The sequence below is a fragment of the Ammospiza caudacuta genome, chromosome 12 (genome assembly GCF_027887145.1).
Source record: "Ammospiza caudacuta isolate bAmmCau1 chromosome 12, bAmmCau1.pri, whole genome shotgun sequence".
Taxonomy (NCBI): Eukaryota; Metazoa; Chordata; class Aves; order Passeriformes; family Passerellidae; genus Ammospiza; species Ammospiza caudacuta.
Window position 1 is genome coordinate 22,088,137 of NC_080604.1, and position 280,210 is coordinate 22,368,346.

Consider the following 280,210-nt stretch of genomic DNA (forward strand, 5'->3'; position numbering starts at 1 on the left):
GTCCCTAGGGTGAGTTGCTGCATCCCCTGCCAAGAATCTGAGAAGGGGCTGGGCTGGGATGCTGTGTGTGACTGCCCTAAGCTGTACTTGCAGCAGGGCTGGAAAGGCAACACCAAGGAGAGTCAAGAGGTATTAAAGAATGATCCTCCAGGAACATCAGGTCTCGGGAGAGGGTGCCAATGGGGTGTGAAATGATTGCTGTACACCAATGGTGTGCCATCTCCCAAAGAAAGGAAAAGCCAATTTACACCATGACCAGAAAAGTCCAGCAATGACGATGTTGTGTTCCCTCACAGCCAAGAACACCCTGGAGGGTCCTGAGGGTTCTGAGCTCGCTCTCCACAAAGAAAAAATAAAACAAAGTAGGGAAAGACAAGCACAGGCCATTTGATAAAGGATTCATCTTAGCACCAGTCACTTCTTCTTGCAACACCCACAGGGATTCAGAGAGCAAGGACCAGCATTCCTGATAACCACCTGTGCCATAAGACAGATTTTGATTTTCTTGCCAAATTGGTTCAAACCTGTGAGGCCAGCTCTGTGGTCAAAGCTGAGTGTCTGAGAGTGTTAAGCATCTCTGCTGAGAGTGGTCCACAAAATAGTGGTGAAAGAAAAATCCCAGTCATTAAATGATCCAACAGCGCCAGGGGTTTCTGCTACTCAGAGATCATAAAGAAGCAGCGATGGCTGAAGAAAAATAATCCAATCATGAATTAATGATCTTTAATAAATATCAATGTCTTAGATACTTTGTGGAATTTCTACTTGAAACAGCTTCTTAAAAGGAAGGATTACATTGTAATTCACTTTGTGACATTCTCAACCCAGAATTTTTTAGTGAAGAATGGGATGGGATGGGATGGGATTTAATCATAATAAACACTTCAGGCTTGAGGTATAGAGAAACCAACAGTAGCTATGGCAACGTGGTCACTCCAGTAAGGCTAATGCAGATTATTTCCAGGGCAGTAGCCTTGTGTGTGCTCAGGAAGCAGAGGTAATGTTGGCTTAAAGCAATTCCTAAATTAAGGAAAAATTTTTAAGCAGAAGCTGTCTTGCACTCTTTGTTTCCAGCTTCAAACTGTGTTTCACAATGAGCTGAACGTACACAGCAGCCTCAGCAGAGTACTGACGTGCTGCTTCCAGAGACACTCACGTATGTCACCATGAGCTGGGCAGACCCTCTGGTCATGGATCCACAGACTGGTTTGTGTTGGAGGGGCCCTTGAGGCCCATCTCATTCCAGCCCCCTGCCATGGCAGGGACACCTTCCAGTGGACCAGGCTGCTCCAAGCCCTGTCCAGCCTTGAACGCTTGCAGAGATGGAGCATCCATCACAGCCACTCTCACACCAGGGAAGCTTTGCCAGAGAAGGCTGGAGCCAGGCTGGAGGCCACACCAAGCCACAGCTGACATGGACACCGAGCTGTGTGATGAAACCCTTCACAGCCTTACATGAGTGCCAGAGCTGCTGCCAGTCACTCATCCCAGAGTGAGGCAGCTTGTGACATGGCCCCAACTCTCCCTTGGTCTTTCTGCCTTCCTGAGGTCTCTGAAAGGCAGAATCCCTTCTGCCATTCCTTGGGCTGAAGAAGCTGGGGAAGGGGGACAGCTTTGGCCATTGATATGTGGCTAAACCCTCTGCAGCCTCTCTGGGGAGTTGCTGTAAATCCCTGCTTGGTGATGGAAACTGTTCCAGTCCAGGCTCGAGGGTCCCAAGGAGGTGTGGGCTCTGCCTCAGGCTCACGAGGCCTGCAGCACACCAGCCAGACTGGGAGAGATTGCCACGCAGGAGAGCGCTCAGTGCAGCAGGGTCAGCGGGGAATGAAACCCATATGAGCCCTGCTGGCTGTGCCCTCTGCGGGGATAGCATGGCTCTGACACAGCATGCTGCACTGCTGGGGAAAGGCTTCCATACACACGTCTTCAGTGTAAGAGTAAACGGGCTGGAGACACGTAACACAGCAGCTGTTGGTGCTGCACTACATCACCTTTGTTTTTTGAACCTTACATCTTCTTTCCTGCCAGCAAAGTGCTGTTACCTTGTCATATTAACAGAGAACTACTTCTCACTCTGTTCCCTTTTTTATCTCTGTAGTGAAGTGCAGTTGTAGCTTGGCACTGACAGAGCTTCATCAATGAGTCCTGCCTTGCACCCAAAATAACTGCAGCCAAAGACTTCTGTATGTGGAAATGCAGGTTGTTTTTCAGGTAAAGCACCCCAGAAGTTTGCTTTTGATTTTTATTTTATTCAGCTCTCCAACAGCTCAGTTGTAAGTAGAAAGGTATCTTCTGAAAATACACGCGTAGTATCCTTGAGGCCATCAATATTCAGAGAAGAAAAAGAGCTTTCTAAAATACACACCCATCTTGATCCCAGCCTTTTCCACTATTGCCATCTTAAGCCCTTGTGGTACCAGGAGAATTCAGCTTTACGCTGGTCAATAATTCAAACCCCTGTAAGAAATGGGAATATTTATGTGTGACTAAATGCATGAAGAATTATGATAAACAACTTGGCAAGGCAACAGCAATTCTTCCCAGCAGCTCTAGTTCTCCTGTAAAAGGCGTTGGAGTCCCAAGCTGCTCAGGACCTGTGGTAACTGCACAGGGCCGTGGTCACACTGCACGGTGTTATCAGTGGTGAAAAGGCTCCTGCAAGCAGTTTCCTGCCAGATCTGTGGCCCCGTTTCCTGAGGGAGATTGCCCAGACTCTGTGGTCAAAGCTGCGCTTTTGTTTTCCTTCTGTGAGCAGCAGCTTCAGCTGGTGCTTGAGCAGCCACTGCTTTAGGGAGAGGGCACTCAGCATGCACGCCCAGGCTCTCCAGGAAGGACATGCCTGCTCAACGCTGGCACTTGTGTGCTGGTCTCCAAGGTGTGTGTCTGAAATCCCAGGTGTGCGTTCTGAAATCTGCTTCAGCCTTGCCCTTGGGGGGGCCTGCAGCCTGTGCCCTGTGCCACGTATGCCCTCAAAGTGCTTTTGCACAGAGCTCTCCAGGAAAGGCACCAGGAGCTGTTTTCTCTGCTGGGCCATTTCCACAGCTTTGGTCTTGTGCTAAAGCAGGGGGGCCCAGACTCTTCTTGGGCCCATCCCTCCCGTGCACACTGTGGTGAAGCTGAAGCTGCCAGAACCAGATTGTTAATTATACTCCCACTGATTCAGAGGAAAGCTAAATATGTAATAATTCATGTCCATCAGTCACACCCCCCCCCCCCTTCTCCATTATTATTGTTCCTCTCTGCCTTCGTTTTCCTCCATTTTCCCCCATCCTCTCCCTCCCCAGGGGTGAGGACACCCCAGCCTGTGCTCCTGGGAGCTGCAGCTCCACCATCCAGCATGGTCCCACCATCTCCTCTTCCTCCATGCAGGCACAATTCTCTTCAAGGCTGGGTACAAATCTCTGCCATTTGGTGCAGTTGGATTTGCAGTTTGGTTATGACCTGACCCGTGCTTTGCCCTCGCAGGATGGTGCTCCTCTCCCCTGGTTACGTGCTCCCAGGAGTTCATGCAGGGCCAGAAGCAGTCATGTTTGTGTCATCTCACACTAGCTCCACTATGCAGCAGTGCTTTAAAACCAATTTTAACATTCCCAAATCCACATGACCTCTGTTGCAGTTACTCAGATTTCACATTTCTGGTCCGTGCCACTGGCATATGTTGAACTTTGCCGAAACAGTACTTGCCAAGAAGTGTTTGTTTCTTTTTAAAGAATATCAAAGCTTTGGGCATTTTGGTACAGAATATGATTTGTGGGTAAAATACATGATGTTCACATGCAAAAGAAATAAGGCCAAGAAATTGTGTTTATAATCACCCACTGGATTTAAATAAATTGATTTAATTGGTTTCTGAGGGGAAGGAGGAAAGAGCAACACAGGAATTCTTGTCACACGACTTCCATCTGAAATCTAACACAATTAGTACAGCAGGATTCAGTTACCAAAGGCAAAAAAATAAGGGAAATCAGGAGTCAATTGAGTTGCTGCAAAATTTAATATCTTGCTGTCATCTTTGTTCTTGGTAGAGAGTTGCTGTAGCAACAGACCAAAAAAAGAACTTGCACAAGAGGAGGAGCTTGCTGCTCTTTTAACAACATCTCTTTACCCTGCCTGAATTACTGTTTACAGCCAATCAATCGCTTCCTGAGGATCAATGACTGTGGACACAAGGCCTAGCCTGCAGGTGTTACACCTGTCACACACACAAAGGTGTTCTCAGCTCCTCTCTGCAGGTCACAGGGTAGCAACTCTTTTCTGCAGAACTGAGCCCATTCTTGTCACACGCAAGATACATCTATTCCTTGATCCATTTCCATCGCTGGGGGCTCTGCACCCTGCAGATCAGCACTGCGTGGGACTATGCAGCTATAAATAAGAGACAGCTTTCCCCACCACTGCCTTTCTGGACGAGGCCAACAGCACAGCAGCTCAGGAAGGACAGGCCGTGGGGAGCCGAAGGCAGCAGCTGCAGGGTAATGGTGCCAGCAGCCTCAGGTCTGCCCTGCAGAGCTGCGTGCAGTTGGTCCTGCTGCAGCAAAGGAAGCTCCAGGGTTGAGGGTGGCTGGGCTGTCAGTGTTTTCCAATAGTTGGGTCCCTGCTGTTTGTTGTTCCCAATTAATTTAGTCACACACGATCTCCAACTCTCCATCTGCAGTGTGAAACCCACTAAGGGCAATTTTAGGCATTCTGGGATGCAGAGCTCCTAAGTGCTGATGGTGCTCACCGAAGCACCACAGCACTCTGTCCCCCCAGGCCAGCCCTGGTGCCATCCTGGTGTCTCCAGGCCACAGCAAGGGCACTGCTTGCCTGGGGACCCGCTGGAGCCCTGGCTGGAGCCCTCCGTGCATCCTGCTGTGCATCTTTGCTCGAATTACTCACTGTTGTACTGGAGGAAAATGATCCAGTACCTGCAGCTGGAGCCGGGCAGAGGGGCCCACCCCACTCCCTTTGTTCGCGGCCAGCAGCTCCGGCTTGGGCCTGCATTGCCGGGGGCTTCCAGGGGGACAGGGGACAGCAGAAAAGGAAAAGCCTGGGAAACTGAGCTGCACTGTGTGCTCACACAAAGCGCTATTGTCCGCGGCTCAGAGATGCAGTTTAGTAGGGCAGGCTCTCCTCCCCAAGCGGCCCCGGGCAGCACACAGGCCCAGGGGAAGCTGCATGTGGGGCCTCTGTCTGAACTGACAGCGATTGATGAGGGAAAAGGGGCCAAATGGAAAACACAGCTTTGAGGGAGGATTCAGCTCTCTCATTAGAGCTGAATACAGCTGGTCAAAGGAGCCTTTCCCTGGAGAAGCCCCGGGCTCCAGCCACATTCGCAACTTCATTGCAAATTCCAGCATGAAAATGTTATTTCCTGAAAGAGTGGGAAGTTTTGGGGTGTTTTTAAGTGCCCCTTCACACGGCACAGAGACCCAGTGACCTGGCCTGTGCACCACAGCAGCACCGAGACACTGAGGTTGGATTTTGTTATCTCAGATCCCAGTCACTATTAGCAGCCCACATGGAGGGATTTTTTAGCTTTTCTCAGGAACTCAGGCCAGGCACCAGAGTCCATCCCCCGGATTGTCCACCACTGGGCCCACGCAAGAAAACACCATCACTTCCACATACAAATTGCTTCCCGGGCTCTTGGCTAAATTCAGCAGTAATTTAGGAGGCAGGGATTTTCTGATTTCCTTCACCAACTCAACTGAATGCAAAGTAGGTTGGGATAATCACAGCTACAGGCATGCAAGGGCAGAGAGGAGGGGAGTGGCCTGCTGAGCCTGCCCCACTGCACCTCGTGGGCTCTGGAGCTCTGTGTCCTCAGACATTGCCTTCTGCTCAGGCCCCACGACACCAGCCTGGCCTCGGGATGTGAAGGCAGCCTTGGTACAAGGCATAAGCTACTGCAGGTGCTTTCATACTTTCACATTGCAAAATCAGGAGAAAACTGGTAATTATTATTGCTATTACACAGTGAGGTCAAAGAGGAGAGGAGAGGAGAGGAGAGGAGAGGAGAGGAGAGGAGAGGAGAGGAGAGGAGAGGAGAGGAGAGGAGAGGAGAGGAGAGGAGAGGAGAGGAGAGGAGAGGAGAGGAGAGGAGAGGAGAGGAGAGGAGAGGAGAGGAGAGGAGAGGAGAGGAGAGGAGAGGAGAGGAGAGGAGAGGAGAGGAGAGGAGAGGAGAGGAGAGGAGAGGAGAGGAGAGGAGAGGAGAGGAGAGGAGAGGAGAGGAGAGGAGAGGAGAGGAGAGGAGAGGAGAGGAGAGGAGAGGAGAGGAGAGGAGAGGAGAGGAGAGGAGAGGAGAGCACTGGCACAACACTCTCGTGCAAGGGAGCGAACAGGGTTGCACCAAGGCCTTCACACTCCTGCAGGGCTCGCTCAACACACTGTGCAAATCTTCTGCACCATCAGTGCCAGCTCTGGCCTATAACCTGGGCGCACGGCCCTGCAGGGAGCACCTGAAGCCAGGGAGATGTGCTGATGGAGATGTGCCTTCCCTGGAGGAGGAAGGCTGTTTACTGGAGCAGCATCAGTCGAACCTTCCCAGAACAGCTGAAGCAGCATCAGCACTTTGCTGCCATGAGCTGTGTCAGCACGCTGGGACCCGGCCAAGCCCTCCTGGATCTGTAGGGGCCTGGGCTGCATGGGCAGCAGTGAGGGGCCCCCATGGCCAAGCCCAGGCTGCCACCCCTGTGAGGGTCCCCAGGCCCTGTCTCAGCTGTAGGGCAGGGACGCTGCTGCAGCTCTCAGGGAGCCCTGAGCCTGCACCGGCTGCAGCTCGGGCTCAGCCCTGGGGCTGCCCTGCAGGGAGTGAGATCTGGCAGCATCAGGAGTGTCCCCTCCAATCAGCACCGTGGGCACAAAACAGCTGCCTGGGGCAGGCACTACAGCGTCTCAGCCTGGCTGTGCCTGCAGGACACAAAGAGACTCCCAGAGTGAGGCAAGGACAGCAATCCACTTTTATGCCATGTTTTTAAAGCTGTTTTCTTCCCCCTATGACCAGCATCACTGTGCTTTGGGTTTGACAGCTTGTGTGCACAGTGAATCTAATTTGATTTTTATCCTTTTTGTCTCCCTCTATTTTGCACACTACATTAGGCTTTTGTTCCAAGGCAGTTAAAGCAGATTTGCTGTGTGCTTTGAGCTGCCTTGCAGTGCTGGCAGAGCCTCAGAGCACAGATGAGTGTCACGTAACAGATATGCTATCTATAAGGGGGAGGCTTGCACAACACAGAGGCCCAGAAAACTAGAATTCTCAACACCAGTAAAACCAATTGTGTGTGAGCAGGTCCCTCCAGCTGGAGAACTGCACCCTGCAATGACAGCACTGTGGCTGCTGGAGCTGCAGCTACTGGGGGGAATTGTCAGGGAGGCTCCAAGAGCTTCAACAGAAATAGCAACCCTGCTACACTGACCCTTTCTCCCTGCAGCACTGACCCTGGCTCCATACAGCACTGACCCTTTCTCCCTGCAGCACTGACCCTGCAGCACTGACCCTTTCTCCCTGCAGCACTGACCTTTTTCCATGCAGCACTGACCCTGGCTCCCTGCAGCAGGGCTCCAGAGGCTCTGTGGCACTGCTGTGCAGCCCTGCAGAGCTGAGATACCTGTCAGCTCTCACAGCTTCTCTCCAGTGAGCACATGCCCCTGCACCCGGGGCTGCTGCTCCAAAGCATGCCGCTGCAGGAATACAGCTGGATCCAGCAGCTCCCAGATGTGAGGGGCAGAGCAAAGCCCGTGTGTCAAACAGGAACTCAGCTGCTCTGTGCCAGCTGTCCGCGTGCCTGGAACTGGCGCAGAACGCTGTCACATCTAACTGGCAGCCTCAACTGCAATACAAACAGCACAGCCTGCTTGCTCCCCGGGACTCACAGCCAGTACTTGTATGAGAGGCAACATCTTGAGGGGGATTTTAATTTGAAATAAAAGCTGGAGTGACCTTTCATTTCAGGTTTTAATTAAGCTCCCCTGCCTCAGAGCTGCAGAAAAAAATCCTGAAAAATATAATCCAAGAGCATGGTAAAGTCTCAAATGTCAAAGGCGAGCAAAATTCTGAGCTGCTGTTGTTTTAATAGTACGTTTGTTAGTCCAAAGGACACAGCTTCCCCAATGCTCACAGTCTGACTTTCTGAAGGACCCATCAAATGCCAGATAAGTCGTAGATATAAGCCTGTATCTTATCACAAGATGCGGATTTACCTGCATTCAGGATATGATTTTTCCGTCCTTTCACTCCCTCAACTCAAGAGAGCTACTTGCAGACCTCTTGTCAGTCTCTGGCTGAAAGTCTAGATCTCCATTCTTTATGAACTAGTCCCAAACCTTCTGTTCCCAGGCAGCATGACTGGGCTCCATGGGATCTCAGCATGCTCATCTCAGGTTTGCTCACCTGCTTCTCTTTCTGTCTGGGGTACGCTATTTCTCCCTAGGCAAATGTGCAGAGAGCCCAGAAATATTTACAGAAAAAGGCTAACAGTGGTGTGCAGCATTCAGAGCTCCTTCCTTTCTGCTGGACTGAGGGAAGCAGTGCTGGAACTGCAGTCCTGCCCAAGCACCATCTGGGCAGTTCCTGTCTCCTGTTTCTGTAGTCTTGGCGTCCCTCCCGTGTCCTCTTGCACTCCTGCTCTAGGTTCTTCCAAGAGCTGTTTCATTGCCAGTGTTTGAGCTCTAGGCCTTGGCGTGCTCCTAGGAGGAGGAAATTGAGCTGACACCAGCACAGAGCCTGCTGCAGCCTCACGGGGAAGCTGCTGCATGCACAGGGAGCTGGGCCAGGGCAGAGGAGCCCCATTTCCTGAGCAAACCACCCACAAGGTCACCGTTTCATAATCAACTTGAGCAAGACCATGGGGGAGCAGAATGAAACACTCCTGCAAGTGCTTCAAAACTGTGACAAAAACTCTGCACCGACACTGCAAGATCTTTGCTCTGATATATATCTCACTAAACTGAATCCCACTTACCCACAAATGGGTTGCTGTGTGAGTGTGGCTCAGGTTGGTACAGGGGGATGAGTTGTGGCTCCCTCTTCCCTCAACTGTCACTTCTCATCCAGAACAGCTCCAGTTCACAGCGCATCCAGGTTAAAAAGAAGAACCAGGTCAGCAGAGACAGTGACTGACACCTCCACGCTCTCCTAAGACATGAAACACTGGGAAATCACCGGGTAAGGAAAACCAAGAATTTGGGACAACTGGCACCTCCCTAACTCTCACTTCCACCTACTGATTTACCCCACAAATAAGGCACAACTGATTGAACAGATTAAATACTGTCACCCCACACCATAGGCTGTTGGTGCCCTGCAGGCTGTGTGTGTATCACACCCCTTACACACAACACACCTGACACACCAGAAGCAGAGCTGGCTGCCAAGGCCCACCACAGGAGCAATGAACACAGCAGGTAATGGGCTCAGCACTGTGGAGGGAGTCCCATACCCTCCAACCCAAAATCTTACAGGCAGGAATTTGGGTGAGTGACCCATGTCAGTGCTTAAGTTGGATTCATTCCAATAAAGGGTTATCTTCCCCCACTATGAAATCACATTTCAGAATTCCAAAATTACAAGCCTTGGTTCTCTGAGTTCACGGTTTTGCAGCTCAGTGAAATCTCTGTCCCTGCTGAAGGGATTCCCTCCAGCCCAGAGTGAGGCACGCTGGAAGGGCAGCTCTAGAGAGCAGGACAACCTAGCCAGAGGACTGGCATCCACAGCCCAGGAGACTGAGAAGCCTCGAATTATTGCCATGGCTGCAAGTATTTCATACGAGCCACACTTGATGATAATGTCTGCAGCCATGTAGTCATGGATATAGAACAAACAAATCACTAAATTGCAGAAAAACAGTGAGAAAATTTAAACCTGGAGTTTGTTCTGGACTCTGCTCTCTGCAGAGTTGCACAACATTCCCAGCTTCACTTTAAAATATCTCTGTGATTTAATGCCAAAGAGCTGGGTTTCAAGTGAAGCCTGGATTCCCCATGGCTGACTTCACAGATTGAGTTGAACACTGTCTAACTTGGAAGGCATCTCCCCTCAGCCTCTGAAACACCCAGCGCTGCAGAATCTGTTAAGGAATCAGTCAGATATCTGCACAGACAGAACGTTCATCGCAGCACAGTAATAGCCAGAATTCACATGTGAACCAGAACGTGCAGGGGGTTGTCTCTGGCCCAGGAGAGCATGTAACTGCATGAAGAATTACACAGATCAGTGGTGCTTCACGAGACCCTGCCGGGGACTGCGGGTTTGGAATGGAAACAATTATCAAATCTGAGTTTTCATCTTGCTGACATCATCCTTTCAAAATGATTTAGGACGAAGGTGTAGCAGTAAGCAGACGCGTTACCCTGGATCGCTCCTTTTCCAGCAGAGGAGGGGCTGTGCACTGCAGCAGTGTGAAGCACACACAGCTGAGTGCCCTGTGAGCTGAGCAAGCCCCGGGCCGTTAGGAGACGCTGGGTTTGGCAGGACAGGCAGCAGGAAATGCAGCGTTTGCACATTGCTGCCTCTCACCGTGATGCTCCCTTCGCTGCCCTCCAGGAGCAGGACCTGCAGGCAGGCACAGACGGGTGCATCTGGATCCTGCCCTGCTGAGCTAGTTTGTGTGTTGTGTGTGCTGTTACAGCCTGACAGGAGATAGCCAAGGTTCGGTCACATCCTTTAGGGAAAGCCCCTCGCAGTGTCTCCCTCCCATAGACACCTTCCTGTGCACACACTCCCGCTGCCTCCGCGGGCTCCGAGCAGCTCTCCCGCTCTGAAATCCCAAGCACAGGCACAGGTTTGTGCAGAATGGGCTTTAAGGAGGCGATTAAACTGTTTGTTTCATGGGGTAAAAGACAGCGTAGGTTTTCCATTTAAAAGCATGTTTAAAACAGAAATAAACTAGTACATCAGACTTTTTAAAATAAAACTCAAACCCTCAGGCTCCCCAAAAATGTCTTTTTAAGTGTGTGTGTGCCAGTTTTCTTTCAATATTCCCAACAGAAGGATTTCCATTCAGTAACATAATTTAAATCTTCTCTGCAGACATATTTTAAGAAATTAGCTGACAATCCAGCTGAGCTGTCCACCGCAATATCCAGATGCAATGCTCACACAGGTTACATGCAGGCTAAGAAAATTCCCAGCAGAGTCATTGGCACAAAGGTCACTCCAATTCCTGCCAAGCTTCTGCTGTTTGAGGAGCTGGGATTTCACAGTAAATGCAGCAGAGCTGCCTGTACTGGGGAAGCTGCTGTGTGCAGGACACGGTGATGTTCATGCCCAGACACACAGCACCTCACATGTCACTGAGGTCCATTTGAGCACTACAACAATTCTGCTTTTCCTCCCACAGCCATGACTAACGATTCGCTGGAAATGACCAGCGAGCCAGGAACAAAGGTCTGGACAGCAGCCTGAACAGGCAATCTCTCTGACAGGTGCTGCTTGTGCTGGCTCAGAAGAAAAGAGGTTACAGCACTTGTGTGCCGCTGCTTGGAATGCAGAACCCTGCTCTAGGGAAAAGAGCCTGAAACTGATTTCTTCTCAGCTCAAAATATCAGCAATAGCAGGAGTGCTGAGCAATTAATGCATCCTCTGAATGTGTGGTTTAACATGACAGATGTTGAGCCAACAGGAAGAGGAGTGACAGATCCTCAAGTGCCCAGAGCAGGGTCACACAGAGGTTAACAGAGGTAAATTAACTGAAATCTTTTGATATTGCAATACACTATGCATCTTGTACATTCCATCCTAGAGAATAATTAAATTGACTTTATAAGAGGGACAGTTTTTTGGGTGTGGAGGAGAGACTTTATAATTCCATTAGCCTCTGTTCTGGCCCCTAAGTGATACTTGGCAAGTCTGTTAATATGCAAAAGCCTCAATTTGCTCACTAATAAATTAGCTGTTAGGAAAACAAAGCTTCAGATCAAAGGCATTAGTAAAACACAGCTGCAGACTCTGAAGATGCTCAGCAGTGCCCGTGGTAACTTCCCAAGGCTGTATATTTTTAGCATCAGTGGCATTTTGGACTCGGGTAGGAGCTAATCAGGTGTAACAGAAAAATACAACAATGCACGTCGCAGAGTCACAATGAGATTATATATTCCTGAACTGTATTTCCAGATCTGTTAAAAATGACTGTAGGGTTTATTAGTTTTCCATTCTTTAAAGCTCATGCTAGCTCCATCAGCAGTGTGAGCAACCTCAGTCTCCTGGCTGCCAAAGCAGATTCAAGACCATCAAGTTGTATCCCTGGCTGGAAGAGGAAGAAATCCTGAACTGTGCAACCTCTTCCCTTCCTCACACAGGCCACTGAGGCAGCACAAAGGACTGGACCCCATTAGCCCTGTCTGACTGATCTGCAGTTCACACCACTGGCTGCCTACCCACACTTCATTCAGACCTTGCCAGCACCAGTTGAGGTTAAAATCCCATTAAAAATTCTGAATTGTAAACTACCTAATCTTTGCCTGCTTTTTTGTTTAATTATGTGTGTAGGAATCTTCTCTTTACTAAGTGGTCTCAAAGTAAGCTGGAGTGTCAGGTGAGAAGCAGATGCTGTAGGTTAAAAGGTGATCTGAGCAAACCCCGTGCTAACCCTCACTCCTGTAGTAACCTGTGAGCAGCAGGGAGGTGCTGCACAAGAGGCAGTGACTGCAGCAGCAGAGCACGCAGCTAGAACACCACTGAGGAGGAAGTGGCACAGCCCTGCCCGCAGTCCCCTGAAAGCAGAACTTTCTTCAAGAGGTCACAGGAGGGAACAGCCTGGCACCCTCGCGTGCATCTTTCTCTGAAAAGCTTTCTGTATTGCTCACAGCATTTTTACTTTGGAAGGGCAAAGTTTTGATTTCACTTCTCTGTGCACATATTGCAATAAAACCTAAATTTTTAAAAGTAACCTCTGGAGCCAGGAAGGAGCCTGAAGAACTTTAACCCTTGCAAACTCAAGTGCTGGATGGAATTTATACATGTGCCTATCACTGCAAGACAAACAAGATCACACCAAATTCTTTCTGCAGCTCTGAAATGAATGAATTCAAACCAAGCAGTTTTTCCAGGCAAGACAGGTGCAAGCACAACCTGGCACTTTGGTATTGGAAATTAAATTCTGTAAATTTGTTTATGCCCTAAAAATTAATTAAACCAATCCAAGAAGTTAATTTCAATTATCCTGGTAAAAATTAGGCAAGTCTTTGGAACAGGTCTCACTGTTTTCACAAAACGCAGAGTGGTAAGGTTAGTGTGTGCACAGAGTTCCTTGCTGAGGAGGCCCCCTCGGCAGTTTCCATTTCACAGATCTCACAGGTGACAAAGCTCAGGCCCTGGGCACAGGTGCACGATCAGTATGGCAGAGCTGGCCAGTCTGACATTTTCAGCACACCCCTCACATTCTGCAGAATGAGCTGCTCATCCTCCGTGGCCTCATCACTGCTGTAACCTCCCAGAGCAGCTCTGCAGCCACCACACACTGCCCCAGCACAAGCTGGCAATTGTGGCTTATTTGTTCCTGTGCAAAATCTGCTGGGGACAGGAAAGGAGGGACGGTCCCCTGTTAACCACACACCTCCAGCAACAAGGGTTTGACACACAATTCCTCACTTAGACTTGTGAACTCTTTGTCATGTCTTATCACCCTCAGCGATATCACTTCTAGGGGTGCAGCAGCCTCAGTTCACAGCTCTCATGACTAAGGCACTGGGCTCACCAGGGCTGCCACAAACACCGACTAATTCTTCCCCCTCCAGTAACCGTTAAGCAGCTAATTCACTTCTCTCCTAATCTCTCAGTGTCAAAATAACATTCCTTTATCCTTCGGCTGCAGATTCCCAAACACCATGCTATGTTATGTTTCTCACACACACGAAAGTAGAAAACTTGAGAAAAAATAGGTAATGAGATTAGATACTGGGCAGAAATTGTTTTCTGTAAGGGTGGTGAGGCCACCAGGTTGCCAGAGAAGCTGTGGCTGCTGCACCCCTAGAAGTGTTCAAGGCCAGGCTGGATGGGGCTTGGAGGAACCTGGTCTGGTCCTAATTACAGGGTAAGTTATTGGTGCTGCTGACAGCACAATGCTGCACCTGGGGAGGTAGAAGCTGCAGGGACAAGATGTATTTACATTTATCATTCCAGTGCTGGATGTAAAGACCTTGGGACCTGAAGTGAGGAAGGAAAATAGTGCCTATTCAACTTCATGCAGCTCACACTTGGTCATGGTGATGGGGGCACGGCCATGGCAGGTAGAGTGGCCTCTCTTTTTGTCTGTCTTGAAAAAAAGACATTTGGCCACTAGATTTTCCTTAAAAATTAATTCTAATTCTGGAAACACGCCAAAGGAAACAGCCCAACCATCGAGAAAACCGAGCAGCAAGGAACCAAAGAGAAATGGCCACGCCATGGTGTGCCACGCACGGCACAGGGGTCATGGCAGCAGCGGCGGCCGTGCCCGGGGGCCAGAGTCCGGCAGCCCAGCTCGGGAGCTCAGCGCCGGGACCCGAGGGGCTGCGGGGACACCCACACCCGGAGCGCTGGGCCTGGAACCGGGCACTGCCCCGCGGGCCCGGCAGCGCTGCGCCACGGAAATGAGCGACCCTGGCACAGCGGGGGAACGCGCACCGAGCCGCGCCGAGCCCCGGCCCAGGCTGCGACACGCGGTACCGGCGGGGCCGCACGGACCGACAGCCGGGACCGGCGGGGCCGCACGCACCGACAGCCGGGGCCCGCGGACAGACCCGCGCTCCCCACGGACCAACACCCGGTACCGGCGGGGCCGCACGGACCGACAGCCGGGACCGGCGGGGCCGCACGCACCGACAGCCGGGGCCGGCGGAGAGACCCGCGCTCCCCACGGACCAACACCCGGGCCCGCGGCGCCCCCTCCCGCCCGGGCCTGGCAGCGCCCCGAGAGCAGCGGGGGCGGTGCCGCCGGCGCGGAAGCGGAAAGGGCGGGCGGCGGCGGCGGCGCCTGGCGCGGTGTGCCCGGGGTGTGCGGTGGTCGGTCGGTCGCTCGCTCCGTTGGCTTTGGGTGGGAAGGTGAGGGCCGTCGCCCTCCCCGGGCAGCCGGCATGGCGGAGGCGGCCGGAGACGCGGGGCTGGGTCCGGCCGCAGCCCAGGAGGGCGCGGAGCTGGCGGAGCTGGCGGCCGTGATCGGCGCCACCGTGCCCACGGGGTTCGAGCAGACGGCGGCCGAGGAGGTGCGGGAGAAGCTGGGCTCGGCCTCCAGGATCAGCAAGGATCGGGGCAAGATCTACTTCGAGGTCCCGGCCCGGAGCCTGCCTCAGGTCCGTGCGAGCTCCCTGCCCCGCTCCGCCCGCCGCTGTTCCCCCTCTGGCCGGTTCCGTTCCGTTCGGTTCGGTTCGGTTCGGTGGGCCCCGGCCCCTCCGAGCGGAACGGTGTCGGAGCCGCCGGTCCGGACCGCCCCCCGCACCGGCCGGGGCCGGCCTGGGTGCAGCAGCGGTATCGCCTTTACCGGGGTGTCCGGCCGAGGTGAAATGATAGACGGGGTCAGTGCAAAGACGTAAACTGATAACTCGTGGAGACTAAAGGTGGAAAACCGTGGTCTCTGAAACCTCGACGTAAGGTGGCAAAATTCTGACAACAGTAAACACAGTCCCTACGGCACACGGTTAGGAATGTGTCACCTTTTCATCTCTTCCAGGTCCATCGTCTGAGGTCGGTGGATAATTTATTTGTTGTTGTTCAGGAGTTCAAAGACTATCAATTTAAGGAAAATAAGGTGAAGTACTCTTCCTTTTTCTGTCGATTCTGGGGTTTGGAGTGTTGTTTGGGTTTTTTAATTTAAGACTAGTATCAAAATAGTCTGTTTATTTAACAAGTTTTTTATTTGTGATGTTAATCTAGTTCCCTTTTTCTGGCTTGTAAATGGAAGTGTGGCCATGTGGTCTAACATAATTTCTGCAGTTAAATACTTTACATTGGCAAAATCTGGGATAAGAGGTGATGCTATGTTTGTAGGTCACAGACATAGAACAGTGAAGTGTCACTTTGGTCACTTAATACGTTGTTAGTTGTCTGCAATACAAGGTAAATGATGAAATCCCGTGGGTCTTGTGATTTTCAGTGTAATTCCACTTAGTTATAGCAAAAAACAGACAAAAACCTGTAAGATTTGCTTAAACATGTAGTGGATTAATGTTTAATTAACTACTTTGAGATACCTCACAATAAAGGATAACTTTTAAAAGGATGGAATAATTTCAAAGCACCACTGTTTCTCTCTTTTAAAGGAAGATGCTCTAAAGGATTTGGAAGATTTGGTTAAAAAGCTACCCTGGACTGATCCGTTAAAAGTTTGGGAGTTGAACAACAGCTTGAAAAAGAAAAAGACAAAACGCAAAAAACACAATCTGCAGGGTCCTGCAAGCAGAGGGAAGCTGAGTGATGGTGGAGAAGAGGGAGGAGCAGAGCAAAATAACACTAATGACCAGGAGGACTGTGCCCAAACCCCTGTGGCTGTGGAAGCCACTGGTGGCCAGGATACAGAGCATCCCCAAGGAGTGACATCCAGAAATGGGGTGGAGGAGGAGGAGGAAGACAATGAGCAGCCAGATGTGAGAGCTGAAGCGCAGGCGAGTTCTGAGAGCGGGAGCAAGGCTGGCGAGGGCCAGACGGGCGAAGGAGAGGCCAGGGTGCTGCGGTTCCGAGTGACGTGCAACAGGGCTGGGGACAAGCACAGCTTCACGTCCAACGAGGCCGCCAGGGACTTCGGTGGAGCCGTGCAGGAGCACTTCCAGTGGAAAGCTGACATGACCAATTTTGATGTGGAGGTATGGTGGCATGCCTTGGAAATACCTACGTTTCTGCAGTACAAATATTTAGCTCTTATTTCTGATGCTTAGAGATTTCCAAACTGTCTTCCAGAGACTCTGGAACTGAAAACTGGTAATGCTGAAATTGGCCTCTTCTGAAGTGTTCTTTTGCCTGGCAACAGTGTGTGTGTCCTCTGATGCAAGCACTTGCCTTGCTTTCACCTTCCTCTAATGCTTTGTTTAATAGCAGTCTGAGTCACCAGGAAAGGCTCCAAATGGAAGCTGGTTTTGGGGTGAAGGGGACAGAAGGAATTAACAATAACTGTTTATTTTCCGTCAGGGGAGAGCAGAGGCTGGGAAAATACAACCAGCACCCCTGGCCCTTTGGTGGGTAGGAACCACTGATTTTGAGGGGCAGAAAGACCTAAGTTTTTCTTGCAGCCTTACTAAGGGCTGGCCACTGCCCTGGAGTGCGATTTCACCTTCCTAGTTAATCTAGTCCCTACCATAAATTACTTTTATTGCTGCTTTTGCAGATGGTTCATTGTGTCTTGCAGGACTTACCCAGCTTCTGCCCCAGACTTACCAACCAAATCTTTTAAGAAGCTGGTGCTATGGTTATAACGCTTTGAGAGGTCTTGTGCAACAGATTTGGTGTGAATGCTCACCTGAATTCTGTCCTATTAAAATGGTGCTTTGCTTTACTTCCAATAAAAGCTTTTTTATATGTCATTCCTGGATTTTAAATTACCGTCTAACGTTGTTCTAAGTATTTACTAGGCATTCTGTGGAAAGCTTCTGTTACTCCTGAAATTCACTTCAAGTTTCTTCTTTAGGTTCTTCTGAATATTCACAGCAGTGAAGTGGTGGTGGGGATTGCATTGACTGAAGAGAGTCTCCACAGACGGAATATCACACACTTCGGACCCACCACGCTGCGTTCCACTCTGGCTTACGGCATGCTCAGGTCAGGGCAGTTGCATTGTATTATGCTCGGTTAACAAGTCTTTTTAAGAAATTAAACCTTTTATCTCCCCCACTGCTTCCTCAGAAGCCATTTCTGTTAACTGTTAAAGAAAAATAAATTTAAAAAAAACCCTGGAGTTGCTGACACCATGTGCCTTGTAATAACAGTGAGTGTTTCCCAGCCAAGGAAAGTAAGCATTTGCTGTATTAGCCAAGTTTCAAAGTAGTGTACCACAGTCTTGAAAGAATTCCACTTCATTGCTGGTTATAAAAAAAAATGTAACTAGTGGAAAAAATAATCACATCTATTGTTTTGTTAGAAGGGTAGAATCAGAGTGATTAAAATAGTTCACTTTCCCTTATTTACAGAAATTCAGCTTTTTAAGACATTTCTCACCATATCTTTTCTTCTGTTCCTCAGACTCTGTGATCCCCAGCCCACAGATATCATAGTTGATCCCATGTGTGGTACAGGTGCGATACCAATAGAGGTGATTCTTCCTTGATTTTTTAAACTTAATTAAACTTGTCTATATCTTAGCTATATTCTATTATAGCTGAATAATATGTGTAAATCTTCTTAGTAATGACTGAATAGTAAGCTCCAGTCTCACCAGTTTTTGAACAGAGGCAAATACATTTTTTGTAAATATCCTCATTAAATATCCTCATTTTGCTTCCATAGGATGTAGCAGGAAAACACTAAATCCAAAAGTATTTTGAGCTTTAAAGGTGCAAAATACAGCTATCTGTTACAGAATTCCATATTTCCAGCCATCCACTTGCAGTTGTTTTGTTGTAATTCTGTCATGTTTGAGAACTTATTCTGTTTTTTTTAATTCAGCAATGTTGATGCTAATGTTGCTTATTATTTCCCCCGCAGGGAGCTGCAGAATGGCCCTGCTGCTACCACATTGCAGGGGATAACAACCCTCAGGCAGTGAAGAGAGCAGCAAACAACATCAGCTCCTTACTGAGGAAAAACGAGAGTAAGGACAGGTGAGAGGAGCCTGAGGGATTTACCTTTCCTGCAGTGTTGCATGCACAGAAATCCACTTTGCATTGATGCGCTTGAGTGTCTGGTTCTTATTTTCTTGTTTATTTTGTTGCCAGCATTGTAGGCCTCCCCCGTGTAAAGCCCTTGTGAGCGCTCATGTCTGCTTTTGCCGTTGCAGCAGCGCTGCCCTGGGCGCTCCCCTGGACGTCATCCAGTGGGACATCTGCCGGCTGCCGCTGCGGACGGGCTCCGTGGACGTCGTGGTGACAGACATGCCCTTCGGGAAGCGGTGAGCTGGGCTGGGCTGGGCTGGGGAGGGGCTCCGTGCTCTCTGCCCGGGCTGCTGCTCCCCAGCTCCCCAGCTCGGTGCTCACCTGGGGCGCTGCGCAAGGAGTCCTGAGCCCCGGGTTAAAATGAGCTTGAAGTCGCTGTGCTCCCGAACGAGCAGATTCGTGTCTGAGACGCGGCGGCCCTGAGCTGGTGCCAGGGGTCGCAGTGGGGATCTGAATGTATCTTGCAGGATAGGGTCGAAGAAGAAGAACTGGGACCTGTACCCAGCCTGCCTGATGGAGATGGGCCGGATCTGTACCCCAGGGACAGGCAGGGCTGTGCTGCTCACCCAGGACAAGAAATGCTTTGCCAAGGTTTGTTCTGTTTTTGAGAGAAAATCAAACCTATTTACGCTTGAAAATACATTGAGAGAATAATTGTAAGCTGCCATCATTACAAAATCATTAGTAACACTTGAATTCAATTTTGGACCTGGAGAGTGCTTTGGTGTTCCCATCAGATGTGATCTAGAATAATAAAATGAATGTCATTGTCCTGACGGCGCCGTGTCTGTTTTTGGCGCAGGCGCTGTCGCGCGTGGGACACATCTGGCGCCGAGCTCAGACCGTGTGGGTGAACGTGGGGGGACTGCACGCTGCCGTGTACCTGCTGAGGCGCACCCTGGAGCCGGCGCAGGACACCAGGCCCTTCTGGTGAGCTGCCTGCAGCACAGGAGACACCCCGGGCTTTGTTGGATGGCCAGCCGGTAAAGCAGACGCCTGAGAGCATCGGTCTGTCAGTTCAAACCAAACCACCTGCGGAGAAATTGTCACACGAATATTAAACCAGGGATCAACTTGAGAGCTGCCAGTTCTACTGTGTGAAACCTTATTTGAATCACCTCTGCTCCCTTCTACCCAAGCTGAAATTCATTAGTGAATTAGTAATTCTTTCCTTGGCTTGAATCTTCTGTTGCATTCTTCAGTTAAACATTTATTTTTTCTGCTTACAGTAGAAAACATGTTGAGGCAGCTCTGGGTGTAACAGTTAATTTATTTACCGAGCTGTATCTTCACATGACTAACAGTACTACTAAGACAGTCACCTTAAAGGGTTCAGAGGTAGAATCTCCAGTGCAGTTTTCTAATTTATGCCATTGCTCAAATGTAAACTAACAATAAACCAGTATCTGGTTTTTGTGGTCTGATAAGCAGATTCCAGTTGGCAAACAGTATGCTGTGCTACTGGTTCTCTTGCCTGTTAACTCACCTTAGGGCTAATTACCAGTAAATGTCTGATGTGTATTTCAGTGTTCCATTGCCATGGGTGAGGGGGTAACACACAGCCCTAGAAAACAGTCTGTAGTTAACTATTTGAGGACAGAGGTTCTTTTAGCTGTTATATTAAAGAGTTCATGGTTTTGGTGTCTACCATGGATGCATCGAGGTGGCAATTTGAATTTCTTAGGTAATTTAACTTCCACAGCTATGCTGCCACAGTATTCACAAAAGTATTGTTGCAAATATTTTTTTCTTCTGTGACCATACCAGGATTTCTCAGGCCTCTCACTCTGCTCATCAGAGGCTGAAAACAAATTGCCAGTTCGCCATTTCCATTATGATGTGTTCATGCTAAGATTGTGTAACTGTTCAGAGGTGAATTAACAAGTATTAAAGTTTTAGAAGTTTTGCATAAAGAAATGAGTCTTAATTGTGTTCTTTTTCTGGTTCGTGTCCAGATTTTCCAATGTCTAGTTAATTTTTCTCAAATTTTAGTGTTTTCATGTGTGTAAGAAAGATAATACAGTGTTTGTGAATCTATAGCTGAAGGATAAAGGAATCTTTTGGTACACTAAGATCGGGAGAGGAAGGAGCCGGCAGGTTAACTGTTACTGGCTGAGGAAGAATTGGTTTGTGGCGCCCTGGTGAGCCCAGTGCCTCAGTCACAAGAGCTGTGAACTGAGCCTGCTGGGCGATAAGACGTGACGGAGACCTCGCAGCTCTCGGTGCCAGCTCGCGTTCCGAGCGCCCGTTGCTGTTTTCCGTCTGTTTGTTAAAATGAGGGCGTTTGAAGGCCCCGCCCCTCGCGCCGGGCCCCGCCCCTCAGCGAGCCTCGCAGCGCATGCGCGATGAGCGGTGCCTGCCCCTGGCGCCTGCGCGCGGCGGGCCGGGGCCGCGATGTCGCCGCCAGGCCCGGGGCGCCCGGGCGGGGCTGGGCCCGAGGCCGAGGCCGGCTCCGAGTCCGGGTCCGTGCTGCGCTCGGTCAACACGCGGGAGCTCTCCGAGGTCGTGTTCAACAACCACAGCCCCCGCTGCGTGCTGCCCGTCTGGCTGGACTTCGAGGGCCGGCCGCGCTGCTACCCGGTGCTGCAGCCGCGCAGCGGGCGCGTCATGCGCAGCTACCGGGGTGGGTACGGCGGACGGGACGGGCTTGGGCCCCGCGGGGCCCGGGTGGGTGAGCTGATGGCGGTGGAATTTACCCTTTTGCCGTCCCACCATCCCCTTTTTCCTTTCTCTTCCCTTTTTCCTTCTTCCACTCTTACCTTTCCTTTTCTCTTTTTCTCTCTCAATTTCCTTTGCTCTTCTTCTTTCTTTTCCCCCTTTTCCTTTCCTTTTTCCCTCTCCTTTTCCCCTTTTCCCTTTCCCCTCCCCATTCATTCCAGTGACTGGGGCCGTGGTAGTGCCCTGTGCGCACAGGGCTCAGCTGGAGAGCTTGGTCCCTTGCGAGTAGATGCCCCTCAGCGGCGCTCATTAAAAAGTTCTGTAATTGGTGCATTCCCACCTTGTTCCCTGCCAGGGCACCTCTGGCTGTTCCGGGATGCAGGGACCTATGACGGGCTGCTCGTCAACCAGCAGGAGCTGTTCGTGGCAGCCCCCAATGTGACCAAAGCTGACATCACACTGCCAGGTAAGGGACAGGACCACACGTGCTGTAGGGAACTCTGAACCTGGTCTCTCTGGACCTGTTAGGATTAGTGAGAAATCAGATCCTCATGAAATTAAACCTGCTCACACACTGGAAGAGGTGGTGAGGGCTTGTAGGTAGAGCTGTTGTATTGGATGGAGCTGGTGGCAGAGCTCCTTTCAGACGGGTTTCTGCAGGTGCCTCATGGCAGAACCACACTGGTCTTGTGTCTGGAGAGCCCAGCCTGTGGCGGGTCACTGCTGCGGGCTGTGCTCTGCGCTCGCAGGCTCAGAGCAGCACTGTTGGCATTGGAGCAGCAGCTGTGGGCCCTTGTGACGAGGCTGTGTTGTGCTTGTGTCTGACTGCAGTGTTCACCCTGAAGGAGAGGTGTCTGCAGGTTGTGCGCAGCCTGGTCAGCCCCATGGACTACAGGAAACTGGACATTGTTCAGTCGCTATACGACGAGCTGGAGGATCATCCTGACATTTGGAAGGATCTTCGGCGGCTCTCTCTGGAGAGGAGTGAAGCACTGAGGAACTAAATTGTGGAATAACAGCATGATTCACTTCAGACTCCTCATTACAAACCATTGAGTGAGCAGTGAGAGTCGCCAGGACGCACACCAGCTGATGCCTCCGTTTAACGTTTTGAAACATAAACTCAGTAACTTTGGTGACAGTTAAATCCCAAAGACTGAATAGCACTGGGAGGCATGCTGGGTTCTGATGGTTCAGTTAATTTCTTCATTGCAGCTATCGCAAACTGTAGGGTAAGATCAGGGCAGCTAAATGGAAAATATTCATACAAAGTAATTTTCATTGTAGTAGAAAGCAAATTACACCAAGGATTAATTTAGCCCAGACTAATGGTTGTAAGAGTCATGAGTGTTGTTTGAGTAATTTGTTTTGATGGAATTTCCCTTTCACATGGTGCCTCAATGTGCCTGTGGGTCACAGAGCATGAGGGGTTTGTACATGAGGTTTGTTTTCTAGCAGTGCCTGAGGGTCTGACAAACGTTACACTGGTGGAAAGATGATGTGTAAATGCTTGCAGGTTATTCTGCCTCTTACCTTTCCATGTACAAAACCATGTCCTATCAGCTCTAGGTCTGACATGTTTTTACTGTCATCATACCTCAAATGCCTTATTTGCCTTTGTCATAGGATTCTTGCCTGGCTGATCTCAGCCCCACAGAGCAGACCCTCATTTTGGAACACCCTTGTCCCCCACAGCTGCTTCCCCAGCGGCCTGTGCAGGGTTCACAGGAGGTGGAGGCTTTAAGTTCTGTCTTTTCCCCTGGCAGTGCTGTAGTCCAGGTTGTAGTAGGAGGCCTTTCCTTTCCAGGGAGCGTGGCCTCTCGAGCTGCCTGTGTCTTCTCAGGACCCATGGGAGCTGTACTGGCTCACACAGCCAGCTCACAAACAGGGCCGTGCTTGCGGCAGGCTGGAGAAGGAGAGATGATATTTCTTTGCCTGTATTCTGTATTCCCCACATCTCAGTGGAATGTGCTCTGGTGTGAACACAGAGAGTTCAAAGCAGTGTAGTTTAGTGTTACATGAATTGTCCATCAAGCAAGATGTGGTGCAGCTCAGGTTAGAAGCAGATTGGTTAGATTAAATAAAGCAGGTTATTTCTGTGAATATGTTTCTCTCCAGTTGTACATTTTGAAAATAGCTGTGAAACCGAGAATCTCAATGTATTTTGTAAGTATGCAATGTCTCCCTATTTGTAAACTTGTTTGTGTTATATATTTGAAGAAATTGATCTTTGACATAAAAATGGAAATGCCTGCTAGCTTTCTGACTGTAATTCTGTCAGGTAAGTCCCCAGTGCCTCTGTGTATTCTCTTCATACAGATACTGATGATAGTCTGACAGTCGCTGTGGTTGGGCAGTAAACAGACACTTTGGACTGTAGAGCCTGCCCAGCCCATTGCTGCAGGGCTGTGTTGTGGCTGTCATGAGCTCTGAGCTTCAGGCAGCGTCTGGGCAGGAACGGGGCTGCTGTCCAGTTCTGCTCTTAGCACCTCTCACATTTCTCTGAGGAGAAAGTGAGCCCATGCAGGGCTCTGGAGCAGACTGGGGTCAGTGCCCCGAGGAGCCTGAGCGTGGGAGAGTGCTGTTCCCTGCTCCTGGCCATTCCTGAGGGGAGGTTCCCCTGCTGTCTGTGGGGCTGTGCACTGCAGTGAGCATGGCAGCATCGCTGACCTGCTTGGCTGCAGCTTTTCCTGTAATGTGAATTGGTATTAGGTGTTGGGTTTAACAGTCTGTACATGGCACACACCTTCTGGGTATTTCTGAGTTGGGCAGGGTCTGTGATTTCTTGTGTTTCTTATTAGAGTGCATTTCTCTGTTCTGGAGCGCTCCTTTGGATCAGAATAAAAGATTGGAGAAACCCCAGCCGGCTTTAACCCGTGAACATTGGGAAATGCAGTCTCGTAGCAGTTACTCAGATGGGTTAGTAACGAGTGAAAGCTGTCCTTTCCTTGCGGCAGCTGCGTTGGCCCTGGGTGGTTTCAGTCGGTCCAGCACGGCCTCGTTGGGCACCGCGGGAGCAGCAGAGAGCCGGCGGGGCAGCCCGGGGAGCGGAACCCGGGGAATAAATGCTGCTGACACTGCAGCCTCCGGGGCTCGGGCAGAGCTCACAGCACGGCAGAGCCCTGCCCACAGCACTGGGAAAGGGAAGGCCTCAGAGCAGGGACATACAGCATTGTTCCAGCCTCTATTCAGTCGATTTCAGTTCCCCAGGAAGAACCTGCCTTACTTGTGACATTCAGGGCAGGACTGAAGTCATACACGTGGCTGGATGTGGTCTTTCCCCTTGTTTCCAGCCGAGGTAAATAGTTCAAATGGTTTCACAAGTTTTTCCAGTACCTAAGGGGAAGAAGTATTTTCTTCCTACTTTTATGCAGTTCTTTGCAACACAATTTCAGTCTCGTCTTACATCACTTTCAGAACATTTAGGTGTGTGTCAGAGGGACAGTAAGCAGGGGAAAGGGAGGGGAAAACCCCATAAATGCAACTATTATATCCCAAGGCAGTCTTTGAGTTGTCATATTTTAAATATAATTTTGGTAGTTTTGTTTATTTTTCCCATTCTTTGATCTTATAGCTACAACAATATTGCATTTTTCAGTTTTTCATTGTCACAGCAGAGCTAAGAAGTTAATGATTTCTGAGGCCAGGAGTGTAGAAAACTGCAAAAGTTTGAAAGTTTGAAAACAAGAGTAAGCTGTACTGTAACATCTATGCAGAGTACAAAGAAATGCTGAATTAAAAGCTGTCAAAACTTAGAGCACTTCTTTCAATTCATACAAATTTGGACCTAGGGCTAAGTATGAACAACAGGACCAGAAGACTGATAGTTACACTGACGTATCTGCTGCCAGTCTCTAGCAGCAGCAGTATGGCAGGAAGGCTCTCCTTTTTGCCAGAAGTATTGGTAATATTTACACTGGCAAATTAATTAATTATACGTTTTTATCAAAATCAGGTTAAGCAAAAAAAAAAAAAACTGTGAAAAAATTGTTGACTTTAAGAACATATTTTAAACCTAACCCTTGACAAGCAAGACCTGGCGCTGCGACCAGTTCCGATGTTCTTTAGCTCTCACTCCCTGCCTATCGCACCGTACTGTAACGGGTGATCCCCGGTGCGCGGCCGTGAGGGCGAGCCCGGCCGGAGGGTCCGTGCGCGGCCCCGCCCGGCGGCTCTGCGGCTTCTCCGGCGGTGCCCGATCCTCTGCAGGCGCTGCGGGACGGCCCCAGTGTGTTCGCAGCCGCTCTCCAGAGCCAGCCGGGCCCCCGAGGAGCGGCGGGCACGGCGCCCGGGATCGCGGCCCTGCCGGGGCCGTCCCGCTGGGCCGCACCGCCGGCTCTGCGCAACGCCCGGGACAGCGCCCCTCGCTTCCGGCACTCGTAATGGGGCAACCGGGCTGGAGCAATGACCGCTCCTGGAAAGGAAAATCTGATTTGCATGTGGGGCTGGGGCCTGACGTCAGCCGGAGCCGGAAGCGGGCTCGGAGCCCGCCGGGGATCGCCGGCAGTGCCGCGGGCTCTCTCCCAGGCAGCGAGCGCGCCTGCCGGGCTGGGAAGGGCTGGGACAGGCTGTGCGGGCAGCCCCGGAGAAGAGCAGGCTCGGGGGAACGGAGGAGAGGCCGGAGAGCTGCCCGTGCCCCGGCGCGCAGCATGCGCTGCTGATGGCCGCGGCGGGGACCAGGGGCTGTCCGGACCGGGAGCGGGACCGCGCGGGCATGGCCCTGCAGCAGCCAGCCCTCGCCCCCAGGGCCGGCCCGGCCCCGGCGCTCTACATCCACAGCATGCCCGCCTGGGTGCTGGAAGACTTCTGCCAGAAGATGGACTGCCTGAGCGACTACGACTGGATGCGATTCGGTGAGGGGCACGGCGCAGCTGGGGCGGCGCAGGGACGGCAGCGCTTCCCGGCGCTCGGCAGGGCACATCCTGTCAACAGGGAATTCCCGGGCACCACTCTGGGTTTGCTTCTCCAACACAGCTGGAATGCCAGACTTCCGTGGCTCCTTGGCTTTCCCTGGGCAGCCAGGCTCCTTCCCCTCACTCTCCGCAACCTTTCGCACTTCCCTCTCCAGTCACACTGTGTCTCCTGCCACTTCTCACTGCCTGTTTCCACAACGTCCCTCACATCTGCTCAGATGTTCTGTTTTTTAATTTCCTCCTTCTCTTCATGTATATTCCCTCCTACTTTGTGCCCCTGTTTTTCTCGGTCCTGGCTGGGTACAGTCAGTAAATAGAGAAAATATAGTCCCTGAGTTATTTACTCTTTTTTCTGTATCCCTGCACAAACAATTCTATGCTGAATCTTTTCTTAGTACCTGCTTTCCTTTATTTGACGTGACATCCCTAACTGTGCTGAATAAGCTCTTACCACAGTTAAACTTCCTGATGTAGGGTGGGATTAATCTCCACTACCTTCAGATGCACAAAGCTGTATTTCTGATGTCCTTCCAAAGCCAGCCGTGGTGAGAGCTCAGGGATCTTTGTCTCCACACGAGCACCCCAGCCCTGGCCTTTTCCCTGAACTCCAGGCTGTGCTGTGTCTGGGTGTGTGGGCTGGAGCTGGGCACTCACCAGGGGAGCGGGGTTTGTACGGCTAAGTCAGCTGGGGAGAATACAGTGAGGTGACGGGCATGGTCAGGAATTGGGACACATTGTGTAGGGTCAGCTTTGGCACAGGATCCAAAAACAGCTGCATTTCCCTGATAGCTTTATTGGAGTGTGGCTAACACTCAGGTGATTCAGCTATTGCTTGGCTCACCACAGCACAGGGATTTAGGAATGCAAGTGGCAGTGCAGCCACTCCACTCCACTGATTCTCCTATTTTGGGAGAATCACCCCAGGAATTTAATCTAACCTTACTTTGGTACAAAGTATTAAGGAGAAAGATTACAGGGAAAATACACTGACAAGTATGAGTGGGTCTTCAAGTGTCTCTGATAGAACAAAATTTTTTCCAGAATAGTTGAAGGAAGAAAAGTGATATCTTACTTTAGGAACAGAAATTTCTTCATGTCCACATAGGTAATTTATTGTGATCCTTTCTTTTAAAGATATACAAATGCAAAAGCAAACTGCATCTCACACCTTAGCCTGCCCTGCTTTCCTTTGCCTGTTTTTTCTAATATTTAAACAGAAATATCCATTCTCTCCCACCAGCCTCCTATGTGATCACTGATCAAACAGAGCTACGGAAAATCAAGTGCATGGAGAAGACAGGGATCAGCATCACGAGGGAGCTCATGTGGTGGTGGGGAGTGAGGCTGGCGACAGTGCAGCAGCTCCTGGACCTGCTGCAAGGGCTGCAGCTTTACCGAGCAGCTCAGGTCATCCTGGACTGTGAGTAGCTGCCCCTTCCTCCCACAGCTCTGTGCTGCTCCCCACAGCCCCCTGGCCCCTCCTAGGATGTCCTCCTTGCTAGCTGAAGAAGCTTTTTGTTAGAAGTCGCATCCTGTGTCAAATTCTACAATGCCTCCACTGATTGTGATTCCCTGCTCACTTGAGCAGGAGTGGTGGTGTGAGGGAAGAGGTGACACGGGTGGACTCCCGGCTCCCCGCAGCTCATCACCCCATCTTTGTGGTGCCCGTCTTGGACCCTTCCAGAAGTGCCAGGAGGATGGGCTGTGGCCAGACCAGGCCTGGTGCGTTTATACATCAGACAGCATTTCAGAGCACAGAGGCTGCACAAAGAGTCCGTGCCCTTCAGGCCTGGTCCTGTGGCACTAAGCGGTCCTTACACGACTATAGTTCAATTCATTCCTACTTAAAGGAATCAGACACAGCACAAAGGGAGATCTTTTGCTGGCAGATTACTTCCCAAAGGGTTCTACATCCATTCAACAGTTTTTTGCACTCTCTAGTCCCACTTTGAAATGCCTATAATGATGTTTTCTATGTCAGTTCCTTAGCTGCAGTGCTGCCCTGTTTGTCTGACATGCAGGAAATTGCAAAAGTCATAAAAAACCCTGAAAAGTAGGTTGAATAAGGGAAGTGATGCTAAGTTCTGAGACTTCTAGGTTAAACCATGTGAGGGAAAAAACAGAATACAGGTACTTGCCCGCAGAATGAAGGGACTGTCAGGTTTGATTAAGCGCCTGCAGACTGTTTGACAGCTAATCCTAAAACCCTGTAAAATTTGGGATTTCATAGCATTCTAACACAGTAGCAAAAATAGATGAGTGTTCTGAGTTTTAGTTTTCAGACCTGGTTTCATTCAGAGCGGGGTTCATAGGTGGCATTGAGGAGAACAGATGGAAACCTCAAAGAGAGCATGCCCATTTCTGCCATTGTGGCTCTTCAGGCCCTGCTGTTCTTCAGCCTCAGCGTGAACGTGCTTGGCTTCTCTCCCACAGTTCATACCAGTAGCCCAGATTACACAACAAACACTGGGCTTCCTGCTTGTTCCAGGTACTCCTGGCCTTTGTTTGTACAAGTAAAATAACACAAAGCTGTTGTCTGTTTTCAGATGCAAACAGAGGCCTGGCACATTTGATTCTGAGATCACCAAAGCTCTTAGAACAGCAGGATAAGAACCACCATTTAGTAATATTTGGGCTTATGTTTTTTCTGTATAATGTAAAAAACCATTAATTTGGATTTTTTAAGAGAATGTTAAATGTATTGCTGATAAAAGGTGCCATATAAAAGTTTAAAACTACAGCCAGGAGAAAGCCCTTATATCACCCCTAGTGCACACTGGGCATTTTCAGGCTCCTTTTCAACCTCAGTTTTAAGAGCATTTTAAGAGATAAGAATTTACCTGCTTTGGAGATTTTGACAACCTCATATATCACAGCATTCTGAACTTTTGTACTGTATTTCTTCCCATCCTAACTGTAGCTTAATCTCATCTGAATAATCCCCCTCAGGTGTACATAGTTTTAAGTTCCTGTACACTGTATCTTTGCACTTTAGTCAGACTTCAAGTTGCTTTTTCAGGCCTGACTCTGAGGTTTTGCCAAACCCTGTACAGCACAGGATCTGTTAGAGCTGTAGTGAATAAATAATTCATCCTATAAACTTTCCTTATATATCAATAAGTTTTGAGCTTTGACCAATTTTGTTTTCCCTACATTGTCTTTGGTTTGTTTTTTTTCTGTTGCTAAGTAGAAGTATGAGTCTTTCTTGCAAATAGTCCTATGGAGGAAAGTTTTTCCTGGGAATGGACCTAGGATGGCACTAAAATCACACAATTGAAGACAGTCCTAAAATATTTAACTGGCTTAACCCAAGATAGTTCTGTCCATCTTCCCCTCAGTCCTATGACAACTGCAGAGAACTCAATGCCTTCCTTAGGCTGGGAGGTATTTGTGATTTGAGATCATTACCTGAAGGATGTTATATAGAAAATGATAAACATATCATTATTGCTAATTTCTTCTTGTAAGAGTCTCTGCATCTCTGGAATAGTCATTGCTGGTATTTATTTGAAGCAATTAGTTCCTGTTAATTTTAAGTAAAAGTTAATGTCATGGGTATAGTCTCAATTTAAATGCCATCTAAATTGCTTGAATGTTCATTTTAATGTTTATGTTAATTTGAAGTCTGATGTCCTGATTAGGATTATTTTGTGGTCACTGATTAGAGTCAGACTCTGTTTTCTCTGGTTATCTTTATCTTCCCTTTGCTCTGTTTTGAAGGGACATCAGCCTCTAGCATCACCAGCTCTGAGAAAGAAGAGCCAGAGCCACCCAAACAGACCATATCTGTCCCTCCCACAGAAGGCAAAAGGAGAGACAAAGAAAATGCCCTAAGTTTGTTGCCATGCCCAGACTCCTCACACCTGGGAGCAGTGCCATCAGGCAGTAAGTACAGTGCTGGACTCTGGATTTGCTCTGACACGAAATGACTGCATTGCCAAGGCTGCTGTGTGTCTGTGGTCAGGACAGTACAGTGAAGACCTTGTCTCCCAGATGGGCACAGCTGAGTGCTTGCTGTTTTCCCAGCACTGCTGTCTCCTGTTTATTCCTGACTTCAGCACACAGCTCCCTGGTCATCCTTCCTTTGGCCCCCTTGGCCTGAGAGATGCTGGCTGTCTCTGTGCTCTGGGGTCTCAGGATAATTCCCAGGTCTCTGAACGCCTTGATCCCATCCTGGCTCCACACAAAGACTACACCAGGCATGCATGTCCTGCCCCGTGTCCCTCTCTTCATGCACAGTAACCCTCGGCCAGCAGAGAGCCGGGCAGGGCTCAGCAGCCCCTCTGCTGGGAGAGGGAAGGGAGAAGCCCAGCCCGTGCTGGGGCGAGCATCTGCAGCAGCACAGCACAGGGAGCTCCATGTCCCCAGCAGGGCTGGAGAGGGCTGCACAGTCATCCTGCAAACAAGGACCAGGAAGAGAGCTCCCTGTCTCCACACAGAATTTCACAGTTTGACAGTTTGTCACAGATTATCTTTGATCAGAAGGTTGAAAAAAAAATACCCCAGATCTTCATAATTCTTAGACCTTTGTCCTTAGTCACAGGTGGTGGTATCACAAAACTAAGGTGTGTTTTCAATGCTGTTATCTCAGTTTCAGGTGCTGCTTCTGAAGGAGCCTTGTATTCCCTCCCTGCTCCACCACCTCCCCCGAGAGAGCTTTTGAATTCCCTACAGTCCAATCCTCCTGTTTTATCGAGTGTGAAGGTAAATCCCCTTAGTGCTCTCTGATTATACAAGGAAAATTACCTTTATGACATTCTGTCTTTTTCCAGTTAAAGTTTATCCCTCTACTTGTACACAAATGTTGCTGTAGTGGAAACGTTGAGCTCAATACCAAGGGTTTGGACTGAATACAGTACTAATGCTTCAGTTAGATTGCTTGTGGTTACATCACTTTTTTTGCCAGTGAAGGACCAGTGAGGGAAAAATTTACAGTATTATTTCCTGCACAGCTCAGAAGGGATAGCATACCCACAAATAGCAACTGAGTTTGAAGGACTCTCACATGTAGATTTTACAGAAGACTTACATTTCTGGTGCAATAGCCGGACAGGACAGTATATACCACTGATTAGTCAGAACCACATACCTCGTTTAGTTTCACTGTAGACTTAAAATGTGGTTTCTGCTCGAAACTGGGCTAGTATTGAATTTAGTCATGTTGTTCAAAACCTTGTGTAGCTGACAACTGAAAATCTCCCAAGGTAAAGGTTCCGTCACCTCTCTGAGCCCCTGTTCAGCTGCTTAACCATCACAGTGGGAAAAATTCTCCTCATGTTCCAGATGATTTCAGCGTGAAGTGTCCTGTTCCTTCCTCCCCACAGTTCTCTCGTCTTTCATAGAGTCTAACTACATCTGTCCTGTCCCCAAAGTGTTTCCCAGATCTGTGGGCACACCTTAGTCCCATCATGGTTGTTCTTGGCCTGTTTTCTTTGGTTTATTTTGTCTGAGGCTTTAAACTCTTCCACAGTAACATGGTCCAGGATTACCAGCCAGAAGGGAAGACTGACTCAGAGTGCAAGTAGTTTCAGAGTTTCTTGAGAAGAAGTTAGTGCTTTATTTCCTCAAGTTGGGTGCACATTAAGGTTGTGAAAGCTGCATGATTAGGCTCCAGCAGGACTGTAATTATACTTGGTATTGGAACTTGCCACACGGGAAGCAACGAATTATTGTGCAACTGACATCAGGTGCTTCAAAAGTAGATATGAAGTTTACCAGAGCATAATTACATTATGAGGGACCCCACTTTCTCATCCAGCTGTTTCTTAATATGTAACCCAGCTATAAAGATTAAGATCTTTTGTAAATCAGACTAACATCACTTCACATAAATATATGGACTTTTAAACAAAACTAAGTCTCTTTCCTGGGAAAGGTGGAAGTGCAGGATTGGTAACTGATTTCACTTCTACTGTGCAAAAGTTTTACTCATCCCAACACATGAATACAGGAGTTGCCTACACCCTAAGGAGTGATTGCATAGTGCCTTTCACAGTTTCATTCAGCAATCACAATGATTGCTTAAAACATGGGAAGGAAAATATGACCCTGAAAGAGGGAAAAAGCATATGAATTATCATGAGATAAACTTGTTTCTCCTACACATGTGCAGCCCTGCAGCTCTTCTGCTCCCCAGCAGGAGACGATGGCTGACCTTCCTAGCGGGAGTCTCCTTTGGACCCAGAGGGAAATTGCTAATGCCACCAACAGCTTCAGTGACAAGAACAGAATCTGTGAAGGTACTTTCGCAGATGTCTACAAAGGTCAGAGGAACAACATGGTGTTTGTCATCAAAAGACTCAAAGAGGCAAGTACTGCACCTTTTTGTAGAAGAGGGTGTCTTATTAGCATGACATTGCAGGTGTCCTTTAGCAGCTGTTGTCTAATATTGTGTGGGAAGGAACCAGAATAACTACACAAGAGGGGAGGTAAAAATGAAATTATGTAAATAATTAAACCTAAATTCAGAAAACACACTTTGATGAATACTTTACTCATGTGAGTAGTTCCATTAATTCTATAGATAGGAGTAGCCTACAGTATAGCTGCCTGCATTGATGATTGGATCGGGGGTGTCTTTACACAACTTTTTGTTCTAATTGCCAATTAATTACTGCCTTTGACTTAATGTTGCCATGAGTGGTACTTGCCTGTTTCCTGCACTAGCTTGTCATCTAGAGACTACCAGATCTGTATAAATGCAAAGTCCTAGTAATTTCCAATGACATTCTCTTGCATGTTTTCATTTTTCAGCTGGAATGCACGAGCCCAGATTCCACCCAGAGGTTCTTTCATACAGAGGTGCAGATTTGCTTTCGGTGAGTGGTTGGCTGTCAGAGGCAGTGGTGCCTGTCCTGCTCGTGGTCTGGTGCTGGGTGTTAAACACGGGGGCGTGTGCTCCAGGCACTGTTCTGGGCTGGGACAAGCGGGCTTGTGCTGCCTGTGTGGGAGCCCTGGGCAAGCAGCACAGTGCCCGGGGGTACTGCTGGTCCTGGCTGGCACAGCCTTGGGCTGGGGAGGACACAGTGCCCACCCTGTACCCCTGCTGCAATGTGATGGGCTCTTGCTCAGTCAGCCTCCTGCTGTCTGCTGCCCAGACTGTGCTGTGCCTCCAGCTGTGCCCCAGCTGTGCCCCCAGCTGTGCCTCCAGCTGCAGCACACCCTTCCAGTTGCCTTGAATTTAGGAACTTGCTCCAGCTCGGGAATGTATTTTTCTGCATTGCTGTTACATCATTTGCAAGTCACTGCTGATGTGTGCCTGCAGGTGCTGTCACATAAACATTCTGCAGCTGCTGGGCTTCTCGGTGGAAACTGGATCACACTGTCTGATATATCCCTACTTGCCCAATGGCTCCCTGCAAAACAAGCTGCAGTGCCACGTGAGTAATAATCTGGGGCTGACACCTACTTGTGATTGCAAGTCCTCTCCTGCAATTCCAGGAAAAACAATTGCATCTCTTTGATTTCTGAGAAACAGACAGAAAAAAAAAGGTGCCCAGTGCCCTGGCTGCAAGCACCAGAAAGGCAGCAGCTCCTCTCCTGGGGTTTGGAGTTTTGCCTGGAGTTTGACTCAGCTGAGCCTTTGGTTTTCTAAACTATTGATGTCTTAGAGTGTTTTATTCCATTAATTAACAATTTTTTCCTCCTTTCTTTGCAGGATGATTCTGCTCCACTGACCTGGGAGATGCGAATTAGCATTTCTTTAGGAGTTGTCAGAGCAGTAGAGTATTTGCATAATTTTGGAATTCTTCATGGGAATATCAAGAGGTGAGTGCTTTGGCATATCAGCACTTCCTTGGTTACCTGGTAATTAGTCACGGCTAAAGTTTATACAATTTGGAAATCCATTTGCAGTATTTTCTGCTGTCCCTTGTTCTGTAGGGCCTTTGCCATTTTTTGTTTAACCTGTCTCTCTTTCCTAAATGATGGCAGTAAATTATTTTGAATTTTTGTGTGCTTGATTTTTCCCCTTCTTGCTTTCTAACATTCTTAATCCTTTCAGTGCTATGCAGGAGGCCAAATGCTTGACACTTTCAGTGCTTAAGTTTAAAAGTATAAAACTAACTCTTTGCCACAAGATAAAATAATTATTTGACCAATATTGTTATTTGTCTGTCATTATCGCAGCTCAAATGTCCTGTTGGATGAAAACTTTACACCAAAGCTTGGGCATTCTGGACTGCGGCTGCATTCTTCTGATAAAAAATCAGAATATGCCGTGATGAAAACCAAAGTCCTGCAAGCTTCTCTTACTTACCTGCCAGAAGATTTTGTCAGACATGGGCAGTTAACAGAAAAAGTGGATATATTCAGCTGTGGTGTGGTATGTTGCCTTTTTTCCATGCTCTGGTTTTTGATGTATCTAGACAAGAAATTGAATATAAGAGTAAGTACCTGATATGGTTGTTTTGCTGGCAATTTCATATTATAGTTGTGGGCTCTATAATGTGTTGAAATCCTGGTTTGAATTGTTCACACTCCAAATATATCTCAGTTTGCGGCAAAATTAGGTGAATCTTTTGAATAAAATAAACAAAAATGTTTTTTATTGTAAATAAAGTACTACTGCTGATGGCTTAAAACAAACCAGATGCTCAAAATTCTGGCAGACTCACCACATGAACTTCTACAAACATTGCCAGTTCATTTATAGTTTCAGCTAAAATAATTGATAGTCTATGATGTCACCCATCTCCAGGTGTTTCCATTTAAGTAGGAAGTTACTCTGTTCAGTATGATTTCTTATCTACATTTAGCTTTACTTTCTTCTTATTCTTTGTTTCAGCAATATCTATTGAACTATAAAATCTGGACTTGGCTCTTGAGGTAGATCTAAAGTCTCATAAATACCCTGAGCTGGCATTGTTAAGCCATCTGAAGTAAAAATATAATACCAGAATGCATTAAAAGTTCAATACTTCTTTAGTTAGAAACTTAATTTTAAAATTTTAGTTTGTTCTGAACAAATAATTTTATCTTTCAAATATACTTTCTAGGTCTTAGCAGAGATACTGACTGGGATGAAGGCACTGGATGAAGACAGACACCTGATTTACCTGGTAAGAAAAAGCAACAGTAATGAACACCAATAGAAATTAATGGGGTCGCTGTCATAAAAATAATTTTAATTTTATTTAAATACAATTTGATATTTGCTGTCTGCTGTACATGTCCTGCAGAAGGGAAGTTTAGGAGCCAAATCCTGGTTCTATGAATGTCAGTAGCCTGCCTGCCATTAGAACAGAAGCACAGTAGATATTCCCATTTCACATACCCACTCATGGGTGCTGGCCTGAATTGCACTGGGAGAGACTGCATAATAGATAAATATTTAGGAGACAAGGCTTTGTGCTGAAATGCTGCCGCATATTTTCTGTGTGCCAGGAGGAGGTGGTATAAGCCACAGTGAGTGGGGAAACCTGGGCAGGCAGGAGCTGCAGAAGCTCATCATGATGTTTATCAGGCGTTTGTCTTGTGCTCATGCCTGGAACTGATGTCCTCACCCATTTCCCAAGCTGAGGTTAGAGCTACATGAACCACTTTCACAAGCAATCAGAAGAGCCAAACTCCCTGAATGCATTAACACCATCTGTAGAAAGCAGCCTTCACCTGCATTCCTTCTGTGGCATGTACTCCTGATTTCTTGTCTGGCTGAAGCCTTGGAGGGGAGAACAGCAGTATTCCCACTATCTGCAAGCAATTCAGAAGTGTCCAGAGGGGTTCAGAAAATCAAAGATCCTGTGTTCCTGATTTCTTTAACATGTGTTACAAAGGCCTGCGTAAGAATGCTGCTCTACACAGTGTTGGCTCTTTTGCATTCCTATATAAATGAGCGCACGCCAGGAAGAGCTTGCCCTGCTTTAGGGAATTTGACATTGGACACATGCAGAGAAAGCCACTGGCCTTTTTCTCTCCTGTGAGAACAAACATTTCAGTCAGTTGCATGAACAGACATCATTAAAGGTTTTCAGTCTGTAAACCAGGCATTGAGGAACCCCAATGACAAATACACAGCAATACTGATTCTCAGAGATTCAGACAAAAATAAATGCTTGTGTTCATTTTGCCTTCACTAATGCATCTCCTTCCTTTGAACAGAAAGATATGATTGCCGACGAAATTCAAACAGCAAAAGAAAGCTCAGACTCCAAAGGAAAAAATTTGGAAAAACTGGCTGCCAAGGAAATCTGCTGCAAATACCTAGACAGAAAAGCAGGGCACTTGCTGGAAGAGGTGGCTGTTGATTTTGCATCAGCCAGCTGCCTTTGCCTGAGAAAGAAGAATTCAAACATAGCAGAGGTAATATTTTAAATACATGGCCAAGATTTAAGTCTCCTTGTCATCAGGGTGTAAAGCTACAACATTCATGTCATGCTTACTTTGTGAGTGTTGACATAGGAGAATATGTGTAAGCAGGGGTACAACAATTATTACACATTCACAGATTCGGTTGTTAAAAACAGGTACGTGAAATTATGGAAATGGCTGAAAACAAATTAAAGGAGCATTACATCTGTGGAAGCAGCACTTGTGGATTCTCCATGAACACCCCAGAAGAAACTGATGATGAGACAGGCAGTGTGAGCGTGGACGTGCCCTCAGCAGTGGGCGCTGGGGAGGAGAGCGCGCGGGCAGCCGCGGGGAGCAGCGCCAGCCCCTGCGCGCCTGCGGTGCCCGACGCCTGCGGCATCTACGTGTCACGGGTGCCCTGTGAGTCAGATGAGTCCAGCAGTTTCGTGTGGAATCCTCCAGAAAAATCCTCCGAGGAGTTACCTCGCCACAAGTGCACCGGCCCAGAAGAAGGGTCAGGCTGTGGTGACAGGGTCAAGCAGGGGAAGCCTGCCCAGGGACTGCAGGAGAGAAGCCTGGCGTGCGCCAGAGGCGATGGCACCCTGGAGACAGCAGCTGCTGCACAGGGCCCCTGTGTGCAGGGAAACACAGACCTGGACTCCTCGTGTGCTCCACAAGGTAAAAGTGTCCTCCTCTGACAATACAGGGACTAATTACTCCTTCCTCCAGAACTGCTTAGGTTCCACTTCCTACTTTTAAACACATATCAGTAAATCTTTTCTCCTTGGTTATGAATTTACTAATAAATCTACAAAACATTTAGCAGGTTTCTCTCAGATTTTTTCCGAAGCCAGTTTTGGCTGGTTGGTTGGTTGCTTGCTTGCTTTTTCTTAAATTTAAAATTATCATCTATTCCTTAGACAATACATGGATTTTTTCCCTCAGTATTTGGGCTTTTTTGTTTTTCAGCTTCAGCCAGAGAGACATCTTGGAAAATACAGATAAATGATCAAAAAAAGAAGCTCATGGAAAATATTTTGCTGTATGAAGAGGACAAGTTAAACAGTTCTGAACTTTTTGAATCGTAAATTGGATGGATTAATTAGCAGTGGCCAGCTCAGAAGAAGAAAGAAGGACTGTGTCCTCATTACAAGGACGGTAAAAATGCACCTTTCACATAAGATTAGGTAGCAGGTTTCAATCAGGAACACTAGCCCTGACTGAAGGAAACAAGAAGTACCACATAGAGAAGCACCAGAAAATAACTGTTCTATAGCAGATTAAAGCACAGTCCCACTTTTCATCTGCAATGTGTAAAGGAATGGCAAATGCAAGTGCCATAATAATTTGTGATTGATTTGCAGTGTGTTTCAGGAAGCATCTGTTGGTGTCCTTAAGCCACAGTCCCAGGAGCTGCAGGGCAAACACTGAGCAGTGGCAGGCAGCAGTGCCCTGTGCTGTTTGCCCAGACAGGAATCCCCAGAGCTGCTGGCAGTTTGCCAGTGGCTCTCTCCTGTTCTGTACAATCTTAGTCCACACACCCAGAACCACTGCATTACCTGAGAGGGATTTTTGTGCAAGTTCTCAGAATGTTGTACAGCTTCACCTCAGTTTGAACTGCACTGACCACAGGTGTAGGTAATTAACTTCAGCCACTTTCCTCCACTCTCTGAGCTTCCCTCCACATACATGTGACATCACTGAAGTCCAACCTTTCAGTTCACTGTTGGGAGCTCTGAGACCATGTTTAATACTTCGTAGGAGTATTTTTGGGAATTATTTTTTTCTAAGTGTCCTATACATGGAAATGTTTCTCATTGTGTTTCACATGGTAACTGTTGTATATTTTGGATTAGGAAAGATTTTAATTTAAAATAGCTCTGATTTTTTTATAGGACACTTGAAACATAATTTGTTGTATTTATTTTGGCAATGGGTCAAATATAAGCTAATAAGAGGACTTGTTGATGGTTCCACACTCACCAGGCATTCTCAGAGGAATCCTTGTGGGTATCCCTTAGTTGTAGGAGCAGTAGGAGCCTCAGTCTCAGGCCCAGGGATCACATGCAAAAGAAAAAATAGAAACTAGTATGCTGGTGTATTTATGATCAAGTGAAAGCCCCCTCAAGAAAGTATCACTTTTGTTTTTATGATATTTATTATTTTTATTATTGCTAGCATATTCCACTTGTGTGCAGTCTAGGGAAAAACAGGTTTATGAGGGACCAAAAGATTTGTCAGAGTATGTAGCTCTGTTTACAGACAGGTGAGCTGCCTCCTGAGCATGGGGAACAGGGCCTGATGTGCAGAAAGGGCTGCAATTCACAGTGCAGTTTAGGGAACAAAAATAAAATTAATTATATGTAATTATTTTCAGTGGAATTGTGTACTAGTATATATTCCTAGCTTTATATAAAGGCTTCACCCCTTCTATTTTTGTACAGTACCTAGTTCATTGTATGTATTATTATGAGCAAGTAAAAGCATTTTAGCTAAAGACCTGAGTCCTGGAGTTATCTACACATTTCTCAAGTTATTCTCTACACTAAAAACTGGTAAAATTCCTTAATTATAAGTGCCTTGGATACTGTCTTTATATTTACATGTTTTTTTATTTTACCAGAATCAAACCAAGATAAGATTAGTACTGACATAAGAAACATTGTATACTCAGATTGGTCAATAAGTACTTAATTCTACAGATTTATCAAGATACTTTATGGCACTGAAAATGTAATATTAATTGTTTTTCACTGGTATATTCTGGGAGACCTGTGGTAAAATGCTTGTGTCTTCTCCAGAAAGGAATGCACATGGCTATGCTCCAGAAATGGCAAACCCAAGAGTTTAAACTGAGAAATGTAGTTTGTGCATAGTTCTGTTTCATGGAAGTGCTTTAGAGGTTTTGTTCTCCTGTAGTCACCAGATGGAATTGTTATTCTTTGTCTTGTACCCTGATAGTTTTAAAACATTCTGAGGTGATTTAGGTAGTCTTACAGATTACCTAAGTATTTAGTATGGCACATATAAGACACTGTGTGGTCTTACCTTAACACCTTATGTAACTTGGCAGTTCACAAGAGTTTATGCATTACCATTTAATAATAGCTTTTTGAATAAAAAACCTGAAAAATTCCTCTTTCTAGCCTGCTTTTTCATGATTTATGGCACAGTAAATATATCTCATTCCACCCTATTTGGGCAAAAGCAGCTCAAGGTCACTTTGCTCTCTGTAGCAATTATTAGTACAAACATGTTTATTCAATCTTCATTCAGTGTCAAAAAGCTGATTTTTTTCCTTTCTGATGGCTCTAGAGAAGAATTTCACTGTAAAATTAATTACCAAGGTTCCTGTGGTGCGGGTGGGCCGGGCAGAACTGTCACACACCCAGGGCTCTGCTTTTCCACCAGCTAACATTGGTTTTAAAAATAACTTCAAAGTGTGCAAATATGTTCATGTCCTTCTTTCTTCCCTCATGACGAGTAAAGTTGTAAGAGCAGAAAAGGGAAGCTGGCACTGCTTACATTCTCCCTGGGAATTGCCAAGACCAAAGGAAGAGCAACGGCTTTGTAAAGCCTTGTCTCGTGATGTACCATTACAGGAAAAAAAAAAACACAAAAAAAGCCAAGCTCTTGCAAAGCTAATTACATGGATGGGAAGATGTGACTGTGGCCTGGCTGAAGACACACTGCAGATAGCCTTGAAAAGGCAGTCCTGTGAAAAGATTATTTAATACAGCACACCAGGTTTTAACCAATAAGATTTTATTCTGTTGGTTTTCTCAACAAAAAAAAATCCAAACAACTGAGATACAGCACAGAAGTGTGACTAAAAAAAATAAATCTTCAAACCATGGTTTGATTTATTGATGTTGGTTAAATAACCCAGTTTGAGATTATTATATAGCAGAAGACATATGCATTCCTCTACTCCTTTTCATCTTCAAGAAAGCAAAGAGACTTTCACCAAGCACGTTATTTTCAGAAAGACACAAGTACAACATCATTGTTACCAGCAGGGCAAGCTAGCACGCTACCAGCTAACCCGAGAACTCCAGCCCATTTCCTCACTGGAAACAAAGTTCTGGTCTTTGAGGGCACAGAGTACTTGTCCCCTGCATCAAGGAGTATCACACCTTGTTGTTTTGACAGCTTCCCCCTGTTCTGTTGAAGTGTGTGAACTCTGACCACAGCACAGCCATTCACATTTGACCCCTAAACCAGAAAAGCAGGGAATAATTCCTACAGTATCAAGGAGTAGTATCAGGCACAGTACTTGGCTATACTGTTTATCTTAAATTTAAGGAATGTCAATTAAGGCTGATTATCAACATATTGTAGCCTCCCAGTAATAGAGTGCTCATAAAATTGGATAATTGTTTCCCATGTTCATGTCCAGTTTAGATAAAATCAGTTCTCATCCAGCTAAAGACACACTGCAAATCAGGGACAGTGATCACTTGTTGCAGCTGGAGTATTCCATGGTGCATCACTGCTCGTTCTGCTGCCCTTCTGCCACAGCAGACACCCCTCCTTGGCCCTTGTTCACGTCGCTGATACACGCCCACAGCCCGTCCACCGACTCTTTCCACAGTGTCACCTCAAAAACAGAGCAGGAACAGCTTTCAGCTTTACACATATCCTGTTTCCCCTTTTCTTGTAGCTACCACAGCATGCGTTTGGTGATAGCCTGCAGTTATATGAGGAGAGTATGTGAATTGTCAGTACCACACAAAATCAAGTTCAGCCTGCATTTCTACCCTCAAGTAAGGTCTCACAATGCAGTGCAAGCGGTTTCCAAAGGTTATGGTTTTCCTGCCCTCCTGATTAACCAGAAGAAAAAACATCCCCATGGCAGCAAAGGAGACTCTATGACAGCCTTGTGTTAAACGCGTGACAACAGTCTCACCTCAGCTCCTCTGGAAACAGGCTGCACAGGGCAAAAGCCAAGGCAGCAGTACTCACTTTGTTGTCTCCTCCAGACACTGCGAGGATGTTGGCAGTGATGGACCAGCTCACGTGCCAGACAACATCATTGAACTTGTGCAGCAGCTTTGGTGACCAGGAGTTCCCAGAGGCATCATCACACGTCCAGATAAACACTCGGCCATCCTGCAAAAGCACAGAGACCAAGGCTGGGCACAAGAAACACAACTCTGAATTGCCCCTGCAGCTACATTTCCAAATCACAGCTCGCACACCACCCTTGATGTATCTGCATGGATTTGTGCTCAGCACAGCAAGGGGCTGTCTCCTCGCTATGGATAAAGGCAAGGCAGGAGTACAGCTCTGATGAGAAAAACTACCAACAAAAAATGACTTGCAAATACCAGAGAAGAGCCCCCAAAATACATATTATCAGCTGAAATACTTCCCCAGAATGAGATTTTGTTTTCCACTCAATGGCAGGAGCTCACTAAGCAGTCTTCTTGATGTTAAAAAAGAGCTTTCACAGATTAGCAACAAGAAGACAACAGTCAATATAAAGGCTGATAACATCAGAGCTGATTAAGAATGCCAATTATTAGAAAACAGTATTTTTAGAAGGAAGTTCAGTAAATTTGATCCAAAAACACTAAATATGACATTAGTTGGAAGGTCTTCCTCCCAGTGAGATCATCCTGCTTATGATTTTCCAACCAGAAGCCAGTCTTTGCTACAGAGGCACCTACACCCATAAACCCTTCTCCAGAAATGCTTCTATTGGGCTTCTGAGATGGGGAAGAACAGGAGTCAAAGGCTCGTATGCAGAGACCCAAATATAGCAAAGGATGGCCAAGACGACCTGTTAGAGCAGCTCTATCCCTACAGTTCCTTCACTGGAGAAACGGGGAAGGAAGCTCGTGGAAGTGAGCACCCCTAGTGCTTGTCCCTGTTGCTCCAAAGAAACCTCACCTGTGAGCAGCTAGCAATGGTGCTGGTTGGCAGCCCTATGGATGGAGCCCAGGCCACGTCTCGTACCCAGTCACTGTGAGCCTCCAGCTTCTGCTCTTCTTTCCACTGACCCTCTTCTTCCCTGAAAACACAACTGTATCGTCACCAGGGCAGCAGCAGCATCCTCTATCATCTCATGCCCTGCTCGGGAAGGCTTTGGACTGTAGCATTCAAACTCCGTGTTCATCAATGCAATACAAAGCACAAGTGTTCCCTACTTCTCCAAAAATCTGACAAAATCCCTTCCAGGGACAGAAAGCAGCACAGGCAAAGAGGCTCTGACCTCCAGTTACTGTCAAAAATCTGCTACAACCAAAGTGGTAACCAAAGACCATTACAAAGCTACCCCTGGAGACAAGATCACACAGGGCTGGCACAAACTGCAAGAACCATGGAAGATATTGTGCATTACTAAGTTTCCATTTTTAAAACACTTCTCTAAAACAGTAATTCGAAGATGATACAATAGGGAAGCCAAAAATATTACTTGAGATACTAACAGGGACACTCAAAGCCTAAAGTGTCAAGTTTCATCTGGAGACAGGGCACTTACTTCCAGATCTTGACCAGGTTGTCACAGCCACCAGATGCAAATCTTTTGATGTAGTTTGGCTTTTGACCAGAGGGTTGTTCTATAAGGCTTCCTGGTACAACAGCAGGAGCCCAGCTAACTGCGTTACATCCAATCTAGTTAAGGAAAAGCATCACTGTTAAAAGTTGATTACTTTAATTAACTAAATAAATAGATAGAGGCTGCTGAGGGGGTGAAGAACATATAGCATACTCTCTATTGAGCATGGTGAATAAACCCATCTCAGAAAAAGTGAAGTCTTGCATGCTGAATGAATATTGGATGAATAAGAAATCCAGATGCAGAGTAGCCTCACTAAGGCACTTACTCAGAAAGCCTGAGGTAGCTATAAGGGTATTTGCACACAAAATAGTTCATCTTGGATGTGCAAATAGGGGAGACAGAGACAGAAACCACAAAGACAAAAGGCACACACAGTTGCTAAGATTTAGGAATACAGGAGTAGAAGGAACCTTTGGTCCTAAGCTGAATTTCTTTCTACTGGGGGCCACTGCCATTAGCTTATTACATTCTGCTGAAACAAAAATCTCCACAATTTTGGGAAAAACAGGAGTCCCACAGTTTTTTTCCAGCTGTTGCAGGTATTCTTAGTACCAAGGCCATTTCTTATCAGGTACCTTTCAGCACTGTGTTTAACAATAATGCCCAATAAACAGGGATTGCCAATGCTGTTTAGTGAACTTCATCATATTTCCACTTCATTTTAGTGACTAAAAAGTATACCTGCCTACTCTGGATGAACTGAAACTATTCTTGGGTCTGGATGTTTCACATAATTTCATTGCATTTCAGTATTATCCACTCAAGTCTCTGAGGTATCACCTTGGTGTTATCTGCAGCTCTGGGCACTCTGGGCTGCTGCAAAGGACCAGACTCACCGTGTGTGCGTTGCTGATCTTTTTGACTTCCCACTGCCCATCGCCCGTGTAGCTCAACAAGGAAATGGCCCCGTCAGAGCTGCCACAGGCCAGGATCAGTCCATAGTCGTGTGGTGCCCAGCAGACAGAATTCACTGGGAAGGGTGAGACAGACCAGATTACAGCACAGGGCCTACCTGAAACTGACTGACCAATTCATTGACTGCTATCAGTGGCAGTCACCAAAAGCAAGGGGCTTTGAAAGCTGAGAATGAGTCAAATTTCAGCAAAAGCCAGCCAATTAGTATTGTTTACTGAGTAACAGATCTGCATTGGGAGGGTAAATCATCTGAACACAACAGTTTCAATTTTAAAACAAAATACGGCATGATAAAATGCAGTCTTTCTAACTGGAAACAGGCAGTATTTTCTTCAAGAATTCAGTTCCCTGCCATCTTTATTTCAAAGCTGACTTATTTGTATAACAACACCTACAGACACATGGTATGAATCAGTAGTGGCTTATCCAGCAATACAAAATCAGGGAAATGTCCTGTTAATGCTGAACACATTTACTCTCTCTTCAGTTTTTATAGTTTTCTTTTTGACAGGGGCTTTCTTCCTCAACACTAACAGATTTATTCAGTCTTGCCCAAATCCCCTCACCTCCTCAGTCTCCCTTCCCAGCTCCACACTCCAGCCCTCCATACCTGAAGAATCATGTCCCGTGTACTCGTAGGTCTTTTCCCAAGTGCCATTTTCTTCCTTCCAGATAATAACTTTCCTGTCATAGGAACAGGAAGCCAAGATATTCCCATACATAGGATGAGCCCAGGCAACCTGCCACACGGGACCTTCGTGCCTGCAAGAAACAGCAGCATTAGGAAAAGCTGAGAGAAATCCCTTCCAACTGCAGCTGCCTCACAGACCACTGCCGTGCATCGCTGCTCTGGGAGGGATTAGAGATCTGACACGAGGAATGAGTAACGCTAAGATGGCAATGTTAGTGCCCTGACACAGGACTCTCACTGCCACAGAAAACAATTCACACCTGTATCAGTCCATGTTACTTCTTGAAAATTACAGATGCAAAGTACTACATGAATAGCCAAGCCCCATTGTGCTTCCCACTGGAGCTCTATCCCCAGCCCAGCTGTCAGAAGTTCTTCAGCACAGTCTTGGAGGAGTTCACCCTGGAATTCAGCCTGCACTCTGTGCTGCCCAAGGGCAAAAGGACAAGGCACCAAGGTTTTGCCCTGATTACGCTCTGGTGTTGTGCCATCTCACCCCCTGAGGTCGGCAATGAGGATCTGCCCCCCGTTGCGGACATCGAAGATCTTCACGGAGCGGTCAGAGGAGCAGGTGGCCAGGCGGGTGCCGTAGTAATCCATCTGTGCATCGTGCTGGAGGAGAGGGGAGAGCTGTGCTCAGCACGGCGTGCCCGGCCTGCTGATCCCCTGCGGCACACTGCCCCGGCCGAGCACAGAGGAACCCTGTTAAACAATCCAGGCGTGCCACACAAGCAGCGTGCTTCTGCTTCCCCAGCCGCTCCTTCAGTCACCGTACAAATGTTACACTAAAGGAGCAACAGCCACAGCATCTTCATGACAGAGAATTCATGCTGACTACAAAGCAGTGACAAGTTACGTATTTCTGTTTCTTAAAATGTGAAGTGGGTGTACAAATACTGCTCTTAATTATATTTGAAACTTCACCATTACCAAGCCATAGAATATTTAAGGCTGGAAAAGACCTCCAAGGTCACTGACTACAACCTTTGACCAACAGTTGTCACTTGTCACTAGACCTGAACACTTCGTACCACATCCAGTCATTTCCTGAACACCTTCAGGGATGGTGACTACACCACCTCCCTGGGCAGCCCTTTCCAATGCTTGATAGCCTTTTCTGTGAAGAAATACTTCCTGAAGAATTAGGCTTATCTAACTGGGCTTCTTCCTCCAACAAATTACTTTGAAACCTTTCTTCCTACCCATATTCATACATGTACTCCCAGACACATCCACTTAAAGGAAAACCATTTTTATCAGCTGAAGGTCTGTACCAGCAAATATACACATATCTCTATTTTTTCACAAAAAAGGGCAGAAACAAGCCCTCACATGAAAATTAGGATTTTAAATAATTTCCCCTTTCCTCCCAGCCAAGTTTTTCTCTCCACACAGTATAAAATGGCAAGATCAGGATTTCAGACAGCGTTCTGCATCCAACACCTCACAAGTGTGCTCTTTCACGAGCACATACGTGCCGCGCTCAGTGCTCACAGAGAGCCCCAGAGCAGCTCTGTCGCAGCAGCCGCCGGACCGGCGGAGCAGCTCCCCGCACACTTACGATCATGTCCTCGTGGGACGTGTCCACGGTGTTAATGACCGACACCTGCGGGGAGAAGGAACAGAACGGGCTCGGCCATCGTGCCCGGCCGCCCAGCCGGGTCCGGTGTACCCTGTGCCGTGCCCCGGGCTCCCCGGGCCGCGACGGGACGCCGCCGGTTCCCCGCTCCCTCTGCCCCGGCCCCTGGCGGCGGCGCCGGCCCCGGCCTGCTTGCCCCCGCCTCACCGTGGCGGCGGCCCCGGCCCCGCTCGGTCCCGCTCGCCCCCTCTCACCACGGCGGCCCCGGCCCCGCTCGCCCCCTCTCACCACGGCGGCCCCGGCCCCTCTCGCCCGCCCTCACCACGGCGGCAGCCCTGGCCCCGCTCGGCCCCGCTCGCCCCCCTCACCATGGCGGCGGCCCCGGCCCCGCTCAGCCCCGCTCAGCCCCGCTCGCCCCCCTCACCATGGCGGCGGCCCTGGCCCCGCTCGGCCCCGCTCGCCCCCCTCACCACGGCGGCAGCCCCGGCCCCGCTCGGCCCCGCTCGCCCCCCTCACCATGGCGGCGGCCCCGGCCCCGCTCGGCCCCGCTCGGCCCCGCTCGCCCCCCTCACCATGGCGGCGGCCCCGGCCCCGCGGCGCTCCCGGCCCGGCCTCTGCCCGCGCGCTCAGACGTGGCACGCCGGTCCGCGCACAACCGGCCCCGCCGCGCCCCGCCCGCCTGCGACGACGTTCCGCCCGTGCCGGGTTCCGGGGGCGGCCGCTGCTTTGGCTGGGCCGGGAGAGGGCGAGGGCGGGAGCGGCCGCTGACCCGTGCTGCCCCGCCGCCGCCAGCCGGGCCCGCCGAGCGGCCAGAGGCACCGCCGGGACCCGGACACAGCCTTCATCGGCCCCCAGAGCCGTCCGGCCCGGCTCCTCCCGCCGCCTTGGGGCCGCCCGGCACGGCACGGAGCGGGCGGCGGCCCCGGGCGCCGCAGAGCCCTCCGCCATGGCCAGCGTCTCCTACCACATCTCCAGCCTGCTGGAGAAGATGACCTCCACCGACAAGGACTTCAGGTGTGGCAGCACGGGACGGGCCCTGCGGGCGGCAGCCACCTGCGAACGGGGCCCTGGAGGAGGGGGCTGCCGGAGAGGGGTCCTGCCGCGCAGGGCACCTGAGATTTGCATCAGTTGTATTTACAGGGTGTCTAGCCGACTGTAAGTTGTATTTACAGGGTGTCTAGCCGACTGTGTCCTAACTAAGGGGCGGTGTAGAGAAGCTAGAGGAGCTCCCCTCCCTTGCCTAGATTGGTGCCTGATGAAAGTGGAAGGTGGAATAAGTCTGGGCAGCTGGACTCCAAGTTGTTATTTCTTTTGTGAATAAAGAACATCGTAGCAGACATGCTTCTAGTTTGTTTTGATAATTTGTGAGATAGTCAGTGCATTAAAAGGGGTGAGTAGACCCCCGTGTCCCTGGGTGATGGATGCTGCACATACTGGCTCTGCTCAGGCTGCTTGGAAAACTTTTTCTGTGTGATGGAAGAATGTGCCTTCCTAACAGGACTGAGATGCTTTTATTTCTTTATGTCAGCAGAAAAGTTGGCATCCTTTTAGGGTTAGACGGATGGCTCGATATATATGGCAGTCTATCAAAAAGTAATTAAAACTGACATGTATGAAAGATTTCACTCCTTAGTATATTGTTCTCTGATTATCATCCTGGAAGGTAATGTTTGGGCCAGACTCGGCATTTTGAGGTCTAAGAGAGGGGTTAGTAATAGCCTAAAAGTAGGTTGGTTTTTGTAGAAGGTGCTGATGTTCTCAGATGTTAAAATAGGTACTTTATAAAGAAGTGAGTGATGGAGCAGTTGTGCAGTTTGTTCAAAGAATTTACAGTTAATACTCCAAAGGAGATGTGCCCAATGCCAGGCATGTCATGTCGCAGAGGTACTGCAGGGCCACTTCCTCCCAGCACATGGCCAAGCATGACCTGTTATAGGGCCAGATTTCTCTTGTTCCCCTCACAGATGGATGTGCTGGTGAGATCCTGAGCTCCTGGGGCAGGATGGCAGCCAGGCCAGAGCGGGATGTGGGGCAGGATGGCAGCCAGGCCAGAGCGGGTGCTGGGGCAGGATGGCAGCGAGGCCAGAGTGGAATGTGGGGCAGGATGGCAGCCAGGCCACAGCGGGATGTGGGGCAGGATGGCAGCGAGGCCACTGCGGGTGCTGGGGCAGGATGGCAGCGAGGCCAGAGCGGGATGTGGGGCGGGATGGCAGCCAGGCCAGAGCGGGATGTGGGGCAGGATGGCAGCCAGGCCAGAGCGGGTCCTAGGGCGGGATGGCAGCCAGGCCAGAGCGGGATGTGGGGCGGGATGGCAGCCAGGCCAGAGCGGGATGTGGGGCAGGATGGCAGCCAGGCCAGAGCGGGATGTGGGGCGGGATGGCAGCCAGGCCAGAGCGGGATGCGCTGCCGTGGAAGGCTCTGTTCAGCCCGTGGCCATAATTGGTCATGCTGGTTCGGCACAGACGCTGAACTGCGGAGTGCAGCTGAGGAGCTCTCGCGGAATCAGAAATAGATCGCACGTTAACATCTTAGGGCACGTTACTGCTGTTTGCTCGCTCTGGATTTTGGGCTGGCTGGGGAACACCGCAGCACTCCCCCATTCCAGATGGACCTCATTGCTGCTCAGGAATGGGCTGGCAGATTGAAGCCTCAAATGATGACCTGTACATGAGAACTCTGGTGTGCTGAATGAGTGACATCAGAGCCTAATTTTAAAAGGAGCTGTCATTTTGTAACGAGAGAGGACTTCGTGGTTCCTGTCGGACATCCATTCTGTGCAGGGCTAACATTGGAAAGCAGCTAACACACGACAGCCACACTGAGATTTCTTAGAACCTCAGACTCCTATACCAGCACCTTTTGCTTTCCTGCTCCTGGGAAAATAAATACTTTCCAGAATTTCTCAATATCCATTCTGTTAGAAAACTGACTGTCAGTTGGGTCTTTGTTTTTCTTTCTAATCTGGAGTGATAAATACTCAACTGGTTTTGCTCACAGCAATCTAAATATAGCCTAGTACACTTCTGAGGTGTAGTTTGCGTGGAGTCATTACTTTATTTTTTCATTTTTGAAAGTGAAGGAACTTGTCCATGTCTGGGGTCATACTATCAGTGCTAAGTTAGCCAGAAAGAACAGAGCCAGGTGAATTCTTAGACCCCAGACTGCTTTTCCTAGGCCAGGTGAAAATTTGGTGAAAAAAGCCATCATGATTTTTTTCTGGCATAGTTAACCATCTTCATTTGGTCACTGAGAAAAAAATACACATGCTGAGAGCTGCTTTTAAAGTTTTTGTTTACCTGACCCCTGTTAGGTAGTTATCTACTTGTGATATATTAATTTTCCTTTTTCTTAGGACAGTGTTGTAAGTTACTCTTTGGTAGTGTGTTTTTATACAAGCACCAGTTGCCAGATTCTGCCCAGATGATGCAAAGGTGATGCATTTGTGTCTGCATATCAGCCAATCCACTTTCTCCCTGTGTCCTTTCAGGTTTATGGCCACCAATGATCTGATGATGGAACTGCAGAAAGACTCAATAAAACTAGATGAAGACAGTGAGAAAAAAGTTGTGAAAATGCTTTTGAAATTGCTGGAGGACAAAAATGGGGAAGTACAGAACCTTGCTGTCAAATGGTAAGAGCCTAGACAGTAATAGCCATGTTCCCTGGCACTAGTAAAGCCATCACAGACTGCAGAGAATGTGAGAGCAGAGCCTGGCCCTTGACACCTCCCTCAAACCTCCTCTGCAAGGGACTTTGCCCTCTGTTGCAGGCACTGCACTTTCTCCTGGTGTAGACACTCACAAGGGGTGAGCACACAGATACCTTTGTAGCAGCAAGAGATGATTTTGGAAGTACTTCAGTGTTCCTGTTATAAACCTAACCCCATGGAAGTCGGAGCCCTAGGATTTTATTTCTTCAGGGGAAAGCACACTTAAAAATTTTGCTCATCAACCTCTTGACCTCTCTCAGGCTTTGAAATCCAGTGCTGAATTTCTCCATGGAACTGTCTTTCATAGCAATTGTACTAAACATGTGCAGCCCTTATGGGCTTTAATTTCAGGTCCAAATCCTTCTCTTCAAGGGAGTTTTAACTGAACATTATAATGCACTTGGATTTTTCCCTGACTTGACTCTGAGTGCAGCCTGTGCTGTTGCTTTGCCTTTGACCATTCCCATATTTTTTTTAATCCACGTGAGCAAAAGTCGCAGGTTCCTCTATTAGTGAATCCTCTGATAAAGGGATCCTGCTGCTGACATGTTCTTTCCCATCTCTTTCCCCAGCATGGCTAAGTGGGCGTGTTCAGTCTAGAAATGCCATTGAATGGCTCAGTTCACCCCAGGGCTCCAGAAAGGTGGGCCATTTAAAGACAACTTTGGATTCCTCTCTTTTTCCCGCTGTGGATCCTGTTCGTATTCCCTTCTTTTCAACCATGTGCTGCTTCTATCCCTATTCTTTCCCTGTTATCTTTGGCCCTTTCCTTCTGATTCCCACTGTCCTGACTTCTTTTGGCCCTGCTCCTCTCTCTGCCTGGTTTGGGTTGGTTTATTCTGGGTTTTAAAGCAAAACAGTTGGGCACTGAGCAGAGGACCAGCTTCTCAACTTCTTTATCTCTGGTGGTATCTGCAGTAAGTCCATCTCATTTCAATCTCTGATCCATCCAGAGTGTGATAATGAGGAGGCCTCAAACTGGAACCAGGAAAATTTCCTTCCCGTGCCTAAGGAGGTGCTTAGAGCTGAATAGTCATTCCCAGATAGGTGGCCAGGATCTTTAAGAAGGAGCAGTGTGACAGTTTGAAGGACATGGACAGTTGGATTGGGCCCTTCATGCTGACTGGCTTCTCGTCCCGCAGCCTGGGCCCGCTGGTGGGCAAAGTGAAGGAGTACCAGGTGGAGACCATCGTGGACACGCTCTGCACCAACATGCTGTCAGACAAGGAGCAGCTAAGAGATATCTCCAGCATCGGCCTCAAAACAGTCATTGCTGAGCTGCCGCCAGCTGCCACAGGTACACTGCCTGTCCCCATTTGTCACTGAGCCATGGGGACTCCCAGCCTTTGGTAAACGGGGGAAAATGTAGAGTCCAGAGCCTGGAAGTTACAGATTCTTTACTCTCCTGCCAGAGGACAGTCTGTGAAATCAGGGAGGGACAGTAGAGCTGAGGTATCAATGGGATGAAAGGCAGAATTAAATGAAAACTTGAGCTGTATTTGGAACTGTGTATGCCAAAAATGCATCAGCTTTTCAGGGGATACCTGAGGCTCCCAGCAACAGGATTTTCCTCTGCAGCCATCTCATGAATCTGTCCTGATTAGATCTCCCAGTGGTGATTTCTTTTTTCAGTGTACCAGGAATTGAATGGATCCTAGCAGCCAAAAGTGTTAACTAACAGCAGGGAAAAATATCTCTCTTGCAGGTTCCACCATGACAGCAAATGTGTGCAAAAAGATCACAGCCCAGCTGACAGGAGCCATTGGCAAGCAGGAGGATGTGTCCGTGCAGTTGGAAGCTCTTGACATCCTGTCAGATATGCTGAGCAGGTACCAGAGGATTTCCTTCTGGCAGCTGTGCATAGAAAGGGGCTGCAGGGATGTGTCTGCTTTTGACTTCTTTATTTCTCTAATCCTATTACTGGGACTTAAAAACACAGGATTTGGTTGGCTGCTCCTAGGGAATATCTGAGTTGAGCAGGTCCCCAGCAGGGATGAGAGATAACATGCCAAGCCTTTCTGTGCTTGGGAATGGCAGTGCCTCTGGTGATGGATCACACAGAAGCTTAGCTCACACAAATGTGGAAGGATGAGGGAGGCAGGGAGGTTTATTTTAGCCCTATGAGCCCATCACATAAGCTTTTTTTTTTTCTGGCTGCCTCTTGTTGCCTAAGTCAGAGTGACAGTGTCGTATGTCATCTGCATGCAGGAAATTATTAGCACACCCTTGGGTCATCCAGAAGGACACAGTCAAAAACTCCTCCACGATGGAGACAAATTGCCTCTCCCTGTGTTTTACAGACCATGTCAGTGTTCAGACCAAAATGACAAGCCCATCCTTCTCCTCCCCCTCCCCACAACATGCATGAAGTCTCCAGAGCTGAAGGATTTTCAGATTTGTTGCTGCCAAGAGGGATTTTTTCTGAGCCTTTGACTTTCACCTTGTTCCCTGTTCTGTTCGTTGCAGGTTGGGAGGAACACTGTACTCATTCCATTCCAACATCCTGACCTGCCTGCTGCCCCAGCTGACGAGCCCCAGGCTGGCAGTTCGTAAACGGGCCATCATTGCCTTGGGGCACCTGGTCTTGACCTGCAGTGGAAGCATCTTCTCAGAGCTTACAGAGCATCTGCTGGCAGAGCTGAAGAGGAACGAGTCCACATCTACCACCAGGACATACATTCAGTGTGTGGCTGGCATCAGCAGGCAGGCTGGGCACCGCTTAGGTAGGATGGGCACCTTGAAATGATGCTGGGAAATGTACATGCATTTTATAGCAGCTCCTCTTAGTGGTAAAAGAAGAGTGCTCATTGTTCTTAATGTATTAATGGCTTCTGGTTGTGATCCTCTCTGTGGCTCTGGTCTGGTTTTCTGATCGTCACTTGGAAAGGAGACACCAGAGTATCTCTTTGGCTGCCCTTTGCTAGTGACTATGGTCTTCCACTCAAGGTCTTCCAGCTCTTGCCTGGTTTGAATTAACACCTCTGTGAACCAGGTCAGTGGATTCACCCCCTTTTAAATTGCATAGGGGATGGCAACATATTGTATTACTTGTGTAAAAGACCTGCCAGAGTTGAGATTAGATTCTAAGAGATTTCTAATGACAGCTCTTCCTGTGAGTGAAATGCCAAGAAGGGGCTGCAGACAGGGAGCAGGGATTGGCTGCTAAAGACCAGCACAGCTGGTCTTGGTGGGCTGCTGGCTCCTTGCCCATGAGGTCTGGGGCAGGAATGCTCTACCAGGCACAGAAAGGAAGTGGCAGCTGGCTGAGTTCTCAGCTGCCCAGGTGAGTGAAGGCTGGAATGGATTTTCACTGCTGTTTGCTTTGTCTTTCCCAGGAGAACACCTGGAGAAGATAATTCCTCTGATAGTTCAGTACTGTAACGTGGATGACGACGAGCTGCGAGAGTACTGTTTCCAGGCCTTTGAGTCCTTTGTGAGAAGGTGTGTGCCCTTGGGGAATGCCTCTGCACCATCCAGGGCATCTGTGTCCTCCTGGTGTAGATATCCCTATGTTCAGCATCCTCGAAGGAGGGCCTTCCTGCAGGTATTCCTGTTGGGAAGACAGTTCACTTATGAAATCTCTTCTGCACATGCAGTTTGGACTAGAATCATGACCTGCTTTACCTCAGCATGTGAGGCTGTCCTTCTGTATTGGTTTTGCAGGAGTGGGAGTTTTCCTTGTCCTTGAAGTGTTCCTTAGCCAGAGGGAACTGCCTCGCTCCTGGTGCCTGGAGGGAGCTGGAGGCAGCAAGGGGGTTGGGCAGGAGAACTGCTGAGCTGCAGCTCTCCTGTTGTTTGGTCAAAAATTACTTCTTGGAAAAGGAGCCCTGCATTCTGGGCTCCTTTGGTGTGATTGTATAGTGCTGTTGAGGTGTTCTCCCAAGGAAGGGAGGATTCAACCAGGATCTCTGTGTGTGCATTGACACATACAGGTAACCAAGGGCCACCATCAAACCACAGCTGAAATGCCAACAGTAGGTTTATTTTGTTATCTTGCTAATTATACTGGGTGACAGAGACACATGGAGACACAGGCTCTGTTTGGTGTTTGGCTTAGTTATCCCAGCTAAGAGAAGGGCAGGGGGGCTTGCTGCCTGCCTCACTCTAACAAAAGGCTTCCTGCATGTCTGTGAGAGTGTATTATCTCTCCACAGGAATTGTACTTCTGAAAGTAGACAGAGGATGAACATTAGGTATAATAAATTGAGTTTTCCCACACTGACATCTTTAGCCTTCCCGGTAGCAAGGTTACTTTGAGTAAAGCTATTCCCTCCTCGCCAAATTTTCTGGTTTTAACTCAGTCCTCCCAACAGGGTGAAGGCATTGATTTATTTATTTATTTGTCATTAAAAAATTAATGCATCCTCCCCATAGGAGATGTTCCTTCCTGCTGTGCATGAAGCAGAGATGTTCCTTGCCTCATGTACAGCAATAAGGAACATCTTTGGTTTAACTCATATTATCAAAATGGTCTGTGAAGCACTTTGTGATCGTTTTGAGATTAATATTATTTGGATATTTAAAACAGCTTAGTCTCCTACTAACTTAAAATTTTCATTTGTGATAGGTGCCCAAAGGAAATGGACCCTCATATCTCAAGTGTGATGGGACTATGTTTGAAGTACATTACCTTTGACCCAAACTACAACTATGATAATGAGGAGGAAGAGGAAGAGATGATGGAAACTGAAAATGGGGAGGATGAAGAGCAAGGTGCCTGCTTGTGAGGATGGCTGTGCTCAGCAGAACACGCGGTTAACATTTCTCCCCTTCCTGCTTTCTCCTCCTGGAGAGGGCAGCTCTGAGGATCCAGTGATCCTTTAGCTCCAGTTTTCTCATGATTGCACTTGTTTCCCCTTGTGCTGTTTCTAGAAAGCGACGACGAGTACAGTGACGATGACGACATCAGCTGGAAGGTGCGCAGGGCTGCGGCCAAGTGCCTGGAGGCCATTGTCAGCAGCAGGCACGACCTCCTGCAGGACTTCTACAGAACTCTCTCCCCAGCCTTGATAAGCAGGTTCAAAGAGAGGGAGGAGAATGTCAAAGCTGACATCTTCAATGCTTACATCTCCTTGCTGAAGCAAACACTGCCTACCCAGAGCTGGCTGCACTCTTCGGGTGCCTCTGGCAAGGATGATGTTCCCTTGACAATGCTTCAGAACCAGGTGTGTGAGCAGGTGGTGGCTGGGCTAAATCACAAAGCAATGAGAAGTAGGTACCTTGGGAATGTGGCTAGCTGAAGGAGCCCTGGGGCAGGCATCTAGAGGGCCCCAGATCCAGAGAGGGCTGGCTGTTTACTGTGTGTCTCCTGCCATTCCCGGGCTGGCACAGCACAGGAACATGGGAGTACAGCCAGCACTGCTCCTCCACCAGCCCTGGCGTGTGTGCAGCTGAGGCAGGGTGGCTTCTGGGTGAAGTGTCTGGCTGGTACCTTACAGCTGTTGCTCAGGAAACTCACTTAATAAACTGTGGTAGAAATGTACCAGAGTGAGCCTCTGAGAGCAGCTGGGGCAACTGAGGTGTCCCCTTTTCATTTGCTTCTCCAAACTGCAGGTTCCCAACATCATCAAGGCCTTGCACAAGCAGCTCAAAGAAAAGAGCATAAAATCAAGACAGGGTTGCTTCAGCCTTCTGACAGAATTGGCCAGTGTTCTTCCCGGCTGCCTGACAGATCACATACCTGCACTTATCCCTGGTAAGCTTGTCTGTCATCTGGGGTGAAGCAGCAGGGCTGGTAAAATCCATTCTGAACACGGGTCCTTCTTGCCTGTGTGTTCCAGTTTTACTTCTGTGAGTTATTCTGCTCAGCATTAGGACAAACACATGAAGTTCTGCTCTGTGCTGATGTGCTGAACAGCTCCCAGATTAATTCCGGCCTCTGCACTGAAAGCCAGGATAAAAATGTCAAGTTCATTTCCACAGTCCCCTGACAAGATGCTTTTGGGAGGGCCTATTCCAGCCTCCTCTGAAAGCAGTTGGAATTGTGCTGTTACCACACTGAGATCAGAAATACAAATCCTACTTCCTTTTGCAAAATGCAGTGGCATTTTAAAAAATTCTTTATATTGACTGATTCTTTAATTTGCACCACCACATTTCTCTCTGAGCTCTCTGGCTGGTGGGCTTATGAAGCATCCCACTGCTGGAAGGCTCCTGCCTTGTTTTTGGTGTGATTATATAGTGAATATGAGAAAAGTCTCCTGTGATTGTCCCTTGCTGGATCCATGAACCTCCTTCTTTGGGAAAAATATGACATCATCATATTTTCTTCTGCACAGGTATTGTTTTCTCCTTGGCGGATAAATCCAGCTCCTCCAACATGCGGATTGACACACTGTCCTTCCTCCATGTCCTTCTCTGCAACCACCAGCCAGAGGTATTTCACCCTCATGTCAAAGCCCTGCTGCCTTCTGTTGTCACCTGTATTGGAGACCCCTTTTACAAGATCACATCAGAAGCTCTGCTGGTAACTCAGCAGCTTGTGAAAGTTATCAGGCCATTGGACAAAGCTTACACCTTTGATGCCAAGCCCTATGTGAACGACCTTTTCCCTGGTATTCTGAAGCGGCTGAAGGCAGCTGACATTGACCAGGAGGTGAAGGAACGTGCCATCTCCTGCATGGGACAAATCATTTACAACTTGGGAGACCATTTAAGCACTGACCTCCAGCCAACCCTGAAGATATTTCTGGAGAGGCTCAAAAATGAAATCACCAGACTGACAACAGTCAAAGCATTAACCTTAATTGCTAGTTCTCCACTTAAAATAGATTTGAGACCCATCATAGGAGAAAGTCTCCCCATTCTAGCTTCCTTCTTGAGAAAGAATCAACGTGCCTTGAAACTAAGCACTCTGAATGCTCTGGACATCATGGTGAAGAACTACAGTGACAGCCTCAAGCCTGCCATGATTGAGGCTGTGCTAACAGAGCTCCCCGTCTTAATAACCGAGAATGACATGCACGTGTCCCAGGTGACTATCATGTTCCTCACGACTTTGGCCAAGGTTTATCCATCCTGTATCTCCAAGATCAGTGGCTCTGTCCTTGCTGAAATCTTTCAGCTTGTCCACTCACCTTTGCTTCAAGGAGGGGCCCTGAACGCCATCATCGACTTCTTCCAGGCACTGGTCCTGACGAAGACGGCTGCCATGGGTTACCCGGAGCTGCTGAAGCAGCTGACAGCACCCGTTTACTCCTCGGGCTCGGCCGGGGCCTCGCTGACGTTGCACAAGCAGGCGTATCACTCCATCGCAAAGTGTGTGGCAGCCCTGTGCTCAGCCTGCCCTAAGGAAGCCCCTGCGACAGTGAACCAGTTTGTCCAGGATGTGAAAAGTCCCAAGTCCAGCCCTGCTGTTCAAGTGCTGGCTTTCCTCTTCCTGGCAGAGGTGGGCCGCACCACGAACCTCAGTGCTCAGAGGGAGCTCAGAACTGTCATCCTGGAAGCGTTCTCTTCCCCCAGCGAGGAGGTGAAATCCGCCGCCTCCTACGCACTGGGGAACGTCAGTGTTGGCAATCTGAAGGAGTACCTGCCCTTCATGCTGAAGGAGATTGGAAGCCAGCCCAAGCGACAGTACCTGCTGCTGCACTCCCTGAAGGAAGTCATCAGCTGCTCCCCAGCTGACAGCCTCACGCCTTACGTGGAGGATATCTGGGCTCTGCTCTTCAAGCACTGTGAGTGCACAGAGGAGGGGACACGCAATGTGGTGGCGGAATGCCTGGGAAAGCTGACTTTGGTGAACCCCGCTGAGCTGCTGCCCCGGCTGAGGAAACAGCTGTCAGCAGGTAGGGCAATGACCAGAGCAGGGAAATGCTGCCTTCTGATGGGAATTCATTTTGTATGCTGCTTGTGGCTACAACAGGGAGCAAGGCCAGTTGAAAGGAGAGCAAATAACAAGATGGATCTCTCTGCAAGGAGGATCAGAGGAGCACTGGTCCGCACAAGACCAGGAAGATGCAGGGAACAGGGACTACACAAGGCAATTGTGCAGGAGCAGATTCAAATACAGAGTTGATAAGAAGAATCCTCTACTCCCTTATAACACATGTGTAACAGGATCAAGGACAGAATATGTATTACAGAGTTACAGCAGTAATTTTCTATCTTTATTTTTCACTGTTTTTCTTCCCCTCTTCATTGCAGGCTCCCCACATGCCCGGAGCACAGTGGTTACTGCCATCAAGTTCACGATTACAGACCAGCCTCAGCCTATTGATGCTCTCCTGAAAGGCTGCATAGGTAGGCTGGTTTGGACAGAGGTGTGAGCTGCGGGCATGAGAGGTTGGGTGTTGTTAGCAGCTCAGGGATTTTCCATTCCTGTGTGAACCTCATCTAGTCCAGTTAGTTTTTATCAGTGTTTCTCAGCTCTTGGGATTAAACGGCAATGAGTCCTTGCTAACTGCACTGATGCATTGCTCTTGGGCTTGTTCCGTTGTTTTTTAGAATGCTTAAGTTCTTTCTGCATGTAAACTCAGAATTCCAGCACCTCACAAAAAGGATCTTCAGAAGTATAACCTACACTGATGTCCAGGGACCCCACAAAAGCATTTGCTGTATAAAACTGGCCCTTCTGTTTCAGAGAAGTTTGATCAGATGGGATCTAAGCAACAAAAATCCCCCACAACTTCCTTGAATAACAAAGCTTCTGATTTGACTTTAGGGTAGAGGAGCTAGAGTCACATCATTTGTTTTTATGCCTAAATGCAGGGTAGTCATGTTTCTTTACTGTATCCCAAATGGAGGGAGAGAAAGCATCTCAAATGGCTCTGACAGACTGTGCTACTTATTTTACCATTAATGCTCTCATAACCAGCCTCCTTGAAATACATCCCATATATTTTAAATTACTGCAAAAATATTGCGGCCTGTTGGCTGCAGGACTGACTGATGTGCTCTTATCCCACAGGTGACTTCTTACAAACTCTGCAAGATCCAGACCTCAATGTTCGCCGTGTGGCTTTAGCCCTGTTTAATTCTGCTGCTCACAACAAGCCTTCTTTAATCCGGGACTTACTGAACTCAGTCCTCCCCAGCCTGTACAATGAAACCAAAGTGCGGAGGGAGCTCATCCGGGAGGTAACTGGGCTCGGCGGGGGGCACACGGTGACTCACAGCAGCCTGCAAAGCCCCGATGGAGCTGCTGCTCTCTGCTCCTTGGTGACAGCTGTACTGTTTGTCTCGGTTCAGGTAGAGATGGGGCCATTCAAGCACACAGTGGATGATGGCCTGGATGTGAGGAAAGCCGCTTTTGAGTGCATGTACACCCTGCTGGAAAGCTGCCTGGACCGGCTGGACATCTATGACTACCTGAACCACGTGGAGGATGGGCTGAAAGATCACTATGACATTCGGGTAGGTGCTGTGCCCTGACGGTCATGTTCTGTGTGGGGTCTGGGCTGCAGTCGGGCTGTGTATCCCCAGAGCCCCGTGGTGCAGCATCCCCAGGGCTGTCAGCCTTTGCAGACACCTGCAGCACTGCACACACCTGGGCCAGCTGCAGCTCCAGCCCCTGGCTGCCAGGGTGCGCTTGCAGCTCTTAGCAGAGCCCCTTGCACAAGTGCAGAGGAGCTCAGCACGCTGCGGGTACAGCCGAGCCTGCCAGCAGAGCTGGGTGCCCCAGAGCACCAACACGTTGTCTCCCCTCCTGGCCAGATGCTGACGTTCATCATGCTGGCGCGGCTCTCGGTGCTCTGCCCCAACGCCGTGCTGCAGCGGCTCGAGCGGCTCATCGAGCCCCTCCGGGCAACCTGCTCCACAAAGGTAAGAGCAGGATCGGTGTGGGTCCTGCCCAAAGCTGCCCCTGCTCCTGGCCTTTTCCCTCAGTGCTGCTGAGCCACCCGCTTCCCTCACGTCCCCAGCTGGAAAATTCTCCGCTGGCCTTTGCTGCTGTGTGTGTTGGTTCTGTGCCTGTATGGGCTTTTCTAAATGCCAGCTGAAAACGGGGCTTTGGATTTGCAGGTGAAAGCTGGTTCGGTGAAGCAGGAGTTTGAGAAGCAGGATGAGCTGAAGCGCTCAGCCATGCGGGCAGTGGCTGCTCTCCTGACCATCCCCGAGGTGGAGAAAAGCCCAGCAATGGCTGAGTTTTCATCCCAGATCAGATCCAGTCCTGAAATGGCATCACTTTTTGAGAGCATTCAGAAAGATTCTGCTTCCCTCCCCACCTCAGAGTCAATGGACATGAGCTAAGATGTTTATCCCCACCACCCTCCTGCCTTGGGATACCTCAGCCAGACACCAGCTGGGTGGGGAACAGCAAATGCCACTGGGCTGCTCTTTGCCACAGCCAAGTCCAAGTCCCTGGGCAGCCCCAGGAGAAACTGGGGACGGTGTGTTAACTTTGACAGCTGGATGTGACTGGCCCGATCCAGCTGCCTTCCTATCGGACACCTCAGAGAATTGGAATGAGACCTGAGATCAGGGAATACAGCCTCACAAAGGGGAGGGGCTGGAAGATTAATATTCCCGTTTTTTCAGGAAGTTTTAAGGAGTGCACAAAGCAGTCACAGTTGTGGTTCCATGAACAATGGAAATTGCTTCCTCAAATACTCCTTACTGCAGTTACAAAGGTTTTTAATAACTGCACATGCACTTTCTACCTTAAATTGCCCAAGAATGTATTTATAGTGTTTAACTAAAAAACATGGCTAAAAATTGGAAGCCATGTAGTAATGAGTTCATCCCACAGGCCTTTTGGGAAAGAAGACTTGCACCTGCCAAGCTGCTGAGGCTGCACAGGGCAGGGGGGTTACCCAACACCCCCACCCTCCTCCTGGAGTTCCAGTTTGACATTTGGGCAAGATGAAGCTTTGTTGCTTGGCTTTCATATTTATGGTTTTGACTGCAAAATACCTCAGCCATCTTCCCTGAGAGATGATTACTGACTATTTCAGTGACAAACCCCGCTTAAAGCTTTGCTTTGCACTAACACTGGCTTCTCTCTCCCCTTGGAGCACCTTGGTGTTGGTGTTACCAGCCACAGGGATCTGCTGGTCAGTGTCAGTCACAGGGCTCAGAGGTGGCAGGCAGGAGCCAGGGGTGCAAGCACACAGCCCATAGCGGCTGCTGTTCTCAAATCCTGCTTTGTGCAAGAGAAAATGCCTTAAGAGACAAAGGTTCTAACAGCCAACTAGAGGATGAGGCAATCATGACACATTGCTCTCACCATGAACTGCTCTGTGCTTCTTTTTTCTCTTTTGACAGAGTGGTTGATGTGAATAGTGTTTATAGTGCTGTGTGAAAGGACATGTGTTGTCCAGGTGGTATAGAAAATAAAATACACTTTAAAGCTGCGTACCCTGAGTTCACTGACCATCACCATGACACTGCTCCTCGAGTGCCCGTGACAGCAGAGCCCTGGAGCCAAACACAGGCTGCTGCCCCTCCTGTGCCCATGCAAAACAGAACCCAAGTTGGACTGAGGCTTTATTAAATACACCTGTGCTGCAGAGGCTGCTACTCGTTCTCCTCGCTGCGCAGTCTGGCGTTGGGGTTGGTGATCTTGATGGCGAGCTGTGCGGCTCTCTCCACGATCACCTTCCTGTTCTTCGAGGACACATTGTGGGCAATCTCTGCACAGTACGACCTGTTGGAGACACACAGCGTTGGCCTTGGCTCCAGCAGCACCCAGAGCTGAGGCAGAGCCCTCTGGAGCCAGGCCACCATGGGACAGCATTGGAGCTGTCCTGCCAGCAGTACTCAGGCACAGCTGGGCTCGGGGGCATCACTGCACGGGCACTGAACCATGACTCCCACCCCTCACTGGCCTGGAGCAGGAGCTCCCCTGCAGAAAAGCTCAGCTTTTCCTGTGAATGACTCAGCCAAAGGCCGTTGTTAATTATTGTTCTTACTACTTTGTAGCAAAAACAAGCACTGGAGCAGACTTGTGCCCAGGTCTGACCCAGAGCTCTAGTTCTGTCTGTGGTTACCAGTGATGTGGCACAGCCCTGCTTGCCACCATTGTGTATTTTTGCCAAGGGGATGAGATTGCCAGCCCCAAGGCCCCTCTGTGCCCCTACCCTCCAGCAGCCATTCACTGAGGGAACAGTGATGGCATCTATGCTCTCAAAGCAATGATTTTCCTCGTTTCCCGTGACCATGCCACCCCTCCCAGGTGGGAGTACAGCCCCCACACACTCACTTGTTGCTCATCATCAGCACTTCCAGCTCTTTTACGTTGTGGACCAGGAACTTTCTGAAGCCTGTGGGCAGCATGTGTTTTGTCTTCTTATTGCTGCCATAGCCAATGTTGGGCATCAGGATCTGTCCCTTGAAGCGCCGGCGCACTCTGTTGTCGATGCCTCTGGGTTTGCGCCAGTTGCGCTGCACAAATGCAGAAAATGCAGTTACAAAACGAGACCACCCTGACCACAGCCTACACCGGCCCCCACACTCCCTGCCCAGCTGCTGCAGCTTGGCACCATCCTGCTGGGCTTTCCTTCACCACCTACACCAAAGGTACCCCGAAAGCTCTGTCCTGGGGAAGCTGCAGCAACTCCTCACCTTGATCTTGACATAGCGGTCAGACTGGTGCCGGATGAACTTCTTGGTTCTCTTCTTGACGATCTTGGGCTTCACGAGAGGCCTGAGGGCAGGCATGGTGGCTGCGGGACAGAGCGGGGTGAGCGCGGGGCGTGCCCCAGGTGCGGTGCAGCTCCCCGGGCCACGCGTGTCGCAGACTGCCTTCCCCCAGGGGCCACGGGCGGGCCGGTGAGGGAATGGGTCTTCATCTGCTGGGGCTCTTCCTCCCGCCTCCGAAGCTGGCAGAGCACTGGGAGCTCTCCAGATGCGATCCTGGGAGGTGCCGCGGTGTTATCCCCGCGGCCCTGCGATGCTCCTGCCCGGAGCCCGGCGCCGCACGCCGCGGAGACCAACAGCGACCGAGACCCCCCGGCTCCGCCCGCCCACGCTCCGGAGGCCCCGGCCCGGCTGGTGACCGAGCGCGGCCGCGGGGGCCCCGCCGCCCGGGAAGGGGCGCGGGTGGGCCCCCAGCGCCGCCCATCCTCCGCAGGCAAAGGACCGGTGCCGGCCCGCGGGAGCCGCTTTCCGCGCCACGGGGAAAAGATGCGGCGGAGGGGAAGGGAAAGGGAGGAAACCGGTCCGTGCCAGAAGCGCCGGGGCCCAGATGGCCCCGGATGGCGCGGCCGGGACTCACCGGTGCCAATGGCGCGTCCACCGCGGGCCGGGCGAGAGAGGGAGGGGCCCCGCGCAAGCGCTTCTGGGACAGGCGGGCGCTCCTGGCAGGGGCGTGTGGCGCTGCGGCCGCGCACCCGGGGCACCGGGCACCGGCGGGGCGGCGCGGCGATCAGTCCGCCGCCGCGGCGAGGTGGCACCGGGAAGGGAGGTTCAGTCCGGCGGGGGCGCCCAGAATCGGTGCTTCCCGCCCACTGCCACGGACAGCGCGCCTGCTACGGGCCTGCCAGGACCTGTTGCGTCACAGCGCAGGCGCTGCCCGCCAGCTGCTTCCGCCAGTGCGGGCAGGCGGGCGAGCGCCACCCGGCGGCGCGGCGGAGCCGGCCGGGCCCGCTCGGGCTCCGCAGGCCCAGTACGGGGGGCACGGCCCGAGCGACCGAGAGCGGCCCCGGCTCCGGGAGCCAGAACCCGCCTCGGGCCCTCTCCTGCCGCAGCGAGACGGGGCCCGTCCCTGGATGAGACTGGGAAGGCGCCACTAGTTCCGGCGACACCGGGGGCCGGGCCAGGCGCGGGCAGCGGGCACGGAACGGGGTCTGCTCGTCCCGGGCCGCTCCCTGCATACGCTCTCCCCCTCAGCCCGTGTCCAGCAGCATCGAGATCAGATCCCGACTGCTCCGGGCCCGGGGCAGGTAACGGTGGGCACTGGATGGCTGTGCCCAGCGAGCCCCCAACCAGGGGAGGCAGCTGCGGGCACAGAGCCGCACGGCAAGAAGAGACGGGCACTACAAAACAGGGACACGTTTATTAAAAAAATAGCAATGACCCCAGCCGTGACATCACACTAATATTTACACCCAGAGCTGTGAGGGCACCCGAGGGGGGCAGGTCAGCCCCAGCTCAGCTCAGTCGATGCTCAGCCTCTCCCGGTTCTCCCACAGCCACGTGTGGTACACGTTCAACTTGTGGTCCTGTGGCTGCACCTGAGACACAGGGAAAATGTCAAATATTTAGTAAAACACCTCAAAATATCTCATCACTCCGACTTTGTGAGTGTTGGTTTTCCAGTGCCAGGGGGTCGGTGGGCACAAGTGAGACCCGAAGGGCGCCACCCACCTCCTTCCACTCGTTAACACAGAAGATCCTGTAGGAGTCGTTGCCGTACTTGCCGATGCCGTGCAGCTCGATCGGGTAGCGCCACGCCTTGCTCAGGTACTCACCTGCAGGGCAGGGCACAGCACTCAGCACCTGCACACACACACCTGCCCTCACTGCCTGCACACAGGAGCACCCTGTGCCACTGTTACATGACTTCACTTCGGCACATTTCAAATGAAAACCAAAAGTTTCAGGTGTTTCCTGGTGCACGCAGACCGTGAATCCCCACAGGTTAATCTTAAACTGTGGTGTTTACATTCTCTGTTCAGAGAATATGAATACCACATTAAACTGTTTTTCAACAAACCACCATTGGAGTTTTAATCATAATCTCTCTCATCTGAACAAAATTCTCCTCGGCAGGTTCTGAGTACAGAATCAGAAAAATCCCAGCTGGAAGGGCCTTCTGCAGGTCACCAGAGCAGCCCTGAGCAGAGCCACCCTGTGACAGTGCTCAAACACAGCAGCAGTGCTGCGGGTGCTTGGGTCTCTCCCACTCCAACCAGTTTCTGGTCTCCTGCAGAACACACCGTGCCTGGCGTTTCCCTCCCAGGTCACGCTGGGATCAGCAGCTTTGCCTGTGTGACACCAATGGATCCCAACCCAGCCAATCCCCAGAGCAGCGTTTGCATCAAAGCTGCTTGTCTTTTGCCAGCATAACCAAGACGGTTCCAGCTGTCAGGAAAACCCACCTGAGAACCGGATGATGGTTTTGGCTCTGAGTTCATAGAGGCCCAGAGGTTTGAGCAGCTCTGACATTTCTTTCCAGTCTGCAGCCCTGGCTACCTCAGGAGAAGGATACTTCCTCAGGAACTCCCAGAGCACTGGAATGGCCATTTTCCCTGGTGAAAGAATCCTGTGAGCAGGAGGCTGGGATGGGGCTCTCCTTCTGCACTATCCACATGCTTTCTCAAGTGAGCGCTTCCAAGGTAAGGTACCAACTAAGGATTATTATTGCACAGTGACACAAGTTAAAAGAAATCAGTTATTTCATTAACACCATTAAAACTGGCAGCTGTTTCAGCCCTGTAACACCTCCCAACATCTACACACCTACTCCTGCTACTCTGCTTACCTGAAGTTTTGTTGAGAAATATGGTGGCAATGAGAAGCTTCCATGGATCATGGAAGAGTGTTTCCTGGATAAGATTGAAAGGAGAACGTGGAGGAGTCCATTTTCTGAGGGCCTTCCTTCTGGGTGGGCTGAGGGCTGTACAGGGGCAACACAGGAATGTTTATTAGACAGCAAAGGATGGCTTTACCTATTTAATGAAAAAAAAAGAAGACCACCTCTGAAGCATTATTGTGGAGGCACTGTGCATAGAGGGAGCCCCAGCAGCTCCCACACGGCCTTTACACAGCTGCAGGAGACTGTCCCACTTGGCACAGCTGCAGCAAGTGTCAAGCTGCAAGGAATTTTCCACATCATCACTTGATCCTGAGCTATCCGATCCCTTCCCCATAAAAAATATATTTCCCTAAATACAATACCTTCTTTGCTGTATTTATTGGAAAAATAGGGACTCGTTTTCCTTCTCTCCACTTGTGTTCGTGGGACAAACTCTTCTGTAAAGAAATAAACTTCAGCATTAAGAAAAAGCAGCAAGTATTTTGTTGTCATGTTTCACACACCAACTCTGCTTTATGCAGTGATGGAAACAGGAGGAATTCTTCTCATGTACAGAACACAAATGTACCTTAAATCTCCTCAGATTATTGCCTGACACTGTACAGCTTAAGAGCTTGGCACAGTAAGTTTCAGTTTTGAGTAAGTCTGCATTAATTTAAATGCTGTTGGATAAAAATGAGATTTGGATGTCAGAGCAGCTTGACCTGAAGCAGAACACGTGGCCTCACGAGCCAGGAGAGGCCTGAGGAGAAGGTGAGGGCTGGCATCACCCTCTGCTGTCACACCCACCTGGAGGCATTGTGGCTGCTGCGGGGCTGGTCCTGTGCCACGGCTCAGCATCCACCTCGGGGTCAGGCTGCACACTCTGCTCACCCAGAGCCCCCGCATCTGCCACTGGGCCTGTCTCCAGTCCAGAGGGTTTCTCCTCAGACCCTGCAGCAGGTGTGTCACTGGAGCACGGCCCCTCCTTTGGCAGGTGAGCCAGCTCCCTCTGTGAGCCAGGCCCTGGCCTGGACATGGCTGCCAGAGCTGTCCCTGCACCCCCAGGGTCAGCCCCTGCTTCACCCACTCCCTGGCTGTCAGCTCCATGCGTGTCTGTCTGCCTACGGCCCCTCTCGTTCTGAGCACACTTGGTCTCCCGTGTGTTAGGGACTCTTCTCTGCCTTTTGCTCTTGGCGTCACCTTGGTTCCTCCTTTCTGAGCCCTTCTCACGTTTCCTAGTTTGAACGCTTCTCCCATCTGCCCTCTTTCTTCTGGTTTTCAAGTTCTCCTCTGGGTTTGTGCCTACCACTACAAAACCTGTGCCTTCCACAGTAGATGTAGCATCTTCCAGGTGTCCACTCCCAGCCTGGATGTTCTGAATTCCAACCTCAGCACCATTCTGTGCATGGAGCTCCTGCACTTTGCTCTGACAATCCTCCTTTTCCAGGTCAGTCCTCGCAGCTCCTGTGCCATATCCCTTCAATCCTGAGCATGTGCTCCCTCGAGGAGCTGCAAAATCAAAATCTGCTGCTTTCAGTGCTGTCTCCCCAGTTTTCTGTAAATACTCCACAAGTGCTCGTTTTGACCTCAGCTTCTTCCCTTCAGGGCTGTAGTAGGAAAGGAAAGGAAATTAGCAATGGCTTTCTCATTCTACCGCTCTTTGCTTACAAATCTTCAATAATATATGAAAACAACCCCAAAACGAAGGACAAAACCAGTTTTTGAGGGCGACGCCGGGGCAGATTTCTGTGGCCCTGCCAAGCAAGGCCACACGGAGCTCACTGACAGCCCCCGCCTCACCTTATGAAGTACACGTCGATCCTCCCGGCCGTCCTGCCCGCCCGCCTGCGGCTGCTCACCCGCTGCCACCCGCGGGGGACGGGGCTGGGGTTGGGGACGGGCCGTTCCGCCGCCGCGCCTCGACTGCCGCCCCCGGGGCTGCAAGGGAAGAAGAGCCCGGGTAAGGTCCCGCTGCCGGCAGAGCTCCGGGGACAGCGGGGCGGGCCTGGGGACGCATCCCCGCCCGCACCCGGTGACGGGGCCCGCGCCGGACCCGCTCCGCCCTCACCCGCCCGCCGCTCCCGGCGCCGCCATCGCCCGCGCGCCGCTCACGTGACCCTCAGGGCCCCGCCCCGCGCGAGCGGCCCCGCGGCGCTGGCAGCGCCCCCTGGCGGGGCGGCGGACCCGCGGGCCGCGAGCGCAGGCGCGTTGCCCGTGGCAGCGGCGGGGCCGGGGAAGCGGCGCCCGGCGCGGAGCGGGCCCGGCCGTGAGGGGCGGCGCGGGGCGGTGCCGAGCCGTGCCGAGCCGTGCGGGGTCCGAGGCATGCGGGCCGCGCTCACCTGGCGCGACAGGGCCGAGCAGTGGTGAGCGGCCCGGGCACAGCCGGCGTGCCGGCCCGTTCCGCTCCGGGCGGCTGCTCGGGGCTGTGGGGGGCTCCCACCGCGGGTCGGGCCCGGGCGCTCCTGCCGCTCGGGGTTCGTGGGCGGTCCCAGCCACGCTCCCTGGGCCGCTGCAGGGCTGGCCGGGCGGCACCTCTGGTCAGTTTCTGTCTCCTGACACGCGGTTCTTGGTTTGTTTGTTTGTTTGTTTGTTTCCCGCAGCATTTACGACCTCGCGTTCAAGCCGGATGGGACCCAGCTGATAATTGCTGCTGGAAACAGGCTGCTGGTAGGGAAACCTCCTTGTCCTCTCTCCTTTTCAGCTGTATGAGCATGATTTCTTTCACATTAACTTATGAATATAACCTATCTGAAATCCCCTTATCTGTTAGTGCAGCCTCACAGTAACATACATATTAATGCAGGCCAATTCTAAAGTGTTTTGAAGTTTTAAATATTTCTCACCAAGTTTTAAGCTCTATTTCCAAAAGTAATGGGATTTAAGTTATTTGTGTCATCTCGTGCTCCTGTGCGCTGCCCGGGGTTTGAGGTCCATGAACCCGCCGCTAGTCCTGGCGCAGCGCAGGGGCCGTGCTGGTGCGGGTCTCCTTAAATCCCTGTGGCGAGGGCCGAGGCTCAGACCCGTGTCCTGGCGTTGGGGTGACAGCACCGCTGTGGGAACATTCACCTCGAGCTGTCTGTGGGTCCGTGGGGCTGCTGCAAGAGCAGCTCAGCACCAGCTGCTCCAGGTCCTGCGAAGCTTCCAGGTGGGGCAGGTGTAGGAGCTGCAGGAAGGGGCAGATGGGATGCATGGATTGTAGAGTTCAGCATTGCAGGACAACAGCTGTTATTTTCAGGGCTAACGCAATCACGTATTTAGTGATGCTCCTTTGCAGTAATTTATTATGTTTAAACATAAAATGCGTAGAGAGATGTTTTAACAGCAAGATGTAAAATTTAAAAATAAAAGATAAAAAGCCAATAAGATGTAAAACAAGCTGCCAAACAAGCTGTTGAAAAATGTCCTTTGTGCATGTTATTTTCTAGTACTGACTTCTTTCTTTCTAAGAATATCGAGTTACAGAAAGCTGTTTCTGTGCTAGAAAATGTTTTGTCTTGTATGAACTATATGAAATCCAAAAAGCAGGCACAAAAGGAAGTGCATAATCTGCTGACCTTCAGTAATTTTATATCCCAGCCCTCACACTGGAGGTGTTTACGCCAGGTTGGATGGGGCTTGCAGCAACCTGGTTTAGTTGAAGGTTTCACTGCCCCATGGGGGCATGAAGTGAGTGAGCTTTAAAGTCCCTTCCCACCCAAATGTGGTTCTCTGATTCAATGGAGGGTTTTTTTTGTGCAAGTTCTTTTGTTTGTATATTTGGATTGGTTTTTTCTCCCCATTTGAACAGGTGTATGATACTTCTGATGGAACCCTAATTCAGCCTTTGAAGGGACATAAAGACACTGTGTACTGCGTGGCTTATGCCAAAGATGGTAAATAGCACCCTGGGGCACTGTTAGCCTGGTTTGTAGAGTGCATCTCTCCCACTGGTGGTTGATTGCCCATGGAAGTTGGAAGTGGGCATTGTTCTGCTCACAGCGTGGGACTGCTGGGGTTTGTTCTTTAACAAGTGCTGGGTTTGCTGTCCAGTGGAGGCTGTGATCTGCTGTGCAGATCTACCTGCACAGGTACCTGTACGGTCACCTGTGAGCCCAAGAGCTGTGGTGCCACTGCTCCTCCTCTTTGACTTCAGTGTTAGGCTTAGCACTGGTGAAGGGTGTATTCATGGGCAGCGTGAGGAGAAGGCTCACCTCAGAGATTCCTGTTTCTACTACTCATCTGCCTCTGAGTTTTATTCCTGTATTTCCTCTGTCCCAGAGCTTCCTGATCTCCTGATCCTTCATGTGTTACCTGCTCAGTGCACTCTGCTTCCAGTTCTCTCATGGTCTACAACTCTCATTGAGTGGGACTCACTCTGTGGGTTGGGGGCCTTCCTGCAGCTGCTGCTGTATGGGTGATGGGAGTTCCTGTGGCACTGTACCAGTTTAACTTGTTTCCCATCAATCTCCAGCCTGGGGCTGGACAGCACTGGAAGCACTGGTTACTAGCAAGGGTGCAGTACCACCACTGGAACTCCATGTGCCCGGGAAAGCACCAGCACATCCAGGACTCGGTGTCAGCCCCTTTATTACTTGAGCCTTGTCGAGTTCAAGAACTTCTTGCTCTCTCTTTGATTGAGTATTTGGAGTGAAAGTGATTCTTGTATGTGTGGGATTTAATTTATCTCTAATTCCTAGGCAAGCGTTTCGCATCTGGCTCTGCTGATAAAAGTGTGATAATTTGGACTTCAAAGTTAGAAGGAATTCTGAAGTACACGTAAGTGATGCTGTTCAGTTCTGTGCCTCAGAAGCTGATTTTGATTATTCACTGCTGCAATTAAAGAGCATGAGCTGTTAGATTTGGGAGAAGGTTCACTAAGGTCAGAGAAAATGGGTGATAGGGGAGGGAGGAGGAAAAGAGCAGCTGAAGTATCTGAGTGAGGCAGGAAAGCAATTAAAGGCATAAAAGGAGGTGGGGAGTTCAAAGAAATCTGTGAATTTAGAGGGCTGACAGAGAACTAGGGAAACTCATAATAGGTCAGAATAAAATTAAACATAGTATGCCTAGTCTTCTATAATAAACCATAATTCTGGTTCAAAGATCAAATTGAAGATGGGTTTGTCACTTCTGGTAGATTTCAATAATTTGGCTCTGTTTTCAGAGAGCCCTCTGAAGCAACAGCTTCATGTTCTCCTGAGTGCACATTTATCAGGAGTTGGCTGGTCGCCGCACAGGGCCCGCACAAGCACGCTTGGTTTAGGATTTGGTTACAGCCTTCAGTCATATTTTTCAAACCACTGTTGCTGTAATCTTGATCAAATACAGTGAATCCTGCTACTTGGAGACAGTTTTTACAAGGTTTATTACTTAATTACTTTACAGTGATAGCAGACTTACTTGATGTACTATAAACCAATCCAATTATTTTGGCATCTGCTAAAGCTTTCAGCTCACTTGCTGAAAGTCAGAAAAGGGACATTTAAGAATGATTTATTGAAATCTGACTGTAACTTCATTCTAGGCATAATGACTCTATCCAGTGTGTTTCATACAATCCTCTCACTCATCAGTTGGCATCCTGCTCGTCTGGGGATTTTGGTATGTCTTCTCCCTTGAACTTTTCCATCAAGACAGTGAATGCCATTACAGCTGGATAGCTTAGCTAACTACAGATAGGTACAGCTCTGTGACTCCAGGAGAGATGGGACACAAAGCTACCTAACGTTCAGTGACATTGGATACTGATTTAAACCACTTAAACTCAGTGAGAAAGGACAGTAGTGAGGGGTCACAGGATGAAATGTGCTGCTCTGTTACTGGAGTTTTTTGCAGAGACACCCTCTGTTATTTAGATGGATTTTTTTTCCCATTTAATAATAAATAATATGTATTTAAATGTCCACTTGCAGTGTACAAGACTTTGGTGCCTCTGAAATCCCAGCTGAGTTCTGTGACAGTATTAGTTCCCAGTCTGAACTCTGGCACATGCTTACTTGTCATTGGCTCTTTGTTTTCTTTCATCAAGGCTTGTGGTCTCCAGAACAGAAGTCAGTCTCTAAACATAAAACAAGCAGCAGGATTACTTGCTGTAGGTAAGTTTTAAGGGTTATCTGTGTCATTTAAGTTAGTTTCAATACAAACTATTTCAAGTAAGATAGAAGCTTTTAAAAAAATTACTTTTCCTTCCTTCTTTTTCAGTAGCAAAGTGTTGGGTTATGCTTGGTCCTGTTTATAACCAAATCCTTTTGAAGGCATCAGAGACAGATTCTGGTCTTGAGCAGGTGTCTTAGCTGTTCTCTCCCATCTGTTCTTCTCTCTTGTGCCGCAACAATAAAATGAAGTTACAGGAAAAATAATTGCAATGTTTGTTTGTTGTTCATTCCCTGTACTGTTGGGGTTTTCAGTTGAAGAAGTTATTATCTTTGTGGAGAATCTGAAGTAAGGATTCATAACTGAAGTAATTCATCTGACTGAAGAATAGACCAGAATAGACCCTAGGCCTCCCCTGTCCTACACCAGTCAGTTCCATCTGATCATGTTCTAAATGTGGCTTTTAAAGCATCTTGGTCTGCTCCCAGACTGCCATCCCCAAACTGTATCTGACTTAGCGCATGTTACAAATATTGCAAGCTTTAAATTATTATTTTACTTCTGTATATATGATAAAATGTCCTTGATGTAGAGAGTGCTGTTGCTATAAATGTGGATTTAGATGCATAAACAAACCATAGGATTACTAGCCACCTCCCAGAACTCCCTCTTAGAAATACACTTTAATCTACCATTCCTGTGTGAGTGTGCTATTCACCATCCTGCCTTCCTGCTGCTTGTTTGTAGTAGTTTACTCTTCAGTGTGTATGTGTTTTCTCAGCTGGACAAATGATGGCCAGTACCTTGCTTTGGGGATGTTCAATGGCATTGTCAGCATAAGGAACAAAAATGGTGATGAGAAGGTGAAAATAGAGAGGCCAGGGGGCTCTTCCTCTCCAGTATGGTCAATTTGTTGGAATCCTTCCAGGTAAATAATTTCATCCTTCTTTTTTTTTTTCATTTTGAATAGATAATCCTTGGCTCATTGATTGCAGAAAGGCTTGACTTCTATCCCTGCTGAAGCAGATTAATTCCCATATATGTTACCTTCTTTAAGTGATTATATATTGGGGTTTTGGCTTTGCTGCCAGTCTTCAACTGAATAGAGAACCTGGGAACAAGTTTAGATTGGAGACATGGGATTGTTTAGGTTGAAAAAGCCCTTTGAGACATCAAATCCAACCACTCCTACAGCAGTGCCAAAGCCAGCACTAAGACCTGTCCCAAGTGCCACATCCACACAGCTTTTAAATCCCTCCACCCCTGATGGACAGCCCTTTCAGGGAAGAAATTATCCCAATACCCAGCCTAAACCTTCCCTGGCAAAGCTTGAGGCCATTTGCTCTTGTTGTGTCCCTGTTCCCTCCCTCAAGCTTTGAGTTATTCCTGTAGAGGATACTGGTTTTGATTTTGTGTCCCCAAGCTGTTTTCCAGAGGTTTAAATGCCAACCTGCTGTCCTTTCAGTTTGTGACTTTTAAAGAGTAGCATGAAGCGAATTCTACTATTCTGTGACTTGGTTCTGTTGCTCTAAGAGATTTGTTAATTAAATTGCTGTAGAATTACTAGTTTGTCTTTTTTTTGGCAGAGATGAACGCAATGACATTTTAGCTGTGGCAGACTGGGGTCAGAAGCTTTCCTTTTACCACCTGAGTGGCAAGCAGGTATGCCTTAGAGAGTTTATTCAAGAGTCACAGGGTATTTTTGGTTCTATTTTGTCCTACAATCAAAATACTTGTATACAGGTGCTTTATTAATTTCATTAAACGTCTTCTGTTTTCCCAGCCTTTTATGAATCTATTTTTTTTTAACCATTCCTCCTTCAGCTCTTCTCACATAGCAGCTCAGCTGCTGTCTCACAGTTCTTCCATTAAAGCCCTTACAACTCTGCTGACTTGTGTGACATGGTTCCCTGGTTTGTAGAGAACATCTTTGTGGGTTTTTCCAGCTGGGTAAAGGGGTTTTGTGACTTGTTGTGTTCTGAGCAGAATGGTTTGGGACTGGAGGGATTCTTGGATGTATTTTAGAGCTATCTTTGGGAATCTTAATATAGCCAGTGGTTCTAGGTATTGAAAGTCCATGCATGGAGGAGATGAATGGTGTCAGCAATGGCACTTTTGTTTTCAGAAAAGATGAAATGATCCTTTTGTTAACGTTTTTTATTGGGGTTTTTTGGTTTATTTTCCCTTGTAGATTGGGAAGGACAGAGTGCTCAATTTTGACCCATGCTGCATCAGCTACTTTAGTAAAGGAGAGTATCTCTTGCTGGGAGGTTCAGACAGACAGGTTTCTCTCTTCACAAGGGATGGGGTACGTCTGGGCACTGTGGGAGAGCAGAGCAGCTGGGTGTGGACCTGCAAAGTTAAACCAGATTCCAACTATGTGGTGAGTAGGGAACGTTTTTCTAACATTTTCACAGGGAATTTGGTACTTAAAGATCATACATTCCCATCTTAGTTGCTTGGACATTCCTGCTGAGGCAGTAGAACTTCACCAGTGTCTAGGGAGGTCCTATAACTGCCACTGGAATTACATATATCCCACAAAAGTAAAACCTGAGCTGTAAGAAGGATCTAAGGAGCACAACACCTGCTCTCAAGTGGTAAGGTGTTTGCTGCATTTTGGTTAAAAAAGCGGAGGGAAAAATAATTAAAAATATCAGCTAATAACTTCTGGGCTTGACCAATTCTAATTCCACGATGGGAAGAAGATGCCTACAGGGCAACTGTCAGGCTAAAATGCTGCACTCTTGAGTCCTGTACAAGTGGGAAGAGAATTAAAACAAATTTAAAAGTGAACAAACACACCTCCTCTGTGTGTTTGTCTAATCAAATCTATCCAAAACCCCATCCAAATAAACCCAAGCCCCCCCCCCCCCCCCCCCAGCATGGTGGTCTCCATGGTCTGTGGTGACGTCAGTCCATTTTCAGTGCACTTGTGCCATGGTTAAATACAAGTCAGCTGTAGCTGGTGTTGGTCTATTCATTGTGCAAAAAAAGGGACATGGTCTTCATATAAACACCACACACTCTGTCAGGTCTCACCTGTTTGTACCAATTAACTGAAATCATTCCCTTATTGTGTTCAGGCAGTAGGGTGTCAGGATGGAACAATCTCCTTCTACCAGCTGATTTTCAGCACTGTCCACGGCCTCTATAAAGACCGCTACGCCTACAGGGACAACATGACCGATGTTATTGTCCAGCACCTCATCACAGAGCAAAAAGGTAATTCCACACTTGCAAGCAGGCCAAAGCTTCATGCAGCTTGTTTTAGTTAATATCCATCAGGACACTTGGAATATACGCTGCATGGACTTGACAGGCTGTTGTCACTTTGGCAGTCCAGCCGTGGAACACACTTGGGATGAGGAGAGGGCAAACTTGGAGCGTGCAAGTTCATCACTGACAAGTTCAATGAAAGATGTGGGCATTGGCAAAGAGACTGGGAGGGACAGGGGCCCTTAAAATAAGGTTCTAATCTCTGAAAATGAGATAAAAATACTATGTGTTATATTCAGCCTTTATTTTCCTTACTTGTAACCGTAAGCATTTGTGCTTATTTAGTTTCTCCATTTTTGCTGTCTTTTTATGGCAAGGATTCAAAATACTGCTCCAGAATGTGCTGTTCATAGAGGGTGGTAAATTGTGACACGGATGGTAGATTACGTAGATGCAGAGCAGCAAACGTATCTGAGCAGGAATGTGATTTGAATTTTAGAAGTGCTCTAGGGAGATTCAGTTTTAGTGTATTAGTTCTCTGATTTCTGTATGTTATTTTTGTGTCAGCTTATACTTTATCATTTTGGTGTTTTTTCTTTCTAGTTAGGATAAAAGGCAGAGAGCTTGTGAAGAAAATTGCAATCTACAAAAACAGATTAGCCATCCAGATGCCAGAGAAAATCCTGATTTATGAGTTGTACACGGATGACTCTGCAGATATGTACTATCGGGTGAAGGAAAAGATCATTAAGAAATTTGAATGTAACTTGCTGGTGGTGTGTTCAGATCACATTATTTTATGCCAGGTATGTGCCTTAAAAGCTAGAGTAGTGCTGGGGTGTGTTCAGTGTTCAAGGCAGCTGTCCCAGACAGTGGCTGGCAGGACATGAGTGTCCCGTGGGATCTGCTGCAGCACTTCCCAAGGCAGTCCTGCTGTGCCCTGCAGTGCTCACATGCTGCTGGGCAGCCACTGTGGCGTGGCTCAGGTGACTCTGGTTCAGTAAAGCAGGCTCCAGAGTGAATTTGATAAATTAGCACAGAATCCAGGGGTTCTTTTGGGTGGGAGAGAGCTACTAGAAGAAGATTGGGGGTGTTTGTTTTTGTTTGCTCATAGGATTGGAAAATCTTAAAGAATTCACCCATTAAATTGAGTATTTGACTTTATGATTTTTAAATGTAGAAGTAGACACACCTGCTAGTATAGGTATAAACATCACACATCAGACACAGATTTTTGTCTTCACCTCCAGGCTGTGTTTTATACCTTACTGTGTCCTTAGGAGAAGAGACTGCAGTGCCTCTCATTTAGTGGTGTTAAAGAACGAGAATGGCTGATGGAATCTCTTATTCGTTATATTAAAGTAATTGGAGGACCTCCAGGAAGAGAAGGCCTCTTAGTTGGTCTGAAGAATGGTCAGGTAACACATCAGCTCTGGTATGTGTCTTTCCACTGCAAACAAAATGTGTTCTGTGCTCTTGGAGACCTTAGGAGCAGCAGGCTCTTCTGCAACGTAGAATTTTATTTGACAGTCTCATCTTGGGATTAAAAATTAATTACTTCTGTCTTTCTCATTCTCTGACAATAAAATTCATAAATATATGTTTAACTGGGTCTGGAGGTCTGCGAGTTAGTATCAGCTGACAAAATTGAGTTGTTGGTGAAGAGAGCAGGTTTGCCTTTAGTGGGGGTTGGAGGTATGTACACTTTTCCTGGTGACCACTTGTGAGGGTGTGGCTGTGCTCCAGGTGTGGGGGCTGTCTGTTTCACACGCCAGGTGGCAGCTGAAGTGCCAAACTGGAGCCCAGAGGTACTGATAGCAAGGACACTGAGATCCTGTTTATGTCTTCTGTATGTAGTGTATTCCTGTATTAATGAAATTGTGTGACTAGTGGAGAGCCCAGGATGCATGGCATTGGATTTATCTGTATAGGCTTGCGACCTAGAGCGTGTTGTATCAGCCAGGCTGCTCAGGAGACAAACTGGAAGCATTTCCCTAGTTTTATAGCAGTTTGTCTCTGAAAAAGCTTGCAATTTCACACTTCAGACAGCACTGAGGTTTGCCGCGCTGTGCTGTTTCCAGTTCTGGGGACAGAGCAGTCTGAGTGAGTTTGTTTCCCAGATCCTGAAGATCTTTGTGGACAACGCGCTGGCGATCGTGCTGCTGAAGCAGGCCACGGCCGTGCGCTGCCTGGACATGAGCGCCTCGCGCAGCAAGCTGGCCGTGGTGGACGAGAACGACACCTGCCTGGTCTACGACATCCACACCAAGGAGCTCCTGTTCCAGGCGAGCATCAGCACTTGCTGGGGTTTCTAAATGGGGGAGCAGGAGGGCAGGAAGTGGTTTGGTGCACAGAGCATCCCAAAAGTGTTGCTGTGCAGAAATTCGCGTAACTCATTCAAGCTATTAATCGCATCTTGTAGAATTTAACTGTGATCTGTTTATCAAAACCACCCTCTCAGAGATGGGGGAGTAGGAATGAGAAGACGGGAAATCTATGTGAGCAACAGCTGAATAAAGAGCTCTTAGACATGTGACCTTTTCAGTTTAATTTAGAACTCTGCCCTGCTTCCCTCTGAAGCATTACAGTTAATGAGCATTTTAGTTTTATCATTAGTACGAACAGAATTAAAGCCTAAACATCTTTGTTCGTTGGGTATTCATAGGCTATAAAAGGAATCATGTTAATGCTCTCTTCATTGGCAGTTTAGCAGTCACTTATTAATGTTGATTAAATGTTTTCAGAACATACTGGATAGCAAGGATGGAGTGCTGCAAGACAGGGTCTGAAACTTCCTTTGTGTAATAGACTGAGAAATGATCAATTAAATGCACTAACTAGCAGTATATTATTATTATTGTGGAATTTGGGATTATGTTTACAGATTGATTCTAGAGATTGCTAGTAAATATACATAAAAGGCAAGACAATTATAGCTGAGAAGTAAAATGTAAAATACATCCCAATAAATCTGTTTAGGAATGTTTTAGACTTTAGGATATTGCAAATGTGAATAATCGGTGTGTGTGTGTACACACCAGGCTGTAATGGGTCAAACACTTCAGCTGAAGGAGGCATGTTTCTTAGCAAAGATGTGATTGCATCAGTTGTAATCCTGAGATGTTTCTCATTAGGAACCCAATGCAAATAGTGTGGCCTGGAATACCCAGTGTGAGGATATGCTTTGCTTTTCTGGAGGGGGTTACCTCAATATCAAAGCTAGCAACTTCCCTGTCCACCAGCAAAAACTGCAAGGCTTTGTTGTGGGTTACAATGGCTCCAAGATCTTCTGCCTTCATGTTTTCTCTATGTCAGCAGTTGAAGTTCCGCAGGTAATCCTTTAATCTCATTAAGTGTTGCTTTATATCTCATAAACATGAATGTTTAACAAGTGAAGAAGCTTTTCTGAGATTTACTTGTATTTCATTACTAAAATGATTGCAGTTCACACTTCCTTCGTTGTTATTTAAGTTATATTGTGTGATCTATTTTATTTTTGTTTCTTTGGCATTAATTAAGCTAACTTCCTTTTTGCTGTTGGTAATTGTCTCTGATTCTCCCTTTCTACTTGCAAATGCACATAATCTAATATAGCACAGGCCTTACCTCCTGGAGGATTTTTGCTGTGTTCTCTCTATATAACTTTTATCCATTGTAATTTCATTTTCCTTGAATACATAAAATACTGTTTTATTGTTGCTTCATCTAGACGCCTTTAGGCAATATTTAAACAGAATATCTTAGTCTGAATGTTTAGTACCTGTGTGGTCTTTATATTCAAAATTTAGGGATTGCCTTCCATAAAATGCTGATTTCTGTCATCATGGAAGTAAAAGAAAACAAAGCAAAAAAAGAAAGTAGAAGGATTGTGACTCTGTATATCCAAGAGTGTGCAGGACTTGCCTCTGAGAATCAATGAATAAAGCACAATGTCCTGTGCTTGTACTGACTGATGGACACCTGTGTTACAGACCCTCTGTCCCTTGAGGCCCTGGGCAGGCCCTTGGTGGGGCTCTGGCTTGTCCAGGGTGGTTGGCAGCCACAGGCAGGACACCGGGCCTTGAGCACTCCTGTCTGCCTTTGGCATGCTGTAGGCACCAAGGTGCCACAGAATTATTGTGCAGCATCTCAGAGGCAGCTTCTCCACAGCTGTGCTTTTGGAGAGAGGCAGTAGCAAAGGGCGTACAATGTTCAGATAAACTGGTAAAAGTAACACGGAAACAGACGCGCATCGTGCTGGGGTTGCAAAGCCAGGGTGAGGCAGTGGTGCTGCAGGGCTCCCTGTTCCCCCAGAGGGCTCTGTGGCTGCAGACCCACGTCTGTCTGTGTGTCACCCTGCAGCAGCTGGCAGCTCCCCACGGGGATTTCCTTTGGGGCAGGTCCTTGAAAGCCCCAGTGTGCTTTGTACCGAGTCACAGCCTGGGTAGCACAGCTTTGTCCTCGAGGCTGGGGCACGAGGGTTGCTTTGCTCCCCTGCCTGTGTGTCCGGGTGTGTCCAGGGACGTGCCACTCCTCCTGCTCTTGGCCCTTGAGAGCACACTGCCCCTCCTTTGCTCTGCTTCCACAGTACTAAAAAAGCTCAGTGTACATCATATTTAGCATGTTCAATGCCCAGAAGAATTCGCATCCTTAAATACTTCCTAATATTGCAGGGAACTGAAGATTTCAAAATGGATGAGTTTGGAATGTAATTAACCCAGCTTGTGTAAAGATAAGATAAAGATCACCCCAGAATGTTGTTCTGTCTGTGTACAAAATTGAGATGTTTATTCTCTGGGCAGCTTGTAATGGTTGTAATTAGAATATATTTTTTTTCCCAATATTTGTAGAAAATTTCACTAATATATCTCAGTATTATGCTTTCTGATACATGTTTTTTTCTATGACGATCCTCAGTCTGCACCCATGTATCAATATCTGGAACGAAAAATGTTTAAAGAAGCCTATCAAATTGCATGTTTAGGAGTCACTGATGCTGACTGGAGAGAGCTGGCCATGGAAGCCTTGGAAGGGCTGGAGTTTGAAACTGCTAAAAAGGTAAAGCATTTGTTTACTCGTTTAGCAGAAAGCTTGGGTTTGATATTTAATCTCTGTGTGTGTGTGTATGACTAAAATGCATGTTTTGTGGCTGGAATATGTGGTGTTCCTGGGTTACTGTCTTGCTTGTCTTTTATGTCTTGTTATAAACTCATGATTTTGAGATGAGGTTTTGAGCTGAAATCAAATGTACCTCTCTAGATAAATGCCATGTTCTAAATCAAGGTGTTTGACAGTAGGAAAATGGTTTCATCTGCGAAATACATTGATGGGTTTAGGGGAGCAGAACTGGGAAGCAGTGCCCACCGGGTGGCAGCAGAGGATGCTCACCTGCCTTTGGCCCCCGCCTTCCTTAGTGCTGCAAACCTGCCCTTGTCCCCCCAAACATTTAATACAACCTCCGTGCAAATGTAAAGATTTCCTGCTCTTTGGGATCTCCCATTAAGGCTGTGTGAAGGCAGTGGTGCTGGACAGTATCATTTCAGTCCTTTCCTCTGTGGTGTGCCTTGCTTTGGGGAGTGGTCTGTGAGTGGGCATAGACTGAAGAACTGAGTTTTCTCTGGCATAAAATACTTCCCTATTTTCTTTCACCATCTCTTCTCAAGTAAGAGAGAGCAAACTGAGTTCAATGTCATGAATATTGTATGAAAGACAAAACATTCTAAAAATACACTGAGAATGGTCTGAAGTGATAGACATCTTTTAATAACAGATTTTTTTTTAAAAAAAGGAAATTAAATGCTTTTTTTTTTTTTTCTTAAGTGGAGGCATCAGAATAATTCCAGTCTCATGGATGGCTTTATGCAAATAGATACTTTTGAAAAGAAGTTTTCAGTGCCTCCTTGGAATTTTTAAGTAGTGCCCTCTTAGAATTAGAGCGGATTAATTCAAACAAAAGCAGCTTCTTGACATTAAAGGCTCTTACAGTTCCTAGTTCAATCCGATGTAAGCAGAATATTCTGTGCCCTCTTCAGTTTGGTTGGAAGTCTTGAATGTGCAGCCCAAAGAGTTAAATTTCTGTTTTGTGATGCATGTCAGGAATAAGTGCTGAGCTGCTGCAACTTGCACGTGACTTTGCCACTTGAGACTTTGGGTTGCACATTTATCTCCATTTGCAAAGATATTACACTGTCTTAAAGTACTTTTATCTTATCGTCTTCTTACTTCCTTTCCTCTCTCTGAGCTCCTTTCATGCTGGATTTTTGGAATGGTTTAAAAACTAGGAGCATATGCAGCCGGCTTTGACAATACGATCTGTTATGTGCCCTTCCTTGTAACAGTTTCCTGAAATTTCCTTGTCTGTGTCACACCTCACGTCCAAACGGAGAAGCTATAAAATAGCCAGAATAAAAGCATGTAATATTTTAATTGACACTTTGTATTTCTTGGGGGACTGATAGGCGCAGCTCCGCTGCCTGCTGTGCCGAGCTGTTCCTGTTTAGCCTTGTCTCCTTTCTGTCACTACTCAGGGGCCACAGTCAGAGCCCTTCAGGTTTGGGACTACACAAACACAAACCTGGCACACTTCTGCCTGTCCTTTTTGCATGAGGACAGCTTGATTCATGCAGAATAATATTTGGTGTTTTCTGGGTTTTCAAGTTATTGCCTTTTACTCTTTTTTTAAAATTATTTTCAATAGGCATTTACCAGAGTTCGAGACCTTCGATATTTAGAACTGATCAGCAGCATAGAGGTAAGCCAGTGTTCAAGAAGGTGTATTTTCTTAAAGTTACTGCTGTACCAAATTCAGTACTTTCTGTTTTGGAAGGACTTTTGGTTGGATATTGCTTCTGACTGTTGGAGATGTGTTTGAAGTGAAAAATCCTGGTTCGTAGAGGTGACTCAAGTTCTAGTCATCAGATTGGAACTTTGTGGACCAAAATGTGGGTGTGGGATGGGAACTTCTGAAACTGTCTTCAGGAGAACTGGAAAAATGTTCAGTATTCAATTAATAATTGGTAGAATACTACTGTGCTGACGGAGCTTAGTATAGAATACTTCATAAACATGAGTTCATTAAGCCTTTCCCTACCCCCTGGAGGTAGGTAATTACTATTATCTCCTCCTTGCAGAGACAGACACAGGCCCAGAGAAGTGAAATGACAAACTTGGGGTCTCATGACAAGTCTGTGACAACTGGAAATAGAATTTGGGATTCCGTATTTCTATACTGTGCTCTAATCACTCCTTCCTATTCTTTTCACACTTCTTGATAGAATTTCACTCAACAATAACTGTCTGTCATGAGCACTTGAAAATACACTCATCGCCCTTGTCCTTCTGCAGAGATGGCAAGATAATGCTTAAAGATCTGTTTGGAGATGGCATAAAGGGAATTCCTCTTCCTTGTGTTAATTAGATTTACACCTTCTCTTAAAAGATACACTTCTTGTCTTCATGTCTGCAGAGCTGTCCTGCTGCTGTCAAAATGCCAGCTGGTTGCAGTGAACTTTTCTCTAACATAGGACAAAGGTCTAGCATTAAGAGCCCCTTATTTCAGTTGGTTTTCTTTTCTTTTTCTTTTCAAGGGTATAGGTAGGTGAGAGTCTTTTCTCACCAGTAATAACCTTTCTTTTCCACATATGCTTCTCCAGATCTTCATTTATTGAAGATATTCTGGATTTGTCATGTCATATTCTGTTAAGAAAGAATCCCCCTAAAAATAGGCATAAACTTACTTTCACACATCTTGAAAATGCTCCTTTTACAGTGAGTTCTACATCCCCACTTGCTTTCGCCTGCAGTGGATTGGATTCCTTTTAAGGCTTGTAGGGTGTAATTAAACACACATGTTCCATTAATGCCATGGTTTTCTCTCAGTAATGACACTTTTTCCCAATTGATCACAGACAAACATGGTTGCCATCTCTATCTGGCAAGATTCTGTGGAGTCTTCAAAAAAGGGTGTAACAAGTACTCTGATTATTCATTTAACCAAGGTTTTGAAGGAAACTTTGAACACCAGCTCAGTGTCAGCCCAGTCAGTCAGCGTGGCCAGGGAGTGATGGCTGAGACCCTCTGGCAGCAGAGGATTGAATGTGGATGCTGGTGGAATGCTTTTCCCCTTGCATGCAGTTTTCTTTTAATTCAGCTCACAGCTCTGTGTTTCCTACGATGTGGGCTAACTGCAACAATAATTTTATCCCAGGCAGGGTAGTGGTGTGTGTCCAATACACAGGATAAGGCACACACATGGAAACACACACACACACACACACACACACACACACACACACACGTGTGCAAACCTGTCTGGGTCCCTCAGAGCCAGGGTCCTGCTGCAGTTTGATTCATGTGCAGGGTTTCTCCATGGCTCTGCACACACATGGGAGGTTACTGCGTGGCTCTGCAACAATGCTGTCCTCAGGGTCCCTTCCCAGGCCAGAACAGAACAAGCAGTTCTGGTTTCCAGGAGAGCATGTACAGGTGCTCTGGAAGTGACTGGTGCTGACCCAAATCTGTGAGCTCTTGCTTGTGGGGACAGTGGAGGTGTCACTGGTTTGTATTCAGAGGCAGGCTAACATACATCCTGAATCTACTTACTGCTGGCAGTTATCCTCCTGTTTGTCATCCCACCTGCACATATATTGTTAATGTAGCCAAATTATATGCTGGTGAGATTGTAGGGAGAAAATGAGGAGCCCACCAGATGCCTTTTTTAAAATAGACTGGCATAATGATAGCATGTGTTCATTTTCCTGTGTGAAATCAAGAGAAGTGACTTTTCATCACTTTGGTTTGTATAGTGACATTTAATTTTGCTCTTCATAATTTTAATTAAGGAGGGATTTAATCCTTTAATTGTAAATTCACCAGAAATGTAGGAGAGGCATAATTATGCTATCCCATTACAGGTTTTTAATTATTAGCAGTTAAAATCTAAGCCTGAAAATGTAATTCCTCAAAGGCTATTTCTCGCCTAGGTGCTGATCATCTAGAATATTTTCTACATCTCTCTTCAGTTTTTTTGTTTTTCCAGGATCGGAAAAAGCACGGAGAGAACAACCAGGAGCTGTTCCTGGCAGATGTTTATGCCTACCAGGGAAAATTCCACGAGGCAGCGAGGCTGTACAAGAGGAGCGGCCACGAGAGCCTGGCCCTGGAGATGTACTCGGACCTGCGCATGTTCGAGCACGCAAAGGTAGGACTGGCACCTGGGCTTCAAATGCAGGAATTCTGATGTGCCTCTCACTGTTCCAGTGTTGATCCTACAAAGGAGCTGTGGGCTTTGAATTCTGATTTCATTTTATCAGGTATTTGTTTGGAGATCTTTTGGCTTATAAGGGGAAAAGTGTTTCTGGCCTGGGTGTAATGGTGGCATTTTCCTTCAGAGTCTGCTACCAAGGCAGCAGATTGTGTTTTGTAGAGTCTCAAATATGGCTGTGGAAATTCAGGGCTTTTCAGTGAATTCTTTTAGTGGACCTTGTGATTACATAGTAATTTTCTTTCTTTCAAAATGAAAAAGTTTGGTTTTATGGCTCTTTTTGCATTATCTCATTTGAGAGTCCCTTATTGTTTGTTTGTCCTCCAAAGATAACAAGGTAGTACCCACGTTATCATGAAAATAAATGGGTAGGAGTAAGTCAGATCTATATCGATGCATTTTAAAAACTGCATAATATGCTAACCTAGAATATTTTTGTTTACTACAGAATTTCTTCCAAAGATTCAGTGTCTTGGCTTTTTTTAAAACTCTGTTCCATGTAGGAATAAATTGAATATAATTCTGAAAAGTGATGTTTTTATATGGTGATAAGGAGCATTACTTGGCTTTTAAGTCTTCTGTGGTGTTTTCTTATCGAAAACACCGAGAATGCATGCACTGTTTAGTCTCATTCATCACTCATCAGAGCCCTATTCTGCCCAATCCAGGACAAAGAATTCACCATGACATGCACAGAAACTCTCTAGCAGAGATTCCCAAGCCATGCTGCAGAGATCTTTTTCTTCCAAGAGCTCAACAGAAACATTTGGGGGCTTTGCTGATGTAAGCCTGACTTCCGCTATTTTTGGCTGATGAGTCTTTGTTAGCTTCAGTGTTTTGGCTCCTCTTGAACATAAATGTAATTCATACAGGAAAATGTTCCCATAAGTCTTTGTAAGAATCTTTTAATTCTTGGCTGCAGTCATGTCTAAATTTAACCAGTAGAGAGCAAGAGGTCTCATGTCTCCTATGCTTCGGAGTGATTCCATGCTGAGAAATTTAAGGTACTTCATAAGGCAGCTTCTTGTGCAGGGAGTGCACAGGACATGGAAGAGCATGTAAACCCCCCTTGTTTTCAAGTTATTTATCTAAGGAAAAATACATGGGGGAGGGGTGTGTTTTTGTGGTGCTGTTTTCACTGATGCTGCCAGAATTATTCAAAGGGACCCACAGAACCTGCTTTCTTGTGCATGACTTTGATGAGGTCTGGACAGAGGGTCCAGACTGGAGGCAGAGGTTGGGAGTCCTTTGATATCTGGTCGCAGGCTCTTTATCACAGCACCAGATCACTGATTACTGGCAACTCACAAAAAACCTTTTATACTGTGGGAAGCTGAGCTTAGCTTTTGATTTTGGGCTTATTTTGGTGACCTAAGCTGGAAAAGTCGTGCCAAAAAGATTGACTTCACTCTGGAGTGCAGTTCTCCATATTCAGAGGCTGTTGGGATCCCTGTTAGCTGCTCCTGGAGCAGGGCTGTGCTGCAGGAGCAGGCCTGGGGCTCAGTTGGAGCTGGCACAGATGGGGTGCGCCTCTGCCTGTAGCAGGGAGCTCCTGAATTGCAGTGCTGAAGCAGACCTGGTGTACAGCTTTTGCCTATTTGTTGCTTTGGTTCTGTTTTTTTAAACCTCAGTCAGAATTTGCTAGAAACATAGAGGATATACAGTTTTCCACTCTTTTCCCACCTGTAATTTCTCCTCTGTTCTGATTTTCTTTTGATAGAAGCTGTTTAATGGACAGTAGCCTGTTCTGTTAACAGTCAAAATTGCCCTTAATCGATCTTCTGGTGTTGAAAAGGGGGTTTATATTTTTTTCCTGGCACATGATGTCAACAGATGTGAACCATATGGTGCCAGAGCTTTAGTACGGGCAGAAGAAGCTGAACTAACTATTAGACATATTTCCAAAATGGTTGTCAACACAGGGTCCAGGCTTGGTGTTTGCATTCCTTCCACAAGTCCAAGCAGTGCTTCAGAGCACTCTCACTTTTGGGCAGCTGTGGTTCTGGTATTATAAAAGAACTTAATGGATATGTTTTTTAAAATACTTGTTTCCTGCAAAGACACTTGATAATTATTTCAGCCTTCATTTGATTTGTGATGCCAGTGTGTGATAGAGTGGATGTGCTGCTGTTGGCTGAGCGTGGGCTGGGACTGGGTTGTCATTGTGAAGGAATCCCTACCTGCTTGGCTTGCAAGAGAAGATCTAAAACTTGGAATTATCTATTAGAGTTTTTAGATTAGTACCATTTTGTTTTGGAAAGGCTTGTTCCTGACAAGCTTGCAGAAATTGTAACTCGTATCCACTGAACCAGGCTTGGCAGAGAGCAGGAGGGGACATTAGGGTTGCCTCTGAGCACCTGCACTGTCCTTCTCTGGGCCTGGCCACAATCTTCTGCTTTCTTTTTAATTGAAAACTCTATAAATGTGAGACTTGCCATTGTTTCCTCCCAGACATGGGGCCTTGATGATGAGCTGCTGAAGGCTGGCTCAGTGCACGTTGCTCTCCATGGAATATTTCTGTCCTTGGGAGGCATCATGGTTTTCATTACAAAAATCTTTATCTATTTTAGAGTTTAGACTGTAATGATGTTTGTGACCAGAAGAAAATGCAGACTTCTGTATTGCACTGTTGCAGGAATTTCTGGGATCTGGAGATCCCAAAGACACAAAGATGCTGATAAAAAAGCAAGCAGACTGGGCCAAGGATATCAATGAACCAAAGGCAGCAGTGGAGATGTACCTCTCTGCTGGAGAGCACATGAAGGCCATCGAGATCAGCGGGAGCCACGGCTGGGTGGATATGTAGGTTTTTGTCTCCTCAGAGATAACCCATAATAAAAGCTTGAATGAGATATTATGAATTCCCCGTAATTTTAAAATAAGACCAAATGTATTTAATATGTGCCTTTATATACGGTTGAGTATCTGAAACACACCTATGATTTAAAATGTTTTAAAAGTTGCGTATGTTTAGAGGGCAGCGCCATAAATATATTACAAAAACTAATGCATTACAGCAATTAAGAGTATGCGTAGGTTTATCTACAATATGAGATTGTCTAAAACAGTCTGAATGCCTTCAGAGTGATCATCACAGCAGTAACTGTACCAGGTAGTCCAGTGCTGCTGTTGTCAGCTGTTTAGAATAATCATCTAGGGGGTAGAGAAGTCACCTGGAGCACAGAGTCCTTAGAAATTCTGTGGCCATTCCTGTCTCTGGTCATTTCTCATCAAAGTAGGTGGCACTTTGTGTCATTTGCTGAGCTGCCTTGCGATCGTGGCCAGGCCCTTCAGGCTGGCCTTGCCTCTGTTTTGCTGTGGCACAGGGGCTGCTGTTTATTCAGGAGCCTATTGCTCAGGTCAGGGTTGGGCAGTGTGTGCCACGGAGTCATGCAGGACGTGCTCCCTCCTTCATCTGCAGAGTCTGAGATACAGAGCTGAATGTCTGAGCAAAGAGGGAAGGAAGGGCTTTGAGTCTGCAAAAGGAAAAAGCTATTTGGAATGTTTACTGAAACTGCTTAAACAGTGTTGCATGGTAGTACTATTAGGATGTTTATTAAATGTTAACTGATTGAAGGTGAAGTTATGACAATAATTAAAAGGCAAAGCACCAAGGCAAACATCTGGCTTCTTTCTTCTGAGCCTAGGTTAATCGAAATTGCTCGAAAACTGGATAAAGCTGAGCGTGAGCCTTTGGCTAAATGTGCCTTCTATTTTAAGCAACTTGATAACCCTGGCTATGCTGCAGAAACCTTCATGAAGGTTGGTGACCTGAAAGCATTGGTCCAGCTCCACGTGGAGACTCATCGCTGGGAAGAAGTGAGTGTGCCCTTGATCTGTGTTTTGAAAACCACTGCTTCTTTTTGTCACTGGTTGCAACTAAAAAGGGAAGCAAATGTCTGGCTCCCCCAGCATTGTCATGAGGGACGAAGGCTTCTGCAGAAGGATTCAGAGTATTTCAGTTAATTGTATATGCCAGCATGCGTTTGGTGGTGGTGTGGTCTTCTGAAACTGAATCTAAACTGCATTTATAGTGTTACTTCAATTTCTTTAGAAAATGCATTCAGTAAAAATACAAATATTTTTTGTCTCTTGCTGGGAAATCTACTAAATTTCCCAGATAATCACTTTCAAGTCTTTCTGTTTCAATAGTCAATCTGTTATTATGCTAAGCTTCTTTTCTTTTGTTGTTGATTGCTTTTTATTTTAAAACACATAAGTTTCATGCTGGAGAAAATATAGATTACACTCTCTATTCTGTGTTTATGTTTCATTGTGAATTTTCTTAGAGCTGAAGGATTGATCCCATGGAATATTTTAAAACCTTTAACTGTTTAAACCGTGCAATATTCTAAGAATGAGCTTTTTATTTATGTCAGGCATTTGCTCTGAGTGAAAAGCATCCTGAATTCAAAGATGAAGTCTATGTCCCTTATGCTCAGTGGCTGGCAGAGAGTGATCGATTTGAGGAAGCCCAGAAAGGTGAGAATGTCACTGACAGATCCATATTTACTCCATAGTGGACTCTGCCCAGGCGAATTTCTTATCAGTGGTATTCAAAACCAAATATAACCCATCTTTTCATACTGGTTTTAAAGTAACTGGAAATCTCCCTATTTTATAGGAAAATGTGATGAATCTATCAGAAATTGTGGCATCTAAATATAAGTCCAGATTTTCTATCTTGTTGTATATCTGAGTGTGGACATAAGAGGTATTTGGCATATAATCCTAACCGTTGTAAGATTTTTACCCCACAAAAAATCAAAATATGGCAGCTCTATTATAAACCTGAGTGAAAAACGTATTTTTTCCTTCTATTTAGACAATATTGGACTTGCACAAGTCAAGTTTTCCCGTTCCTTTAAGGTTTTTGCGGGGTTTGTTTGGCTTATAAGATTACATTTGAACGGAACTGTAAACTTTCCATCCTGTGGAAAGCCTTCAAAATTCAGTCCACAAGCTGCTGGAGAGACAAGGAGCTGTTGAAGTGAGCTGTGTGTGCAGTGCCTCGGCTCAGGTGCAGCTCCATTGGCAGGTGCCCCTGCTGTTCCTGAGCCAGCCTGGATCCCAGCCTGGCCCTGCTTGGCTTAAAGGGCCGGGCAGGGCCCGGGCTGGGTCTGCTCTGCCTCTGCCCAGGACGAGTTTGTGTGTTTTGGCACCAAGCCTTGAGCAGCTGCTTGAGGGGAGGGTTGTTTCTGCACTCTCTGAATGCAGGTCAGAGCCCCATGTGCTCCACAAAGCTCTGTGCTGTGGAGCTCTGCAAGTGTAGGTGCCCGGAGCTGGAGGAGCTGGAGGTCCTCATGGGACTGTTCTGGTCTCAGAACAGAATGTGAGGTCTGGTTCAAGCTGAGCTGCCTTCACTCAGGGGGCAGCAGTGCTGTGGGGCTGGGTTTTTTGGGCTTGGTTCCCCCTCAGCCCTGTTCCTTTATATGGAGGTTGCATTGGCCAAATGCAGCTTGCCAAGTGGGAATTCAGGGTGTTACTTGGTGCATCAGAAAAGGAGATGCTGTTAGTAAATGACAGGAGGGTGTAGTAGCTGTACTCTTTTAAAGTATTCAGCACAATACTTTAAAAAGTATTCATACACACCAGAGCACTGGATTCAAACAATTTATTGTAGTTTTGAGTGAAGTTGGGATTTGCAGTATTTGGAGATCACTGTTGTTTGTACAGAGATCCTAATCATCACAGCATCTTCTCTTTTCTATTTAAAAAACCCCAGTAACCCATATTATACATACTCCTTGAGCTCAAGAGTTGCTGAGACAGTGCAAAAGCTTCAAAATACCTGCAGGTTCTTCTCACGTTCCATTAGTGTCACTGCATTCAAGGAGGAAAATAGCAGTGTATAATCCCTTTTATCGTGCCCTGGACAGAGTGTTTGCTATGGGCTGAATAGAGTGCTCTCAGTTCAAAACCATTAGTTTCCGTTAATTGATGTAATCGCGCAGTGAGCCCCTCTCTGTTTTGCTGGGCAGCGTTTCACAAGGCCGGCAGGCAGGGGGAGGCCGTGCGGGTGCTGGAGCAGCTCACGCACAACGCCGTGCTCGAGAGCCGCTTCAACGACGCAGCCTATTATTACTGGATGCTTTCCATGCAGTGCTTGGACATTGCCCAAGGTGAGTCACCCAGAGGAAGTGTGTGTTTGTTACCTTGTTGTGCGCGCAGACAAACAGCTCTGCATTGTGATAGCGGCGCTGCAGCTGCTTCTCCGCTGGGTGGTTTGATTTGGGTTTTTTAATGCTGTGCACATCTTGGGCTTGTGCTATTTTTGTAGTCCCCTGTTTTTCCCATGTGCTGATTTAAAACAAATAAACAAACCAGCGACATCAGCAGGCATAAGGCTCCTTCTGAAGTCTGGCTGGGATGAAAATCCTGCCTCCTGGGACCATGTATCCTCCTTCACCCTCCCACCACACCCATTGCCTGGAGGGTTAAAGTGCGGGTAAATAAAAGATGTTGGAGAGTAAATTACCTCAATTGAAAGGGAGGGAGGTTGAAAATTGTTTCTGCCAACAGGTAAAACTGATTGTTTGCTAGCTGTCATCTTGTCTCCAAACTGCATGTCACTGGGAGAGAGGTGTCAATAGGTGTAGTTTAGTGATAATGCAGAGGGTTGGGAATACTGCCTTTTGTCTGGTGCCTTTGGTTTTAGTTCAGCTGATCTGTCACCCCTCAGATGTTTGAGATATATGTCTTTTCCAAATGGCTTAGTAGTGTATTTTGTATTTGTGAAAGTTTTCAAAACTAATTGCATTTGTGAGCTCTGGCATTCTGGAAGAGGTTTCTAAGGATGCACACCTGCTGCTTTCTGTCTGTAGCTCATCTGTAGCCTCTGGCTGTGTTAAACCATTGCCTCACCTGTTCTGTGTTTTGCCGTGCTTGTTTCAGGCCAGAAGTTTGCTCAGAAGAATAGCAACTTTGTGAGTGTATGGTCTGCATGGGTAGATGGGGCATACTTGACCTGGTACTTATCTCCTCTGGCAGTGCTGTGCTAAAATGATAACAGGTTGTTTTCTCCGAGCTGAGTTCATAGACTTCTCTTTGAGACTGACACCAATGCCTTTGCCTCCCACAGAGAATGAAGGACAGCAGACTGAAATGTTGCAGAAGTTTCATCACTTCCAGCATTTGGCAGAAGTTTACCATGTCTATCACTTTATCCAAAGATACACTGTAAGATACTCACTTTAGAATTGTGTATTTATGCTTCCTGACCTTTTTTCCTTAGGGTGTCCAAAAATAACTAGGACTTTTCAGGCAATTAAATATTGAATGTACATCAGTGATACTGTATAGTAACTTTATTTATTTATTTAACTTTATTTTATTTTATTATACAGTCTTCAGCTGTCCTGTACAAGAGCTTGCTCCTCTCTTTACAGCTGCAGGTTGGGCAGGGCTGTGCCGATGCCTGACCTCCCTCCTGCCCATGGCACTTTCTGCTGGTTGCCTTGGTTTGGTCCCATGGTACCTGAGCCTCTGCTCCTGCACAGGCCAGAGTCAGTTTTTCCCTTAGTCACTGGAAAACAGGGTTGAACAGAAGGCACGTTAGCCCAGGGATTTCCACAGGGTGCTGCCTGTGCCTCTGATGTGCAGTCACGAGTGAGGAGCTCCTACTAATTCCAGCAATTAGAGTCATGCTGCCATCACCCTTGGTGCAAATACCTGTTGTAGAACATTTGAGAGCCCTTGCTCTGTGCCCTTGCCCAAAAGAAGACTGCTGTGGAGTCTTTGCTGTCAGGCTACTTTAGATCTCACAGCGCTAGAGACTCTGCACTGTGGCTGTGCAGACTGCCCTCATTTTTAAATAATCTGTTAAAGGTTCTGTCTTAGCTACACTGATCTCTCTGTCTCTCTTTTCTGTGTGTATTAGGCATGAGCTTTGGTGATAAAGATATGCAAAATCCACTTGTTATGTTCTGTCAACACCTCTTTTCCCAACGGATGAAAGAAACACCGTACTAGAGATGCCTTGTGCTATGTTGCTTACTGATGTAAGTTGATGGTTTTCCAGCTTAGAAATGTGTCTTATGTTTTTCGTACCACAGGAGGAACCTTTCAGCTTCCACTTGCCTGAAACACTCTTCAATATTTCCAGGTTTCTGCTTCACAGCTTAACAAAGGAGACTCCTTTGGGGATCTCAAAAGTGTATCCTTCCAATATAGTACAAAACCTAGAAGTTATCATGTGATACATGAAAGGAATAACTGCTGTTGGTCCAAGGCAGGCACTCCTGCAGGGAATCTTTGGTGTCACCTCTTGGTTATCGTTAATGGGAACTGACTTCTGTCCCTCAGGAATAATCAGCATCTTCAGACTGTTGTGTGCTGAGCTGCACTAGTTTGTTATTTGTTATAATTTTGAAAACCTGTGCAAATCAACTAATGTCAAACTCTGTTAGGCCACCTTGAGCACCTGCCCCTCTGGTGTGTCACCTGTGTCAGAAGAGCAAGTTCTAGGACATCAGTCAGTGCAAAAAGGTGTTGGCTCTGAAGCCTGACAGTGTTGTTACAAGGAGACTGAGCTGAGGCAGAAGCAGGGAAACCCAGGAGGTGTTGCTTCCTGTGAGGCTGGTGTGGGCACATGCTCTGTCAGGCCAACATCTGCATGGCCTTGTTAGTGCTAGTGAACCTCTGGGAGTGCTTCTTAAAGGGGCTCTGTGAGCCCAGTGAAATTCACCTTTCTGTAAGAGATAGCCACAAGGCCACTGGATGCCATAGGGAGGTCTTGTCTTGTTTCACTTCATTTCTGGCTTTGGATGGGATACCAGCTTTCCTTTTCATAACTTCCCTGCTTAGAAATGTAGAATCTTTCATGAAGTTTTTGATAACAGGCCTTGTGGTCAGTAGGTGTAAACAGCAGTTCACTCTGGTGGGAGGGAAGGACAACACTTGGTTGCTAACATGGGGCACACTCTTTCAAACCACATCAGGTGTATTTACTCAGTGTCAGTGGCTTACTTACGCTGTAAAAAATGTTAGGATTTTAGGTTTTTTCTGACTGGGGGAAAATACATGCACCTCAAAATTACTGAAATATTCTAAATGGAGCCATAGCTGTGTTTATGTAGCATCATTTCCTTACCTTGCTAATAATTGCCCACAGATATTTTGATAGTCCTTTCACACATGTTTGTAAATGAAGTTCTGTAAATAGATTTCTCTGGTTAAAACCTGTTTGAAGTCCCGGTGTTGGATATGCTTCATTGCCAAACTTCTGTGATTAGACAGAGTATTGCATTTTTTCATAAATGCTGTATGTATTTTTATTCCTTAATTAAATTATAGCAATACATTATTGGCCCTGGCAAAGCAGAGTAAAGCTCTTGGTGCATATAAATTGGCTCGTCATGCCTATGACAAGCTGCAGGGACTGCAGATCCCAGACAGGTTCCAGAAATCTGTTGAGCTGGGCAGCCTGACAATCCGATCCAAGCCATTCCATGACAGTGAAGTAAGCTGTAATGTGTTTCATGTTAATCATTAATATGTGGCCTAATCCTAGAATATGAGTTCCTGTGTGCACAAAACAGTCTGAAATATATTATGCATGGCTCTGTGATATAATTGTATTTCTGCTGGAAACACAGTCCTTTTGTTATCTTCGAGTCAGACTTCCTTCTGCTCCTGAGAGCAAATTAAAATCAGCCCTCTCTTTGTGGGCAGCTTCCATCCTCCCTCTCCTCTCTTGCAGTCACCTTCCTCACTGCCTATTAATTCTTCCAAGCCCTTTTCTCCCCAGTTCACATGCTATTGTTCCACAGTCTTTGTCTCTCTCTCCAGCTGGAGGTCACTTTCATTTGTCCCACTCCTAACACTCTTCCCCTCCTCCCTCCATCCCTTCAGTGACCTTCCTTCCGTAAATCTTATTTTAACACCTTTTCTTCTTTCACTGAAGTCTGGCTTTCTGCAGTGTTCTATAAAGCCATGTCTCAGGGAGTACTCACTAAAAATAAATTGCATTGTGCCAGTGAACATACACCTGGCCTCCTGAAATAAGAGAAACACACTCTTTAAGAGCTGCTTAAAATAACTCTGCTCTTGAAAAGAGATGAATTAATTGGAGAACCTAAATTTGACCAAATCTTAGAGCAAAAAACTTTGTTTCAGTAAACTTCTCTTCAGCTTCTTTTGGCCCTGTGTATTTGATGCAGAATTGTGCTTCTGTTACTGCAAAGGCAAGGTGAAAATTTAATTGTTAAAGTGGTGAAGGCAGCTATTTTTAATGGGAAAACTTGCTGTTTGTTAAAAAGGGAAAGCATTTTCAGATGTTGCAGGGTCTGATTTCACAGCAGTGCTTCTCCAGACTGGCGCTGGTGCTGTGTCGGTGTTGTCAGCCGAAGGGGCCCATATTTAATTGAAAACAAAGAGCTGAGGATGTGCCGGTCCGTGGTTACCATGCTCTCAATCTGTCTTTGCAGGAGCTCGTGCCCCTGTGTTACAGGTGCTCCACCAACAACCCCTTGCTGAACAACCTGGGGAACGTGTGCATTAACTGCAGGCAGCCTTTCGTCTTCTCGGCCTCCTCCTACGGTGCGTTGGGACGCTGCGTTTGCTCGTGCTTGGCAAGTAGATAAATGTTAACAGAGTAGGTCAGTGCCCAATTCCTGCTTTCTGCAGTGCTGTTTGGCCAAACAAATGTTCCTTTACTGTTGCTAAATTTGTCTAAGTGGGGGTTGTTGGCTCTCACTGCAGAGCAGCAGCACAGCATTGTTGCATTGCCAGATACTGAAATGCATCTGGTGTTCTGTGAAGGTGAGCACAACCCTTTCAGAAGTGTGGGGGGTTTGGTTTGCTGCAATTTTATTTTATTAAACTTGTTTCATGAGAGAAGGTGGGCAGAACACCAGTGACATGAAGGAGCACAGTATCTGCAATGAGGCATTTCCTGAGTTCCTGCAGGTCGAACATTTCCTGCCTTTCCCTCCTTTTAGAGGTGCTGCATCTGGTTGAGTTCTATTTGGAAGATGGCATCACAGATGAAGAAGCTGTAGCTCTCATTGATCTCGAAGCTCCAAGAGTGAGTAAAAGAGAGAATAAATGGCAAGAGATGATGACTGACAGTATCCTTTTGATTAAATTTGGTTTTCTTTTCTTAGGGAAAAATTAAACCATTTGGAGTTTATTTTTTCCCCTTAGGTTTAAACCTTTCTGTCATATGACTCATGTAAGTACAATTGCATCTTGTTTCTTTGTTGTGTTAGTATAACAACCAAACCACAGTTTAACTAAACCTAATATTGTCAAGACACTTTTCCATCAGGACAGTTTATTTATTATCCTGGCAATGTTTGTTTTTAACAGCAGAATGCCATGCTTTACCTTTTCTGTGTGAACTGGTTTCTGACAAGGATGAAGGGAATCTGGAGTGTGTTGCTTCCAATAACAGCTTCTTTTAGAGGGAAGTAGCAGTTCACAATTGTTCCTACTGAGATCTGGTTTGGAATGCTTTGGCATCCAGAGCTCCCAGTTGCTGTCGGGGTTATAGAATATGAGATTGATGTAGAGTAATGCACAAGAGCACACAAACTCTGACTAAAGCTGCCCAAAAATGTAACTTCAATAGATTGCTTCCTTTGCTCTGTCATCTGTGGAAGGGTAGGAGCTGATGTCATGCCTGGCTGTGGTCAGTCTGTTCTGGCTGTTCTACAGCAGCTGCAGTGATAAACTTCCCCAGTCACTGGAAACCCCAGCAGGGCCTTCTTGGTGCTTTTTGTAATGGTCTGTGCACTGTCACAATTTGAGATACTCTGAAGCAGCAAGGGTCCTGCTGGGGTGCTCTCATACTGATTCTGTCAGTGCTGGCTATGGTAAGCAGAGCCAGTTTTACAGGAATTATTGTCCTTCCTTAAGACATGCATACAGATGTTCAGAGTTTGAAGCTTGATGACAGTACAGATATTATTGAGGATGATGATCCCTTTACAGCAAAACTGAGCTTTGAGGTAAGAACTGTACCTGTGTCAACCAACAGAAAATTTTTAATAGAATTTTTTTTTTAATAGAAAATTTTACTTTACGAAGTCACTTTTCTGGTGTGTATGTGGTACAAAGAGAGCTGCAGAGCAGGGGACTGGGAGGGGGCTGGCACTTGAGAGGGAAATGGACTAACCAGTTAACTCCTCCCTTAAGAACACAAACAAAACCCCTCAAAACAGAGAAACAAACCAGCAAAATCCACACAAACCCCCCTCAAACAAACAAACAGACAAACACAAACCTCGCAAAACAACAATGATTTTAAACCAAACGCTCCTGGAATTTTGTTTCCTCACCATGCACTGGTGCAGCAGCAGCACACCTATAGAGCAGGCCTTACTGCAGGGTCTCATAGAGACTGTGAGCGTGGCTGTTATTTGCAAGGAGTTGTGTTAAAGAGAAAGGGAAGCTGACTGGAAACAGATGTGTCTGGATGCTGCTGTTGCTGGAGGTTTTGATAAAACTGACAGGGAGTTTGGTGGGACAAGGCTTGGGCCAGGTCTGCATTAGCTTTTTCTGCTGAATTTTACTTAGCTAAAAGCAGCTTCACAGCCCGGGGGGCAGCGTTTGGCAGGCGGTGACGGCGCTCTTTGCCCCGCAGCAGGGAGGCTCCGAGTTCGTGCCGGTGGTGGTGAGCCGCGCCGTGCTGCGCGCCATGAGCCGCCGCGACGTGCTGGTCAAGCGCTGGCCGCGGCCGCTGCGCTGGCAGTACTACCGCTCGCTGCTGCCCGACGCCTCCATCACCGTGTGCCCCTCCTGCTTCCAGGTACTGCTGCGCACGTAGACAGAGACAGCCGCTGGAACCGCTGCTCTGAAATGGGCTGGGCAAAGTCCTGAAGGGGGTAGAGGCCGAGCAGTGCAACCCCAGCTCTGAGCTGTGTGATAGACAGGGGGACAGCTGCCTTGGAAGGCTTGGCCAGAGCTGAATTTGAGAAGTTGCCCTGACAGCAAGTCAGAGCCTCTTGAGCAAACCTTGGCTGACCAACAGAAGCTGATTTGTATTTATTTCCTTTTGCTCTGTCTCTCTGACTTGCAGCCTGGTCTAGCAAGGAGACTGTTGCCTTGTGGTTCACTCCTGCTCCTAAAGAGTCCAAAAGGGTCCAAACCCTTGCTCAGAAATAACTTTTTGAAATGCTGGAATTCAGTCGTGTTTGCTCACTCAACTGCCTAATTGTCAGTCCTTTTGCAAAAGTAGTTAGCAGCTCTGGCAGAGGTCTGTGAAGTGCTCGCTGCTGTGTTCCAGGCTGTAGCATCTCAGGTGACTGGAACCAAGAGGCCCAGTTCTCTGTGGTGGTACTTCCAGAGTGTCTGTGCTATTGAGTAGCCATTGAACTCAGTTTGCATTTTGTTTGAGCAGGGTACAGGCTAACTTGTTTTAAATCTGTTCCTAATTAACAGATGTTTCACACAGAAGACTATGAGCTCCTCATACTCCAGCATAATTGTTGTCCGTTCTGTCGGCGGAGAATAGATGAGTCAAACCAATGAAGAAAACCAGTCTTTTACCTCAACAACAGACTCCCCTGTTGGCTTGGCAAAACCCTTCTTAGATCTGTAGAGCTTTCCTAATAACTTAGTTATGTCATCTTGTCTCATTTTGTATGTAAGAGTGGAACCAAATTGAAGAATTTTAACTATTTTTTTAAATTAAAACGTCTGTTTTTTGTGAATGTGCTCTGCATTTTCCAGGCAAGCAGCTGAAGTGCCACAGAATTTTACAGGAACATTTCTAGAATCAAGTTCAGCCTTCAAGTAATTGGTTTTACTCCAGATTGTGCTCCTTAACACACACCAGTTATTGACAGATCTTCAAATAAATGGGACTATTTTTCACTATTTATTGTCTCAGAATTTGCTATAATACTCATGCTTCTGATCAGAAATTTCTTTTTCCTTTCTATTCCGTTTAGGCAAGAACAGCATTTAGAACCCTTCAAATATAATCTGAAGAGTTCCACTACTGTTGGCACTGGGGGCATCTCACAGCCACCCTGGGGCAGGTGGTGGCTGAATGTGTGTGGAATTCACCTGGCTGAAGTGCAGCATGTGAGGCTATGCACACCTGAGCTCCGTGCTGCTGCCGTGGAGGGCAGTGTATGGGAGAGCTGCTGAGCAGGGTGTCCCCAGCATCGTGTCAGTGCTGAGCCCAGCAGGAGCTCTGTGGGCATGTGGCCGGAGGCAGACACGCTGCTCTCTGCTGCAGCCTCTTGTGGAGGCGTGAGACACGGGGGGCATCAGTCCCAGGCTGCACCCGAGCCCTGCAATGGCTCACTGTCCCTGCAGGACTGGGCAGGAAACAGGAGAGCAAAGGCCAAGAAACTCCTGTGTTGAGATAAAGGTGGTTTAGTAGCTGCAGCACGGCTCTGCCTGCAAGCAAAGCAAAGCAAAGCAAGAAGGAATTTATTCCCTGCTTCCTGGCGAGCAGGGCTCAGCATGAGTAACTGTCACTTGGGACAGCAAACACCACAAACACAACATCCTCCCTTCCTCCCCCTTTCCCTGAGCTTTTATTTTGGAGCACAACATCATCTGGAGTGGCCCAGGGCTTTGGCCAGCTGTCCCAGGTCTGTTCCTCTGTTGCCAGCCCTGCCCAGTGTGCAGCTGAGGGGGACGGGGCAGGCAGGATGCAGCTGCACTCGTGTGTTCCCGTGCTGCTTTACACGCCAGCACTCAGCACCCACTGTGCTCTGGGAGGGCAGCGAGCTCCGTGCAGTGACACCAGCGCACCCCGGGCAGGGAATCTCGCCAGGAGGGACACAGGGTCATCCCAGCAGCAGGAGATTCACAGGGGTAACCAGCTTGGCTGGAGCTGGGAAGTGGTGCCTCTTGACTCTAATATAAGCTGTGCCTGTGTTGCCACCAGTTCTGTTGTGATGGCAGCCTGTCTGTTCCAGCATGCCTTTACCCTGAGTGGGAAAGGACGCGAGCAACTGGCTGAGGTGTCGGTGCTGGCAGGGCAGCTCCCACGGGAGCAGCACTTTGCACGTGAAACGGGATGTCTGTCTGCTCGAGTTCCTCTGGAAAAGGAGACCCTGCAATCACACTGCTGAGTTTCTGAGTCCCTCAGTGGTTCCTGACCAAGTTTGCTTGATTTACCACTTTAAAAACATTCTGTTCTAATTACAGCTCGTCTGCTTTCTGACTCAGCTGTCACTGTTTGCAGTGAAGACTCTGCTATTGACATGGATAAACAATGCTGTTTGAGATGGGAGCCAGGGTGGAATTCAGATCCTTCTGGAACAGAGCTGGCTGTGCAGAGCCAGTGGGAATGAAAAATTATGAAACTGAAGAGAAAGGGTTTGCTGTGACACAAAGACAAAATGGACCAATGTTGTTTTTAAACAACTCCGTGAATATAGCCTAGCTTTGAAAAGTGTTTTGGGCTTTTCTGGGCAGAAGCACTCTGCATGTCTCACACATACATGATGAAAGGTTCGAGTCCAGGCTGCCCCGTGCCACGGAGCCCACCAGCTGGCTTCATGCTGAGGAGTCCCTGGAGGTACAAGACGTGCCAGCACGGCGCTTGGGTTGGGAGTTGTAAGCAATTTGCCCCGTTCCTCTATCTCTCAGCTGCCTGCCTGTCCCACTGCTGCATCCAGCGGTGACGCACACCAGCCCTAAGCTCTGCATAGCAGCTGCTACCTCAGCAGTGGCTTATTGCATCAGCTTAAAGTGTTTTAGGAAATAAACCTTTAATCCCTGTGTGCTCAGGTACAAGTGTAAAAAGCTGCATTTGCAGTTAGAAAATGGCACTGCTTTGGCCTTGGAAACAAGTGTGAGAAATTAATTGAGAGGGACTTAGGGTGAACAGAGTGTGTGTGAGAACCTGGTGTTTTCATGTTAAGGTGAAGGAAGACCTTTGGGACTGTCCAGAGACTGTGGCCTGCACTGGGCTGCCAGCAAGGTCTGCCCTAGTCTGTGGTGCCAGCACTTCAGCTCCTTTCACCTTCCCCACTTGGAGGGCAGGTTCCCGGCTTGGTCTCTGCTCTAAGGAGAGTACCGTGCTCTGTGTTTTTTCCATTAAACTTATTTCTGAACTAACTTACAAGGAACATTGGTGAAAACTAGGCCAGGCTGGAGGAAGTTTTCTAAGGCCAAGAGGACATGAACTTCTGCCCACCTCACACCCATGAGCTCCAGCAGCTCTGGCACATCCTCCTGTACTGGACAAGGCCCTCGCATTCACCTGCTCCTGGCTGTGAGGAACGCTCAGCTCAGCCCTCAGTGCAGCCAAAACAGCAAGGGGAGCTGGGTGCTCAGCTCCCTTCCAGCCTCCATCACCTACAAAGGGGCAGAGCAAAGTCTCTCTTTGTGCTCACCTCCTGTACATTTTGTCCCACTGCCTCTGAAAAATTAAGATAACTCAGCTTCTGGTTGGCACAAGAAATGTTTCAAGCACAACTGAGTGCACGGAGTGGTGAGTCAGAGAGACATAGAGGGCACAGAAGGCTCCAAAAATAGCCTTCCTTGTGGAGTTTGATAATTATGTAAGGTTTGAGGAGAGTGAGATTGTCTGTCAACCTCACGTATATGAAGCTGAGTGCTGGCTTCAGCTCTGAACATCCCATCAGTGCCCTGGTCCAACAGCCTTCTCAGCACCATTGCAGAATGATTCCAGTCTAGGACAGATGGACTAGGTTATTCATTAGCTGTTACCAATGGAGTTGGCATGACCCAAATCAGATACAAAGGCACAGAGGGCATGGCCCAACTGGTAACCTGCAAGTGGGCCAAGTGTTTCAAGGTGGTGGTCAAACCTCCACAGACTGAGTAGAGAGGAGGCTGGAGCTTGTGGAAGAAGGTTTGGTCACTCTGCCTTCTGCAGCCTCCCACAGGCACTGGCAGTATGTGGGGATGGCTGTCCAGTGGGGACTGGCTGGTCTCACAGACCCACGTTCCCCTTGTGAGAATGGGGCTGGGACACTCCTCTGTCACTGAGGAAGTGGAATTCAGGAACCCAGCCAGGCCACCATTTGCAGCCCCCAAACCCACAGTCTAGGGTTTGAACCACACATGTCCCTCCTATTAGTGGGGAAGGGAAAGGAAGAGCTAGGCTGTGCAAGGGAGGTGCTGCCTGGTTTGAGCCCCTCCAAATAAATGGTGTGGTGCAGAACTACCTCTCTATATATATGTGACCATGAGCCATGGTCTCCAACAATGACAGCACTGGCCAGAAACTAGTGTCACCTTAACACCTTCCCAGGAAAGCCAATTACCCTGGGATGATTATGATTAATAATTCTCTAAACCCTAATCGTGCTGACACCAGTGCCTGGAGCTTACCCCAGGAGCACTTTATAAGAGGTGCCCCGTGGAGGAGAATGTAACTGGTTCTCCTTGGGGTGACAGTGAAGGCTGAGAGGTGGCAGGAGCTCCATTTCAGAGACAATTTTCCCCTTGCACAAAAGAACTCCTGGAGTAAGAGCAAAAAGCCTCACAAACTGCAACCATGAACGGGACAGAAGGCCAAGACTTCTACGTGCCCATGTCCAACAAGACCGGGGTGGTGCGGAGCCCCTTTGAGTACCCCCAGTATTACCTGGCTGAGCCTTGGAAGTTCTCGGCGCTGGCTGCCTACATGTTCATGCTGATTCTGCTCGGCTTCCCCATCAACTTCCTCACGCTGTACGTCACCATCCAGCACAAGAAGCTCCGCACACCTCTGAACTACATCCTCCTGAACCTGGCCGTCGCCGACCTCTTCATGGTCTTCGGGGGCTTCACAACCACTATGTACACCTCCATGAACGGGTACTTTGTCTTTGGAGTAACAGGGTGCTACATCGAAGGCTTCTTTGCCACACTGGGCGGTAAGTTTTCCCAATATTCAAATGTCTTCTGTCAGGAATTTCCCTGGATTTTAGTAGTGGGAGGGAAAACACAAATGATCTTGGCAAAACATGGTACCTGTAGTGTCCTTGACCTGCTGCTGATGTGGACTGAGGCGATTTGCCCTGGTTCTGGGTAGGAGCTGAAGAAAGTGACAAGTGACACATTTAAAAAAAACCTTTATTTTGGGAGCAGCTGCTCAGTATCCTGAGAACCACAGTGCAGCAATGAAAAGCAGCCAACACCAGATTTTGCAGTTGTTGGATTTGTGCATCTCCTTGGCTTTCTGACTCGAGAGATGACAATTTTGTTCCTCCTATTTTGCAGGGCTGAATCTGCCATTGGCTCTGGTGTGGTGCATGGTGGTACAGGCAAGCAGAGCTGCCTCTCCTCCCCATGCCAGCCTGGTATGGAACCAAACAGATGTGAAACAGAAATTGTGTGCCTAAAAATGTCCTCTTCCATTTGTCTCAGCCTTCAGCCATAGCTACTGTTTTACTGGTTTGGTCCTTGTGGCACAAGTTTCCAAGTGGGCAGTGAGGGGAAGTCCTGGGATGATGGGTACTTGCTTCATATCGGCGTGTGACCACAGGCTTGCTGGTGCAGATGCTGTCTGGGAAGAGTGGTGGGATCAGCCATGAATCTCAAAACACTGCAGCAAAATGGTTCCTGTGGGTCAGCAGTACAGTGAGAAGGGGTCTTCTCACACTGTCCTACCACATCTGCCCTTGACCATTCTTCATTTTTCTTTCTAAACCCTTGCCAGAGATTAAGCTTCTGCCAGGGGTTGTCCTCAGGAACATCAGTCTCAGGAGACCTCATGTTGCCATCAGGGTGGTTTCTTTTCCTGCTCAAAGTCCCTGTGTCCTTTCTGTCCCTCTCCCTGATGCAGGTGAAATTGCTCTCTGGTCACTGGTGGTTCTGGCTATCGAAAGATACGTAGTGGTCTGCAAGCCCATGAGCAACTTCCGCTTCGGAGAGAACCATGCCATCATGGGTGTTGCCTTCTCCTGGATCATGGCCTTGGCATGTGCAGCTCCCCCACTTTTCGGCTGGTCCAGGTAGGGAGAGCATTGGACCCAGCATCAGGGGTGTGGGAGCCTGGCTGTGGCTCAGCTGTGGCTTCCAGGCAGTCTCCTCTGCTGGGTGCTGACCTGCTGGGCTCACCTTGCAGGTACATCCCTGAGGGCATGCAGTGCTCGTGCGGGATCGACTATTACACTCTGAAGCCAGAGGTCAACAATGAATCTTTTGTCATCTACATGTTTGTGGTTCACTTCATGATCCCGCTGGCGATCATTTTCTTCTGCTATGGGAACCTGGTCTGCACGGTTAAGGAGGTGGGTACCTGCCAGATGCAGTGCCCAGTAGGGCTACCCCTGTCCCCAGGGCTGGAAAGGGACCCACACCAGGTTCAGGAATGGTGCCAAGGAAGGTCCTCCAGGGGCCAGCCTGGCCATCCATGAAGAAGCAAATAGCAAACTGCAGATGTGCAGCTTGACTGCCGTGAGCTCTGACCCTGTGTCCCTACTGGTGCAGCCCCCACTGGCTCCAACATGTTCCTGTGCCCTTCTGCCCGCAGGCTGCCGCCCAGCAGCAGGAGTCTGCCACCACCCAGAAGGCAGAGAAAGAAGTGACTCGCATGGTCATCATCATGGTCATCTCCTTCCTGATCTGCTGGGTCCCCTACGCCAGCGTTGCCTTCTACATCTTCACCAACCAGGGATCAGACTTCGGGCCCATCTTCATGACCATCCCGGCATTCTTTGCCAAGAGCTCGGCCATCTACAACCCTGTGATCTACATCGTAATGAACAAACAGGTAACTGGCAGGGTGCCCCTCCATTGTGTTTCTCTTTATAAGAGCAGGCAGAGAGTTACAGCATCTCAAGGTGCCAGTGGGCTGGGGTGGGGATTGTTTCCAGGAGATCTAGTCCGGGCACATGAGAAACTGACTGTGCAGCTCATCCTTGGTGCTGCATAAATCTCACAAGTGCAAGGCCATTCCACCTGAAGTGATGCAGGTGCTGGGTTGATGGAGGAGCCGTGATGGGAGCAGGCAGGGCTGGCAGTAGATGCGGTGGGCAGCAGACAGTCGGGCAGGAGACTCCATATAGGCACAGCTCTTCCTGCACCACAGTACTGCTGGCCTTAAAGACAGCTCTGCAGCTAGAGCTGTATGGTGTCCAGCTGGCTCACCCTGGGCTTCTCTCTCTCCCAGTTCCGTAACTGCATGATCACAACCCTCTGCTGTGGCAAGAACCCTCTGGGTGACGAGGACACATCTGCTGGCAAGACAGAGACCTCCTCCGTCTCCACCAGCCAGGTCTCTCCTGCATAGGCCCCATGGGAGCAGCCAGGCCCTGGGGTGCTGCCCTGGCAGCACAAACTTCACCCCACCGCTGCCACCACCTGCCCCTGCTTCACCATGGCCAAGGCCCTGTGGGGTGGGCTCCTCGCTCTGGCTCTAGGAACCCTGGGAACAAGGCTGAAAACGTGTACACATGTTTTGTAATTAAAATGCAAAGGCTTAGCTCCTCTGGCGTAAATCCATGCATTTCTGTTGACTTGCTGAGACCTCATGCTCCTTCTCTGAGTGCAGGCTGGGTCGGAGAGCTCATGCCTGGGGCCATGGCAGAGCTGTCCTTGCCTCCCTCAACCCACCCTAACACCACAGCCAGGGCACATTCTGCATCTGCTGCTGCCAGGGCCAGAGCTGTGGCCACTTTTGGTCCTTTTGTCAGAGATGGATCCTAGCCAGTGCTGCCAGTCGCTCAGTCCCATCACACTGTGTCTGCCCAGAGCACATTTGGCTGCTGCAAAGTGCCCTGGCTCTGCCAGATGCTCCCAGCTCTGGCCCTGTCCCACCTGCCAGAAGTCCTGGGGAACACTGTGATTCCTCCAGGGGGATGGGACAGTTAGCAGTGCCCGGGTCCTGCCTGGCAGGGAGGTGGCACGGCGGGCCCTGCCAGCATGGCACAGCCGTGTGTGGCCACAGCTCTCCGGGGCAGCTCAGTGCTCGGTCCTCCAGCACTGGTGCAGCAGCACTCGGATGGTGTTGGCACCCTCAGCAGCAGCAGCTCCGCTCCCTGTCCCCCAGCACCCCTTCCCCACAGTCCTACCTCTCTTTCTTAGGCAGCTTTGGACCCCTCGGGCTGAGCCCCCAGCAAGCCTGCCCATGGCCCTGCCCATTTTGGCTGCGGTCAGTCTGGCCTCGCCCAGCAGGAGGCTTTGGGTGGCTCTGGTGCTGCTGGGCCCGCGGGGCCAGGGCTGATCTCCCTCCCCACCACAGCAGGCAGGACCCAGCAGCATATGGCTCAGCCACGCCGACATATGTTCCAAGCACTACGAGATGGCATATTGCAATTGTAGCGGTGTTCTTCATTTTTATTTTTAGCTCAGTTATACAAATAAGATGTTTTTCTCACTGTTCAGTGTTATCAACATTTGAAACTATTTTTGTACATTATTATCCTCTCTGATTTCTAATCCTATGCAGCTTTGCAAGGACTAATAGGGAACGTATAGAGCCCATGCAAGTTAAACCCTTAATAAAGAGCAATTTGCAAGTACAATTCTCTCATTATTTTTTTTATCGATACTTCTGCATATTCAGTGAAATCTAAAGATTAGAGTTTTATGAATAATTCAGTGTTTAGGCTGATGTCTGATTCATGCTCTTTAAAACTGGGAGGTGGTTTTGGAGGGAAGAGGAGGAAGGATTCAGTGCTTATTTGCCGCCCGTGAGGCTGTGCTCCACAGGAGTGTGGTGATGCCTGGCACTGTGGTTCTCCTGCCCGTGGAGGACCAGCCCTGACACAAGCCAGGCTGGCCCCAAGGCCTGGCCCCAAGCCTGCAGGCTGCCCCCACGCTGTGACACCTGGCTGCTGCTGGTGCTAGGGGCAACAAGGGTTTGGGACCCTCCTGCCAGTTCAGCCAGGTGCCAGAGGCATCACAGAGCTACCAGAGAGGTGATGGATGGATCCAGGATGAGGAAGTGCAGCCAAACCTTCTGTGGTGCCAGCCCCAGCAGCTCACTGTCCCCTTCCTGGAGAATTCAGAAATGGACTGGAAACAAGGGATGAACAGACTGGTGCTGGTCTGGGGAGGAGGAGGGCATGTGGGGCTCCAGGCAAGGGGTCTGTGATCTGTAAGATCACAGCTCCTTGCTCCAGACCTGGCTCCTACTGGCACCTCAGCCAGAGTCTGGCCCTTGGGCTCAAGAGGTGGCTGCAGACCTTGGCAGTGCTTTTCAGGTCCATTGCTGTGGTCTGCTGAGATGGCCATGAGCCAGTCCTGCCATCATGTAATCCTGCTTTACAACTGCCTCACGTTTCCAACAGACAATGCACACAAAACCCCTGTGACTCCTGCGTGAAGTGGGCAGTCCCTGCCGTGGGGACATTTGCAGTGGGGATTGTTCTACACCAGACTGGGTGGGGAAACAGTGAGGACTGTTTCTACACCAAAGAGCCATTGGTGTTTTACTCAGGTTCTCCTCACTGCACGGAGGGGTCATGGAACTGACGTGGCTGCCCATGTCCAGGGCTGGGAGTCCTCTCCCCTGAACATGGGATTCAGTGGGTGGATGCAAATTGTTGTCCTGATTGTGACACCTGGCGATGCTGGGTGAGAGTTGCTCCTCCTGCCTCTGCTGGCTAACCAAGCAGCTTTCATTTTCCTCCTTTCACTTGTGAAATCTTCTCTCCCCACCATTTTCAGAGTCCCATTTCCTAGTGAGGCCACACTTGGTAAGGGAGACAGCACATCCCACCTCCACACTGGCAATGGGGCTGTGTACTCCGGGCTGGTTCCCTGTGCACCCCACAGCAAGTGTTGTCGGCAAGCTGCAATCCCAGCACCCCAACATTCACCTTGCAGCAGGTAGGCACTGTTTGTCTGCCCGCTCAGGGCACTCACCCTGCAAAGCCCCATCTCTCATCCTTCTCCCTCCAGCCCCTCCCAAAGCTTTGGCAAAGGCCATTCAGCTTCCAGATCCTGGCTTCCACCAGGGCTTCGACCACAGCAATTAGCAGCTGCCAACCAGCACCTGCAGCCAGGCTGTTCATCAGATAAATTGGAGGGAGGTGAGCTGGCTATGGCAGTGGGGTTTGTGTTGCTGTGGGTGGAGGTGCTTGTGACTGCCTGGGTTTGTGTACTGCCATGGAGCCTCAGCTGGGTAAGGGGTCTGCAAGTGCTCTGGGGTCCCTCAGAGCTGGAGCTTGGCTCATGCTCTGGGCTAGGGTGGCTGTGCTCCCTAGGGGGGCTGCAGCAATGAGCAGGGCTGTGGCACCTTGGCTTCTGGGGGCTTTGAGGCTGCTGGGGGTGTGAATGTCTCAGGACTGGACTTCAGTCCCAAATGGTCCCTGTTCCAGCAGCCAAGACCGCTGGCATCTCCGTGCGCTGCCAGGCCTCGCACCCTCCAACCCTGCAGATGGTCAAGGAGGCACTGCGGGCCCACGACGAGAAGAAGGGTGCCTCTGTCGTTGCCATCAAGCGTTTTATCCTGGCCAAGTACCCCACTGTGGACCCCATCCGCCTCAAGTACCTGCTGAAGCGGGCACTGAGCAAGGGGCTGAGCTGTGGGGACCTGGTGCGGCCCCACAACTCCTCTGCTGTGGGGGCCACTGGCACCTTCAAGGTGAGCCAGGGCTGCTGGAGCCACAGGGCTGGGGGCAGGTACTGGCTGGCCCTGTTGACACCTCTCTCTCACCTCCAGCTAGCACGCAAGAAACCAGGGCACAAGCAGCAGCTGGGCCAGGCAGATCCGGACAGAGGCCAGGCCTCAAAGCCAGGACAGAAAGGGAGCACCAAGGATTCCCAGACCCCCGTGGCAGGAGCACGACCACGAGGTAAAGGGCTGTGGGTGCTGTGAACGAGCTGGCGCTGCCTGGCCTCGCCTGGACTCGTCTGCTGCCCTTCCTCCACAGGTGCCACCAAGCAGCAGCCCAAGGTGAAGCCCGTGAAGGTGAGTCGGGGCCAGCAGCAGGGTTGGGTGGCTTGTGGCATTGCAGCACCCTGAGGTGCTCCCCTCTCTTCCCTCCAGGCCCAGCCACGAGCAGCAGAGAAGCCCAGGAGCAACAGAGCAAAGCATCCCCAAAGTGCTGACCAGCCCCAGGCTCATGGCCCGGGGCCTTCAGGGCCCCCCAAGGCTGCAGCCCACCGCCAGGCCCCCCGAAAAGGACGCTCAGGACCCAGCACAGCTCGGGCTGCTCAGAACGCAGGGGAGAGCGACAGCTCTTCTAGCGCTGGGGCAGAGGCAAAGGCCCCCAGGGGAAAGGGCAAGGGGAAGGTGCCGAAAGGGGCACAGCAGGAGGGCCCCCAGGTACAGGGAGGTCAAAAGAAGGTGAAGAAACCCCGGGCGACTGCAGGAGCTGGGCAGGGGAAGGCCAGGGTGAAGAAGGCAGCCCCTGTGGCAGCAGACGGAAAGGCTCCTTAGGGAGCTTAGCCCTGCTTCAGTGGGTCCCAGGCCCTTGGGGTCTGTGCTGTTTTCAGTCCCCAGGCAAGGTTTTAACTCTGTGTTCACAGCATCCTAATAAAGCTTCTTTACTTGCCACATGGAATGGCAGGACTGTTGTGAGTCCCTGTCCCAGCAGTTCCATCTCTCAGTGCCAAAATCCCTCAACCTGCACAGCACGGTGGTGAGCTGATGCTGCAGGCAGCTACCTTGCTGCCTGCCTTCACAGAGAAGTTCTCTCTCTGTCCCCAGCTGTGGTGCCAAGGGCTGCTGGGCCTGGGGTCTGTGTGCAGGCTGACAAGTGTGCCAGGTGATGGGCAGAGACCTGAGAGCCATGGGACACAGTATGGTGACATCCCCAGGAGCAGAGAAGCTCAGGCTTGGCCAGTGCTGTTGTGGAGCCATGGTGCCCACAGGCTGTGTGAGGTGTCCAGCCCCCTGTTGTCCTGGCTGCCCTTGTGCTAATGCCTGGCTGAGCTGGGATTACAGGAGCACCAGGCTGGCAGGTCTGGGTGCATGCCACAGGCAGGTGTCTCCCAGCAGAGGTGAAGCAGCCTGTGCTTTAACTACAGTAAGAGGAAGACAGAGGTGTCTTAGGGCTCAAAAATCGAGTTTGGGGTGTTACTGTAGCTTCCAGTGCAGCTCATGCTCTTATTACAGTCTATGGTACAGTTCCCACCTACAAACTTGTCTTGTGAGCTCCTGTGGTCAGTGTATCACACTTTTAATAGCTTCAATTGCCTGAATTTCCCTTGCTCTGCCCAGAGCGGGGCCCTTTTGAAGGTCATGCTGGTCATGTAAAGGGTTACAGTCCTCCTGGGTGGGAGAAAATAAGTGGAAGTAAAACTCTGTCTAAAGAGGATTTTATTAATCTGCAACTGGCCTTGCCATTGCCCTCCAAGGCTCCTGGCCTTGCTTTGGGGCTTAAGCAAGAGCTAAGCAAACTAGCTTCCCTTAAACTTCAGCCTTGGCTGCGTTGCTCTATCTTTAATGGAACTGGAACTTGTGTCCCCCCAGGGACAGGGTGGGGAATGTGGCAGCAGTAACTGAGCAGAGTTCACGGGATTCTCAGATGGGGGTGGCTCACAGAGCACCACTCACCTGTGTGGCAATGTCCCCAACAGCGCCAGGCAGGGACTGTGTTCTCCCTCTCACCAGCCACCAGGTCTGAAATGCAAAGCTCTCTTGCTTTGAGAGGCCAAATAATTTAATGGCTGGATTTAGCTTTGCCAAGAGTCAACTTCCTAGTGGAGGAAGAAATCCACACAATCCCTCTGGTGTGTGGAAAGCAGAGCCTTTACTAGGGCAGGGGGAAGATTTAGCAATGCTGTGGTTATTAAGGGCCCTGGGCCACAGCTGTTGTTGGGGTGCTGAAGCTGCAGGCTCAAGTCTGATGCAGGGAGGCACCTGGCAGAGGTGAGCAGCAGTTGCTGCTCTGGGGTTACTGATCTCCACGTGCCCAGCGCTGGGCAGCTCAGGGGCTGCTGTCCTCATGCTGATTGTCCCCTCCTGTGCCTGCTCCAGGAAGGGGCTGGGGCAATGGCTGTGGGAGTGGTGTGTGTGAGGGGTACAGACCTGTCCTCACTGGGCTGCTGACCCCACACATGGTGTGTCTTGCATGTGCAAAACTTGTCTGTGCAGCTGTCATCCACGTGTGTCCTCCCCGTGTGCTTGGCAGGAACTGCACTCCACAGGTTCAGCACCTTGTTTTATTACAAAGATAGGCTTTGCCAGGAGTCTGCCACTTCCACTACACAGCAGGTAAGGGCACTACACCCACAACACGTGCCAAAGTTTAAAAATATCTTACAAAGGGCTTGGAAATTCAAGGCAACACTACAAACCCTCTGCTAAAGTTGTTTCATTAAATGGTTGCAGCAACTACTTTTTATTTTTGATTTTTTTTCCTTTTTTTTTTTGGCTTTGGAAAATAATTAAATAATAAAACAATAGCCCCAATACATGGCCCAGCCACAGCACCTGGAGGCAAACTCTACTTACTCTTTGCTTACCTGTATCCTTTCCCTGTAATAAACAACATGGGGCTATAGCTCCATGGTCCTTTCCCTGCCTCCAATCAAGCTCAACATTCTCTGCTACCTTGGTCCTTCTCACCCAGGCCTTTCTTGTGCTGGGCCTGCCTACATCTCTGGCAGCTATTCACAGTTTCTAAAAGACAAAAACATCAAGAAATTTTTGTGAAATCAGTTTCAAAATAAAATGTAGCCCAGCTACATTCTTAGAGTTTCTATTCTGAAGCCACATCCTCAGCAAAGACATTGAGACCTCCACAGTGTAAGTACTTTTTTTGTAATTTTCTTTAAAAAAAAAACTCTGTTCTTCCCCTTTCCCTCCCTCCCCACTTTTTAACATACTGGATAAAGTCTACTGTTTGTTTTAAAATAGATATCTATGTACACATACACAACTCTGATGTTCTGGTTTCTGACAATTGCGGCATTACTGGAAATGATGGAATGGAGACCACCTGTCCATGGCAGTGAATCACCCAGGTGTTTTAGTGGACAAAGTCATCCAATGCCAGAATGCATCCTAGCCAGCTGGATGACTACCAGAGGCTCCCTTACACCCTCCTGCAGTGAGGTAGTAACTGTGTTTGTTTCCTGTGGTAGCTGGGGTGGTCAGTCTGTGGGCAGGAGCCTTTGCCCGTGCAGGGATGCTGGTTTGAACACGTCCAGCCTGCACGGGGCCTGTGTGGCACTGAACACCGGAGCGGTCACAGCTCCCCAGGCTGCAGGAGGGACCACAGGCCACCAAGCTGGGTTGGCAGGGTGGCACTGGGGTGTCTAGTCTCAGGCAAGCCCTCTTTGTCTGCCCCTCTCAGTGCCCCCGGCCTGAGCTGGGACACACTCTGCCTCGGTTTGCAGCTCTGGGTGCTGGGGATGCTCTGCTGGCCTGTGTCACGGCCAGGCCGGCAGCAGCTGGCCCAGTCCCTCTGCCCTTCAGGGCTGAAAGCAGGCCGGCCTTGCAGCCTAGCCCCACTGCCCTGGCTGCTCTCAGGTACCAGCCACAGGCTGGCCCAAAGCAAGCAGAATAGGCCGCTTCAGGAGACACCTCTGCAGGACTGGCCTCATGTTTGGTGATGGTCCCAGGGAGGGGCAGAGACAATGCTCTCTGGTGTCTGCCCTGCGTGTGGCCTGAGGCCGCTGTCACAGGGCTGTCAGCAGGCCCCTGGCACAGGCACACAGGGTGTTACCAAGGCTGCAGTGCCATGGACACGTGTGGGGCCAGCGTGGCGGGCAGCAGCTGTCACAGGGCTGTCAGCAGGCCCCTGGCACAGGCACACAGGGTGTTACCAAGGCTGCAGTGCCATGGACACGTGTGGGGCCAGCGTGGCGGGCAGCAGTGAGGGCCAGCTCGTTCCCCAGCCGCTGCCCCCCGGCTAGTGGGCTGTGCAGTGCTCACCTCCCTGCTGAGCTCCAGCCCCCATGAGCCAGGAAAGGGGAACAGCCCTTCCTGTGCCAGCACACACTGGGCTCCCTGCAGCTCCCAAACAGCTGTCTCCACTAGGGATAAAGTGCTTTCACCTTGCCTTAGCTGCTTGGGAAGCAACTGCTTTGTCTCCGCCTCAAGCTCCCTGTGTTGCCCGAGTCTCAGATGGAGGAGTGGTTATGTTTACACATACAGTACAAAAATTAAAAGGCACAAATATACACAGAATGCAGCAGATAGTGAACAGCTGATAAGAGTCCCTGATGTTGGAAAAACAAGGATGTTGGAGAGATGGAGTGGGAGCTCAGGCTATGATGGTCTTTGCTGTCTGTGGTCATTACTCCCTGAGGTGACCCTTCTGCTTCGTGTCTGTTGTTCCAGGCTCTGCAGCCCCATCCCAAGGAACCATGCACAGGGTTGCACGGAGTGCTGACGGCTTGGCTGCTGACCAAGGGGAAAGTGGTGAACTGAGCTTGCCACAGGCGTCATGACTCCATTTCTGGCTGGCAAGAGCAAATAAATTATGGGTGCCACAGTGCAGACCAGAAGAGTTTTAGCTGCTCGGAAGGGTGTCTTGTGGTTTCTTGTGAAGTGAGGCAAACTTGTAGCCATGGCCAGGCCCACTCCCTCCACAAGGCTGGTTTGAATACGACCAAGCTGTGCCTGCAGCTGAAGGCAGGGTCCCTTGTGGCACTGTGCTGCAAGAAAGGTCACTTCTAGGGCTGCAGCCAGCCTAGGCTTCACTGCAGGACTCATAAATGTTGTCCTCCATGAGAGCAATCACTTGCTCAAATTTGTGCTGGAGCTGGGTGCGCTTTGTTGTGGGGTTTGCGTCCAGGGCGGCCACGATCTGCGGGAGACACACGCAGGCAGGGTGCTGAGGCAGCGTGGGGTGCTCACCTGCCAGCCCAGCTCACCCCACCAGACCTATGGAGCCCAAATTCCAGCCAGAGCTCCAAAGGTGAGAGCCCACCCAGTCCCACAGCCCCTGTGCTCACACCCCTGGCACCCCTGCTCTCCCAGGATCCCTGGTCAGGCCTGGTCAGGAGTGCAGTGGTACATGACAAAAATGCACTGCTGTACTAGAGCCGAGGGCACAGCACCAGCCCAAGGTGGCACGGGGGCAGGAGTCAGCCAGGGTCACTGCCTCAGTGAGGCGGGGACAGCAGGTGCAAGTTAATTTGGGGGTGGACCTTATCTGCATGTTTTGCTCTCCTGAAAGGGTCTATACATCTGGCAGCCCTTCTTCAGTCCAGCCAAATGCCATTAAGATCAGCAGGGAATAGCCAGCCTCCTCTTCCAAGAAGTTGCCAGCCAAGGGACAGAGAGTAGGTGCATCTGGATATGCATCTATTGCATATGTACTGCAATTATGCACAGCCCAGCAATCCTGCTTTGTGGGACTGGAGGCAGGTGTCTGCCTGCAGGGTTGCTGCAGCGATGGTTCCTCCCTTCCCAGGCAGGCCAGAGCCCCTGTGCTGTAATCCCCACTCACCTGGGAGCGGTATCTCTTGGCGTATTTGTAGATCTCAGCCATGGCGACATTGGTGTTGAACTCATTTCGGTATTTCTTTATAAAGACAGAAAACAGAGGGGAGAATATGAGCAGGATGGAGCTTGTGAGTTCTAGCCCAGCCAGCAGGCACTGACTATGGTAAAAGCAGGTTGTGCCTGACTTTATGGTCACATTGGTACAGCTGGATTTTAAGGAAGGTGCATTTGCTTGCATCAGGATGGGTCTTGGTCTTTTCAAAGCCAGTTGTAAATACCCACGCCAGGCAGCACACTTGCATATCCCTCTGTGCCCAAAGCCATTTCACAGGAGGGGACAGTGCACCAGCTGTGCTGTGGAATATCAACAGAAAAATCCTGCTTGGTGCCCAAAGCTAAAACACCCTGGCGAGAAGGTTTGATTTTGAGGAACCTGTGGTGCATAGCTGGCAGGACTCAGATCTGGAATGTGGCTGCCAGCTCTTGAGGCTGGTACCAGGGCTGGCTGCCTGGGACTCAGGGCTGTCCCTGGCAGTTGTGCCTGGGAGCCAGCTGGCTGGGTGGCTGTGGGACTGCAAAAATCCTTGTCCAAACTTCCTGGCTTTTTGGCACTGAATTTTGCTCTCAATTCCCAGTGGTGCCAGAGCTAGTTAGGCTCAAGCAAACTCATGGGTGTTTTCTGCAGTTCTGGCAGTAATTGAAGACGCTTGGAATTAGGTCAGATGAAGTTTGTGTGCGGAAGTTTCAGGCACAATATCCTTTTTTGTGTGCTCCTTCCAGCATCTAAGCAGTAGCTGATTGCAGCCTATGTGCATTCCCTGCTGTTGCCAGGCTCCAGCAGGACACTGAGCCTGCAAACTCAACCCCATCCTCTCTGCCCACGTACCCGCGACTCTTCGGCGAGGTGGGCGTTCATCTCCTGCTCACTCAGAGGGGGCATGTCGTGGATTTGCTTGTAGTATCTCTGCACTATCTTCCGGTACTCGGGGATCTCCTTGGCATACAGCAATTTGTTGGTCGGGGAGTCCTAGAGTGAGAGCGAGACACAGAACTCAGGCACTGGGTTGCTCCCAGCTGAAAACCTTACCCTGTGTTCAGAGCAAAGCACTGACACCAGATAGGGACCTCAGCTACAGCTGGCTGCAGGGAACAGCTTTGCCTTTGGTCCCAGCTGTCACCAGAGAGGACTGTGGTGCTGGAGAGTACCAAGGCACAGAACAGCTCATGGCAGAACAGCTCAGACACATCAAGGATCTGTGGATGGGCACCATGTGCCTGTGGAGACACAGCCCCATCCTGCTGCCCTTGCATGAGCTGAACATCCATCAGCTCAATGCCAGAGAAGGGGGTGATGGGTGTGTGGTTTAATTTGCAGCAAGCACAGGCTAAAAGAAAGCCCAGGGTCAGGTGGGATGGCTTACTGCCAGGGGATGCTCTGCAGGTGAGGTAGCACACCTGTGCCAGATCAAACACTTGGGCTCTGTGCTGCTGTGTGTGTGGAAATTGGCAACAAGGGAAGGGCTTCTGCATGTCTTCTGCTGGGGGTTTCTTGAGCAGCCACATTGATTTAAGCTAAAGAACAAAGCTATCTTACAAGTTGAACTTTGTCAGCTGAAATGTTGCTTTTGGATTTTTTTCATGTAGCTTTGATTTATTTTGCATTGCCTAATCCAGGCTGCCTGGCCTAAATTGAGTGCATGTAAAGTAATTAACAGAGAATACTGAATTCTCTTGATTAATGTCAGCTTCAAGACAGCAGCCTTAACCTCCCAGCCATACAACTGGGTTGTACCAGTGGAGGCACAACCCTGCTGCCCTCCTTGCAAACACAGCATGAATAATTTTAACCTCAAAGCAATCCTGCCCTCCTGATTTCATTACCCTAGCAATGAACTTGGCTGACTAGCCTGTGTTACATCCCTAAGGGGAATGCCCCAGGCTTGGGGACACCAAAGGGAGTGAGATCACCACGTCCTGTCCTGCCATCCCGACACCAGTGGTGGGACTGCTCCCCAGTGCTCTGACAGGTGGAGAGGGGAGAGGACCTGCTGATGGCAGGGAGTGGTGGCTTCTGCCCACGGGCAGCATACTTGGCTCTGCCAGGCAGGAATAGGGGAGCCTGGGGTGACTCCAATCTGCTGCTGCAATCTGTAGCTTGGCTAATGCTGCAGGGGAAACAGGAAACGGGCACCAGATCCCACAGCAGTTTATTTTCCAGCCCAGTGACAAGGCATTGTGAGACTATGGCCAACTTACAGAGAGCCTGCTCATAGCATTATTTTTTCCCCTTGGAAACAGGAAGAAAAACTATGCTGCCTCTTTTCTAAGTTATTTTTTAATTTATATCTGATTTGCCTCTATGATGAAGAGATGGGCACTGATTTCTTAACTGCTTGTGCACTGTCGATGTATGGACTGAGTCTGCTCTCACATTTGCAGTATTAAGAGCAACGTGCTGAAACCAAGGGAAGAGTCCAGTCTGGAAAATGCTCAGTTATACACTGCGTGTACATGCAAGCTGATTTTTATGCTGAGGGTTTATTCTTCCCACATTACTCAACAATTCATTCACTTATACTATTGTATTCCAGAGAAGTGTTTCCATCTGTTGTCTGACTCCAGCTGACCCCTCTTCCCCTCATCTGCCACTTGACAAGGACAAATCGTAGGTGTTTCATAACACATGCAAAAAAAAAGACCAAAACCCAAACAAACAAAAAATCAAGCACTCATTAGATCTTCCTCCAGCATTAACCTCTCCCAGCAAAGGCTTCCTGCAGCTCTGGGGCTGGGGGTGGAGCGCCCACCCCCTCACCGCAGGGTGTCCCCCAAGTCACACACTGTCACCACCAGCCTCTGGGGTGGGGGGCAGTGGGGGTGATTTACAGCATTTCTTAATAAAACTTTTTTATGTCAGGAAGTTTCAAATGTCAGCACTGTGCTCAGCCAAGGCAGTGGGAGAAAAGAGAATGCACATGGGATGTCTTCCAGCCAGCCAGCCCCGCGGGACTGTGCGTGGGGCCCGAGGGTGGGAGATGGACCCGGCTCCTGCAGCCTTGTGCTTGCTTGGAGCAGGCTCTGGTGCGCTGGTGTGCTGAGCCCAGCCCAGCCCCACGCTGGCCATGGCCACTGCGGGCTGGTGCCCTCTGCCAGGCCCTGCCCCCAGCTGGTCCAGGCCCGTGGGTGCCTGGCAGGAGCCCTCGCTGCAGGTACCTTGCCCAGCTGCAGGTCGGAGAGCGAGCAGGCGTCGATGAAGGCCTGGGCGATCACGGACAGACAGGCGTCGATGTGGTCTGTCTTGTCAATGTCGAACACAAACTGGGGGTTTTTCAGGATGTTGACCCAAAACCTCAGTGGTAGGCTGCAAAGGAAGGATCCGGGGACACGCACGAGATGAATTTTTGTGTACCAGAGGAAGAGGGGTGGAAATGCAGGAAAGACGGTGTATAGAAAGGGAGTAGTAGAGAGGAAAGCTGAGAAGATGGGTTCTGCTATTTAATGACCCCCGGTACAGACCCCTGCCTTGATAGAGGGGCAGGGACACACGTTCACTCTCCACATGTTTTTTCAGACTGGAGAATGTGGCACACACACACCCCTGCTCCTTCAGCAGCTGCAGGCCCAGAGAGGCACCAGCAGCTTTGCCCGTGTGGGTCTGTTGAGTCAGGCTTCCCCACTTGCTGCTCTTTGGAGCAATGGTGGCACCTCCTTTTCCCTCCTTCCTGACACTAACCCATCATCTGGTTCTGATAGTGAGCCCCACAAAACACATTTCGTCTGTCTTTTTTTCTGTTCTCTCATCATTTTCTCCAGTTATTTCACTGCTGATTTGGCCACAACACAGCTTCAGTCTATTGCTCACCCTTCCTACCCTCCACAGCAGCTGAGAGGTGAAAACCGCTCCAAGTCTTGGCTCTACAGGACAGTGAAGGTAGTAAAGGGTAGGCAAATCTGTTGCCCAATGGTTGCATCTGCATGCCTGCTTTCCCTGTAAAATTTGGTTTTAGTTTTCACACATTGGGCTGGAAACAGTTCCTGTCTCCACCATCTCGAAACTGCTGAGCCTCTTCTTGACACTCTCTCCAAGCTCCCTGCTCTCTTCATTTAAATCCTCTGGTTTCTTTCCTGCACTATTTCCCCTTCACTTTGGCTCCTCCACCCCATTGCCGCTGCTCGTGTCCCTCAGCACCACTCCATCGGGTGCCACTGCTGTGGTGCTCACCAGCAGGCCATTGTCCCAGCACCTGCTCCTGGAGTCCCCTGAACACCCTGGAGACAGCCTGGTTATAGACCTAAGCAGGAAAAGTGCCACTAAAGGGCTGGAAAGGCAGAAAAATAAATGAAAAGGATCCAAATATGTGGGTTTTAAAATTTCCATGACATTTTTAAGACCTGACATGGTCTTGGACTCTGTCTCCAGTGCTTGCAGCTGACACCATTGCTGTCTGCCATCATCCTATTTCTCCCTTCATTATTTTTGTGTGCCAGTTCTTTTGGCCCTTTGTCTGCCCATGCCTCCTCTTTCAGCTCACCGTTCCCCTGGGCTTCATATTTGTTCAAAGCTCTCCAATCCTGTGTTTGGCTTCATCTTTCACAGCCCTCTCTGCCACCCTCCCTGTTTTCCAAGTCCCTCTTCTACTTATAGCAATCTAATGATTAGTGCAGGACACAAGGGTTTTGCAGCTGCTGCTCCTAAGAGATGGCAGGAAGAAAAGAAAGATTTCCTTTTCCAAACCTGTTGGTCTTCCAGATGTGCAGAGTGTCAGGGTCTGTGATGCCTCTCTTCTCTGCCTGTTCCTCTAGGAAGTCAAAGAAATACTTCACAGCCACGGGTGGTTTATCGTCTCGGATACTGAGAATGGCTTTGAACAAGTCATCCAGGAACTTCTGGAGTGTCCCCTGCAGGACAAGGACACAGTGGACCCTGGGGAGAGCAGCAGCACCCAGCCCAGGAGAACAGCAGAGGGGCTGGGACTGCTGCACAGCAGGGGAAACCCTTTGCTGCCAGTTGGATAAGTCAGAAGAGAGAGGGGATGCTGAAGCAGGGAGGGAACAGTTTGTTTGTGGATAGTGATATGATAAATTTGCATTTAGGGTTAATTTCTTTTGGCATCGAGATTTTCTTTCTTACTGCTGGGATCTCACATCTGTGCTTGGTCTGTACACCTCAGACAGAGAAGACTAGAGACTGCTGGCCATCCCTGTAATCTTTGCTTCAGTGAGGCACCATGCTGGGATTAAAGATGGGTCAGATCTGACCTCAGATCACACAGACATTTCTCCTGCTCCCACAGCTGAGCCTCTCCATCTCCTGTCCCAGCAGCATCTCTTTCTGGGGAGATGGCCTCAGGTCTCAGTTATGCATCTCACGCCCTGAGGCAGCCAGAATCCCTTTAGTCTGCACAGACGCCAGTCCATTGCAGGGAGATCCTGTGGGGCATCACACAGCAGCAAGGATGCACTGGGAAGCTGGAGGGACACCGAGGAGCCCGACAGCCCCACTAAACATGCTCCAGCCATGCAGGAGAGGGGTCCCACTGCCTCTGGGGAGCAACCAGCCCTGCAGGGCTCCTTCCCTCGAGCAGGCTTCTCCCTACAGACCACAGACAATCCCACCTGCCAAGAACGGGGGCGGCCCAGCTCCTACCTTGGTGGAGAGCAGCCGTGTCAGGTAGATCTCTGGAAGAACCTTCTTCCTATGGCTCTGTCTGTGGGACTTCTTATGTTCCACTGACTCGTCAGTTGGGAGAACCTGGTTCCAGATAAAGCACATGGTCAGAGCCCTCTTCCCTGAAAGCATCCCACTAAATTTTCCTTCCAGCATAGAATTTCAACCGCATATAAAATTCAATTAAAAAGCAGGTACTGCTTTATAAACACACCCTTATATGGCTTAAAAAAAGTGATCCATAATACTAATTTTTATGACATTTGTTTCTCCAGTGCTCTTTATTGCCTCTCTCACCCTAGATGAAGGAAATTAACCCATCCATTTTCCTCTGCATGCTGGCCTGTTTGCCCCCCTGGGCTGCACTGCACCTTGGGCTCCCAGCTTCTGCAGAAACCAGCTTTGCTTGGATTTGGAAAAAGCACAGTATGTAGGGATGCTGGCTTTTTCAAAACAAAAATGAATATTCCACTGGTTAGGTCAGTGAATTATTCTCTATAATGACGAAGCAAGCAACTGACATCCATCTTGGCATTGTTTCACATGTGAACAGTTGGCTTCCCATCCCTTCTCCCTCCTTGCTCTGCATGTGTGTGTGTGCATGTGTGCTTCTACTTGAGCATGGAAATGCTTGCAGAGAAAAAAAAGCCTCAAACCAGGCTATAAAATATTGTTGTTGTCCATGACACCTTTTTTCATAACAGCTTTTAGCAGCATTTAGCACTTGGCACTTCCAGCACGGTGCAGCAGCAGGAGCCCACGGGCCTGCTGAGCCCAGGAAGCAGGCAGGATGCCAGGAGCTCCCGGCAGGTGACAGCCGAGGTGTCAGGACGCCACCACCGACACTGTGCCACGCTCTGACCTCGCCCCTGAGCTCTCTGTGCTGCCAGCAGCTCCATCGGACACAGCAACTTCTCTGCCATCCCAGTAATTCTTTATCATGTCCCTCAGTCTATCTACAGATAAAGCTTATCTACAGATCACCTTTCTGCGCCGCTTTGAACCCTGCTGAAGAGAACTAATGAGCCCTGATGCAGCTTGTTCATCACATCTTGCACTACAGACCACAGAAATAATTTAAGTTAATATCAGCAGCCCCCACATGCAGCCATCATCTCTGCAGCCAGGAGAGGAATACTTACCAAGTGGAAGTACTTTTCAGTGTCCAAATCCTTCACTGTGAAAAAGAAGAGAGACACAGTGGCTCAGTCAGGGGGCCCCAAACTGAAATCCACCTACACTGGTGACCTCCATGTCAAGAGGCATCTGAACCCCAAGAATCCCAACACCAAGTTGGTGTTATCAACCACAAGTGATCTCACCGTTTCTCCTTGTTTTGGGGTTGTTTATGGCATTATCAGGCTTGTGACAAAGTCCCCTAGGAGATACGTTAAGGGGGACCTGAGGGATATTTTAAGAGAGACTCAAGAGGGCATGAGAGCAGGGTGAGCACAGGGCCACTCCTGCACTGTGAAGCCCTGCTGTGCCCTGCTGTGCCCCACACTCCCAGGATTATTCCGAGCCTCAGCACCAGGGCAGCTCCTTGCCACAGCAGACAAAGGACTCCTGGAGAGCCAGGCTCTCTGGAGGCAGCCTGGAAACAGGGTTTGAAATTCCTTGTTTAATGTGGATTTTTGTCTCACTTGTTCTGTTTTCATTCAGCACAGCCTGAAACCTAGAAATGCACTGGCAAAGGACTGAATATATGTAACTGGGAGGGAGAGGACTTTTTCAACCAAGTGATTTCAGATTCTTCCTTTTTCTCACTCTGTCAGCGCAGATTGGATGCCAGCTCCCAGTGAGGGTGTGAGATGGAAAGGTGCAAACACCTTGAGGGCTGGGAGAGCACCATGAGGCAGAGGGAGGAGATTGGATAGCACACGTTTAGAGCCACCGCATCCCCAGCACCCAGGAACGGGGGCTGGCAGTGTCTTCCACTATCCCCAGCCAGAGACCACCCTGACAATGTAAGCATTCCTGCCCAGTCATCAGCAGCAGGGAAGAAGAGTGAGATGTTACCTCTGCTCAGCGTGGTGTCCTTCTTGTCTGTCAAACTCATGGCCAGGGATGCCCCTTCAGGGATCTGTGCAGGAAGGGAAGAGCACACATTGATGATAGGGGCCTTATCAGTGCCTCCCTGGTCCTGTGGACATCCCAGGAGCTGGGGGATGCTGGTGCAATCATAGTTCTGCCACAAACATCCTCTGAACCTGCCTTGCTCTGCCTCTGTCCCTCATTATGTGGAAAGGGAATTTTCAATACAATTACAAGACAGTGAGGTTCTCAAACCTGATGGGAATTGGGCAAATACATGTATCTAAGGTACATTTTTGGATGTCGACACCAGGTAATTTGGAAAGGAAGGAGAGTTTGGCTGTGCAGGGGCTGGTTTGCCATTCCCCAAAGGGGAGAAGGGGTGGTGGCAGCCTGGGGCTGGCGCAGTCGCTGTGCTGGGGGCAGCGTGCCAGCGGCACGGCTGCTGCCCCGATAACCACGCCATCAGCACTCAGCTCCACTTCTGTTTTCCAGGCACGGCTACACACCAGGGAGGATTATGCTTCCAGGCATACCAGGGAATATGAAAATCGTTAAGTATTTCTGGTTTCATTTAATTTTAAACAGAAAAACAGTCAAGAAAACAATCTGATTCACCATGTTTCCTCATATTTTTGGCCTCACTTCCTCGATGGTATCCCTAGCCCCTGCTCTCAGGCAGTGACAGTTGTAGCTGCAATTTCAGCAGGAGTGCGGATCAAGAGCACAGTGATACTAATCAGCCAGGCTGGTGGCCCTTGGGAATAAGAGCTTTTCCCCCCCCTCTTTCTGTTGTCAGTAATAACTTGTTTTGCATGAAGAGTGTTAATTAGTTTCTGTGTGTTGCAATATTAACGAGATTCTCGCCAGGGCAGATGTCTATTCCCTGGAAGCTCTCACGGAGCTATGGCAACCTCTCTGCTTGCTCCTGATGAACCCGTTTTGGAGGGGAACCGCAGCTCGCCCTGGAGGCCAGGCAGGCCCCGGGGAGGCAGGGCTCCCCTGAGGGGTCTGGCTTTACCTTGTAATGTGCCAGCGTGTTGAGTTTCTTCCTGCCGTCCTCCACCACCGAGGTGTCATCGAGGTCCCGCAGGATGTAGCTGTCGGTGCTGGTGGCAAACCACTCTGAACACAGAGAGGGGAGAAGTGAGACCCCAGCCCGAAGGAGGCAGGGCAAGGGGGTCTGGGACTGCATGGCTGCCCTGGTGTCTGTCCTCCTGTCCATGCTGCTTCACCCACTGCTCTGACAGGCACCAACAGCTGCTGCACAACTATAGGTGCTTCATCTGTTTTTACAGAGCGGCTGGCGCCCTACACCTGGTCCTTACCGAGGTCAACGTCTTCCACCCTTGGCCACTGCGAGTAGGGGACGTTCTTGCAGAAGGCCTCCAGAATTTTCTCTTTCACTTGACTCAGTGTGTCTGTGTCCATGGCTCTGACACTCAGGGAGTCCATCCCACAGCCTTGGAAGGAGACATTGAGGTTCTGCAGGGAGAGGCTGTGTTAGGAACAATCTGCCTGGCTCTCCCAAGAATGCTTGGAACCTGTGGTGTCTGCACAGCTCTGGTTGGTGTGCCCTGGGCCCCATGCTGATGGAAATCAGGCTGAACTAATGTGGCCATTGATGCTTTACAGCATGAGAAGCACTGATGTACAGCCTCAGGGACTGAGGGCTCTGCTGACCAAGGTGGGAGAACTCAGGGAGCAACAGAGCAGACCCCTCTCGTGTTGTCTTGGTAATGGGGTTTGACCACCACAGGCAGGAGGAAGGGTCAGCCCCCATTACCAGCCGTGTCCTCAGTTGCTTGGCTCCAACTGGTGATTAACAGGACCACCAAAGCTCATTGCTCAGCCTCTGCTTGATGCAACGGGATCCATGCTTAACCAGTGCTAAGCCTGCTGCAGGATGGGTTTGCTGCAGTGCAGGGAGCCCTTGAGAGCTCCTGGACAGCAAGACAGGCAGCTGTGAGGGCCTACAGGCTGCCACAGACACCTGCTTGGAGACCAGGGAGGCACAGCTACTGCCTCAGTTGCAGCCCAATGCTGCAGGGCAAGGAGAGCAACTCTTTCTATAAGAAACCCTCTCCTCTTTTTGTCTGGGTGGGTCCTCCTCTCAGCAGATGTGCAGACCTAAACGCTGGGAGCATGGCATCTCCCTCTCACTCCAGCTCTGGGGAAGCCCCAGCACATGGCTACTCACCCTCGGCTTTGCCTCTATGTTCTCCCTCAGCAGCCACTCCTCGTTGAGGGTGTACCTGGCCTTCCCTGTAATGGCATCGATGGAACCCTTGTTAATCTGTTGTTTGATGGCACAGATCAGCAGGAAGAAGGGCTCTCCAACTGTCTCCTGGGGAAAGGAAAGAAGACCAAGTCAGCAAACTGGACCTGGTTGTGACAGGTCCATCAGCAACACAGCAGGGACAGGCTCTGTGCGGACAGTGAAGGTGTCTCTGCATACCAGGGAGCAGGAACGAGTCCACCCCAGGTGCTGCAAACACCTGCTGGGCGCCACTGCCCCCCAGCTCCCACTTGCCTCTCTCTGAGGCTGCTCAGAAGTTTTCAGACTTGTGGCAACATGACAGCGCAGATGGGGAACAGGACACAACAGCCAACAACAGCCGCAGGCCGTTTTTGGGGATGCTGTAGCTGTCAGCATCAACACACCCCATCCAAGTTCTGCAGCAAGCACCGGAGCTGTGGAATGCCACCGAGGGCTGTGCCAGCCCGTGCTGTCTCAGGGGCAGAGCTGGGGTGCTGCTCAGAAGGCAGGGGCATATACATGGCTGTGCTGAGCAGGAACATGCACACATAATACTCAGCAAAATGCAAATGTGCATTAATTTACATGTGAATTACACAGGAACAGGGAGAATCTAGCATACTGTGCTACAGAGATGCTTCCTGCAATCTGACAGGGTGCAGACTGTACAACATGCTGCACTCAGCAGGACAAGACAGGGTTGGTGCGCACAAAAATCCAAGAACAGAGATATCTGGGCACCCAGCTTTCTAATGAACATGTCAGGCAAACCCCTCATTGCACAGCCTGGCTTGAACTGAACTCCATGGGAGTCAGCCCACAGTCTGGGCCTGTGGCTCTGGGAACCAGCGTTCATACTTCTCATACCACAGCAGAGCCCTCATCACAGCAAAACAGAGGATCAAGGTCAACAAGCTGTTCCCATGTGACAGCAGGCAAACACACCATTTAACTCTTTACATTCATCAAACCTAAGTTCATGGGAGAGAGGTGAACTGCGGCACTCCTGCAGCAAGAACGAAAAATATAACAGGGAGCATCTATTTCTGATGTGATTCAGCTACGCAGTTTAATGCCAAATTTCTAAGCCACTTCTGCCTGCCGCACTGATGTGCGAGGGAAACACAAGCTATTTTCTTAAGGAACTCTTCAGTGTTAGAGTACATCCCATTCTCCCTAACGCTCACATTCGATTTTCTTCCAAAGAGGCAAGTGCAAATTCTGCACATTTATGCATTCTGAGCCTCCCCCCTGCACACACAGGCCTGCCATCTGAGAGCCTGCTCAAGACAACAGATACCCCACGGTTTTGATATTTCTCAGCTAGGAACTGCTAAATCCTGTTCAATCTGCTTCTTAATTAAAACTTGGTGATTCTTTTATTCTAATTGCCCTATAAAATTGCTAATTGCTAAAGCAATTAGTTCGATGTCAATTTGGATGCGCTGCATTTGGTGCGGTTGATGATAGGGTGATACAGCAGGGCTGTCAGTGGGCACACGCCGTCTGTGCCAGCAGGGCACTCACTTCCTTGTCAAGGATAACTTCATGAATACTGGGAAGCTCTCTGGGTCTGCTGCAGGGGTTTAATGATTCCTGCAATGCTCCTGTGAGCAGGCAGCACAAAATGGGCTCAGAGCAGGGCTGTGGGTGCTGGAATGCAGGAAGGCATGGCTTTGAGAATGTAGAGGAAGGTGTGGAGTCAGGAAGTGGAGAAGCTGAGCATCACAAGGAGTGAAGAATGTGCAGAAGACAAAGAGTTCATTTTGCAGACAAAGGCAGAAGCAAGATATAACAAGGGGACAACACTGACATGGAGACCTCCTCGGGCTGCAGTACCACTGCCCTCATACTGCAAATTGCAGGCACCACTGGCTGGCCCTGCAGATGGGATCATCAGTCTCTGACACTGGCCATGCTACCAACAGGAACCCTGTTTGTGTCCCATGTGAGCAGGGACAAACCTGAGGCTAAACTCAAGGCTGGGCTCTGGAGCCTTCCCATCCCTGCCATGGGCAGCTCCAGCCATAGGGAGACTGCAGTCTCCAGAAACCTTAAAAAGGGCGAGTCCTGCTGATATGGGAGCTGTTATGGGTTGAAATGAGCATGGGCTGCGTGGGTCAGGCTGGCCCTGGGGCACCCTCCTGCTCACACGAGGCTGCCCTGGAAGCCGTGGGGCTGGGGGTCACTGCAGCCACTGCAGGGTGCACGGGCAGCACTGGCCCGGGCCAAATGTCCCCACAGGGGACATGGCTCCACTGCACACAGCGCTACACCGCTGAGATGCTATTTCGGTTTGGCTTTTTGGCTTTCAGGCTCAGGAACCGTGGGATGTTAGGGAAATCTGCAAAAGTGCTAATCAGACAGCAAATTTCAAAGCGGGAAAAGAAGGGCTGGCAGTCAGGGACTAGAGATAAAATGGCAAACTTGTGAAACCTCCAGCATTGTTCGGAAAACTCATCTGGAAAGGAATCAAAACTGTCTTTGGACTTGGCTAGTTAGGAGAAAGGAAGTTTAACCAGAAGAGATCAGTGCTGATTCAGGACAAAAAAATACTTAAAAAAACACAGTCTGGGGCCTTTTTTTCCTCCTATTGTGAATGTATTTTAATGAGACTTCATTTTCATTTTTGACTGAACTGTTATGGGCCCTTAAAGCCACCCAGGGCACTGAAATAACTGCAGTAATGGGAAGCACAGTTCAGGCTGGCAGGACTTGAACTGTTCCACGCACACGGAGCGTGGGAGGGCTTCGGTTTTATATGCTTGGGAAAACAAAAAGGTTTAGAGCACAGACTGGATTCACATGCTGCTGCCCTATTAACACATCTCTGACAAGTTATTATAGATGTCCTCCCAGGAACACACTACAGCCATTTCCAAAATGTTTTGGTGAGCCTAGGGTAGGAACAGCACAGAAAACAGCTGCTTATCACAAGCGCCTGCTAAATTTGGGACAATTATCTGTTTGCATTCTGTGAAATGAAAAACCTCCATCCCACATGCAAAACTTGGGTAAGCTTGGACCCAGACATAAAAGCCAAATTCCTACTTTTCCTTTAACTCCCCAACCCTGTTAGGAGCCAGGCACAATGGTACCATGGTAGCTCATGGAGAAGGCTTTCTTTTAAAGCTTTTTCCACCAAAACTGTAGCACAAAGTAGAGACGTGGACCATTTCATCTACAATTCTCACTCAGTTCTGCAGCCACAGAGTTCTGCATTGATTGTGCAAATGCTGCAAGTCTCCTCTGAGCCCCCGTGCCTCGCAGCAAGCCCCTGCCAGCCCATCCCAACCCCTCCCACACTGAGCCAGCCCTGCCAGTGGACTCCACCGCCTTCAGGTGCCCTCCACATGTGCAGGCACGAATGCCTGTGGCCAGCAGCTCTTTCCCAGCTGAAGACAGCTCCTTCAAATCATTTTCCCCCAAAACACAAATGGACGGGCTGTTAGGCAGAGCATTAATGCGAAACAAATGTTTTGAGCATGTAGCGTTGACTTACAAGGGAAAATACAAGCACTTGGAATTTTTCCACTGCACAACGGCGGGGACTTTCACAGCAGCTGTTTCAAATAGACATTGTGATTAATGGGGATAATTCAGGAATGAAAACCAGGCCCATCATCACATGTCTGACAGAGCAGAGCTACAGGCAGGCAAGCCTTCTTTTTAACCAAGAAATGCCTCTCTGAAGGCAGCAGAGTTTGATCCTTAGGAACACAAGGCACATGGGAGGCCTTTGGCTATCACTGCCATTTACATCACAGCCCTGAGCTGACACCAGCCGTGTGGAAGGAGGTGCTGTCTGTTCCACCATAGCAGCTCCATCCTCATTTGTGTGGTGGGGAAGATGCCAGCTCTGCTGATCTGGATCAAGCTCCTGTCCCTTTGCACAGCTGGGCTTGTGTCACCTGGGATAAACTTTCTCTCCAGACACTCCTGTCTGATCAATTATTTTCCCTTTTTGTATTTCAGGAGCAGCTCAGTGTCCCCTCTGATCCCACCCTCACTGTGGAGCGTGTGAGATCTCAGAGTCTCCTGGAAATCAACTTGATTGTGCATTTGCTTTCAGAGATGGGAAGGAGGCTGCAGCAGCGCTCTGCAGTGCCATGGCTTCAGGCTGGACATGGGAGCCCCGGAGGGGACTGCCAACACAGTGTGTAGCCTTAGCCCCTGCCAAGAACCTGCTGCAGGTGGATGAAAATGCACATTCAGCCAGCAGCCCAGCAGCTCTGCAAAGGACCCGGTCACCTCACAGGACCTCACAGCCCTGCTCCCACCATACTCTGTTCTCATCCTCGCTCTGCGGGCTGGGGGAAGCCAGCTCACAGCTCACAGCAGCACTGCCCAGCTCTGGGGACGGCCACAGCCCCCCGGGCATGGCCACAGCCCCCCGGCCCCAGCCCAGCCTGCATGTGGAGCTCCTCTCCATTAGTGAGCCGTGTAATGTGCTCAAGCCTTCAGGCCCATGTGATAAGGCTCCGCTTTCCTCTTTTTCTTTTTTCCCTGAGAAAGCCTTCTTGCACAATGTCCATTTTTAGCACAAGCTGGAGCTGGATCAGATGCCTCACATGTGGTCTCCCCTCCCCAAAAGGGAAAATCAGCACTTTTTTTTCTCCAGTGGTTAACTACAGGCACAAAATCTGAAGACTAAAAAAAAATTTACTAATTTTCTCTTTCCTATCCTTACAGGGTGGGTAGCTGGGCTACACTGGCACAGTCATCCTCATCCACTCCTGTAACTCTTCTTTTATTAGACTGGCTAACTGTGTCAGCTAGAATGAAAGATTATGAACTACAAAACCTTTAGGCTTTAGGACAAAAAGTGATCATCTGGGATAAGAAGACATCACAATATGTATGCAGACAATACAGAACCGCTTCTGTGGATGCAGACAACACTTTGGGAAAAGGGATTTTTTTTCAAAGGCTTTTTCAAGGCTCTTCCCGTGGGCATAATGGGGTATCCTCCAATTAACTGCTGTGGAATCAATTAAGTTATTGCTCAATTCTTCTGGGGAATTCCAAACAGAACTGGCAAATGTTGGAGATAAAGCACTGAGCAGATGGACTGCTGATGGCTCTGAGATGCCAAACATTTTCCTGCTCATTACCGAGAGAAGACCTCAGCCTTCTGGGACAGACACCCCAGCTCTCCTGCTCAGATCTGTGCAGAACCACGAGGATGCCTCTGCATCAGAGGCCCCACACACCAGTGGGCACTGACACAGAGCAGCCCCTGCCGTGGTGCCCTCGGCCCTTCTGAGCCTCCTGAGGCAGACACACTGACTGGCCACAGAAACAGCACAAAACCATGTGGGCCCCAAAACCTCCAGCCACTCTGCTTATTTTTCAGTCCCCTATGGCTCTTCTCAAGCACAGTGAAAATGCTGATCCATGCTCTGGCTACCATGAAGACTAAGCTCACCAAAATCCTGGGCAGAACTGGAGAAACAACTGAACTTCAGGTTGCTTTCCTACACGTGAATCATTCAGTTTGCCAAGTGTTAGTGACCATTTGAGTGGCACTGCTAGCAAGTGTCAGGTCCTACGCTACCCCCTGCATCCCTCCTCCCTGCTCCCACCACAGCAGGACTGGTTCTCTTACTCTGAGATAGCTGTACATGCAGATGGACATCCAGTTGGTGAGCATCTTCTCCACCACAGATTCTGTCCTCCTCAGCATAAGCTTGGGGTTTTTGGAAGCTGAAGCATCTATTAGATCCACCAAGAGGTCCTTCATGATGCTGGTGTAATACTCCAGTTTCCCATGCAGTGCAATAGTAAGCAGGGAGGCCAGGTTACACCTGAAACACAGAATGATACAGGACTCAAGCCCCAACAAGACTGAAGCGCTGACCGGCACTAAAATACCCAACACACAAAGGCAGTCTTTCAGACAATATTCATGATCCTTCTTAATGGTGTTAGAAGTTCCAACCCTCATTCAGTGCTGCAGGACCTCAGGTCAGCTTGCACACTTCAGGGTTCACAGCCACCCATCTCTAGCAGAAATGTGTAGGCAAGTGTGACTCAACCATCCACTGAAACACACAGTCCCAGACAAGTCTTTGGTTCTGAAGCCTGTACCTGTCTCTGACAGCAAAGTCCTTCTGTTGCTCGAGAGCATGGACAAATACGATGAGAAAGTGCTTGTTGTTGAGTAAGGTGGAGAACAGAGAAATTCCTTCTTCCATGTTGGGTCTGCAGTTCTCAGGGACCTGAACAAAAATTTAGAAGGCAGACTAAGAAAGCCCTGCTTGTTGTTTTCCTCCACATTTTATCCCTCCTGACGGCAGGGACAGCCCTACTGAGCACAGAGACACTACGTAGAAGAGCCCTTCTTCCCTCTACCTGACACAGCCAGCAGCTTTGCTGGCAAGGAACACCAGCTGGGTCAGTGGCAGTGGCCATTCCTTTCTGTTCAGCACTCCTGAGGATACCTGGAGCACTGGGGCCAGTTTGGGGCTCCCCACTACGAGACAGATGGAGCAAGTGTGGCTGAGGGCTAGCAAAACAATTAGTGGCTGTACAAGGAGAGGTGAAGAGGGCTGGGTTTGGTCAGCTTTCAGAAGTTCTAGGGAAACCTTACTGCAGCCGCAGGGTTACAGAGCCAGGAAGGATCCCAGGCCAACGCTTCTCCATGCAAGAGCAGATTCACAGATCTGCCTTCTTCAGCCCGCCAAAGCTGATCCAGTGCTGGTCTGTGTTCATGGTTAGCCATACACAAAAGTGTTGGTTCTGTTAGTGGGTTACTCACCTTCCACTCCCCCACCAGGAGCGGATGTGTTTCCTGCACCTGGGAGCCCACCTGCGAGCTGAGCTGCTGGGATGGCAGGATGTAGCACTCCTCGTAGAGAGAGGAACACTGGAACCAAGCACAGCGTTAGGGGAGGGCACCTGTGGGCTGTGCACCTCAGGGGAATAAGATGGGGAGACATGTCACTGGGACTAAAGCCACCCATTCCAAAGACATGCACGGGGCTGGCTTATGGAGCCTTGAAACACTTTGCAAGAGCCTCCTGAATGAGCAAACACCACAAGGATGGGGGGAGGCAGACGTCTGCTCAGACACAAGGCTGCAAGGGCAAGGAGACTGCAAATAGAGTAATGTGACAGCTAGAAAACTCCCAGAAGAGAAAGCTTTACAGAAGACTATATCAAAATAGAGGAGTTCTGGGTGTTTCAACATATGTAACTTTTAAAACAGATGGGATAAATGTTTAAATATCTAGCACTTATATACAAGCCTGAATCTTAAAGCCTCTAGTGTGCAGAGATATGGAGACAGGGTAACTGAAAAACCTGAGTAATAGCTACTAATGAAACACTCTGCAGTCATAAATCATCATCTCAGTCCTCAGCACTGACACACAAGTGCCTCGGGGGTGAAATACAGCCGCAGTGAAGGGCACACAGCCACAGGCGGAGCAGCCGGGGACTGAGCGGCGGCACCAGCACGTCTGCTGCAGGACCCGGGCACACAGACTGGGACATCTCACTGGAGCACCACGCACACAACCTTGCACAGGCAGGAAGGGTGAGACAGAGACATCCAAAGAACTCCCGAGGACTGGCTGAGCTGCTGGGAATGCTTGGGGGCACCCTGCATGGGACAAAAAGCCCCTCTCCTGATTGCCAATTCATCCCTCAGCCACCCTTCAGCCTCTGCTGAAAGGAGTGGGGTGACACTGGAACCCTCGGGAGGAGACCCCAGCACTGTAATTGTGTGAGAGCTCTTTCACAGGAGGTGTGCAACGGCCCCAAACAGGAAGCCAGAGCAACTCCTGGGACAGCTGCCGCCAGCTTCTGTCATGTGCGAGCAAGCCTGATCTTGTGTGACACCCCAGGAGGTGCGGCTCCACTTTTGATGGTAATTAAGGTTGAAATATGTGACAAGTAAATACATAACAGTGGAATGATTTTGTGACACTGTAAAGGCCCTGTAGCAGAGCCCTAAACTGGGTGGGACATATCTGGGAGCAATGAGGTGCCCGTGACACGCGCTGTCTCCTTACTTTGGGGAAGAACGTCCTGGTGACAAAGTGCTTGTACTCCAGGAAGGGGATCCCCTGGCTGCGGTTTAGCTCCTTGGTCAAGTCTGTCATGTCTGTCTGCAGCTCTGCAAAACCTTGTACAAAGAGACCCACAGATGGTGAGAGCCCAGTCCTTCATCAGCCGAGAGAGGCTGGCACTGGAAAGCAGAGCACATCCCATCTCTGCCCCTGCCATGCCGTGCCCTTGCGGGGGCTGAAGCCGTTTGCTCTGAGCAGCACATTCCCATCGGGGTTTAACCATCACCCTGTACACCTTGCCCCAGCTTGACAGAACATTCTCTGCCCCAGGAGCCCCAGTGCCCTCAGCACAGGATGTCAGCCGATGTGGCATGATCATGGACTGTGGGGTGGCAGGTGCCAACACCTGGAACACTTCTGCCATTGCTCTACGAGGAGCATGCTGCAGTTTCTGTTGCACCCAAGAGGAAAGCACACTGAAGGTTAGTGTGACCTTCAAGCAACCCTCTGACACAGCCAAGGGCCATCAACCCAGGGCAGAGAAGCTGGTGGCACTGGAGATCAGTGGCTTGTCCAAGCCAGGCAGCAGGACAGTGGCAGGGCCACACTTCCAGCCACTGAGCCTCATTCCCAAACCCTGTAAAAACTCACAGGTGATCACAGAAATTCTCCTACAAATAGTTCTATAAACTTCTACAGAGCACAAGGTGAATTGCTTCAAGCCTGCTAACCTGACATCTTGCTCCTAGCCATGGTTCCTCAGCACCCAGACAGTGACTTACCTTTGCGGATTTCCTCGCGGATCTGCGACTCCATCTCCTCCATCTGGAGCAGGGTTTTCTGCCAGTAGCGCTCAGCTCTGCGGCTCTTTGTGCAGAACACAAACAGAGCTGGAAACGAGGAAGAGAATAAGCCTTTTGGACCCGGGCTTAGGAGCAGCTGCAACTGGGATCAGAGCAGTTCTGTCTGACACAAGTGCAGAAAGCTAAACCCAGAGTTGGTTTCACACCTACCACCAGACTGGTATCTGCTCAGGCAGTTGTCGATTATCTGTAAATAAGTAGAACCAGCTGGAATTTAATGATCATGCTGTAACTGTCATCTTCAATTTAGGTCTGGGCTGTCGGTATTCAGCTTAACTGTGTATTAATGTGTTCCAGCTGATTAATGAATACAGAATTGAGGACGTTTGCCACCTGTATTACAGTGTTCATATCTGACAGTCTTCTCATGCCTCCAGAAATATGTTTCTAATGATGGGTGATACAGCTAGTAAATAGGATGCATTAGAGCCTTTGTTAAAAAGAAATTAAATCCTTACTCTAAAGCCCTCATCTGCTGTGAACTGGCAGGTTTCTTGCTGCACAGTCATTCTGGGCATGTGATTCTGGCAGGGACCCTAGCCCAAGGACAAAGGTGTGCAGCACAGCTTCCAGCCAGGTACGTACACTCATGTGCCTGCTTCAGATTTGCAGCTAAGGATGCTGGCTCTGCTCTTCCTACTCGGCCAGACACCTGCCACTGCTTGCTCCTGATGACAGGATCTTGGCCTAAGAGCACCTTTAGAATGGTCTGGGACAATCATGCCTGTGACCAAGATCAGTTTCTCACATCCTTCTTTCTTTTGTATTATAGTAACTACTGAGTATTTGGGGGAAAGGGTAAGTTTATAAATATCACAGGTTGAAGTCACAGAGTTGAGCTGTGGTTTCAGCCAGGAAAAGCTCTGTGCTGTAGGGAGCTGTGGTCCTGGCACAAGCTGTGTGCCATACCTGCTGCACCCAGACTAGCTTCAGGTACTGCACAACTGCAGCACTCAGAGTTCACACCTCTCTCACATGCAGAGAGAAAAACCTTGCCACAGCCTGGAAACACCTCGTTCTTTCCCTTACCTACAACAGAGAGGACCAGCAGGATGCTGCAGATAACGATGGAGACAATGATGGCGGTTTCTCCTCCCCCAAGGTGCAGCATGGCAATTGTGTAGTTGAACTTTCCGACTTGGATCTGAGGAAGGAGAAGGAGGCAGGAAAAGCAGGAGCTGAGCAGCAGGTTGCCATAGGCTGGGAGCAGGGAGGGACACAGGGCAGCACTCAGCAGACCCTCACTCTGAGCGAGCTGGCACAGCCTCCCAGGCCCGGAGGGAGGGAGGGACCCGGGCTGTGCCCCTCACTGCCAGACCCTGGGCACTCTCCAGGGAGCCCAGCTCCCTCCTGTGCTCTGGGCATGCCAAGGCCACACCAGCAGGCTGTGATGCTGCAGTGGTGCCAGCCCAGCGCCAGCACGGGGCTTTGGTGGCAGAACTGGAGGTCCCATGGCCCCACTGCACCTGCCCCAGGAGAGACAGCCCTTTCCTGGAGAGCCCCTGGCACTGCACAAGGCTGCCTGTGCTGCTCTTACTAGAAAATCACTACCACTAATCATCAGCTTCTTTATGGCTCTGAACAGCCCTTGGAGCCCTGCCGCACTCGCCTTTGTCCTCCCAAATCAGAACAGCTGCCACCCAGAAGAAGTAGGGTTAAGCAACTTTAAAGTCCTTGAAATACAAATAAACTAAGGGAATAAAAATAAACGAGACCATAGACAAGTAATGATCTTGTGGCTAAAGCAGTGAAAGGGGTGTCAGAAGGTGCTGGCTCTGCTCCCAGCCTGTACTTCTTGTGACAACAAGCACAAACCATTGGAGCTCAGTCCTTGGGTCTCCTGATCTCCAGAAGGGAAGAGGCCAGCACACATCACAGGCTGGCCAAGTTACTGGGTGCCGTTTACAAACAGCTCTTTGGGTCCTTGGGATGAAAGGATTCCACAGCATCATCTGAGAAGGAAAACTCATGACCACACAAGGCTTTCGCTTCTGGAAATGTGAGTTTCACTTCTCCCAAGGAACGAGAAGTGAGAGAAACTTGAGAAAAAAACCTTGAAATTAGGTAGGAAAGAGCTCCATATCTTATTATTTTAATTAATCACTTGATTAATCAAAATTAATCTTGATTTCCTGTGTCATGGAATGCCTCTGGGGAAGGTGCCCACCGGGGTGAAATTCCAGCAGCTCTCAGCCACTGGACCAAAGCTGTCCCACAAGCAGGATCTTCCCACCACCTGCACCACCAGACACACAGCTCCATCCTGAGGGAAATCTGGCCCTAGCTCTGGGAGCATGGGTGTGGGCATAGCTGCTGCCAGGGGAAGGCTCCAGGCACTGAGAGCTTTGGTCTCTACCCTGGCACACTGTCCAAGAGCCATGGTGCTGGCCAAGGACAGGAGCCACAGCACTGCAAGAGCACCCGGGCAGGTTTATGCAGCAGCCTCACAGCCACATGCCCAGCCTCAGGATCTCCACTTTTTCCCTCTGAAATGCTGCAATGAGGCAGCTCCTTAAGGTGTTTTGAGTCTTTCTTCCCTCACCAGCTCAGCCTTTTGCATTTTTCAGAGAAAAAAAAATCCCTCAGCTGCTGTTTAATTCAATGCTTAAACTGTTTGGTCATAAACAAAGATGAGCCTGAATGTCTTGACGAGTGTCTCTAGTGTAGTTGGAGAGCTCTACTCAACACTCAGTGCGAGCCAGGCAAGGCCCCTGCAGATTCTGCCCTGTGTCACCAAAGCCATTTCTTGTGTGTGACAAAGCAGCAGCCACTTGTGGAATGGCAGGCAAGGGCCCCAGCCATGCCTGTAGGTTTAGTAAGGGTGCACAGGTATGAATATAAGCAGATTAACTAGCTGCACCTTCATTGCTGGTGCACTCTGAACACCCTTGTGATATTTAGGGCTGGGTATCACTCTCCTGCTTCCTGGGGACTTGCCATGGTTGGTTAATGTCACACCAAGACTAGCAAACTCAAAAATTCCTTTTCTTCCACAAAGGAATTCCCCTGTTTCTCAGTTCTTACAAAAAAATGCTTTTAAATTACCCCATTTAAAATTCCTGTTAAGATGACTCAAGAAATTCTGTTACTTCTGCATTTCCATGTTTCCAGTTTGCAAAAGAATTTCATACACCTCAGACTGCTGGCAGTAAACGGGACAATCCTGTCAGCAAATTGGCAGTGCATTGTGCCTCTCTCCTGGGCAGCCCAGCTCCAGAGCTCTGCAGCTGCCTCCAGCTCTCCCTGCCCTCCCTGCCCATGCCTCAGGCCCCCATCCATCCCCTGCCGGCGCACGGACTGGGAGAGGGCAGTGGGGTCTCCCATGGGGCCGGAGGCATTTTCTCTCCAGATACACAGAGCCATGGTCACATCCCTGCGCGGCCACGGGCTGGCTCTGACATGAGGGAAACTGAGGCAAGCACAGCAGCTCAGTCCAGCCCTCTGGAAAACAGGACAGTAACAAACTGTGGGCAGTTGCAGACACAAAGAGAAACTGCAGCCCTGAACACTGAACTCAGCAGCGAGAAAGCAGCAGCCTTTGGAAGCCCTGAGTGCTGCTGTCACCCTCCCGTCAGGGACCCAGCTGGGTGAAGGCTGGGCTCTCATGGCCACTCACAGCCCTGCTGCTGGTGGGGCAGAGCTGATGGCTTAGAGCTGCAAGGAAATCCCCAAACACATCCCATGAGGAGCAGGAAATCAGTGCAGGCGACAACACCTCACATGCCTGAGGCCTCAGTGTGCCTCTCAGAGCTGAGCAGCGTCCCTGGGCACAGCGCTGGAGCTCAGTGGGTAGTGCTGGCTCAGAGCAGCCCTCAGCCTGGCCCCTGCAGCCTGCTGACTGCTGCCCTGCTGCAGCACAGCCTGCTCTGGCCCCCGTTCCCCTGTGCAGCCTCCTGCGGGGCGAGCTGGAGCTGGCAGGGGTGTGCAGGGACCCCCCTGCCCGCAGAGCCCACTCACCGTCACCGGCAGCTGCCTCTCCGAGGAGCTCAGCGACTCGTTGATGGAGCAGTGGATGACTTTGTCTGAAACAATCTGGATCTCACACGAGATCAGGCCGATTTTCACCTGGTATTCATTGCTTTCCAGGCCCAGGCTGTCAGGTTCTTTCTAAAGGCAGGAAAAAAATCAGGATGTCAGGCTGCAGCATAGCAGCCAGAATGGCAATCGATCTTCCTGCCTTACTTTCCATATTCCCTGCTGTTTTGCAGACCTGGGAAGACTCTCCCTCACCAAGGACATTTTTCCAGCACTCTGCAGGAAAGCCAAAACCAGGCCATTCCCCATTTTCCTGTTTCCCATTCTTCACTCAGCATGGGGCATAGGATGAACATGCCCCTCATGGAACCTGGAAAAATCTGCTTTTGATCGGGCCTGCTGTGCATGGAAGATAAGGATGTAAGCACCCATCTGGGAGGGGGGAAGGATGTACAATGGAGGGGACAGCCAGGGGATGCGCCTGCAAAGCCTGAGAAAGGGGGAGCGCATTTCTGGAGCACGTTGCAAACCATTAGGATATCCTGCAGCAAACAATGGCCTTTGAATTACTATTGCTCATTGTCCAGGCCAATCAGCTTCTGCACCCCAACTTCCTTGTGCACTGAGCTGAATACAGTAGCCAAAAGAGAAGAATGAATGATCTGTTACTGCAGGAATAAACACCTATTGTCAGGCCCTTCTGCAGCACCTGCCTGGTTTCAGGCCAGGGCATTGTAGTTCTTTTCCACATGTCCAGTATTTCATTTAGCCCCTTGCTAGAGCACCCTCCCCAGGCAGCTCTCTGTCATCATGCCTGAGAAGGCATCCCCAGACCATTTCCTGGGGTGGAGAGGTGCAGAAGCTGCAGGCTGAGCCAAAATCAGCTGCTCCTGCCACCCCAGTTCCCATCCACACCTTTGTCCTGTGTCTGTGGACAGTCCCCGTGCTGGTACTTAGGACTGAGGAGCTGCCCAGGGTGGAGATGGCAGCACGCAGAGAGAAGCAGAGCTGTAACCACCACCCTCTTACATGTATGACCAGAGTCAAGGGCTCGCCAGGATGATGCTTGATCCACTTCTCCTTCTTGGCTGTGGAGAACTGGGGGTCAGCGTAGTAGCCCAGGCTGAATTTGCTGACGTGCAGGGCCTCCTCGGGGTACATCTCCTCATCCAGGGCCGAGCGCTCGTCAGTGTAGAGGCGCCCATTGAGGTAGAAATCCACAGGGGCTGGCTTGGTCCCCGCAGTGACATTGGAGGCAGCTGGAGAGGGGCAGGTGATGGCCGTGTCTGTGTGCACCTTGCAGCGCTGAAAGAGGAGCACGAGCCCGTCAGAAACCAGCCCAGAGCGCTCCCAGCCCGCCCCGATGCACGGCCAGGCCCGCACCTTCACAGCTGGAGCAGGCACAGCTCTGCCCACACAGGGCACAGCCCTGCCCACACGGGGCACAGCCCTGCCCACACAGGGCACAGTCAGCCCACACGGGGCACAGCCCTGCCCACACGGGGCACAGCCAGCCCACATGGGGCACAGCCCTGCCCACACGGGGCACAGTCCTGCCCACACGGGGCACAGCCAGCCCACACGGGGCACAGTCCTGCCCACACGGGGCACAGCCAGCCCACATGGGGCACAGCCCTGCCCACACGGGGCACAGTCCTGCCCACACGGGGCACAGCCAGCCCACACGGGGCACAGTCCTGCCCACACGGGGCACAGCCCTGCCCACATGGGGCACAGCCCTGCCCACACGGGGCACAGTCCTGCCCACACGGGGCACAGCCAGCCCACATGGGGCACAGCCAGCCCACATGGGGCACAGTCCTGCCCACACGGGGCACAGCCGGCCCACATGGGGCACAGCCCTGCCCACACGGGGCACAGTCCTGCCCACACGGGGCACAGCCAGCCCACATGGGGCACAGCCCTGCCCACACGGGGCACAGCCCTGCCCACACGGGGCACAGCCCTGCCCACACGGGGCACAGTCGGCCCACACGGGGCACAGCTGGCCCACACACCCACCGTGTGCTCCCTGCCGATGCCGCGCACAGCCATGGACACGTTCTGCACCAGCCCAAAGCCTCTGCCTTCCAGCGTGATGATCCTGCCCCCGCTGCCACAAGGGAAGAAAGAGAGGCTGACTGTAGAGGACAGTGCAGCTGTGGGATGCGAGGGCTGCATCTTCCTCCCGTCATTTTCTCAGAGATGTTTCCAAGCTGCCTGAGCAGAAAATGTGACCCAATGGCCAAAGTCTTCTACTTATAGCAGAAGTAGGAAGCTACCTACACAGCTACCACAGTGTCACGGAAGAAAGGAAGGAAGGAGGAGTAGATGCTCTAGTGGAAAGGGGGGAGCCTCTTCCAGCATCAGTGAGCTGTCCACCTTACTTCCCACAGTCCAGAAGAGCAGGCTCTGCATGCCAGGGTATGCAGCAGGCATCCTGGCCACTGGCCATGGAAGTGACCTGTAAAGTGATGGCCAGGACACATCCCCTGCCCTTGCCCCCCTTGCCCCTGCCCTGCAGCAACCCACACAGAACTGTGAGACTTGGAGAGAGAAACATCCCTCATCCTACATCTTCCAGGAAGTTATGATTTAGATCAAAATGTGAAAATTGCTGTGTTTTGAATCTGCTTGGGGGGAATGCAACACATGAGCTTCCCACTGTGCAGTCAACTAACAAGATTAATGAGCAGCCCCAATGTGCACAAGGCAGAGCAAGGGCTGGAGAACCATCACCACTCATCTGCACCCTAGATCAACCTTCCCCATATCACATTTGACTTTCTTGGAGTATTTGCCAGGGAACAGGCAAGTCCTGTTATCTGAAGAGCACTCCAGGCACAGTGACTTTGGGCACAAGGCACCAGGGTTCTCTGAAGCCTGGGGTATCGCTAGGAAGTTATGACCCAAGTTTCTCACTAGCCTGTCACATCTGCAGACTAGTGTACAATTTTGCATTGGTTTAGATTTTGGTTATATGGATTATTTTATCAATATGGTAAGAGAAATCATAACCAGCTAAATTTTTACACAAGTTATTGGCACCTCATGGTCAATAGTCCAGCAAGGTGCTGAAGCAGTCAGACTGCAAGAGCCACGCCAGAGGCTGGAGAGAGCCTGCAGTTGCCATCTTCATTCTCTGAAATTTGGGAACGGCTCTAAGTACCAAGGAAGCAGACTAAGGTGACTGAGGAACACCCCAGTGGTTTCCTTTGTGACTGCAGGCAGGACATTCTTTCCTTGTCTCTTTTTAGACACTGCTCTCGCCGCTCAGCAGTTGGAAGCCTGGCTGAGTCATGGCTCTGCCTTTCCCCTAGCATTCCCACAGCCTGCAGCCTTGGCATTGTGCTTGGGAACAGAGAGGCAGCTTTGTTCCAAAGGGTCAGACCACTAGAGCCTGCTCCTGCTTGGCTCTGGCTGTGCTTTCAGCGATGTCCTGCTGCCCTCCCAGATTTCCTAGTCAGCCCTGGGTTTTTCAGCCTCCACAGGTGAGGAGGGTGGTTATTTCACTATGGTATCCAAATGAACAGAAGTCTGAGAACTCCACTGAGATGTGAAACTAAAAGCAACACACTTTAAAAATTAAATACTGTGACCTTGGGGAAGGTTGAAATCCAAAATTACAAATCTCATCCTCCAGCAGTTTTACTGCCAAGAAAAATCCTCAGGGTCTCATAGAGCCCCCACCTGGGCCTACCCAAAACACTCATGAGGTGTGCACAGTATTGTTACCAAGGCTGACATTTTTCCACTTGTAAATGCATCAAAATAAGCTATGTACAGTCCTGGTGTATGACACCTCTTCTTCTGTGCTGGGGTTACCCTGGAGCACCCCAAGAGCAAGCTAAGGTGCCCTCTATACCTGTCCAGCCCAGGGCTGAGAAGCTGCTTTCTCCTGGCAGGACCCTGTCCCCACCCTCTCCCCTTGGAACTGACCCCCTCTTTCCCAGGCTGCCTCAGCTAGGGCAGGCTCTCACCTGATCTGGCTCTTTTTGGGGTTGATGTCCGATATAACCGGGTTCTTCTCATACTTGAAAGTGATGTTGTGGCTGGCACAGGACTTGTTCTCGAACTGCACACAGACTGGCACGGCTGCGGTGAGCTCCGCGGCGGGCATGGTGCAGGTGATGCTGCTGTCCGTGCGGCTGCGGGGACAGGAGGGCGAGCTGCAGCCTGGCCTCACGCCCTGACAGGCAGCTGGCAGCCCCCCATGACAGGGGGACACGCTGGCTGGCATGTCACTCGCTCCAGTGCCACGCCACCCAGCTGCTCCTGCAGGCCTGCTGAGGGCAGCTCCCAGCTCAGCACCCGGTGCTGGGCCCGAGCACACACAGGGGAAGGGCAGGCAGGGGATGCCACACCAGCATGCAGTGGTGCCCCCCATCAAAACCCTCGCTCTCCCTGACTTCTTGGGGGACAATACCAACCTCTCATCACTACCCCAGTGCCAGCCCCCAGCCCTGCACCCACCTGAGGTCCGTGCACTGCTTGGAGGAGTTGATGAGGACACGGAGCTCTGAGCCGACATCCAGCCTACTGCCTCTGATGGTTACTCTTGTTCCTCCTGCCTTCGGGCCATTCAGAGGAGCTATGGACTGCACCACAGGAAGCTAAAAACAAAGGGGAAATCTGTTTTCTAGCCTGGTAAATCTGCAGTTGGATATTCCACACTGTACATGGGAATTGATTCAGAAGTTCGAGTAAGAGTTCCAGCACTGTAAGGCTCAAACAGCAGCACAGCAAAAGCTTTTGCTGGCAAGCTTTCAGAAAAAGAGAAGCTATACAAACGCTAAGGAGTAAGATCAAATAAAACCTCTGTGATTCTCAGTGGTCCCTAAATACTTGCTGTAAATGAAACATGGGGCCAAACAGGAGCCCAGGATCTCACCATTCCCTTCAGATTTCCAGCAGGAGGTCCAGAGCCAGTGACAGCACAAGGTCCATCAATAAAAGGAAATTTCTCACTCATTACTTCCCTCACCATCTCAGCCCTTCTAGATCCATGTCCTCCTAAATGCAAGGATAATGTTAAAGCCCCACTGGACGATGGCCTTGAGATCAGTAAAATGGCCACCTGGGTTTAGATAATTGAATATCAGACCCCTGCTAAGGAAGCTTCAAATCTGCATCTCTTGAGGCAACAGGAACTGAGGAGGAAGTTACTTTGCCTCTTGCCATTTGCAGCCTAAATTAGCGTGTATGTTATCTGTGTTTGCAGCCCCTGGAAATCTTCCTGAGATTCATGAGCTGGAGGCTTTGATAACTCACGTGGCGCTGAGCCCTCTTGTCTGCTCACAGGCACCCCAGGAGAGGCTGCTGGCAACATCCCTGCTCCGTTTGAGCAGGATAGCCAGGGCAGAGCAAATCATGATCCTGAGACACTTCCACAGGGCACTGGTGGCTCCCTCTCAGACAGACCCACCCCAGCCCATCCCTCGCTCGTGCAGAGCAGACCCTCGGCCCTTGCAGGTGGGCAGTGCAGTGCAGGCTGAGCCTGCTATTGATGCCTTGCCTGGCAGTCAAACACACAAACCCATGTGTTAACATCTATCCTTGCCCTTGTCCTACACTCAGATGGTTTTGCTCCTCTACTGACATCTCCTCTGTCAGTTCTGACCGTCACCCATTTCCACCAGATCTGTTTTGCTAATTTCTATTTCTCTGGTGTCTGCAGGCAGCTGTCTCCTGGCCTTGGCCCTTAACCCACATATTCATAAGTACAGCTATAGCATCAGCAGAGAGGATTACTCCTGTTCCCCAAAGCCCTTCCCCTTAGGCAGAGCCAGGGGCTGCTGCTCTTGGTGCACTGCCAGCACCAATCACCTCTATCCCAGCTTTGGCAAATCCAGCTCATCCACAGCCTGCTATAACCTCCTGAGGAAGCCTCTCCCTCCTCCTCAGTACAATTACAGCTGAATTCTGTCTCTTCTAGGCATGTATAATGGGGACTTTGAAAGATTTAGCACACAAACAGTATGTGGTATTTCATGAAGTATCTTCATTCTGAAAGGCTTTTAAACTTTTCCAGGCAACTGTACCAATGCCCAAGCTCAGGTCTCACCAAGACCAGCCTTACATGGTATAGGCTACTCCATTTGCATGCCATCAGATGGGAGAGGAAAACTAAGAAAACAGGAGTGTTGCTTGGTCTGCACATGGTATGAAAGCTACTTTCAGTGTGACACAGCTCCATCATGCAGTGTCCCTCCCCAACACGTGCACAAGGCAGGGCACTCCCTGTCTGCTCCAAGCTTTGCTAAGACAAACAAGACAGACAAACAGAGACAGACAGAGAGACAGCAGTTTTCTACTGTGCCACCCAAGCAGGAAGGGATCCTCTCCCTCTCCAGGGAGAAGCCTGCTCCCTAAGCTTGCCCCGGAGCTGCCGGCACAGGGCTGCCATGGACCCAGGCTGAGGTCAGGCTGGGCTTTGTTCAGCATTGGTGCTTCCACAGGTGTTTCCTGAGAGGCTTTTCCTCGCATGTTAGGAGCTGGTGAAGGAGCTGCCCAGCCCTGTTCCACTCTTGGGGCCCCTCTCCCCCCTCTCAGCCAGCAGTGAGGGATGTGCCAGCTCAGCACACACATCCTGAGGATCCCCAAACCAAGGGGGCTGTTGGGCTGTGAACCTGGACACCTGGAAACTGTGGAAATGGGATCTGGGAACTCCTGCTGAGACTGGCCTGCCTGTGCCATTGCTCCTCAGCCTCTCCCCATGCAGTGTCAGGCCTGGCTCTGCTGGGTGCTGGGGTGTGCCATGCCTGTGCTGGCTGCATGCTCTCAACTCCCTGCACAAACACCCAATCTGTCATTGGCTTCAGGGTGGGAGAATCACACTCCATGATCTGCCCCAAATCCCTCACAATGGCCACCAGGAATCAGTGTTTTCTGGGGCTCCAGGTCTCCTCCCAGGCCAACAACTTGCAGCACAGACTGTCCTGCCCCAGCTAAAGCTGCCATGGAGGCACAAAGCTCCAAGCACTGCACGTGCTCTCAGCACCCACCCAGCATGGCTGTCCATGAATACTGTCCAAGAAGAAGGTTCATGTTGGGAAGAGAAAAAATGCATGATTTCTCTTCAGGTTTATAGAGATGAAAGCTATCTTTGTGAAACAGCACAGCACAAAGTTATAAAGGGCTTTTCATTGCACAGTGACATGGGGTTAGCTTCAGTGTAATCCCTACACATTATTTAATGCAAAACGAACACAATCTCTGCAGCAAAAATATCGTTTTAAACAATGTGAGTTCATGCAATGTAACTTACACAGCACAAAGGGGCTTCACAAGTCTCAAAAAATCTCACAGGTTGTAACAACACTTCAGCAAAAGAGGTAGAAGAAAACTGAGCTCCTTTTCATAGCAGGAGAATTGCCAATAGAGCTGGAATGCTACAGAGCCCTGCAGGAGCTGAGTCTGGGAGCGTGGCTGTGCTGCCAGCATCCTGCTGTGGCCCTGCCACACCCCACACAGGTAACCACAGGTGAGGTGACACCTCAGCAGCTCCTTAAGGACCCCAAGATGTAGTTGTAGATCCTATTTCTCAGCCAGCTGGGGGAGGCATAGGGAGCTGCACACCACTTTAAGGGGCACAGGAATCACCATAGGAACACTCACCACGTAGGAGTAGCGCTCCCTGGACCTCCCCTCCCGGCTCACGTTGACCGTGACCACGTCCGAGAATGCCTCCGCAGCCTCTCCGGTCTCGCACACCACTCTGTGGATGGAGGAGGCGGATGGCAGCGGTGAAGGGCAGCAGCAGCTGGCTCTGCCTGGCCCAGGGACATGCAGGGGCCGTGCTCCCTCCCCGGCTCCCCCACTCACGTCTCAGACACGACGTATCTGTGTGGCAGCGGGGCGCAGCGCACGGCGCCCACGCGCACGGCGCCCGCGATGTCGCTGAAGCGCCGGCCCAGGTTCCTCCCGCGGATGGTCAGCAGCGTGCCCCCCTCCAGCGGCCCCCGCAGCGGCTCGATCTGCAGCACCAAGGGGCAGGGCACAAGGTCAGAGCATCACAGCGCCCCACAATAGGTTGGGTTGGAAGAGACCTCAAAGATCATCTACGATTCATGCCATTGGCAGGGACACCTGCCACTAGACCGGGTCGGGGAGAACCAGGAGCTTCTGGCCTCCATCCCTGAGCCAATCCTGGTGTCCAAGCACCACCTGAGCCCTGTGAAGCAGACAGAATCACTCCTCACACTCCTGCTTGCCCAGTGCACCCAACACCAGGGTCTCCTCGCTCCGGCTTGGCGGAGGAGAAACCACCACACTTCTCTGCTGTGTTGGGCAGTGGGGTTTAGTCACGGACCACTTCATCTGCAAACACATCTGGGAAGCAACATGCTTTCTTCCACAGACCAGCTTTGAACCCACTCCTACACCACTGGTTTCACCGGACAGCTGCTTCTCCCATTGTTGTGAGGGGACAGAGCATTGGTCATGGCAACACCCCAGTGCTGCGAGGGGACAGGGGACTGGCCATTACTGTGCTGCTGTTGTTTTTCCCTCTAACATGATGAAGACTGGATCCTGTCACTAGCAAGATGTCCTTGACAGCATAGAAAGCCAGTGAATAATTCAGCGCTGGCCTGGAGCCCATCCCATGCCAGGGACAATGCGCAGATCCTCCCCTGCTCCAGGCAGCACAGTGCAGCCTGTCCCACCCTTGGCACCACCTGCCACCTCACGCCATGCCCCACTGCCAGCACCCTCCGTGCTGCCTGCGGGTCTTACCTTGCGAATCTCCGGAGGCGGGCAGGCCTCAGCGACCTGTGGAGGCTCGGTCTGCAGCCTGCAGCTGGAGCTGCTCTCGCTCCAGAGGCAGCGGTGGCCCAGGTCCTCCCTGCCCAGGCACTGGGAGCAGTCGGCACTGCCGGTCGCGCAGTTGTACACCTCCACTGAGCACCAGAGACAAAGACAGCGTGAGCTCCTACACCTCCACTGAGCACCAGAGACAAAGACAGCGTGAGCTCCTACACCTCCACTGAGCACCAGAGACAAAGACAGCGTGAGCTCCAGGCCTGAGGCTCTCGCAGCTTTGCTGAGCCTGAGGCACTCCAACCCTCCCCGCTCCCACCACCTGCCCGCTACATAAATCCCAGGAAAATCTGAAATCCAGCGGATCAGCAGAGCACACAGCAAGACAAGGGAGCCCTTGGCTGCCATCCTGCAGATTTCCCAGAAGGCCTGGGCGCTTGTTCACACTACAATATAATTTAGCACGTTCTTTTCCTTTTTCTCCCCCTTGAAAAACAAGCAACACCCAAACTTGGAACCTTTTGTCAATTAATGCTACGTTTCCAACTCTCAGCATCCACATGGGAAGCTGCTTGGCAAAGCTGGCTCCATTCTGCCAGGAAAGCAATCACATTGCTTCCACACTGACAAAAAATGGGGTAGTTTATGCTTTGTACAGTGTTTACAGTTCTTTCCTTCCCCCTGTGACCGCAGACCCCTTTCATTGACTTCTTCTTCCTTCAGATCTGCTCAGCTCAACTTCCATATGTTTTTCTTATACTGCCTTCACATCTCCATTAGCTGGTGCCCTGGGTTACATTTCCTCTCCAGCCTCAAGACTTCTGCCACTGAAGTGTGGGTATCCATGGAGGTAGCAGTCAGAAATGCTCAGGAAACATGGCTTTCACACCCTTTTCCCCACAGGAGACTTTGCAGCAGCACATAAAGCACAGAAACAGACACATTTGGCACTTCTGCTCACAGAAGCATCTTAAGGCACTTCCTGAGCAACTAATGAGTCCCTCAGCCTCAACGCTCTGCTGTGCTGTGCTAATGAAACTTCATCAGCACCACCACTGCCTGTATCATGCTAACAAAACATCACTGGTACTGGGGGTCTCTCCTATTCTCCACAATAAAAGCCTATTCCATGTCAATTGCAGTCTCCCCAGGGGATTACACTGGTGGTTTTCCAACCAATAGCAGATCTTGTATTCCTTCAATGGACTATCAAAACAGAGTGTAAAATAAAAGCTAATAAGCATTGAAATAACAAACAACAACATCAGTGATTTCATTAAAGACATTTTAAAAGATGCCCATGTTTGTCTGGCAGATCTCTGATGCAAGGCAGTCTCTCTAATGTGACTCACACCAGCCTGAGCAAAGCGAGGAGCCAGAGCAGCACAACAGTCCCGTGGGAACTCCAAATATTCTTGCCAATTCCGATGGATGCAAACATGGCCTATGTAAACGAGCTCCTTCTCCATGCAGGAGGAGGGGAATTCCACCACGCTTTTTCTGCTGTGGCTCCTGCTCCCAGCGCCACCCACACAGAGAACTGAGTCTTCTACCCAGCCAAAACCCCATGTCCCACCCCCCTCCTCAGGGTTACCACTGTATTGCAAAACTATGCCCTCTTCTTTCTGCAGAGAAACCAGATCTCATGCCTGTCCATGCTGGTATTTCCAGGTATTTTCACTTTGCAAGATAATCCTCCTCCATTGGCAGGGGTTTACCATGGGGAAACGTTTCTATCCTGGTCACTGGTCGCTGGTGCTCATGTCCTTCTCCCTGTCACAGCTATCCTCCAAAGGAAAGCTCTCTTTGGGCTCTCCTCCTCCTCTGCACCTCAGATAAATCAGCCCCTTCTGCCGCAGCTCTGACCCTGGCGAGAGGCGAAGGAGCTCGGCAGGGCTGCTCCAGACAGCCTGGCAAGGGCACCTGTGGGCACGCTGCTGTGCCAGCCCCGCTGGGCATGCTGCTGTGGCTGTGCCAGCCCTGCTGGGCACGCCGCTGTGCCGGGCACGCTGGGCACGCCGCTGTGGCTGTGCCAGCCCCGCTGGGCACGCTGCTGTGGCTGTGCCAGCCCCGCCGGGCACACTGCTGTGGCTGTGCCAGCCCTGCTGGGCACGCCGCTGTGCCGGGCACGCTGGGCACGCTGCTGTGGCTGTGCCAGCCCCGCCGGGCACGCCGCTGTGGCTGTGCCAGCCCCGCTGGGCACGCTGCTGTGGCTGTGCCAGCCCCGCTGGGCACGCCGCTGTGGCTGTGCCAGCCCCGCTGGGCACGCTGCTGTGGCTGTGCCAGCCCCGCTCCGAGCCCGACCCTTGGGCCCGTCCTGCCTGCCCACCCTGCCTGAGTCTGACTCACTTTGGCTCTGACTGCCGGCCTTCCTCGGTTTGCTGATGTAGCAAGGGCTTTTTTGGGAATCCAGCCACTCTTTGCAGAGACAGAGAACAGGCCAGGGGTGAAATGTGCTTACACATTTTATTCCTTCTCAGCAGAGGAAGCAAAAAGAAGGACTCAGTTTTCACAGCATGTGGAACCTCGATGGCATGCTCCTGTGAGAGCTGAGGGAAGAACCCTGCCCCATCCCTTCTCTCCCCGGGAGGAATTCCTCTCTAGCTCACACCCCAATGGGAGCACCAGGTGAGCTGAGCCATGCACGCTGGCAGGTGAGACCTGAGCTGCCTGCACTCCTGGGCAGGGCTCGACTCTGGCTGGCTGTAATAGGGATGTGTGGGTGCCAGCCTGGGCTCTGGGCTCACGTTCATGGGGGTGACTCTGGGTAAATACCAGAGCTTTTTGCATGTGCCTGAGAGAAGGAACTGCACTGTGCCCACTGGAGCCACGGTCTCTCTCCTGCAGCCATAAACTCTGCCCAGGTTTGAGAGTCGCTCAAGCCAACCAGATGAGAGAAGCATAAAAATATTTTCAACTCAGACCTGTCATCATCTCTGGACTGTCGATAAATCTGTCTGGTTTGTCCTTCAGCTGGAGGTTCACTGGGAAGCGATGGCTTTTCTCTGATGTGTGGAGCTGCGCACAAAAAACAAACAAAACCTTATGAAATTTATTCAAATAGGAGGTTACATACACACACACACCCCCCCCATGGATTGACCTTTCTTGCGAGGCTTCTTTGACCACTGCTCCTCCAGACACAAGAGTGTTATCCTTAGCAGAAGAAGTGGGACAGCTGTTTTAATAATTTTGCTGAAGTCCTAGTAAAGGGCACCAGGACACAGTGCATATCGTGGTGAGCACAGAGCCCTGGGTTGCTGCTATTTTTAGCAGAAATGGACAGGAAAACGAACAGCCTGGACTGTCTGCACATTCTCAGTGTGGGGCTGTGACACAGGTGACGTGATAGGAAAGTGCTCTTCTCCAGCTTCCACTTGCAATGTTCCTACTGGTGGAAGCCCAAATGTTTGCTGCATTTTGCAGGTGCAGTTTGCCCTCCAACAACCACACTGCTTTCCAGTGAGCATCACAGCATTTTCTCGGGCCAATTCCTTGTTCAAAATAAAAGCTACAGAAATAGCAATCCTGAAAGGTGGCCAAATTTTTTGCCTGAACTAAACTCTTCCCATTTATAAAGGCAAACAAGCAGCCCTTTCCCAAGCCCCAGGGAGGGCCAAAGCCATTGCACAGAGCTGGGACACAGCACCAGTGACATGTGTGTGCCCCGCCAGCATCAGCGCATGCAGAGAGCCCAGAGGGGCAAACGCAGGAGTGAGAGATGGAGGGAAGAGAGCAAGTGGAGTCCACTGCCACGTGGGAGGCTGGGGGTGAGACCCTGCTGCCCTCAGACCTGATCCCCAGCCTGGGGGAAGCAGGGTCACCCTGGACTCACCAGCACGTGCACACACTCCACGGCAGAGGAGTTCACCCAGCGTGCCTCAAACGTCCCGTCTGCCCCAAAATGGCACTCCAGAGCTGTCTCCTAGGAGAGGGAAGACAAGGGCAGAACAGCTGCAACAACCATTTTGTGCAGTTCTCTGTCTGTCAGTCCATCAGCAGGGGCCATGTCCCACCTTGATTCTGTCACTGGCACCTGAACTCTGCCCAAGTCAAACAGGAAATCAGTACCTGACACCAAAGGTGCAGAGTAGGTGCTGTGCCTGGCCCACAGCACACACAGACCAGATGTGCCTGGTTGGGCTCTTGTAACCCCAACAGCTCCTCTGGGCTGAGGTGTGTGCAACTCCTGCTGTAGTACAGACTGAGAGCCAACATTGTCCCAGGCCACCTTCCCCAAACCAGCCCAAACCAGTCGGTGATTTGGGCTCAAAGTCACCTTCCTCTTCCTCCTCCCAACAACTACACTGAGCAAATCTCTAATTCAAACATGACCCAGCCAAGAACAGGTTCAAAGACAGAATTCTGTGCTGTTGTCCTGATAACACAAGGATGATATCCTGCACCAAATTATTGCCATGCCTGCATCCTGCAGGAAAAAATCCTATCTCCAAGCAGTTGATGCTATACCACTACTGAGGTCTAACTACCCTTTGAAAACTAGCAGATCTGATAAAAGACATGGAGGGAAGCAGCAGGCTGCTGGCAGGCAGTGCTGGCTCAGCAAACACCCAGGCAGAACCTTGCCCAGGCTGCCCCCAGCCCTGGCCCCATGCCCTGCGGTGCCCCTGCTGCAGCAAAGGGGCTGGGCACACGGCTCTGGGGCTCCCAGCTTCAGCAGCACTCGCCAGTTCCTCCAGAGAGGGAAGCAGAAGAAATCCTGCCCGGCAGCCTGGGACAATGAGCAGAAGGTGATGGAAGGAAGTCACACTGCCAGAGCCTCTCCTGCTGCCCCTTTCCTGCTGACTCCGTTTCCTGTGGGTTCCATGCACTATTGCTTCCTCCTCAGCCACCTCCAGCATCCAGACAGGAAGAAGGATTTCTCACCCTGTTTTGCTGATTGCAGAGGTCACAGCCTCCTTCCTGGAGGCTGGAGCTGTGCAGGAAGAGGCCACCCCATAGAGGCACGAGGGTCTGCTCTGCCCTGTGCTGAGGGCAAGGAGGCACGGTGGGAGTGGTGCCTCCACAGCACCCTCCAGCACGCCAGAACAGCTCCACCAGCACTTCCAGAATTCTCCTCTGCTGAAGAACAAGGAGCCACTTGGCTGCCCAGGATGCTGGAATCATCAGCAGGGGCAAGGCAAACCTGGCCCCATGAGCCCTGCTGTTCTGAGCCAAAATTACTCAGGGCAGCTCTCTACAAACACCAGGGCTTACTCAAGCACTTTCCCAGTGCTCAGCCTCTTTGCCCCAAATTCCTCTGGTCCTGTCTGGCATGCAGCACATCTCCAAAGGCAACATTTGATGTCCACTCCCGCTTTTTGCTGTTAGAATTAGCATGTCAGAAAATTTCACAAAAATACTTTTTCACATCAAACAAGCTCTGTAGTGATGTCCTGAAAGACATTTTCACGCCAAATGAGCTCTGAAAATCTGAAGTTAAACAATGCTTCCATGCTGTACTCAAACACTGTGGCTCAGACAGGGCTCCCTGCCCCTCACTCAGAGCTGTGTCCTTGTTCCTCACACAGGCACTGGGGCCGGGCTGGATGTGGGGTTGGGAGAGCTGACACTGGCATGCTCTGTGGTGGAGCACACATCCACAAGGGAACAGGGAGTTTTATTTCCCCCAAACACCTGTCCAAACCTTCCCAATGCCTTTAGGAACTCATTTACCTTAGCGAAAGTTGCATTGGCCAGTGAGATCATGATGTTCTGAGATACACCCGTGGGCATTGGCTCCAAAGGGGCAGGTACTATCTGAGGACAGTCAATTTTCTTCTGCTAGGTACAAAAATAAGAAAAAAAAAGGGATTAGGTGGGTGCATGCTGAGCATCCTCAGCAACAAGAGAAGAGGAACATCAAAGTCCTTGATAAGATTAATTTCACTGGGAAATGGGCACTGCCAGGTGCACAGTGACCGTGTACCTGCACCTCAGCTGCCACTCTGGCCGTGACAGGGCCAGAATAACTCTGAAAGGAGGCACTGCCTCCTGCAATGGCAGATGCACCAGTGTGAGCCTCTCGCAGCCCTGTGGGCCATGCTGCACCCAGTGCCCTGCTCACTCCTGGCAGCACCTGCAGGGTCTGTGCACCAGGGCCTCTGCCCTGCATGGCAGCACTGCAGGGCACAGGCTGCCTGTGCACGGACAGGGGGGTGAGCAGCTGCAGGGGCTTCAATGAGGGGCTGCAGCCGTAGGGCAGCTGCAGTGAAAGGCTTAAAGGAAACGGAAAAATTATTTTAAAAGGTCATCTGTCTCCTTACTTTTGTTCTTGTTTTAAATTGATGTCTCAGACACTGGAGCGGACTCAGAATTCCAGTCTATGTGACAAACCCGTCCTGTTCTCTCAAGAGATGTAAATCACACTGCGAAACTACAGCAAAAATGAAGCCAGATTGTGCATGGCCCCAGGGTACATCCAGAGTAATGCCTGTGACAGTGGAGCCATTGGGCTAAAAGACAACACAATACTTGGTCCATTATGCAGAATCATTTGCAGCAAGCAAGATTTCCTCTCGCTTGCATTAAGGGTTATCCTGCTGTGGCTCCACTGATGCCAGTGCTGCTGCTGCTCCAAGGAGAGGCTGAGCCTGCCCTCCCAGTGCTGGGATGCCCGTTCAGACACATCCCTGCAGCTGGACACATCCCTGGGACCAGATATGCAGTCAAGGAGAGACTTCTCTCCTGCCCTCCCCAGACCTAGGCAGGGGTCAGGGAACTACCTGGAAGTGCATGTTTGACTGTGGAAAAAATATTTCACTTCCGTCAGGACACTTATCTAACCAAGCATAGTTGGTGCTGCCTAAACAAGGAGATTAAATAACAGAGATGAATGTGATAAGGGAAGCAAAACAGCAAAGCAAACAACTGGAGAGAAATTTCACTCCCAAGCCTCTTCCAAGGAAATAAAAAGAGTTAAAATTAAACCAGCACAGCTACAATTTCAAGCAAAACCTCCCCTGGCCTGGTGAGTCCTCACATGTCACCAGAGCTGGCACAGCTTCCCAGAGAAATACATTTTACAGGACTGATTAACTTGTCATCCTGTAGCCCCTTCTCCTGCTGTTCACCAGCCACCAGAAATAGAGCTTCTGGCTGAATATATCCTTCACATCTGGATCAGAGGAAGCAGGCAGAATGTCCAAGATGCTGCGGATGGAGCTGGTAGGATGCAGCTTTCCCTACAGAGCCATGCTCAGGTGCAGCTGCACCAGCGATGGTTTGTTTACCAAAAGCTCCAACTGCACGATGAAAGCACCGTGTTTCCAGGGCTACAGAGCACCTCTGCTGCTCACGAGATCAGCAGGAGGCACAGAGAGAAAACAAACATGCCCAAGCAGGTCAGCCTCCAGCCCAACTGTACCTCTGGAGCAGGGGATCCAAGGAAGTGAGCCCTTTGCTAATTCAGGACCAAGCCAGGGCAGTCCCCAGGTGACCCCACAGCCCTGATGTCACCCAGTGTCACTGCTGGACTGGCACCCCCAAGTCCCTGGCAGGAGCAGCACAGCAGTGCCCAGCAGCACGCGCAGCAAGAGCACCCAGTGCCCCAAGAGCCAGCGTGTGCCAGCCCCTGCAGGGCTCCCCAGGCCCTGGCACAGGACAGGAGCCAGCAGGGCACAGGGCAGGGCCACTGGAGGAGGCTGGGAGCCGAGCAGCACGGGGCAACGCTCACCTCCATCCGCAGAGCATCCTCACACTGCGAGCGGTTGGAGACGCAGCTGTAGGCAGAGGGGCACCAGTGACACTTCCACCTGGCTGAGAGGCAGCTGGTGCACCTGCAATGGCAAAGGCAGGGTGAGGAAAGCAGAGTTAGGGTGCTCAGAGGGGCCACACCTCAGCCCTGCAACCCATCTCCACACTGTTCACCCTTTAATGGTGCCTAGAGAAACCCATGGCAAGTGCTGGATTATCCTCTCCTCTCCCTGGCAGCTGGCAGGGAATGTGGCCAGAGCCCATCACCCCCAGGCATCCCTGCCCGGCCTCAGGCCACAGCAGACTGAGAGTCACCTTCCTCTGCTTAGCAAAAAATGTTTTTCCCCAAAAAACGCTCTTTCCCTCATCTGTCTCTCTGAGGAGCCTGGCATGCTGGACCTGACTGAGACTGTCCCTGCTGTTTAGACAGGCATGGGAGTGCTGGTGAGCCCTGTGGTCAGGTCCTGATGCTACGCTCCTGAGAGGTGGATGGGTTTGGGTGTGTGCCACCAGAGCCCCCTCAAGCTGATGGGGGCATGTGACTGCTCCCACCCAGGGCTGGAAGGAGCCAGAGAGCTTGAGCCTCCCCTCCCCAGTGCCCACAGATTGCTGGGGAGGCCCCCTCTGCTGCTGAAGGGTTAACAGAACAAGCTTTATATAAAAATATCATTTATGTTTAAAAGAAACCCAACATGTCCAGATGGCTTGAGGACCCTCCTCTGGCAGCACATCTCCCACGATGCTGCCAAATCCTGCCCAGGCCCCCAGCTGCCTTCTCTCAGGAGCTGAGCTCCCCCATTAGCCCCACGCAGCGGAACCCCCGTCCAGCTCTGTGCTGGCACCCTCCCAGCCCCAAACTGCCCCACCAGTGCCACCCCCGTGCCACCCCCGCCCTGCCAACACCTGCCCACGGTCCTCCCTGCCTGCACTCTCGGGACACTTACGCTCTCGTGGGGTAAATGTTCCCAATCCTTTTGCAATCATAGATGGTGAAATTGGCCCGGATTATGTTTTTGTTGTTGACCCGGAGAGAAGTTTCAACGACCACGTGGTCTGAGAAAATCAAGCCAAAGAATATTGGGTTGCAACAGCCCCTTGCTCGCACTCACACTCAGCAGACAAGAGAGACTCTTGGGAAAACAAAGGCTAAATATGATTTGTTTTCTCTAGGGCTTCCTCCGAGCTGCATGTCCGAACTTGGACCAGCCATCCTTTCTCCTCTGAATTCAGCTCTTCCCTCCTAAATCAGCACTTTACTTTACTCTCACAAAGAAGAACATGGTGACTTGCAGCACAAAATTCCAGCATGTTATGCAAGTGTTAATTAGCAGACTTAATTATTGTCTTCACATACAGTTGGTGCTAAACTATAATTTTTAAAATGTGGTAATTAAAACATGTTGGTTATCATGTTTTAAAATCCCGCTCACTTTCCCTGTGCCAACAAACCTGCAGAGAGGGGAAATCCCTTTTTTGGCTGCTCAACACACCATACTACCTTCCCTCCCCCCAGAATTGCCTATTTTTTTTTTCATTGCAATTTTGCCATATAAGCACCAGAGAGAAGAAACAATGCCTCTTTCAGAATACAGACAATAAATCAGCGCACTGGATTCCAGAAATTCATTTGGACATTGCTGAAACCAATAATACAGAGCAGTTAAAGATCTCCCATTCTTTGGATAGTTTGGGAGGAAAGCAATGCAGCTCTACAAAGTGGAATTTTCAAAAGGACTAGCTAATTCTCCCCTCACTCAAGTCAGCCATCTTCAACAACACATTCACTCCAGGCTTGAAGGATGAGAACTTTACAAGCACTCAAGTCTGGAATAAAGCATCAAACTTCTCCAAGGCACAGAGAGGGGCTGACAGCATCCCTAAGTGGCCAGTTCAGACCTGGTCAGCTCAGCCAGCAGCTCAGCTGGCTTCAGCCTCATCCCCTCTGGAGGCTGCTCCGTGGAGCTCGACAGGCATCCCCCTTTGGCAAACAGGGGACACCGGACACCTCTGGCTGGCTTTGGACTGAAAAATGGGGCTAAGAGTTCCTGAGCTCCTTTAGGTACCCACTTGCTCTTCCTCCAGAACTCTCCTGAAAGGCAGCGTGTGTTTTGGAGGGAAATCGAACAAAGCAATTGAAAATATCAATTAAAAAACCTATATTATTTGACCAGGGCTAGAACATTTTTGGCTTAGTACATACTAAATCTAAAGCAGAAGCTCAAACCAGATAAAAATAAGTACGTGAACTGGCATTTAAATTCTGATGTTTAAAACAAAAATTAATAGATTTGAAATACTATCAATTCATGTAAAGATGGTGGAACTCCTACACTTCAGAGTCATATGCCCTGTAAAACAGACACAGCTTCGGGCTTTTCTTCCCTGTATGTCTTAACTGCACATACAACTGAAAAAATAAATAAAGCCTATTAAAAATTGTGTCCACAAAAGTTGTTAGAAGGAACCCATCTTGTTTGTTTTTGCATACCTTGGTCATCAGGAAATGCTGGATATTTCTCACGTGAAAGCAAACTGCAATAAATAAATTGGTTTACATAATCCCCAGCGACTCTGGCTACCGTGCGGATGTTGTTTCCATAGTCACATGAAATATCTGTTCCATTCAAGTTCGGGATAGTTCCATTTATTTGTATTATCAGGGCCTACATTAGACAAAAAAGTCATCTATTATCACAGAAAATTATATTTAGAAATTGTCAACATTTTAGAAGCTTTTCAGAGGTAGGCAACTCCAAAACAAGCCCACAGACAGGGTCTGTCTTGAAACAAATAATATTTTTATAAAAAACCTTTAAAATATAATTAAAATACTTTTAAATAGCAGCAATACAAAACCAGGAAATGAGTTGACTCAGCTGTCTGCAGCTGACTGTGTTTCAAATTTCGCGACCCTGCCCTGTGTGTTTGGAGCAGCAGCTCTGGGTGCTGTTTCCCTGCAGGCTTGGCACGCAGCTGGCTCAGGCTCGGGGTGCAGCAGGTCACCCCGATGCAGCAGCATGCAGCAGAGCTCAGCATCCCCTGGCCACACGCAGGAGCCGTGCTGCTCCACGGCACGAGCAGGGGTGGGCAGAGCAGGCTGCGGCTCCACGGGCCCTGCAGGGGATTGATTGGGAACTGGCTGCAAACGCACCGGGTTCTCTTTGTCAATGCTGATCTCAGGCTCCAGGATGGTCATGGAAGGGCACTGCTGCACTCCTTCACTCACGCTCACCCAGAAGTTGGCCCCTGTGAAGTCTGTGCACTCATGCTGCAGAGAACACCTGCAACGAACAGAGGAACAGCTCGCGATTGACAAGTTTTAAAACAGGTGATAAAAACGTTGAATTCCTTGGGAGAGAAGAGAAAATCTTGCGTCTGTATGTTTCTCCTTCATCCATGCAGCCTAAGCCTTAACATTTGCTGCTATGGTTTAAGTGTCTGCTTGCCATGATAACAATGTGTACTCCCACAGCACCAGTGGAGCAGCAGGATTGAGGAAGGCAGGAAAAGGCCAGGCTGAACCCAAACTCAGGAGGAGAGGATGACATGTTGTCTGACATATTCAGTTTGCAAATGTGGAATCTAATTTTGAATATTCCCTTTTGCATGTGATTATCTTCTACTGATAGATGATGAGATCCGCAGGGGCAAATGGACTTTCACAGGGGGTGGGTTCTCCCAGTCCCACGGTTTGACACCCACAAGAGAGTCTTTGCATCGGCAGGTGCCTGTGGCATGACAATGCAGCTATGGTGAAACCTGGGCTCTGAAGAACATCCCAACCCTTTGGGCCAGACACAGTACTTTCTAACAGCACGTATTTTGTAAGGACTGCTGGTACCGTGACTGTGGGGAAAGGCAGAAGGCACCACAAACTCCTGCAGGGCTGAGGGCAAGGGCACGCCAAGCACACCTGGGCACGGCGGGGCGGGTCCTACCTGGTCTCCATGGTGCACCACCCGCAGTAGGCGTCAGCAGCGGCCAGGCACTCCACGCACGTCGAGTACTGGCTGCAGGCAGCCACCTTCACCCGGGTCATCTGCACAACAACAGCACAGTGCTCCAAACGCAGCACAGCCCCACAGCAACAGCACAGTGCTCCAAACGCGGCACAGCCCCACAGCAACAGCACAGTGCTCCAAACGCGGCACAGCCCCACAGCAACAGCACAGCGCTCCCAAATACAGCACAGCCCCACAGCAACAGCACAGTGCTGCCAAAGGCGGCACAGCCCCACAACAACAGCACAGCGCTCCCAAATACAGCACAGCCCCACAGCAACAGCACAGTGCTCCAAACGCGGCACAGCCCCACAGCAACAGCACAGTGCTCCAAACGCGGCACAGCCCCACAGCAACAGCACAGTGCTGCCAAATGCAGCACAGCCCCACAGCAACAGCACAGCGCTCCCAAATACAGCACAGCCCCACAGCAACAGCACAGTGCTGCCAAATGCAGCACAGCCCCACAGCAACAGCACAGCGCTCCCAAATACAGCACAGCCCCACAGCAACAGCACAGTGCTGCCAAATGCAGCACAGCCCCACAACAACAGCACAGCGCTCCCAAAGACAGCACAGCCCCACAACAACAGCACAGTGCTCCAAACGCGGCACAGCCCCACAGCAACAGCACAGCGCTCCCAAATACAGCACAGCCCCACAGCAACAGCACAGTGCTGCCAAATGCAGCACAGCCCCACAGCAACAGCACAGCGCTCCCAAATACAGCACAGCCCCACAGCAACAGCACAGTGCTGCCAAAGGCGGCACAGCCCCACAACAACAGCACAGTGCTCCCAAATACAGCACAGCCCCACAACAACAGCACAGTGCTCCAAACGCGGCACAGCCCCACAACAACAGCACAGTGCTGCCAAAGGCGGCACAGCCCCACAGCAACAGCACAGGGCTCCAAATGCAGCACAGCCCCACAACAACAGCACAGTGCTCCAAACGCGGCACAGCCCCACAACAACAGCACAGTGCTGCCAAAGGCGGCACAGCCCCACAGCAACAGCACAGTGCTCCAAATGCAGCACAGCCCCACAACAGCAGCACAGGGCTCCAAACGCAGCACAGCCCCACAACAGCAGCACAGGGCTCCAAATGCAGCACAGCCCCACAACAGCAGCACAGTGCTGCCAAAGGCAGCACAGCCCCACGGGACCCCCGCCCGGCTGGACGCAGCCGCACGGCCACGAGCAGCTGGACACAGGACACCAGCGCCTCAGCTGAGACACCCCTGCCCTGGAGCACGGGCACCCAGCATGCCAGGAGCAAGCCCTGGCACGGCTTGGAAGCTGCAGCTGTGCCACGGCCACCTGGCATGGGGATGAGCCCAAGAAGCCACCTGCTGCCCACTGGGGGCCCCCAGAGCCTGTCCAAGCCCGGAGCTGCGAGGCCCAAGACAGGAATGATGCCCTAGGGCTCAGGAATCCACAGGGTTTGCAGCCAGCTTAGCTGGGCTAGGCTGGGCTGAGCTGCTCCTTATCATCTGGTGCCATGGCAGGAGCCATGCGAGACCAGGTTACAGAACGGGACACTGCACCTTTCAGAGGTGTCAGATGGACACAGTTTTACAGCTTGTCCCTCTCTTGTGAAAAGCTCTCACCCAGACCTGCAGAAAGCTCCTCTCCAGACACAGCCCAGCACTCTCTGGCTGTTTACACAAAGATCAGAAAGCAGCACCACTCTAGAAACCTTGATTTGTGAAAAAAATCAAAGTACCTCTGGGGACTCACTTGGCAGGAGCAGTTGGAAGGGAAAGCATGTGTTAGTTTCTGCTCTCACCTTCTTTGATCTCTAAACATTTGGGAAGGAAACCTGAGTGGTTTGGAACAGTGGGGACTGAAAATGTGAGGTGCCAAGAGCCCTGAGCTCCCACCAGGCAAGCACAGTCCAGGCTGCAGCCCCACTTCACTCACAGCACCTCACTGCTTCCAGCCCTGCAGGGCTCAGCAACCCCACCCCAACCCTGTCCAGCTCCTGAGGAGCCTCCCAGGATGCTCTCTCCACCAAAGAGAAACTAACTCATCGCATTTATTGGAAAAGGAGCAGTCAGAGGAGGCACCACGAGCACCACACCAGCTGTTTGATCAGCCCGAGTGGAGGGCACAGCCCAGCCAGGGGCTGAGATGAGCCAGTCAGAGCCATCAGCTGAAGAGGCTTCCTGAGAGGGGTCTGTGAAACGATAATGACCAATCTACAGAGAATTAGAGCTTGGAAAATACAAATGCAACATGTAACACTTGGGGTGGTGCATCTGTTTTGACAGATTAAAATGTAATTCAGGACAAAGCCTCAGTGCCTGGAGCGCTCCGCTCTCATCTTCCTACTCTGTTAACTTGATGGAGACAGGACCGCCTGCCTGTACCTGCTGCAGCTCTCCAGGTCTCTGCAGAGCCCTCCTGCCAAGCACTGAGCAGAAACCTCCCCAGGGACCACTTCTGACAGGCAGACTTTTGTCTGTAGGATCTCCTGGAAGCCTCCCTAAAGACCATGTACTGTCATTTTGGGGTTTCTGTACAGGAGCAACCTTTGCTTATTTCTGCACTCCCATAAGTGCAATCTGTTCCAGTATCTTTCACTCTTCTTTTTACCTGACCACCACAAAGACCCGATAAGCTCGGCTGCATGGTGTTATTAGCCAGCACGGGAGGATAGGCACCTCCCCAGAAAGCCCAGTGACAACCAAAGCTCTGAGCATCTTGGCTTTCACTATTAAAGAAAACCTTATTGTTCCTTTCTGCTCCCAGCTCTGAGCTAAATCAAATGCATGCTGTGCTCCAATAACTGGTTTGTTGAGGACTGAGGATCTCACCTGGTAAGAGGTCATCAGGTAGAGGTAAGTGGAATCAGAAGGGTCAAATTGCATGATGGGGTGGACAGGCTCTCCATAAGCCACCGAAATGGATCTCCTGCTAATAACCTTCATCGTGCTGTCCAGGTTTATCTGTAGAGAGAAGAGGCCACTCACTGAGAACATTTTCAAAAACTAAGGGCAGAAGATTATTTCTCCTTGGTTATAAATAAAGACCAGAGTGGTATTCAGTGGTGCCCCAAGCTGTCAAGCACTGTGAATCTCTGCACACACAGAGCTCTCCTGGAAAGCCAGCTCTGTGTCACTGGGCAGGCACGGCACGGCCCAGAAAGCCCCAGCCCTGCTCAGTGGGGCAGGACCCTCACTGTCCTGGTTCCTCTGGAAGGTGACAGATTGGAGGCTCTGCCCTGCACAGCTTCATCCAAGGGGCACAGCAGCGTTTGTGTTACCCTCGTGCAAGTGGCACCAGCCTTCAGGCCTCGTCACATACACACTCACATTCTGTACAGAGAACATCGAGTTCCCAAAACTTAATGAAAAACAGTGAAAATCAGCAACAGGGCTGTACAGCATGGCATCTCCTGCTCCCTGCATATTTGAAAAATAAGTGTTGTCACTCCCAGGCAGAAGAAGCTTCTATCCCTGCTGACTCCAGAAGACCACGGCAGCTGCCACCAGAGTGCCAAGTCCTACCTTGCCTCATGAATCACCAGCCGATGCACTGGCAGTGATGGAGGAGGCTGCACAGCATCAGCCTGCCTTTCAGTTCTCTGAATGTCTTGGCATTTGACTTGAAAATTCAGTAAATTAAATGTGGCATTGCTGAGAGGAAATAACAATGGGGCTACACAATTTCTTGTGACAGTCACTTTTCAGCTTAAAACAGAAAGGGAGTGTGGAAAATTCTGGCCTTCTTACTAGCAAGGGAAGGCAATATTTGTAATGACCAAGTGTGCCTCTGTTCTCTAAATGTGGATTAATTAATTAACATAGGTTAATTAATTCTTACACCAGAGCAGCACTGACACACCCCAGTAGGACAGCACAGGCTCAGGCTTCTCTCTGCTAAGAAGCACAGACAGCTATGCAGAAAAAGGGTACTATTGCTTTGTCCATTTTAAAAGCTGGCTAGCCAGAAGCTAAATTATTTCCCTGGTATCACCCAAGAAGTCCATGAACTGAGCCCTGACACTCCCCGCTGCATCCTCTCTCCCTCGCTGCTGAGAAGTGCTCCACGTGGCTGTTTACAGACACCTGAGTCTGGCTCCCTCTGACTCCTGGGCATGTTCACCCTGCATCCTCTTCACACAGGCAATGTCCCTGGATTCCAGGGGGCTGCAGCCCCTGGGGAGAGCCCCCACAGCAGCACAGAAGGTGGTGACTGCTGGTCCTGGTGCAGCAGGGGAGCTGCTGGGGTGGCTGGAGGACACAGACTGCCTGGGGTGCTGGTGGGAGCAGAGCACGTCCTGGGTAATGCCAGGACTCGCCTGCTTGCACACTGCACTTCCACACCCGCACACATCAGGAGAGAGCCCTCCTTGCCACCTTGAGGGCACTGCACCTGGTACGGCTGTGCTGCCCAAGCACTGCTGACCCTCTCATGATGGCTAGATTGGTCCTCACCAAATGCCTGTCTGCAGCCAGAATTGCATTAATTCGCCATTCATGCCCCTGGTAGCCCTAATTGCTGCTGGCAGGAGCTGGGCAGGCACTATTTCTGCCCCTCTGCTGTCTTTTCTCAGGCCACAAATCTGAATGATTTGCTCACGCAAAGTACCTTGTGTCCCGTGCCAAAGAGCAAGGAGCCCCAAAGGTAGAAGGGCTTCTGGTTATGCAGCTGTGTTGTGGAATTAGATTACAGCTATCTGAGCAAATTATCCCAGCGCAGGGTAGCCAGGAGCCTCTCCCTAATGGAGGCCGGGCAGATAAGGCCGGTCTCTCGGAGATGATAATGGAGCAGAGCTGTTGATGCCGTGTGAACGGGCTGCTCCGCGTGTGGCGTGTGCCCCCCGGCCTGCTGCGCCTGGCCCAGCGCCAGCCCCCTCCCGCCCGCACAGTTACCTGCCCCTGGGGGCAACAATCAAAGCAGGGAGCCTCTCTGTGATCCTGATCGCTCCCACATTTCTGCCAGGAGCACTGAGATGCAAGGGGAAAATCTGGGTACGTTTTCTTCTACCCAAGTATTCTGATCCAGTATTCCGCATTATGCACCAGTCCCCCCAGGCAGAGATAAAGCAGGTATCAGCTGTCTCTGCTCCAGGCCTTTCCCCCCCTCTTCTCTATGGACTTTTGATACTGGCAGTTTACCAGACTGCTGTGGCTGCCTGCAGTCAAAACTTTCCCTGGCAAACTTCAAGCACTAAGGTTACTAAGAGCTTGGCCTTGTGTCCTGGCTGCAGAGCTGGGGCATTGCATCACCCTGCATCACCTCTTACATGTTATTTAGAGCAGACTCCACCATGGGTTCACACCTGCTTTGGATTCAGCTGTGAAGAAGAATGTCTTTGTAATTCCCCTGTCTACATGGAGTCTTCAAAATCCAGCACCTCAGAGGGAGAATTTATTAGAAGCGCTTCAAATAATTTTAATAACTTCAACAATTAAAACAATAAAAAAACATTGTCATTAAAATTATATTATGTTGCATATATAATCGTATTCTTTTAAAATTATATTAATATAATTAATAAAATAGTTTAATAAAATTAATTTATAATTCAATGCTGCACAATAGCATTTGCAGCTTAGGGTTTATCAAAAACATCCTGCTCACACGGCAGCCCTGAGCAGTGATTAACAGCCACCAGTCATCAGGCAGCGTGTATCACTGTCCAGGCTATGGCAGTACCCAATGAGTTCCTCATTGCCTGAAGGAAGCAGGTGCACAAACCAGGAGACAACAGATGTGCTCCTGTGGGCAGAGCAGAGGTGTGGAAGGGGGAGCCTCGGCACCCACCCTGTCCCCAGCTGTGCTGCCCCACGCTGCTCTGCTGGGCCCCACTTGCCTTGAGGAGTCCTCCGCTGGCCGTGCCCAGGAACACGACCGTGTAGTTGTTGACACTGGCCACTGCCACGGCGGTCAGGCCGCTGTAGGTGAAGATGGGGGTGGCAGTGACCGGGTTCAGGATGGCCAGCGGGTGCTGCAGGTGCGCGGCTCCGCAGTCCAGCTGCTCCGGCTGCAGCTGCAGAGAGACACACACATCAACAGGCGGCACAAACACGGGCGTGCTCCCAGCCACCCCCTCAGCAGTGCTGGGACGGACTGCTCAGAGCCCGCTCTGCCCTCCTGGAGCCCACACAACAGCAAAATGCAGCTGGCCCCGGCTGCTGAGCTGACCCACAGTGCTGGCACAGGGGCACGAGGCTGACAGCAGGGCTCCCACATCCATTCGCTGCCAGGGGCCAAGGCAAAGGCACTGCTTAAGGACTTGTCATTGACCTGTGTCTATGAGCAGGCATTTGATTTGTTTGGCCAAAAGCAAGACAACAGACTTGACTCTCCTGTGCTAAATTAATTAGTGCATTTGCTGCATGACAGCATCATTTGCAAGTGGAACTGATGCCTCGTATTCCTACTACCCTGCCAAGATGCACCCAAGATTTATGACCCCTCACTCCAAATCCTCTGAGATTCTCATGTAATTTCTGTTCAGACAACTTGGATGGATTCAACAATGCCTGAACATCACAACAGTCTCACTGCTGACAATTCACCTGCAGTCACTCCTGCAGCAGCTTTTCCGAGCAGCAGCAGGTGCAGCTGGAGCCCTTCAAACAATGAGCACGTTTCAAGGGCCATTACCACGTCACCCACAGCGTGACCCCAGGTTTAGCCCAGGGGATGCTGTGACCCCACTGTCACACTCCTTGGCAGGGCTGGCATTCCAGCAGCAGCAGGTACCCACAGCTCACCTGCGCACCATCCAAGCCCCGGTTGCGGGAAGTGTGCCTGCGCAGAATTCCAGCAAGAAATGCCTGCAAGGTCGCAGCCCACACCCCAAGGACAAAGCACATTTGTGCCTTTCTGAATCCAGTCATAAGGCAGATAGCACTGCCACAGAAGCTGACAGAATTCTGAATTTAAGCAGAATAAACACAGGGATTTGAGGCTGTATCTGTCAGGGAATGGGAATGCAGTTTCCACCAGGCAGAAGGTGACCACCAGCCTGCTCAGCACAGTCCTTCCTCCCTGGACTACACCAGGGCCTGGATACTAATTCCCTAGTCATCATCACTACTTCATTAATAGAACCAGGCTAAAGCTTCGGCTCTCTCCTCTCTCCAGACAGTTTAGAAGATTAAGCAAATATGTAGGCTTTGCAACAGGAGGGTGAGACTAGGCAAGGTCTCTCTGCAGGGTCATCCCACTTTGGGGTGCAACTCTTGCCTCATGCCCATCTGCCCCCAAGCCACCACTGTGTCTTGGGTTGGTGCCACACCACAGCAACACATTCCTGGGGAGAAATGGGGAAGAAACTTGCTAAAACCCAAAGGGAATGCCAAGTGATGGGGCTTTGTGTGCATAAGCAAGGGATGGTGCCCCTGCACCAGCAAAAGAAACGAAGCCCCAGACAGACAGCTCCAGTGACCTCCCTGTCGTGGCCACGACTGGTGCAGGGAGCAGTGAGCGTGGGGACTGCAGGCCATGGCACTGCCCACTGCTCCTCCCTGCATGCAGAGGACAGCAGCAAACCTCACCAGGCGCTGGGGGTGCCAGCCAGCCCTTGGTGTTTGCAGCAGCTGGTCAGCAAACACTGGGGCTACCCAGCAGAGCAGTCACCCCACAGCAACCTCTGCACAAGAGCACACAGCCCTGACCACAGGGTCCGGCTGCTGCAGACACAGCCAGGGCTCACGGTGCCACCAGAGACAGGCCGGGTCCTCTCCAAAAACCACCCTGACCTTGGTCCCTGTGCCCCCCAGAGCCCATGGCCACCGCTGGCTGCGCCAGACACGGAGTGACAAAAGCCTGATGTGAAAAACTCCCTCTGCTCAGAAGAGCGCCAAACGGGGCAGCACATTCAAAGCTGTACCTCTGTTCTTAGGGCACCAAGACTAAAGGATCAAGTTTGTGGATGCAATGCTAAATGCATTCTGCAGTTTTACTGCATCTCATTCTAGTAAAAAGTAAAATCACAGCCCAAATTCTTAAATGTGTATGTTTTCTCTGTAATTAAGCCACACAACTTTTTTATACTATACAGAGGACCCGGCAAGCCATTCATGTTTTGATTTAATGATTCCTTCCCTTCACAAACAGCTATTTAGAAACTCACTTGGGGTTATTTACTTGTCTCAGGGATGGTTATCTCTATCTCTTCTTCATTACCCCTTAAGAATATCACCACCTGAAGCTTCAGGGCTTTTTCCTGCAGGAAAACTGAGGCATAAAGGCATCTCCGGCCACCTGGGACCTCAAAGGATGCTCAGCACCTCCTCTCTATGGCAGCTGCACAGGAGCTGGAACCAGCATCACTGCCTGCCAGCCTGAAAGACTTGGCCCTTCCTTCACACAGGTGGCCAAAATCACGGGAAGTCCCTTATCTGCAGCGCCTGCCTGCTTATAAATCATGTATTTCAGAGCTCATATCAGTGCAACGTGTTTTCCACAGTAAACAGGATGTAACTATTCTAACCCAGGCCGAGCTTTATTTTGGCTGCACACATCCTTCCTCTGAAACACCTTTCTTCAAATGACATCAGATCTTCCAACAAACGGATGGGTAGGAGACATAAGGCATTTCCCTCTCCCGGGTCCAAAGAAGGGATGACATGCTGTGCTGCTGCTACTCGCACCCCACAGCACCAAGAGGACAGCTAACTCCATCACGTTACAGTAAACAGGATACAGCCAAGTCACATCCTTCTGCAGGCACCGGGCAGCCACCACAGCTGGGGAATTGCACTGGATGAATGGAATAGAAGGCCATCCACAAGTGGAAGGGGTTAAATCTCACTCTTTCTTAAATCAAGCTGCCCTATCCTGAAGTGGGAAAAAAACGAATGCTAAGTTTTCTTCCAAAACCAATCTCTTTCTATAATCTGCATTTTAAAACACCCCGTGGGCATTTACTGCATTGCCTCTATTTTTCTTTGACACGCTCTGGGTACTCAGTAACTCACAGAACTGTGGGCTGATTCCAGATCAAGGCCTCCTGCCCACAAGACTGCCCCTCTGTTGCTGCTGAGGAGCCTCCTGGGCAAAGCTGGGACTGCCCCAGCCAGCACCAGCCGAGCACTCTGCCCTGCCAGGACAGGGGAACACGCTGCCCCTGCACACTGCAGCTTGTGCTACTGCTGCAAAACTTCACAAGGGATGCAAATGAATTCAAATCAAGGGGCCACAGCTAAGAGGATGCTTACTCAGATTAACCCCTGAGTGCGATTGCAGGAACAAAATGGGACAGAGATAAAAGGTTTCCAGCCACATCAGAGCTCAAGAGTTCAGCTGTCTTCACAGTGTGAGTTCAGTTCTTTATCCCAGGCCTATAAGGAGCATAAAAAGCGATTTCCCAGAATTTCCATTACAGCTCCCCAGCCCTGGGCATGCAGGATGTCCCTTCGGGAAGGAAGTCTGTTGGAAACAGAAGGAGGAAGAGGAGTGGTGAGGCAGCTCTCAGGAAAACCATGAAATGCGCTGATTTCTGCATCCTGTGTTTGTGACCTTAAAAATAGTTCCCAAGCAAAGCTGGAGCTGATTTGTGACTCAGAAGCCGCGGCGCAAGGGAAGCCCAGAGCCCCTGGCCCGCACGAGGCCATGCTGGCTGTGCCGAGCTCCGGAGCAAGGAGGGAGCCCGGCCCCTCTCTGACTCCGTATCAGAGAGGATTAAAGTGTTGGCTTCCAGCACGCCTGCAGTCCTGGGAAAATGACACAGCCAGCATCGCATAATCTGCTCCAAACTTGTTGATTTGTGGGACTTAGCCATCATCTTCATAGGCTCAAAATTTGGCAGCTGCTCCCACACAACTGACATTTTCAGGCCATTAAAGGCTGTGATAAAAGGGCTCTAGTTTTATCTCTTGCCTTCCTTAACATAAACCATTAGGCTTTTATTAACATTTAGGTATGACTCAGGGAAATTTCTGACTGCAGAGCGAATATTCAGAATAATTAGGATACTGTCTGAAGAGAATAGCAGGACACAGACTTGCACTGAACAGCAGGGACAGGCTAAAAACCAGTGGGGAAATATTGCACAGGAGAATGGACACGGCCAGTGATGCCAAGCCAGCCTGGCTGCACTATGCTAAGGGAGAGTACAAGCCCTGCTCTGTGTCGGGCAGAGCCCAGAGCAAGCACACAGCCCCAGCATTCCCCCCGAGCTCCCCAGCAGTTTGTGCGCACAATCACTCGTTTATCTGCTGCAGTGTCGCAACCAGACCTGTCAAAACCAGGCTTTTTGGGATGCCTGGAGGAAAATGTCATCCTCAGAAGAGGACTCCACTGTTGAGGCACTTGAGATGTAAGCAGTCTCCAGCTGCTCAAGGGCAGGCATTAGCACAGAGCTCCTCAGACTTCCCATCATATTTTTTTAGGCAACAGGAGGCAAATCAATGTGCACTTGTGGCCAGTCAAGGCACTAAGCCTGAGAATCTCTGGCAAAATGAATCGAGAGAATTTTTTTCTCAAGAATTACCAAGAGTACAGTATCCACTCAGCACAGCAGACATTCTTAAAAAACAAAAAAAAAAAGGTTTAAAGTGAGACTTGCACTCTGGTTTCACTGTTTGCTAAGACAAGTTCCTCAAGCAAGGAAGTGGGAGTTTTGCTGTGTTTTGCCCGTTTGCACAATGCCAGCCCTGGGCTAGGGTACTTTGTGAGTCACTAACGGGACACCAGTAATGGTCCATCCCAACATCCCTCTGCTCCCAGCAGACACCCAGACCTTGTGCCTGCAGGGAGCTATCACTCTTAGAAAACTCATCCTTCCCTCTCTCTCCTCTTGACTCCACGCTTTTCTTTCCTGCCAGCTCCCAAATTTCACTCTTGGTAGCCTCCCATGGGACTGTGGCTGAGGCAAGGAAGGGGACAGGGCACAGAGGACTGCTAGAAGGCAGGGGACAGCAAGCACAGGACTGATGGCTGGGGAAGGCACAGCTGGGTCGGGCCAAAGCCCTGCGGCTCAGCAGCAGCAGCAGCCACGCTCACCTCCGCCGCAGCCACAGACCTCAAACCACCAGAGGTGTGAGACTGTGAGCGCTGGAAGAGGCTCTCAGCGTCCCACATCGTCTCAGAGGGCAGAACCCAAGCTCCATCTGCTGCTCTGGCAGTGGCAGCCCCGGCAGACAGCGCGTACAGCCGCCCAGCTGCCGCCTGCAGAGCCACCTCAGCAGGAGGACACAGCGACGGGGACAGCACCAGGCCCTGCTGGGCTGCAGGCACTGCCACTCTGCTACAGAGGCCAAAGCCTGGCAGCAGCCTGAACTACCACACGTCCCTCCTGCCATCCAACCATCTGCTCTGTGAGTCCTCAGAGGCTCCAGCCTCAGCTCCAGCAGTGGCACCAAAGTTGGATGCCTGCAGCTGACAGTGTGATTCCCCTCTAAATCTCCTCGGCTCCCTCCTCCAGCCACAGCTGGCCCAGCTCATGTCCATCATCATTCCATCAGCCCCACCCCTGTCATGCTGACCCCAGCTGGAAAAGAAAGCTGCAGGCGATGTGCACAGGTGACCGGCAGACCTGCACAGCCCAGCATGGTCCCCCTTCCTTGCCCCACACAAGCCCAGGGCTGGCACCCACCAGTGCTTCCCCAGCAGGGCACTGAAACAGCAAGCACAACAGCATGGGGAGCTGCTCAAAGTGGAGAAACATGAAAAAGAAGCACTTTCTAAACTAAAATTGCACATCCTTCATGCTGCCAGGAAGACTGGTCAAGCTTATTATGTTAGCCTTCATCCTGCATTAAATACAATACTTCAGATTACAGAATCAAATCCACCAGGAATGGGCAAGCTGGGGGATTAACAAACAGGGTCCAGAGGGGTTGTCACAGTCAGAACAGCACGTGTTTGAGCAGCAAGAGCTCGTATGTCCTTTAAATTCACCCCTCTTGGAAACTCAGCTCCTCTTCCCACTCCCTGGGGACAAGGGGCTGAGCAGATCAGCATGCCTCATCTCAAGGACACCCACTTCTGCTCAGAAGCCCACGAGACACCTTCCCCATCCAAACTGCTCAGAGCAAGACGCCTGGTTTATTTAGGCTGTACTTTCTGAGCTGTGCTCTCCCCGTTACCCCTGCACCACTCAACCTGTGTTTCTCATTTATGTTAAGCTTTGGCCTCAGTAACCAACCTCAGACCACTCAAACTCTCTTCCACAGGGAAGAGTCCCTGATGAACCATAAGTTTGGCTCCTCGATCTTTGGTCGTTACTATTTTATTATTGCTAGACTAACACTTAGCACTTCACATGCTCAAAGTGCTCGGAAGGCATATCTGTGCAAGTCAGGGCTGAAAAAAGCATCCATTAAAGTAGCAGCTTCTTACCTAGCACAACTGGTCTTTTGCATGTGTCAGTTCAAATCTACTTCATTTAGCAACAGTTTATAGTAAATGTTTTCCTGTATTTTCCTCATTAGTTCTGCTGAATCCATCAAGCCCCGAGATAATGAGCACAACTCTACCCTTGTTTTTCACATCCTTAGTAAAACCTGCCTCTGAGAAGCAACGCTGTGCTGCAGTGCTGTCCCCCTCTGGGTACCCCCATGCATCACCTGCTCCACAGCCTCAGCACCAGAGTCCAAAACACAAACTGCTACCACTTGCTCGAGCACCCAGCCCACAGGAGAAGCTTGTCACAGAAAGCTTAATAAAACCATTTTTACTCATTAACTGAGCACTCCAAATGCAGAAGCAACCAAGCTACACAGATGTAGTCTACAGGAGACACACCACTTCCCTGGGTCACCAGGGCAGCCTTCCTCCACTCCAACCCCTGTCCTCATTCTGGGGGCAGAAGAAATTCAAGCAAAGAGAATTATCGGTGCAAAGAAAGTGCAAAGGATGAACGTGTGAGCCAGGCTCCTCCGGCCTGTGGCCAGCCCTCACACTCACAGCCTGTCCCCTCTGGCAGACAGCACCTGAACAAAGAAGGCAAGATCATCGTGGGCTTTGCTGCCCACCCTGCTCACCAGCACGCCACATCTGACAAGAGCTCACCTGGGCCCAGTTTGATCTGGGCCTTCCCAGGCACGAGTCGTCCCACGCCCCTGCAGCCTCGCTCTGTCAGAACGGCAGAGCTGCTCTCCAGATGTTAGCAATAAGTACTGCTCCCTCTGCTCAAAAACATCAATAAACTCTACTGGCCTCTCCAAGTGAGAGATGCTGTAGACAGTCTGCCACCTCCTCCACCTGCTGCAGGGTGCTGCAGCCCAACTTGAAAACAACTGCTCATTTCTTTACCAACCCCACAGGAATCAAAACCAAAAACAAAACAACAAAAAAACCCCCCACCAAAATCCACAAGCAAAAACATCCAATCAAACAAAAAAAAGAAACAGTGAAGCAGATCCCTCCTGTTGATCCCCTGTCATCCTGTGGTCCCAGGGATGTGTGCTGGGGACAGTCACACAGAAACACTTGGGACCTCAACTCAAATCCTGACGCTGCCACTCCTCTGACCAGAGACATCCATCAGGGGGCCTGGGCTCCCACCTCCCCACCACAAACCCAGGACAACAGTGCTGCCCAACACAGCAGCTGCACTGTGCCCAGGGCTCACCGAGCCAAAGGGACTCGAGTGCATGGGGTTGTTGAAACACTGCCCGGGGCCAGGGCACTGGGCACAACGCCACCAAGCAACAGCCACCCACACTCCAGCCAAGAATGCCAACCCCACCCGGCCATGCCTGGTACAGAGGGGCAGTCACACCCTGCTGGGATTTACAAGGTGTAGTGAGGTGTTTCTACAGCATCCCTGCGCATGCATACACATCTCATGGTGCCTTATTCACTTCTCCAGGTGCCCCCAGTCCCATTCACTGTAAATGAAACTTGGAAACATCAGAAAAGAGATGGCAAATCTCTCCATTTCCAGCCACTGAGGCCCTGCAGCTGAGCCTGCATCCACTGTGGCTCCTGGGGCGTGGGTCTGCACTCACGTGAGGGAGTCCATCACCTGCCCTGGAAAACCCTCGGCTTTAGCCAAACCACCCTTTTCCTAAACTGTTATTTAGTTACAGGGGATTTGATGAGCTCAATGGATCAAATCTAGTCTGAGCATCCAGGTACCAGGAATTACCGGGTCTGCACAGCCAGCTGTTGGCAGAGCTCTCCAGACACCAGCAGCATGCCTGTGAGCCCCTGTCCGCCGAGGGATGGCAAACACTTGGCCTGCCCAGCCAGCAGCCCTGGGCCCCCAGAGCAGGCAGGCACCGTGCCACCATCAGGAGCCAGTTTCTGTTCCCTAAAGCAGCACAACTTCCCATTTCCAGGCACAGAAACTTTTGCCACTTTGACCGAATTTCCCTTTGCAATTTGGGACCTGTTTGAGCTTGAGATGCAAAGCAGGGATGAGCCCTGGGGCCCCCAGGAAAGCATTCCCACCACCCACCTTCAGCTCGGGGCACCGGCCTGCTTGGCACGGAGCACGGGGGCCGTGCCAGCCCTGGCACGGGAGAGCCCCGGGCAGTGGCAGCCCACGGGGCTGAGCCTGCCCTCGCAGGAAGGATGGTGCTCACACAGCTCCTGAGAGCTCACTGCAGCAGCAGCTGCTCTTTCCCGTGAATGCCCAAGGAAAGCCAGCAACAGCTGACCACAGCTCACCGGCACCAGGCGAGGGGCAGAGCAGGCAGACAGGGCTCCGCTCTGGCTCCAAGGCCAGGCAGAGCCCACACTGGGGCTCACCCCTCTGTCAGGGCACCCCGGGTCCCACGGCCCCTCCAGGGGTCCCAGCTGAGCCCTCAGCCCTGGCAGGGCAGTGAGGGACACCCACTCCCCATGTGCAATGCCATGTCCCAGAGCACAACAGGTGATGGTGACAGCCATGGTACAGCTCTACAAACCTGGGCAGTGACACCTTGGGGAGCTGCCAGCAACTCTAAACTGCCTGCACTGCAAAACACAGAAATTAGGCTTCTACAAGAACTCCTGCCTCATTTTTAATGAAGAAATTAAGTGTAAATTCCCAGTTTCCTTTCTGTGACTAATCCTCTGGATTTATTTGAGTAGATGGAGGGTTAGAGCACATTTAGTTTCATGTTTGGAATTTCTAAATTAGTATAAACCAGCACTTCAAAGTAACTCAGCTCCTATAAAACTCAATCCCATGGAGATGCCACAGTAGATTTGGACAGTAAGTAGATGCTTTGTCATATTCCCACGTGTATATGAGATTTTTTTCTTTGGGAACATTTTCTGACTGGTTTTAAACCACATTTCCATGCCCAGGCACACATATATACAGAGATTGTTTATATAGTCTACCCAAGGAGTTCATTTTGTTTAACAACCCATTATAGCACAGCTCACTGGTGAGTATATCATCATTACACCCCCAAACACAGTGTTCAGTGACCATGCAGGATCTGACACAAAGCCACAAGAGCCAGAAACTTGAGAATTAATGCTGAAACATTTCATTATCCCATGCCACTATGCCTATGGTTTTCAGCAGAGGAAATAAACTGGATTTTCAGCCTTTTTTTGAGTTGCAGGCCCCAAAATATTTCCCAAGAGAGATGTAGTTCCCTGGCCAGCAAATCTAGGCCTAATGAATATATCTGCTTTCTGTACCTCTCCAGGAGATTTTAGGAGACCGTGGGGCTCATGCAGAACCCACAGAAGACTCTGAGTTTGGTGCAGCTGTGAGCATGGGATGGGGTTTCCAGTGCAGCTTTTCCTCAAATGAGCTTGTTCATCACAGCAAAATGTGCACACAAAGGTGCCTGAGCGTATCCCCAGCCAAGATACCCACTGAGAGATGGAGCAGGGGCAAGAGGACACTGTGGGGGCTTTGCTGCCCTGGGACGTGGCTGGCATGCAGTGTGACCAGAGGAAGAGCCAGGCAGACCTTTGTTTGCAGTGGCACTGGGGGGACGCTCCCGGGATGTCCCACTGCTCTGGAGCCAGCCACAAGCTGGGGATGGGGTCTTGCCTGCTTTGCTTGCTTATGAAATGTCTGTGTGGGATGTCTTGAGCACCCCACAGCTGTGTCACACTCCAGCCGTGTTGTGCAGCCAGCATAGCCTTCAAACCCACTGGGCCATGATCCTCCCGGGGTAGAACAGCTCAAACAGGAGCTATAAACCCACGCAGTGTCCCAAGAATTTGATAAGCTCTGTCAGCACACTGCTGTAAACGCTGTTACAGGCAGTTTGCTCCAGAGCTCCTACTCCTCTTCCCTTCTGGGGGCTCGAGTCCAAATTCCACACGGGCTTTGAGTGGGCAAAACACCACAGTGATTCCATGCAAGTATTCCAATTTAGCTGCATTTGACACAAAATTCATTATAAAAACTATTTCTGTTGAGGGGAAGCAATCCTGGAGCTCACCCACTCACTGTCGGTGCAAGAAGCCAACCAACCTAAATCCTTCCCTCACACATCCTCCTTCCCCTGAGCTGCCACTGTGAATTCATCTCCTCAGTACGTGACTTTTCAGCAACCCTCATTGAGAAGAACCAACAGCCCCCACTCCTGACCTAGACCATCCTCCTCTGCACATTTTCTCCTCGTCTGACACAAAGCTGTTAAGCATGTGCTTAATTGCAAGTAAGCATTTGCACGGAAGACAGGGGCTGTTCCCAGGCCAAGCTGGCGGCTCCCCGTCCCCAGCCTGGGGCACGCAGGCCAGCAGGGCAGCTGGCAGACCCACCTGCCCCATCCACCCTGCCAGCCCTCCGTGTGGCCAATCCCACATGGCCCAAACGGGAGCCAAACAAGAGGCTGCCACCACGTCCACCTGCACAGGGACAAAGGCCCTCGTTGTGTGCCGGCCTCCCCGAGCCTCCCGGCACAGGCCTGCCCGCCGCAGGCAGCAAGAGCAGATTGCCGTGGCACCGGCAGGGACGGCGGGCACGCCGAGTGCCCACTCCCAAACCCCGCACGGTGGGCGAGCGCTGCAGCTCCCTGGCTGAGCCAAAGCAAGCGCTGCTGGAGAGGAGCATTCAATTAGACTGGAGAGCACACACGGGGTCAATGATTTTCCTTTCACACTGCATTACACCTAACAGCCCATGGTCCAGACTTGTAACAACTGACTACTTCAGCTGAACACACGCTTGGAATGAATCAGGCCAATATCAGGGTTTTTTCCTTCCAAAAGGAGATTAAAACCCAAGCATTTGGTCCTCAGGAAGCGCTAACGAGTCACATTTACTAATACCAGAGCCCCTATCAGTGATGCACAGGGATGCAATGGGAAAACTGGAAACCCACTAACAGATACTGATCTGCTCTGCCAGACCAGTTGCTGCTTTAATACATTTTCCTGCTGCCTTTCCATGTCTGGGACACAAAACGTATTGGTGGAAACTGATGTTAGGTTTTTACAGCACAAAGAAACACCCTATTACAACTCTTCTCTTGACACTGCCACTCTGGGACTTGAAAATAAAAACTGCTGGTTGTTAACTTGTTGGCAATTCTAACAATTAAGGAAAAGGCAATGAAAAAAAAAAAAATAAAGGCTCTCCTGACTAGCAGGATGGCTTCCCAGCAGTCTTGATCAGCGGTTTTAGAGGAATATGCTTCAAATAAATGGGAAGTGTAGAAATATTAGGCATGAACGAATATTAATGTTATGCTTCATTTATATCCTGCTGTACTTGACATCAAAGGATCTCAAAGCAGCTTTACAAATGCAATCTGACGCTACATGAGTTGGGTTTCTGAATAACAATAAATACAGGAGTAAGTGGGAAACTGAGGTACCTCGGGTTCAATGACTGGTTCAAGGCCAGCGACACAGCAGCAATGTCAGTTGGTACAAGAACCCAATCTCCCCATCCATCTTATATCACCACTGGTCTTACTGCTGTCTCCACATGAACAAGTTTTCTTGCAGCCTGCTCTTGCCACGGTTGCAAACAGAGGTTCCCACTGACTCCCAAGGGCTTGGCAGTGCTCAGTTATTTTAGCTCATTCCCCTGGTCCTCATATCCTGTTGCTTATCCCTTCAAGAACACAGCATCCTTCTCAGCTTTTATGGCACCAGTGACAACAGGCTCCTGGTCGCCCTCCCTGCCTACCCAGGTAGTACTCGGAGAGGAAGGTGCTACCAGGAACACACATTACAGTGGAACGGTGTGACAAGCCAAGACCAAAGATGGAGTGAAATCTCATCTGTGCGTAGTCTCCCTTGAGTCACTCATTAATTAGCTGTCTAAATACCTTACTGGATACAGCACTTGGTACTTTCAACATCAGCAGCCTGATGATAGTCATGATTATTTTCTTTACTGAACAGAAGCTAGAAAACACTGGACCTCCACAGCAGTCCTGGAGTCCAGGGGAAGCTCAAGGGTGATGGGTGCTTCTGCCACTGTGTTTCAGTTATGACCAGGCCGTTCGTTCACTTCCCAAGCGCCTCGAGCAGCCCCAGCCCCGATGCTGCTGCCTGACCCGCCCTGGCACAGACAGCTCAGTCCCGCCCGGGCTCGGGGGCTGCTCCGCCGGGACGCTGAGCAGCAGCACAGCCAACAACCACTACGGGTGCCTTCACACCCTGTAAATAGGATTCCTGACTGCCAGCGAGTCCTCTGAGAGCCGTGACCATGCCAAGATGTCAGGACTGAGCTCCCAGTGCTTAACACACCCAGTCTTTGTGGAATTAGCGCCAGCTACTAGATTTGTTGGCTGTCAGGCAGCTTGTACTTTGCCACCAGGGAAAAACCGTTCAACTTTGCTAGAGTAGGTCTATGAACCAAGTGCATTAAGACTACATATTTTACCACAGAGTGGAGATGCCACACTAAACACTCCGGTTACCATGGGAAACCTTTCTCTCTTTGCCACTGGCATTGCACAGGGAAGCCCAAGCCCAAATGCTATATCTCGCCTCTGAAATCAAACAGATGTTTTCACAATCTTTGATGGAGCCGAGCTGTGCACTCGTCCCAGAGGAAGGGAAAAATGCAGCGTTAAAGCAGCCTTTTCCCTCTCTTTTTTCCCAAGCATCGTACATTCTTAGTGAAAAGGGAAACAGGCGACTCTGTCTCGCGCTAACATTTACGGCCACTCGGTAACAAATTGTGACAATGGCAAACTTCTGCCACGAACGCGGGGAGCCAAGGGTGGCTGTGTGCCGCCCCTGGCAGGGCTGCGCGCCGCGGGACGGGACGCGGGGCTGGCGATGCCCACGGACATGCGGAGCACCCAGGTTAGGGGAACGATTCGGTCCCGAGCAGGCGGGAGGGTCTCCGGGGACAGCAGGGAGGGCAGCGGGGTGTGAGGCTCAGCCGCCCGCCCGGGGCAAGCAGGAGATGCGCTCCAGCTCGGGAGAGGTGACGACAGCAGCGGCCACGGGACGGGACACGATGGGGCCGCTGCCCTCCGCCGCCGCCGCGTCCCGCGCCCCTCGCCCCGCAGGAGCCCGCCGTACCTGTATATTTCTCTTCTCGCAGGCCGGGCCGGTGCCCTGCACCACGCTGTCCAGCACGGTAACCATGCCGGCGGCCGGGCTGACGAGGCAGGAGTTGCGGGCGGCCCGGATCGTCTCCTCGATCTCGGCGAAGCGGAAGACGCAGAGCGCGGACTGCGGCCGCCCCCGGCCGCCGCCGGCCCCGGCCCGCTCGAAGACGCCGAAGAGCAGCTCCTCGAGGGGCGGCGGGGCCGGGGCCGGGCCGCGAGGAGCGGCGGGGCTGCGCCAAGCTGCCCGCGCCGGGAAGACGGAGACGAGGCGGGTGAAGGCGTCGGCGGCGCCGCCGCAGCGCAGCCCCAGCTGGATGTAGGACTCGGTCAGCTTCTTGGTCTCGCCGCTGCCGTTGAGGGTGGCCTCGGCCGGCTCGCCCAGGCAGATGCGGGCCAGCAGGCTGTGCGCCGGGCTCTCCTTGTCGCCCGCGTTGGCCTCGCTGTTGAGCGCCAGGTAGGCGTACGGGCGGCGGGCGGGCGGCGTGGCCCCGTGCTGCAAGAAGGCGCGGACGAAGCTGAGCTTGTGCCGCGCCTTGTCGCCCGCCTTGATCTTGAGGATGTTGTCGTCGGAGGGGTTGATGTCGAAGGTGAAGAGCTTGGCCAGGTCGCCGCGGGCGTTGAGGGCACGGATAGCGATCTCGGGCGTGTTCTCGAAGCGGTGGTCCTCCAGGCTGTTGTTGCGGGGGAAGAAGGGGCTGCCGAAGCCAGTGTAGGTGGCGGCCACCAGCAGCCGCGCCCCGCCGCCGCCGCCGCGGCGCAGCACCAGCCCCACGGTGGAGGCGTTGGGGTGGTTGGCCGCGACGTTCAGCATGCTTGGGAAGACAGCGACCGAGTCGCTGCCGCCCGGCGGGAAGCGCACGGCCACTGCCGAGATGTTTGCCATGCTGCGCAGCTGGCAGAGGCCCTGGTAGATGGAGCCGCAGACGACAAGGACGCCCTGCTCCGGGTCGGGCTGCAGGATCTTGTTGTAGTTGTTGGTGAGCACCCTGGGGTGCTCGCAGGAGGCCTGCGGCAGCTGCGGTGCGTGGCACAGCGGGCTGTCCAGCACCGGCCCCACCGCCGCCTCCGCCTCCAGTGCCAGCTCGCCCCCCGACAGCTGGAACAGCCGGTTGACGGCCGCCAGGTAAACGCGGGAGCCGGGGCCGTCCAGCGCAAAGTTGTTGGTGAGGGTGGGCGAGAGGAACTTGCGCTGCACCTCCAGGCCGGCGGCTCGGCCGGGCAGTAGCAGCGGCAGCAGCGGCAGCAGCAGCGGCAGCAGCGCGGGGGGCCGCGGCTCAGCGCCCGCCGCCGGGGCCGGGACCGGGAGCGGAGCCGGAGCCATCCCGCCGCCGCGCCGCACAGTGCATGTGCCCGTCGCCGGGCGCGGGAGGGGCGGGCGCGGGGCCGCTTCCTGCGGAGGCAGCGCCCGCCGCCGAGCGACGCCCGCGGGAAGTGGCGGCCGCGGCGGGGGGCGGCGGGGGGCGGCGGGGCGCGCGGCCGCGCCCCCTCCCTGCCCCCGCCCTCCGCCCGCCCCCGCGCCCGCCCCCGCACCGGCGCTCGCCGCGTCCCGGTGCCGCGGGCCCGTCATGTGCGTGCGCGAAGTTAGCGATGTCTGCCGCGCCGCCGACTGGGCGGCACCGAGCGGCGCCGGGGGGCTCCGGACAGGGCTGCTCCGGGCTGTCCCCCTCCTCTCCTCTGCCTCCTTCGCGTTTTCGAGCAGGACAGGCCGGCGGGGAAGGGGCGGGGGAAGAAGGACTTTTCCCAGCTGCGGAGCAGCACGGCGAGCCGGAACAGCCCTCCCCCGGAGCCCCCTTGCAACCCACGCATCCCCCCGCAGCCCAACACCCGCTCTCTCGCTCCCCGGGGACCGGGCGGGGGGCGACGCCCCACCCCTGCAGCGGCTCTGCCCGCCCGCCTCGACAAAAGCGGAGCGCAGACCGGCCCGCGCCTCTCCTCCGCCCTCCAACGGGCGCCGCTTTAACAAGACCCAAAGTGATTTCCCAAATTACACTCTGGGATGATGTAGGGGACAGCCCCTAAAGCACCAGCCCATCCCGTGGGATCGCTCCACCTGAGCGGGTTCACTCCTGCTGCCTTCCTCCCCGTCTGCAGGTGTGTCAGTGACCCCTCGTCGCGAGGGGACACGTCCGAGACGGAGGAGCGCTCCTGGGCAAGGCTGTACGGAGAGCCGGGGTCCATCCCGGGATGGGGCCACGCATCCTGCAGCAGATACCTTGCCCACGTATCTCACGTCCCTGCAGGCTTCATGAACCAGCCTTGAGCAATTAGCCAGCCCATTACCCAGCTGGCCTCCTGCCACAGTATCGTGACATAGGGCACAGCCATAGGTCGCCCAGGGTCTTGAATCCCTGGGCAACACGGCCCAGTCCCCGTGCAGGAGGGGACGCGGGTGTGCTGCAGCGCATGGCAAACAGCAAGGTCATGGCATGCTCAGCGCTATGTGCATGCTTCAGGCTGAAGCATTGGCGGAGCTGACAGGCAAGAGGAGTGGCTGTGGGCTGTGGGTACAGCATCCTTGCCTCCAGCCCGGGTTTCCACCAGGAGCAGAGACCTGGCTGGAGGACAGTCAGCGCTGGGTCTCGCGGTGCAGCTGCGGCTGCTGTATCACATAACGGCGAGGGTCGAGCACGGAGGCATCGCACCATCCACAAACAGCCAGCAGCCTTTAAAACAAGGGTGGGAAATGGAGAGTGGGAAATGGAGGCTGGTGTTTGGTCACAGCTGCCTGGAAATGCTGCACAGGCGAGCCCTGGAGAGCTGTCCTCCCTCTCCCTCTCTCCCCGGGCTGTGCCTTAGTCCCCTGCCCATTCTTGTGGCATGGAACTTCAGTTATACAAAACATGTTAGCGAGGCTGATGGGGATTCTGTTCTGGAGAGAAAAATCCTCTGTTGTTGTCTAATCTCATTTCTACACCTGCCAATTTTCCTTTCCCCTTCCTGTCTCCTCACCCTCTTCAGAGCACTAATTAATACACAACTGCCTTGGCCATGCCATGTCCACTGAAAATCTGCATTGAATTAAATGCTGTGTTTTCTTCCTATCTAACTCATTGTCTCTGCTGATCATATCCTTAATTAAGAATTATTAGCTGTTTTTAAATATGGGACTCCCAGTTGTTAGTGGCTTTTTTTCTATAAACTACAAGTTAGCAATTTTTAAATGTGATCATGTCTTTAATTGCATAGAAATAAACCCACATGATCCCAAACCCTTAATCTGCCTATTTTAGGATTTCTTATGGCTGCTTACACTGATAGCAGAGCATCTTCCATGTGAAATCAGCCTTTTAAGGCATATCAAATTACGTTCCAGATTACAGTGAATTAAAAAAAAAATAGGCCAAAGAACATTGAAAAATGTGTGACTTACCCAAAGGTATCCAGTATTGGCTCTGTCAGAAAAAATTCCCCAGGAACTCTGACTCCTATTGCCTTTGCCAAGCATTTGTCTACACTGATACAATTAAAGACAAAATATTTGTGGTATTGAAGGATTATTTGACAAAGATATTATTGCTATTGTTGTTGTTAGGAAACAATTTTCTGGTAAGATGCTTTGAGGGGAATATTTTCCAGAAATGATTTCCCACCCCTATTATCTGGGCTGTTATAAGCTCCAGTGAGTATTTCAGGATAATGCTCCTAATGGAGTAGTAGAGGTTTTTAAATCTCTCATACACAGATCTCACCATTATTTTTTGTTCAGGAAGAGAAAAAGGTCAAAATTAAACCACAAGCCTCTTGTCATAGAGCATCACCCCCTGACAAAAAAAAAAAAAACAAAACCCTTCCTCTTTGACTCCTGTGCAGGTTTGAGGATACCAACCTCTCAGCTGGGGCAGGGGGAGAGGGGCTGTGCACACAAGAACTCAAAACTGCTTTAATTATTGATAAATATATTTACACAACAACACTTTCCCTTTAGGGGAAACATGAGTTACTCATGCAATTACTCAGGTTATATTGACTCAACGCTGTCAAGCCCCTGGATTTCATCCCTTTAATACAGGTGCATAAACACCTGTTTATTTGGCAGGGGTTATCTGTGCAGTGCCCTGTGGGTTTGGGAAGGACATGCACCCTCGCAGGCAGGGGTGGCCGGGTTTGCTCAGCAGCCCTTGGCCCAGCACCAGCAGCGCAGGGCAGGGCAGGGCAGAGCAGAGGTGCTGCTCACAGGGCAGGCACGCAGGACCACCAGGAGCTCCGTGCCTGGGGTGACAGGGACCCCCGGGCCCTGGCAGTAGAGCAGGTGCTCCGTGCCTTTGCGTCTGACACCGAGCGCGGGGGAAGGCCCGGTGAGGCAGCACGTGCTGGCACACGGGGCGGCTGCCCCTGCTCTGCCCCGCATGGCATGCAGAGAGAAGCCTGGGCTCAGCCACCGCAGAAGGCTACAGGGACCCTGGCACAGGAGCTGCCACCCCAGAGCTGCTGTGGGAGAGCCCCGGCAGCACAGTGCATCAGGAGTGCTCTGACTCACGCAGCCAGTCCCCCTTTTCTCATTTCCTTTGCTCCCTGCCCCTGGGTGCAATTTGGGTCTCTGTGATTGCAGAGCAGGTTGGCAGTCAACCACAAGGTGAATTCACAAACACTTACAGACAATTTTTGAATCTCTTCAGTCACTTGCTTTCCATCTCAAAAACCTATACTGATGGAAATTGCATCAGAGCAAGGGTCCAGTCCTTGTCTTCTCCCCATCCTGCCAGAGGCCATGAGTGGTTATCCTACAGAAGAAGGTTAACAGGTAGGAGAAAGTGGAATGGTCCCCTTGGTCTCCTCTGTCCCAGCCCAGAGATGGCCAGAACAAGGCTGTCCCCAGAGCAGCATTTCTGAACAAAAAGCCATTCACCAGGGAAACACAAGGCGAGATGAGGAGGAGCCAAGAAGCACTTGGACACAGAGAAAGCGTTGCCTGAATTAGAGCTGTTCCCTGATCACCACAATTCCCAGATTCTTTCCAGCCGTGCCTGTTACCCTGCCCTGATGCTCTCAGTTGTTAGTCTCCTGAATCACCAGGCTGCAGACATCAGCAAGTGCTCACTCAGGCACTTCGGGGCACTCAGAAATAACAGTGGGCTTGGAAATAGACTGATCAGCAATCCTCAGTGTATTTTTGGATAAGCGTGGATGGAGACCCCATTTTATTGTTACTAATCTGCATTGCAGGAACTGCTCATGGATGAGGCCAGAGTGTCATTCCTGTTTTTACCAATGATTTAGCACGCTGGGAGTCTGCTAGGTGTTTGGCAGAAAGACCAAGGCAAGGTCACTTCCCCAGCGTCCTTTAATCCAACACCCGCTCCGGTGCGGTGCCGGGCTCCTCTGCAGACGGCTGTGACAGCAGCTGCAGGGGCACAGCATCTCTGCTGCCACCGTGCTGCTGGCCTCCAGCCCTGCCGAGGAAGGCTGAGAGGGATTTATGGGCACCTCAGCCACTTTCTGAGTAAAACCAGCGTTTTCTTCCTTGAGCCTCTTTGTTTTCAAAGATGAGCCTTTCCCAGTGTAATATAGAGCCTTGCTCTCCTCAGAATGTGTAATGCAGTCATAACCTTGTCTGCAGCATGCAGCCAGCTGACGTGTTCACCATGAGGGATTTGCCTCCTGAGAGGAGCTGTGCAGACAGAGATTGTGAGCACAAAAAGGTTTCTTTCTGGGTTAATGACAGATTTGGTGATGGTGAAAGTTCACACACACAATAATGCCAGGACTTTCTGGACTGGGAGGTTTATCACAAGGCAATAAAGATGTGTCTTTGGTAGCTTGTGCTGGCTTTGACCTGAGCCCTGTGGGTGGACAGAAGGTCTTTCACCACTTGGACCCTCATTGGATGCAAGAGTAGCAGGTTTCCCAGATTTCCCCAGACCTCCTTGGTGGCCTGTTGCTTTTATTTTCCTTAGAGGCTTAGGCAGGACTCAGCACTCACTTATCCCATTCACACTGGTCAGGGCTGGAGGTGTGGCTCATGAGTTCAAATGCAGCTCCAGTTCTGATCCATGGGCAGCTCAGCCTGTGCTGAGGTGGTGGCCAGGTGAAGCACAGTCCCCTCCACCCCGGTTACACTGGCAGTCTCTGCTCCATGCGTGTCTCTTGTGAACACAGGCATCACAGGCAGGCAGGGGTGCGGGTGGGCACGGCAGAGTAGGGCCCTGGCTCCAGCTGGCACCAGCCTTAGAGGGTTTCTGTGAGTAGCAATGGTGTTCACACCGTTTTGCCTGGGCTGGCCCAGCAGGGGCTTGTTGAGCCCCCCAGAGCTGCCGGGCCCTGCTCACAGATTATGGCCCAACGGATTGTGGCCCATGCAGGCCCCACCGTGCCGGGCCTGCGTGTCCTGACCACTGCCAGCCACGGAGGGGGCAGGACTTGACTCCCAGCAAAGGAAACAAATTCAACATAAGGCAGAGCATCCCTTCATGGGAATCCCAGTAGAGGCCAATGCTGATTGCTCAAAACAAAGCTCTGCTGCCCTGGGAGGGAGCCTGACTCCTGCCCCAGGGTTCACACATGGAGGCCCCAGCTGACCCATACAGCAAAGCCCAGCAACAACAACCAGCAAGGCTGATCCTACCAGCTTTGTTCAAACATTCTCCACCAAAGCCTGCAGGAAGTTTTCCTTATGAAGTCAGGCAGGATCGTGCTGCATGCTCTGCAATATGCTAACTTCCCCGTGAGCAGTGTGTAATGCTCAATACGTGTTTAAGTAGACAGGCCACCACTACTCATTAACCAAAACAAATGGGAAAAGGGGAAAGCTTACAACACAACAATTGCTTTCAATTAGAGCATATATCTATTGCCAAAATATGTCAGTGGGATTTGACAGACTACATTTTAAACTGTGTACTACTGAAGAACAGGCAGCACTAAAATGCAGCCTAAACTAAACAGGAATTTAATCCCCTTCCCTTCCTCCCCACAGCATAATCATCAGCCTGTAAATATATTATTACAACCCATAGTACCCTTGTTAATTCCAACCAATTTGACTTACCTCAGTGGCTTCAGTGTTATTCTCTCCCATGTTCACTGAGCTTATTGAGCCTTCAGTGTTGATGCTCAATTTGTGCTTTGAAGTGAAAGGGTTAAATGTGGTTAATTGTAAATTTATTGTTTGTTTTGCATGGCTTAATACAATCCTAAGCATTTTGGTTAACATTTCATGTCGCTTTAAAAGATACACCGTTTTGCACTGAGCTAGCTTGTATGCTTTTGGATATGTTGTATGCAGACAGTGTGATCTCGCTCTCAACGTTTCCCTGGTGACCCCAACAGTTTTAAAGGCTTCCACATTGCTTAGATACATGAAACACATTAATTAATCTTACAGATAAGTCAAAAGTCACACACAGAGACACGTGTATAAAAACTACCTGTGTCCACATACACATTTAAAGCGTTGGCAAGCCCCACGCTGGACTTGGTTGCATTTTGAATTTTTAGGACAGAAGGAGAGTTCTCAGACAGTTCCAGTTCAGCTTGCAAAGATGCGGTCCCTGCACCTTCCACATGTTTCTGTACACAGATATGTATTTGTGTTTGAATTCATCACAAATTCAAGAACGTAAAATTCATTATGTTAGAAGTATGCTGGTGGAAACAGTCACATGAATCCTTACACACTTGAAGCCAGTTTTTTATACAGATATCCCAGTGCAATGGGCGCCCAAAGTATTTTACCCACAGTGAATGTGATGCTGAAACTAAGCAGAAGTAGTGGTAAAGCAAAGGGAGATGAAGCAACCTCAGCTAATATGCCTGAGGAGAGTGGAAAAGGCAAACAAACTACCTAAGTAGTAAAAATGACCTTCTAACACTGTTTTAAAATATAAACACCACACAGTTAGAGACTGGGGTACTTTTATTACTTGAATGCCAGCTCAGCTGTCCCATCTGTCTAAGCAGTACTGCTTTAGTGCTTGTGCTATTTCACATCTATGTATTACCCTGTACAGTGTATTTCAGGAGTCATGGGTGTCCCTGGTGCTCCTTTTCTCAGCCTAGTCTGCTCCACAAGGGGTAGAAGGACTCATACAAATCACTCTGCAATCCTACCGAACTCTGTGCAAGTGAGTCTGCTCACACAGGGTGCAGAATGATTTCTCCAGTGTATGAAATGACCCATCAGCCCTGCAAAGGCTGGGCAGCAGCAGCAACCCTTTGCTTCGTGGTGCTTGTCTGGAGAGCAGTGATGAGTTCTAGTAGGCAACAAGGACTGACGAGCTGCAGGTGCTGCACTGCAGGTGACAGCCTGGGTGCTGAGCTCCTCTGCCTCTCCAGATGAGGTGTGCATTGGCAGGATTTGTTCACCAAAAGCTGGCAGGAGGCAAATCCTGTGACACACCATCAGATCAGATTTGGGCTCTGTCAGCTTTTGTCTCCTCCAAGAGCCAAACCTGGGATCCCCACCTCCTGCAATCACCAGCACAAGCTCCAGCCAGGGCAGGACTGGGGTCAGCCTCCCTCCCACTCTGTGGGCTCAGCCCCAGCCCAGGGCTGTTTAACTTCTCCCTGGTAAATGCCAGCCAGGAATCTGTCAGGGGTCACAATGGGAAAACATGCATTTCACTGGGTGCCTTTAGGATGAAATATGGGATTGTTCTCCTCCCTAAGAATAGTCCTTTCAGGCTAGGCAGCTAAATATCAAAGATTCGTTCACAAAGAGAGAGCCACTGGCATACAGGAATTAGCTGAAAGGCTTGGGTCAGTTCCTGGAGAAGGGGTATGAGCAGCACCAGAGCCATCACAGCCTCTCCCCTGCAACCCATGCAGAGCTGCCCAAGATGGACAGATTTCTGTAGCCTGGAATCTGACCTCCTAATCTTCTCATCTCCCTCTTGGTGTTCTCCATCCATGTTCCTCTTCTAAGTGATGTTTTTAAAGCCTAGGATTTAAAAAAACCCCAGCAAAACTTACCTCCAATTTCAATCAAATCTGTCAATCCATCACCTTGCTCATTGCAGCCTTGCTTAGCAGCATTTAGACGTCCTTGTGCAGCACTCACAAAGCAGTCTGGGGGGCATTCTTCAAGATCTGGCACACATGGAGGCACTTCCTAGCTCACAAACGACCCCACTGATTTTATCAAGCTCTTTGCTAAGCAGTTCTGTAACCACCACTGGCAGGCACACAGAGCACAACCCAGAGCAAACTGCATCTTTGTTCTAGCATGTTCCTGGGACTAAAAAACGGTGTGCGTATGGTTCCCAACACCTCTGACTGTTGTGGGGCTCTCAGTCAGACACCCATGTGAGTCAAGCACCAATTCTGCTTTGCAAAACTTGAGTCACAGTAGTAGGTCCTGGCCTTGCTCCTCTCTCACTTGCAGAGCAAGCATGGCAGCTAGAGTGTGGGATCTGGCCATGGGGCTGTTCAGATGCAGAAGGTTGAATAAATATTAGTGGTTAAACTAGTAGTTAACCCACCAGTTCAAATAACCAATAAATTATCTGTTTTTCTCGCAGTTGATGCAAATGAGAGTTGATTGTAAACATCTCATGCCTAAATTATACCTTAGAGAATCCCAGTGACACAGTTGGCCTTGCCTGAATTATTTCAATGCCAACAAGGCAGACAAATGAGTGTAATTGTCCAACTCCTTTGACTTGCTCGCTTTCATCCTGCTTGGAAACTCTTGCAGCTGGGCATTAATGCAAGTTTTCAAACGTAAATGCACCTCTGCTCCAGCTCTGGCACTATTAACAAAGCTGTTCTCCTTTCATTCTTTTTAAGACAGAAAGAAGTGGGGTTGTTTTAAAATGAGAAGACCTGTTTATTTAAAAATAATATTACACTCCAGCTCCAGAATGACCACTAAGAAACTGGTAGCCAACACTTTTGTTACTGTGCTGGGTCTCACACTTAATCAGATACAGATCTAACAGCTCTGATCCCATGCAAGAGATGGGCAACAACAGCATGTAAAAATTCATCAGTTTCCATGTGCCACTTTACTTGTCACATGAAACTTTGCATCTGTTTCATCCTAAGACCTAATCAGACCAGTTCCTAGCTGGAGCTTTTTTGTTCCAAAATTGGACCAAAAAAAAAAAGCACTAATGTCTACTTCCCCCCTAAGAGGCCAACTCTTCCTTCCTTTCATGTGTGCATCCTCCACACAGTCTTTGGAGGAAGGGGGGAGGGAAGCACCAGAGGAGCCAAGAGAAGAGTGAATGGATTCAGGAAATACAAAGAAACCGAGGAAGCTGGTCCTTTGGGCAGCAGTAGATGTGGACGGCACGTCTGAATGCCTGCTGCACACAGGCGGGCGGGCGCAGCAGCCTTCAGCACAGGTAGCACGGGTAGCACAGGTGCACAGATAGCACGGGTAGCACGGGTGCACAGATAGCACAGGTAGCACGGATAGCACAGGTGCACAGGTTGCACGGATATCACAGGTGCACAGGTTGCACGGATATCACAGGTGCACGGGTAGCACAGGTGCACGGGTAGCACAGGTGCACGGGTTGCACGGGTTGCACGGGTGTGCCGTGCTGCGGCAGGAGCCGCCCCGGTGCCGCACGCAGCTCCCGTCTGTTGTGGGGTGGTTTTTCCCAATTCCCATCCGCGCTGCCGAGAGCCGGGCTCTGCTCGCTCCAACAGCAGGTCTGTGGCTGGTGGGGGAGCCAGAATCTGGAAGAAGGAAAACTCTTGATGGCAGCTCCACCAGCTCCTTCTCACATATGCTGTTTACCAGGATGCAGCTCGCTGCTGTGAGGAGCTGCCTGCTGCAAGGCCGCATTGACAAACAGCTCGCTGGCCAGAGCTCAGGGCTTGGCTGGCTGCGCGACCAGGGCTGAGCTCCTTGCTCAGCCTGAGGTTGCCAGGTGCCCCCAGAGCCGCACACCTGGCTGTACCGCGGCCACACGCTCCCTGGCTCTGGGCACACCTGGAGAGGAGAGGCAGGCTCAGGGCACACCTGCCGAGGGGAGCACTGGAAAAGGCATTTGGATTGCACCTTCGCACTTGCTGCCCCTCTCTAGGGAGCAGCCCTCTCTCAAGATGGCTAATGGTACCACTCTATTCAAGAAAATAAGTAATTTAATTTCAGGAGATCTTATTGTGAGTTTAAAGCTAAAACAGACAACCACTTTTCTGATTTGAGAAAGGAAGAGATCAGGGCATTCATTTTACAGCATCATAATGTGGGACCCTTTCCACTTAAGAAAAACAAATCTCTGTCTCCTTATCTTTGCTGCAGATTCATTGACTAATGAATTCTTACCAGCTGTAACATTCATCTGCATGTCTAAAATTCAACCTTGTAAAAGCCTACTTGCCCACAGTGAGTAATTCTTTTGGCGGGTGAATATTTTGTCTCCATAGAGGGCTTATGTTTGGTTTATGCTTTTGCTGCTCAGGATAACATGCAGTGGGAATCTAGATGTTTTGTACAATTCTGTACTTTACCTAAGTGTTGAGGGAACTCAGTCAGGAGTGGGTAATTTCATTTTTATTGTCCTTAACAGCAACTGAATAAGTAAATACCAAATAAAGGAAAAAATCAAATTATTATCTGAGTCTTGGATTTTTCTCAGGATTATCCAAATAAAGAATGCAGGAGACAATGGGATGGCCAGGATGGGAAATTTTCATGGCAGATTTTCAGGTGCTTCCTAAAATGTTTTCCATTAAGTGTCCCTAGAGATCCAGTATTTGTGTAATTATCTGAAGAAAGAGTTCTTGATATTTCTTTCCTTCTTTGGTTTCCTTCATCTAATGGCTCCTTAAGGCTCTGCAACTCACATTTTTCTTTACAGAACACCAGAAACAATATCCCTTGTTTTCACACTTCAGAGAGGAGACAAAAGAGACCTTTTGGCAAAATGTCAGATGGTGTGACTGATAACATCCCCCATCATTACAGACTATGACTTGTGGCCACCTTCGACTCAGAAGTGAAAACAAAACCCATACATTTGATATTGGCCGCTTCTCTCCATCTTATTAATTTAGGACTAGTCATTAGCTGGTGGAGAGGGAAAATAATTTTCACCAAGAACCCGGAGGGGGGGGATAGAAGAGGAGGGTAGCATTTGACATTCCCCCTCTCCTCCCTCCCCGTTTTCCAGCATTTTCCCTCCAGAGATGCTGGTGTGAAACCAGCTCACATGACAAATTAAAGTGATTCATAACCCAGCTGCAGTCCCTGCTGACAAGCCCCACTGCAGAGCAATCATGCAGATTTTATGCACCCAGAGCCCAGCGAAGGGCCTGGGTCATGGCACTCGCCACACTTCAGAGCAGTCTGACACAACTTGGCTGAATTCATCCACAGCACGTGAAGGCCAAATGGCTTTCTCTTGACAGCAGTTAATAAAGTGGTTTTAGAAGGGATATTTTCTCTGCTAAATTAAATTTTCAAGACACCATCCTGCATCTTCAGCCCTTATCTTTTTGTCTGGATTTTTTTTTTTTTTTTGGCACTCCTGTCAGTCTTTAAACACACAAGCAGGGATTACACAGATAAGCCTGCAGCATGGTTCATTCTGGCAGTGGCTTATTAATCACAGTTAATTTACTCGGGGATCCATAAACTGGACAATTCAGCTGTGATTCTCTTGTCACCAGAATAAAGTTAGAAGCAGCTCAGGGCCCGTTTCAGAGGTGGAGCTGCAGCCCCAGGTAGGCTCCATGGCAAGGGGAGCAGGGCAGCACTGGTGCCCCACACAGGCAGAGCCAAGGCCCGGGGCCACCCAGGGCATCCCCTCAGGAGCAAAAGCAGATTGGGTGCATTAACCACACACTGCTGAGTAACAGAGACCTGGCTGTCCCACAGGGTGAGCAGCAGCCACCAGAGGCACAGGAGAGAAAGTGCTGGTGCCCTGACCTTTAGGGGATGGTTGTGCAAAGACTGAGGCCTGGCCAGACCTGCTAGTTTCAGTTTCATCCAATATGGGATACTGGTGCTTCTGCTCAGACCACAGGAAGGTCTAAACTGTGGGGAACACCTTGTCTGGACCTCAATCATCCAGGTCATGCTGACTGTGTGATGGTTGCTCTGGGAAAACCCCTCAGAAAGAGATATTTGGAAGTGTTTCCACTGATGCCTCTGATGAGGGAGAAAAGCTGCAGCAAAAATGCAAAGCAGGAAAATGAGGGATTTCAAAATAATGACCTAGGCTGATTTCAACTCTGAAGTAGACGGAAGGAATGGAGCTGGGATCCGCTCCCATCAGATGGAAATAAATTGGACTATTTCCCAGACAGATTGGCCCCAGCTGGGAAAGAGAAAGAAGGCAAAGAGGGAAGATGGTTCAAGTAGGAAAACAGAAGCTCTCATATATTGGGCATTTTCAAGAAAGTCAGATTAGATATATTATCAAATCAACAGGATTAGATTCAGCTGGCAGTATCCTGGGAGCCAGGAGACAAAGCTTGTCAAAGCTGATAGTGATTCAAGGTGGACGAGCAACAAGGCTTTGTGATTTTTATTTTTTTCTGACCGTGACAAAAACTGATCTGCCCCTCACAGGACAGAGGGAATGCACTGGAGGAGGGCAGGTGCTCTAACATCTCTCCCACCTCGCCAAGAGACCTTAGGCAATACCATCAGGGACCTTGTAACTTCACCTTCCTACACCTGGCTGGAGGAGGACTGGCCTCCCAGGCTGCTTGGCAGGAACCCTGAGTATTAATTAACACATTCTTAGCCAGAGTTCCAAGCCTGTTTTAGAAGCTTACTTGATTAAAATCTTCAGCCCTCCACAGAACCTCCCCTGAAAGGACAGGGATGGGTTGTCATGATCTAGATCTTGTGACAACTACCGGCACAGTCAGAAATTCTCTGGGGTTCTGGATGCTCCAGAAAAAAAAAACCAAACCAAACCTGGGCAAGAGCCCACAATCTGAAAGCCAACAACAAACAAAACAAACTCAATCAGTGATTAGTGTTGGCTCGCTGCTGCTCAGGAGGCCATGGGGCGAACAGTGATTAGGGGAGCCTGAACCTCAGCCTGTGTCAGTGACCTGACGAGTTACTGACGCTGCTTGTGCTGAAGGCAAGAGAGCAAAGTGCAGCAGCCCCTGCTTTGCCAGCCTCCAGGATGGGAACAGGAGGACATCCTTCAGCATTCCCAATGCCACAGCGGTGGGAAAAGAAGCGAGTCAGGACTAGAGCAGGCTAACAGAGAAGCAAAACCAGCACCCTTAAAAACCATGGTCTGGTCTCAGACAGGAGGGATGGCCACAGGCAGTGGCCACAGGAAGCACGTCAAGAAAAGCCCAGCCAGTTCCTGCTCTGTTCTGCCTCCTCTCCCACCCCAAAGCCTGCACCAGACCTCTCACCTCTGGGGGCAAACGGGAGCTCGTCCAGTGGGGCCTTGAAGTGCTGCTGCCAGTGGAGCCAGCAGGGAGTCTTAGGGCCCCCACTGGCTGTCAGAATTTCCTGATGCTCAGTCCATGCCTGCAGCCTGGATGTGGCCTGGTGTCACTGCGGGGAGGCACTTGGGGCACCAGCACTGTCCACCCCACTCCTGCACTGGCTCTCTGAGCTGCTGGTGGCTGACACAGCACTGGGGCTGCTGGCTCCCTGACTATGCAGGGGTACCCTGGACTGACCTCGTCCCACTCTGTCCCCAGTCTCAGTGCAGGGAGATGCCTCGGCAAGGGAAAACCCCTGTGTGATGCCTCTGGGTCTGAGTGGTGTAGCCAGGAGGATCATTACAGTCCTGGCTGGCCCTGGCTGTCTCTTGGCCCGTGACCTTTCCCAGTGCCTTCATCTCAGAGGGAGGCAGTGGTCTTCCAGCAGCTGAGACTCAGCATTGCCCTGAGAAGATCTGCAGGGACATGCTCCAAGGGGAACCCTAAAAATAGAAGGCAGCAGAGTGTGGGCCATCTCTGCCAGGTGCCACAGCCACAGTCACACCAGCGTGAGGTGTGAGCCAAGCCATCTCGGAGGGGCTTCACCCACCCACTGTCCCCTGGAAGCTGGTTGTCATGTGAGGAGCCCCTCAGCACCTCTGTACTGAGCTTGGGCTTGATGCCTGCAATGATTCTGCTCCAACAATCATCCCAGGGTAGTACCTGGGCAGGTCTCTGGGGTGCAGGCCCCTGCTGCCTTGCTGCTGCTGCTTTGGGCACTGGTGAGCCCTGCACCAGAGCAGAAATTCAGCATCGGGGAAAGAAAACTGAGCATGATTAAATACAAGCCCTTTGTAACCCAGATAGTAGCAATCCATCCACTCCACTGCCATTATCACACCTGCTCACTGGTACCGCCGTGTGTAAAGCACGTTTAGGTCAGCCTAGCAAGGGCGATAATCCTGACCAGCCGTGCCTTGCACGTGTTTCTGCGTCTGACCGGGGCTCCAGGCAGGGTCAGCTTCGCTGCTGCTCCGCACACCCCTGGGCTCATCAGCCCTGCAGGGCAGCCGGCTCGGGGCTCCGGGGCTGTCGTGGTGCACCGACCCGGCAGGGCAGCCGGCTCGGGGCTGTCCCGGTGCCCCAGCCCTGCAGGGCAGCCGGCTCCGGGCTCCCTGCGAGCCCCCGCGGCAGGAACGGCTTCGCCGGGGCCGCGGCGCCGGAGCCCCCGGGCCCGCCCGCCCCGCCGGGGCCCTGCAGCGCCCAGCCCCGGGCCCAGGCTCGGCTCTGCTGTGCGGACAGCCCGCCCTGGGGCTGAGCTTCCCCCGCACAAGGACCTGACACGCTCACCTTTCACATTCCTTGAATTCTTGCACGGCGTTCCACCAGCAACTCCCACAACTGTCCATACACCAGAGCAAAAAAAAACCACATTATCTTAGACAGCAGAACACCCAATTTCATTCTGTTGATGGGGAGAGGGGGAAGAATTTCAGCAGCTCAATTAAAAGCCCTTTCCCAGACCAGTCCCTGCATTTCCCAACCCACAGTTGTACCCTAGCCCCACAGCCCTCACTTCACAGCCTCCCCATTTTCAGATGAGGCCACGCCTTGCCCCCAGTAATTAATGATGTAGGTAACACCTGGAAAAAGGTGCAGCTCTTGGCAACTTCTCGAAGGGGGATGTGGCAGAAGGATGACGGGCATTTTGCTAATAGGAGGGAACACCTTCGGGCTGAAAATCTACAGGTTTATCTTGCCCCGGGGCCATAGGCAGCTTGTGCTTGCCAGCTCTGTTTGCTCTACCATGCGCCCGCTGAGCTGGCCTGTCTGCCACCTCCAGCCCCCATCACTCTGCAGTCCTGCCACTGCAGGGGTCCCTCCTTCCCAGCCCGTGTCAGGAAATGGGGAATTTATCAATGTAGCCACTGTTGCTAGGTTCTCTCTGTCCTGTTCTCGAAGAACCTCAAAATTTCACATGATTTTTCAATTTCCTTTTCTCTTAGGAAGCTACCCTGCATCCAAGAAAAAGTTGCTTTGTGAGTTCTGTAGGTGGGGACGCCACTCCAATAGAGCAGGGCTGAGGCTGGTGCTTGGGGAGCCTTGATCAGCATGGTTTCCCCTTTGTTTCTGGGACAAGCCAGCAAATAGGACAGCACGTTTTCTGGGAGCCAGAGGAGACACCAAGGCTCTAGAGCCAGAACTGTGAGCAAAGACAACACGAATGGGAGCAGGAATGGCAACAGGAGAGGCAGCAGCAGGAGATCAGGTCTGAGTGCTCAGCAGAGCTGCAGTGGATGAAGCAGGGAGGAGCTTGTCAGCAGATCTTTGTAGACTCCAGCCCCACTTTGAGGAGAAGAAAGGTCTAGATCAGACAAATGATTGATTTCCACTGTAATCACACACCCAGCCATGCTTAACAACAGAAGCAGAGCATTCAGCCTTATGTGACTGCTGGTTTGAGGGCTGTCAAGCATGTCCCATGAACAATTACCCCTCAGAATGGTTCCCTTCAGAGCAGGGAGCACGAGGCATTGCAGATCTGCAGCCTGTGTCTGCCTATTCCCTTTCCCGGTGGGACACGGAGCCGAGCGCAGGCCTGGCTGCCCTGTCCAGGATCGGGAGAGGGCCTGCAAAGCCTGAGCAGGGACAGAGAGGCTCTTCCCCATCCGAGCCAACACGAAACAGGACTGCACCCGAGCAGTAATAACCACTGAGTTACTGCCGTAATGATGCTGAACCATGGGGGAGAGGGGTCCTGCCCAGCAGAACCAGCGCAGGGACTTCGGTGTGCTGCTGCAGCGGCTGCCCGTGGCCCTGCGGTGGAGCGGCCGGGACATTTGCATGGCGAGGCCGTTTGTGCATCCGGGATGCCCCGTAGCCCGGGATAGCCTCGGCGAGGTGTTTGTATGACCGAGCAGGTCCGGGGCTGCACGTCCCCCCGCGCTGCACAGCGCTGCTCCGGGACGCGGCAGCGCTGACCCAGCAGTCAGCGGCGGAGCCGGGGCGCTCCGGCAGTGCCTGCAAGCCGGCGGGCTGGGTTGTGCCAGCTGCCCCGCTGCCGGTGCCCGTTCCCATGTCCTCTGCGCACCGTCCCGCCGATGCCGGGTGCGGCCCGGCCCCGCGGAGTGCAGGGGCACGGCGGCCAAGCCGCAGCCCCCGCGGCCCCCGGGCCCGGCCGCTGCCCGAGGGCTCCGCCCGCGCTGCCGGGCGTGGCCGCCAGGGGTCGCCTGAGACCGCGGGCGCGCGCACGTGCAGTGCCAGGCATCGCCGCCAGGCGGCCTCAGAGCCGAGGGGATCGCGAGTCCCCTCAGGGCGCGGCGGGACCCGCGCGGGTCACTCGGGCCGGAGCCTTCGAAGCCTTCAGGACCCCTCCGTTAACTCCGAGACCAAAAGGGTTCCCATCAGCCGCTCCAGATCCTGTCCCTGTAACTTCGCGGCAGCAGTGCCCCAGGCACCCCCTGGCCCGGCTCTGAGCACTCGGGGTAGCCAAGACTTGGCCCCGCCTGGGCCAGTCTGGTCGCGCCCAGCAACAACCGGCCTTCGCCAGCTGGGAAAGCAATGGACGGGACAGATGGAATGCGAGCTGATACCTACCTGCCAGTCTGTTTCCAGAGGTGGAGGGAAATGCCGATGTGCTCAATGGAGGCAGAGAGCTGATCTGAATAAAGTGAACCATCTTTCAATGAAACATTTTTGGATGAACAAAACCCAAGTTCTTGAGCAGTGTGGGACAGGACTATTTTACCCATGCCAAGAGTCACAACTGCTTCAAGACGTGTGAGACAACAATCAGGAGGGTGGAGGGATGTTGCTTCTTTGAAGATGTTTTCTGCTGAGGAGTGCTCCATCAGTGAAATATTACCTGCTTCCTCATTCAGTCCCTGTTCTCTTCTCAGGATCCTTTGCCCAGGTAAGCAGGATGGGATATTTGTAAAATATCTCGTTTAGTTCTCAGGGTGTGTCTGAGACAAGTATGAGCCATGCTGTCACAGCTCCTTCCCAGAGCAAACCAAGCAGCTGCCTCCCCCTCAGTGTGCTCACCTGTGTCAGCACCATCCCCTTCAGGGAATGCTCAGCAGAGCCGAGGAGGAACGGGGCTGGCTTGGCCCAGAGCTCCTGTTCACCCTCAGGGAATGGGGAGGCACCTTGGTGATGTGCAGATGTGTCAGTAGTGCCAGAAGCAGGTGGAATTGAGGAGCTGACTGACCACATAGCGCAATGTGCTGTCACACTCCTCTATCCTGGCCAGACAGGCTCTCAGGCATCCTCCTCCCTGGAGGTCACAATCAGGATTAGGCATTTTTCAAACAATGATTTGGAGCCAGAGGTGTCCTCAGGCTGTTGCAACAGAGGTCTGATAGGTGACCCCAATCTGAAAACACTGTTTTATGTGTAGTGGAGGAACTTTTGAATGCCTTCAGACCTCTTGGTTCTAAGTCAAGGAGACTATCAGCTGAAAGCAGGCACGACTACAGGAACAGCTGCACTGAGGAAGAGGGCTGAACACACACTGCATATCTTCCCATCCAGCTCTGGCCCTTCTCAGGCAATATTACTTTTTTTTTCCCCTTTGGCCAGGGTTGGCACAAGGCTGGTACAAAGGCCAAGAACACATTCAAGGTGACTCTTATTCCTAATTTCAGAGGGGATCTGGCTAGAGTACAAGCCACTCAGCAGAGCTGGTTTGCCCTGGAATATTCTATCTCATGCTAACTCAGGCAGCAAAGAACCCTCTTCCTATTTCTAACTCCACTCAGTGAGGGAGGATCCACTGAGGCTGATGAACTACTGACCAACACTTAAACACCAGTTGATTTGGTGTTTAAGAAACAACTTAAAGACTGGTATTTTGTGGTAGGGAGCTGGCTGTTTGCAAAAATTTCCACTATTAGCACATCAAAGTGATGTTATTTGGCTGGGGAGAATGACTGCTCCAGTGAGAAACATGAGCCAATTCCTCACCTCCACTGCTGCAACCCAGCTTGGCTGTGCCCTTGCCATATCCCTGTTTGCTCCCCAGGACCTGGGTGGAGCTATCAAACCACTTCCCACAGACTAACCAAAAAGCTGAGTAACACCACCTAATCCCCTGCATTATCAGATTAAATCTGTTGACATGGGAGTAGAAGGCCAGTGCTTTCACCTTTGTTCATCATGGTCCCCTGCTGCTCCTGAGCCACAGCCAGCACCTCTCAGGTCACCGTCCCAAAAGAATGCAGAACCATTTACCCTCACAACCATGTCCCATCCTGAGTCAGACAGCTCTAGCAAAAGCAGCACCATGGACTTGCTTCATCCATAAACTGCTGGAATTTGCATTCTGGTTGTGAGGAGATTACAGGGGGAAAATCCTGCAAACAGCTGCTTTTGCTTTTTGATCTCTTGCTGGTTTTACAGTACTTGAATCTCTGTGAAAACAGAGAAAAGGACTCTGTACCTTTATCCTTAAAATATTGTTTCCATTCCCTTCTTGGTTCTTTGTTCCTGATACCACATGATCAAAACCCAAGAGGAACAAGTATCTTCTCCACACCAGTTTCAGTTTGTACAAATAATAAAGGATTCAGAAATTCTTCTATGAAACACAGTAGCCAAAATACCTCTTGTTTACAGCAGGGGCTCAACCAACATTGTGCAGTCTCTTGCCTCTGCTCAGGGAGAGGGAGCTTTCTGCTAAGGAGTGCTGTCCTGGCAGCTGCAGCCTTTCTCATCCAAACTGAGCCAGGCCTGGAACGGCTCCATCACAAGCTCCCTGAGACACACGGGTGATGCTACAAGTGCACCTGCCTCTAAATACGCATGTCACACAGAGTGGGCCCTGAAATCCCTTAAGGACAAAGTCCGCAGAGGCAAGGGCTGTTCTCATCTGGGACAGGGCAGGCTACCGACCAGTGGTGGAAAAATACAGAACCAACTTCTGGTCCTTCCAAGACAGACACTTGGTGGGTAAGTCTGACTGAACTGACCTGCAAACTGAGTCACAGGGTGGCCGCAGGGACCCTGCCAGAGGCTGTCCCAGGCACAAGGAGGCTGGAAAGGATCAATGAGGACGAATGCAATGCTGCTGCTCCTTTCCTGCACCTGCAAGACCAGACACTGACACCAGCTTATTTTTGTTGTGCCCTAGTGGTGTGTGGCTGGTTGAGTGTAGGATAAAGTCTGACAATCAGAGCTATGGAGAACTTGCCGACATTTTGAGCTCTCAGGGCTCAGCAGTTTTGACACACCCCTCTTCTTCTCCGTGACAGCACCTCCCTTCCCCTGCCCTCGCCCCTCCAGAAAGATCCAAACTAGACCGGTGTTAATAGCTGAGGTCTTTATTTAAAGTTTTTTATATACAGTAAAACTGCCACAGATAAATCTGTGACAATCAGACAAGACAAATGTAAATCTCTCTCAACAATTAGCAGCTTAAGATCTATAAACTACAGTGTTACGTTCACAAGTGTCATTTCTGTACTTTTCAACCCGTGCAAGTGAGTTTTTCTGTTTTTTTTTTTACACTTTTAAAACACACTTACAGCTAAGTCAATTGCCTACGACTATACCACCTGGCACACACAACACAGACACACAGGGTAACTCTTTAGCCACTTCCAGAATTCATTTAAAAACTGGCAAAACTACTCAATCTTGAACCCTTTCCTGCAACACGCACATAAGTCAGCAGTTCATCTGATCCCACCTAAGCACACATGGGATTGGAATAAACCAATAGAGTAACTGCTGGGAGCATGCTGAATACCCTTGAAATAAACTAATGAGGCTGAGAGAAAAAAGAACTTTCTAAAAGTTTTAAAAATATTTTTTTTTGCATCAAGACTTTCTTTCTTCTTTATATTGAAGGAAATAGGGGAAACAGATGAACTTCACTTGAACTCTCAAATGTTAATGAGGAGGTGCTGCTCCTGGAACTTACACAGTCCATTATATTTTTCCCTTTTTATGTGCCAAGGCAGTATGTGCTAAACACATCTAAGCAATTTCTGAATCACTTCAATTCCGAATATGAAATGTTTTGGGAAACATTCTGCCACTCAGAGATGGTCACTAAAAAGTTTTTATCTACAAAGGAGGCTATTAAAGGTACTCACGCACACACTCACATCCACAGCAGAAACTGTTCTCTACGCGTCACCCAGAAACACTCCATCAGGAAAGCAAACACAACCGTGTACAAGGAAAGGGAGCTTTAAAGCTAGAATCACATTTCCAACAACATCATCATTAAGTTATCAGAAATCATCACAGACTTTCAAACTGAAGAGGGAGGAAAACCCCAAAATGTTCTGCTAGTGCAAAAGGCAAAACACATGGCAGTTGTGTTAGGATATGAGAAGTGGATGCAGCATCATACATGACTTTACTGCAGACAACTTTCTGGAATGGAAGAAACTGTTGAGAGAGAAAGAGACAGACACTTTGTCCAGACCCATATGTATATGGCCTTCACCAAAGAGTTATGAGATGTCAGTTTCTATTAAGCCTGCACCTTCTGGCAAGCTAGCAAATGATACTTACTGAATATGACAGAGTTGAGAAAAGAAATGAAATTAGGATATAAAGAAGAGGGACAACACTTCCTTAAATACTACAGACACTAAATGTCCAGAGCCACTGGTTTTTAACTCCTTCCTGATTTGACCACATGAAAACCTATCTTAAGCAATTGTAGTGTGAACAAGACTGAGAAAAAGAGGTACAAAGGCCAGTTTTCAGGAAAAAAAGGCAACAAAGTATTTCAGTTATGTGCCAAATCAGTTCTTAGTGTTATTCACACATTTGTTTCTGAAAAAACCTGGAAAAAGGCAAGATGATAGTTAGCCAAGAAATGTGAGTCACTAGAGAAGAGCCTCACCGGAGCCAGGAGCAAGGGAGGGAATGGCCACACACCTCTGCTCTGGCTGTGGCACTGCAGAAAGCACAAGCAGTTTTGGCTTGAGTCAGCTGTAAATGTCAATCTCTGTTTTAATTAGGACAGGAGCAGATTAGTGCACATGGTGACAGAGAGGTGTACTGGGATCCCTGGGGGAAGGGCACCTGAGTTTCCTGTGACTACAGAAAAAAAGAACCCTTGGAGGAAGAAAGATGGACAGTGGAGGCCTTGCCTTTGCTGGAAATCAGAAAACACTCAAGGTATTAACCTTGTTTGAGGGAATTTCTCAGAACCCAGAATCTGTACCATAGCACAATGCCTATGTATGTGTGTATATGTATGCTGTACATGTCTCATACATGCCCATGTATGATTTCAACTGGTTTAGGTCCCTTGGGCAACATTTGATTCCTAGAGGGAAGTTGATCCTGGAATGAAGGAAAACAGTAAGACCTAACTAAACACCATAAATAGTTTTGACAGAATCCTGGAGGGTTTTTTTTTTTAGATTTCATGAAGACAAAAGATGAATCTTGGCACTGTTATGGTGAAAAGGACAGCAGTTAAAAATCAGCACAGAATGAACACAGATTCCTTGGACTTGAGGGCTGCCTACCTGTACCAACAGGTCACCAGTAATGGCACATTGTGAAGACTTGGGGCTGCATTTGAAGCTGGCATTTCCTTTTGAGATTTGCACACACAGATGTCTGCACCAAGTGCTGTCCCTTGTGGCTGAAAAAGAGGATGGCACACTACAGATACAGACACATAAATAATCTTACCAGAGCCTGACAGGATGAAAACTTTGGTTTCACTTTTCAGGTTTTTTTTTTTTTTTTTTTTTTTTAATTAGAACTATTTTTGACATAACCATTCTGTTAAGTGAACTGTTGAGTCAGTACTTCTTTCCTCAAAAGAACCTGTCTTTTCCCTAGGAAGAGATGAACAGAAATTCCTTGCTCTTATCCTGAGGCCAGGAATGAGAGATGACACGCAAACAAAAAATACAAACATAGCATCCTTCACATGTGGATAAAGGAAAAAAAGCCCTGCATGACAAAAAGGTACGGAGAAAACAGATGTTTTCCATGATGCTGCATCTTTAAGCTCAGGAGGACAGACAAATGGCATATGGACAGTGCTGCATTTGACAGCCTGACACTAGAAACTACTCTCTGCCCTTCTCAGAACTGCTTCAGGACAAGACGGCTCACAATTATTCACGCATTTCTTCATTTAAAAACATCACTTCTTTATTTGAAAGAAAAAAAGTAATGACCCTCCCAACCCCTTCAAAAAAAAAAAACCCCAATAATAATAATAATAATAATTATAATTATAATTATAATAAAAAATCCTATTAGAAACAATAAGGAAGCACTGAGAGTTTGAGTATTACACTCTTCAAGTATGCTGTTCGGATTTTTTTTAAATCTGTGAATATACATATATTAAAAAAAAACCTTAAAAGTGCGACCAAGGGCTTCTGCTTAAAGAGTATATGTATTTCAAGGACTACTTCAAAATACTGTAGCACGACTGTGCAGTTACTGTATATGGCATGAGGCTTCCACTCCATATACTCAGCCAAGTTAGCCAGCCTTACAGAAAGTTACTGAAGTCAGGTTAACACAAACGGCGAACCCAGATGCTGAGCTGGGAGAGGGATCCACACGTTGTTGTTTTTCTCTTGTTAAGGAAAGAAACCACTCAATGCATACACTCGGACATGGAATGTGAGCAGACTTCACAGTAAAAGTTTAGTGTTACAGGTTTGCTGTGGTACCATCATTCAAGGCTGTGCACTAGATTGAGCTTTGCTCGTCTTAAGCTAACCACGTTTTCTTCCTGACAGGTTTAGTACAGTAGTTCAAGCCACAATTTAAACTGCCCATTGGTATGCTCCAAATTTCTGTATTTTATTCATTTCTTTTGTACACTTTAAAGAATCTTAAGATTTGCATCCAAAGAGAACCATGCTACATAAAAATTATCCAGGATTCTTGCCAAAAGAGTTCTTGAGTAAAATCTAAAAAATACTATTGCAATGCATCTTGCAGAGAAAAAACGTTATTCTAAATGTAAACAAATTCACTCGGACACTTTAAAACTTCAGCAGAGTAGTCGCTGACTAATCTTTGCCACACTTGCTCACCAAGAGCACCAGGAGCGAGCGGCGCAGCCCATTCCTGCCACCATCATCTGGGGGGAGACAAGAATCGTTCCAAGTAGCCAGTGATGGCATCCCAGTGCTTCCACAAAAAGGCAATGAAAACCACTATAAATAAAGTGCTGAACGTCCTATTGCGAGTCTTCATCAGGGGCACAACGCAGTTGGCCACAGTGGAGACAAAGACGAGGAGGACAGCCATGACAGCCAGCAAGATGTTGATGAACTTCCCCAGCAGGTTCCTGGCTGTGGCGTTCTCCAGCCCCTCCAACTGCACCACTTGCTGCTGCTGCTGCTGCAGCTCCATCTTGGAGATGCGCGTCTGGCACGCTTCCAGTGCCTCCTGTGGGCAAGAGCATGTACTGGGTTACTCAAGTTCACATCTGTTACCTCACCAACCAGGCCAAGCCAGGAGCATCCCCTCACCTCACACTGCTCCTGCCCTGCAGTGGGAGCAGAGGAAGCAGTGCCATTTCCCGTATCTGAGGTGAGAAGCCCCTTGCTGACTGGGCACTGCAGCCTGCAATACCCCAGGTCCCTCATCCACACCCAGAAAGCTTGACATGGAGATGCTAGGCCGGGAAACCCCATAGCTTCTGCCAGAAGGGGGCTACCCAGCCACCTGGTCACTTCAGCTTTTTCAGCAAGAGGCCACTCAGAGGACAGAAGTGCTGTGCCTAGCCAGAAATCTTCATCTTCTTCTGGGATGTGCATTCCCAGAACCTCAACTTCCATCACCTTCCTTGGAGTCACTTGTGTTTATCTGACCCCTTTGCAGAAACTAGGCAACCTTGCAGAAACTACATCAACAAAAATAATTACCAAAGACTCAGCTGTGTTCTGCTTGCTTAATGAGCTGTGAACTCAGAGAAAGGTCTGAGGGGCACTAGGGCTGGGACTGCACAGCTGCCATTGCAGGAAGGATATCTTCTCCAGACTGCAGCAAGCTGTGGCACTGGCATAGCTCCAGCTGACTGTGAGGGCTGGGGAAAGACATCTAGAAGGGTAAGAAGATTTATGGAACTGCCTACAGGAAGAGGCAAAATGAAAGGAGGTGGAAGGAGAAGACTACCCTGCACAAATCCACCTCTTTAAAGCCCCACTGACTCAAGCGGGATTTGTCAGACCTTTTCACTGGGCTGAACCCCAACTGGACCAACCCAACCTGCACTAAAATACCGGTGACATGCAATGCAGGCGGCTAGGGAGAAGGAGAGAGGTTTTCAGGCACTTAACACCAAGAGAGACTTCTGCTCTTGAAAATACCAAGTCACAATATTTCTACCAATCTTCCCTCAAGAGTCACCTTAATTTCCAGACACACAGGCCGTCTGCAGCAGTCCTTCCCAGACTGATCACCAAAAAAGGAACCAGGACTGTTCCTCTGCAACAGTAGCCCATGTTCTTAAATAGTTTTTTATACAACAAAACACTTCCCTCTTCCCCAGCAGTGCTGAAAAATAGGCTGTCCCAACTTTTAAGATTACACTAAAAGTACTGAATTGTACGATGAAGATTAAAAAAAACTGTTGAGAAATCCAACTTCAATTCAATCTTCCTGCCATCTGAATTTAGAGAGGAGAACAAAACCCGACTGTTGTAACACTCCTCCAAGGGACAGCCTCCTGTTTACACTGACAAGAGCCATTGTACCACTGTCCACAGACACTGATTAAATTTAACTTAAAGGTCATTGTCACCGGTTACATTTCTCACTGCATCATGTTTGTGGGGGTCAATGAAACATGAATGCCTCTCCTTGGTTAAGACCCCTGAAAGCACAGGGCAGAATTGCTCAGCTGTCCCGAACAGCAGTGACCAGGAAGAACGTTTGACAATCAGTTACAGCTGGTGTATGAACAGCATAGCCTGCTTGGTCTTCAGAGGAAATTACCTGGCTGAAGTACCTCAGCAAGAAAAAGGGAGAACTCTTAACTTACAACTCTCTGCTCACACTACAAATATTTCCCATGAGCAATCAGAACTGAGATATCTGTTAAAACTATCACAGCAAGTACTTATAATAGTCAAGAGACTTGTTTCTGAACAGGCCTTTTTCTGTAAGGGTCAGCAGCTGCTTTGCTTTGTAGAAGGGCCTCCAACTTCAAGATCTCGTTTCACAACCTTTTCTACATATTAAAAGAAGCTTTTCTTTTAGAAACACCTCCTTATTTCTTCAAAGCCAACAGAAAGAACTGTTTCCTGACTCAATGCAGTGCACACACAAAGCCATTTTTCCTTAGAGGTATGTAACCATTGCTGTAAAATCAGTGACACAACCACACCCCAGGGCCATGTACTGGGAACATGACTGCAAAAAGGTGTTTGGGTCACGGCCCATTGAGTGTCTAATACAAAAACCTGCAGAAAAAGTGGGCTCTGGCTCCTGCTCTGCTCCAGCTGAGCAGCAGGTTCCCTTTGTGTGGGACACAGCCCTGCTTTACAAAGGATGTTACCTGGAGAGATACTCAGAGGTCAGAAATGGAAAAAGGATCTTTTGGAATGCAGTAGTTTAGCAATAAAGCTACAAGGATTAAAATCAAATATTGAAGTGCAGGCATACTTCAAAAGTGAATGAGTTCCTGAAAGAGCAGGCAAAGGGCAGGACTTGGGTCGTTGCTTCTATCACCCACCTGGATGTCCCGGGCTCGCTCGTAAGACTGATAGGCAATCTTTTCCTCCATGCTGGCCAGCTCCTGTTTTAAATTGAGAATCTCGTTCTGGTGGAGCTCAGTCAGGTCATTTAACTGCTCTTCAAGTCTTTCACATCTAGAAATGACAACACATGTACAATGGCTTTAATGAGAAGAGGATGGCAAAATGACACCAGTGACAAACAAGCAATGAACACCATGGCTTGTGTCCTGAAACCAGCATGGCTGCCTCAGTCAGCACACAGCACATTCTAGCACTAATGCCCTCTTGCTGGGAATTCCTTCTTTCTACCAGTTAAACTCTGTGATATTGTTCCTAACCTGGACAAAACACACAATTGCATGGTAACTGTTAAGTGATGCAAGAAATCGAGGACAGAATATGAATAGAATGAGGTATTCACCAAACTTCTGTGTAAACCAAACAGTTCCCTTCTATAATACCATAAACTCCTAAGCATTTTTATCTACACTTGGAACAGTAATGGGCATAAAAATTACACAGAAATGACATGCGACTGATGCCTCAGAGAACATGGTGCTACTGTCTGATCTCTGCATGAGGTCACATGGATCTTTGATTTGCTTTTCCTTTATCTCCCACGAACGATGCAACTTAACAAGCAAATACCATCACATTATTTGTAAGAAGGACACGTGAATCACTAACCCGCAGGCTTATTTTTCAGTTTGCTCCTGGTGAATGAACGAGGAGCAGTCCTGAGGAAGAGGGCTGCTTAAACAAATTGAGTTATAACAACTCAGAGAGATAAAGTTTTGCTTCTCCCTAAGAGAGTTATAAATTAACTGAAATGGTAGCTCTGATGGTAACAAAGGTATGGACACAGATGTGGTGGCCATTGGGCCTTTTCCGCTGTCTACTCATTGTAGCAGATGGAAAAAGTCCATGAATGAAGTTTACCACACAGTCCTTATCATCTGTATCTTGATACTAATAAACAAGGCATTTCTAAGGATATAACCACAGAGATAATTCCTTGTTTAAATTTTGGTTTTCTTTTGACTCCACTGAATTTAATTCCTACAAAAAACTCCCACAAGATGAGTAAGAAATATTTATCTAGAATGAAGAATTTAATTGCAAGTTCTGAAACTAAGACACAAATCCTGCTTCTCGTTTTTTTCAAGACTTTTTTTTTGTGTTTTAGAACCTGCAGTCAAAAGCCAGCCTTTAAAAACAGTCTTAGTGTTTTGTTTTTAATAGACAAGTATGAAAAGAATTTTTGTTTATGTTCCTAATGCAATATTACTTTAAACTAAGGAGTCAGACACAGCATTTCTGACAGCATGGCAATTTGCAGCAGTAAAATGCATGTGGTCAACTTGCAGTGAAACCAAGACAACTGCCAGCTGACATGGCTGAGCCCAGAAAGGTGCCAGAAGAGCTCTGCAACTGTGCCGGGATACACCAGAACTGGTTTCCCAGGACTGACAAGGGAATGGCCATATGAAGACTGGCTAACAAAGAAGGAGCCCAGATAATTAATATTGCCCTTTGTTCCCACACGACTTAAAACTGACAACAAAACTTGCCAACAACCAAAAAATCACAACTAAACCCACTCCAAGCCCAAAAGGCAGCATCAATTACTTGAAACATATTCAGTTTGTTACTATATTACAAAATTCAGCAGTGTGTTTATTACACAAAAAGAAACTTAAGCATTTCTGAAAATAGCATGATTGTATTTTTTAACCTCCTCTCACATAACACCTTTCATAAAGCAGCTGGTGCCAAGCAGCTTAAATCCTGTTCTCTAACAGGAAACAATTGTATTTTAGTAACTTCAAAACTACCTCGATCTACAGGAAACATAAGGAAACCCTGCTAATCTGTATAGTTAAGAGTTTAAACAGAACATGATTAGCAGAAGGGCTGGCTCCAATCTTCCTGCCCTGAAGACTGCAGAACAACCAGCTCATTCCCAATCCACACTTCACTCCCTGCTCAACACCAGAACTGCTGCAGTTTGCATCCAAGAATCACCTGCATTTCCAGAACTCAAGGTGTCAGGCAACTGCTAGAACTGGGTTATTTAAAAAAAAAACACACCCCTGCCCCCACTAACCTACCCTGACTTATTTTTTAAATGACACATCCTCCATTCAGCTTCTTTTCACTTCTTGTCCCAATATCTACAATTTAGAAAATAATTTTCTTCAGCGGCTTTCTACTGGTGTTCAAATTTACAAAGCACTTACGGGGCCCAGAACCAGGGTTTCCCTATTGAAAGCTGATTTGCATTTAAGTGGGAGTATTACACAAGTAAAAGGGATAGGCTACCCGTCAAGAGGGTTAAGATGAAATACATGCCTCTAATTCATCAGTGCCAGGGTCTACTGAACAAACTAAACTTGTCTGTGAATATAGCAGTGCCCTGAATAATCAAATCCCACTTCACTTCATTTATGGAAAATGCCTCAAGAACTATTTTGTTACTATTTAAAATGTGAAATTTATCCTTAAAAGAATAAGGTCCAGCCCAGAAACAACTCTGTGCAGCAGACCAATGCTGCCTGTCACAAGTATCACAGAGATCATCAGACCTGTTCCTACAGACACAGTAAATAGCTGGGGTGCTTTGCTCAAGTGTGGGATATGGGAACACTTCATTTCAAATAGCCGTGTTGTATTTCCACGTGTTTCTGAGGCTCACTGCGTGGGAGTTGAGAAAGTGGTCTGAAAAAGACTCGGAAACACAAGTATGACCATCTCATTTTTTAAAAAAAGCTTTAAGGCATTTTAAAGTAATAGTTGCAAAAGGCACGGCTAGCACAGCATATGGAAGAGAGGGATGTGATAAAAAAAGGCATTTGATCTGCACTCAGTGCTACGGTGAGTAAAGAAACTCTGATCAAAGTAATGCTACAAAGACGTCTGCATTAGACTGTGAATGAAGTTTCGTACCTGTCTTCAGATGTCTCTCAAGATGGATCCTTTCCTTTTTATAGCTATGCCATACAAACCTTCATGTAATCTTTATTTTTCACTAAATACATCTTTATGCTACTGACCACAGTGCTTCCAATAGTGGAGTAAACAGGTAAAACCAGAAGTTATTTCTAGTATGCTCCAAGTCTTTGATCTAGCAGGACAGATGAAGGACAGAGCTTGCTCCCAACAGGGAGCACAAGCTGCTCATGACACCCACACATATCCCTGTACTTCCAGCTCTGAGCCTCCCTGGAAGGAGGACAGACAGCTTTGCAGGGATGTTTTGGTGCTGTCCTGGCTGGGTGATCACCAACATGCTGCCTTCACTGCCTGGCCACACTCCAGAACAGCCTTGCCAACCCTCCCAGACCTCAGAGGTTTAGCTCCTCTGATCTATTTTAAAACACATCATGAGGACAGACTGAATTGTGGCAATTAGACTACATTAGAACCCAGACAAATGGAAGCACCAGTGACTAGCCTTTAGGCTGAAGGTTTTCTTCTGACAGGAGCATGGGAGACCTAAATGCCCTTTCCAAGGCTGTTAGGCTTGGGAAGAAACCCAAAACCTTAGACTGGCCACACTCCAAATATGTGAGCTTATGGTTTTGCCATGTGCAAACAGGTTCCTGAAGGGACAAGCAAGATGAAAATACTCAGCAGGAACTTTATTTCAGTCTTGATAGCACAGAAAGTCCCTGCTCGTACCAGTAAACAACTGCCACCTTCCACTAATGAGATTAGCAACAAGCCATTCAGGCGCCTGCTCCGGGTGCAGAAGAAAACAATGATGGCCAAGCAGCGTCAGACCCTTCCTTCCTCTGCGGCTCAGCCCCAGCGGAACAGAGCAGTGCTCAAGGGCCAGCACGTGCTGGCCAGCACAGCCCACCCTGGCCTTGCCACGGTGCTGCCAGGCCTGCACCAGGGCGGGAGAACTGGAGCAACTGGGCAGGTGAGTCCCTGCCTCTGAGACTGGGGTTAGCAAACCGGCAGCCACATGGATGGCAGACAACATTTGGAAGCAAGGAGAGGGGAGGAGAGGGGAGGAGGAGATGAAGGAGGTCATGGAAAACCTGTGAGGCAAGCCATGGCTGATAAACAGAAACTGCACAAACAAAAACGGGAAAAAAGATCAGAATCTACAAAACAGTAGACAATTTTAGAAAGAGGAAATGGATTAAGACCAGGTGAGAAAATGTCATGGCATGTTCATTCCAGCTTCCAGGTACAATGCAAGCACTCAGTGTCACCTGACAAGAAAAAGACTTCTCCAAAAACTTTTTTTTAAGCTCCAACTCAACTCTGTGTTTGTTTTTGAAAGCTTCCCATAAACAGAGCAGAGTTAGGAGATATTTACAACTTTAAAGGCCAATTATGATTAATCTGAATCCTCAGCCTGCCAGCATTAAATCACAACTTCTTTTCCCTTCTTTTAGCTTTTTTCTGAAGAGAGCTGAGGAGCAAGACGGGTTCCAGTTGGAGGAACAGGCACCACACCTCCCTGCCAAGGCAGGAGCACCCTCTGCCCTGGGACACATTACATCACTGTCCACTTCTAAGGTGATGTTGGCTTTTATTATTGTGATAGTTCAAAATACAGAAGCTATAAAAACAAGAATCTACATTTGTAGAGTCCTGTAGTCATCTAACTGTGATTAACCCATGAGCTCTTGCTGATCACGCAGTTACCCACACAGACAAGGGTGGTTTGACTGGTCCTTTTTAAAGGTCACACCTTTAATTAATTTGCATCAGCATTCCAAATGACAGGTCTAAATTACTGTCTTAAGCTTTTATAAGCCAAATGCAGATTGTCCCTGCTTTTCACTCCAGGCTGCCCTGGTTAGTGCTTGGGGTCTGGGCTGACCTCAGGGGAGTGCTCTGCAAAGGTTAATGGCACATAACATGGCGAGCTAGTATGGGACCTATGTGAACCTTGCTCAGAGGTGCTGGGCAGTAAGCAGCCCGCTTAGCTGACAGCACACATCAGTCCCCAAGGTCTGCTATTGTACTTTCAGGCCACTCCTTCAGCTATGCTGTGCTTGCATTAGCGTTCCACCATGAATGGCTGCTGCTGTATGTGTGAAACAACAACCTACACAGCAACAGACAACAGCACCTCTCTCCTCTCTGAGGAGCAGAAGATCCAGCTCTGCATCGCTTTGGGATGACTTGATGACACTGCGGCACAAGGAACCAAAGCTGCTGTGCTGGTTGCCGGTTTCAGTCAAACTGCTGATTATTACAAAGCAGGATTAGCAAGTAGTGTTGGTCTGGCTTTGTTTGCCCAAGCTCTGCAAAGCACACTGAGAGCCTGCTGTCTCTACCAGATCCTAGCAGGTTAGCCTTTTCCAGAGTTTTTCTAATGATTTGGCATAAGCATGTCTAAAGACCTGTAGGGCAACTCTTATGTTACACTGCACAAACCAGTGCAGCAAGTGGCACAGGGCACTTCAGCAAGCCTGTACACACCCCCAGCAGCTCTGCTGTGCCTTTCAGGTTGTGTTTCACATCCTGGCAAAGCAATGAGGGCCATAAAGAACCTCATGACAACAGCGTACTGTCCTTCATCAGAAGGAGGGCTTGCGCTTTGCGTTTGTTATTTAAAGCTTAAGAATCCTGTCCGGGATGCCTGCAGAAGGGCAGCTAGTGACTCTTCCCTTCAGAGCCTGGAGTCAAGCCCTTGCTCCCACCATGCGCGTGGGGGACATCAGGTGTTCGGCAGGACAGCACAGGGCAGTCTGCAGAGAGCCTCTCCTACCCAGCAAGGAAAGGGAAGTATTCCCTCAGTACCTCTCCATGGGCAGCTTTCCTCAGCAGGGAGGTGGGGGCAGCTGGCCAGGCTGCCTTACTGAAGTCCACTGTAACCTCTCCCCTGCAACTTCATCAGGGGTCAGCAGTACTGCAGCAACTGCTCCACCTTTCCATTCTCTTCCAGTGAGGGGAAGACTCATGGAAACATAGGTCACCTGCTTCCAGTGCCCTCTAATCACAACAAGAGCACTGTCAGTATCTGACATTTAATTCAACTTCATTTCCCTGGGTGCTGCCACTGTGGACTGAGCAAAGAAGGGAAGGGATATCTTAGTTTTGGCACATGGGCAAGATCATGTATTTTTAGAGAACTTGAAGAAAGCTGGAATGTTTCTTTCTCTGGTAGATATGGATCTGAGTGTTGGAGAAGGCAGGGTCAAGTCATGTCCACATTAGTTCCCTGTCATTTGCTTTGATCCAAATATTTTCAGGATTTTTTTGCAGGGCAAAGCACTGTGTGATACCAGTAATTGCATCAACGTACTACTCCTGGCTTTGGGACACCTTATTAGACCTCTTCAGCTTCACTTTTTATCTGGAAAACATTTTGAAATAACCTTTTTCCTTACAATCTCTTTCTTGTACAGAGAGGGAGGTGAGCAGTAAGATAGAAATATTTATAAAAGGCAGAACTGGGAGGGAATAGTCCTGAGAAGACCTCAGAACCATCCACTTGAATCAGGCTGCTGGGAACAGCCTGCTGAGCACTACCATCCACAACTCTGGTGCTTTGCAATCACAGCATTGGAATGTCAAACCAAGTACCACAGCACATACCTGTACCGCTCCTCCTGCAGGGTCTGCATTATCAACGTGTAATCCCTCTGGTAGCGAACCTTAAGGTCCTCAAATGATTCTTCCAGTCTTGCCTGTGTCTCTCGAATTTCTTGTATCTCATGCAGTATTGCATCAAACCCTGAGCTCTGCATATCCAGAGTGTTTGTTTTGGAGCTGGAAGCTCCCACAGGGCCTCCTGTTGTACTGTTGGCTCCCACCGAGCCTGATGTGGCACTGGAACAATCCTCTTCACTGCCATATTTTGGGCTTGACTGAAAGTTCTGAATAACACCTAGAGCCTTGCCACCTGTCCCATCTTCCTGGCCTTCTTCTAAGGAGTCTTTCAGATTAGCAATATTGTCTGCACTCCCAAACTTGTTCCTTATGAGGGAGGCAATCTCCCGGGGTTTGGAAACCACAGCACCTGCTGCTGAATGTGTGGCCTGGGAGAAACTGGAAAGTCCACCTTTTACACTGTCAACCACTCCCTCACTGAAGCCAGTGACTTTTGCTCCAACGTCTTTCAAACCCTGATGCATATCCCTGAAGACATCCTTTGGCTGCCGAGGGATCCCATTCTGTTCAATCTCTCGCAGCTTTCGATGGTAATGTTCCAATTTCTTCTGCAGCTGCAAGATGGTCTGGGCTGACTTTTGATTTTTCTTCTCAAACACTTGCTTAATGCGGGCACTCTGCTGCTTGTCTGCATTGTTGGCCAGTTTCAGGTACTCTGCCACGTTGTCATCACGGGCTGTTTGCTCAATTTTGATCTGCTCTGTCAGCTTCAGTATCTTCTGCTGCAGGTGTGTGATGGCCACTTTTGTCCGCTGCGGATCTGGGGTCCCATCAACGGAGTCTGCATTGATGCTGCCATCAGTGCTGGAGGCCACGGCACTGGAGGTCTGTGCCAAGCTGCTGACTTCCAATCGCTCAATCTAAGCACAGAGACAGAGAGAAACATGAGTGCTAATCAGCAGCTTCACCAACAGAAAAGCTTTCCTTCTTTATGCCAACCAATTTTGAAAAGTTGTACCTTTTTTCAGCTGGCCAGGGGACAGTATCAATCAGGAGAGCTTCATATATTTTACAGAGATCCAGCAAAAGTTTAAAAAAAGCAAAACCTCTCATACTTGACTCATCTTAATCACCTCAAACAACTGAAAACTCAAGCACAAACGTGCAACAGGGCACCTCAGTTTGGCAGACCGAGCACTCCAAGATATCGGTACAAGGGCAGAGGCTCAAGAGAGAGCAAAGACCAAGAAGGTAACTGAGAGCAGAAGTCACACGGTTTAACTGTACAGTACAGCACACCCGAGTCATTCCTAGTGCTTCACCTCTCTGAACAGCAGCAACAGTGAAACCTATAACCGATCTACTATGGTCAGAAAAATGGGAGCCTGAGAGGCACCCTAATGCACACCTTGCCGCGGCAAACCCTGCGAGCAGGCGTCTCCGAGTGGGAGGAAAAAAGTGAGTTTCAAAAGACAAACCCCACGTATGGAGAAAAAAAAAAAAAATAAAAAAGGTTATAGGCTGTTTCAGCGCAATCCAGCCCGCCAAGTACCCGCCGCGAACCCGCGAAGGACCGGGCAGGTGCGGCCGCACCGGCGGCTCCTGACCCGGACATGCCTCCCTGGAGCCGAGCACGCCCCCCATCCCGGCCCGGCCCGGCCCGGGCGGCGGCCGCGGTGGGTCCTCCGGCGGAGGAGCGGCCGCCCCGCGGGGCCCGCGCCGTACCTTGTCCCGGCGGGGCAGCAGCGCCCGCTCCCCGTGCATGGCTCCCGCCGGCCGCCCGCCCGCCGCCCGTGCATGGCTGCGCGCCCGCCGCACCGCGGCCCCGCCCGGCCCCGCCCGCCCCCTCGCGGCACGGAGGCCTCGCCGGGCCGGGCCGCCCGCGGCCCGCAGGGAACCTCCATCCCTGGTTTGACAACGAACGCGTCCTTCGGCTCCCGCGGCCCCTGTCCCAGCGAGGAGCTGGTGAGCGGCCGCGATTGCTCCCGCGGCTCGGCGGGGACCAGCCGGCAGCTCCCCGGCTCGTTCCACTGACACAGCTGCCAGCCGACCCACCGCTACTGCCCAGTCGCAGAACCATGTCCGTGATTGGGAATATGCGCTTTACAAAAAAAAAATGCCGTTACACTTAACTGTAACCTCTCTCACGGTTCATCATTCCGTATTTAATGCAAAAAACCCCGCAGGCTGCAACACTGGCCGGCGCCCGGGGTTACCCGGGCTCCTTCCCATAACCCTAAGGTTCTGTGTTGCCCCATCAAGAGGAAAACCAGACACCCGGGGAAGCAATTGATTCATTTTCTACAGGAACTCAGCTGCTGGAAACTTCTAGTATAAATAGAATATAATTTCTTGGTTTGTTGTGACTCCTGAAATATCAACTGCTTTCTTAAGAAGGTTGAGTTGTAGAAACCCTGGAGCTCTGGAGAGATCAATGGAAAATTGGTGCTAAGAATTAGTATTAATCAGTGGGACCAACAGTATACATGATATCAGTACTGCACATGTTGTCTCTGAGATGCAGGGACATGCATTTGCAAGTAATACACATTTGTAAAGACACCTCTTCTTGGAATTTGTAACTTCACTAAGATTTCTCCAGGGCTGTCAGTGATCAGACTTCTCCCTATGGCCTAGACAAACACAAAGACTCGGCCTGTGCAGGGCATGCTTGGCCTGGGAGCATCACCCTGCACCCACGGCACAGCCGGTCTGTGCCTCACGCAGAGAGCAGCTCTGCCAAGCAGCCGCCACCCCACGAGCAGCACGGAGCATCTGTGCAGCACACCAAGACAATCATATTACTGTTAACTGCCTATGAACCAACGGCTTCTCAATCCATTCCTAACAATCTCTACCTCCTCCAGACTCAGGACATTTTCGTATTTAATGACAGACAATGAAAACCAGAAAGATCCACAGTTTTGATGCAAAACTTCCACAATTTAATATAACTTTTTTTTTCTTTTTCTTTTCATAATTGATTTTTTTTCTCAGCAGTAGTAAGGGTGAGTGAGCATGGGACTGACCCAGTGTCTCAGAACCAAACAACAGCTCATCACCAGTTTTTCTGCAGCCCAGAGACTCTGAGCTGAAATCTGCACAGATCAGTGCCACAGAACTACCGGGGCTTCAACACTACTTTGCAGTAAAGAGTTTCTATCAGCTTAATTTACTCCATGTTTGGTATAATTAGTATGTGTGTATGGATAATTACCATAAATTACACCAATATAGTACACTCTTCCTCTCATGACACAAGTTTTGTGAGAGAAAAATTTGGTAGAAACTTTCTCTTCCCTCCCTTTTAAAGCCAGTTGACTTCAGCAAATCTGCCCAGGTTATCTCCTTACACCTGTGGTAGAAAATGAACTAGAACAGCAGTAACAGAATAAACCAAGTTGGGATAATGCTTTATAATTACCAGCTGTGTGGATATTATTCGGAAATAACAAAAAGGGTTCTTTCCAATTCAAAAGGAAAAGGCTGAATAAGTGCAGTTCTGGAACAGAACTGAGATAATTTAAATACTTTGTCCATATCGACAAGGCTTTGTAAAGGGAAGACTCAGCACAAACTGGGTCCCTGGGAAATGCTGATGACATATTATTTAATTTGAGATGATGGTCAATCTGTCCTGAAAACACGCTGGTAAATTAAGTACTATAATGATCAATGTTTATATAAGAATAGGGGTTAGAATTCAATAGTCAATCTCTCTTGCAATACAATTTTCCATAATATTTGACAGTCCAGTTAAGGGGAGCTGTGTGCCCTCCCACCAGGAGGTACACTGAGAACTGCTTTGGAATTATGCCACAAAGCAGATGAAATCATGTGAGGGCCTTATGCTTTCTCTCTCTCAAGATCTTACCAAATTCTCAACTGTTAATGCTCTCAGGCTTTCCCTCCTGTACACGCTTTCCAACGTCTCTATTCTGCATCACGCAGCCCAGAAAGCACCTCATGATTCTGCTTTTTGGTGCTGCTGAAGATTAAATACAGCAGTTCCTTTAAAGGTGTTTCACCCTCCTAAAACTCCTCAGTAAAAGCATATACCAGTCATTCATCAAGAAGATGGATTGTTGCGTTCAAACACTCAGAGCAGCTGGCCTAAGCAAACAGCAGCTTTCAGAGCAAGCCTGCTGCAAGGGGGCAACTCCTGCTTCGTCCTCCCTCCCCTTGTGAAGCCTGGAGCTTCACAAGTGTGACTGAAAATTGTCATGCTACTTAAAATAAACACATGGAGGGCAAAGTGATTCAGGGGAGCTCAGAGTGAGACTGCACAGCCCCGGAAAGAAGCTAACAGCACCTGAGGTGCCTGGGTTAATCACCTTCCCAGTGACTGCACACCTGACTGGCAGCTAAAGCTAACCATGAAAACATTCAGAATTTGTTTGGCTTCCTTTTCCCACTGTGCTGAAGGCAATACAGTCATACAGACAGAAAATCTATGAGACTCATAGAAAGTCATAGGTTTTAGACTTCCTGTTTGGAAACACCACTCAACAGCATCATTAGTGCATGGCAGGTGCAGGCTTGGGCATAGAGACTTGGCCAACCCCTCCACACTGGGCGGACAGATGGTTGCCAGCCTCAGGCAGGCACAGGAGCAGAGACTCAAAATCTCTGATGACAGTTACAAGGGAGTTGGTTTGTTAGTAAGCAAGATCTCTAATCAATGCCTCAGAGGAAATAAAAATCACAGGGGAGAAAAAACCCCACCATCCTTTGTGCCCGACCACATCTGCAGAGTAAAAGCCCCCCCAGGCCCCATTTCATTGGATCTGCATTACCTAAGTGCACATTTGAATAAGCACACACAGAATCCCCAGCAGGTACCATGAAGAGATACTTAAACTTCACAACTTACTATGAGGTACCCTTAACACATTAGATTAAATGCCATCAACAGTCACAAGTCACCTCTCTGCATGCCACCTGCAGCACATGACTCTTGAAACGCATGGGTTAACGTCGCACCAGCCCCACTGTCTCATGAGCAGCCAGTGTCCTGTTCCTCTGGACCCAACACAGTCATTGTATATGGCACAACTTACCGCAGGTCTCAAAGGAAATGAAAAAGTGTCACAAACTCCCCCGCCTCACCCACTTTGGTGATGCAATAAGCTCTTTATGACCTACACCTGATCTAGAATTAGGAGTCTGTTTTTCTGATGCTTTGCTTTTTAAAGGTTGTTATTGAATCACAGATCAGTTGGGGTTGGAAGGGACCTCTGGAGTTTACCTGGTCCAACCTCCTCCTCAGGCAGGGCCACCAAGAGCCAGCAGTTGTCCAGGACCATGTCCAGAAAGCTTTTGAGTATCTCCCAGATACTACTTCCACATCCTGCATTTGTGGATCTGTCTGTCTGTTACAACATTGCCACACGTCTGATACCAGCGACTCTGTGGGTCACTATTTACTTCTAGTTGCGTATTTCTGTGATTCCAAATCCTGCGCAACAGCATATGTAAGGGAGAATATTTCTGTTCATTCATCTCTCAGGTAAATATAAACAGAAGATCTAAATACTGCTGCACTGAACCATCCCTAGAAACAACTGCTCACTCACATGTGGATTCATTTACAAATTACCTTCCACCTTCCTTCAGCAAGTGCTCAGGGTGCATATATGCTCCCGCTCTACAAAACAGCTGCCTTGAATTTACTGTCAAGAAAAAGGAAAAGCAAAAAACATGTCCAGTGTGATTCCTTGTGACACACTGCAGTTATTCTGAAATACTGTATTGAGTGATTGAATCTTCAGAAGCTGCAGCAGCTTTGCTTTTTAACGGGCTCCAGCTACTCACCCACAGAAACCTATGGTCATCCTTGACAGCAACTGTACTGAGGTGTCTCTAGCATGCTCCTAAATCCAAATCCAAATTAAACCTGGCTAAGGAAAGCACACAAACAGATGGACAGCTCAAGGAAGTCTTGCTGTGTGTTTTTCACAGCACAGCTCATTGTTTAGATTATAAAATGGGGATTTCTGAAAGTTATACAGCCTTTGCCTATGAGCAATTAACCCTCAAAATGATGGGAAGATCACCATGGTTATGGGTTAAAAAAAAAAAAGTGAGAAAAAATTAAAAATTACTCTGAAAAATATTCAATAAAAAATTCCAGTACAATGCCTTTGCCTGCCTCAGACAACAGCTTGAGCAGGAAACCAACACTGTGACACCGAGAGGAAATGGCTTTACACCTTACTCAAAATAGTTAAACAGTCACGAGTGATGATTGCTGCAACAGGAATGTGCTAATGGTACATCTGCCAACACAGAGCCCCACAGGCCTGCTTTGGAGAGAGGGCATGTCCCTGCCCCGGACAGAAGGGCTGTGGGCAACCACAAAGGGGAAACACTTCACATATGCTGCATGCAATTGGGCATTCCCTTTCTGTAGGGGGGTCCAAGCCAAGCAGCTCCCTGCCTAACCCTGTACTGGCACAGCCTGGGCACAGACAGGACAGCAGCTCCCTCTAGAGCCAATCTGTGAGTTCACTGGGAACCAAGTGATAAGGTGCTTGGGGATGTTCTTACTACTTTCCCAAATGTGGCTCATCATCAGGCCCAAGACAGCAGAAATACCACTGGAGGAAAAGGTGACCTGGGACTGCTTCATTTGGCACTAGTGCCAAGAGCAGCATCCCTCAAGCAATGGCCTGAGGCACGTTAACAAACCCTCACTTGGGATTTGGTAAAGCCAGCTGCAGGGCGACTTGCCCATGGCCTTGTACCTAATTCAGTATGAAATGGAGATGTGACTTCATGTGTCACATCAAGTGCCAAAAATAGTTTAGCTGTAAAGCAGCCAGCTGTCTGTTCCTCAGAGTTGTCAGCAGCAGACCCATATTCAGCTGCAGCCCTTCCTGGTGTTGGGAGCAATGATGAAAGATGCTGCTGCCACATAGCATCATACTCGCTGTCCCAGAGGCAGCTTCTGTCACAACCAACACCACTTGTTCCACAGGGGAGCTCCAGTGCAGCCTTGTCAGTGAAGGCTGGTCACAGATGCTTCCCCCACAGCACCTTGCTGTCAGCGCAGGGGGGGGTCCAGGGGGCTCCACATGTTCCCCCTGCCCAGGGCCCCCTGCCCAGGGCCCCTGCCCAGGGCCCCTGCCTCTCGGGAAGCAAATGTTTCACTTACTAACTGGTTAAGAGGTAGCTGAAGCTACAAGCTGACCTCCCTCTTTCCCAACTGCCCCTCAGGCACATATATGGTGGGCTGAGGCAAGGAACACTGCACAAGCTGTTCCCTAAAGCAGGACTGGAACATGTGGGACCAGGCACTAGCTTGGCCTGCAAGTACTCACTGACATCCCAGAGACAGAAGGGATTGACACAATGCAGTGTAAAGTCTCCCTTTAAGAGGCTGTCTACAGCCCCTTTAATTCCTTTTAAACAGCATCGCGGCCAAAGACATCACCTTCTTGACCTCAAATTTCTGAAATCCTGAGAAAAATATATTTTTGAGCAAAAAAAGTGAAGCTTGATGGCCCAATTCAGTAATGGTTTCCTAAAGCTAGACTAGTCAAGCAGAAAATCATCAGTGTTGACTGAATAAACAAGGCAACATTGAGGGTGAGGGATGTCCAAGGGAACGGACACAAGAATCTGGTCGGAAAAATAGGAAAGAACTGAATTATACACAAGAACTTGTGGGAGGTGATAAGGGATGACACAGCAAAAGATACGGCCAAAATAACAACCATGGATGTTTATTTTAGCAGCTCCTGATTTCTAGTGGGGAGTGCCAATCAGGCTAGAAGTTACAAAAATAAGGATGGGAAATGAGGTAAAGCTGAGCAAAAGTTAAGTACAGGAACCAGCAGAAGAGGGTGGATTAAGAAACAAGTTTATACAAGCTTTTATAAGAAAGTGACTATGTAAAATGATGTGTGTTTTTTTTGTTTGGTTCTGATTTTTTTAAAATATCATCGTATTTTCCCCAGTGTTTGAGTCACATCTCATTACCTGAGAGACAAAATTTTTGTTAATACTTCCCAGACTTTTATGCTTCAAGCTGCTATCTGATGAACAGAGATTATTATTGCATATTATATATTAATTTGTAAAGAACACAGCTTAATTTTATGGTTGCAATTTAACTTTGACTTGCAAAGCATTGGAGCAAACTGGATCTGAAGTCTGGAAGGACAAATGTCTCTGCAAGATCCTTCTGCACAGAACAGCCGTGTGCAAGAGCAAAGATTCTCCCTTTTTCAGGGGATGTGTCTCTGCTGAGTTTTAACATGCACATCCCCTCCAAGTGTTTAATCTGAAGGGCTCCAGCAACTATACTTCTACACTTCCTTCATTTCTTTATTTTTAACTGTATTATTTGTTGCAGGTACAACACATACTGTGACCATAACCAAAACTCCTCCCTGAAGTTTATCCAATCAGCAATACAATATTAAGTAATTCAAAGCAACAAGATTCATGCTTCCTGTGAATATACTGCTTTGCCATTGCCATAGAGCATTTCTTGACATATTTCCTTATTTAAAGCCTTTGTAGTACAACATACACATAGTACCAAATAAGATCATACTTGTCACAAACGTACAGTACAGCTGCTTCAGACTCCTGCTTCGTTCAAAAGCAGCTTGTTTACTCCAAGTGCTGCAGGTGTTCCTGCATTAGCACCAACTAAATCTCTAAGATCGTCCAAATGGCAAACACAGCTTGTAAAGGACAAGACACTGTGAGCAAGGGCAGTCCCCTCAGCCCATGAACATGCCCTCCTCAGGGCCACTCACGTGTGGCACAGATGCCTTCGGAAACCTGGAAGAGAACAGCAAGCAACAAGACATCAGAGAGGAAGACGCATTCAAGGGATGACGAGCACCTGTCAGGGTCAGGCAACAGGGCACTTGTCCAGAAATCCACAGGGAACATTGAATTAGGTAAATACTGAAATCACTACGCTGCTTTCAGTATTCCTGCAAAAGCTAAGAATCCCCATTGAGAACTCCATTTAGAGATAGCCCTCAGTGCAGCATCTCCTCAACATACGGTAGAAAGCTGTTCAGACTACCCTGACCTGGCCTAGAGAGCACAGAACATGGTATCCTGTGCTCACTATTCCTCTCTTCAGCTCTCAAGAGGTGATGCAGTAGCCTCAAGTTCGGTGTGACAAGACGCAAAGCATGCATATCTATCAACCTATGATGTGGAACATCTGTAACCCCCTGGGCTTTCCTGCTGCCCTGTACCACCGCAGTCTGCACCTCTGCAACTCAACAACAGGCATTTTTCCTGAGAGCCACCTGTGTGTCGCTTTTATTATGAAGAATAATGAATGCAGTGAGACAAAGGACACATATAGAAGGTATTATTTTCTTTTGGGAAAATCGAAGTTAATGGAATAAATATATTAGACATATGTGTTTCAAACACAACAGGAATACTATTCAATCTTTCAACCATGTCTTCTGCAGACTGTAACAGACCCCGGGTAAACCATCAGCTATGTCAAAAAACCAGTTTGAATCCCAGGTTTCTTTTTTCCTCAAACACTGGACCACAGAGCATGGGAGAGCTAACTGCAACAATTCAAAGAGAAATAGCTTCTATTTTGTGTTGCAGATCAGAGCATCAAAGACCTTACTGTCTCTCTTTGGTATTTAATACATGGGGGAGGAGGGGAAGATACAGTTTACTGTTAATGCAGACTGAAAAAGGGCAATGCTGAGCTACACAGCTCAATGAAACAGAAGAAAAATACTTAATCATTTCTGAAGGTCACTGGGTCTATGGGAGGCAGCACATTTACTCTTTTTTATCTGGAAAAGAATATGGTTCTGCAGTTTGTTTACTACTTCCTGAAAATACATTTTGCACAGCTAAAAACAGCAAAACAAGAGGTCACATTAAAAAAGCTACCAATGCAAATACTTCTCTCTGACACTGGGCTGCATCTGCATCTTCTGCATCTCCCATCTCTTTCATCACTCACTGTATCATACAAACCAAACCGCAAAACAACAAAAACAGAAAATCCAAAAAGCAGCACCACATTTGGTCTTGTTTATGGATTGTAACACTCACTCAGACAGGAGCCTTTTTGCACTTCCCAGCTTCAAAAGCAAAGAAAAACTATATTAGAAAAAAACAACCACTGAAATTCAACAGCATTGCCCAGAGGAAAAATGGAGGGCTTCCAAGGCTGATGCACAAAATGAGGTCAAGTTCTACCGGAGACTTAAATAAAACAGCCAAACATGACAGCTACAACTGTTCCCGTACAACGTGCTCACCTTCGTGGGCTCGCAGAAGTCGCTTTCACAGCACACGCAGGTCCAGCAGCACCACATGAACATCCCCGCGCAGCCATGGGCAGGCGCAGCACCACATTTGGTCTGGTGGCATCTGGCTCCATGGGCCGGAGCGGGCGCCGCCCGAGCGCCGCCGCCGCGCGAGCATGGCTGAGCGCCGGCCCGGCTGAGCGCGGCTCCTCGCTGGGGAGCCCTGCTCCAGCCCGGCAGCACGACCAGGACACGGCATTTAAAGCTACAGCCCTTCCCAGCCTCTCTGCAACGCCTGACGCTATTTTTAAAACTATACTTTGAGCCAGAGAAATAGTTCAGGATAACAGACAGCCAAATCAAGAGCAGATCAATAGAGTCTAAATGACACAGTTGCCCCTCAGCAACACAACATAACAGACCTGGGAGCAAAGGCCAAGCAGAATTGGCACTGGAGATTCAAAAATGCACAGCAGGACATAAATCCACCTATAAACTATAACCTCTAATTATAGCAGTGCTGAAACGCTATTTAATATTCACTAAACAAAATTTTCCGAATATTAACGTGATCTCCTGGAAGGCTGAAGCTCTGATTTTGTCACAGAAGGACTGCAGTACACAACAGTGCCAGCACAGCACTGTTACCACAGCTGACCATGAGGTTTCTTGGGGCATGAAGAAACCTCAGCACCTCTTATTCCCTACCCTCAATTTCTTTGTCAAAGAAAATGTGTTTTACTATCATATTTCGAAGAGGTAAAGCAAAGGCTCATCACCCTGTCTGACATCTCTGACTCACAGCACCTTATGCCACCCAGCCCCACTCCTTCAGACACATTTGTAAAAGGCCACCCTCACCTGCATGGCTATTTCTCCCCTTGCTCTTCTTTGTCTCACTGATATTCTGTTCATAGCAAATATTATCACTCACCCAGATGATCCGAAGACAAGCCATACATAATCAAAGTTTGGGATCTTCAGAACCATTATATTTAGAGTATGCAAGGTGCTCCCAAGGCTGAAATATCAGGAACCATCCAACCTGACAGGAATGGAGTGGCCTTTAAGGAGCTCCCCACTGCATGTATACTGCAGCATGTCTGCCACCAGCATCAATACAAGGGCTGAACTTTCCCATTTTAATTTATGTCTGAACCTTTGAGACAATGACTCTTTGAGACTCTGACAGACATCACAGTGCTAGGGTTTGGTAGGTTTGTGGTTTTTTCCAATAACTTTCTTCACTTGCAGTAATGCACAAGTAACGTGAAGACATTCTGCACCGAAATGTTAACTCCTAAAATACAAATTTCACGAATGTAACAGAGAAGAAACTCCTAACTGACTCAGATCACAGGTAATGTGAAAGAAAATATTCCTATGTGCAAAATTCAATTTTCATTAGGAAAAAAGAGAAGAGGAATTAAAACCCAAAAATGTATTTTGTAAGAACCAAAATCAGAGGAAGAATAGCTGAAAATACATTGTCTCAAATTATATTGGTATGTCAGGTGGCATTTCTGAAAAAGCATTTTGATGAAATGGCAAGGGCATTGCACAGGCCATTTAGAACAAACAGGAACTGAGAATGAAAACAGTCCACAGGGCAGGAGTGGTAACATCTGATTCATGAAGGAGACAAGCCACGTTGGGGTGGAGATGTTAAATGATACAGCCCTAAAAGCGATTCTGTGGTCATTTCTGTGACATCACAGAACAGGACATAAAGGACAATGGATGAGGGAAAAGGCAAGAGGAAGGTGGCTCTCAGAAGAGTCTGTGGTGCAATTCTGCAACTGGGTCACCTGCAGTCCCCATCCTCCCATCGCTGACAGGTGCCTGGTGTACCTGGGCCCTGCAGTGGGGAACTGCAGGGGAGCAGCACTGCTGCCAGCAACGCCGCTCCCGCCCGGCTCTGTCGTGCTCTGCCACAGCACCGGCTCCCTCAGAGCTGCACCTGTCAGCAGGTCCATGCCTTGGGAAGAGCTCAGGAAGCAGCACTGCAGTAACCAAGGCCAAGATGTGCAAAGAACACAAATGAAAATGAAACGACCGCAACCGATCATAATATCATGGATTGCAAACTGCAACATACTGACGTGAAAATGACTGCAAACTCCAGAAACTACAGGAAATTTAATTCAACTAACATTTGCATTACTATTTCTCTGTGGCTATTTTCAGGGTTAAATGGTGAAAGGACTCTAAAAATGTATCAACCTATGGTAGTATTAAATATTAATATTCTCTGACTATTGAGTCCACTAACAAACACATTCAAGGTGTAAAAAAGGCTCTTAAACAGAAACATTGGTATTAGTCACTGACCTGTACCAAAGGAGGATCCCAGACCACATCTGCCCCATCTCTGTGATCACCCACTCATCCAGGGCCTGCAGCAGGGTCTCATCACAAACACCCTGAGCGCGCTGCACAGCACTGCGGAGAGCGCCTGACTCCACCCGCGGCGCCGCAGGGCGACGGGCAGCAAGAACAGGCCAAGGGGCATCCACCCTATTGCAAGAGTCTAGTGAGAAATGTCTACTAAAAAGCCACTGTCCAGGCTAAATGCAGACACGGAATAATTTCTATTCTTGCACAAGTTCAGAGCACACATCGGATTTGGAATCACAACCTAATACAACAGCAAGACATTTAGAGAAAAAAGAAGAAAGTCTCTTTTTCAAGGAGCTGTTTCAAATTCATATGGCAGATTTCCCTCTCAGAAAGCAGTATTTATACTGAGAAACCTCCAGATGCCCAAGATATTTTTTCCGTTAACAACAGCAGATCTGACTTAACAGGGGTGAGAGGGAAGGATGGTGAAATTGATTGTGCAGAAAGAATGCCATTAGACTTACTTAGGAAGCAGCTGATGTTAGGTACAACCTAGTCTGATTCACATGAATTTTACTACTATTCAGATAGATAATTTTACCACATAAAGCAATAAAACAGATCCATTAAAATATGCTAATTAGTCTTCTTAATATAATCAGAGAGCCTTCAAAAGTTTTATTGCTACAGAGCAATAAAACCAAACCTACCAGGCAGAATTTCACCACCAATAAGAGGACTCTCTCAGTCATCCAAAAGGAATGCACGCTTTTCTCAGTGACTTTGTATGGCAACAGAGCACTGGTGTCCCATGCCGTAAAAAAGAGACATCTACATGCACAAAGAAATAAAAACATCATACAAAGAGCACCAACAGGCACTCTTCCATGCAAACAAAACTCAAACAGCTCTGGCATGCTGCAATCCTGCAGCAAGTCTGTGCAGGTCTCACTGCTGCAGGAACTCCTCACCTCCCTTCTGTGACAGTCTGACACAGCAGGAGACAGAGGCCACTGCAGCTGGAGCCAGATGATGGCATCAAGCCTCAGCTGTGTGGGGGAAGACAGACATTCCAAGTGCCTCAGCCAAGAACCAAGTCTCCTAATTTGAGCCAGCACTGAGAAGGGCAGGGAAGGGATGGGGCACTAAGCACCCTGCTACAAGTGTTCTCAGTACAGGGATGCAGCCAGGGGCTGCTTGTAGCTTGCTTACATTCTAGAGTATTTATTTCCTGAAGTTACTCAGTAAAACTGGAAAGACAACTAATTGCAGGGGTGGGAGCAAATGAGCTTTGATAGAGGTTAAAAACTTACGGAGATTAGATGCTTATATGACCCCCTGTAACAAGATGAGAACTCTTTGCAGGACCCCTTAAAACCAAAGGTTTTGGAAAAAAATACAGCAGGGGCTAAATCCACTTATGAAGAAGAGTCTGAATGCTGCCAAATATGAACTAATGCAGAACATTATGTGAGAGAGTGAGAAATTAGCAGAAAATTCAAGTTCCAAGTGGCCTTTATTGACTAGAATGTTGTAGAGGCAGTGAAGACTTAATATCCCAATGGCACTCCTGGATCAATAACCTCAGTGATGTGAGGCCTCTTGCATAAGGCTTCCTGCTTAATTCTGTGGTGATTACTAAATTCCTGTACAGTTGCAAGACAATAATCAGAGATCCCTGGTCTTGATCCATACTAATCCCCAAACTGAAACCCCCCAGACTGCTCCCATGCTTACTGCCCAGGACAGGCGCTGAAGCCACCTGAACATTTTGCTGGCATATACAAATTATGGACCCGTGTGTGATTACAAATGCTGCAATAGCCTAATCGTATGAGGTACCATTTGGGCCAGAAGCACTTTAAGCTAATACATTATTTAACATTTATCTTCTAATTTAAGATCCTGGACTTCAAAGTCACTGCACAGAGCTGGATTTCCCCTCCTCTGTACACACCCATTGGAATAAAGCCAGTTTTGACTATATTTGTCTTTTGCAGATTTCCCTCAGAGGATGCTCTGCACACAAACTTGCTTTGTTTTTACTAGTCACAGATTCTTGCCCCAGTTTTAATCACCAGAAGAAAAATAGCCTTCCCTTTCTCCACACCTGTTTCCAGAAGTACTCCAAATGTTTCCATTAGCACTTGGAGTGGGGAGGGGGGGAAATGAGAGAGAGAAAGGTTAATTCATAATTCTCACATCCCATAGCACTGATGTGAAGTGCAGCCATACTGATGGGACTTTTCATAACCAGTTCAGCACAAAACCACCACGGTGAGTCTGAAGGAAAGACCATGGCAGGCTGAGATGATGCAGCTCACGAGTGGGGTACCAACAAGGGCAGCCCACAGCCAGAGCAGCTGTCACTCAGCAGATGTCCCCAGGGACCGTGTTGGAGAGGGAATGGCTGCAGGGATGGGCAAGTCCCCCTTCAGGAGGGATCAACACCAAGGACATTTTCCAACAGCATTCTTGTGATCACTGCTGCATCAAGTTGACTCACCCACAGTCATAATGAAGCAAATCCAGCTGCTACCAGCCAGATTGCTACTAGACCAGATCTGCATACATGGTTAAATGATGTCTAGCTAGAAATGGATTTCTCAGTATTTATAACAGCCTCTCTCTAGGGGAGACTAAACAGTTTGTCTATTCTGGCTACTCATGTGATGATCCAAAGCCTCACTTTAATCTGTTAGTAATGGTTAAGCTCCAGTTTCAAATACAGAATGGAGCTTTAAAGAATTACATCCAAAGGACATGCAAAACTGCACTAAATTCTGGTCCTGTCTCCTTTCCATTTCTCCAGGTACAGGAAAAACTGACAAGTCCAAGATAATTGCCTACACCTCATCAATGGCTGCTGCTTCATGATCACTGGGATCTGCTTCCAGCCACAAGGGAAAGTAAGGGGAAAACAAATTTAAACTTCAGCAGACCTGAGACCTGCAGCATGGGCTTTAAACCCATGCTTGTTTTGTCCATAAAGCATAGTGTTGTTTTTTTAATAAGCAATGAATTGGTTAATCTGTTACAAATCTGCATTTAAAACATGATCTTCCTCCTTCATGATACAGAAGATTAAAAATAAAGACTCTTAGCACACTATCCAACGTGGCTCCAGTTCAGCAGAAACCACAATCAGGGCAAAATGCCCAGTCTGCATAAAGGATTAAGTTTATCAATAAAGCAACCTAAAAACTGCAGTGATGACATGGCACATTTTCAAGAAGACTTGGTTAGTCATTTCTCCATATTGCTGGCATGAACATTACCACAGTGTTTAATATTTAAGTCTAACTGACAAGTAATACATACTCTCCCCAAAACTTACATTTCTTTTAGCCTTAATGCTGTTTTCTCCAATGACAGCTTGGGAAGGTACACAGCTGTGGTTGAAATTGCTTGAATTTTCTTCAAACAGAATTTAATTTGCCAGTTTTTAGTTTTGCTGCACATCTGTATATCAAATTGATTACTTTTGGTTAGCATGTAAAGCTTTTTGAGCTACCAAACTTCACCTTTTCACATTTTCACTTTATTAAAGTAGTTGAAAAAAAAATAAATCACAAAAAACCAACCAAAGTACAAACCCACAAAAAACATCTCACTCTTCAGCAACTGTCTTAGTGGTTGAGTTTTGCCATTCAGTGACTGAAGTTCATAACATAAACTAACAAGCCTACGCTGACACGTGGAGCGGGCTGTGTGTCCATCACCGTACCTGCCAATGTGAGTCCTCCTGGTCACCACATGTGTGAGGCAGGATCCAAGGTTTTGTTTCTACTTTGCAATAAGCCCAAAGTGTGCAGCAAGCACAGGACGTGATGGGTTACTGCAGTTTAGCTGATACAGGCTTGTTTGTTAATTCAATAATATACCTGAGGCCTTATGCTCACTAAGTTGGCTTGGATACATTGAATTTGACAGCTCTCCTCTCAGCATAAAAGTGAAACCTTCTTCCCTTTAACCCATGTTTCCTTCAACTGCTGGAATCTGAAGAGCAGAAAATCTGATCCTTTCTGGCTTTGCTGGAGAGGTGTTGAAGTCCCAGATACTTGTAGCTAAGATGACAACACAAGAAAGCTGAATTTTTAAACCCAAAGTATTAGTCATTGAAATAGAGTACATACCATAAACCACCTGAAACCAGATTGACTAAAAATGTTTCTTCCTTTTAAACAGATCAGTCAACATGTATCCAGGCATCTTAGCCTGACACTGATGATGTCCCCTATAAAAATATAAGAACCCTTAATTGAAAGCAGCAAAAAATCCAAAAAGCTTACAATTTTCCTTCTACTCCCAGCTCACCTTTGAATTCTGCCAGTGGCTCTACACACTGGGCTGGCTGCTTTGCAGAGCTCCACAAAAGGCTCCCAAATAAAAAGAAAATAGTTTGAATGCTTTTAGTATTTTCACATTTCGTTGTCCCAACAATGCAGCTCTGTGCTCTGGGAAGGAGCACGCTCAGGCTGAAGACAGAGAGTCATTTTGCCCATGCCATGCCCAGGGAGCCGCCCGGCCGCATGGCACTGCCCCGGCTCTGCAGGGACCCCGCAGCCCAGCCCGGGACAGGGCCATGCCAGCACTGCCAGACCCACGCCCAGCAGAGCCAAGGCACACGAGGGGCACATCACAGAGCTCAACCAGCCCAGATGACGGCAGCAATTCCAGCAGGGACTGGATTTCCTCTGCACCAAGGGGAAGGAGCTCCTGGGCGGTTCACCACTGTTTTCTCTGTGAAACACCCCATTTTAGTTGATCAAAATATTTCCATTGAAATATGCAGGTAGACTTTCAAAGACCAGCACGTTTCTCTCCTGAAAAACAGGGAGTTTCCGAGAATTGTCTTACTGTCCTGATAAAATGCAGCCTTTATATGCTAAAGAAGTCTTAAAACACTACTAAAACGTATCTCAGCCATGTCTCTTCTGCCGTTCATATTCCCTCTTGTTCACTGAATCTGTACATAACACTTTCTGACAAACTCCCCACATTCTGTGCTGTTTGGGACAAATTCCAGAAGACTTTGCAAAGGATTCCCACGAGGAAGCCAGACCTTAAAGCTCCCTGGAAGAAATCACCGTAACTGGACTAGAATTAACCATACTCCTGAAACGGTCTTCTGGTATTACAAAGCTTTTTAATCACTAAACCATTCAAACTACGGATTCTTTGCATTCATGGGGAACGTCCCAATGAGCAATTTTTACTGCCACATCCAGAAGAGATCAAGCATATAAAACATAACCAGCATCTCAGCAGCGCAAGTGGGTTTCCTTATTTTAATGCTGAGCACAAGATGAGCCACAAACATTGCTTGCTGTGGAGCAGAAAAACAGCAGCAGAAAAAACTAAATCACTCAGATGAGAGGATGGACAGGAGACACTTGATTTCATTCCCTTGGTGTCACAACACACAGCACCTTGCTGACTGATTTTTTAAAAGCAAACTCCAGCAGCATCAGCAACAGCAAACAGACATGCAGAGCCAGGCTGTTCAAAGGTGACTCAGGGCTCTGCCCAGCAAACCAGTCACATCCACAACCCCAGTACAGCTGACATCCAAGAAAGGAGAAAGGCCCAGGACATACGGTTCCAGAGGCAGGCAGCGAGTTCTCCATGCTGAGTGTGCGGCGAGGGCAGCACGCAGTGTGAAGCCCAGCACCCCTCCACTGGCCAAACACGCGGTACCACAGCACTGTGCTGGCAGAGCCCAGACCCAGCCCTGCCGGGCTGAGCTCTGCCTGCACAAAGCAGGACCTTGTAACACGACGCTGTAGTGCCCTGGGTGTCTTGGCAGGAGCCCCAAATGCGTGTTTGAAAAAGCAACTGCAACCCTGAACAAGCAAGGCATGAACACATTGCAAGCAGAGCCACTGAGCCTGCTAAAAATACTTCCTCCCTGCCCCTGTCAGAAACACATCTCAAGTGAGAGTCTGAAGAATAACACAGTTTTCTGAATAATAATACAACCAAAAAAGCAAAGTAGCTCTGCTAGCAACTGTCTTGGAAGCTTATTTTAAAAAACAAGCAAAACCCCAACATACACTTGAACAAGAAAACACCTTATGTTTTATTTCAAGAGGAATACTGCTGAGTAGAAGGATATGCTTTACACCTCTTCTAGAGCTCTGGGCCAAGGTGCAACCTCAAGATCTCTTCCTCCACAACCTGCCAGAGGAGATTGTTGAGGCTCCTGTTACAGGTTAAAGAGTCAACTGCAAACAAATCTAACCTGTGCCCTGCTGAAGAGGGCACAGACACCTTGTGCACTGTGCAGTCCCATGAGAGATAGATGAACACCTGTCACCTGGCTGGTCTGCTGCAGTAGGGGCCTTGTACCAGTCAGGGACCAGAGGAAAAAAAAAAGAGCTGTCAGACTGGCAAGAGCTAAAAAACACACTGCACCTGCTCCATCCCTCCAGCAGGACAGACACGAGGCTCTCCCGGGGACCAGGAGGAAACCACATGAAGAACCACAAAGCACAAGGTGCTGAACCGATCCCAAGCAAGATACAGGGAAAACACTGTAAGATGAGGCTTATATTTCATGCCTCTAGTAAGCACAGCAAACAGACCCTGTATGTTTTGAGAACTGTTGGGTGATGGTCTAGACAGTGTACTCTTCTAGGGAAGAAGTGAGAGACTGTCCTCTCACTGTACACTGCCTTGCAGGTAGACAACTGTGTTCACCATCTATTCATAACAGATCTAGCCTCAAAAAGAAAGACATGTGAATTTATTCATTGAGCATGTTTCCACACAGATTGTGTTCTGTTAATTACTAATCAGCCTGGCTGCCTCTACCGTGGTCATTCAAGAAATGCAGAGGTGAAAACCAAGTCCAAGGGACACCCCGCTGCATTTCCCTCCTGGTTGGTAGGTCACAAACATGGAAAAGCTTCATGAGTATACTTTCTGGATCTGTAGGAACTATCTGTTTAGTAGCCATCTACCCTGATTGTCACAGAGCTGTTTCAGGGGCAGTCTGCTCTGCCACACGCTGTCCCAAGGGTGGCCCACCAGGATGCATCTCCCAACACCAATCTACCTACCACTCCCACTGCTGAGTCCTACATCTACCCAGTAGACCTGAGAAATAGCAACATCTGCAAAGGCCTTCTTTAAAGACAGAACAATGAAAAAGGCGCAAGAACTGCAGAAATACTTCAAAAAACTGGTAACAACAAGAGATGGTTTTAAAAAGGACAAATCTTGTACTCCTCCTTCTGCCCTCCTGCAAAGCCAAAACATGAGCTTGGTTTTCTGACTTAACTGCTACCTTGCTTGGGCTTACAGTTTGAGGAAACAAATGCACTTCCAGTTTAGGTAGTGAGCATACCTTTTGTTCTGACAGCAGTCCCTATCAGCTGATCAGTGACTATTACCAGTTTTTAAAGGGAACCTTCTCCTATCTTCTTGCTCAGCAAGAACACAGGTAGTTCCAGGACTCACATGCTCTAAATTCATACTTGGAGTGTGAACCTTTGCAGAAGTTACTATAATGGACAGCTTGCTGATAACCCTACAATGCATCAGAATTATCACATTATTTCTTCCCTTCACATTGTTTTAAGCTTTTATTCTGCGGAATATTTGGAAGACAAGTCCTTTCTTGTGATCACCACTTTTTCTTTTTTTTCTTCACTAAAATTTAAATTTTTCACCTGTCTCAGTCTAGGTTAACTTAAAGCATATTCTAAAAAATTAGTAAAAATTATTTCAGGAGGCTCTGGTCAAACTCAGGTTGGTACATTTCTAAGGTTTACTGTAATAATGCATTGCTCCCAAGACATATTCATTCATTATTAATCTCAACTCACCACACAGGCCCTGCCTAATATTTGGTCTTGATGACCACTCAGATGGATGGTAAGGTCCCCACCTGGGTTACAATGAGGCCACACAGATTGGGTCACCTCCCCAAATCACCATTAAACAGCATTCACAGCTACAGAGTCCCGCCAGACCACCACCAGCCTGGCTGGGACACCGGTCACTAAGTGCCCACCAGGACAGCACGCTGCAAACACCCCACCTGCACCAACAACAGCTCCCTGTGCACACAAACGCCCTCTGCACTGGCTGCTCCAAAAGGCTTTGTGGCTGCCTGGCAGTGCCATGGACATAACTCAAACTAACTAACACACAAGAGTGGGGCAAGAATGAAATTTGTTGCTATGGCAATTAGCTTCCGTTCCTTCTAATCAATATCTCAGAAACAAATGGCAAAGGCAGCGTCTTCTTTGGCCCGTGGCTGCTCCTTCCCCCAGGCAGCACCTTTCCAGCTGCCCCAGTTCTGTATCACTGTCCTGCTTACAGCTGCTGCCAGAGCTGTTCCCTGAGCTTTCAGTAACATCACCCAAGGTAGGTGAACAGTTCCAGTAGAGCATGTTTCACTAACCCAGCTCACTGGAACTAATGTTTGGCAGCTAAAGAGTACAGTAGGAGTTACACAGCAAATCCCACCAAAAGCACCACCCCTCTTTTCCAGCTGTGCAATCCTTGGCATTGATCTCACAGAGGGACTCACATGCAAATACAGCAGGAACATACTGACAGGCAGCGGTCACTGTCCTGTCTTCTCTGTCCTGACTGCCCCACAACTCTCCCCATCCCAAAACCTGGTCTCAAAGTAGGCAATAAAATTTTTCCAATAGTATCTAGTTGTTTTCTGCTTCCTAATTGGAGTATTCCCACACATTTTTAATGACAACTGTCATTGGTTAGCTGAAAAGAGCTGTTGTAAGACAACAAAGAGTAGCCACAGAGGACAACACATAAACCTCACCCAGAAGACAGTCCAGAGCAGTGGATGAAAATACCCCCTCATAAGCAACTCAGCCAAATAATTGCTGAAAAGTGTCTCAATTTGTTAAAAAGAGAACGAATTTCTGCAGTGGCAGAGGGAGTTTCAGCCAAAATATCCACTGAGCCACTTGAGTAATTAAGTGTTCCTTCTCCATGGCATAGCAAAGTAGCTAAAGTAATTTACTGCCCTTTCTGAAAAACAGGATAGAAATACTGTTAGATAATTTTTCAGCATAGAAATGACAACAATAAGGTTTACAGCACTGAGCAGCAAGCCTCTAGCTGAAATGCTGCCAAGTCATCAACACCATTCTCTTCATACACAGAATTTAATCTCTCAGGTAATTACCTCCTGGAACAGAAAAGTAATTTAATCTAGAAATCGGGTTTACTTAGGCGAAAACAGCTAGAACTCTAGACCGGGAATCCTCGGTGACCAGAAAGACAGAGTTAGACAGAGGGACAGAGGGCAGCTGATGGACAGTGAGGTTTTTTAAAAAGGATACGTACAATTTTTGAACAGCTATATGTAAAATTCAGTCTTCATGATAATACAAACCCTGTATCATTGCCCAAACTGCTTACACTTCACAGGGTCAAGTTTTTGTTTCAACTCTTCTTAGCATTTCATAGAATCACAGCATGGTTTGGGTTAAATTGCATATTAAAGACCATCTAGTCCCAACCCCCTGCCAGGGGCAGCTTCTCGGGGCACCGTGTGCCAGGCCCTCATCACCCTCACAGTCAAGAATTTCTTCCCCATCTCCCACCTAAGCCTGTTCTCTGTCAGTGTGTAGCCCTTCCCCCTTGTCCTGTCACTTCATTCCCTTGTCCAAAGCCCCTCTCCAGGTCTCTTGGAGCCCCTTTAGGCACTGGAAGGCTGCCCTTCAACACACCTTAACCTTAAACACTTTTTCTTTCTAAACTTGAAGTTAATTAATGTCAAATTTCCCTTTACTTTGCTGAAACTATTAATTTTGTAAGTTTAAAAAAAATACAAGGTCATACTCCAGATGGATGAATTTACAAAAACATTTTGTAACACACACTGTAAATGAAAACCTGACCATGCTGGGCCAGGACATGAGCAGGTAAGAGGAGGATGATCATTGAGCCATGTCCAAGCGTACTAAAAATTTTCCATGAGATGAACTGTGACAAGAATTCAGGCATGACTTCTAGAAACTACTGAACAGCCTGAGCAGTCAGGCTGAGTGCACTGCAGCACGTGTGTGCTGGCTAACACTACAAAGCCCTGGCACTGCAAAGCTGCACAAACTCCCCCAAGTGCTCATTCCATGCCACATCAGTCAGAGCTTCTGAGGTTGTGCACAGAGCAGCAGACAAGCAGCTCAGCTGGCACTCGGGTCTCTCTTCTCCCCAGCTGCCCCCAGGCTCAGTAACCAGCCCCACCAGCAGGAGAGGCACGTCATCTGCCCAGACCCAAGCAGCCAGGGCCCATGGGAATGCACCTGGCAGCAGCAGGGAAAGCCAAGCTCCCTGGCCTCTGCTGGAGCATGCAGCTCCAGGTAAGCCAGCCCCATGCACTTCTGCAGCACGGCCAGGTAAATGGGCACCCCAAAAACCCACAGAGACGTAGAGCAACGGCAGCAAAGCACCACACACAGATTGCACAGTACGTAGTGCAGGCACTTCCTTAGTTAAAAGCAGAACAGCATGAAAGTTTATCCCTTCCATTACCCTGTTTCCACCACTATGTATATTTAACCTGGATTCTAAAAGGATACCATTTCAATATTTATCGGTTAAACAATAAACATTTGGCTGACTAAATTCCAGCAGCTCTCCAGTGACATCTGCAGCAAGGTCCACTCTCTGCATTTCTGAGCAGTAGCAGCAAGTTCCATATTTCCCAAATTTTACCAATATTAGGATAACATGAAACCTAGCACAGTCCTGATTTCCAAATATCTAACAAAATAATTAAGTCTAGGCTCATGTAAAAGGATTTGCTTTGAATCTTCACCGTTCTGGCACAGGCTGTCAGTGAACTGCTAAAGTTGACCTGCTGTCCCTCCAGTTATCCACAGTTTTTCCCACACAATGAATGAAGGCATTCTCATGGTACTTTACATAAGAAAACTCTCTAAGACTATGTAGAAATTAAGTAGTTAGTGATGAACAAGAAAAGATCAACATACCTCAATTGTTTTGAGAACATTAGTAACAGAAGAACAAGTGCCCCTCCAAACTAGACTCTACATGGGAAGGATTTCCCTTAAAAGCAGATGTTTATAATTCATTCAGTGTGAAAAAAAGCTGAACAACAGCTGATGAGCTCTGAAACCAAAAACCTGCAGCAACCAGCTTTCTGGTTTCGCTAGCCAGCCACACCACAGGCATTTGCTTGGAGAAACCTGTAGCACTGAGGCCACAGAGCTCTGTGGTGCCCCAGTCCTGCCAATATTCCATGCAGCATTGCAGGGTTACACCTATCGAGCGATTCTTCATCTGGGTCTGGAAAGACAGGAGATTCAGCCACACTACGTGCACTCTGACTGAACTTCAGTGGCCAAGGAAAGCTCCTTGCCCAGCAGTTTGTGACACAATTATTTAAATCTACAACAGCACAATGACTTCTTTGCAGTCTTTAGCTTTCTTGCTCTTTTCTGGCATGAAAAGCAGTATTTTCTTCTTCCTCTTTGCTTTTCATGCAAGCTAGTAAAATCCTATATTCTTCTTGGTGGGCAGAAAAGAAACTTTAGTCCCACTCCAATACATCAGTTCCACAGGCTCCAGTGAAGCACCACCTCTCCATCAACCTGAAATTCCTAATTTCCTCTGCTCCTGCTGCCAATGCCAGCAGGCTGAAATGATTTTTTCCTGATGATAGAAATATTTCTTTCCCCTCTAAGTTTTTGTCCACTATCAACAGGATCGTGGGACCTCTCACAGCACAGTGTAGGCAGTGGGTTTCAGTGCACTTCCGAGGCAGACATGCCTGAACAAGCACAAACTGTGCCTGCACAAAGGCCATCCTGTAATAACTGAAGCACTGCAACATTTCATTTTCTTTGGGAGAAGCTAGTGATTCTAGAATGGAGACTTTTACAAGTTACAGACTTTCTGAACATGACTTCAATGTTCACAGGATTCCAAGAGTTAAGTAAGACCACAAAATATGCAGATAACACAGAGAAAATATTTTGCTGCAGTTGAACATTTACCAAGGGCACTCCACGAAAAAAACTCAACAAAACCCCTCTTGTAGCAAAAGCAAAACTTCAGTTTGCCTTCTGGTGGTCTTGGATTCGGTTCTTGCTAAGTGTGTGCTATTTGAATGCCCTATCACAAAGCTCAAACAACAGTACTTATAATATGCTGCTGAAATATTTTATTACTCATATTTCAAATCCAAATACAATTTTCTATTCCATGCATACTAAAACCTTCACAGCAAATCTTTGAAGGACAAGAACCTTGCTTCCTGAGCAATTCTTCCTATCTATTTTAAATTGTATCAAAGCTGAGAACTCAAGAAAGGAATGCTGACCTCCCTATTCGAATGCCAGCTGATCTCAGGGAGATCCAAACTGTGTCTCAAGTTAGGAAAAAAATCAAAACAAAGAAACCCAACAACAAAACCAACCAAACAAACACCCAAACACATCAAAAACCATTTTGCTCCTTTACTCTTCCTGTCCATAGGAATAGGTTGCTGTAAGGTAAGTCAGCTCCCCCTCCACTTTGGGAACACTGAGCAAATATGACTGAAAGAACAGGCAAACCCCATCTTTGAACAACCAAAACCCTGTGAATGAAACCTCAACCTCATCTCTGCTCAAGCACAACTGTTCACAATTAATCTCTGATAAGAATTTTTTGGAAGCCATTGTCACATTCTTTGTCACAAGAGGGAGACCCAAACTGGATTCAGGTAAATGTTAAGAACTAACTCCTCTGGCACCATTATTGCATTTCCGCTGAACTTCCAAGGCCCCCCACTAGCATAAGGGTTTTTGTGTCCCTTCTGGAAAGGACCTAGTTTACATGTGCACCTTTATCACTGACTGTCACATCCACAACAGAAAGACTTGCAAAATGACAGCAAACTTTTCTCTGCCCCTGAAGAAATACTGGCTGAGGAAACAGCCAACGGTTTGTCACAAGGAAATGAGGGAGAAGGGGAAAATTCTACACAAGCCAAAATCTCTACGAAGAACTCCTAAAGGTAACTAATTCAGAGTAAAGATGCCAACACTTGTAATGCTTCTTTTGATCCCTGATGGGAGGAAATTCCAATTGTTACTGCCATCCAGCCACCCGTAAGCACCTATTACAAAGTATGATGATCTTCTGTAAACTGCCATAAGCTGCAGAATTTCAATATTACAAAGAAAGATGCCTTTATGTAAGCTGAATTCCCCTATAGTCTGTGTTTACAGCTTTATACATTCTAAGTCTATTTGGCAATGAGCCATTACATGCAATTTGCCAGACCTCCAGCTGGCTCTGGATTATTGTTAGTAATGCTTTCTTCACAAAGAGAAGTTCCCAAATCCTACCTCTAACATCTCTGCAGGTGTAGTTTTACAGACCCTGTTAATTACCAATGTGAAAGATGCTTCAAGTCTATTTTACTTTCTCACTGTCACGGCATTCATGGAACTGAACAACAGAACAAACTCCTCAGGAAAGCTGATATTCCAACTTGTTCAATCAGAGCACTAGAAGCCCATTTTCCTTTCGTAAGATGAATGTAGCATCTCTGTAACATCTTCCCACATATTCCTCTGAGCAAGATGATGCAGTGGAAGCTTCTTAAGAACCCATTATACCTAGAAAAGTTCACAGCATTTCTAGTCACTCATTCCAAACCAGCACAGCCAGCAATGCTTAGAGACCGGTTTGCACATTGCCACCTCTCAGCTTTGTGTAGACAAGCCTTTTGCCCTGTAGACCATGCAAAATATCTGCAAGAACAGATTCAAACCCAAGTAATGTGAGGAACAGTACACTGCAATGCCTTGTTGGCTTGTATATAACAGGGCACTCAAATGGCCAACACAAGCCAACCTAACGCTACCTTTCCCTTAGAAGCAACAGGAAAATTCTGAATAACTGTCCTTGCACTGACTGGGAGAAGTTCATCCCCTGCACGACCCAAGCAAGGGCACACACCTGAGTTATGGTGAGGTGTGCCTGGGACAGAATTGCAGCACAATACAAAGGCTGCAGTGAGAGTGAGCAACCTTCTATCAGATGCCCTCAGCAGTAAGTTGCATCACATCTATCAAGAGAAAAAGGTTAATTTAAAGGTAATCCACTGAGCTACCAATGTGGTAACAAATATGTCCTTGTAGCTCAGATGATCTCATTAGATCAACTACCCCACTGGCCTTGCTCAGCCACGGGTACAACAATGCCATTCCAGTTTCACAAGCGAGGCAAATTTGAAGAGCCACAGGGAAACTGCATGCCTGCTGCTCTGTTAAACATGAGAATCATGTTGATGCATAAAATTTCCAAATCTTCCTCTTACTTCTAACTTTTCCTCATTATTAAGTGTAAGCAAGCTACACCAGATATCTCTCCAAGGACAGGTTTACTGAGAACTCCGCGAGAGCTATTACTTGGGAGTGAACAGGCACACTCTGTCCTGTGGTATCTGCCCGACACCACAGGCAACTCAAGAACTAAGAGACCTGAGGAAGGTGGGGCAACACTGCAGGAAGAAGTTTTTTTACTTGTGTCAGTGACAGGAAGAAATGCAGCCTGGGCTGTCAAACACAGCCACCCCCTGTCACTTTGACACAGGCGAGCTTCTTTTAGCTCAGCTATTCCGACGCTATTTCAACATAAAACACTGAAGTTCCTCTCCCATAAATAAGCTCCACACACACCACTGGCAACACAGAGACAGTTCAGATGCTGATAAATCCAGATTGTACTTGGCAGCAAAAGAGTTTGGCCTGAAATTATTAATATTTTAGTGTGCTGGATAAATGAATGGAGTATCAATCACAGTTCACAAAAATTACTTCTTTTGGCTTTTTCTTTCTTTAAATTGAACTTAACTACTTGTCTCACTGGAATCTTTCCCAGGAAAGGAGTACCTTTCAATAAAGGGGAGTCATGACAACTTAGGAAAACATCCTCAAATAGAGTTCAATTTGTCTCCATTATTCTCTTTTCATAAACCCATCTAAAACATCTGAAAAAATTCAAGCTGTGTAACAGCTAGATACAGTTTTGTACTACCACCCCAACAGTGAGGGGTTTCTCCAAATGCAACACATCAGCAACTGCACTTCTTGAGAACTTGTGTGACAGTAACTGCAGGGCCTCCAAGGGCTTCCAAACAGTACAAGATAGAGAGCAGTTTGAACCAAAATACTCTGAAAATACCTTGGATACTTAAGGAGGAAGGGAAAACATAAAAAAGAAGAAAAAAAAGGAAAAAAGGAAAGGAAAGGAAAGGAAAGGAAAGGAAAGGAAAGGAAAGGAAAGGAAAGGAAAGGAAAGGAAAGGAAAGGAAAGGAAAGGAAAGGAAAGGAAAGGAAAGGAAAGGAAAGGAAAGGAAAGGAAAGGAAAGGAAAGGAAAGGAAAAAAGGAAAGGAAAAGAAAAGAAAAGGAAAGGAAAAGAAAAGAAAAGAAAAGAAAAGAAAAGAAAAGAAAAGAAAAGAAAAGAAAAGAAAAGAAAAGAAAAGAAAAGAAAAGAAAAGAAAAGAAAAGAAAAGAAAAGAAAAGAAAAGAAAAGAAAAGAAAAGAAAAGAAAGAAAAGGAGAGGCATGGAGACCTCCCACAGAACCAGAAGATAACAAAGTGAACAAACCAAATTTGGCCAGGGGAAACTGGTTATCAAATGCAAACATTTCATAAATTAAGATACAGTTAAGTGCTTATACAGCCCTTTCCAGAACAATATTTTAAAACTGGATAGCCATTATGAAAATAAGAGAAAGGCATTAACCTCATTCATAGGTGGAAGATGGAGACTGGGAAAACTGAAATGATTTGATGGAAGTCATTCACTGCAAATAGCCCCGTGGAAAACCAGATCTTGGAGATTAAAGCCTGGATCGTGAGGCCATATTTCTCCTTCCTGCATGAAGTCCTGCTTTTTCTTTGCTCAAGTTTTATAAGCACCGGTGGCAGCATTTTCAGTTTGCAGCTCTCAAATCTGCACATTCTATTTGAAGCGTCCACCATTAAAAGTGGTTAGAAACTGCAATTTTGACCTTGCAGCTGCATAACACACGCACACCACATAATAATGCCCAATTTCACACAAGAAGCAGACACACCCTGGGAGCAGGTGTTCCAGGTCCTACAAAAGGATTTGCCAACTCTGAAGTGTATAAAAGAATCGAGGTTTTCACAGAATAAATACTAATAAAGTTACAGTTTATTTTTATACAATCTGGCAGTGATTGCATTTCAGCTGATAAAGGTATCAGCAAAATCATACATATTTTCTATGCTTTCCTTCCAGCAGACAAAAGATGGTTTTAGCACCATTTGCCTCTCTTCCGCCAAGGTGTCCAACACACAGGGACTTCCCAGTCCCATCTAAGGCACAGTGAGGAGACAAGGAGATGCAGTTCTCATCCTACATCCAAACTGAGATAAACATAATCTCTTCCAATTGTTCACACAACTACGCTTTTTGTTTCAGTAAACGCAGACCAAGCTCTCATTTTCTCCTTCAGTTCACTATACTGTAAGAGCTGCGCAACTTTTACAATTAAAACAGAGAAGTCAAGAGTATATCAGGGACAGACAATTGTATAAAGTAGGTTTGACACAATGAGAGCTAATGCAGTGCAAGACACAATTGTGTCAGACAACACAAAAATGGACAGAGCCAGAAAAACAAACTGGTGAAAAATCAGTGAAAACATTTTTTCAAATCACCCTGCTCACCTAGAAAAACAAAGATTAAAATGGAGTTATCCAAATGAATTAATTTTAAACTATTTTGGCTGCCCTACATAAATAAAAGTTACATACAAAGTTCATTACTAACTAGATCAAGTCTCTTTTGAGGGGAAGATTAAACTCCAAAGTGTCTGTGGAGACTTCTACTGCTTGCGGACACAGCTTGACACGTAAAAAGGCAAACCCTTAGAAGATGCAAGTTTCACTTTTCCCTGAAATGGCCACATCAAGATGAGGAGGTAGTAAAAAAAATTACAAATTAATTAGAAAGATACCACATTATTGCAAAGCTGTAGCATTTCCCAAGACAGTTTGCAGGATGCGAATTCTGACCCATTTTAAATGCTGATGACAGCATTTTAGAATTCTAACGACTGCATTTTAAAACCTTTACAAATACCCAAAAGGTAGTGGGAGGGATGGAGAAGAACAGCTTAAATGTAAAGTGAAAGTTCAGCTTGCCTTCTAAGAGTCCAATACTGTAACTCCTATGTCCAGAGTAAATTCTGCTCATTGGGAAGGGTGTACAAACAGGGCTGTGCTGGCAGCTCTAGAACGGTTCATACATGCAGCGTTCTACACAGACTCACTTTTATTCACGGATGGATTTTTCCAAATGCTTTTGCAACTACATGCATTGGATTCAGTGACAATCTGCAAGACTACTTGGATTAACTATTCTCTCTCTTAAAGCAGATTCCTGAAACGAATTCGAACACTTTCAATTAATAAACAGCAAAAGCTATAGACGGCAGCTCCTTTGTTCTGAAGCCCCGTGTTGCCAGTGAGTTACTGAGCCTGCACAGGGCAGGGCGTGCCCCCCCCGTCCCTGCAGGTATGTCGCCGACACACCGCTAAGGACCTTCTGCCCAGGACAAAGCACACGTGCGAGCGCTCTCACAGGCACCTCTCGGGCACGCCCGTTAGTTCCGCTGCCCCCTCTCGCGTAGCCCCGGCCCAGCGCGGAGGCTGCGCTGACCCCGCAGCGGCACCGCTGCGGTACCAGCGGCCCCGGCGGACCCCCGCCCGCCCGAGCCTTTGTGTCCGCGCCGGCGCCAACAAAGGCGGAGGGGCTCCTCGCCCGGGCGCGGCTCTGCGGGGACCCGCGGCTCGCACCCACCTTCGAGAGCTGCCTGCGCAGGCTGAAGCGCTGCACCATGGTCCGCCGCGGGGCCGGGCGGCGCGGGGCGTGGCGGGCGAGGGGCGGCAGCCGGCGGCGCTCAGCGGGGGCTGCGCATCCTCGGGCGCCGGGGCTGGCGCCGCGTCCTGGCGCAGCGCTGCCCCGAGGAGCCCGACGCCGGGCCGGGCCGGGCACAGCAAGGGACAGGAGCGGGCAGGGCAGTGCGGGGCGCGGCGCTCCCGCCTGCCGCTGCGGGGGGCGGGCACAGACACACCCGGCACCGCCCCGGCACCGCCCCGGCACCGCCCCGGCACCGCCCCGGCACCGCCCCGGCACCGCCCCGGCACCGCCCCGGCCCGGCCCTGCGGGGCTCGGGCGAGCGCCGCGCCCGCCCCGGGGCCCCCCTGAAGGGCGAGCCCGTCCCAGCGCTCCCGCCGAGCCACACCGGACGCGGCCCCCGCGCAGCTCCTGCTGCATTCGCACAGTGGCACGGGGGTGTCAATTCCGCCCCGGGAATCAGCACAGAAGACCCCGCTGCAATCACTAGAAAATAATTGAAGAAAGTATTTCTCCCTCCCCGCCATAAATATGCAATAAAGATGTGTGATAAAACAGGTACACTTGCAGTTCTTCAAATGCCGTGACAAGAGTGGCTTTCGGATCCTGAAAGTGTTCTTCCTCCGCTCACAGCACTGGTGAGTGAGGGACACAGCACAATCTTGCAGAACAGGGGATTGCATGGCTCTAACCTCGCTTTGCAGCAATGCTCCGAGGGGCTGCAGGAGTCCAGCAGGCAGGACAGACACAGTGCCAGCCGGTGCTGTGCAGAGGGAGCCCGCTCTCAACCCATGGGCTCGGGCAGCTGCCAGGATGTTCACACACAAAGGAGGTAAACCAAAAACCCCAAACACAATGAGGAGCTCAAAATATCTGGGAACAATTCTGTTTCTGAAGTGTCCTGTCTCACCATTTTAGTTTTGGACTTCTTAGGATTTTATTTCCAACTCATTTTGTAATTGCCTCCTGCATGCAATAGAAAGGCTTCCTTTGTGCACTACACTGAAATGGCCATGGCTTGATCACTCCAGTATATGGTCTTACCTACACAGAAAAATAGTTTCTCAGTAACTATCAGCAAAACTACTGGATAAGAAACAGCTCCCATGCCAGAGCATGTCCCTGATGAGTCTTGACTCAGTACCAGTGCTGGATTATCCAGGACTGTACTGCTCACTAGCACTCTCCTCAGACCTTAGCTTCACTGGGTACCAAGTACTGGCACAGTGGCTAAAAGGGATCCCGTTGCATGCTTCAGCTAAGACAAATCTGGGGCTCCATACTGTGCTCAGTATGTATGGTCATGGTGTGCACCTGGCTGTTAGGAGTCAGCTGTGCATGGACTCCATACAAAACCCCTCCCAATGGCAGGTACTAGGTAAGTACAGATTACTACCATGCATGATGGTACAGTCTTGTAGAAAAAGGAAGGTATATTAGGCCAGAATATTTGCCTTGTTAAGGAAAATGTTTCTTGCCTATTTTTAAGGTCATCAGGTGATCTGGACACTAGAGATAGAAGAGACATTTGCAGTTGGGCCATGGAAGGTTATGAGAACAGTCAGTATGGTTCCTTAAATAGACCTTGAAGGGAAAGTTAAAAGAAGATTAACAGGGGTGTTTATTTTATAACTGTCATTCAAAAGTAACATCTATAGATGCACTCTTCAGCACCGAAATCCCAGCTATAAAATGAGAGCAGGATTCAGTAGCATTCTGCCCAGTCAGGGGTAACTCAGGGGTATTGAAAGCAGACATGTTCTGTACAGGGAAAGTATTCTCTGACAGAACTTGGACTCCTTTTCATAATGCCCTCCTTTTTTTGGAATATACTGAAAGTACATTACCCAGTTACCAGGCCTCAGTTTTGTGATGACCATGGAAAGCTGACAGTACAGAAAACAAAAAGGACTGGGACACTAGAAGCACTTCCTTGTACTGGCAGAGAAGACACCAGATGCTATGGGGATTCTGCATCTAGCAGCTGCATCCTCCTCCTCCCTGAACTGGGTCAGTACTTCTTGTTCTGCAGTTTGGCTATATTCAGAAGCCTCATGCACACTGTTCAATTCCTACTTCAGAAAATCCATACCAACACCTTGAACAGCTGTGTGCCCGGGAAAGCTCACGTGCCTACTGCGGTAGAGACCAAAAGGACAAGTGCGTGTGAGATGAGAATGAGAGCGTGAGTGTAAGAGAGAGTGTGAGTGTGTCCACATACGCAGTCAGTCAGCGATGCAGTGTGGGAGTCCACCACAGCACTGGAGTGAAACAGCTGGGCACCCTATCTGCTGCACCCAAACCTCCCTGCTTCCATGCGGCCTGACAGCAGGTACACCCCGAATGGCTCTGGGTGACCAGCCAGCCTCTCACCCGCAGGGCTGGGTGCCCACGGTGCTGAGGACTACCCACTGTCCTGCACCTGGGACACAGAGTGCCTCTTTTCCTCCACAGACACTCAGCTCTCCCTTCCCCAACAGGCTCCTGCGGCTCAGAGTCTGGGTCACAGAGATACAGATAAGGAATGGAGCCAGCTTGGCTGGGAAATAATCCACATCAGACCGAGATGGGACTGCCAGATTAGCAGAATTGATGGTAGTAACATTCTCCTTTGTCTCTGGAGCCAAGGCCTCACATTCAGCATTTCCAAACTGATGCTTATGATCTTCACAGTTAATTAACAGCTCCTGCTCGGAACATGTGCCTTAGTCCCCTGTTGCTGGGCTATCGTCACTTTTTTTTCTAATATTACCTTCCTACAGCAATTATTTCCCGTGCAATAGCTTAATTGGTGAATTCTTCTGTTTTTATCCAGGAACACGATGGAGAAAAAGCAAGATTTCAGTAAAAGGCACAAAATTTTATTTTCAAATTTAAAATGAACTTGACATAATGAACTAGTGCCTCTGCCTGATACCCCTTCATGAGAACACAAAATACAATTGGAATTAATCTTTGGTACAAAACATAAATAATGTAAATAATTTTCTTTTCTAAAATGCTCAGTAAAGAAGATAATTACTTGTTTTAATATCCCTCTCATGGAGATCTTCTACAGCTTTTTACTTGTATATCAAATACAGAGTTTTTAGCAGTTTTTAAAAAAATTATCTTTTAGAACCATATAAAGCTAGAAGAAATATGTATGTATGAATGCTACATCAATGCTTGACACATGTAAATGAACAGGAAGGGATCTTCCTGATAACTTCTTACAGAGGGACCTTTTGAGATAACCAACAGGAGAGACATTTTCTTATTGCAGAAGGTTTGGAAGATTAAAACTTCATATTTTGAAACCTACACGTTCTCAGGATAAACCCTTTCGATAAACCCATTATTTTATATGTATTTCAAAATGAAACACTTAAAGACGCCTCAGCGCTCTGGATGACGGCGGTGAGCAGCAGGTGTGTGCACGCAGCAGGTACGGCTGCCGCAGGTCACTCTGAGTCCCCCCCGCGTTATCAGACGCGGCCGCTGCACGGCGCGGCCCCGCGGCGCCCCCTGCGGGCCGGAGCGCCGCTGTGCGGCCCGAGCGCCCGGGCAGGGGCAGGAGCCGCCGCACCTGCGCACAGCACCGCGCTACCGCCACACCGGCACCGCCGCCAGAACGGCCCGGCACCTCTTCCTGCCGCTGACTGGCGTGGCATTGCACACACCTTCTCCTTCCACCCTGCTGCTGTGGGCACGGATACCTTCCACTAGCACAGGTTGCTCCAAGCCCCATCTAATCTACCATGAACGCTTCCAGATTCGGGGTATATCAAAACCCTTCGCATTTAAAAATCACCAGAAACTCACAAACTTAAAACATGCCATGTACTCCTAAGGAAATTCTCAACAAGTTCACAAATTAGGTTGATTGAGAGGAAAAAGAAGCCTATGTCCCTCACTGCAGCACAGGCTGCAGCCACCATCAGCATGACTTTGCCTCTCTCAGTCCCAAATGCGGCTAACCCAGGCCTCCGTGTCTGCTTTAGGTTAGGCAGTCTTACTTTGGGTAAGACTGTCCTGTCCTGCCACATTCAGCGCTCACAGAAAGTGGGACACGGGCATAGCGTTGCGCTACTTAGAGTAAAAATTACTTCCGTTTTTTCAGGGACCATATTTCTGTTCCTGGCCAGCACCGGTTTGCTGCTCGAGTACAGCAGATTTCCACTTCTCACCAGGAAAGTCACAGCATTCCCATAGTTGTAAAATATTTGAACATGCCCCAGTAAAATATCCTTCCTTCCTGCACACCATTTGGAACAGGGAGATTAGATTAGCTCTTTTATTCAGGACTTCCACCTGCAAACTGCACAAGGCAGATAAACACACCCAGTGGTGCCACAACCCTGCCTAATCCTAACACCCTGGCAGAGTGTCATGGTACCACTCAACATCTCTCCTCTCTTCCGCCCACTTCCTATATGGGCGGGCCACTGCAAAGCAAAAGCCCAGGTTTTATTATTTTAACATTAATTTCCGACTTAAATTACACTTAGAATTTCTACATAACTGCTTCAGAAAGCACTCATGACAAGTTTGCAAAAAGGATGACAAATAAGATATATATTGTCGCAGACATCTTTTATGAAAAATCCTTTCTTTAATATTTTTCCTCCTGAGAAGCTAAGAGGCCTCAGGAACAAAATGTAAACATTGATTATCTGCTGCTGTGGAATGCAACAGGTGGATCTTTGATTAGCCCATGTCAAATGTTTATAATTAATGGCCAATCACAGCCCTGATGAAATCTTTTCTTCTATTCTTTTAGTATAGTTTTAATGTAATATATATAATAAAATAATAAATCAAGCCTTCTGAAACATAGAGTCAGATCCTTGTCTCTTCCCTTATCCAAGAACCCCTGTGAACATCGTCACAATATATCACAGTCAAATCTACAAACAGAAATTACTTAAAATGTTTTGGACTTGCCATGAAATTTGATACTAGCACCATAACTATCATAGACAGTGTTGGTACAGTGAATAACAGGCAAACAAAGCATTTGTCACTTTGGTGACATCCCTGCAGTTAAAGACCACGGGGATAAAGATTGTGCAGCTCCTTTCCCAATAGCTCAAAATCATTTTACTCAAATTGACCCCAGTCCTAAGAGAGATTTGGGGATGATGTTGGATGGTATTCTACCATGGAAGATGCAGACCAGTCAAAAACATCGATGACACATCTGCAGTGGCTCTGCTACCTGCTGCAGCACGCACCTGTCTCCAGAGCTGGCTCTATCATGGCTGAACACGTCAGCAGAAGATGTAGCACTGAGTTTTAACAGCACTGCCTAGAGAAGGTTACATTTTTAGCCTTATAATGAGCAACCAAGTAACCTTCCAGTGAAGGACACTAGTTGTTGACAACTCGAGGTGATAACACCTCCACCCTGCCCAGACCAACATCACCAACTGTAGGACCTGACGAACACTGGAGGGTGACTGTAAACTGAGGGGAGAGATTTTTCCTTCTGCAAAAATTAGATCTGGACTAATAATGATGAGACCCTTCAGATTTCAGTTATACTAAAATTCTTGGCTCTTCCCATAGTGTGTGTGTGTGTGTGCGTGTATCCTTTGCCCACAAGACTTTGAGCCTAATGTCCCTCTCTGCTGCACAAAGGTCACTGCTCCCAGAGAGGGAAAACAGTGCCAACTGCAGAATGGGCTTCTGGGGCAATTAAGCAACTGAAGACTAATTTCTGAGCTTGTGAAATAACCCTCAGCCTACTCCTGACCTGTCTCAACTTGCAATTAAGCCACCCCAGTGATCTGCCAGTATCTTATCTTGCTGCAAGATACAAACAGTGCAACCCTATCACCCTGCACAAACGCTGGGATGACTTTCCCACTGGGAGCAGAGCGGCACAGGCACACGGCAGCCAGAGCTGCCCTGGACACAATGACACAACCCTGTTCGGATATGCTGGGAGCCCGGATCTGCAGCTCCAGGGGTGTACAGGGCCCCTTTTAAGAAAGAGAGAAACTCCTGCTGTCCTGAAATGCTCTTTGTGCACTGTCTAGCGAGGCTCTTGTACACCTGGCTGTCAGGGTAGCCCCTGCTTCACCCTCCCAAAAGAGTACAAGTTCTCCCTTCACAGGAACTGTGCAAGTTGGTGCTGGCTGAACATGATTCAGCTGAAGATGCTGAAAGTGAAATAATTTTTAGCATTTCCAGTCCCTTACGACCAAAACTACAAATATTTTACTTCCATCAGTTACAAAAAAAAAAAAAATTACCAAATGCGCACCACCAATGCAAGCTGAACTGGAGAGCCAACACTAGAGTATGGTGCTAAGATTGCTTGTTCTTTGGGGAAATGGGTTAAAGCCAAAGTCATATTTTAGAGATCCAGGACATACTGTTCACAGCCACAGTAGATTTTCCACATGGTTTTAATGTTACAAAAAACTCTTATCTTCTCCCTCTTCACAGGTGGTTCTCCTAGGTGTATTGCATGGTGTTTAGGACAGAAGAACTTGCAAAAAATATCTGGCAAATAAGTTACCACTAAGACTAGTTACAGTTGGAGAGAAACTGTTCATTCTTTCACAACTGTGCTACATATACTGAACGGATGGCACCTTGCTGTCTTTTTTATGCTATCATGCAGTGTGCAGACCAGTGTGAAAACTTGGAAGGAGTCACTGTAAGTAATTTAGAAAAGCAAGCTTATTGCTGGTAAGTTTGTGATACCCATAGGATCTACTTTAGCTGGAAAATTATTGATGCAGCTGCAAGTTGAAGACTGTAAACTTATGCCAAAAGTATATGCAGTAATTTTCTAAAATGTGGACATTAACAGAATATAGATTTAAGTTGATAACCAAAACCAAAGACATTTGAAATATTTATGAAAACTTATTGTCAAAACTGACAAGTGGATGAGGACATGTGAAGTTCTGCCAGGATATAGTAGGACTGAAATGAGTGGAGTCTTGAAAAGCAGGTCTATGAGAATCCCACTGCAGGACAGTAAATCCTTTCTCTCATCATTCCTGCAGCCCTAAGACAAACAAATGGCAACCAGAAAATGTCTGGGCCTATGGAGGCAAAAAGCTGCAAATCCACCAAATGGCTTCATACTAAATTAATCCAAGCTGGTCTGTCTTCTCAGTGATGCCAGAAGGTGTCAGCCAAGGGCTTCCACCAAACATTCCAAACCAACTGCCTGTCCAGAATCCAGACTGAATAACCTGACCTCACCACAGCCATGCTCCAACATCAGCACAGGTGTCATGCCCAGCTGACAGCAAGCCATACAGGGATCTCCATGGTAAAAATCACAGTGAGGTTCCACAAGGCCAGGTGCTGACCCATGCATGTGGGTCACATGCATGGATAAAAGTTCATGTGGACACAACTGCTCACCAAAGTACCAATAATGTCATATCTCTCCAACATCAATATTGTTCTGGTCTTGACACGTAATTAATTACCTCACAAAAAGCTCTGTAAGTACATGAGACCCAAATGAGATCCGTGCAGGCTCAGCCATTTTCAAACAACCACAATCCCGATTTTCTCAACTCAGTGGGTTGCCTCTACAAGAAAAGATCTATGCAAAAATATTTAGACTGCTTGAAATAAAAGCCCAAGTGAAGTATCTCAGCAAGATTTTAATTATTACACTTTCAATGCTATGACAATCTCATTTCTCAGCTTCTATACAAAGCCTAACAACATGTGGCAGGATTATTACACATGCAAATATATGTAAATGAGGTATTCAGAAAAATCTGATCTGTTGTTTTGGGATAACATTTGCCCTTCTATTTCAACAACAAACTAAGAAAACAGAGAATGTAACAATCGTGTGAACTGAAAACATTTTGTGTGCAGAGGATTATTAAGAATTTATTCTCCTTTACACTACAAAATACTCAATGTCCTTCATTTCTTCAATGAGAGTGGAAGACCTCAGCGCCACAAAATTAGGCTCATCCAAAACTTATTATTCTGAAGAACCATACAAACATAAGGTCAACCTATTTACAGGCAAAGTTACAACACCACCAGAGTTTTCCACCTTTACCTGAAAGGCACTATCACACTAAACTCTGACAGTTGCTCCAGGCATAACCTCATTCTTCACATAAACCAGTGCTTAAAGCAGAGATTGTATTATGCTTCTGTTGTATGGTAAGAGAACCTCTAAACTCTCTGAACAGCGTGAGCAGGCAGCTCTGTTGCCTCTGTGAGCCCCAGTGCCGATGCAGTAACACTGCACCCCGGGTCTAACCTTGGCCCAGGGGCTTTGCAGAATTGACGAGAAATAAAGACTCCTCTCTCCAAAACTTTGCAGCATCCACACATAAAACACTGGCAGGGGAAAGAAGCACCAACACCTAACCAACCCAACCCCCCGCTTCAGTTAACAATACAACATTTTGAGGACATCACCCTCCTAAGCTTTCTGGCACAGTGTTTAGTGGGGGAGGTTGTGTGTGTGTGTGTGTAATGGGGTTATAAACATGAAAAGGAAAGTGTAGGTGTATCTAATCAGGAGACAGCTGGAAACTGACCCTGCCATGTGAAATAAGCAGGCTGGGGAAAGAGGAAGCTCCTGAAAAAGGAAGTGTGAGGCCTAAGAAGACATCTCACATGCCAGAAACTGAGGATCAGGAGTGAAAGACACACATTGGCTACACCTATTTTTAAAAATACAACATAAATGACAAAATGGTGCCCAGCACATGAAGAAACATGACTTCCATCTGGTTCATTTAGCTGGAACAAAGACACCAGGAAAAAAAGGGGTGAAAAAACGGTAATGCGATAGGAGCTTTCAGAAGTTCAAAAAGTCCAAGACAAACTAATATCAATACCATATCTTGCACACATCTTCTCCTTGCACACGGTACTCTGCATGCGACTCAGGAAGAAGGGGACTCTGAGGAGCTGGCTGGAAAACTCAGCTCCTAGAGCTTCCCTGCTCCGAGCCCTGCCCTTCCACAGCCGCCCCATGACAGGCGCCTGAGTTTCTTAGTATACCATGGAATTTAATTACAAAATTTCCTTTTGCACTTTTGCAATTTACCTCGTGGACATGGCCAAGCTGATAAGGGTTCTTTCCTTTTCCAAAAGAAAAGTATCTGTGTTCAGACATAGCACTACTGCTAAAAAGCAAATGTAACAGCATTGAGCAGGACCAACCCAACAAGAAAATAAATCACAAGCCTTAGCCAAGTTCAACACAGCATTTATGTAGGCAATGTTAAGCATAAACTCTAATCACTGTGCAGCCTTGCACAGAAGGATGCTGCTCAGGGCTGGAATCCACAAAACATGGTAGATATGGAAATAGCCCAGATGTGTTTAACAGGTCTTTAAGCTTCAGTAGTAAGCAAGACTGAAGCACGTGGGCTCCTGCTCATCCATGCCTGCAAAACAGTTCTGCAACAGGTAACGTTCCTGTCGTTCCAGTAAGAAGCACTGACAATTTCACCGCCACCCACAAAAGCATATAGAATAATGCTCTGATAAAATAAGCCTCTGATAAAATACAAATGAAGGCTAATTTCTCAGCAATCCAAGTGTGATGACTTCCTTCATGTACTCATAGCAAAACCTTCTGCAGTCACAGTCAAATCTTAAAAGCAGTAAGGGCGCATGGCACACAAGGGTGTGCAGTGCCTGCAGCTCCCTGAGACCTTCACGTTTCACTACAACAGCCTAGTGAGCAGGTACAGAGCATGTGAAGCAAACAAAAGGTTCACTACTCTTCCTGTCTTTCTGATAGATCTGAATACTTGGAGAAAAATAATGAAAGAAAGGAAAGGAGAACAGGAATTCCTGCCACAAGAGCAGCGCCAGCACAGTGACACAGGTGACATCAAGGCATGGGCACAGCCCTGTGCAGTCCAACACCTGTTACCTGACAGGGCAGAGGAGCCCCAGAACCACTGGCACACATCCAACGCCAATGGGAACAAGCTGTGTACGGGGAGGTACCAGCAAAGCAAACAATGATGAAGACAGGAACCAGAAAACAGTTATATTGCTTGACTACAAATCCTATGTTACATAGTTCTTGTCATAATTAAATCACAACTTTTCCATTCTATGAGTTGTTTCTCTGTTCCTTGTAGCTTGTATAGCCCATATGTTCATAACAGATGGATCAATGCTGTAGCTCAGTGACATTTTTCTAATTATAGATGGATTTATGAAATTCTTAAATAATTTTGAAGGAAATACTCTCTGCTGAGGGAAGGTGAGTCAGTGTAGCATCACTGTCAACAGCAAACACCAAAACCAAGGAAGTGAAATTGCTGTGGCTTTATTAAAGGGAAAAGGTCAAAAATTTATTTAAAAGATAACATCACAAAAAGCTGAAGGAGACAAATAGGCAAAGTGTTGAGAAAGTGAGTACAAACCAACAAAAAAAGTTAAGTGAAAGTTAGATGCAGAGATAATCCATACAGGCTTGGTAGAACCTGGGGGTCCAGAGGACTCTCAACCCTGATGAGTGAGCATTATCTGCCAGACACTTCAAAAAAATTATTTCTATTTCTTAAGCTTCATTATGTAATCTAGTCTCAGTGAGGCTAAATAAAATAGGAGAACTTAGGGTTAAACTAATACTGTGTGAAACAACTTCAATACCTCATAACTTAAAGACAGTGTTAAAATTTGAATTTACATCAAACTTTAAGTTTGCTCCAATGATTTCAGATTTTTCCTGGCTCTTTACTGATTCTTATTTGAAGTGTGTTGTAAATAATTTTCCAATACAAATTGTTGAATGAAGAGTTAGTTTTTGCAACTTAACAACTCATTAATTTATAGTGATAAATTCCAGCAGCACAGCAGCCTGAATGCTAAGCTGGCTTCTCCAATGAAAACAGCACTGACATCTGTTATAAGGGTGATTTACCAAATGACTGCATTATGCTTTACTGATTTGACAAACCAAGAAGCACTGCTAATAATTATATCAGTGATTTAAAATTTACATGGAGCTAATTTACAAATGCATTGCATCTCTATACTGAAAATTCAGTAAAGGCTGCTATATATTATTTAAAGCTGTACAATCATCTCCATTTAACCTGCAAGCTGTCTCCCATTAATTTGTAACTTCAACTGGCATCAACAAACTTAAAACTAGTATGTACAGACACATGCCATAGCCAAGACAGTACGCCTCAGACTGAAATAATAGCAAGATATTATGTTAATATGGCAAAGACACACAGTGCCTTTCACAGAACATCAGACAACATTCTGTTGTTCTCCCTAAAAAAAACCCCAACATTTCTATTTTTCAATTTTTACTTTTTGTTTCCTGTGCAAATTAAGTCAAGCATAGTTCATGTGATTTTTACAGCTCTCAACATTATACAGATTGCACAGCAATGTTGCAGCAGTCTTGACCTTTCTGGCTCTTGGAGGCATGAGAAAATAGAGATCCCCACATTTGAGAGGCACTAAACTACTGAATAACTCTTCCAACCTCTGTGCCACACTGTGAGATAGTGCTGTTACCTGCTCTCAAGAGAGTAAATGAGGTACATCACCCTGACCTGTGAAAATTTCCCAGGAAAAGAAAGAGTCCAAGTCTCCCGCCCATCCTTCTTCCCTCTCCTACAGACTATCTGCTAAAAGACAAAAGGTAGTAATGGAAAAACAGGCACATGCAACGTCATTTCAGTACAAGGGATTGACACTCGCATCGCCCTCTCCTTTTATGTCTCATTCTCCATAGCAGTATTTCCTTGGCCGTGTCACTTTAGACCTACAGTATACATTGTTATTGTCTGTACTAAGATGGTGCAAATACTATAAAGCAGCTAGAAATTCCGAAGCTCTACCAAGGGTCACCTGATCACAGAGGTTTCCCATGGTTTAGTCCCCAAAGGTGGCCTTTCCCCTCTCATTTAGTTTTCTTCTGTCAGACTCCAGTGCCCCTCTCTCAAAAGCCTGTGCAGCCCCTCTCCCTTTGCCACAGCCAGCAGCACCAAGGATGGCTCCGGGGGGGGACGGCCTGACAGGCCAGGAGCGACATGCTGCTCCAGAGGAACGGCAGCTGCAGGGTCAAAGTGGTTGCTTCGCCTAATCACAAGGCCTTATATGCCAAAAGACTCCTAAACCTGTTCTCACACCTGCAAGATGCTGTAGCAAAATGCTATCAGATTAACAGTCTTCATTTTTCCTGTCACTCCTGCCACGTGACCCCAGTGGTTTCCAAACTTTGCACATTCAATCAGTACAAAATGTTTGAGCATGGACTCCCAACACATGTATGCTTATTTATAAACTATGTATATCTACTACTAAACTATTATAATATGCTTATTTTAAAACATACATAGAAACACAAACTATAAAGGAAAATAAATATAAAAACAAACCAAAAAATATTTCCTTCCTACACTCCAGTGGACTGTCCTACCCACATTCCGCTTCGGAAACCACCAATCCAGGCAAACATTTCATCAGACAAAGCTGCACAGTTGGGAGAAAAGGCCTTTCCCCATATTCCCACATTACTTACCTAATATGCTTCGGCCTGTTCAATCTCCCTGCTCATACATGAAGTAAAGGGATGACAGTTTGAAATCAACAAACCAGACCTTGCTTTATAAACTTCTGTTGCTGGATTTGGGTACAAACTCAAAAAACTAACAAATTTCCCTAAAATTCTCCTGAAACAAAGATCCTGAGTTCACTCACAATGAAGAGAGAGGCAATATGCAAGTAAACCTGAAGCTGTTATGAGGTCTCTTTCTCTCAACTTTTCATGGCTTGACTAACTGCAAAGTTAACCAGCCCAGGAGAGTGCATGCTTTTCACAACTATTTCAGTACTATCTCTGTTGTTGTAACAGTCAGCAAGAGACAAAAGCTTCAGATACAGCTCCAGGCAGACTCCTTGCAAGAGGAAACACATAGACCCCTTTGTTATTAAAGGGCTGTTTTTCAGAGGACTCTCTGAACCAGTTTCCTCAACAAACTAAAATTAGCTAATCAGAAAGCTAGTCTTCCAAAAAGCAAACAAACAAAAAAAAAAAAATCAAACTTCACGAATGCTTCAACTAAATTGATCTGGGAAAGGGGAGAAATGGTAAGACATGCTGTTTGCTTCTTGATATCAATAGGCTGATAGGCAAACTTTGCAAGAACGTGTCACAGAACGGAGACTGTCATTTCATCACTGCTTTTCCCACACAGGCAGGACAAACTGAAGGAGACAGCAGTGATCCCTCAGCAGCAGAGCAGCCAGGATGATCTAAACCACAGACAAGCAACCCAGCACTGAGGGGCTGGACAGTAGCGCAGGCTGCAGCCCATGTTCCCAGAGCCTCTCACAGCCTAAAAGACTAACAACACCATCCACTCACACTAGAACTCTTTACTTTTATAAAATACAAAAGAAAATAAGAGAGGAATTTAAAAAGTCATCTAGGTAAATGGAAGGTTTTCTTGCAGGAACTAGCTAACAGTTGCTAAGAAGGACCAGTCTGGCTGCTGCTCAGCCTATCACTCCTTGTTTGACAGAGGTGTGCCATCCAAACAACCTAATATGTTTCAAATGTAGCTCTCATTTCACTGATCAAATACGTATAAAATCAGCCACCTGCCATGCGAGAAAATGACTAATGCTTGCATCTTTTAAGCTCTTTGCTTCACCACTGAAGAAGCTTTTGAACACAGCACCATTTGAGTTTGCTGAAAGAAGCCTGCTTTTCAAAACAAGATTTCAAAGGGCTTAAGAAAACATACAAGGAGATGATAAAGATCAAAGGTAAATCTGAGTAACTTACTGCTGCTGCTGTGGCCTCTTCTCCACCTACATAGATAGAAGAAGCAATCTCCATCACAGACAAGTTTGTGGGAGCATCTGTAGTGGATGATGATCTGGGCCGACCCGACTGAATATCCTGAGCAGACCTTCGGTTGATCTGCGGGCTTCCTTTCGGGGCATCTCCCTTGCCCCACCTGCTGTGCAGGCTGGTCCCTCTCTTCATTTTGGGTGGCACTCTGATCTGCTGAAGCACCCGGTTCAGAGCTGTGGGGTGGGTGGAGACACCATCAATTTCAGCACAGACGCTTTGGCTTTCCAAATCCAGGTCAGGCTCCAGCTCAGCCTGAGCTTGCTGGACATCATGTGGAGAAACAGACGACCTCCTGCGCTGATGCTGGAACAGGTGCTTCAAGCCTTGACCAATGACATTAATGTTCTCCAAAGCATTATGCGTTATTTTAGATAATTTTTGCTCTGATTCATGTTGTTTTTTGGTTTCTTGATCTTGGGATTTGCCTCCAGGATCAGGGTCATCAGACAACTGTTCAGTGCCAGACGGCTCCATTGATGACACCCAACAAGTTTATTTGACTATTCATACATAAATACGTCCCCTTTCTTTAAAAGGCTTGTGTTTATTTTGAGAATGCCAAGATTGCCAGCCAATTAGGTGTGTAATTGCTTCAAGAGTGACTATACATGCAGCTGTGCCACGGTGATCTCATGCTTATCTAATGTTAAACAAAAGAGTAGTCATTATTATACATCCATGCAGCAAGTGTGGGTTAAAAATCCAATGTGCAAAACATGCCATTAACAAAATAAAATGTAGCAGTCCTTGGAGCACCCCTCCACGTGGCATTAGTTGCATCTAGGCTGTACGCAGAAGCCAAAGCTTGTGTGAGATAAGTCATTCATTGCCTGGGGGGAGAAGTCCAGCACAAAGGGTGTAGGAAAGCAAGAAAGGTACAAATGCTGTTCAAAAAGGGGAGAAGCAAGAAGAAACCAGTGGGGTTTTGTTTATTAAGAACAAGCCCATAATAACATCTAACATGAGGTTAAATTTCTGAAAAGCATGTTAGTCACTTAGGCAGAATTCATTTTGCTCTTTGACAAAGATCTGATACTAAGGCCCTAACTTAACAGTATTTAATACATGCAAAAAACCAGAACATTTCCAAATAAGTTATTCATTTCCACATAGTGAGAAATGGCTTATTACAGCCAGCATCCACTGATGGCACTGGAAACTTGATGTGAAAATCTATCTTCAAGCAAGAACAGGCAAGTGAAATGCTTTCAGTTGGCATAGTCTTGTTCCACAGCTCTCACAGGAAACAAGAATGCATTTTGAAAAGTAGATTAAGCAACCAAATCTGCAAGGGATCAGCACCAGGTATGTGCAGTTCAGCCTCTGTCACAGGAACTGCTGTTCTTAGAGATCTCAACCCGAGTCATTCCCTGGGCTGAGGCAGGACTGGATTATACAACAGCGCAGCTCAGCACTTGCTCATAGCAACAACTATGGGAGAAGGTCAGCAAAGATATGGGGAAGAAAGGGAGGAAGAAAGGAAGGATACAGTAACTGAAAGGGTTTGACATCAGCACCATGAGATCACATGCTCAGAAGCTGACCATTGTTTTCTGCAAGAGAAAACATTGATTAGGCTTCTATAAATATAGAAATCAGCTCACAAAGGTCTACCTCAATCTTGGCAGAAAGCAGTCTGTGCTTTAGAAAAGAATTATTTGAAACTCAGCATATTTGGGATTTGAGAGTGTTCATTTCTATGCAAGAACAGCTGCAGAAACAGAATGCATTGGAGTTTACAACTGGAGTGCTCTAGAGTCTGTGCATCTGAAACCTAACACAATGGGTTAAACAGATATTCCAAAATGCTTTTCAAATTGCCATCCAAAAATATCAGAAGAGCTGCCTCTCTCTTTCTTTTTTTCAAGTGTCACTGCTCTTAGTTGGAGGCAAGAATAAACTCAGTACTTACAGAAAGCAGAACACTGGAATCATGCAGGATTTTACCTCTGTGCTTTGAAGATGCTATAAGCATTGAGTGTAGATATACCGGCCAGTTTAATCAATAACACATTAAACGCAAAGGAATAAACTACATCCAAGAAACATATATTTACCCACATCCATGCAGCAATTGTGTGGCAGAAGAAAACAACATACCTACATACTTAACACTATCTTAAATGAATTAAAGTGCCTTTCTGTCTAGTAGTGTGCTTTGGCTTTTGGGCTTCCTCTTTCTTAATCTTATTTTCCCCTTCATGCAACAGGTTTTGCAGAAAGTTAGACTGCACTCAATTTATGTTTTGGGACAAAAAATCGCAAAAACCAACAGACCGAATGGCTCAGTGAACAAAACTCACCATCTAAAAAAGCAAGAGTCCCAAAACTATTTGGCACATAAAATACAAACCTGAGAGCTGACCATAACTGCCTTTTCCATTTTAGCTAATTCACTCAGCATTTATTTTCAGTCAGGACTCACTGAAGAACTGCAGTTCTTATCTAAGATGATGGGTAAACTCTCCAGCCAGGATCTCTTTGATCTCCTGCATGCTCTCTATTCACATTATCACTGGCAATGCTGCTGGTCTTAAAGAACACCACCTGAGTCTAACTGGAATTCCACGCATTATCTGCTAGAAAAAATTACCCCACTTAAATTAACTCTATGGCAGTTTACAAACCAACCTGAAACTAACCAGCCCACAGTGAGCTTACAAACAAGATATGACCATCCTGTGTATTCTACAACATATTTCTGAAATTATACAGCCTCTTGGAGGTTCCTAATGGGAGCTTTGTAGTCATCTCCTACTTCTATTTCCATAGGATGAGTCTGTTGTGAGCCTGAAATGAGCTTTGCAAATTACACATCTGGTATGAAGGTCCTTACCAGTATTTATTTGTTCTAGTATCTACTTCTGAGGAAAAAAAAATACTCAAAGTGTGAAGAATTGTGAATCTTCAAAATTGATTAGCACACTTATTTCATAAGGATTCAACTTTTGTGGCCACTTTTGTTTTCTCTACTTACAACCACTTTTATATTCTGTTAGTGGGAGGAAACAATACTTTATACCATAAAGTTCAAAAACATACATTTCTTATTTGTACAAGAATACACTACATCAGGAACAAAATTCACAATTACATATACAGCCAACTGAGCAGATGTTACAACATTATTATATCCCAGAACATTCTAATACAGCCCTTCATTTGTGCAATTATTTCCCAGAAGCCCTGGAAAACAAAACAGTTCAAAAGGAAAAACTGGCAAAATCAACATTAGATAATAGTGAAAGGATAAACTTGTACTTGCCTCCATCATATGCCCTTTAGCATGGCTGACCCCCAGCAGTCCCTCCACTGAACAGAACTGCAAAAGAAATTGGGTATGAGATACAATACTGAAAACCAGAGGAAAGATATACATAAACAGCAAAGAAAGAGCATGATTCCAACTTTTAATTTTTTTTTTTTAGGAATTTTTTTTTCCATTGAAATGCAAGCGCCCCAGGAAGCTGTCCTGTTTTAAACTCTTTCAAATAACTGAAGGGATAAAAATATGACTGAAGTTAAAACTGAATCTTATGAAGTTAATCAAGAAGTTCTTGTGAAGGAGCATTTTATGTTGGGGTTTATGGCCACCACCACAGGCTGAAAGCAGAGGAAGATGCTAGGGCTCCAACCAGCACCATGTAGATTTTATTTTCCTCTCCTATTTAGTCATTCTCCATGCTCCCAGCCCAGGTTAAACAGCTGGCTCTGGTGTTCACCTCACAGGAGGTAAAAGCTGTGGGCACTCAGACACACCTGCACCTGCCACAGCTCACTGCACAGGCAGCTGCTGTCCCCTGGCAGCTCCTGCCTGACAATTCCTGCAAAAGACCCAAAGGCCAGGTGCTGGCTAGGAGATGACAAGAGGACAGCTGAGACCAGACACACCAACCACACTTCTCTAGGCAGCCGCAAGGACTAGTCTGAAACACAGCCAGATCACCCAGCTTTTCTAAAGATGATCATTAACTCAACCAGCTCTTGAAAACAGGGAGCACACTACTCTTCAGATGAACACCCCAAGAACTCTGCACAAAAGGGGTATTTTGACTGTTTTATTCCTCATCAGATTCCCACCTCCAAGACAGGAAGAAAGGAAGAAAGGGTTACTCTGATCCACTGAAGTGGGATGCTAGAATATGAAGAAAGTGATGACAGCAAATATTAGGAACTTGGAAAAAATGAATGAACACATTTTTGAAAAATATCTTCCTATAGAAGAAAATCCATTTCTATACTAGCATTAGTGGAGAACTAGTACAATGTGTGAAGTACTGGTCACACGAGGTGTCACTAACAGAACTTCAGTCACATTATTTGTCTACTTATTTTTTAAGTTTTAATGTTATTTTTTATTCATAGTAACTGTAAGAGCTTTTGTCAGCAAGGTCTTCAGAGACATGACCTACAGCACTACAGGATGACCTACAGCATTATAGGACCTGCAGATCAGCAGCTGCTTTTGGCTCAAATTGTTTCACAGCTGCCATAGTTCAGAGTCTGTGTCAAGGAGTGCCCACAGGTGGGCACTAACAGGCATTAGCACCAAAACTACCTGTACTGTCCGTCATGTAAATCACAGCCCTAACTGACACACCACCAAAACTCCCATTTGCAGTCAGAAGCTCCATTTTCTTCTGAACTTCGAGAAACTATCGCACCGGGTATTCAAAATTCCTTCACTTCCATATACTTACAAAGAGAAGCCATCATCTTGGCTTTGATGTTTTTTGACAATTCTTCCCACTCTTTCACTTTTTTTTTTCTTTATCACATTTGTAACATGAACATTTCAAAAAATTTGACAAGTTTGAAAATACTTCTGCCCCTCTGATTTTAGACTTTATTCAAGTGAAAGTTTACTTTAAACAGTTTAATTAATTCCCTTCAAAATCAGAGTTCTTTGTAAACAAAGTGAACTCTGAAGCTACTACTGAAAATCAGTTTAGAGATTACTTATCTGCAGCTGAAGTACTCGTTACAGAAACAAACAGTACAAGACTACAGAAATGGGGAAGAAAAATTATTTTCAAGCAAAGGAAACAGGAAAAATTCTACCTTCTTATAGAGTATTTCAAATACCTTTCTCTTATGCCCTATAAGAACACCATGAACCCTTAATAATAAAGATGCTGAAATACAATTAGCTATATAATCCTCACATTCCTTTTATTTCATAAACAGGTCAATTTAACAGCTCACTATAGACTTGTCATCACAGTTAGCAGGGATCTTAGGAAGGAGATGCTTCCAATTAATCCTATTTGGTAAAAGAAAAGCACTTTTCAGTTGTTTCAGAATAGAAGCAATTTTTGCTAAGAAAAAGCCCAGCTTAGTTTGAGAAATCCCAGATTATTTTCAGAAACCCATCCCAAAATGGAGTCTGTATCCAGGCAAACAGTTTAGCAAGAAAGACTAAAGAAGCAACAGTCACACACTGGAAAGCCACCTGTTACAGGAATTGGGAACCCTAGCAAGCGATTTATATCCAAAGGAGGATTAAGATATTTTAAAAGCATCATTGCTCAGCAGAGCAAATAAGGAGAGAAAGCTCTGGGTGTGTTAACAACTAATGCTATCAGAAAAAAGAACTCATGAGAAACTGGAATGGGTGTGAAATTCAAGAGGGCTGTCATCTGGAAAACATTTAAACAGGAAGACACCAGTAACAGAGTAATTTGACTCAAGAAAACAGGATAGTAACATGACTATCCAATATCTAGAGAAATGTATATATTTAGCTATTGCAATAGAACAATTTTGAAAAAGTCTGAGTGGAGAATTTGGGCCAGAATGGAAGAAGACATACAAGAATTAATTAAATACAAATACCTTAGGTAAATGGTAGAATATAGGCAGAAAGAAAACAGAAAACAATATTATACTATCTTTAATGGAAAAGATACCTACAGTTTTACATATACAATTCTTTATCATCCTCCTCCTCTAAAATTTACCCAAGAAAATATTTTTTGAATTCTACTGAAGTCTGAAAGGAAAACCAGAAACACAAGATATAGATACACAAAGACCCTCCCCAGGCCAAGACCAGAAAGGGAGTATGGCTGATAGCATTGTTAGAGGAAAAGACTGGCAGTGTGTTTAGGTATGAATTACATGATTTTTAAGATATTCAGGGACAAAAATGGCATTATGTGTGATCCCATGTGAAACATGAAATGTTTCTCCTAAAATCCTCACAAGCCTAAAATAGCTCTACACAGTCCAGGCAGTTGTTTGTTAGAGGTGAGTATGTTACAAGGAGAAAGGAGTGAGAGCAGATCCCCTATTGCCCTCCTCTCTGAAGCAGGGGTGGGGAGGGAGACAGTCACTTTTTCCCATGCATTTCCATACACATTAACAAATAGCAACTTCAAAGGTTTCATCAGCAGATTTTATGCTTTGGCACACCAAAAAGAGTTCACCATTTCTATTACTATATCCATTAATGGTACACGTGCGCAAGGGCAGCGTGCTCAGATCAAACATACCAGAAGGTGATCTTTCAACATCAGCCTCTTCTCAGATCCACATCCTGTTGAAACAGCTCCCATAACTTTATATTTAATAAATATATTATTTATATTTAATAAATATATTATTAGTTCTGCTGGCCATCAGAACTAATGCGTACAGTTTACGTTCCTGAAAGCTCAAATACTAATTCTGTAGATAAGAGAAAACTTTACTTATTGTCACTCACAGAGCATATACCAAACACTACCTTAGTGAGTGATAGATCCCTTTCTCCTTTCAATTTCTTTTTAATAAACATCTTCCTGAGTACACCTACATCAGAATCAAGTACCTTCAATAACACTTGTGGGCAACCACTACACTACTGATGCCCTCCCTATAGGAAGTATTGCTTGCTCATTGCTCTGAATGCGGAATAAAGACTGCTGGTTCTTCTGCAAAGCAGAAGTTCATATCTAAGAACCATACACAACATCACCAAAGATGAGGCAATTTTCCATGTTTATTTGAGTAATAATAACTCAAAAGTGGCCTAAAGTTTAGTGACTGGTTTTCAGAAATGGTTCTGCTGCTTTGGAGAACAACCAATTGCCAGTGACATCTTTTCTACTCCTGACATCTTTTCCACCCCTCTCTGAACATTCAGTAACTCAGTGGTTACACTGTTTGAATCAAAGCTATAAAGTAAAGATCAAGATTCTCCAAAATTACTAACTATGCAGAGGTACCAATACATAATCATTCTGTGTTTGTGATATGTTAAAATCTCAGTGAAAACGAAAGCAAAATGTTTCAGCTGTATTTCCATAGCTGGTGACCTGCCTATTTATCAGAAGCCTTTCCCAACTGCACTGCTGCATCTAGAGCTGGTGTGCCACGGAGTCTGACTGTGAGGCAATGCTGCTGGTTCCACAGCTCAGCAGAACTTCATCCTTGATGAATTCCTTAGCTACATAAAGTATTTCTAGGTTTATATTACCATAACATGTGAGCAGTCTGTGAATTCACCCTTCAAATGCTCCTAGATCATGTTGAATTATCATTATTTCCCTAGTTTTCAGGCAACCCCCCCACCACAGAAAGATCAAGAAGCTGCCTAAAGGTCATGTGACACTTTTACAGCAGAGAACCAAACTTAAAATTTGCTCTCATAAGGTTAATGTTTTATTTCCATGATTTCTCCTGTTGATAGCTTCAGATTCATTTATTAACAGTGTACAGCAGTGTAACTGGAACCTACTCAAACCACTTAAAAACATTATTTTCTGGAAAAGGCTACATATAGGCTATTTTCCATCACATTATATAAAAACAGTGCTTCAAGAAAGCTAAGTGAATGTTGAAGAAAGATTTAACTAGAGTCTTCTGATTACTTGACATTGACAATTACATATATCATGTACATTTTCTTGAAATTTTTGTGAACATAATTAAAATTTGGGAGACAACACTAACAGTGCAGTCTGCAGGGATTTTAGAAGAAAAACAAAGTAGATGAAGAATTATTATAAAGACAGCTGGCTTTACTAGGCTCAAGAGGAAACCTGCAATTCAAAACTGTGTGGTCTGCCACAGGAAGGCTGACAGTTGACACTTTCACTTAATTTAGTGGCCTGTTTCAGAAAACTGACATCCTCACTCACTCTTCCTCAAAACCAAACTGAAGTTAAGCCAAACAGCAGAATTTCCTCTAAAACACCTCTGATTTTTGCAAAAGGAAAAAATGTTGCACCCCTATTACCATGTTCTAAAAATCAGCCAAGTGCATGCTCTGAACTCAGGGCTTCACTGAAGAACACTGAAGGGACATCTCCAGCCACTGTCCAAGCAGGGATCTGAAGCTGTCCTTTCACAACACCAGAAGTACAAAAGAAATGGCAATTTAGGACGTTTCCAACCTCTTTTGTCCCCTGGGGCTCATTTTCAGAACCATAGCATGGCATTCAATTTTAGCTTTTGTAGGCACAGATATTTCCACGGCTGTGATATGAACCAATACAAAAGAAAATAACTCTTATTTGAAGGAAAACAGGACTGAGGGACAAATCTGACCATAGACCCAGTTATAACAACTTTGGAATAAGGTTAAAGAGAGGAAGTAGACAGACAGGGTACACAATTACTCCCAGATGGCGTTATCAAAAACCTCCTATCTGATGCTATGGCCATAACAGCTGCAGAAACAGGAACTCGCGTGAGCTTCAGCAAGGACTCATCAGAATACAAGTGATTTCACTTCTACAGTTCAAATACTGCATTTTGCAAAGAGAGAAACTTCCTCCCCAAAGGAAAAGACTGAAGAAGTGTAAAGCAAATATTCAAAACAATGTGTCTTCCACAAAGAAAAGAATGGATTTAATTCCTTGAAGCATCTCAAATATTTTAGCGGTCAGTTGCACTCCTACTTTTAACTTCTATTAAGATCTGCATTATCTGGATCTGATTCTTCAGTCTCTGGAAAAATGCAACAGTACTAGGCCATGGCAAGAATTTCGGCAGGATCTTTTCAGGAGAGAAAGGGGTGAAGGGAAGAGATCAAAGCTGCACTTATCTCCTCACTGCCTGTCTGCCAAGAGACAGTGCCACCTTCTGTGTGTCAAAGCTGACTCAAATGTCAGGAACAAGTGAACCATAAAATGGAAATACAGGTATTTTCTTTTCATTTCCAAGGGAAGACAAAAAGTTATACCACACCTATTCCTGGCATTAAAGAGAGACGTCTAACCATGCTAGTGATACAAAGAAAAGAAGAGATGGCCTCTCATTTTAATTCCTAGCAGAATTATCTGTGATAACGCCAGCAGAGATGCTGGCAAGATTTAGCAACTCTAGTTCTAAAAGAAAGGTTTATTCCAGGCTTGCAGTTGTAAGGAGGTTAAAACAAGTTAAATTAGCAGGCTTGTAAAGAAAGATATCTACCATCAACCCACACCCCACACTATGTGTGATTTTAACATGTGCTTTTAGCCCTTGGAAAGTATCATATTTCAAATGACTCGTGAAAGAAGTAGAACTAACCTCACACATAGTGGTAAAATAGTCCCCCTGATGACTCAAAACCAGCTCTTTCTACCAGTATTGTTTAAAATGTGACACAAATCTGGCAAGACAAATTCTGACCAGAAGTCAATAGACATCGCTATTCTGACTGTTGATGCTGCTCAACCACTGACAGCTTCATCCTGCTCTTCAGAAGAAAACTCTCCTTCCTGATCCTTTTTCAAGACTGTGAGTCTAGGGAGCTTTTACTTAAGTGTGACTCTTCAAAAAAAATGTATTAGTATAACAGTAGTGGCCTTAATCTGGGGCCAGTTTGTTTGTGGGGCCTTTTCTAATCAAGCATTAGCACATTCCTCCCTGCAGGACTACAAACAAGATGTTCAGGTTACCCAAACACTGCTTGAAGTCCTTCAGTCAGCTTGCATGAAGCTGGGAGGACCTATCAGTAAAAGAATACTGCCACCCACACCTTCTTACCTGTTCTCAATGTTAAAAACCCGCTATCAGCTGTCAACAGAAACAGGAGACATCCATAAGGTGCTTTTGTCTCGACTCATTACAGCCACTTCTCCCAGTCCCAGGTAGGCTAAAGCAGAGCTTGCAACAAGGAACAATATAATTGCATTCCTATGTACCCTAACGAGTAGGAACAGCATCAGCCTGGCCTGTGTAACTCACAGACACCGTGTGAGCAGAACCATAGGCACCTGCCCTGCAGCACACAGGCACGCTGCCAGGCCTCTTTTCAGGGGCCAAGGAACCAGCCCAGCACAGCCACAACTCCCTATCCCCTCAGAGCAGCACCTTTTGGAACAGGACCCATGTCAGCCATCCATCAACTGCTACCACACAGACTTGGGAATTCCCTGCTTTGCTCACTTTTTGGACTTTTGCAATAAAAATACAGGTGCGTATCTATGGTTCTTTTCTTCTCTTAGATCTTATCATGCGTTTTAGAGACACACACACACAAACTGCACAAATCCAGCACAGCAAAGCAGCCACTCACAAATATGCTGCTCTTCAATATCCACCTCCACATCCAGCTGCACAGAGGCAATAATCTGGTATAAAGCAATTGGGCTTGACTACTTTGTTGCCAATGGGAAACAAGTAGTCATGCATTTAAAACCTCAGCCAAAATCATATTTCTTCCCACATTCACGGTAGAGTCCACATTAAAAAATCCACAAATCTTCACTCAAAGCAGCATAAAAGAGCAATCTTATTTGAAATAAGGCTGAATTTCAGCTACACTGAGAAGGTGTGGGCTTATAATCAGAGCCAAAAGCAAGACACAAGTTAATGGCTCCTTAGCTGCTGTGCAACTTGGGTTTCTGCCAGAACACCCGTTTGCTAGCTGCAGAGCAGCTTTGCAGCTGGTCAGGCTCCCAGTACAGGTACATGATAGGAATTTCAGCACATGGGTGGTTACAGAACACCAGCTATACCAGGTGGGTCCTCCCCAGGTGCAGAGCTTCCTCTTTCCCTTCATTGAACCTCATGAGGTTCATGCCTGCCTATTCCTCAAGCCTATCCAGGTGCCTCTGAATGGCAGTACTCTCATCAGGTCTATCAACTTCCCATCTTGCATCACCTACAAAATTCTTCACCTGGCCCTATTAATATATTATTAATAAACAGATTGTACAGTACTGGACCCTGTACTTCTCCCACAGACTGGAATTACACCAGAAGCATTTAAAGGACTTCAGTAAACCAGAACCAAAACTTTCAGCACAACAAACCAGCTGAGAACTAACTCCCACAGCAAAAGTATGACCAGCACAGGAACTGCCCTGCAGAGCAGCAAGCAGCCACCCATTCATCCCCGTCTCTGCTCCTCTTACCACAGGATGCTCTGCAGCCCAGGCAGTAAAACTTCTCACAGGTACCCAATGCATAGCCAAGTTCTTCTGTTATGAAAAGGCTCACATATGCAGAATATCTTCCTCCATAAAGCATTTAATATAAATCAGTAGTAACCAGAGCTAGAGGCTACCCCAGCTGAAAGCCACCACAGGGAAGGAGCACAGCCCCATGCACCTAGGAGGGACTGGCTTTCACCAATAGAGATTTTGCCTTACTAGTCAGTCTGCCATTACTGGCGTGAATGAGCTAAGTTCAGTCTTAGCAGATTCTGACCCAAAGTCGCTCTGTGCTCATTTCTCCCATTTTAACTGCTATTCAACCTCAGGATCACAGTAAGGACACTCACTGCTTCTCACAGACAAGTCACACTACCCCTTATGACTGTGACCCACTAAAGCATGAAATGCTTGTTCAGCGGGCAGTGAATTTACAAACATGGAATGCTATGGGTGCAGCACTTCCAGTGATCCCAGAAAAGGCCACAGTCCTTTTGCTCAAAACTAGTAAAGCTGGGAACCACAAAAACCACATTTATTTGCCTTCAGGATAATCACCATGGCAACTGGCTTCCAGGAAAATAATAGTCAACAGCTTCAGTATCAAAGGCCACTATGGGATTTGTTAAGGACATCATCAGCTAACACAAATCCAAAATATACTGAAATTCGCCAAATTTATGCCTGAAAAAACTGTAAGTAGGTATCTGCAAACTTCCTGTCATAACCCATCCCAGCTGAATGAACAGCAGTACCATTCATCTCAACACTGCAGTGTCCTCTAACGTTCTTTGAACTTTTTAGACAAGCTGTAGAACGGTTTTAATGCAACTTTCTCTAATGTACACAATTTCACCTTTCAGACCACTTCTTTAAATCAAAAGAAAACTTTATCTTATACTCAATCTCCTTGTCATCCAACATTTTAGTAATTGACTTTTAGTTATATGAGTTTGAATAATTAAACTGCACTTATGTTTTTCATGAAACTTAATGTTTTACAAAGGTAGGTCAACATTATCTTACAGTTAAGGAAATAAAGACTAATACTCTGTTTAGGAATATACACTCATGGAGACATGCAGTCTATGTATTCTTACAGGTATTCAAAGATACTGCAGGACTTGTTCTATTTTCACAGAATGGCAGCTTTTTTGGGAAATGTGCACCATTAATTGATAGGATCACAGAGATCACAACTTATATACCACCAAAAAAAATGCACCAAGTTGGGTTGCAGAATGCACATCCCTGGTACACTGCATAAAGCACCAATAAGGTGGCAATAGGCAGCTCAGCAAACCACTCCTAGTGTGTTCCTACAGCTTCTATGAAAGCAGCTTACATGAAACAATGCTCTCCTTTCTGCCCAATGCTGCTTTTGCACACTGCCACAGCCAAATAACACTGTCCAGGCAGACTGAGAAACACATTTTAAGTGTGCTACACCAACTTCTGTCCACTCACAACAGAGAATCTCACCAAGATGCCAATCCCTGGCCCCGCTCTGCTTGCAGGTGAATGAGTTCCTTCAGCACATGTAAGGGATCCCCTTCCCAACCACTGTGCTTCGCTGCCCATTACAGTTCAGACTCACACTGCAACACAGCCCATTCTGCCTTCCTGTTACAGGAACACCATCAGGCTGTTTTAAGCCAGACAGGGAGGTAGGTCAGATTTGTGTCCCTCCAGCATCATCTCAGCCTGAATCACTGGAGCTTATCAACAAAAGCATGCATGTTGTCTGCTAAATATATCCTGTACGGCAACTGTGCGTGATGAATGATTCAGTCAGGTAGCTACTTTCAGCACAACTAGTTTTCTTTTTTAAACTAAACCCACTAATGAATGTCTGTTCTGGAAGCCAGAGAGGTGTGTGTTTGGCTGCCTTTCACTCTAACCCACCATTAACTGACAAAACTGCCACTGCTCTGGAACGTTGGCATCTACATCACAGAAGGGATAAGGAGTCCAAGCAGTTTACAGAAGGAAAAGATGTTATCAGTGCACACCAGCCTCTTCTAAGCCCATACAGAGGCAGTTAGCCAGCTTCCTCATTCCAGGTTTAGAATATGTATAGACAGCTAAAAGCCTCCAAAGGAGGCTTTAGGAACAGGAAAATAAAACCGTGCATACTGGTTACTTTCTATGTTGCGGAAACAGCCAAGGCTGCCCATCTCCTGTTACCTGAGTGGGACAAATGTGCACAGCAACAAGGCAAATCCCACCCAGCTCTGCTTGTAACTTGTACATCACAGGCATATTGTCTAATGAGACTGCCTCTTTCTGGGAGCAGAGACCACTGTGCCAGCACCTGTGCACAGGTAGGCAAGCAAAATATCCTTCTTTCCTAACCTTCATGCCAGATGCTTCCAAATTCAGGGCAAATACTCTGTAACTTCATGTGAGTGCTTTACCTTAGCAAATAGAGCAACCACCATGGCCTCCCAGGCACATTTCAACGACACATGCACTTTGAAGAAGAAAATTTCTGCAGACCACGGTGGTATTTAGGAACTGAATGGGTAGCAGTGGATACAGCTTTTCTAAATACAATCTTTTGAGTACTCCCACAGTAGGTTCAACCAAGGTCACCCTCCATACAATGCCAGCTGGTGCTCCTACAGCCTCACTATGAATATGTATATACTGCTGCTAAAACCATGCAAAACAGTGCACATCAGCCTAAATCTAGAATATGTACACCTAGAACTCTCTTTGCCCTAATCAGATGGCTTCCCTTTCCATGTGTTCTAAGTCACAGAAGGCATACATACCTCAAAAGTGCTCAGGATAGCTTGTCTCTTTGCATAAGTATGCTCACAGTTGTAATTCAAATGCCATCAACAGACGTTTAACTTTAAAAAAATTTAGAAGTATAAATTCCAGAGGAAACAGGAAAGTCAGGGGAGGGAAGAAGATATGATTTATCAGCTTCTACACTTGCAGGCATCTGCAGTAGGTACTCTAGGTCATTTTCAGAGTAAGTCTTGGCAACAAAGCTTCTTTGTAGAGGAGAAAGACCTGCCAAAATTAACAAGCATAATAAGAAACGCCATTAATACCTGATAAACAATAAAACAGCACACATATTCAGAGTCCCCTTCAGAGAAAGAATTAACTCATTTGAAAAACGGGGTTTCTGCTAGCTTTGATGTATTTAAAATCAGAAGCAGCCTCTGAAGTTACCTCATACTCTATTTTAACCTAATAAATTATCTCAAGGAGGGAAATCCTCTAAGCATTCAAATAAAGTTTGATCATATCAGAGCATGCAACACTATATCACACCACAGATTGCCCTGAGTCAGACAAACTTTCCCAGCTCACCAAATGCCTTGATGTTCACTGAGTATTTTGCCACAGGAGTGCCTGTGTGACCAGTGTCAGACTAAAGAATTAAGCCACTGTCCAAAACGGGGACCAACACAGAGTGTGATGGAAGCCCCAACACAGCATGCACATAAAGTACATACTTGGCGGGGGGTACCTGCATGGCATAAATGTTCCGGAGTGTTGGCAAACTTCTGAATTTTTCAGGTCTGGATTTAAGTTAATAAAACGTAAACGTTTTTGGGGCAGAGACCTCCTGTTCTGTGTTTGCATTTCACATGGTGTGTCAGATCTAGCTTCCCAATCAAAGTTCTCAATCTTATTTTGGTAGAAGTGTTTTGTATTTTTGGTACATGAGTTTATAAATAAAAAGGGTCAACTAGATCTGCATTACCATTAAATGTTTCTGAAAGTACAAAGACATTACATTTTGCAAAAATATATTTAACTCTACACAATTAACTGTCTTCTTTCTTTTTTCTTTAACAGCTTGGCTGGAAGAACAATTTTGAGAATTTGGAGCTTAAATTCAACACCAAACAATCAGCTTGGTCAGCTATCATTGTCCTGTAACAATATCCAGGGTCTCAACTGCTTAGGGGAGTTAAGTATTTTCAGTATTTAATCACAGCAGAATACTGAGTTTCTAGAAGTGCAGACAGTGCATGTCTAGACTGCCACCTTCATGTTCCTTTTCATTCAGCCATCTTCACTCTTTCTAGGGATGTCAGTTTATCCTCTAGGAAACATTGTGCCGAGTTTACAGATTTGCTGACCTTGGAAGGGACTTCTTGATGTCACCTGGGCCACCCAGGGTTCATTGCCTACACACCATTTTTACAAGTCTCGCTGTTGAGAGACCATCCTGTTCCTGGCCCCAGAGAGCTCAAGTCCACAGGAGCTCCATTCCTCATGGAGAGTGCACAACCTCTGTGCCAAACAGCATTCAGTGTGCTACAGCAACCAGCCTTCATCAGGCCTTAGGGGACAGCAAAACCCACTCCCTCTATTTCAGGGGTGAGGAGACTCCAGGTCCATCAAGAGGCAGCCAACCAGCCAGCTCACCTGAGAACACCTTGCACTTGGTGAATTCAGGTGCCAAAACCCAGCTCTCACTGGCAGACAGCCAGCTACAGAACCACCTGAGGAGAACATGCCACACCAGTAAACGTGCTGGGGAAGCCAGTGGAAAGGGAAGACTCCTCCTCCAGAGCTCTAAGCAAAAATTCCTAGAAACCAAGCCCAAGATATTATCACACCAAGTCTTTTTGAATGGTTCAAAACAATTCTCAGAAAGACCAGAGAAAACACTACACAAGGTTTGCCCGACTCCAGAGCAGCCACAGTTGCTAGCTCACAGTCAGGCACAGGCCATTCACCCAAGCAGTGGAGGAGCTGACTCACTAGATACAACCCATTTCCTGCAGAATGCACCGCTCTAAACACAGGGAAACAAAATCTGTAGACTTCCAATGACTTCCATTTTGTATCTGAATTAGACATAGGTTTTAATTACAGGAACTTCAGCTGTGATTAAATAAGATGCGAGACAGCTCAAACTATGACACAGTACTGCTTGGAAAACCAAACTCAGCAATGTGGTAAATGTGGTAAATTTTATGTGGTAAATGAGGAGGGAAACCCCAGACTTCATGGAAACCTGAAGTTCCAATTTCTTTCTAAAGCAGATTCCACACAAAGTAGATCTTTCTCCATCTTCAGTTTGCTTCCATACTTTGGATGGCTTCCAGATCAGCTGGGTGGGTTTATCAGGCAAAAGAACTGGACACAGTGTATACAAAGCTACAACAAACTTGTTCATTCGGTGCCAGAACCCTATGTGACTGCAGAGCTGCTGAGCAGCGCAAGCCCTGCAAGCTGGGGAGCACCACTGTCCCCGGACAAGAGAGGGAAGAGCTCTCCCAGGACCAAGACAAAGACAGCCCTTCCAGTGAGTACTCACCGGGCCTTCCTTGCCTCTAGACACTTCCAGATGGACAAAGAATTTACCCTAAGAAAAGGATCATGACCAAAAATGGAGTCACCTGCCACACGTTAATCTTGAGTAAAACAGAGTCAGTGGTGAGCAACAGGGACAGCAGCACTTACTCCCTGGGCTGAGGAGAACCCAGTGGCACTGGCTCAGATCAAGGCATCACTACTTCAGTGACCACACAAGCATGCTGTTACTAAAGGTTTCCAACCTGCAGAAACACCTGATTTTAAGGTTTGTGGATGATGGACACTGTTTACTGATGCAGTGGGAGTTCCATTACCCTCTTCTGTCTCCCCTTCCCCTAGCCTTCAACTCAGATCTTTGTACCTTCAGTTCAGACCTTTACACCTCCTACCCACCAAGAAGCCTCATTAAGTTTCCCTATTGATAGATTTTTTTAGTGAAAGCGATGCCTCCACCCACCATGGGAGTTTTGCTGGCCACCGCATTTGTCACTAATGCACACCAGGTACTTCCGTGTCTCCAGTGACAGCAGCTGCACACAAGTCACAAACACAGCGTCAGCTCCAAGTCTCGTGAATTTTGGCACTCATAAAGCTTCGAAGCTGCTGCTTTACCCCTTAAGCTCTTTACTTTAAAGGCCTATCACTGACAATCTGCTTTTAAGCCGGCAAATTCTGAGCCCGCCATGAAATAATTCGTGTCTTAACTATCTCATCAAAGACAGCCAAAGCGAGCCGGAATCAGTGAAGCGAACACACGCCTCAGCCCGCCCCAAACCAGAGCGAGGGCCGAGGCGGTGCCTCGCGAACCTCCGGCACAGGCCACACGTGCGTGGGGCCGCCCCCGGGAGGCCCGGGGGGCTCTGGGGGCCGCGGGGATCGGGGCGATCGCGGGGGCCACGGCAGAGGCCGAGGGCGCCGCTCGCCACCGCCAGGCCGGACATCTCCCCGCGAAGCCCGGGCCCTGCGTCCCGGACGACTGCCCGGAACGGGGCGAGCGGGCCGGCGGGGCCGCGACCTGGACAGAGAGTCCTAAACCGGCCGCAGGAGCGGGGACGGCGAGAGACAGCCCGGCCGAGCGACGGGTCTGGGGGTGGATGAGGCGCTCGCGATGGGCGCACGCGGGGCCGGTCGGGCGGGGTCCCCTCGCCCCGTCCCTCGGTTCTGGGTGTTCTCCCGCCCCGTTCCCGATCCCGTTCCCTCTGCGTTCCCGATCCCGCGGTCCGTCGGTCACTCACCGGCCGAGCGGCGGCCGCTCCATCCCCGCGCGCCGCCACCGCCCGGCCCGGCCGCGTGACGTCGCGCGAGAGGTGGGGCGGGCGCGCGCGGCGGCGTCACCTGCGCGGGCGGGCCCTGCGGTAGGGCACGCCCTCCCCTCGGCGCCTGCGCGGTGAGGCCCCGCCCCAGCAACGCCGCCGCGGTCACGTGTGGGCTGGGCGGAGTCACATCAGCTCCTGGTCCCGCTGCCGCTGGTCTTGGCCCGTTCCCGTTCCCGTTCCGCGGGGTCCCGGCCCGTTCCCGTTCCCGTTCCCGTTCCGCGGGGTCTCGGCCCGGCCCGTTCCCGTTCCGTTCCGCGGGGTCTCGGCCCGTCCGCGGGGTCTCTACCCGGCCCGCTCCCGTTCCGCGGGGTCTCGGCCCGGCCCGGCCCGCTCCCGGCCGCGGCGGGCGCCGGGGCGGCTCTCGGTCTCTGTGCTGCGGTGGCGGCAGACTCGCAGTCCAGACAGTTTTTCTCTACTCACCTCTTCCGTCTGCCGCAGCCCCTTCCCTCTGGGCCCGGCCCCTTCGGGCGCAGCCATGGCTGAACTCCCTTGGGTGGCTCCTCGCCTTGAGACCCCGGCACCCCCCCTCAGGTGTGACCCCCGCACAGGTGAGTCACGGCCCCCTCAGCACTGACTAAAGCACAGCCTTCCAAAGAGCAGGGAAAACCCACCTCTCCCTGCCAAACACCCTTGGCTCTGACCTCTGTGTCGAAGGAGCAGGAAAGGAACAGTCATGCCAGGGTTGGCTCTGAATAGTTACCATGACTTGAAATGTCCTTAAAAGGTAAAATCCATGCATTTCCACCGCAGCAGACACTCCAGCCTGAGGTATCTCAGATCAATAGTATGTTCCCAGCTGAGTATTAAAGGGGCTGTCATCTAATTTTCTGGTCCCCGTGACTAAATTACTGTAGCTTTGCTCTCACGGTCCAGAAATCCTAGAGAGCCTTCAATGAAATTATGGCTCATTATAACTTTGAAGGATGCACTTTACTCTCTAGATAATGGTGTAATGCAATAATATAATGAAAAGTACCCTTCCATTTGCAAGATACTCTGTCTCTTGTAAGTGCTCCAATGCAGCCAAAGAAATTAGTAAAAGAAAAGCAATTAATGCAAATAGTAATAAAAATTTAGTCTTTTTCATGTGGCATTTCCAAGAAAGTCAGCCTCATATCATTGCTCTTGAGCTAGATAAATGTGATTAACCCCCACTTCAGATGGAGGTGCTGTATTAAAAACACCTTTCTCAACTGCCCAGGTACAGGGCACCCGATGCTCAGAGGGCACAGGTCCAGCCCAGCATAATGCTCAGCGTCAGCAAGGGACACCAAGGCCCCACAGCCGATCTGCACAATTTCTTTGCATACACCAGCATGTGTCCTTGTTGTGTGACTGGATTGCCGTAGATTTCCGGTGCTGTGCAGAGCACTGGAATGAAAGCCTGGACAGCTTTTCCCCTTGGTAAGGCACAGGTACTGCACAGTGTGAGTGTAAACCGACTGTGTGCAATCTCCTTCCACCCAGCGCTGTCAGCACCTCGCAGCACCTGGGCTCGCTGGGTCCCACTTCAGCGGCCCGTGCACCGCGCAGCTGCCCTTGGGCACCCGCGGCACCGAGTGGAACGCTGCGCTGCCTATGGGCACCCACACCTTGCAGTGTGTAACCCCAGGGGGTGCCCAGCAGTCAGACGTGAGGGCAGACATGTCACACGCGTGTCGGCTGCACTCATGTAGGCTGAGCACGGGGCAGCGGGGGCATGGGGAGACACAAGGGGACACGCCGGGCGGGCCCCGCAGCCCGCGATGGCAGGTCCGTCCGGCAGGGGGCAGCAGCGCCCCAGCCAGGTGAGCGGGGCTGGTTATTGCACTGAGATCTGCAAGAACAGCAGGTGACAGGTCCCGAGGAATGACAGGAACACACTGCAGGACACCATCAAAGACATTATTGATCCAGTCACTGGAATGAGATGTCTCAGAATTATGATTAACTGCAGGGTTTGCTTAAGAACAAAGGATCAATACTTAGCTTGGGAGGAATGCTTTGGTGGCATAATAAGTTTCTCTGACACTGAATGATAAACTCCCAGTTCTTATACACTGGGAGAGAAGAAACATGTTTTCATATTTTCCTCTAAGTAAAAACTGCCAGGTTTGCCATCTTTCTGAGGATGCATTCAGAAAATGAAGGCTGTGAGGGAGACAAAATGGATTCAAGCAGTGGCCAGTGCACTCAGCTTCATTTCTCAGACTCAGTGCTTTCAGGCTTCACAAGGGGAATACAAAGCCCATGTATATTCTCCCAGCTCATAATACTGGTGGGAACCTTTGTGAGAACAAAACTGGATGTTCTTACAAGAAGGACGCCAGCATACAAGAGAGAACTTCAGGAAAAATGCTGGAAGGAAGGAGAGCAATAATGATGAGGCTGAAAATTTTAAAAACTAAACTCCAAAGGGTCTGAAGACCACAGAAGTAATCCAACTAGAAAGTGCTGAATGATGGTAGTGAACTACCTTGATATGGTTCTGCATTTTAAAAAACAATTTCTTTTGTTGCAGTTTACAACTATTAAAAAAGTAACAAGAGAAACAATTTGTAAGAGCATTCAGAATCCAACCCTGCCCTTACTCATCAGCTTGTACTTGTCATGAACACTCACAGGAGACACAAAAATGTTTTAAGTGTTTTAGTCAGGGATACATCATTTCTTCAAGCTTTCTTCAAGCCCTTCCACTTCCAGAAAAAAAAACCAAAAAACCAACAACAAACAAACAAAAAGCCCAATCAAACAAATAAAAACAACAAACCCAAAAAAAACCCAACACCCCCCCCCCCCCCGAAAAAAATAAGTTAATATGCCTTGCTGCTTGGAGTAAAAGATTAAAGTGATCATTTACTCTAAATGCCATGTAATGCAGACATAGTTTAAGATGCTTTATGATATCAAAGCAGAAAGAAATACTGAACACATAACATGAATTATTTGTATAGCCCAAAACATACAGACATTTTACTTATTGCTTTGTTTTACAAAAATCACAAAAATTTGTCATGCTCCATACAGGAAGCTTTTCCTCTCACTGACTTGGTCAGATGTTAAAAATGTAACATAAAAGATTTTTCTGTTCTCATAAACACGACTTGCCAACAAAGAAGTTTGTTCTGCATGATGTACGACTAGATCAATAAACAAAAGGCCGAGAGGAAATGTAACCTACCAAAGAATAGACACATTTTGCTGGAACGATGTGTTGTCATTAGGTATAATTGGGCAAATGGCGGTGTGATCTCCAAAGCCTCAGCTGATCATATTCCCCTGAGTACATTAATAATTTTAGGGAAAAGTGCATTAACTATGCCTTGCTTTATTGTACTGCTGAAGTGGAGAACAGGTGTGAGAAAACAAACAAGTTTGTAATCTTTGCTTCCTTTGCAAATGAATTCTTAATCACTTTGGCTCTTATTTCCATACAAGATTTAACGTTTTGATAATTATGAGAGCAACTTGGCAGCTTCCCTTTTGTGGCTCAGGTAAGCAGATTCAAGAGGCTTTTAATTCCTAGTGCTAATACATATAGCTTATTCAGGTCTTTCTAAAAAGGCAGATAACATCACGCCTGCCCTTGACATAATAAGCAAAGATCAACAACACAATTGTTGCCATTCTAGACTTACTTGCACTGAGAAGCAGGTCTTATTACATCAGGATGAAAGCAGAGTATCATTTCAGCCTTTGTCATGGGAATGTCTAGCTCTGTGCCAAATCTTGACCCTTCTTGATACATCTGATCAGTATGCTGAATTAAATCAACTGGGGCTGAGCAGTCCCTACAATTTATGCAAGCATGAATTTGGAGCAGTGTGGATAGGAAGAAAGAGGAATGAGAGTGTCTTTTCAGTGCTTGTGTGCAATTAGATCTGATTATGGTTTACAGTGACACAGATGACACTGGTCTAACACCAGCTGCTCCAATTCTACTCTCAGTACCTCCAGCTGGGTGACTGTTCTCCAACTCTTGCACCACCAATTCATTCTAAAACTAGTAAGTTCTTTGAATGAAGAAAATTATCACCAACTGCTGCTTAATTTCAGGGTCACCAAGTGAGTATTTTAGTTTTCTCCCTAGTCTTTCTGCTCCCCTAAAGGCAGTTCTTCCCTGTGACAGATGCCTAAAGGAAAAATGCTCCCCTGGTGAAGACCCCTGGTGGAAGCATACATGTCACCTGGCCAAACAACTCAAACTTTTTCTTTCCTCTTCAGTGGCTCAATTAGGAAGTCAGGGTGTTCTTGTTTCCAAGTCTCATATGAGATGTGAGACTTAATTTAAAGACATCTTGTTCAGTCAGAAGCACCTAAATGGTCATTGATTGTTTTTCCATAGTTGGATATGTAAGTCTCTTTAAAAACACAAACTGTTTGTTATTTGTGTTCTATTTCCATTGCTAGACAAGCTACAGGGTTTGTGTTAATATTACTGGAATAAGACGAATACAAGTTTGAACAAGTCAAGTCTAAACTCTTACACTCCTGAGTGCCAGGAGTATTGCCATGTTATTGAGACAAAATTGTTCAGGCACAGTCACATTAATTAGAAACATCTGCAAGGATCCTGGAGAAAGCACATCTGGTTGGAAAATTTCCATCATCATTTGGATGCTGAAAATTCAATAACACAAGGACAATATTACTTTATACCAGTTAAAGATAATAGGAAGGCTATAGCTCCCTTTTGGTTCATTGGGCTCTGAACAGCACAGCAGAGCCTGTGCAGTGTTAGGGAAACTTCGGTCTGACCATGCAGGAGCTGCTCTGGCATTCACACTCGCATCACCTGAGCCGGGACTGAGGCCCCTTGGCAGTTTCTACCCCCACTCTCACAGTCAGACCAGGTTTCCTTACATGGCTCAAACATTAATATATTTCCTGAAGTAGATAAACATTAAATAAGCAAAGACCTTTTAGCAACCTCTGGCAATATCAAGTCAGATGACACAATATCATTCATTTAACTTAATCTTTTCACTTGGGCTCCTAGGAGATAGCAGTTAAATTCTGCTGGAATCACAAACTTACTCTACATCTATACAATTTCAAGGGTTGCAGTTGATTCACATGCTATAGTAGGGCTCTGCTTCTGCTCTCACAGCTAGAGAAAGAGGACAGTACCTGGTACCTAGAAGCTGCCACTGTTCCATATGTTGTCAGATCTTCAAAGGATCAAAGCAACCAAGACAACAAATACTTGAGCAAACCTGGCTACTTCCTTTGTGTTTAAAATGGGAAAGATAACCCTTTGAAAATGTCACCACTTAATTGTAAATTCATTGTCATTACATTGGTTTTAATTTTTTGTGTTGTCAATTTGTCAGGAAGCTAAGAACTCTAAGAACAGAAGTTAGTGCAGAAGAAAAAAGAAGTTCTGTTAGTTCTGTTAGTGTAGAACTAACAGAAGTTAGTTCTGCAGACTACAAGTTTTGTAGTCTGCAGAACTTGTAGTCTGCTAAATTTTTAAGTAGGGAGGTCCAGACTATATCACCTTGGAGCCCATATTCTGAAGCAGAAGTCTAAATAAACCATGATCTACTTGTAATCAGGTACTGTTTTACATCATAAGGTCCCCAAACTCTCTACTACTGTAGATCACTAACTCTGTAATTAAATAATCTGTAGCTACCTGAGGCTGAAAAGGACTTAACAACTTTGCAATTTAAGTTTGCTACAGAGTGAGCACATTGCACGTGTCTTGACTGGTAAAACTGGCTTCTTTATCCAGACAAGGGAAAGAACAAGCTAACTCAGAGCCCTTTTTGTGTATAGTTCAGAGCTCCTCTGTAACCACTCTGGCTGGGACAGAGTTAATGCCAGTGCCAGGCAGCCTGCATGTCTTGATAAGCTATTTCAAATGTCAAAATATTGGGTCATATTTTTGATTAAAAGCTATAAAATAGAATGTTATGAACATTTTAACTTTGTATTTTCCATGATGATCTCTGAATCACTCATGGAAATGCAGGTGTGAAAGCAACTCCCAAGAGGTTTGGGGTTTTTTAGTTTTTCTAGTTGCTTTACTTTTGTTACAGTTTCTAGATGTGTAATCATTTGCTAGGATACCTGCAGATCATCACAGAGGAAATTTAACAAAAGGAGTGCTTTTATAAATGTCCTTTTTCTTCATCCTTTGGAAGTAATTCCAAAACCTGCATTCTCTTGTACCACATTCAAGGAAGGCTATCACCAGCCATTCCAGGAGTGCATTCTAGAATTCCATCACACCATTTAGGTGTCAACATAGAACATTTCAAATCTGATAGCAGCTTCAACAAGGAAAGAAAGAAATCTGGAGGAGAAAACTGTTTATTAAAGGCATCAGCAATTTGTAGAAAGAATCCTGTGAAATTGCTGATATTTAATATATGTATGATATAAAATTGCGGTTTTGTCACAATTGACTACACCAAAGCTTCACCAGAGTCAGATTAAACGCGAGTTTTGTATTCACCATTTTCTTTACTAAGATTTGCATGCCCTGCCCACCGGGCTTGGTGAAGTCTACTTGCTCCCTAGGGAAAATCCCAACGAACTATAAATAACAATTTTTACTTCTCTTGTCATAATTTGTGACTGTTAAAGCATATCACAAGCATCAAAACTCTCTGTTTCATAGCTTATTTGTGGACAGGGAACAGAAAACTCTGATATTTAAGAGCTTACTTAATTCCAGTTACCATCTATGAAAAGTCTGACTGATTTTAATTATAGTTGGATTTTTGCCTCAATGAGTCACTGAAAATCACAGAGCAATTCAATGTAAGAGACAGAAACAAAATCAGCTCAGTTCTCAGGCTCCATTCTAATCAAATAACCATGTGGTGTCCCAGCTTGGTGCTTATAAAAATACAACATACATGTTGTAGTTTGCATCTGCAAACCATTCTCCAGCTACTTTTAAACGTATCTTTGTTCATGCTCAGGCTTTGCTGAAAACACCCAGGGGAAGAGAATGACACAAAACCTGAGAGGCATACAGACTTTGTGCCTCACAGTCTTCTCAGCAGAAGCAGGTGTTAAATGACTCAAGGAACTTTTACTCCAGTGCTACATGTTCATTCACTGAGCTTCCCTTGACATGCACAGAGTCTGCCAGCTGGACTAATGAGAAGAGCAATCCACAGACTATCACAGAAGCTATTTCTAAAAATCAGTACTACTCCTGGTCTCAGCAGATCACCTCATGTGTGTCTTTATTGCCCCATAAAGAACAATACCTAGTGTTTGTTCAATAATTGCAATTCCTGCCCCCAAAATGGCATCTGAATACCTATTGATTCTCACTTTATGCTGTTTGCTCATAAACAAACCCATTAAGCACCCATGGAAGAGTCTATTGTTATTACAATGAGTATGAAAGTTATAAAGGTGCAAATTAGATAAAGGTCATTGTTGTTATGTAGCTCACATTACAATATGAAAATGGTCTTGAGCAACTGGTTGTGGAGACCTTCCTCCCCCTCCAAGTCTCTCAGCTGCACATCAAGCTCCATCTAAATGACTGTGCACAGTGGGCAAGGGAGCAATTCTATACTGAGTACTCCGTAAACGTCCCTCATATTAACCAGTTAGTTCACACAATCCACCAAGGAAAGAACTCCCAACCTACTGTGCTCTACACAAGGCACACATGGCAGCATATCAGATCTCTGGTGGCTTCTGTGGTTAGTCAAGTACAGGCAGTAGCACTTCCCAGTTGTCTTCCAGCCACACCTCTAGTGCCATAAATCCATATATTTGCTACAGTGAAGGCTTGGGTTCTAAGTACGAGCTTCCAGTTTCACTGGTATCATTAGTAATGGTTGCAAGTGACAGGAATAAAAATTCCTGTAGCCATGTGCCCTGCAGACACAGTGAGACTAATGGACAATACTAGAAACAGTAAACTATATCATTGATATTTGCTAAGACCTTCCTATAAATGGCCTGTGCTGGAATTAGACAGCAAAACCTGCATGTCTTTATCCTTCCAGTAATGGCAAGTGACCAACTTTCTTATAAGCCTTTTCTTACAAAAGGGAGGAAATCCATGCCAGGATAAAATGACTGTCTTCTTTCTTTCACATCCTTCTTCAACACTGTAGCAAAGCTCACAAATCAACTGTAACCTGGTCCTGATTAGCTTGATGCTGATTTACAGCTACCCAAACTCTTGAAATATCATATTTATGGCGAACGCAACTGACATGATTACCCCACCCTCTTGCTTCATCATTTCATACACCTTCAGGTGCATGTGTAGATGTATGATAGGTGTAGGTGCACACAGAGGTGTATGCATATACACCTAGATTTCATTCTAACTCTCTTGGGAAGACAGTTTCAGATTTTACTTCACCACAGTACTTATGTCTTCACTGTTGCTGTGCTACAAGACTCTTAAAATGAGTAGCTGAAAAGATAAAATGTGTAATCTTACTGCAGGAACATGGTCAGCAAATTTAAGCCCTCACAAAATGAGTAGACCAAATAACTTAGTAACTATTAAGA

The 280,210-nt window shown here is 48.4% G+C and overlaps 13 protein-coding genes and 1 non-coding gene across 23 annotated transcripts in view; 8 read left to right on the top strand and 6 right to left on the bottom strand.

Annotated features, from left to right (window-relative positions):
• The first annotated feature begins 14,959 nt into the window (after positions 1–14,959).
• Positions 14,960–20,667, top strand: THUMPD3 (THUMP domain containing 3). 2 transcript variants are annotated; one of them, XM_058812860.1, is made up of 9 exons: positions 14,960–15,246; positions 15,624–15,701; positions 16,213–16,752; positions 17,571–17,701; positions 18,122–18,191; positions 18,584–18,699; positions 18,876–18,986; positions 19,218–19,341; positions 19,553–20,667. In XM_058812860.1, the coding sequence occupies exons 1-9, from the start codon at positions 15,031–15,033 to the stop codon at positions 19,682–19,684; spliced, it is 1,518 nt and encodes a 505-aa protein (XP_058668843.1). In that variant the 5' UTR covers positions 14,960–15,030; the 3' UTR covers positions 19,685–20,667. The 2 variants fall into 2 exon arrangements, with proteins under 2 accessions (XP_058668843.1, XP_058668844.1); XM_058812861.1 differs by having other exon boundaries at positions 18,879–18,986.
• Positions 20,668–21,137: 470 nt separating this feature from the next.
• Positions 21,138–24,463, top strand: VHL (von Hippel-Lindau tumor suppressor). The gene is made up of 3 exons (XM_058812881.1): positions 21,138–21,373; positions 21,764–21,874; positions 22,240–24,463. Exons 1-3 carry the CDS (start codon positions 21,145–21,147, stop codon positions 22,410–22,412), a joined length of 513 nt encoding a protein of 170 aa, XP_058668864.1. The 5' UTR covers positions 21,138–21,144; the 3' UTR covers positions 22,413–24,463.
• Positions 24,464–25,975: 1,512 nt separating this feature from the next.
• Positions 25,976–39,747, top strand: IRAK2 (interleukin 1 receptor associated kinase 2). Its single transcript, XM_058812877.1, has 13 exons — positions 25,976–26,261; positions 27,562–27,741; positions 30,042–30,206; positions 30,913–31,025; positions 32,434–32,628; positions 33,075–33,139; positions 33,586–33,700; positions 33,979–34,088; positions 34,449–34,644; positions 35,318–35,380; positions 36,420–36,620; positions 36,785–37,289; positions 37,581–39,747. Exons 1-13 carry the CDS (start codon positions 26,069–26,071, stop codon positions 37,697–37,699), a joined length of 2,220 nt encoding a protein of 739 aa, XP_058668860.1. The 5' UTR covers positions 25,976–26,068; the 3' UTR covers positions 37,700–39,747.
• A 703-nt stretch (positions 39,748–40,450) lies between these two features.
• SEC13 (SEC13 homolog, nuclear pore and COPII coat complex component) lies at positions 40,451–47,029 on the bottom strand. Of its 2 annotated transcripts, none has more exons than XM_058812684.1 (9): positions 46,937–47,029; positions 46,347–46,391; positions 45,282–45,397; positions 44,705–44,856; positions 44,016–44,149; positions 43,099–43,232; positions 42,507–42,627; positions 41,577–41,723; positions 40,451–41,211 (listed from the first exon to the last, which is right to left on the bottom strand). In XM_058812684.1, exons 1-9 carry the CDS (start codon positions 46,937–46,939, stop codon positions 41,101–41,103), a joined length of 963 nt encoding a protein of 320 aa, XP_058668667.1. In that variant the 5' UTR covers positions 46,940–47,029; the 3' UTR covers positions 40,451–41,100. The 2 variants fall into 2 exon arrangements, with proteins under 2 accessions (XP_058668667.1, XP_058668668.1); XM_058812685.1 differs by lacking the exon at positions 46,937–47,029 and adding an exon at positions 46,733–46,749.
• Positions 47,030–47,109: 80 nt separating this feature from the next.
• On the top strand, positions 47,110–61,361 carry LOC131562898 (cullin-associated NEDD8-dissociated protein 1-like). The gene is made up of 15 exons (XM_058812683.1): positions 47,110–47,378; positions 49,852–49,995; positions 51,216–51,370; positions 51,779–51,902; positions 52,540–52,796; positions 53,409–53,514; positions 54,641–54,786; positions 54,946–55,238; positions 55,627–55,768; positions 56,352–57,857; positions 58,216–58,311; positions 58,979–59,148; positions 59,260–59,424; positions 59,725–59,832; positions 60,031–61,361. The coding sequence occupies exons 1-15, from the start codon at positions 47,311–47,313 to the stop codon at positions 60,256–60,258; spliced, it is 3,708 nt and encodes a 1,235-aa protein (XP_058668666.1). The 5' UTR covers positions 47,110–47,310; the 3' UTR covers positions 60,259–61,361.
• Positions 61,362–61,481: 120 nt separating this feature from the next.
• Positions 61,482–63,469, bottom strand: RPL32 (ribosomal protein L32). The gene is made up of 4 exons (XM_058812687.1): positions 63,224–63,469; positions 62,572–62,672; positions 62,210–62,391; positions 61,482–61,654 (listed from the first exon to the last, which is right to left on the bottom strand). Exons 2-4 carry the CDS (start codon positions 62,665–62,667, stop codon positions 61,525–61,527), a joined length of 408 nt encoding a protein of 135 aa, XP_058668670.1. The 5' UTR covers positions 62,668–62,672; positions 63,224–63,469; the 3' UTR covers positions 61,482–61,524.
• On the bottom strand, positions 62,736–62,872 carry LOC131563272 (small nucleolar RNA SNORA7). The gene has a single exon (XR_009275284.1). It is a non-coding gene; the product is annotated as a small nucleolar RNA SNORA7 (small nucleolar RNA).
• A 422-nt stretch (positions 63,470–63,891) lies between the features above and the next one.
• Positions 63,892–67,590, bottom strand: MBD4 (methyl-CpG binding domain 4, DNA glycosylase). Its single transcript, XM_058813054.1, has 8 exons — positions 67,536–67,590; positions 67,268–67,405; positions 66,275–67,074; positions 65,848–65,922; positions 65,432–65,566; positions 65,049–65,198; positions 64,315–64,418; positions 63,892–64,181 (listed from the first exon to the last, which is right to left on the bottom strand). The coding sequence occupies exons 1-8, from the start codon at positions 67,559–67,561 to the stop codon at positions 64,104–64,106; spliced, it is 1,506 nt and encodes a 501-aa protein (XP_058669037.1). The 5' UTR covers positions 67,562–67,590; the 3' UTR covers positions 63,892–64,103.
• Positions 67,591–67,703: 113 nt separating this feature from the next.
• On the top strand, positions 67,704–97,817 carry IFT122 (intraflagellar transport 122). Of its 3 annotated transcripts, XM_058812663.1 has the most exons (29): positions 67,704–67,830; positions 68,068–68,134; positions 69,255–69,339; positions 70,144–70,222; positions 70,968–71,044; positions 71,472–71,538; positions 72,318–72,464; positions 73,123–73,198; positions 73,728–73,919; positions 74,623–74,761; positions 75,359–75,561; positions 76,036–76,173; positions 76,876–77,040; positions 77,890–78,087; positions 79,652–79,792; positions 81,432–81,485; positions 83,772–83,933; positions 86,632–86,798; positions 87,644–87,815; positions 88,376–88,478; positions 89,978–90,118; positions 91,078–91,175; positions 92,051–92,151; positions 93,291–93,456; positions 94,424–94,535; positions 94,937–95,065; positions 95,868–95,947; positions 96,583–96,747; positions 97,380–97,817. In XM_058812663.1, the coding sequence occupies exons 1-29, from the start codon at positions 67,790–67,792 to the stop codon at positions 97,467–97,469; spliced, it is 3,555 nt and encodes a 1,184-aa protein (XP_058668646.1). In that variant the 5' UTR covers positions 67,704–67,789; the 3' UTR covers positions 97,470–97,817. The 3 variants fall into 3 exon arrangements, with proteins under 3 accessions (XP_058668646.1, XP_058668647.1, XP_058668649.1); XM_058812664.1 differs by lacking the exon at positions 96,583–96,747; XM_058812666.1 differs by lacking the exons at positions 67,704–67,830; positions 68,068–68,134 and adding an exon at positions 69,084–69,133.
• A 3,613-nt stretch (positions 97,818–101,430) lies between these two features.
• Positions 101,431–104,237, top strand: RHO (rhodopsin). Its single transcript, XM_058812661.1, has 5 exons — positions 101,431–101,791; positions 102,703–102,871; positions 102,985–103,150; positions 103,393–103,632; positions 104,032–104,237. The coding sequence occupies exons 1-5, from the start codon at positions 101,431–101,433 to the stop codon at positions 104,149–104,151; spliced, it is 1,056 nt and encodes a 351-aa protein (XP_058668644.1). The 3' UTR covers positions 104,152–104,237.
• A 2,688-nt stretch (positions 104,238–106,925) lies between these two features.
• LOC131563191 (histone H1.8) lies at positions 106,926–108,373 on the top strand. 3 transcript variants are annotated; one of them, XM_058813104.1, is made up of 5 exons: positions 106,926–106,989; positions 107,186–107,451; positions 107,530–107,662; positions 107,741–107,778; positions 107,857–108,373. In XM_058813104.1, the coding sequence occupies exons 1-5, from the start codon at positions 106,974–106,976 to the stop codon at positions 108,247–108,249; spliced, it is 846 nt and encodes a 281-aa protein (XP_058669087.1). In that variant the 5' UTR covers positions 106,926–106,973; the 3' UTR covers positions 108,250–108,373. The 3 variants fall into 3 exon arrangements, with proteins under 3 accessions (XP_058669087.1, XP_058669089.1, XP_058669088.1); XM_058813106.1 differs by having other exon boundaries at positions 106,930–106,989; positions 107,189–107,451; XM_058813105.1 differs by lacking the exon at positions 106,926–106,989 and having other exon boundaries at positions 107,170–107,451.
• A 1,589-nt stretch (positions 108,374–109,962) lies between these two features.
• PLXND1 (plexin D1) lies at positions 109,963–177,439 on the bottom strand. The gene is made up of 36 exons (XM_058812749.1): positions 175,844–177,439; positions 162,309–162,485; positions 159,304–159,435; positions 156,420–156,520; positions 155,633–155,762; positions 154,970–155,144; positions 153,426–153,534; positions 152,462–152,564; positions 150,463–150,570; positions 148,622–148,711; positions 147,711–147,804; positions 144,763–144,926; positions 143,851–144,002; positions 143,644–143,743; positions 140,500–140,639; positions 140,007–140,174; positions 138,049–138,139; positions 137,056–137,331; positions 136,009–136,158; positions 133,081–133,195; positions 131,971–132,078; positions 131,192–131,304; positions 129,934–130,041; positions 129,264–129,394; positions 128,782–128,980; positions 123,114–123,260; positions 122,242–122,398; positions 121,935–122,038; positions 120,899–120,962; positions 120,022–120,056; positions 118,859–118,963; positions 117,947–118,110; positions 116,425–116,572; positions 114,098–114,238; positions 113,216–113,290; positions 109,963–112,570 (listed from the first exon to the last, which is right to left on the bottom strand). Exons 1-36 carry the CDS (start codon positions 177,437–177,439, stop codon positions 112,454–112,456), a joined length of 6,087 nt encoding a protein of 2,028 aa, XP_058668732.1. The 3' UTR covers positions 109,963–112,453.
• A 21,920-nt stretch (positions 177,440–199,359) lies between these two features.
• TMCC1 (transmembrane and coiled-coil domain family 1) lies at positions 199,360–271,695 on the bottom strand. 4 transcript variants are annotated; one of them, XM_058812821.1, is made up of 7 exons: positions 271,649–271,695; positions 267,896–268,142; positions 257,036–257,092; positions 253,699–253,943; positions 209,418–210,352; positions 202,850–202,985; positions 199,360–200,559 (listed from the first exon to the last, which is right to left on the bottom strand). In XM_058812821.1, exons 4-7 carry the CDS (start codon positions 253,900–253,902, stop codon positions 200,245–200,247), a joined length of 1,590 nt encoding a protein of 529 aa, XP_058668804.1. In that variant the 5' UTR covers positions 253,903–253,943; positions 257,036–257,092; positions 267,896–268,142; positions 271,649–271,695; the 3' UTR covers positions 199,360–200,244. The 4 variants fall into 4 exon arrangements, with proteins under 4 accessions (XP_058668804.1, XP_058668801.1, XP_058668802.1 ...); XM_058812818.1 differs by having other exon boundaries at positions 253,699–254,410; XM_058812819.1 differs by lacking the exon at positions 271,649–271,695 and adding an exon at positions 270,871–271,291 and having other exon boundaries at positions 253,699–254,410.
• A 333-nt stretch (positions 271,696–272,028) lies between these two features.
• The window catches only part of TRH (thyrotropin releasing hormone), a 17,677-nt gene continuing 9,495 nt past the window's right edge, over positions 272,029–280,210 (top strand). Inside the window, exon 1 of the mRNA XM_058813069.1 lies at positions 272,029–272,277. The gene's annotated coding sequence lies outside the window, so the exon portion shown is untranslated. The remainder of the gene's footprint in view (positions 272,278–280,210) is intronic.

Excerpts from the sequence above, each read along its gene's own strand:
- THUMPD3 (XM_058812860.1), top strand. The coding sequence starts at position 15,031 with ATGGCGGAGGCGGCCGGAGACGCGGGGCTGGGTCCGGCCGCAGCCCAG. Across the intron at positions 18,192-18,583 it reads CAGGTGCGATACCAATAGAG|GGAGCTGCAGAATGGCCCTG; the intron begins GTGATTCTTCCT and ends TTTCCCCCGCAG. Across the intron at positions 18,987-19,217 it reads GACATGCCCTTCGGGAAGCG|GATAGGGTCGAAGAAGAAGA; the intron begins GTGAGCTGGGCT and ends TGTATCTTGCAG.
- RHO (XM_058812661.1), top strand. The coding sequence starts at position 101,431 with ATGAACGGGACAGAAGGCCAAGACTTCTACGTGCCCATGTCCAACAAG. Across the intron at positions 101,792-102,702 it reads CTTCTTTGCCACACTGGGCG|GTGAAATTGCTCTCTGGTCA; the intron begins GTAAGTTTTCCC and ends TCCCTGATGCAG. Across the intron at positions 103,633-104,031 it reads ACATCGTAATGAACAAACAG|TTCCGTAACTGCATGATCAC; the intron begins GTAACTGGCAGG and ends TCTCTCTCCCAG.
- RPL32 (XM_058812687.1), bottom strand. The coding sequence starts at position 62,667 with ATGCCTGCCCTCAGGCCTCTCGTGAAGCCCAAGATCGTCAAGAAGAGA. Across the intron at positions 62,392-62,571 it reads ACCGCTATGTCAAGATCAAG|CGCAACTGGCGCAAACCCAG; the intron begins GTGAGGAGTTGC and ends GCATTTGTGCAG. Across the intron at positions 61,655-62,209 it reads GTGCTGATGATGAGCAACAA|GTCGTACTGTGCAGAGATTG; the intron begins GTGAGTGTGTGG and ends TGTCTCCAACAG.
- TMCC1 (XM_058812818.1), bottom strand. The coding sequence starts at position 254,244 with ATGGAGCCGTCTGGCACTGAACAGTTGTCTGATGACCCTGATCCTGGA. Across the intron at positions 210,353-253,698 it reads AAGAGGCCACAGCAGCAGCA|ATTGAGCGATTGGAAGTCAG; the intron begins GTAAGTTACTCA and ends CTCTGTGCTTAG. Across the intron at positions 200,560-202,849 it reads AGCGAGCCCGGGACATCCAG|GAGGCACTGGAAGCGTGCCA; the intron begins GTGGGTGATAGA and ends TCTTGCCCACAG.
- IRAK2 (XM_058812877.1), top strand. The coding sequence starts at position 26,069 with ATGGCCGCGGCGGGGACCAGGGGCTGTCCGGACCGGGAGCGGGACCGC. Across the intron at positions 34,645-35,317 it reads ATATATTCAGCTGTGGTGTG|GTCTTAGCAGAGATACTGAC; the intron begins GTATGTTGCCTT and ends TATACTTTCTAG. Across the intron at positions 35,381-36,419 it reads ACAGACACCTGATTTACCTG|AAAGATATGATTGCCGACGA; the intron begins GTAAGAAAAAGC and ends TCCTTTGAACAG.
- VHL (XM_058812881.1), top strand. The coding sequence starts at position 21,145 with ATGTCGCCGCCAGGCCCGGGGCGCCCGGGCGGGGCTGGGCCCGAGGCC. Across the intron at positions 21,374-21,763 it reads CGTCATGCGCAGCTACCGGG|GGCACCTCTGGCTGTTCCGG; the intron begins GTGGGTACGGCG and ends GTTCCCTGCCAG. Across the intron at positions 21,875-22,239 it reads AGCTGACATCACACTGCCAG|TGTTCACCCTGAAGGAGAGG; the intron begins GTAAGGGACAGG and ends GTCTGACTGCAG.
- LOC131563191 (XM_058813104.1), top strand. Across the intron at positions 107,663-107,740 it reads GGCAGGAGCACGACCACGAG|GTGCCACCAAGCAGCAGCCC; the intron begins GTAAAGGGCTGT and ends CTTCCTCCACAG. Across the intron at positions 107,779-107,856 it reads CCAAGGTGAAGCCCGTGAAG|GCCCAGCCACGAGCAGCAGA; the intron begins GTGAGTCGGGGC and ends TCTTCCCTCCAG.
- SEC13 (XM_058812684.1), bottom strand. Across the intron at positions 44,857-45,281 it reads CTCATTGCCGACCTCAGGGG|GCACGAAGGTCCCGTGTGGC; the intron begins GTGAGATGGCAC and ends TGTTTCTTGCAG. Across the intron at positions 44,150-44,704 it reads CACGGGACATGATTCTTCAG|TGAATTCTGTCTGCTGGGCA; the intron begins GTATGGAGGGCT and ends CACCCTTCCCAG.
- IFT122 (XM_058812663.1), top strand. The coding sequence starts at position 67,790 with ATGCGGGCCGCGCTCACCTGGCGCGACAGGGCCGAGCAGTG. Across the intron at positions 73,920-74,622 it reads AACCAGATTCCAACTATGTG|GCAGTAGGGTGTCAGGATGG; the intron begins GTGAGTAGGGAA and ends TATTGTGTTCAG. Across the intron at positions 87,816-88,375 it reads AGACTCATCGCTGGGAAGAA|GCATTTGCTCTGAGTGAAAA; the intron begins GTGAGTGTGCCC and ends TATTTATGTCAG.
- PLXND1 (XM_058812749.1), bottom strand. The coding sequence starts at position 177,439 with ATGACGGGCCCGCGGCACCGGGACGCGGCGAGCGCCGGTGCGGGGGCG. Across the intron at positions 150,571-152,461 it reads AGGATGCTCTGCGGATGGAG|CAGAAGAAAATTGACTGTCC; the intron begins GTGAGCGTTGCC and ends TTTTGTACCTAG. Across the intron at positions 120,963-121,934 it reads ACACGCTGGCACATTACAAG|ATCCCTGAAGGGGCATCCCT; the intron begins GTAAAGCCAGAC and ends CTTCCTGCACAG.
- LOC131562898 (XM_058812683.1), top strand. The coding sequence starts at position 47,311 with ATGGCCAGCGTCTCCTACCACATCTCCAGCCTGCTGGAGAAGATGACC. Across the intron at positions 59,425-59,724 it reads AAGATCACTATGACATTCGG|ATGCTGACGTTCATCATGCT; the intron begins GTAGGTGCTGTG and ends CCTCCTGGCCAG. Across the intron at positions 59,833-60,030 it reads GGGCAACCTGCTCCACAAAG|GTGAAAGCTGGTTCGGTGAA; the intron begins GTAAGAGCAGGA and ends TTGGATTTGCAG.
- MBD4 (XM_058813054.1), bottom strand. The coding sequence starts at position 67,561 with ATGGCGGCGCCGGGAGCGGCGGGCGG. Across the intron at positions 67,406-67,535 it reads GCGCCGGGAGCGGCGGGCGG|CCCCGGGGGCGGCAGTCGAG; the intron begins GTGAGGGCGGAG and ends CTTCCCTTGCAG. Across the intron at positions 67,075-67,267 it reads ATCGACGTGTACTTCATAAG|CCCTGAAGGGAAGAAGCTGA; the intron begins GTGAGGCGGGGG and ends TTCCTACTACAG.